Raw genomic sequence first — 263,463 nt, forward strand, 5'->3', positions numbered from 1 at the left:
CTAAATGGTCATCTAACACTTTATGCGGATGACACCTGTCTGTTTTATTTTGGTCCCTCTATACATGACATGATAAAGCAAGCACAAAATGATTTAAATAAATTAAATAAATGGTTTCAATACAATCTACTAACAATAAATATATCTAAAACGTGTTATATTAAATTCAAAGCTCAGAACAAAATTATTCCACCACACGCTCCACTTAAAATTAATGGTGTTGTATTAGAACATAAAACCCACGCGAAATACCTAGGTTTGCGAATCGACAGCTCTCTAAAATGGAATTATCACATCGACCACCTAAAAAATAAATTATCAGCACTTCTTAGATCTCTGCGTAATATCACTTCTTGCATTCCTCATAAATTACGCCACACCATCTACAACACGTTAGTCAAACCTCACCTAATGTATTTAATAGAAGTATGGGGTAGCGCTTACAAAAATAAATTAGCGCCACTACAAATTTTACAAAATAAAATTATTAAAACCATTTTTAAATATCCTTTTTTAACTTCTACAAATAAAATCTACGACGATACTAAAATAATGAATTTAAAACAATTATACTTTTATAATACGTGTATGTTCATCCACAAAGCGCTACATAAAAACATAAATACAAATATAATATTCTCAACATCAAATCGCCACTATCCTAATAGACGAGCTAGCTATCTTGCCCTCCCGAAGATCCGAACGAATTATGGAAGGCGAACGGCAACATACGAAGGAGCACGTTTCTATAACGGATTGCCAAGCAAATTAAAAAGTGTAAACTCATTCATTGTATTCAAAAAACAATTAGCGAAACACATCCTGGAAGACCACACGCTCAAACTTTGAATGCAATGAATGAGTACCTAACCTAAACTTATGTTTATAGTATGTAACTTACTCTAAATTTTTATCTAACGAATGATATTTTTTATAAATACCTATGTTTAAAATTTAAGTTTCTCATGTAAGTGACTTTATGTCTTAATGGGAATAAATGTCTTTAAACCTTAAACCTTAAGTTACCCTCTATATGTGTGCTAAATTTCATTGTAATCGCTTCAGTAGTTTTTACGTGAAAGAGTAACAAACATCCATACATCCTTACAAACTTTCGCCTTTATAATATATATTAGATTTCTATACAATGGTAAAACATTAGCAATCCATAAATTGAGAATTACACTTTTATTAATTTCTATATTTTATCTTTATTATTATTCTGACACTATATTACGACTTTATTTAGACTGACCGGTTGGCGTGGTTGGTAGTGGCCCTGTCTTCCAAGCCAAGTCGTGGGTTCGATTCCCACCCGGGGCAAATATTTGTGTGATGAACATATATGTTTGCTCTGTGTCTGTCTAATTATCTGTATAAGTATTTATTTAAAATTATATATGTATGTTTATCAGCTATCTGGTTTCCATAACACAAGCGAAAGCTTAGTATGGTATCAGATCGTGCCGTGTGATCCTGAAATATTTATTATGTACTAGCTTCCGTCCACGACTTTGTACGTGCGTCCCCGTTTTTCCCCGTTCCCGCAAGAATTTCGGGAAATCCTTTCTTAGGGGACGCCTTCGTTATGACATCTACCTGCATGCCAAATTTCAGCCCGATACGCTCAGTGGTTTGGGCTGTGCGTTGATAGATCACTATATCAGTCACCTTTATAGATTCTATAACTAATCCAATTACTTTCAAACGTAAAAACATCTTTGCTTTCATATTTTTTTCTTAAGAACATACCATCAACGCGGCTATATATTGCGTGTGGAATTTATAATGATATTTTTATTTCCCAGCTTTATATCTGAGGAGAGTACAATGCCATTTTGAATTATTGCTGATCGCAATGAGTGTAGTTTTAATTGCTTCTCGTTACCTCGACAATAATTTTCATCAGAAATGCTGCCAACTTGGCCTAATTACGTATTACGTTATGATCAGTTATAACCGACCTTTTACATAATATACTTTCTAGTTTCTATACACTGTTATGTTGCTTTATGTATTCAAATTGCTTATACATAAGTAACAGAACATTTTTAACGAGTAAAACCTATTTATTGCTCTTTCTCTGGTTGAAACCCGTTTCTCAATAACAATCTTTACTATGTTTTCAAATCATTTACAATATTTGTCTTCAAATGTTACAAATAGCTTTTCTTTATTTGGTCTGTATTTTATGGTTCTTGATATATTATGTTCCAGGTCGGCACCACTATAGAAAAATACAATCGTTTTATCACAAAATGACTGTCTTGTTACAACAATAACAAACAACTTTGATATTTAACCATTTATATTTTATTTTATAAGGTTATAAAATGTTTCGTAGTATTGAAGGCAAAAAATATGCAAGTTCATAAAATGTTTTAACAAGCGTCATTTTTTATGGAAACGGTTTTTTAACAATTAATTGGAAATCGTCATTTTAATAATTCGTGTGATTTTATTCACGTTAATAAAATGGACGTTTGGAATAACTTGAATTCGGTAGTTATTGCTGTTGATTTCCTCTATATATACACATAATATAGTAATGTACATTTAAATTATGGTTGTTTATTCATTTATATGTAAAGTTTGTACATGTATATTGAATTGTAGAATATTGTTTACCACAATACCTGTACTATTGTTTATCTGTATTCTGTATGTAAATGGAAAATAACTGACGTTTTTTAATAAATATCTGTATTTATAGCCATTATTTAATCACTCACGTTTACGAGCAGTCGATATACATGTAGTTATTATTTATGCAACGTGCTTTGTAATTTTGATGCGCGTCTACTCAAGGTGAAACATTACTATTCTAGAAGTTACGAAATGTTGCGCAAAATGAACAGTTTTTTTAATAAATAATAATAATTTGCTAATATGAATCGTTGATTAAATGTATTACTCACTCATATGATTGAATATAGGTGTAAATATCGTATTTATATAGGATTGAACACTTTTATACAGCAGTAAGTGATTATATTATGATGTATAACGCCTTCCATTCATTTGATTCGGTCTGTTAGTTCAGTTATATGCTATTACAATGTTATCATATTTATACGCTGATTCAGAGATAAATTATTAAGTAATTACAATTAATTCGCTTTCTATTAAATGCTATATGAGTTAAAAATCTCTTGAATTTAGTCACCGAGGGGTTTTGAGCGCATAAACGTGTAGTAAAAAATTTGGAAAATAAGTATGCATTTTTTATTAAAACGTGTGGAATCCTATATGAAATAGTATGTTGTGTGTTTTAACATAATCGTATTTAGGGAATGGTGCCTAACGATCTGTTAATTAGTATTAAAGCTGTGTAAATTCGCAATCGGTTAATTTATCTCAATTGTAATGATTTATATATGACAATGGATACAAGCATAATAATTATTGTGATGTAAATAATTTTGTAAGAAAAGAAATACATTATTATCTTTATTGTTTTGTTTTTCTTTCAACAACTCCCAGCACTTGATTTTGATTTACATGCAATTGTTTGTCGTTTTGGAAAATTACTATTACGTTATAAATATATAGAGATAAAGGGACTTGGCTTGAGATTCTGGTAGTTGTCATGAGAACTTTATAATGTAACAAATTTAAATACGCGGATATTATATACGATTGTTGATATATTGCGAATCAAACCAAAGATGGATAAAAAAGCTACTTATAATATATTTTTTGAGCTGAACATTATCACTTCACACCACTGCAACTCGTCAATGAAAACATCGTGAAGAAACAGAATAATAAAAATATTCATGTTATATAACATCTACTAACACGAGGTAGATGCTGGCCCAAAAGCTCAGAAGCTGTCCTAACGGTAGAAAAAAGGTGATGAAATTAATTTATATAACTTAGAAGTATAGTGAGACATGTTAACATTTAAATTCGATTTTGTAATAAATCGTATAATCTGTTTTCGAATCCCCTACGTAATGGCACTGGGTAAGCAAATTGATGCTGATGTTGTTATTCATTTGCTTCTTGTTAAAATAAATGTACGTAGTAATAATACATCAATGTGCGCTATCGATTTTTTTGGAATTACATAACTAAGTAAGCCGGTGCATGTATTAGAAATTGCATATCGAATTTTATCTCAACGGCCATAAAACTAAATAAAATGGGTAAGTGTGTTAGTAACTCGGCCGAATTCGTATTTCGTTTATTTTCAAGCGGCTACGCTGCGCTGTCCGAGCGTGAAGTTTGTTGGCTTCCTTTTCCGTCGGTGAAACGCTCTTGCGTAAATGCTTCTGAAATAATATACTGGAACACTGCATCGATATACTCAGTTATGCTAACAGCTAAGTGCCCGATTATTATGTGTTGATATTTTGCATATAACATGGCTTAGAACCGGAGCTATATCTAACACAAGTAACGTTTTTGGTTTATGCTTATAAAATTATAGATTCATTTTATTTCGTTAAATTTGACAATTAAAGTGGTGATAATAAAGCAATAGTTCTGTATTGGCTAAAAGATTGCATAAGTAGTACCTACAGTTTTGTTGAATTCAGTGACAAAAATAGTTATCACTTCCACTGCGTAGGCGTCTACGCCCCAGAGCACTAATTCGATTCGAGCACCTCCGATTTTTTAAACTTGCTTTTTATTTTTCAATTTTTGTTAAGTAGGTACTTATTTCGTCAGCGCGTAATTGAATAACGAAAAAGATCATTTCTATACTTATAATTCTATTTAGTATAAAGCTGAAGGATGGGCTGATGATGATGATAAAGTTAAAGAGTTTGTTTGTTTGAACGCACTACTATCAGGAACTAATAGGTACTATGGATATATGTTGGTGCCTGAGTGCTCTAAAATAACTATTAAGTAATTTGTGGCCTTAGGCACACTATAAAGTATAGGCTATATAATATACGTATACCATGGGTGAAGTGACCGGTGAAGCCGGTTCGGAACGTTATTATAAGGGCTGATTTTTCAATCCTTGGCTAAAACTTATCCGTCCAATAAGTATGACACGATAATATTAAAATGTCACTTAAAAACTGTCAAATACAGGTAATTAGAATACATTTTTGAAATGGTAGTTTAATACGTTATTCAACGAATATTGGTGGATTGAAAAATCAGCCCTAAGATGAAAGAAGAATTCTTACCTACAATGATTTTGGTGTTCGAGTTGACGTTGCAAATATCTTCTGATTAGGAACCTCGAAAACAACATTTACTTTATTTTTACATAATGAACATCCAAAAATAAGTATTTAAAATATAAAATAACTTGACCTCAGAATAAACGTTGCGTTGCGAGTTGGTTAATTTCCACCTCGTTTTTCAGCTTGACCTCTTTAACAACTAAGTATTTTTATAATTTAAAAACCGCTTACGCTATGCTGATACTTGATAGTGATAAGAATCTGTTTATTTGTATATATTTAATGAAAAAAACGTAGAATAAAACAAACAATAGGTTTAATTTCAAAATCTATTATCTATAACGGTATATAGGCAGATTAGAAATTGAGCCTGTAGATGGAAAATCCTCGTTTCATTAACGCATATCAATTACATACTGACTCGTTCTAATGGATTAATTCTGCGGCCTGGGTGCATTAAAGTATACTAGCTTGAGACTGCGGTTTCATTCGCATCGCCGTTTAAATAGACACAAATTGAATTCAGTTTGTAATTTACCTCTGTGCCAAATATTCGTAGATCATTTGTCTAACAGTCATCGTGAAAAACTTTTCCGGTGTAAGTAATAGCAGCTAGAGTAATTTCAACAGAGCCAGTTAGTGACAGATTATTTTTCCAGTGATTTTATTTCGTCCGAGTTCCAATCGTCGAGTACCTTCCTAGTTTGATTGATGTTGCCACTCGCTGTGCTAATTAGGTATACAATTTTCCACTGAAACCTGTACATATTAAGGATTAAATTGCAGTTTTTGTCTTGAAAACATTAACATAGAAATAGCAGCTCCTTATTATTTAATTTTCTGTGAAATTTAATATCAACTATAAATGTACCAAATAACAAGAAGGAATAGAACTTTACAACACGAGGCACCTGAAGCAATATAGATAATATTATGAAGGTAGAGTACTTAAATAGAACGAAAGTTCTTTTATTTTTACTATAACTTCCAGTAAATTTTTGTTATAATTATAAATGGGAAAATTGGTAGATATATATTTTCTTTAAAACGTCTTCTTATCCTTGGGTAATTTCGTAAATTGTCCAATTGCCTAAATGCCTTATTGCTTGACATCACAACAAGAAATAAGCAGCGGGACAAAGTGCCTGAAAAAGGTAAGAACGCTATAAAAAGTCGAGAGAATATATTGTGTGCAGATCAATTTACCATAGCAGTCAATAACAAGGATTTTTTTATGTTACTGTAATAAGACGAGCGAGCGACGCGTCACTTTAGTTTTTTAAAAATCCGCGAAGATTTTTTGCAGACTTTTTGTTGAAAGCTAAAGCAAACTTAGGAATATCGGAAGGAGCTAGGTAGAAGCTACCACTTCCAAATTGCAAACAGCAAGCGATAAACTTGGAAATTATTGAATTTATAAAAATAAAACACGTTTTCGCTAATCTGCCTTTTTGTTAATAGATTTATGCATCGTAACTAGCAAAAGTAGCGTTTTTGTGGCTTTTGTCATAGAGCATGCTTTAAAAAATACAGTAGGTACCTAACTAGGTATCTTTATAATATCTAGTTACAAATTTATGTACATTCTATTTATTAGATACTTACCTACCTATAACTTTAATAAAGTGATACTGAAAATATGCAGACCAACCCATTGCCAAATCGTTATACATTTGTCCATGGGCAACAGGTCTAATCGAATGCTAATAGAATCCAACCTCGTGACAAGTCATTTACGTTGTTATGAATTTTACCTCTTTGAAGTCACAATAATAAATATAGTTCAGTAATAACAAAAAAAAAAAAGCTTAAAATAAGACAAACATATAAAATTATTGCTTTGTCACCGATCCTTAATATGCGTAGAAAGTTTGAATTAAATCTGTCCGTTTAAAGTGGTTCTAAATCGAGTAAAAAACATACAAACTTACAAACATACAGGTGAAGCTAATAGTATCGTGTTAAAAACATTACACTTAAGTACAATACAATGGGATAATGTAATCCGGCTAATATTACGAGAAATGACACAGTTTACTTATCATGGTGTAGTAAATAGTGGTAATAAATGATAGAAAATTGATCCGATTCACGCAGTTTCCGTAAAAGGTTACAACCACCTTACAACGATGAGAGAGGTCAACGTCAAGGTCCGTTCGAACAATGAACATTGGTTTTCGAAAATCCCATTATTTTTTGCCTGGCGGCGATGTTACATGTAGCTTTAAAAATATTTTAACAAATAAAATAATTAAATTAACAGAACATAAAACTTACCTAAGTAGGTGTATTGTTATTTTACCTATTTGCCGCTGGGAAGCCACTGTCCATAAAAATATTAATATGTAGATAGGTATAATACCAATTTACTCGTAGGTAGGTAAGTATATGGCAATACCTAACTAAAAATGGAACGGCTACTTGCCCCGTACAAATACCTAACAATTATTTAGCTTTTACGGTAATAAATTGCTTGATATAAGTATTTATTTCTTTTTAAATTGTATTGTAATTGTAATTGTATTGTATTTATTTCTTTTTAAATGGATACCGAGTTCCATAAAAAATGTAATTGTTTTCTGTTGTTGGTCAATAAACGCGGTTATGTGTTTGTGAACAATAACTATTTAAGCGATATCGAAGCGTCGACTACGGATCAATGCACTGTTTGTTGCCTTTCATATTTTTTATTTGATTATGTTGAAAGAATTTTTCATTACTACATAATAGAGCAAAAGAGAGATCTGTTACATTTGTGCATTAGTCAATAAAATTGTTAGGATCTTGTGCACTCTCAAATTACAATTGAATGAAGTTTTTTGAATGAATGAATGAATTATATTGAAATAGAGTTTTCTTGTTTCATGCAATTTGCTTAACCATTTATTTGAATTGTTTCCTGAGTTTAAGGTGATAAGCATTCATTAAAGATAAGGTAAATAAGCGTAAGATAGGTGTAGGTGTAATGTGTATTGAACGGATGTAGAGTTCCGTGGTTGTTTAGGTTTATTCTTTTAGTAAGTGTAATATTTTAATGCCATGCCTACACATTTAATATCATGTGGTAACTATAATTATTATTATTCCATGGTAGAAATTCTTCGAATGAACTTAATGACTCATTAAAATGAAACTTGTAATTATCTTGTGATGATTTGTTGACGGTGTTGACGCATACCTTGTTACAGCTAAGTATGGTTACTATAAATTAAATTGTAATATTTATTGATTGTACGCTTAAATTATTAAAACGATCGTCAGTAAACTGTATCCGACCTATAAATTTTATAGTAGATTTCTATTACAAATGGTTCACGTAATCGAATAGGAACCTATCAATCGAAATTTAACAATAGGTACATGCAGTAAATATATTAATTGAACAACGTGATATTACAGTGTAAAAAATCAAAAGTAAATCAACTATGTGTATCAAATATATGTATAATATAAAGGCCCGTGTCACCCCACAAATAAAACAAAACGTACAGAGGCAAATTCTAGCCCTGTTATATCCGTTTTAGTAGGAGCCTGAAAAATACAAAACTTCAGCCTCGTATAATATCTACATTTTTTTTTTCAATAAATACTTGCGTGACCAATGACAATTGCTTAGTATCAAGAACTAGACAGGTTATCGGTTGTCCTTTCTCATAAAAAGCACTTACTCGTGTTTATGTATTTATAAACTCACTCGTATTGTTGTCCCTGTGTCACTAGAAACCTGTTTCAGATGCACCTCTTAAGAATGCGAATATTCATTGAGAAATCTTACGCATGCTTCTAGAATCACATTCCGTTATATATTATGTATTTTTTTATAATAAACAAATGGATATTTTAAACTTTAATGTAACTGCTGAATAATCACCTTTCTTACAATTCGCAATTGTACTAATATTGAGCTAATTTACATAAGAATACTTGACTTGCTGTGAGTCATACTGACTGAATGTAAGGTGAAATAAATTTATTATCTTCCAATGTTATTCAATAATTGAGGGTGATTACGAATAGCTTGTATAGGTAAGTATATAAGGACATAATATATTATATAATATTTATGTAAAAGAAGAGGTACAAATAATAGCTGCGTGTTGAATGTAATTAATTTTGCTGTAAAAAAATAAATCATATAATTTTTTAATATCAAATGCAATTCAATATCATGGCGCTTGTCTATGTATTAGGTATGTGAAGATAAGATAGAAAGTAAGATACATAAACATCACACTCAGAACTAGGATAAGCTTGCTTTGGAGAAAGCTTGCCTTGAGCATAAAGATTTTTCAATTCCTGTACTTGAACGCTGTAAAGTTCTCTCTCAAGATCTGCAAAATATTACCACATATTTATTACCTCTTTAAAATAAAAAATGTAACAACATATAATGAGAAAATAACACGTTTTTAAAAATTATTATTAAAGAAGAAAATAAATAATTAAAATATGTCAAGACCAATTTTCACGTTTTAAAGTTTTTATGGTATTTCAAGCTATAGCTTGTTATAACATTTCTGTATTCTTAATATCATATCGGGTAATATTAATTCAGTGCAGTTCATATTGGCAATATTATCTACATAATATTAAAAATTATATAAAATACACTGCGCACCAGCTCGCATTATCGATTTGGTCCTTGTGGTTCCATCGTGCTATCTCATTTAAATAAAATATCGTCATAATCGGTGTTTGTATTAGATAAACATAATAATCTATATATATATTTTTAAGCGCAAATGTGCCATGCATATACAGGTATATCATAGATTCATATGATTCATAAAAATCATTCTGTTTGTATAGATAAAGACAAATACAATATATCTAGGTCGTAGATGTAGGTACATACTAAATGTAAATACTAATATGTTACTGCAAATAATAATTATAATATTTGTGCTAACTATTCGATATAGGTTGAGAAAAGGCATGAATTACGAAGTGTGAAGGATTATCTCATGACTAACTAGCTTTATGCGATGACGTTTGAATTTGTGTTTGAATGGTGTGACGGAAAGCATTATAAAAATAAAGTTTAAAAAAATAATGTAAAAGTATCAGCATCAATAAAAGTATCAGCATAGGTACGTTTTGAACTTAAAAACAATACCGTTGACTAGATGCTCTACTGTTTTGATTCAAATTTAAAGAGTATAGAGCCTCCAGCCAACGGTCCTGCCTTTCTCATATACGACCTGTTAGTTAAAGTGTCTTACTAAGTTCGCAATTATTAAAATTGTGTATACAAATATACAGAAGTTAATCCTTGAAATTATTCTCAAATTTTAGGTAGTAGATATTTAGGTTTTATTTATACAGTAGAGGCTAGAATTAGATGATATTTATTCATAGCGTGATATAAGCAAAACTGGCTAGGCGTGCTAAGGTTTAATTTAACAGCCGCTAGTGGAACTGCGACGCAACCTGATTATATTGTTAATGGCGCACTCTAAACCACAAGATTTATAAAAATAAAATATATGACTAAAAATGACACTTTCTCTAATCACACAATGTAAAATAAAGTTTAAAATTTGAATAAATATCTAGGAAATCGCAAAAGAACTTAATTTTTGTTTAAGATTGTCTTCTTTTAAACAATCAGTTGCATATGAAGGTCAAATTTCTTAACAAAAACTTTCACAATGCTGCTCACTTTCCGAATAAAAGGTTCAATGGCCGAATATATTTTAAGTGCTTTAACTATATTACTTCGTTAGGGCTAAACACGCAACGTTAATCTATTACATCTTAAACAGTAGGTACTTTCATAATTTAAAAAATGCATGAACTTTTTATTCCTTTTTAAAGCCATTTAATTTCAATCACAGCTAGATAGACTTAAAACCTCGGGAAGGTTATAAATAAAACGTATTTAGCACTGCAGTCCAAGAGCGCGTTTCCGAAAAAGAAAATGAATTTTCCTTTACCCTTGACGTAGCGTATTAGCTGTGAAATTTAAATTGCTGTACATCAAGGCTGCTTATTATATGCAAGCACACCAATTGGTAGAGCGAAGTAGGACTATGTTTGTTCTGGCTATAAATAATTTAACATATATTTGCTGACGGGCTGTAGGTCGTGAGCTAATGTGTAGAATGTAAATTAGCGTATACAATTTTCAGCCGGTTACGTTAGGCCATGATGCCTGTATGTTTTACAGTGAATATTGTCGAGGACTTCTAAAATTGTGTTGAATGTTTCCGGTTTTTTAATTGGTGTTTAATGTGCAGCATATACTTACTATAATTATAGACAAACATCTGCTAAATTTATTTAACGAGAAGATGCGAGCTACACGTAAAAGGGTAGTTATATGGTTGCATACGTTTTTCATCTCTATATTTCTTATATTATGTCTTATGCTATAAACTGGAAATAACTACAGAAAACTGAATCATACTATGTTCCTCGATCAAAATTTAATTTTCCAATTGAATTGCTGCATTAATGAAGTAAACCTACCCACGTAAGTCTGAAATAAGCTCTATCGAGCTTCAATGATATTTCGACAGATTTCCTTTGCATGGAACTATAACTATAAGTAGATATATATATAATGAGTTCCCGTATTCCACGTGTTGTGGAAAGCACGTGTAATGTTATTGGTGTAAGCCAATATTATCTCATTTACATTTGGGAGACTTAAGTGATTATTGATAGCGAATTTGAGTCAATTGAACCGAGATCTTTTTAATGAGAGAGTGTTTGTAACAATACGATCATGTGGGTGTTGGACGAAGGAAAATAAGACGTTTCACTAATTGGGACCAGAATCCAAACAACAAATATATTTTTTCCGGAATTTTCCGCGGCCTTCATTAAAAGGTGCTTTCATGAAGCTTAATAACGAATAATCAATAAAGATTAACTGTTTTATTTGTGAAAACATAAAATATTGGAGGTTGTTGTTGAATAAAAATCCAACATCCATATACCTACCTAAGTCTAGATCAACTTTGTATTATATGTATTCACTAATAAGATAACGTATTTTATTCAAATGTTAATTTAATGTAAAAATAAATGCTCACTAAGAAAACATCATAAAATGATAATGATTGGAAATCAGGATCAACAGGTGCTCGGTGGCACGCGCTTTTATAACATATTCAGTTAGTAGTTAGGACTTACGACGGATATTTTTTCTGTACAAAGCTTAAGTTTTAATTTCATTTCATTGTTTTGTCTTTCATGTGTATTATGATAAGATTTTAATTGTTATATTTATTTTCAAACTATACCCGAAAGTAGTTTTAGTCAAATCATTTCCACCTGTACAATATCACAGATTCGCCTCTATATACCTAAATATAGGATAGTAAACCTATAGATAATAAACAGAGGCTTTGGTAAACAAACAACTTCACGGCGCATTCAGTATGAGGTATTGATTTATCTCTCCTGTGATTCGATGTAACACGACTCCGCTATTGGCGGTTTTAATTGACTTTGACAACCATAACAACAATTCAAGGAATTTTGTATAGTTCGACGCTTAACTGTATTAATATACTGTATCTGTATTATACTAAACTTTTTAACATCTGCATTCGAACGTAATATGTATAGGTAGCTTTAGAATAAAATAAGAGAAGCTGGTAGAGCATTTCAAACTCCCACTATTTAGCACGTGGAAAGTTTCAAGGTTCAATTCTTATGAGAAATGTTATATTATTATATATATAATGTATTTTCATTTTATAAATTAGTTTAAATTCAAACAATAGCTAAACATTTTTAGATTTTATACTCTTGATGCCTCCAAAGGCGTAAAGTTTTTCAAACAATATTTCCTGGGGCTATTTTAATATAATTAGATAACAAAAAAATGTTTTTCAGTCTTTAATAGTCTTTAATAAAACATTTATTCTGATGTAATTATGCCTTACTTATGCTTTCCACTTTTACGCGCTATGCGATCGAATCTCAATGTAGAGTTTGAAAACAAAAGATTAGAATGCTATGTAGTAAAAAAGATGTTTCCGAATCCTTGGCATGGTGGCTGTTTCTGATGGCTTCCACAACAGTCAATTTTTATGTACATATACTAAATTACTTACCGTTTTCATAACAGGGTCAATATACAAAATGAACAAATGTTTCTATGATAGTGCTACAAAAATAACATTTTAGTATATTAAATATCCCTATTTAAATGTTTTCGCTGCTTTACAACCAGTCTTATCTCTTGATTGAATTGAAAATCGTAAAACGTTGAAAATAGTAGGTATGTATTATGGATTTATAAAAATAAGTCGCAATAGCACGAAGCATATCAGATTCTGGAAATAGGTATATCAAAAGCTGTCAAAAACAGTATTGAAAATGAATTGAATTAACATTGCAATTCAATATAATGTACATCGCTTTCATCACATTGTAATAAAACATTTGAAGCAGTTTTATATCAAAAATAAGTACTTGTAACTATTATTAACCATGCAGTAGGTAATAAAATAAGTAATACTTGTTAATAAATGTTATCATTATGTTTTGCATAATGAAAAACAATTTCTTATAAAAATAAACAATCAAATGAGAGCATTGTACAGATTAACACAATAATTGTAGTAATAAACAAACAGTTAGATCAGCAATGTAAACATTAATTGTTTATTTATATGATACATTGTTAAACAATTCTTGAAGTGAATAACAGTATTAAATGCTTCAGTAAGAAATAATTAATTAACATATCATTTTGTAATTTTACATTTGGTTTTAGTATTACCCGTATTGTACCTACTGTAAAAAAATATAATGTATGTAAATTGTAGAATAATTAATAGTATCTAGGTTTTGTGTCACACAACCCGTTCAACTTGACTTGAGTATAGAGTCCTTAAATTAATTTCACATCTGTTTTACTGATCGTTTTTCTTTATAGAAAAATAGGTGCCTGCTTTGTAAATGACTATTATAATAAGTAGAACCAACACAAACTACCAACTACAAGAAAATAGGATCTAGGAAGCTAACTCTACCAAGGAGGATGTTTGCTAATTAAATAAAAGTTACATTTTAATATCCCGTGAAGACGTACAAGACAAAGCTTTCAAACCTTGTATGAGCAATGTACTTACCTGTTGTTCAACAATTTTCAAAGTTTATCTCAAGCGTTAAAAATCTTGAAAATCGTCGGAGTTTGCAAGAGTTTCCTCTTTCCGAGTAATTGTTTTCATTGCAAGCTTAAAATCAATAGCAACAAGCTTCATGTTTAAAGATGGCTACATATTATGCGCAAATATTACCTGCTTTTATAAAGATGAAATCTTTTTTAAGTACCTACTGGACACCAAATAACAGATTCTATGACTTCTTGTAGAGTGTCAGGTCTATATATTATGTATATAGTAAATAAATACCTAATATATATATTTTTTTACTAGAATAATGGTTATTATATGGTTTTTATTATTCTAGTGCTCTATTACAATGCTGTCTAATTCACATGAACTAGAAAAAAGCCTTAAACCTGTCACGAAAAATAAAATATGTAGAGCAATCACTTGTGTGTTATAATTTATAAAATATAGTAAATAAACTATCTATAGGTAGCTGGAAAGGGTATAAGAAAATTAAAGTATTTTTTAACATAATATGTAGAAATCGAGCGCAATATAGCTTACAAATAATCCGTTTATTCTATTAGGCTCCTCTGGTGATCGAACGTCGGCTATTTTCTTTAAATATTAAGAAATTCAGTTCTGTGCGTATGCTTGTCACAGAACTCTATCACTCATGGACCGAAAATAATGTTTTTTTTTGTATGTCTTGCTGAGGTGGATTCGGGAATGGATTTCATTTTCATTCCGAACCCTTGCGAACCCGCGAGCGAAAGCTAGTTTATATTATATCAATGGATATATTGGTATAGAGTTATAATTCGTCAATTGATTCTTGAACATATAAATGAATTTCTTTTACCAGTAAAAAGCTTCATTACTCAGGAATATCTCCTGAGAGAGGCTCTACATTTCGTTAATTTCTCGATACAATATGTCTATCTTATATTCCAATATATCTTTCTTTGGATATGAAATATATTCAGAAACAATAAGTATGCAACATTGAGAACATATATAAATAAATTAATATATAACTCTTTGTCTTTATAAAAATACTTATATGATAGTTATGGATACTAAAATACATGTCTACCTAACATAAATTAAAGTTTCTTTTTGCATTATGTATAATTAGAAAAATAAACATTTAAATTTTAAACAATTACGAATACCCTTCTTTAGAAACATTATCAGAAATTAACAAATGACATTCCTGTAATGAAACAATTAGAAAAATAATTATTATCGCCATGTCTTAGGTTTTTTAATCGTCTTTAATTAGATTCTAATGATAAATGCATTAAATCAACGAATCTTATTAGTATTCTATCATTCTAATGTATGGATACAAATAAACTGTCATGATATCACGCTCTGACTAACGATAAGTAGCTGTTTTGTATTATGGGACTTGAATTTTAAACTAACGCTATGAATGCCTTTTGATTTCCTACATAATTTGAGTCACATTTGCACTGTGACTCAAATTATGTTAAATAAAAGTATATCCGTAAAATAATGATTACACAGATTAATGTAATAAAATGATATAATAGTGTAATTATTGCGCTATAAAAAACTTAAGGGAAAATTGGAAAACAATAACTAATCGTTTGAGAAAAACTCACTACAAAGAGATAGATCTAAAAACAATTATAACTGAATAAATCTGTATTCATCGTGTATCTTTAACTGGTGTATAATATAATCATTTGAATTAATACAAGTATTAAACTAAGGAGCGCGAATAATGATAATATCATCTTTTGTCACTTACCTCGTACGTATTATTTTCCTTGACGTTTTCTTATTTTATAAAAGGTTTTAAATTTTGATCACAATTTTGATTATAAATGTCTTATTATGTAAGTTTTGTAATTATATGTGTCATAATATTCCACAAGTGACAAGCTTTTGAATATTTTGAGATTTTTACGAAAAAAAAAAACTGAATACGCTCTAGAAAAACTGTGTAAAAGTTAATCTTTATCGAGAAATTAGCAAAGAAAGTTAAAGCTTTCAACTATTTTACATTATTTGTATGTACATGTGACGTGAGGCAGGTCGTCAACAACTCGCCTCATTACTGCACGGCATGTAATTATAAATAATTTCTAGTTAGTAAATAATTTTTGCGGAGGTCAGTTCACAGTTGTTATAAATTAAAGGCAATGCCATCGTGTTTGTTAGAGGAAAATAGCGAATCCTTTTTTATGACACCCACATATTTACAGCAAAAAATTACAACATGAGCTTTGTCATGTTGGTATGAGGCTAACAACATACACATGTATACGTATTATATGTAGTGAGGTAGGTACGATTTTTTACTACAATAATAAAAACAAAAATATGGAATATGACTGTCTTCATCGAGCTTAAATTACATTTGATTTGATCACAAAACAGGTGTAAGGGTAAATTCTAAGCGACATAGTTCCCGCCCACACTCATGTACAGTTCCATATTTTATATGAAGTTAACATAATAATATAGTATCACGCTCGTATTCCCTAAAGGATAGCAAAGGTGCACACTGCACATGCAGTACAGAGCAATTTACTAGTTAGGTTCCATAGTATAATAGGATGCGAGTCTATTGTACAATTCTAAATTACGAACTGCTACTGATGTCTGCTAGCATAGAGGTACATTCATAAAACATACTACATTTTGGCAATTAAAATTTATTGAGAACACTGACAAATGTAAATTCTACAATAAACTTACAATCATTTGTTTACATTGTCCTCCGGATGCATAGTTTCTGTATATAAACAAACAACTGGTTTTATTGTTAATTGTATTAAAATATTCTAATACTTACGTGACCTTCGTTCATCGTGATGTTTCAATGTGTGTGCGTCACTGCCAAAAGAATGATGACAAAGAACGACGAAACTGGGTGGTTTATTTATTTGTTATGTATTGGAATAGCTTAGCCATTGTTATTGTATTGAGCGTATACATTGTACAATGTACATATAACGTACCCGTATAATCAATAGTAATTATTTTTGCTGTTTAGAAAACTAACGCAAAGGTGGTGGTACATACGGTCTATTTTCAGACATAGGTACTGGAATTATATTATGTTTTACTAATTTAGATAGCTTTGTTCAGGGCTGTTCAGGGCTATAAGAAGCTGAAAACAAACCAATAAGCGGAAATGGGCTAATAATAATTAATACACATTCACATATTAATGATCATTTCGAGATATAACATTATATTTTATAATATAATATCCCGGAAAAGAAAAAATGCTGCTCTAAATCACTCTACATATTCATAAGTCCGATCACAATAATTTTATTAATGTATATTATTACATCCTTAAAACTTTTAACGATTGTAACAAATGAAAAACAAGTACCTAGCTTAATGTCAAAACACATTGTATCAGAAGTATTAGGTTTGCATATAGAGTACTGTGTATGAACTTTCTTGGAAGAGCTTTTACTTTCTAAGATTATCCTCTCTAATTGAATCGCAAAAAATCCGGCGAAATTGAATCACTTATAACCAGTTCAGTATATTTGATACACTAAAATAATTAATTTATATTGATGGACATGTCAGTATCTATTTTCAGTATATTAATGATGAATAGAAATTAGAAAGTCATTGATATGCCTTTTATGTACCTAGTTGAATAAATTATAACTATATCAAAGTAAATAAATGAAAATACAATCGCATTCAATTTCATCTAGATAATATTATTTTGAATAATTAGGCACAGGCGATTTTGAAAATAATCTTCAAACGTACCTAGGTACATACTAAAATAATAATACTCAATAATTTAATTATTGTTACTGACGTACATAGCCAATTGCAAAAAGTCATGTTATATCCATCGCAAAATAAATACAGCGCACTTCAACTACTAATATGTAATAGTTAATAATAGCGCTATTGTATATAGTCACGAACACGGGTAAATAAAAAAAGTAAATACCATAATATGATAAACACGTTTATTTCTCGTCAAATATCACGCTTATCCGTATACATTCATACATTACACATATTATTCCTTAATTTATAAGTTTAATAAAATCAATTACATCTAATATGATAAATAATGGGCTTTGCCGTATTTACGCGAACGGAATAATGACGGAAGTAGCAGACTATACAATACTCTTAACAAAAATCATTGGTCTTGCATCCGTACATAAACGAATGTAAAATGTTATGTGTGTCACGCACATGTCGCGTATCCTACAGAAATAGCTGGAATGTTTATTGTTGAGCGAATTGAGGCATTTGGCAACGCGTCCCCGACCTTTTGTTTCAGCTGCAACGAACAGTGACACGACTCGTCTTCGACACGTTTCTGACCCGCCATGAATAGGCCACTGAATAATCTTAATACATCTAAACTAAATATACAAACAAAATATACAAAGCTATCTACATTGCGTATTATCAGTATCACTGAGACCTCGGGGTCAAGGTAACTTGTTAATTTTTGGTAATGTCACATGTTTCTCCGAACGTCAATACACACGTTGCGGTCGACGCCGTAAATATGTGTAATTTTCGACCGGTTTTACATTCTTAAACTAAAAGTTGAGCAATTGCAAGTAATAGTAAAGAAGCACCAATTGTCGGTGCTGCTCCCGCTCCGTGATGGCCGGAGGGTGGGGTCAAATCTTCACCGTAAACATAACTTTTCAATCCTGTATAAGACCTTAATATTCTATAGTTTACTTCATCTACAGAAACTTGATTTTTAACGAAATTGTACAATCTATTGACTACAACGTAAAGCTGTCCACGGTCATCGAAAGTGAAACGATCGACCCATTGGATATAATTTGGATCGCGGGCAATCGTACGTTGACCGACATGAAAATCAACTGTGGTATTCCACTCCGCAATGGTCGAGTTACCAATGAGACCGTAAAAGAGTATTCCGGTTGAATCCATCTTCATTCCATCGGTTTGGGATGCTTTGGTTCCCAAGTCGACGACGTATGGACGTATAGCTCCTTCACCTTTTTCACCCAATAATTCATTTTGTAGGACGGATGCGTTAATTGCATATAAATGAAAACTTGCAAGTGGGCAGTAGTAAACTGTGCGGTCGATGGTGTCGTTTTCAGCGTGGAATTGCGGGCCGAGAGCGATACCATCCACATTCACTGGCAGGTTTACCGTAGTGCCATTGATGCGGAAAAGCGTTGCCTCCGGAACGGACGACATTGACCTCTTATCACGTAGCTTCCATGTCTTCTTGTCACTTCTACGGAAAACAATGATACCTGGATCCACAGCACTATTATCCGTTATGTATGCATAATCTCCATCGCGATTATCCACTACAAGGTCGTTCAGGTAAGTTGTGTTGGGGTCAACTATTTCGCTGGGTAGTGGGATGCGCTCCATTTCATTCTTTCCAGTCTTTAAATCGATTAAAACAATAGATGGTGGGCATTTCGGATCCGGTTTTTGAGTAAGTGTTCCAACTCGACCGTTGTCCAGTATCCACATTATTCCATTGCGGTCAATTTCAATGTTTTGCACAAACTGAAGAGAAGCACAATCACCGACTTTATTTTCAGCCCAGCTCGGAAAAGGTTTCAATTTCGGCGCGGTTGTTTCATTCTGATGCGCAGGAATCATAGCGAGAGTCGCCGGCACTCCGCTGAGCATACGCGGCAAAGTTAAAAATATATTATCACCATAGTAGTTGATGCCCGATATGAGGACGTTTTGGGGAATGTAATTGCTATTATTTAGACTCGCTTCACGATCTTCGGGAGATTCCCATGTAAAGTCAATAGAATGCCATTCATAAATCACACGAAATTGTTCCCGGTGAGTTACAATGGACTTAGGCATTTGTTTATCATTTTGTCCCGCCACGGCGGCGACGACGGTGAAGAGGACCAGCAACAGCATGGTCGGTGTAATCGCGGAGTGTGGAGCGTGCAACACGGCCGGCGCGAGTAATGCGACTGACGGTCAGGCTTAGCTGAGGCAGCTTGCTTTGCGTGACTCGCGGACCCTGATGCGAGTTCGCTGTGCGTGTGTCACAAGTTTACGTCATTAATTAAGAGCTGACGATTAATGCATTGCTTAAATTATCGGATTATCAAATCATCAATAAAAATTATCACGGAAGATTTTCTCGAGGGACTTAGGCACTGTCGGCATAGAAACGTAAACACAATTGAGGAAGGGTGCACCAAGGACGTCCGTCTCACCCTAACCAAATAGGGGTCCGGCAGTCTAGCCGTTTATGTATTTATAATATAGGTAACTTGTACAGGGAATCGATTCGAACAGCTTTTCTAATGGTATATGGTGGAATGCAAATTTTATTTCAAAGTAAGTACCTAAGTACTTACTTACATTGAGTGCACTTTTAAGAATGTCATGTACTGAGTTTATACTTAGGTATTTTCGCGTAATAACGTTTGGAGACATTTTACTGTCAAGCTAAAGTAGCACTATAGAAAAAAATATAAGATAGGTATTCATGATTTACATATATTTTTTTTGTTTGCATTTAATTAAGTAACAATAAATGAATAAAATCAAATATATTCTTATTTTATTTGAGGATGTATTTGAATTTTTGTTTTAAAGTTATGTTCGTATACTTATGTTATTTCTATAAAGTCCTATTTTAGTTTAATAAGTTTTTAGAGGTTCAAAGAAATAAGTATAATTGTAGGAAACTGAACAGTCCTCTGAAAAGCTAAGAAAACACCGTTAAGAGAAGAAATCTATTATGTTCGCAATATTAATTTCATTACTTTTCCAGGGACTGGAAATATTCGTCTTCTGTCTATCTATGTCAAATTAACCTAATGAAATCATATAATCATGAGAACTATCTATTGAAATGAGCGATTTAAGTTTTTCCTATTTACTTGTAAAGGTATCTCGCTAAATAATTGCATGCTTACATGACTCTATTTAAGTAGGGAAAATAAAGTCGTGTTTTCATAAGTACAGTCAAGAAAAGTCACTTATGATACGTAGAAATAATATTGAAAGATTTATCGTAAGAAAACACATTTTTATTCTTACGATTAAAAAACGTAATGTAATTTGACAATTAAATCTACACTAATATTAAAAAGCTGAAGTTATTTGTTTGTTTTGTTTGTTTGAACGCGCTAATTTCAGGAACTACTGGTCCGATTAGAAAAATTCTTTCAGTGTTAGATAGCTCATTAATCGAGGAAGGTTTTAGGCTAGATATCGTCACGTTAGGACCAACAAGAGCGGAGCAATGCGGGTGAAACCGCGGGGCACAGCTAGTATAAAATATACCTAGCATTTTTTTCTTTTTAATATCTTTATGTTTGTTAATTATATGTAGGTATGTATTTCATATATAATTAAATATTTAAAATACCTAAATACCTACATTATGAACACAAATTATATGCAATATGTTTTGTTCAACTCTTTATTGGACTTTGATAGTTGACTCATCCCGGGATGGTTCATATTCGTAATTCTTACATGTAGGTAATGTGACTCACGTGGGAAATAAGGCATTGTACAAAAAGTCCCGTGGAAAAATTTGATGAAATAATTATACAGCTACAATCAAACTTGAATAATCCATACTAAATACTAATATTATAAATACGAAAGTAACTCTTGTCTGTCTGTCTGTCTGTTACTCAATCACGCCTTAACTATACTGAACTAATTTGCATGAAATTTGGTAAGTATAGAGATATTTTGATAACCGAGAAAGGCCATAGGCTACTTTTTACTCCGGGACATAGGATAGGTTTTATCCCGAAAAACCCACGGGAACGGCAACTATGCGGGTTTTTCTTTGAAAACGCGGATGTAAATGAAGACGTTCGTTGTTGAAAATAACTCAGAAGTAGCTGTTTCGTCAAAAATATAAGTTTTTAGGTACATATGCTTATAACAAAATAGGTATGCCATGCACATTGCACATATCGAAATACAATTGAAGAATCAAATATAAACTAGTCAAATATAAATCTTTAAATTCAAGTTCCGGAATTTAGTTCCGCAATTGTACATTCCTTTCTTAAATTAAAACTGATGTTTATAGATGACGCTCCACGTAGGTGTGAGGTAACAAAACTTGTTGCTAAAGTCATCTGGCATTCACAATATGCGACCTCAATGTATAGCTGTTGCACTACACCATAAATATCTATCTCGATGGCTTTATTCAATTCGACCTCTACTACATTGTGTTAAGGTATGCATTAGTAATCAGTAATCACTATTAAAAATTTATAAGCCTTGCCTTTGACGGGTAAGGATCTTCCGACGAAGAGCAGTGAATTTTCTATCCATTGTCTTATCGATTATATTAAATTGATTGTGTGCGAAACATAAATGAATTTAATTGTGAATGTGACATGATTCAAGAATAAACTGTTGGAATAAATTGTAAAAACAAAAATTAGAAAATGTAAAACCCATGCAATTAATGTCAGACATAAAATGTGAAATTAGGTGTTCTGAAAAACATTCAAGGACTTTTTATCTCATTATTTATTTTTATTAAAAAACCTAAATGACCTTAACAAGTTGATACGTTTAGTAAATAGTGCAGTTTCACTATAGTATTGCAACCGTAGAAATAATATTGCGTGTTTCAAGTCGCGAGGAAATATGAAAGAAGTTGCTTCCGTCTTGAAGAAATACGTTCATTTTACATTCAGTCAATGAACGTGTTTGGAAAATAGTAGAAATAATCGATGAACACATGTTTTTGATATTATATATTAGGTATGTCTTAGCCATGCTCTACATTCTACAACAAAAGTGCTTGAATTAATCTGAATGTGTTTGAATTGTCGTTACAAAATTTTTAATATTAATTTATCTAATAATTGTTACAAATCCTCAGCCTCCAAAAATAAAAAAAATATATGTAACTATGGTTATTATGTAAGGGTTTATTATACCTACACGGTGCTTTTTTTCAATAATCGCTGTTTTGATTATGAAACATTGTAGTTACCTATAGAGAATTTTCACAGCATACTTTCCGACACGTGTATTGCTGATGACATACTCAATTAAGCTGCTCTTTATGCTCAACGATTTGCGTTGTTTGTATTGATTTAATTACCTACGAATACCATGTTATCGTTGTATTTTATGTGTATAAATTTATTATATAAATTAAGTTTAAGATTCAATCATTGTACAATCTATGCTGAGGATATAAATGAGGATAATAAGTTATAACATCAGTTATCATCAAATGAAAGACCCTCCAAAATCACTAAAGCAGCTTCAGAAATTGACCGGCACAAACTAACAGGTAGACATAATTAAACTCGTACTTATGAACTTATCATATTTTTTGCAATATTTAAATCTGTTTTGACGTTACGCACAGATACATCCATTTTATTTATTTATAGACATGTAAAAGTAAAAACATTGGAAAAAAATATAGCTTCAGTATTCAGGTGAGCTCTCAAGGGATTATACAGTAAAAGCCAAGCATGAAGCAACCAACCGATCAAAGGAACTGTTATATGAATTTTGCCCTTTGAAAGTTGTTTCAAGCCTGGAAGCTACAACCCTTTAGCACCATATAAAACTAGGCTTTGCGTTCCTAAGCCAAAGTTCTAAACAATCGAGAATTGATACTGATGTCAATATTATTAAAAAAACGTCGTAAGACTAAGAAGAATAATATCTAATTAGGTTGGAACGAATAAGTACAATTATAATACAATATAAAGTCCTTTATTTAACACACACACACACACACACATAGACAGAAGAGAAAAAAAAAGTTATCAAAGGGAAAGGAGCGGAGCTACCAATTGACTAAGTATATGCAATTACTACGATTGCAAACTTTGCTTGTATTATTTCTTTGAAATCTTAAATGCCCTTGAGATTTATTTCAGGAATACAGGAACATAGAAATCCTTTTTTAACCGACTTCAAAAAAAGGAGGAGGTTATCAATTCGGCCGGTATATTTTTTTTTTTTTTTTTTTTTATGTATGTACACCGATTACTCCGAGGTTTCTGAACCGATTTACGTGATTCTTTTTTTGTTCGATGCGGGATGGTGTCGAATTGGTCCCATAAAAATTTTATTCGGCTAGGCCTAGTAGTTTTTATTTTATGAGCATTTTTGTCTGTACTCGATGACTTAATTTCAATGTAGCAAGTAACTTTGATTCACTTCCCGGTAACCGATTGAGCTGAAATTTTGTATACGAATGTAAATTGGATAGCGATGAAACATTATCATGTCATGGAGCTGATCTGATGATGGAATCGGAAGGTGGCCATAGGAACTCAGTAATATATTGACTCAACTTTATCGAGTTTGGGCTCGTTTGATTCGTGTTGAAAAATACACTAAAAAGTATTAAATAAAAATAACTGCGTTAAAAACAACCGACTTCAAAAACGGAAAAGTAAGAAATAAAAAAGATTTGATATTATTAATTACTACATATTATTTTTATGTGCTATTTATTAAATAGGTTTGAAGTCGGTGCCAAACACTAAGCACTTAGTATTAAGCCCATGCACCGACATCAAACCTTTTTAGTAAATAGCACATAAAAATAATATGTAGTAATTAATAATATCAAATCTTTTTTATTTCTTACTTTTCCGTTTTTGAAGTCGGTTGTTTTTATTCATATTTATCAACATTGTTTAAGCTAATGTATCACAAATTGCAGACATTTTCTTCATAACGCTCTACGTATACGTGGAATACCGAATAGCTAGTTAAATCTCATTCATACAAAGAGGAAAGCCATTGTGTACCTAACGTTCATGTGCATTGCAGATTGCTTATATTATTATTTAATACATTGTGAAGATTTGTCTATGATTTCAGAATGAATAACAGCGCTGCTTTACTCTATTTTTATTCTGTTCATTTTCATAAAGGTAAATTTATCGAATATCTTGAATTATAAAAGTTTTAGAATGTTCAGGATGAGATTTTATGTTTTTTTAATTATTCTCATGCGATATAATATTACGGATTTATGGACTGTACGTTATTAAAAAATGCATAGCATGCATTCAGTAAAATAATTTAAATTAATTTTTCATTGCAAGGTATATCGCCTATCTCACAGATAATATAGGTAATACTAAACTAGTAGTAGTAGTAGTAGCCTATCTATAGCAATGGATAGGTACGTAACCTATCTAACGCTGAAATAGTATTTGAAATCGTTCCAGTACGTCCTGAGGTTAGCGCGTTTAAACAAACAAACAAATGTTTCAGCTTTATATTATTAGTACCTAATAGATATAAGTGAAGACACAAATCAAACGGCACCTATAATAATATTATGGCGATATATTATTTTACTCTATGATTATGGCGTTCCATCGGAAAATGAACGTGAATAACGCCATCTTGTGTCTATCGGCTTTACTAAGAAAATGTTTAGTAGATATTTTTGATTGTCTTTTTTCAAATATAATATGTCATAATATTCTTAAACCTTTGTTTTTTTTACTTGCTTACTTTGTTAGTTATTATTAAGTAGTATAGTTTTAACCAAGGTTTTAACCGAAGCAACGACATCTATAGATCTGACACAGAATAAAAAATTAAGGTAAGAGACATCTGTCGGTGAAAAGATGATTTATTTAGTTATTTAATTCGACATGAGATGTCGCTTAAAGGTATTATAAAGTTGCGTTTAATTTCATTACAATTTATTTCCTTGTTTTCAGATGACTCAAAAAATATGAGACAAGAAGTATTATATTTTTAGGCTGTTTGACGTAAGACAAGGAAGTAGATTTAAATTTTGATCATACCTAAACATCTCCGTAGATTTTATTGATTCTCTCAACTCCCGTATGGTCTAGTGGCTAGGATACCTGGCTTTCACCCAGGAGGCTCGGGTTCGATTCCCGGTACGGGAAAATCCTTTTTGCTATTTTATTTTTAAACGTGACTCGATAAAAGGGAGATCGTGGTGATTCACTAATTTTAATCACATGATATTATAAATGTACTTTTTTTTGTTTGAACACATACATTGTCCAGTTGAAATGTTTAGATTTGTTTGATTTGAATGGATACAAACATGAAACATGCCTTGTTTCCTAGCTCTAATAATATATAGCTTTATAGATGTCGTGTTTTTGATGAAAATATATATGTATCTACATATTTCTATATAATATATATATAATATATATCTACATATTTTGTTCACGCATATGCTTACTCATAAGTCAAATGTACAACTTCCTGTTGATACAAGTACCTTTAACGTAACGTCTTTTATAAACTATTGATCTTAAATTAGATGTTGGAAACTTCTTGGAACTTCCTTTCTGAAGGCTTCTGAGGAGCTTCTAAAGGCGGAACGATCCTCATGTAAACTTTTAAGCTGATAAGCTTTTTTGTAAATATTAATCGATACGAAGTACGAACTACAAAATAGTTTACTTTAAAAAAAAAATTCTAAGAAGCGTGGAATACGTCGGATTTATACCATCCTCCGTCGAAAACGCTGCGTTGCATCGAAACGATCCGGGCTCTACTGTAAGTAGCTCTCTTTACCTGAAGGTAGAGCTACAATTTAGATAGTAGACTTTTAATAGACCAATCTCTACCAATAAAATCACATATAAACTTAAACGGCTTTTTCTGTCATCGTGGCAAGGAACTTACACGTGTGTGATCATTATTAGTCATCCAGTAGGCGTACATACATGATACAGAATAAATAGCAAATAATAATAAATTAATACATGATATCATAGCACTTTTACAATAAACTGATGATTTATTATCGAATTACGGTAATGTAACCCTCAGTGATTGAATCATCACAGGCGCTTGCACTTTTAATATAGATCAATAACCACATTAATATAAATTATGATGCGAAATACAGTGATATTATGAAAAATAATACTTCTTGCATAAGATTATTGTTTCTAACGCTAAAGTTTTGAAAACGTTATTTGTTTGAATTTCACACAAATTGATATCATTTAAACATAATATTGGAAACAATAAGTAAACAAGAGGTTACATAAACATTAAACATATTGTAAATAATAAGTAAATTCAGAGGTTTCCATAATATGTTATCTTATTTATAGTAGTCTCAATCACATAGTGACGTGAATTCAGTCCATATAGGTTATTAAGTTGTTCAATTCATGTTTCAATTTGATTCAAAAAATGAATATGATTTTCAGACGTTACGTTTAGTATATTATTTTAAATTCAATTTCCAGTTGCAAATTGATTCCTGTGACTGTATGGTATGTAAGGTACTAAACGTCTATGATCCACAATGGAATGGATTTTCACGTACTTCAGTAGTTTCATTGGTGATAATGAGTGTGATTTTTTTTGTTTTACAGTTAACCTCACCACGGATAGTTACGAAAGTTCTGTACTATTCATAGCGCTGCGTTGGTAATTTTGCCCATTGGTCGGACGCGTGACGGTTGGTATATTTAGTTCGTTCAAAGGTCACGAATTTGTATTTTTCGCGTGTAAATTGCATTCTTCTGAAAGCGAAGGCGGTATGAACGATTGACACTAATTAATTACATGCAACTGCAAGGCTCTTTAGTGTTGTGATAAGTAGGTACATATTTATATATACAAACTTATTTTGTAATTTGTAAAATATAAAATTGAAGTTAATTATATATTTTTCCCTAAGCCTAAAGGACAAAATTACCAAAAAGGTTTCGTTTCCTGTTTATACACTTTTTGATAAGACTGCTTATTTTGTAACACATTTCGATTAAATAATATTTTTTAAAATATTTATTAATAGGTACTCCGAGTAGGTAAATTATATATTATGTACCTACAGCATAAGAATTTGAAATCAATTTAAAATTTTATTGCAAATATAAATAAACGAGGTGCTGGTGGCTCGCCCCGGCTCCGTCTGTGTAAACTTATTTTTTAGCGTAGGCTCAAAACATAATAATATTTTTTTTTCACTTAACTGTAAATTTCCTTCATTAACAAAATAAATCAGATATGACCGTAGCAATTAATTAATATTACTTATAGGTAGGCAATATATCGCCACTTAACATATAGGTCAATGCCGATGGTACTTTTATACAACGTTGATAGTGTAAACCTTCAGTACGTGCAAGATATAAACAAATATCATTGAAAACATCACGGTGCGATAACCTATATTATTTTTAGCCTTTTGATGCGACCTTTATACAAACAAATCAAATGAAAATAATTGCACCTTAAAATAACTCTTTAAATATAAACAAATATAATAAACTTACGAAGATTTACTTCCTCGGTCAATAAATCGGGAAATAAAGAATTAAAATATCAATTATTACTGTTTAATTAAACATGAAGTAATAATGTGATGACAAAGTAGCTTTTAATCAGAATTATACCACGAGATCATGAGTTATATAGCTCTACCACATGTAGAGCTATATAACTTATGGTGTAAGAGCCGCTCTGAAAACGGCTTCAGTTGCCTGTATAATAGTTTCTCAGTGTTATGATTACTTGCTATATGATATTTGCCATAAACATTGATTAATGGAACGTACATTAATGGACGTTAATTGGGAAATCGGGCACGTGACTCAAAACGTGTAAAAGCGGCCCCAGCGTCAATCGATTCGCCAAACCCTACTGGATCTGCCAGTTAGATAACAGTTCCTCTTAAACGTTTCACGATCCTTCGATCAACATACCTCGCGGTATTTATTTTTTAACGGCTGCGAATATACAAGTATAGGATAAAACATTTATTCAGCCAGTCACCGCTCTGAACGCAACGACGCCATTCGTCGCGCGCACGCCGTCTGTTTCCCGCCGCTAATTTAAATCGCGCAACGAAAAGTATCGTTCATTCCATTCATTTATAATCAATTAAATATGCCTAAAAAGAAATAAGTAGTGTATTTAAAAACGTATTGTATTTTATCGCTTCTATTAATTTGGGACATGTGCTAACTGTGACTGCTTTAAATGACTTACGTCCCGCATGATTAGCGCGTTTTCGTCACTGTGATAGTGCATTGTGAAACTCTATAACCTGTGTTTAAACTTTTTTTCAATTTACGTACTGTTTCGTGAAATTCATTTCGCGAAACGCTGTGATAAACTTTCTTTATGATAGGTCCATATATGAAGGTGAGTGAATCATTCAATGTTATCCTTTAGTTTTTATTTATATTAGTCACATTTGCTTATATGTACTTAGTATGTCACTCATCGTCAACATTAGAATTTTAGAACAGGCAACTAGGTCAATGGTTGACTCTACATTGATAGTTACTTTGCGAAACATAGTATTATATATCTATGCTAAATTTAAATTTAATATTTAGCAACGCATATAATTTAGCGCCTTATGCATGTTTTATGTAAATTTTTTTTCACGCTTTGTAAGAATAATAGTCTAAAAAGTAAAAAGCAAGTACCTATTACAATACCTATACAAAACATTTAAATTGCTGAATCTAACGAGAAATCACTAATAGTCGGATTTTAATAATTTATTATATTATAATGAACGCGGAATTCCACGATAAAAATTGTTTGCTACAAGAAAATAAACTTCAGGGTTTTTTGTACAAAAAGACAATGTCAATCCCATCGTATTTAACCAATAGAAAACTTTTTCATAGCAATATTCTATAAACTATCCATTTACAATGTATTGTTAGAACTTCTATATACCAGTGTCAAATACCTAGTAGATTTAGAACGATTCTGTAAAAAATAATTTTTGCTCTACTTTAACGTACCTAGTTAACGGTCACAATATTTTCGCGCAAGAAAGTTACCATACTGTATTTTTAGAGTAACGTTAGCATGAACGACATTTGACACTATTCCATACATCTAACCTAAAACTGTGTCGATAATGTTATTGATTATAATTATTTGCACACCTGGTCCTTTCATATTATTATACGTTATACAGTTAGTTACTAACGTACGATAAATTAGAACAAATAAACAAGTTAAATAGACCTTACTCTATGACGTCACATAACTTTAGCCATATTTTTCAAGGATTTTCGTGTACTTTACTTGACGTCCGATTTTCATTGCATTGTTAAATAATCGACTACGTACATAGATATTTGTCCTAACTGGTTTCAATAATTGTCCATTATTTTTAACATACTTATTTAAGTTTGATAAGTAGGTATATACTTTAATATGTAATCATCATTGAGAATTTAAACAAAACACAAACTTCTTCGATAATTTCTTTGTGTTTGTATATTTTATAAATATTTAAGTATACATTATAAATAAAATTGACCGTTATTGCGATTAGATACGTACTTACGAAATAATCACAATCGTTATGTGACACGATACGCCACTTGAAACATATAATAACTACAATTTTACTTGTTGAACGAGCATTTGGATATAACCATTAGTTTTAGTTCTAAATAATATATTCAAAAGTATACTCAAGGTAGCGTGTTGTCACCAATCCTTTTCTCAATATTTATTGACTCAATTTCCTCAAATTTAACTTCTCCCTACCATATGTATGCAGATGATTTGCAAATTTACTCACATACAGCCATCTCGGGAATTTCAGAAGCTATACAACAAACAAATGCTGATTTAGACACTATCTCTACCTGGTCCCACAATTTCGGTCTCACTGTTAACCCGTCTAAGACTCAAGCTATCATAATTGGTAGCCGTAAAATGACTGCCAAGCTAGACTGGAACAGCTTTCCAAAGCTTATTGTTGGTGGATCGCACATTCCATTCAGCGAGTCTGTCAAAAATCTCGGGCTCCATCTTGATAAGAACTTGTCTTGGAATGTGCAAATAGAGACATTACGGAAAAAAATGTATGGCGCTGTAGGTTCCATTCGTCGAATCCGTAATTTTCTGCCCATTCCTACAAGAGTAACGCTTGCTGAGACTTTACTCCTTCCTATCCTGGATTATGCTGACATTTCCTACCCTGACCTCTCCGAACAACAACTTGACTCCCTTGAGCGACTCCAAAACGTATGTATACGCTACGTATTTGGACTGCGCAAATATGACCATGTGTCCGAATTCCGAGCCAAGCTCAAGTGGCCTCCCATCCGCGTCCGCCGGAATGCTCATATTCTGCATTTATTGTACAAAATTCTATTTGATCCCAAAACCCCTTTTTACCTTAAACAAAATTTCAAATTCCTGGGTGAAAATAGCCTTACTCTCCGTTCCTCTAATCTACTCACCTTAAGTATCCCTTCCCATAGATCCAATTTCTTCCATTCTTCCTTCACTGTGTCTGCAATCAACCTCTGGAACTCTATTCCAGAATCGATAAGACGTGCTCAGTCAATAAATGTATTCAAGAATGCATTAAAGCAATATTTATCGCAACCAGGTTCGTAACATATTATAATATATCTACTTTATTTATTTGAATTTATTCCTTGCCTATAATTTATATATGTAGTTCCATATGTATGTTGATGTTCCTCTTTAAGTTCGTATGTGTATTTGTGTAATATATATGAATGTATGTATTTATTTACGTATTTATATGTGTATGTATGTATATATATTTGTTTTTAGTTATTACTTAATATGTATTTATTTATTTACATATGTATTATTTATGACATATTTATTTATTATTAATTTTATTCAATTTTAAAGCATACTATGTATCCAAAATGTATTGCACCACCACCATAAAATATGTAATCCTTTTGGTTTTTCGGGTTGTCTGGCAGAAATCGCTTACAGCGATAAGACCGCCCTCTGTACATAATATTATAACTTGTATGATTCTTTTTTGTTATCTTGTATTTTTGTGTGCAATAAAGAATTTTTCATTCATTCATTCATTCATTCAAAAGTATACAATATAATGGTACAAAAATTTACAATACAAAATAATATCGTAATTGTCAATTTTTAGTGTTGAACAATGATATATAATTAAAGAAGTTCCATCATAAATCCACCATGTTTCTATCATTCTAATGCTAATTTTCTAATTAAAATATTTTGTAATAAATATTCATCTAAGATTTGATTTATATCGATTCTTCCAATTTTTACATAATTCTCAACATATAGGCATCTTTATATTACCCAACATTTAATAAAACATTCATTAAATAAACGAAGGGAACTTAAATTCTACGAGTAAATCTGTAATTGAAACATCAGTCAACGTACATAAACGTTTTCTTTCTTTCTTTCTTAATAAATAACTCTCTATTAAATTTGTTCTCTTGTACCATAAATATTTGTTTCATAAGCACGTCCATCTGTGATTATCATATTAATTGCAGACAAAAATGTATTGGAAATCTTTATATACAGTCGTTAAATAAATACAAAATGTGATGGCGCAAAATGTTACAGCCATCGCGTCATTTGGCCTGTATATGGTACGGGAGCTAGCAACGTTTAAAAAAAAGTCATATTTTTAGTATAGTTGGGTTTTTGATATACTGTTTCTATTGCTATTTCGGTTAGAGTCCGGGCTGTCTGGCTGGCCGCAGTGGTTGCGTTTATTAGTGCGCATCTTATCTGCACAGGAAAATATCCTTAATTTAAAGTCATTTTTTTACGCGTAATTTTTAATCTTTTGCCTTTAGATAGATCCATTAGACATACATTTTTTATTGCAAGACGTTTTTTTCGTTGTTAAATAGGTGCCAGACGCAATTTTTATTTCAAAATAACTAAAATGTCATCGAAATAAATGAAATTACATCAACATGAGTCCGCTTAAAAGGTAAGTAATAACTTTATTATTTATATTATATTATCCTTTTTTAATACTTATATTGAATAATTAGTAAACTAATATTTTTAATAGATGGTTTCATATTTATTACACTTTTGGGTATAAATATGAATTTGATGATATTTGTATTTTCTAGTGTTTGATTTTACGCGAGCATTATACATTTTGAAATTAAAGACTTGAGAAAATAATACAATGAATAAATCGCGTTTAAAATCCGTTAAAAAGTCTTTAATTTCTTGATGATATTTGGTTTTTATCAAGCTTACATTCGTCCGTCCTATTTGAGGTTCGTTGGGAAAAGGAGGCGATACGGTAGATTGTTGCAAAAAAACTGTAAATAGTAAAATGAATATTATATATAGTATAAGTAACACAGTGATTACTTATCCTTCACTGGGACTCATGTTGATGGAATTTCACTTATTTCGATGATATTTTAATTATTTTGAAATAAAAATTGCGTCTGGCACCTATTTAACAACGAAAAAAACGTCTTGCAATAAAAAATGTATGTCTAATGGATCTATCTAAAGGCAAAAGATTAAAAATTACGCGTAAAAAAATGACTTTAAATTAAGGATATTTTCCTGTGCAGATAAGATGCGCACTATTAAACGCAACCACTGCGGCCAGCCAGACAGCCCGGACTGTAACCGAAATAGCAAGAGGAACAGCATATCAAAGAACCAACTATACTAAAATGCTCACTTGTCAACGTTGCTACCTCCTATACGAATACGGTATTGTTTGACACTTTATTACAATGTTAAATAAATTAGTAATCTATTTTAGACTCTACATCGATATAAATAAAGTATTAAATACAATATTTTATGATACCCACATAATTTGTGGTGCTCGTTGTGGTAACGTACGATAAAAAATTTGTTGCTCTTATCGTGCGGTCGTGAAACGACTACATATTTGTTAATCTTAATTAATAGACTTTTAATTCAGTACGAAATAAATAGGAATGATTTAGTAGCTATAGGACTATCTTATATTTAGAGGTAGAACAAAAGTTACATTTTAGGAATTGGATTTCATTCGACAATGGCTTTTTTCTCAAATATTTTGTGTTATCACACCTACAAAAAATAGATAATCACATCGAAGTATATAACTGTATCACTGAGACCAGAGTTAAGTTTATCATTAATTGTGTACGATTATTTTTTGCACAAATACGTCAATCATCGGGCGATCAATATGATTATTAAATAATAACTGGCTGTGAGTGGAAATAAATGACATTTAAAATCTCGTTTTGCTGCGCTATATCATGTACAAATAAAAAAATGTTTAAAATTTTCAACTGGCAATTCTTTAAAAAAAAATGGTAATGTAAATTTATAGGTATTGGAATATTCGAATGACTTTGTTCACAAAACTTGACGTCAATTAATATTTGAAGTTTGAACTTTACACAAGGTAGAGAAAAAATAACAAAAGAACACCTTGTATGTACCATTACCATTGTGTATTTTCTTAGAGCAGTATATAATCAATAAATCACCATGATTAAGGTCATTTTGTCACTTGCTTTCGGCAAAATACTAATTACCTTTTTCGGCTCTACCTCTCTATACTTAATATTATTTCACAAATACCAATTACCGAGGTGAATATACAAATTGTATAAATAATATCACTATAATATGTAAAAACTATTATCAAAAACATTTTTTATCAACTACAATAGTTGAGACTTGGTAAAAGCGAAACTTGAGCATTTACTTTTTAATACTTTTTACTGTTATTACTTACATAATACTGAAATTATGACTTTCTCTTTTGTGTTCCAATCTCTTTATTCGTTGTTAACAATTATTTGCGTTTTGAAGTCCCGTGTCCCCTAGTGGGGTAAGGGGCAGATGCATTATGCATACATCTGTTTCACTGATCCACTTCCTTTAGGGACAAGTAGGTGATCAGCCTACTGTGTTCTGCCAGACCGAGAAATTTTTTTTTCTTCGTCTCCATCGGGAATCGAACCCAGGACCCCTCGGTTCTACGCTCACGCGTCAACCACTGTACCAAGGAGGCGGTCAAATTATATTAATTATTTGGGTTTCCGTAACTCTAATGCATAAAATATTCTCAAATAATGGGGAATTATTGATGATTCATTTTAAATAAGTATGTTTGAGCATTGAGCACATAATATTTTATATACATATTTGCTAGAAATCCTTTCAGTCATTTCCTCATAGGTACTTTGACATAGAGTTGGCTAAGCTGCATGTTCAAAGCATTTTCTTATAGATTATACAATAAGGGTTATAAGTTAAGATTTAAAATATTTTGCAATTCACGGCATTAAAATATCTTATAACTCTGTTATACTAAATTCAAATATTACCGACTCATGAAGGCCATCGTTATCTCAACCCTTAAGTAGCTCGAATAGATAAATGCTATGATGTTAAAAAAATTGCCAGATACACTCAGTACAATTACGTATATTGTTTATGTCTAGGTAGTGTAATTATAGTGTAGATAGAGAATTTGAAAATTATAAATGAAATATAATTATAAATACATAATAATAAAAAAAATATTAAATCACGAACATTTTTGTGTTCTAAGTTTACGTCGTACTTAATAAAAAAGATCAGAAAATTTATCATAATTTTGAAAGTGCATGTTTTATTATTTTTCAACCTTTATCACACAGAGTTATTGTTTGAATAAATGGTATTGATATTGTTACAGATTTGTTGTGATTTTATTTTATATTTTTCAATAATTATAATTACTGAAATGGTTTGTAGAGACCAATTTCCATGACCCAACCTGAATTAATTAACCGGTGTTGCAACGACATAAATAAATATCTTGCAATTAATAAATAATGAATTTAACACAATTATTATTCTCAAGAAATTACACAAACTTATCGAATCATAATTATTTATATAGGAGTAATGGAAATACTTTGACTTCGATATCAGTTTAATTTATTTATGATTTCCGCAACATATCATTCATGTTTTCAAATCGATAAGAATATAAACTACTAGCGGTCCGCCTCGGCTTCGCCCTGGTACATATTTCGCAATAAAAGGTAAAGGCCTATGTTCTTTCTCAGGGTCTAAATATTGTCTGTTTATTATATTTTTTATAATTTCATCAAAATCAGTCCAGTAGTTTATGCGTGAAAACCATACATACACATACATACATAATTACAAACCTTTCCTTTTTATAATATTAGTATAGATACTCTTAGGAAACTATAGGTACATGTATGAAAATAAAATGTAACGGAATTTATTATGACTCTGTAGCCCCTAAGGCGTTGGATTTGTTCCCTGCTGAATTGAGTGTAACTGGGCCGTATATAATTACCAAGCAAAATCCCGGTATTATAACCGGGTTATGAAAATATTATTGGCCAACGATATTTTCAGTGTCTGTAATGATACATTCATAAAATATTCTTTTATTTATAAGAATTAGTGTAAATAGCGATACTTTTCATTATAAACCTAGATATCAAACGTAAAGTTTGTTCTCATTTTCTGTAGTACATCATTTATTTTAAAATTTCCAGGCCTCATTGTATTTCTAATTTCTAAGATTAAGAAGACGACGCCATTCAGGTCATTTTAATTCATTGTACTCATTTCACTTGTTTAGCAGACTCTACATTTCCTTCGTATTTATAATGTTATCATGTAATGAAGTAAATTGAATGTAAAGACCATTCACCTAGCAACACAGCATGGAAATGTACAATTTAATCATTGGCAAAGAAACCTTACACCAACGTGGATAGTTGACACACTACCAAGCTTATCAATGGGAAACTTTTTCAGCTTACGCGTTGATATTACCGTGAAAGAGGTTTTAAAACGATTTTTAAGGAAAGAGATTTGTAAGGATTTTGCAGACTTATTTCACAATTTTTATGGAAACACAATTTAGGTTTGCAAATTATACTTAACATTATACTTAACCTAGTACTATGCTTGGAATGGATAACTTCAGCGTGTCGCGTGTACCTACTGGCAGATATAAATTAATCGTTGAATAACATACATTGTATGCCTGTTGTTATTTTTCATCTTGTAATATTAAACGTAGCGTATATAATTGCTTGTATTCCTGCATAAAATATGGCAATACAAATAACTGAAACATCAATAAAACAATAAATTTTGATAACAAATGTGCAGTTATAATTCAAGAGTGTTTATCCACTTCATGTTTACTTTATTTCATTTATTTTGAATGGACTATAAGAAACCACGTAGTAAGTAAGCAATGACATCATACAAAATAATTGCGCCATTGCATAAAATTCTGTTGCTTTTGTATATTTCGTTGAATTATATTGTTTGTATCAACCACATTTCCATTTTTATTATTTACGACCATAAATAAGTTTTACTTCGTGATATTAACTTCTAATTCCAAGAAACGATCATGACATCAGGCTCTCGCAACATTGGCATCGAATCGTGAAAATTCTGTGAGGTTCCTTGAACGAGACGCACGAAAAAGTAAATACCTTGAGATCCATCCAAAGGTTAAGAAATTTACGCTGCAGTTTACAACTTAAAAATAATGTCTTCAGTTGTGACTTGTGAGTATAGTTGAATCAACTGCTTTCACAAATGTTGATGTTTCTGATAATACTGAATATCTTTTCCAAAAAGACTGGTTTGTGTTCACTTTGTCATGATTATTTATCTTGAAGCAGCGGTGAATGAACGATGGGCCAATGTACTGGTTCCTTTATGAAATTATTCCGCATGTTCGCCCCGGAAGCTCTGAATTCGGTTAGAATGTCAACTAATTTTATTTATAACGTACTACAATAAGTTCTTAATTTAGCTCACATTGATAAATTTTTTCGTCTCCATTTATTCATATACTTTTCCAACTCCATCCGTTTTTTATCGATGTAGGTGCGGTAAAACTATATAAAAGTAAATGTAACCTTCCTCATTACCTAGATCTAGAATGATTATCTCCAAACCTCGATATAGATCTAAATGATTTTGATGGAGATTATATAGATAATAAGGCAATTTTGCCAATAAACAGCAATTTTAATCTTCATCACGTACCTACCCATTCTTTCGACTTTACCAATAACATTGTCAACTAGATCTTAACATTCGAATGTTGAATCAAACGCCCAAATAAGAGCACGTAAGAGACTCCGTTATAAGTGTTTGTGTGCCAAATGCAAAGTTTTTTGTGCTCGTTTATAATGGAAACCTTTATTAGATATAGAATTTGAAAATGATTTGGTACGAAACAAATGTCGTTGACCGCACGTATCAATGGCGGGTAAAGTTATTATTAGTGTTAATACAATTTGCCACCACGTGAGACTTTTATAAACAAAGGGAAGTTATTGCACGTGTAAAATGTAACAATTATAAAACTTTATCGATTCTGTTATAAAGTATTGACCGCATAATGGCGGTTGATAAAAATTATGTAGCATATAACATTAAATAAGTGTAATGGTATTGTAGATTACTCGGAAACGTCATTAAATGTGCAATAAGTAATTTAATAACAGCATTAATTAGGTGCTTCTGATAAAATCAAGTGGTTTCAAGAATAGCTTGTTTAAATAAATCATATTGTTTGGTGCGCACGATGAAGTCCACATGAGTGTGGATTTCACAGACTGATAGCTATGTTAATGCAATAATAATAGATAATTACATCCTCATATTATCAAAGGATATAGTTAAAACGCAACTTAGTAAACACGGATAAAATGTATCGAATATTTTAAACTGGATATTCTATTGATTCATGCTTAAAGGACCTTTGGTCGACCTACAACCCTTTTAAATATTTTCCTGAATAAAAACATACATTTGTGTCCTCAGTGCACACACTGCACCCACGTTGGTTTCCAATCTTTAATTTTTATCAAATAGATATCGTTCTAACGACGCAATATTGCATTTTGTTATTATTTACGTTATCGTGGGTTATTTTCAGGAATTGTATCCACTCGTTAACCGATTGCTTTAGCCACTTCATATTGCGATTTGAGATAAATATCTGATACTTTTATAGATAGGATTATCTTATGGTTTATTACATATTTTTGTTTACTTCGATATTTATTGTGATAATATTATATCAAAACAATCTTTCTATTCTTCAAAAACATGTTTTTAGGGCCTCTCATTGTATATAATTTAAAATATATAGCCACTTGATTACTTACCATAAATCACACAGTAGAAGTTACAACTTTGTTTGGTTTGAAATTTATGATTTACGAATACTCATCAATAGTTTTAACTACCAGACGATGATGTATTGAACCGGTCGTAATTTTATTATTATTGTAATTGCATTATTTAAAATATATTTATTGTAATTTACTCTATTCATCGAATATTCTAAAATTAATCATTTGAATATTCAATATTCATCGAATATTCAAATTACGAATAACTTTGATATTCGTTTCAATTAAAGTTAAAATAAATAAGACGAGGGAAACGGAGCCTGTCGTCTATTAAATATTATTTGCCCTTTGGTATGATTGAGCAATCAAAACAAATATTTCCGTCATACGCGCATTATATCATAGCAGTATTTATTCGATCAATGTTAGCAAATTGGAATTTACGTGGACTCCAATCACCGTTTTACCCGTCGACCTCGAGTTCCCTGCTTGTTTACTGCAACGAAATGCCTGCAAATGCAGCATAATATTAAACAGCATTGTTTCTGGCGCCGACTAGACACGAATAGAAGCCTACTTACGTTGTTCTAAATAATAATTATCAACCCGCCACCGTGGCGCTTATTTTTTCCATGGAAGCAAAAATGTTGATAATCGTTATAAATTATAGAATAACAAATACTAATAAAGAGTTAAGACTGGTTAATAGATTGCCTGGCGATAAAAAAAACGTTGTTTGTATGTTTTCTTTATGTATCTTTGTTTGTTATTAACATACAGAAGAACAAATATATTTGAGAAAATGAAGTAGATTTGGAGTGTAAACGTACACACTACGCAAAGCCATTTATGAGGTTATCGACTTGGTTGGACGCCGAATCATTGTTAAATTGAATATAAAAAATATCGTACTATCGACACAAGTTCTTTTTAACTATTCCCAAATAGCCTTGGTTGTTGCAAAAAGTGATTCCCTTTTTATACGCACTCTAGATTGTTGCTTGTATATTAGCGAATGGGTAGAGTTCTTCTTTGCTGGCTGGGTAGTAATAATCCCACAAAAAGGCACGATACGAATAGGTTTATCTAACTTTTGTGCTCAGTTGAAGAATTGTTATTTGAAATTGCCAATTAGCTCCTAATTACTGCATATAGAGTACAGAGTCACTGATTGGATCAAAATTGAGCCTAATTTGATTTTAAAATGGCTAGTTTCCTATACGGAATACATTTTTTGAATACTCTTGCAAAAAGTTGTATATTGTATACTTACCTTTCGATTATGTAGGTATAAAGAAAAAACGAAACAATTAATATGAAGAAATCATGCCTAGTAACGTCAGTAACGTATTATACCTACCTAGTTGCTGTTATTTTTTTGTAACTTGAAACTTCGCCGGTCAATCGCTAAGATAACTACAAAAATATTAGACATTGAAACATCAATTTCGTATCTGAAATTAAATTCGAACATATTAACTGAGCATTGACCCATATTTATGAACGGGACAGTTGGCAGATACAAGCCGCTACTAAAATATAGAGTACGAGCGAACAAGAGGCAAATTATCGACTTCATATGGAATAAAATCAGTTTGTATAAATAAGCTTTCATATATTATTATAAACTAGCTTTCCACCCGCGGCATCGCCCGCGCAGTCAAAGAAAAACCCGCATAGTTCCCGTTCCCGTGGGATTTCCGGGATAAAACCTATCCTATGTCCTTTTTCGGGTATATATCTCTATACCAAATTTCTCGCAAATTGGTTCAGTAGTTAAGGCTTGATTGAGTAACAGACAGACAGACAGAGTTACTTTCGCATTTATAATATTAGTATGGATTATAATATATAATAATGAATTCCAATTACAATATTTCCCTATCTGCTCTACTCTAATATTTTCCTTGTTGTTTAGAAAATTACCCGAGTTATTAAGGATGTTGTTCATTTAATATTCCGTAATAACAGCTTATTCAAAAAATTATTTGAATCAATAAACAATGTTATTAATTTTGAAATAGGATTCAATAATTAAATGACTTACTAGAAAATATTTGGGTGAGCTGTTATACCATTGCTCACGAATTTATCTCTTGTCACTATGCGCTTCAGATATTTATGGCAAGTTTCAGTTCTGGGTATCATTATAGAATGTAATTATGTAATTTATATTGTGCAATATTAACTGTTCTAGGAGTCACGTGTTCTATGCAATTATTGTGAATGTAATCATAATTTCAGACAAGGTACAGTATCTTTATAGTTTACACGTGCCGTCTTGACATACATTTTTCATATGCGAAAATCTTGCGAAAGCAAACTACCGCCTTTTTTGTGCACGATTAAGGAGTTTTCAGTTATTTATATCCTGGAACAAACATTAATAAAATAAATATTAACGATGCATTTCACGTATCGTATTAGATTTGACATTAAACTTATTTAAGGACAGGTTTTATACCTTTGCCTAATGTATGTCTCAATAACTAGCCACTTATGAGTCATTAAGCATTTGCTAACTGTATTTTAAAATAAGGTAATAAAATATACAAAGTCATAACTAAACGACTATTTAAACGCTTCCTCTACATCATTTTGTTTATCTTAAATAATTGCTCACTACCGTGGTAAATAAAGCAAGCAATATAACAATGCTATAGCTGAAATATATTTTTGAGACGTCTGTCTTGATCCAATTACCTATCGCTATATAAAATGATATTTAAGAACAACAGACTTTCCTTGCTAAAACAATTTTGATAAAAATCAGACGGATTGCACAAAGATGCAATTATTGTAAGAGTTAATAAAACGAAAACTTCATTTTCAACGATTATAATCTCTGTATTGCGAAATTTGTAGATTTAATTAGTGAATTCAAAGTGCCGTTTTCCGTATGTAATGAGCAAAGAGAATACATTAGAAAGGCACTTTCGATAGATTTACCGGTGTGTTTCCTAAGAAATACCTATCTATGTGATTGGTTTAAGTTAATTAGATTTGAGTTTAAATAATATTAAGGAATGCGAAGTAAAATTTTATCGAACATGTGCCTAGTTACCATTAGGTATAAATAATTATTATGAAAAGGAAAATCATAAATTACATTTTCATATCATTCATACTGTACAAATTCCTGATTCTAATGAACATTAAATCTAACATGTTCTTTCTTTTGTTTCAGTGTCAACATTTTTACCCCAAACATTATGATTTACAAATGGATATTATGATAAGAGTGAAGTGTTGTCAAGAAACTAAAAATCCGAAGTGACCAAGTGGTGCGGTTGTCTGTTTTGCTACGTTCCGTTTCTGAATCTTTTGTCCATTCAATTCTTCAATATGTCCGATAAAACGACGTCGTCCGTCGGCCCGAGGAGTTTCGAGACGATATCTGAGGAGGACGGTGAATCGCCGTGGGAGAAACTGTTGGGTGATGTGAACGCTGCTGTCCCTACGATAATAACGACGAACGCGTCGAACGGGACGATGGCCCCGAGCGCCGGGGACGCGTCCCCGCCGCGCCTGGACGTCGAGTCCAACAAGCTGACGCGCTCCAAGAGCCTCAACCAGCGCCGGAACAGCAGCGGCCTCCTCAGCACCTTCCCGCGGCAGCTCCGCCTGTCCCTCCGCGGCGTTCGCAGCGAACCTTCCAGTGTCAAGGATGTACCCACTACTAGAAACGAGAGTGCCCTAAACCTTCTTCTTAAGTAAGTAAATTATCCTTTTTGCTAAATACAATCATTTTTACTGTGGAATCATCTACAATTCTACACCATAATATACAGAATCATTTATAGTAATTATAAATATCTAGATAATATACTGACGTTACTTAATGATCAAAGTTTGATAAAATCAGCATATAGGTAGATATAATCATAAAATGAATATTATATACATAATTTTAATAATTAGCGTTGGCATACAAAACAAGTCTGAAAATCCTTCACGAGTGCCAACGCGTGCTTCACAATATCATTTAAGAATTCTCATTTAAAGAGATATAAGGGTCAAGAGCAATGGCGCCCGCATGGCTTCAATGCGGTCGCCATGGTTTATTGCTAACTTATCGACCAAGCACTTTAAATTATAAGCTATAACTACATCTAGGTTAACTGTTCGTGCTAATAAGGGTCCTATTAGGTTTCATTCGCAATAAACTTGATATTTTAGCAACATCGATAACTTCGCTCGTAACATATTAGGTTCTTCCGTCTGTAGAACGTCTAGTGCGAATACCAGTCGACTTTCTAGGTATATGTAAATGATGCCGGAGGAAACGGATGTCCTCCTTTTTAGCTGCAGGTAATGATCAACAGGAAACCTGTCGCCGCTGTAGACGCCACCAAAACAATGCTACTCTGGCAATGAAATCACGCGTATGCAGCCTTTCAATCTGCACTCAGGGTTAATTTATTGCATTTTTCCGGTTCGTCTTTACATATTAAATATACTCGTAAAATGTCATAAAAGAAATCTGCATGAGCTCAATGTTGTTTTAGAGGAAGTTCGATAAGGTTCTAATATAAGGATCTTATGTGAAACGAGCTTATAATTCAGTGATTTCATCTAAAATATTGGCAAGCGAACGTTAACTGTCCGTTGTTATTTTTGGATGTGTGTCAGAATTGTTTGTCTACGGATACATATAAGACTGGAAGCGCTAGATGATACCACACAGTTGAAACCGTTATAATTTTCAAGATATATTGGATTACGCAGGATGGATTTCATAAATAATAGCTGTATTGCTGCGAAGCCCATTAGTGAAGATAACCAAAATCAACGGAACTTTCACGTGTTAATGCGGAGAAATCTGCAAATATTGGCTCCACTCACAGAAAGCGTGGAGCATGTGCGAATTTTTTAATAAGCAGTTCAAATTCTGTCTGCGTCTCTACCAAGAACGTCGCGAGGCCGCTCACTTCCTCCACTAAACAATATGATATTAACGTATGTGGTTATATCACGTGCCGCTATAACTCGAACATTTGCAATGCATGCAATTGAGGTTCGCCCCGTTTCCTGACGTACCTTATCACCAGGGACGTATTAATAATGTACCCATGCAACGAACGTTTTTTAACTTTTGATTCAAAAACCGTCTTTATGCGGAAAATCAAAAAGATGCTTTTAGATTTGAACATTTAAACAATAACTGTTGTGGTTTTACGTTCGATAAAACCGTTAGGTAAACTGTTCATGTGTGCATTTCTGTAAAATATATACCTTTCACATAATTTGCGAAGATGCCATCTTTGGTATCAGTAAAAAAGAAAACATTATCAAGTAACTTAACAAAAAACCAATAAAAAAAGTAGACGTTTTGCCACGTGACAACACAATTTTTATTTTTGGGTGTCTATTGAATCTTGACAATCAAATTCAATCTTGGCTTCAAGTCTCAATATATAATTAATTAAGTATTGCAATTAATCGGGATAAAACCAAAAGTTTAAAATAATAATTAGCTCTACAATTTACACATTTGTTGGATAACATTTATAAATTTATAAAATCATTAATTAGGATAACATTTTCATTTTATTTGAAAGATAACTGAAAGTGCCCTTCATTTCTTAAAATTCATGTAGTTAAAAGCAGCGTTTTTTATTATAATCCATTTCAATGTTACCTACCTAAAATGTAACTACTAGTTCTATACATATAGATAAATAATAGATGACACCGTTTTTAGAAATTTCAGATGAATAATTGCACTAAAAACAACTGTTTTACGAATGTTTTAGAAAAAAATAGACATTCACGTGGTGCTTTTCCAATTTACCGAATTACTCAGACATTGTTTTAGCCTTGTAAATGTTATTAGATACGCTTTATGTATTTCTATGCGTAACAAATTGATTTTTATACTGTGAATTGGAAAATTTCCTTGTAACTATTATTTTCATGATGTGCAAGTAAAAACATTCAAGGTGCCTTTTATGATGCTGATATTTGGGATAATAAATATTTATTTAACTAAGTGAATATCAATAAGATTTTGTAGTTAGATAGATACACGCTCTAGGTGACTGCATAGTGCATAGGTCATATAGAATTATTGGTAGCCTAACTTCATTTACATACTGGTTACTGGTTACTTGGCTTAAGCGCTATGTTTTATTTAAAATGATATGTTCGGATTTGAATTAATTTCAATATTTTTTATGTAACACATAAAATGCAACTGATTAGGGCAAAAATAACAAAAAAAACTATTTATATTTACGAAAAGATTGATATTTTTATATTTTTTTAATTTGTATGTGTATTTTGAAGACGTAGTGTAGGTAGGGTGTGGGTGTGTGTGTGTGTGTGTGTGTGTGTTTGTATGTGCGTATGTATGTGTGAATAATGTGAGAGTTCATTATGAGGTTTATTATATTTTCAATACATTCCAATGTCGTTTTTAACAAATAAAATAAAGTTTATAGAGACAGTAAGAAAAAAAAATCACATTTTAAATTAATTATTATAAGTAAGTCAATAAAATTAAAGAAAATTAATTTTTTTCCTTTATTATATATTTGATGTTTGTTTAATAATCGAGTGGTAAAAGCCATTCTTTTAGCTTTTGTATCATTTTATAATTAGTGAGAGCAAAAGCATTTTTAATATATAAACTGAAACGATTATAGAGGATGGGTGCTAGGTAATAAGACTGCCTTTGTGCAAAGCGAGTCTTAGTGTAAGGTACAGGTACACTATAGTTTCTTTTAGTATTCAAGGGATTATTATTTTTCGGTACCTCTAGGCGGTGAAACCGTTTAATTAATTGAAGTACAAAAATCTTACGAACACTTAAGAGATTAGCCCTCTTGAATAGCATCGAGGTTGGAAATTGGAACGGTAATTTGAGCGAGACTTTGAGTAGAGCTCTAAGCGCGCGTTCTACATGTATCATATAAGTTTTAGCAGCTCCACCCCAGTTAACAATACAGTATGAGATCACACATTCACCCAGTGCTTTGTATGTTCGAATAATTAACTCTTGGTTTGCAATGTCTCTTAGGGTTTTAAAAATAACTATAAGTTGTCTGAGCCTGCTCGATGTGCTAATAATTTGTTCTTTCCAGTTTAGTTTCTCATCGACCCAGATACCCAGGTATTTCATCTTGTCGGTCCTATTCAGTATTGGGCAAGAGCATACGCTAGTTTTGTTGTACCGGTTACATGGAAAGATATGTAATTTGACATTGATATTCCCTTTTGGCTGCGTAGAAGAGGTTTTGCTAAAGCAAATGTATTTAGTTTTGCCCGTATATAATATAAAAGTATATACCTAGCACCTAGCACGCACCTATTATTTATACTATATGACATTTTTATAATTTTAGGAAAAATGTAAATTACATTAATCTGCAGAAAATGCGAGCCACACCTAAATTTAAAGTGCCAATCGCTCGCATATTGAAATAATGAATTCACGTGAAAAATATTTAAATACGTCCGTCCTGTGGGTGGCCGAATATAAATCTATTAACAATAGCTTTTTATCAATGTGAATTATTTTATCTGTTGAGTTCATAGCACCAAACCGGTTGAGAATAATTATTATGTAAGGTTGATTCATGGTCACGGACCTTATGTATAAGTAATACGTGTGCTAATTACATCATAGCCCTTTAAAAATTTACGGTTTGCCGGATTGAAGAGTTGATAACGTGTCATAGTTACAATATTAATGTTAAATAAAATACGTATATGTCTAAAACATTAATTATCATTAAACGTGACTTTTTCTAGATAGCATATTTTTATAACATTGACGTTAAATAAAAGCAAGAATTGATATTTAATTGAACTATTGACAATCACGGTGAGTGCCGATAGAAGTGAAAACTGATAATTTCTATTTCATAACATAAACATTCGAGTTCGAGTTACCATAAGATTTTCCCATAGCAAAAAATGATCAACGCAGCTAAAGTTTTTCCTTCAACTATCCAATTGAAATTAGTTTAAAAATGTTATTTATAGAATATGAGCTCTGTTTTTTTAGTATGTAGAATACTTTATGGCTAATTAATTACAAATTGTATACGGAAGGACCAACTTATTTTATATTTTTTTTTTATGTTTACGTTAAAAAAATATTTCCTTATAATGAAGTGTTTTCATAGTACACAGTAGGTACTTATCTATCGTAAGTGTCTACTTTTAGTGGTTAGATAATGTTCATAGTTCATACATTCCAAAGCAGATGAAATAAATTAAAAACCAAATTTTAGTAACCCAATTCTAAGAATATTGGAATCTTGAAAAGGGAAAATCCCATAAATATGTGAAACGTCTTTAGTAAGGTAAAAAATTGAATGCGTCATTGGATGAACGGGCATTCTAATGACAGCGACTGAATATTTTTAAATTAAATACAGCTGTTTATCGCCTGGTAAATGTCAGCCATTGCTAATGATTAATATTTAACAAAAAGGTATAAGTTTCCAAGTATTGAAACGGTTAAACCTTATAGTCGGCATCTTGTACTTAAATAGGTACTGAATATCATAATAGTCATCAAAAATGCTGACTTAATGATCTTACGATTATTATGATAATAATAGTAGGTACTTACTTGTTTTATAAAAAAAAAACTAACCTTACTTCTAAGAAAATTCAAAGTAATCATAATTCTGTATAATGCAAAAATGTACCTATACTTATCTAACTACCTACTTATGTACCTAAAACTATCGTTTGATAATATTTATGAGTAATTCTCCTTGAACTATGGACTGTTAAACAGAATCATTAAATGAAATCTTATTAGAATGAGGTATTGAATATACTATTCAATAATAATTGAATGCGTGGCTAAATTGTTTTCATGATAAAACTGGCTTCAATTAATGTTCAAGAAATTGAAATCAGAGCCATCTAGTATTGAGTAGCCAAATTTATGTAACCTATATGTTTCATATTACGGAAGCCTGAAAGACGTCCACGTTGATACTATAATATTATTTAAAGATACGTAGATATTTTTGTCATGCCGCTGAATTAATACAATTTGGCAACGGTTTCATGAGAACGAAGTTCACTAGTCGCTACACGTAGAGTCATCATGACTTCAAAGATAAATCTTTAGTTTAACAAACATAGACCTCGGAATGTCGTTTTTAAGAAGCTGTAATAGTTACTGTTTAAATCACATCTATAATCAGAACAATACCTCATTCCTTCCATTATATTCCTTACGGTTTCAACGTAAAAACCTTTCTCATTATACGTAAACTACGTCATCAGAAACGAATCGATTATTATTAATTCAGCAGGCTGTTCCGTATATCTTACGATGACTCATAATATAGTGACTGGTATATTTTTGGAATGGATCAGTATACATAGACATAGTTATACATACACTTAAGTCGGTTACCAAAAATGTTTTTTCCCCTACGTAGAGATGTGATGCAAGATGTTTCCTTTTATATTTCAGTAATCGTTTAAATGAATATAAGCTTTGTCGTAGGAAATAAAGTAAATTATGGAAAACGTATGTAATGAAAACTTGTTTCCTTTATTTAACACAATTCTTATTCAAGAAAAATTGGTGGAGATAAGAGCTCTACCACAAAACCTTAGTCGAATAAATTCATTATTGTGAACGGTTTCATCCATTACTTAGGAATAAATATAAGTAGCAAGTAAAATCATAAATGGGATAGTAATGAGTAAGAAAATATACTATCAGTTATTATCTTTTTCCACAGTAAATAGTAAAGGTGCCTTATTTACGAGAGTTCCTTAGAGAGGTAGCACAGATAAAGCCTACCGTCCGATTCGAATCAAACAACGTATTGCCTCAAAAGTACCTATTTATACATGAAATGATTCACTGACTTACCTGGTTTATTGACTCGGTATAAAAAGAAGTTTCTAGGAAATATAGAGGTAAAACAAGTAATTAAATAGTTATTTTTGGAAAATATGCTAAACCAAGAGAAGTTATTTTAATAGATACTCAGATTTAAATCGCATTTGATACGATTAATGACTAAATGCATTACACGCTAAAGTTTTGCGTCATCCGTGTAATGGACTTTATATTTTTCGACCGTAATAAAAATACGTTTCTTTGATTAAACTTACTCATGCGTACTGCATGTGATCCCCAGAGTCCAGGTGTTTGAACTCGTATTGCTGTTTTCCGACGTCAAAATATTTATCCAATCGTTCGTAAATTAAGCTTTCAAAGGTGATTCTTTAATATATTATAGAGAAGTGTATTTTACTCAAAAAATAGATGAGGCGACGCGACGTTACGACGCGTCGCGGCGCCACTGGCAACGTTGGCACGGGACGCCTGTATAGTGTTTGTTTGTGAACGTCTTCCCATCTGTTTCATTAAACATCCGACCGTTTCAGTATTGGATCAATTCTCTTTACAATCAGGTCTAGTGGAAAACTCACGGATGCCTTTTCCCAAGACGTCATTTTTCATTTCGACCTCATAAGTGCGCTCTATCAAGATGATCTCGGTCTTACGAAAGTTTGTGGTATTATTGTTCGATATCAAGGAAGTTTTTAGTGAATTCCTAATAAATGTGCTATTAAAAGACAGAGCGGAGACAATTCTGTAACTTTAGGTGATTGAATTCCAGAACGATACTGTTTGTGAGAACTTTTTGTGAGAAAGACATCTAACTATAAGAAAGACATTTATATTTTGTATAGACAGATTATTGTTAAGTTTTCTAATTGGTAAGATAAAAACCGTTGTGGACTTTGAGTGATTTCATGTTTAGTAGAATGTCGGGACTTAAGCGATGTATAAGCCAAGTATCTATGTTTCTTATGACTGGTAAACCTATCAATTCTTCAGAATCAGCTTGGCAAGAAGAATTAAAAAAGTAAGTAATACCTATTGTGTTCCAACTAGTGAGAAAACAATATTTCGCACACAAAGCTCTGGACAGAGACCTACATAGTTTGGAGACTATACCAATCGTAATTTTCTGACTGTTTCATTATTTATTTACTTTGTTATGTTATTCTCATGTAATTAGATTTAAGTCTTTAAATGAGAATAAATGATTCTTTAAACCTATTTTCACATTATATTCTACTAGTGGTCCGGCTTCGCTCGTAGTACATATTTCGCAATAAAAGGTAGCCTATGTCCTTTCTCGGGTATCAAAATATCTCCATACCAAATTTCATGCAAATTGGTTCAGTAGTTTAGGCGTGATTGAGTAACAGACAGACAGACAGACAGAGTTACTTTCGCATTTATAATATTAGTATGGATTAAAGGTAGGTATTTAAGTAATAAATGGATTTTGCATTCCGAACCACGCCCCGCGTCTGGAAGTTTTCAATTAAATACCTGTTTCATCTTACAGAGTTAGAAACCTACACTCCAACTATATTTACAATTATCATTGCAATCAGTCAAGTTGATACTTTTTATGTTGAATATACTCTCACGACACCATCACACCAGTAATTAAAGTAAAAAAAAAAATAACATTAGAAAACGTCAATGTAAAGTTATTTCATTCATTTGAACCTTTCAACATTAAACCTTTATGAAAAAATATGACCCAATACTTGTTCTTATAAGTAAAATGCCTTTTTAGTTTTGTCATCAAAAAGCTTTGAGGGAATAGTTGACATACCTTTGCGTATTTAATACCAGTCTAGGGTGAATAGGCTTCTGTCTTCTATGATTAATTATTTATTAATAGTATTTAGTAATTAAGGGTACCTACATATTATAGTGTAATTGTAACGTGAACTGAACAGATTTACAATTAAAAGTTCACAAAACAGAAATACATAATATTATGTACTGTTATACATACTCGCGCCTTAGAATCTAAGATGTATTCGAATTAATTTACAAATAGTTGAGATATGGCTTGTAATTTAAATATTAATATTTGACAAATGAATTGCTGTGAACTTATAATAAGAACTTAGAACTGTAACACATACAAGTGCACTTACCTAGAAACAGCTGTTTTTCATACATGGAAAGGTCGAAAGCGGACAAACGTCTGAACTTTGTCTACCAATGCCCAAATTTTCTTACGAAAAAAAAAATTGATAAGTATGAAAAATTATTATAGATTAATCCTCGGATTTACCTGGATTGATATTTTACGTAGGTATAGGTAATCTAATTCGATGTCCTAAATTGAACGTGTTTCAAGCTAATGAAGGTATAATAAATGTGAAACATTTGTGAATATCTAGTTTAAAATGTTTGATCGGATGTTTTACTACAAACTGATTTAAACTACTTAAACTGTTTCTTTATCTTACATTTTTATCACAAATTTGATTAAAACATAACACTCGTCTCAAATGTAATTCGTTTTATGATGGTCGGAATTGATCGTGTATAAATAAACCAATCAAATGTGATGAGTAGCATTCAGGCAAACAAAATAAATCATTCACTCAACATCAAGTCTGTTGTGAATGAACCAAACGCGTATTTATTTGATTACCTACACGCGATTTATAAATTGTTATTCGAATAAATATTAATGTATTATTTTGCAGCTGTGGGCGGAGGATATTCGTTGTTACGTCTTAATTGTTTTATTTCGAAGAAACAGTTTCGGGATTACCTCTTAATTCTTGTATTATTGTGCGTTACTTTCGAAACGTCATATTTTAGAATAGAGAAGGATAACTTCATTTGTATTGTAATAAAATTATTACCTAAGTGACCGGCGTAGGCGCACAGTTACAATAGTTATCAAACCACCTCTAGATAGTATTCCACAATTAATTTATAATATGTAGTTAAAGTAATTTCATATAAACCTGTTTCTATTGTAATAACACTATTTTAAAGGGAAATACGTAATAAGCCAATTACCTACTAAGATTGTTCCATATCTTCTTTGTTTAAGGAAATAATTACTCACACCATGAACTAATTAAAATAGCAAAGTTTCAAAAAACATCTAAATTAAATACACACAACGAATATAAAACGTAAACAAACAATCCAAATTTACAAGCTTGTGTCTATTTTCTATCGTGAACTTTCAAAATATGTACGCAAAACAGCGTGATTCATATTTTATTGCTGTTTTATTTACACGATACATCTCTTAAACAATATCTATACATACAATACTTTTATAGAATAACATCCCAATGTTTACATTCAATCTAAGCACTCTCTAACATATCTCAATATTAATAGATTGATTAAAGCTCTCATGTCTTATCTATGTGATAATAAATTTGATAAAATATAGAGGGATTTGGATCCAGTAGAGTGCTTTAGGGCTTTCAATCAATTTGGCGATAGTGCAATGCCATCAAGCTATATAGATAACCTGCTCTGTGCAGAATACAATAACATACCTCTAACTGGATTACAGCATTTAAACACTACGAAAATAATGTTCAAACCATACACGTACGTAAGCTTTGGTTTTTTGTGCATTAGTATAATAACGTAGTAACGTTAAAAGTGAACATAATTGGATGTTCCACCTTTGGAGGTGCGTTTTCGTTTTTAGTTGCTAACTAACATTAATCATGAATTAAGAATAATTGTTATGAAGTTAATAAAAAATCGATTTCTTAGAAAAGATTTTAGTTCTTTTTTATTTTCGAAACAATTTGGCTGGTTCTTTGAATGTATCTTGAATCTTGATAATTGGTGTTTCATTTGGTACATGTATTGTACAATAAACCGTGTGGATGGAGTTTACATTGTAAAGAAGAATAAAATGTTATAAAGTGCCTAACAATTGTAAAATATATAGACTATTTTATAATGTAGAGCCTTACAAAAGATTATTAAAATTCCTTTTGTTTGAAGAACGAAGCTATAAAAATAAAGCGACCTAATTCTTTGTTGAATGCAAGGCAAGGAACAATACATATATATCTACTTATTTTACTAAATATTGTTATTTGTGGTATGTGAATAATTAAATTATTAAAAAAAACTGTTTAGTTCGCCAAAATTGTTAAATTCAACAAGTTTGTGGCGATATAGTACTTACAAGTGTGAAATTCCCATCTTATGTAATCAGAATTGATATTATTGTTGCAGTAACTTTACAATATACAAAATTATTCTCAGTTATCAATTACGTCAGTATTTTTGTTATGTTAGTGATAAATCATAAGGATAAACAAGGTAATTGCATAAATAAAATGAACACTTGAAATGATAAATTAGCGTGACTTTATTAATCGGGCGTTAACGTCAACCCTTCAATATTTACCCATTAGTATAGAGAATCATTAAAATGTCAAATATATAATGATTACTTATGCAAAATTTTGTATGATGTAATTAATTGTACAACATCATTAATTTCCTGTAAGAATATACAGAAATTGTGCCCTTTAGTATACGTCTTAAATATAAGGCGACATGATATAGGTTAATAAAATATAATTTCGATTATTTCAGATATCGTCAAGCCCGATACGCAGCGAGACGTGTGCGAAAGCGTGTCATTTTCAAGCACGGAGACTGCAATGTGGTCCAATGGAACGTGGCTAAGCGCAGGCGCCGATACCTTCAGGACATCTTCACGACCCTCGTGGACGCGCAGTGGCGGTGGACGCTACTCGTGTTCGCCCTCTCCTTCATCCTCTCCTGGCTCCTGTTCGCTCTGATCTGGTGGCTCATCATCTTCACACACGGCGACCTGAACCCTCCTACGAATTCCAGTGAACCGCTAGTCCCATGCCTCAATAATGTCAATTCCTTCACCGGTTGTTTCCTCTTCTCCGTTGAAACTCAACACACCATCGGTTATGGCTCGAGAACAACAAACGAAGAATGCCCTGAAGCAATCTTCGTTATGTGCCTTCAAAGCATTGTTGGTGTTTTCATTCAAGCTTTCATGGTAAGTTTTACGATTTGTTTTAACTAACGTCCAGTTAACGGCTAAAAATAGACAGTTTACAAAGTATATACACATTGTGGCAGCTAAAGCTGAAAACAAAACATTTATATCCCCTTTTACAAGATTTATTAGTATTTCGATTGAATTACAACTCATAAAATTTTTAATGTGTTAGGATAAGACATTATTGTTAAGAATATCTACTCTTCGCAACATTGCTATTAATAGAAACTTATTTTCTAAAGTATTACGACATCATTATAGTAAAAAGGGTTATGACTTATGATACACGTTTTCTTGAAAAACCTTCCTGCTTCGAAGCCAATAAGATAATTTCATATCAAAATAAACTTGGCGGTGTGCCAAAATTATAAGCGTACCAATCTGTGATCCAGATGCTCTCTTAAAAATTATAACTTATATTAAGAAACCGCGTAGAAGATTACCTATCATTATATTTCCTCTTCATGTTCTAAACTCGTACTGAACTAGGTCGATGTACGATGTTTTTATAATCTAATTATTATGAGAGCTTCAAAAATCTGTTCAAGAACTAATGACATTTTAATTATATTATGACGCGGGCCAACAGACCGAGAATGTTTTCCAGTACCTACTACTTCGCACTCAAAATATATATTGCGTATTCGTTAAACTGAACATCTCGTCTAATTTTAGGTTGGAACCGTTTTCGCCAAACTCTCTAGACCAAAAAAACGAGCCCAAACATTATTGTACTCCCGAAACGCCGTTGTTTGCTTACGAGAGGGCCAATTGTGCCTGATGTTCCGTGTCGGAGACATGAGAAAGTCCCATATCGTTGAAGCACATATAAGAGCGCAAATTATTCGCCGCAAGGTATATTTTTTCGACAAAGCGGATACTGGTTAGTGATTGGGAAATTCAGTCAGCACGCTTACGAACCTTCATTAACCCGAGTTGACTAAACAACTCCTTTTATAAAAGAAAGTGGTCGTTTGAATTCATATTCGGCGGATATGTAATGCCAATCGTTCGAATTTAAGGTCAATTGTTTTTGATATCGAATTTCAAAACCACTTTCTCTTGTCCATAGGTGGGTCTAATATTCGCGAAGCTGGCTCGGGCCAAAAAACGTAATACAACTCTGCTGTTCTCGAGGAACGCGGTTATTTGTCTGAGAGACGGCGAATTTTGCCTTCTGTTTCGAGTTGGCGACATCAGAAAATCGCACATCTTGGAAGCGCATGTTCGAGCTCAAATTATTAAAAAAAAGGTATCTCAGTGAACTATATGTGTTAGTTCATACATTTTTTGGATGTTTAATGTTGTATTTTTTATTTAAGTATTTTGGTGGTTTTCAAATTGTAATTATATTTATTAGACCCGTCTAAGGATTTCCCCGCAACCATTTTCAATGCATCAATAACATGCTTTGCCATTGTAATACTCACATAGCTCGCTTATATTCGCAACTTACCTTCATGTGAATGTAATTAATTTTCTCATAGAATAACTTATTGCATGGATTTTTATTTAAGTAAATACCAACTCACATTTGTTGTGCTTTTTGTAGGAGGAAAACGTGGATTATGGCTAAACATTTAGGCTTTGGGTGATTTATAACGCTCATACGCTTTTATCGTGTTTAATATCTATGTTAAATTGTGGATAAAGTGTTCAAACTCACTCTATGTAATGCATTTCTAATGGTTTACATCATTACTGAATAGATCACCAGAGAGGGAGAGTTACTGCCATTTTACCAACAAGAGCTGAAAGTAGGAGCTGATGGAGAAGAAGACAGACTGATGTTCATTTGGCCCATGACTATTGTCCATAAAATTAATGAGAAGTCGCCGCTTTACAACCTTTCTGCCTCAGATATGTTAAGAGAGAGATTCGAGATTGTTGTTATGCTTGGTAAGTCCTTATTTTATCATTTTATTATGTTTTAAGACATTATTATAAATTATTCTTAATCTATGTCTATCTATGATATTCTTAGTCTTAAATGTAGAAAATCGTCGTGGAACTGTAACTGTACGTGGGTATGTAGTAGGTATACCTACGCTATCTCCAGTCTAAACATACAACTGAGTTCTCGTATCTTGGCACTTCCTTGACAGTGATTTGGTCGTTTGCCCTAAACTTTACATCATAAATGTCGTTGGATTATTCATGGGCTTATAGTTTATTTCTACAACAAAGGTAATTGCGTAATATCGATGAAATTGTATGGTAGCCAATTTAAATAATGTGCCATTGGAGGAAGCACATTAATTTCAAATATCTCAGATGTTTGTATTTGCATTCATTTTATTTTCATTAATTTTTCGATTGAAATAATTTTCAGAGGGTGTGATCGAATCAACGGGTATGACGACTCAGGCAAGAAGTAGCTTTTTACCATCAGAGATTCTGTGGGGACACCGATTTGAAACTATGGTATCTTTCCGAAAAGATACCGGAGAATATGAGGTACGTTAAAACTATCATTACAACACTTTTTCCAAAGGGCTAAAAAAAGAAACAAAATATCATAGCATTAATTTTAATAATTTCGTATAGACCATATAAGGTAGATATTTGATATAGAATAGGATTTCTTTCGGCTATATGATATAAGGAAAACATTGATAAGAAGAAAAATTAAACAGTTCTACATAGAAACTTTACCCTTATTTATAATAAATACTATAGATTTTTCCTTATCTCAAGCAATAATACTTTTTATAAACTAATTATGAACACTAAACTTTTATATTTCCTTTACTTTTGTGTCTATATTGAATGCTATCTATGGAGTTTAGATTATAGACATATCACAATAGAATAATTTCCTCAACTAATAAACCGACGCACGTTTCCAGGTGGACTACACACGATTCAACAATACATACGAAGTGGACACGCCCCTCTGTTCCGCGAAACAACTTGACGAGCTGCGAGCCACCGTCTCCACTTCCCAGAAATTAGGTATTTATAAATTCTAACTTATAAGTACTACATTATCCTCGTTTTACACCTTTTAACCTGTGAGCAATCAGCTTTAAATAGCCTTTACGTAATACTTATCATTTCACGATCTTTACAGTTGTCTTTTTAATACGTTTTCCTTCTGTGAAGTGTTTAACGATAACACATAAGCAATTTAAAGTCAATCATTTAACATAAATGTGTGATTTTATAAAGATTGTCTTAGTTTAATATGAAAAAAGAACAAGCAAAGTACGAAAACGCGGATAAGGAAGTAACATAATTATGAGTTAATATGGAAATTAGTCTCTCGAAGGGCATTAATAAAACAAATCACGTATTATTATATGACTCTATCTGTTGCAAGCTCATCAATAAAATACGTATACTAAACATAATTAACATTTTTTTCACATGACTCAGGTATTTCAATTCTAAAGAGTTTTCTAAAGACATCCTTAATAATATCCTAATTACGATAGATACCTATATAGAATAATAATCTTTGTTTGACGCGACTCTCCAGCCAGACCTAGTATAGAAGTCTAACCAATAATTCTCCAAAACTTCCAGATCGCATGCTCGGCACCATTCCGAAGACATTCTCCAACGACACGTTAGACATGAGCTCCGTCGATTCCATGTCCCTGGACGAGCACATAGAAATAAAGATCCCAGAAGCGCGCGCGAGAGAGAACAGGCTGATGGCACAGAACAACTTCGTGCAGCACGTCAATGAGAAGAAGAATTCCAGTCACACGCATCTGGCCGTAGAGAACGGACACGAAGCTCTGCCAAAGATCAACTCGGCCATCATGATCAGTGATAAGACAGAGCGAGATGGACACATCCACAGGAGCCACAGCCACGCAAGCATGAAGAGGATGCATATAGTTGTGCCGAACGGCATCGGCCATATGGCGAACGGCCATGATCATAGAGCGGAACACAAAATCAAAAAGTAAGTGTTGACAAATTATGTTGTTGTCGTTTAAATGAGGCGTGTTATTTTTCGGGTTTGTATATTGATTCTATGATTTTTATTGTCTTGCGAAGTAGGTAATCATAATCGCATCACAAATAAGAATAGAACATGGTAAAGAAAAGGTTCTTACGTGTGTTACGTATGAACTAAACCCTTAATGTTATTAGTTTATTACTATTTGACTGGCCGGTTGGCGTGGTTGGTAGTGGCCTTGCCTTCCAAGCCACTAGTCGTGGGTTCGATTCCCACCCGGGGCAAATATTTGTGTGATGAACGTAGATGTTTGCTCTGTGTCTGGGTGTTAATTATCTATTTAAGTATTTATTTAAAATTATATATGTATGTTTATCAGCCATCTCGTTTCCATAACACAAGCGAAAGCTTAGTATGGGATCAGATCGTGCCGTGTGTTAAAATTGTCCTGAATATTTATTTATTTTATATCTAATAAGAATGACATTTATTCCAGATCACCAAGCGAGCACCAGATGGAGTCAGTAATCCCGATCTTGGTGACGTCACCGGAGCCCGCTTGACCGCGCGCGCGCGTTACTTTCAAATCCTTGTGTGATGTGTAGGTGTGTTTGTACGTTCATATTGTTTAAACTACAAAGATTTGTGTTCCTTTACATATTTACTTTTAATAATATTAATATCATAGTGTAATTATTTACCTACGTACAAAAAACGTTTTACAGAGTATACCTAATGTTCATCTATAGTAACTAATAAATTGATAGTAGGTATTTATATTTTAAAACGTGAAACACATCTATCCACTTGTAATAATAATATCTATAGTTTCATAGAGTTAAATCACACATAGGTACTAAGTTATGGATTAAATTTCATGGCCAAGCAATTTATTCATGACCCTAGGTTATGCAATATGCATCCACGTAAAAAAAGGATATTCAAAAATCCCATTATTTCAGTTCTTTGATTGTTATGATACTTGTGAGTAGATCTATATAGTTCAAAATTTTATTTTTCTAACGATATTTTTGTTCCCCTCTTTGAAGTCTGGAAATAATTGATGAAAAAAATAGTAAATTGAATGTCAGTTAAAAGACGGCCAGGATGCATGCTCGAGGACAAGTTCGTTGAACTTTGTATGACATTCACTTTCAGTCTTATTAATCTGAAAAAATAGCAAGGTAATTTTGTTATTTTGAATGTTAATATACCTAACTCAAAAAGGAAAATTACAAAAATATATTTACCAAACTATGGTTAATACATTATTTATTTTAATAATACAACACCCATACGTCCGCGTCATGGAGAAATATTTTAAAAAGTAGTTGAAAATTCCGAAGCCGGAAATATTACAATTTTATGTACTTTAAATGACAAGAACATTCCTATCGAGATGTTCCAAGATGGATGGTTGCCAACATTCTCTGCGTTGTAGCATTGCCGTTAAAACGTAAATAAAATGTCACAACGCTATTAGGTATTTCTAATTAATTTAAACACACGAATTAAAAGAGTTTTCTTGTACGGGTGTGGCATCCTTAGTAACAATGGTTCTTGCAACTGTTTGGTATGTCTAGATAGCTAGGTATATCCTAAAAAATATTGTTCGATCAAACAGATTTTCTCTTTGCTATGTAGAAAAAACTTTTAAAAATAGTGTCATTTTCTGTTTCTTTAATTTGAGTGGATATAGATGTGTTAGTTATATAACAATTTATCTATTAATTATAATGTTTATTATAATTTATTATAATATTTTCTATGTGAATGTACAAATCACGTCTACACAAGGGATCAGCAGAACAGAACAGGGTGGTACTGTAGACCAAGTATTTATTAACGATTAATTAGTGAAATTAGACATAGGGTGTTCGGAAATTTATATATGCTTATGATTGTTTAAAAAATAATTATACGGTTTTTAAATTTCTACCCTGTGTTTTAGGTTAAGGCTTCTAGTTTTAGAATTTATATTGTTCTATCGTCAGTCAAACTAAGGATAGAATCTTCTTCCAAAATATAGTTTAATAATTATATAAATGCTTCCTTATTACCAGTCGGTGTGACCGTGACTTATTCAAAATTCCTATATACTTAATAGACAAATTTAAGGCATATAATTTACGGATATACCTACAATTAGACTTATAGAGCTTTTAGAGAGGTCCGTCGATGCAAGACTTATTATAAGTATTTATCGTTTGTCATGTTTGGACGGACTATATCTAAGTAATAGTATTTATGTATCTCGTCGTATCTCGTATCCTATTTAATTCAAAGAAATTTGCTTTTAAAACATAACGTACAAATATGTAAACTGTTAGAATTAAATCGGCTTTTTCTATGTTAAGTAATTTAAAGATTTTATACGATGTACTTAATCACGTGTATGTAGGATTATGATGAATGTATACCAAAATGAAAATTGTTTTTGATAAAACCTATATTATAATTTATATAATGTAAAGTCATTGAATAGCATGCTGATAGCTACGCATTATTTTCGATATTTGCTTAGCAATTAAATTTGTGATTGAGTACTGTTTATTGTAATTGACAAAATAAATGAAACCATTGTACAAAATAATAGACGACTGATACGTTTACTACTGTTACTATGTATATAATATTATACATCTTGTGATATTTGTCGATGTTCAAATACGAATTTACAATAAATATTAAAACTATCTGATGATAAAATTTAAACTGTATGTCAACACTGATTTATTTATTAGGACTTAAATTTAACTAACTTAAATAAACGCGCCTTTTAAAAGTATGTCTGTATTATGTTAATTAAGTTTGTTCGTATAAGATTTTTTAGAGAAGTTTTCGTGCCAAAAATAATTATATAAGCTGGTAACAACATATAATATTGAAATATATTTCTTACAATTATAACATACAGTGTTGGCATAGAGCAGTTAATATATAGATTCACAGATAAAGTAATTTTTTAAGGATTTTCGAATAGTCAGGGCGGTGCTGGCGCCGCAACATTCAATAAAACTTAGTCCAATGTGATGCTTTTATCAACCAATATGATGAATTGTTTTAGAATTTAAATATAAAATGTATTGACACTTAACAAGTCTTTTATTTTACCCGCAAAATATTTTCATCACTGAAAATTTATAATTTTATTGCAGCACGTGCTTTTTATGTATTTAAGGATTGAATGAAAATTCACATTTATTATGAAAGAATATTTATTTATTAAATATCTTATGTACTCATATATAAAGCTTTAAGCTACTATAGATATCATGATTTATTTTAAATGCACTCAATAAAACTGAGCAAAATGAAAAAGGCAAATAACTTACAACATAATAGTTTTATTTCTTGTTGTACAATTATTAGGATTCTATCAAAAGGTATTTCTTGAAATAATTGTTTAAAAGCTACTCACCAATAGATGGCGTTGTATATGTATTTGAAACAAATCTTTTGTATAAATTAGAATTTACAGTAAATTACATACATTAATGATAATTATGAATAACAAATATATAATATTCTTATCAGGAAGAAATTAAAACGTTAATTTTATTTTGAGAAAGCGCCATCTGTTGTTGATTGTCTATTTTTATCAGCCTTCTTCGATTTTGATTTGGTGACTTTTTCTTCTTCACTCGAAGACGATGAATGTTCTGCGGCATCGAAGAAATCTGATGGGTATTTGATACAGGAAGGTCTGCGTGTGAGGCTAGCTCTGTGTATGGCGTCGACCACTAGTCTATCGGAAACGCTAGAGAGTGGTGAAATCGGTATGGGTGGCATCGTTGCTAGCGGGCTTGCAGGTGCCGGTGATGAAGTATTCATATATCCTGGAAAATTTAAGATATTATTATTATCTATATTATGGATTTTATGGTAGTCACCTACTATTCGGTATGACTGGTACAAAATGCAGTTTTCTACGGAATTCAGTGTGTATGTGTGTGTGTTTGTACATAATCTAGGTATATCTATATAAAATTCTAATCTAATATTGTTAAGAAGAAATAATTAATTTATGTACAATATTAGAAATAATTGACCGGAGCGAAGTTAGACAAAAGAGTTTGTAGCTAATAGCTTGTTGAAAATAAATAAATAAATATTATTTCTTGTAATATGTTCTGTAGTTGACATTTGCCATTGACCATTATATCACCATCAAACTTCCCCTTTTAATAATTGTTTAAATAACATAAGAATTAAGCCAACATAATATTGACCGTTCGAGGATCTACACTTTCCGTTAGAGAACCTTGATGTCTTCACACAAAGTACGACATTTATTATTACGATTTATTCCTGTACAAAAACTATTCGGTTATTATCCAAATATCTGCTTAGATATATAATTTATTAGGTATATTTTACGCTGATAGGAACTATTTGTGGCAATTCTAATTAATAAAGGAATAAAGTTTGATACACAGATAGATAGGAAAATTGTTGAGGTTTTTGGTAATTTCGATAATGTTGAAGTTTAATGTTTAGGAGTGTTTAGGTTTTTAGCACAAGCTGTGTTCATCTGTTTCACTGCTTATCCGTGTAGGAACCTAGAAGTACTACTACTATACTACTCATTTTCAATGAAATTCTTAAAGTAACTCTCTATTTCTCTATCTAATATTTATCATTGTTGAAAACTGAAACGAATGATTCTTTTGATTACTTTGAAATATAGAGGTTCTAAAAAAATAAGAAAAATTTTAAATTACTCAGATACATTTTTCTCGCGGGCAATATGTCAATGTACATTATTCATGTGAGGATCATAAATTGAGTTGTTAGATAAAATATTGTACCTAATGCTTTGTTTTCTCAACCGGAGCTCTATTTATACACGACGATAAGTTATTTGTGTATCACCACGTAATTTATTTTGTACCAGTATTATCATACATACTAATTAAGTATTTTTTACTTACCTGCACACTCTATAAACTAATCAGTATAGTCTCTTTACAAGGATTTAAAAGCAACACATCAAAAACAGGACAAAGTAAACACTGAAAAATACATTTCACAGAACCTTAGCCATAATAATCTTAAAACATGGAGTAACGAAAAAGCGTACCTAGAATGAGTATTTGCAAACATGGAAAATCGAATTTCATCAATTAATTATACTGACACTTAATTAAAATTGGTCGCATAAGTTTTCAGGGTATGCATTTATTTAGTTTTGTTTTAATACCTATATAAACAATTACCTTTTTTAAAAGGTACCTAGATATTAAGTGGCTTTAGTAGTCCTATAGGATTTTTGATACAAGAGGATATAAAAATTAAACACAATTTAACGTCACAACAAAATATTCATTCAATATTTACACAAAATAGAATTCATATAACATAATAATCAATTATAATTATCTCTTGATTTGTGACAAATTGTAAACATCGTAAATAATAAATATCCCACCAAAAACATTTTCATGTAAAATGTTGCCAAGACGAGCCCATATGACTCGCACTGTCAAAAAGTTATCAGATCTCATGTAGAGCCAAGCTTCTAACACTACACGCCCTAACTCTACAAGGCCTAACTTGACAAACTCTACACCTTAGTCAAAATATGTGGCTTGGCCATTTCGCTACATTCACATCGGCGTAAGGTGAAAAATTAATTCACTGTTCATAACTTTTGTGTTATACAATAGTTCTTGTTGTAACGAATGGCCAAGCCACATATTTTGACTAAGGTGTAGAGTTTGTCAAGTTAGGCCTTGTAGAGTTAGGGCGTGTAGTGTTAGAAGCTTGGCTCTACATGAGATCTGATAACTTTTTGACAGTGCGAGTCATATGGGCTCGTCTTGGCAACATTTTACATGAAAATGTTTTTGGTGGGATTTCATTTCTTTTTGTGAGTTGTTTGTAACAAAATTTTATATGTCGATTAAACTTCTAATTTTTTTTTTAACAAACATATATATATCTAGGGGAACCAAGTTTTAGATTATTAGATTAGACCTCTAGCGTCATCAAAATTTAATTTAAAATTACAGGTCTTATACAAACTCCCATCCCCTAGTTTAAGGGGATGGGGGATGAAAGTTACAAGTTTTATAATTTTTTTGTTGTTTGTGTGCTAATACTAGCTTACATACAAAATTTCAGTTTTCTAGGACATTAGGAAATACCATAAGAATTTTGATGATCATCAGTGAGTCAGTGACGAAATTAGCGTTTTTTAGATATAAATAAAATCTGAAGTATAAAAGCTAATGTCATTAAAACTTAATATATTCAATAAGTCCGCTATTGACAATATATCCCGAAAATTTTGTTGATCTAGCATAATCCAAACCCAAGTTATGAGGGTTCAAAAAAACGTCGAAGCGCTTCGAGAAAAGGTAGGTAGTGCCCGTCGCTTGATCGCTTGGCTCGTCTTGGCGGGGGCACTACCGTGCCCCCAGATCTAAATACTGGAGTTTGCTGGATCTCATTTCATGACATCCTTCATTACTTAACAATACAATTTATACTTAAACCTATTAAACCTTGATAAAACAATTGGTCGTATAACATAGTGGAATGTTTTCGAGTAAAGAATCACATATTGCTATTAAACTAGACTATCGACTTTAGCAGCTATGGTACTGTTGAACAATGTATAATTAAGAGTAAGAATAATATGACTAGTGAAATATTAAATGTTATTTTTGCTAAAGTGGAGAACAATGTTGATGAGATTCCACGGAAAAAAGGGTTTTACATTTTTTATATAAAAGAGGGAAATTTTGGTATGACTTGGTCTCAACATTTCTATAAATTCTATAGACACTTACAAAAATATATTTTATTGTCTTAATATTACGTATTTTATAGCTCATAGTGTAACAGTAAAATCTCCATTCTTCTGCACAGCTCTCGGTTCGGGCGATTTGGGTTCCTTTGGTCGTTCGGGCAGCTTAAGGACCATGGGTTCCGCACTCTCTGTGACACATCACAAACACATACAGTAACAGTTAATATTGTGTAATAAAGTGAAGCACGGCCATAGAATAATAAAATAAAAAAAAATAAAAAAAATTCGAGCTTTTTATGCGTCGTGTTGAAAATAAATCCATTAGTTCATAACGGACTTTAGCCATGCTTCATTTTAAACTTTAAAGTTAAATAAAAATACATCAAAATTCAAATGTTACAAAATATAACACTTATCACACATAAATATATCACATCCTCCAAAAAATTCATGAACAAAATCATACTCTACAATCTATATGAATGAAAGATCATATTTTTTTCAAAATATGAAAGAGCATGGAAATACCTACCATTGTTTTGTAGTAAGACAATGCACACTAATGAAAACAATTTCATTTAAATATGTCAATTTTGTGGTGACAATGTTGAACAATGGTGCTTATGGTCCTAATAATTGATACAAGTGGAATATAGATATCTTTCGTTATACCTATAAGTATAGTTAGTTACACTGTGTACAAACAAGCATTATTAGTGATTGAAAGAGAATATTAGTAACGTCATTAGTCTTAATTACTTAGAACAAAATGTTGGAAATTATTTTATACATAGTGAGGCAAAATACACAGTTTTCTTACGTAGCTACATAACTTATACATATTTTACTTAATATACATGTTTATATTATAATAAACAAAGGAATACTTTAATATTTTACTAAATGCATGGTATAACAATAAGCTTAACTCATATTTTATTATTGTTTAATTACCTAATTATTATCAAGATTATCTGAGGATCACAAAAATATAGCGACTTCTTAGACTTTGTCTAATATTGGATTTACATGAACACACATTTTATGTCAATAATATTATTTCTTGTACAATTTGTAATTTTTATAAGCATAATATTTATCTTATTTTATTATTGTACCACATTATACCTAATATTTGACAATGTTGTCGTCAATCAGGCCATATAATATAAATGATATGTACGTGCTTGAGATTTAAAATAATTTTTCCCATAACTAATTATTATTTAAGTTAGGTTTTACAGTTTACTTTTATTAAACTACTACTTTAGTTTATAATTAATATAAATCAGTTGTAATTATGAGTATAAATGTGACTGTGTATAAATAAAAATAAATAAAATAAAAGTAAAAGATAAATGCTCGATTTATCATTTATGGACTCTTGATTGTATAAAAAATATCTTTCAATTTATTTGCATCCTATTTCAGTCATAGTCATATATCAAATCTATTCAGTATACTGTAATTAATATTATAATAATTAGAATCATCACTCATAACAATTATTCAGCCACACACAACGTGAGAAAAATATATTAATCACTGTTTGAAAACTGCAGTTTCTTGCAATATGTTAGACGTAAATAGTAAAATATTATCCAAGATAGCCTAATCAGGGCAGTTCGTTTGTTGACCTAAGATAAATATTGTAGATAATAATTCATCACACTATTTTACGGAACTAAATAATCTAAGCTGAGTCCTAAGTCATAACTCATTCATATACAATAACCATACATATATACATTGAAAATTACAAATACAATGGGGTGCTTCGTTAGTTTCAACTGAAGGGAAATGGACAAACACAGGACAAACAGTTAATTGCGAACACATAACCATCTACCACCAGTTTTAGGTTTGAAAAGAGACTCACCGATCGATCTATGGTCAGCTTGGCTTCCATAAAACTCATCGAGTTCCTTCGCGGAACACAACGGTGTGTCAACTTGTGTAGTTTCGTCGAATTTAGAATAATCAACTTCATATCCTTGACGTTCACGATTATATGACACTAATGGCACAAATCTATGACCCCACATTATTTCACTTGTTGTATAACTAGAGCGCGCCTGAGTTGTCTGCCCCGTCGATTCGATGGTGCCCTCCAGCACTACAACTATTTCAAATCTTTCTTGAAGAACATCAGCGGCGGACACGCCATAGAAAGGACTGCTTGCGTTTATTTTATGTACCATAGTGATAGGCCAAATAAAGAAAAGATTGCTGTCACATCCATCTGCGTTTAATTCTAGTTCTGTTTGATAATGGGACAGCACTTCTCCTTCCTTAGTAGTTCTGGATCTAATTAATTGCGCTCTTACACTAGCTCCTATTATATGAGACTTCCTTAAGTCACCGACGCGGAACATAAGGCTGAGCTCACCATCTCTTTGACAGATAACAGCATGTTTAGAAAATAGCAGTGTTTGTGTTCTATGTTTTGGTCTCGTCATCTTCGCAAATACGATGCCCACCATGAAAGCTTGTATCATAACTCCCACTATACTCTGAAGGCACATAATGAAAATTGCTTCAGGACATTCTTCTGTGGTTGTACGCGAACCATACCCAATGGTGTGTTGTGTTTCTATACTGAATAAGAAACATGAGGTGAAGTCGTAAATGTTAAACACACAAGGTTTCCAATTCGAGGACTCCTGCATCGGTGGTAAGTGGTCGGGTTCAAGATCTCCATGTGTGAACGCAATTAACCACCATATGAGTGCAAATCCCAACCAAGATAGAATGAACGAGAGCGTGAACACTAGTAACGTCCATCTCCATTGTGCATCTACGAGCGTCGTAAACATATCCTGTAAGAACCGCAACCTCCGTTGCTGAATCCTTGACTTGACAATGTTGCACTCGCCATTTTTGAGAATAGCGCGCCGTCTCGTTCTTCTAGAAGCTCCATGTCTATGCGAGCGGTTTCTGTAATAAAAAAAGAAAACTATGTTTCATAATGTTCTTATGAATACACCTTTAATAATAATTATAAATCGTAAGAGAGCGAACGCGTAGATCACGCGTGAACGATGCTACGGTGCTACGACCTTCATAAATGTTAATGTCGTTAATGGGCACTAGTTAAACTTATAGCTAATTATAAAATATTTCTTAGACATAAACATTAAATTAATGGGAACTAATGAGAAAATGCAAGAAAAATAAAAAGCGACACAGTACGGATGGATTTCTGTCGGAGACGGCACAGGTTGGCACTGATCGACGAACCTCTTGGTCACTGTGGGGTAGTAGACTCCGGGGGAAAGATTGCCATTTCCCGGGACAGTTTTGACTTTAAGCCATTCATCAGGGAGGAGCTGGGCCTCCTCTCGGCTCGCAGGCGACTCTGGGTCGAGGTGCATGGTGCCGTGCGCGCGGTTCACTCGCAGCGGACCGTCTGCGCCACCATCCCTCAGTACTCTGGTACCTCCTGAAGCATCGCACGCGATAATATCGCGATCACGACTGCCTGTATCGTACTCGTCAGCAAAATGACGCGCTAAACGTTTTATAATTATATCGCGAGATTCTATATCTCGAAAATTATCAGCTCGCTTGGAAAACAAATTTCAGTTAGTATCAATTTTTGACATTTATGTTTGTTCAGGGGGCGTCAGAATGCGTTTCGTCATCGTTCTAACACGAAATCATTGCAAATATAATAAAAGGAAGTAGATTAGTAATTTATTAGGTTGTAAGGTTTTTTTTTTTAATTCCTATATAATCTTGTGAAAGAAACTTATCTGACTTAGCATTTTTTATTGTGAGGATTGCTTGATTATAAACATTCTTAAGTTTTGATATTAATCTGGAAATAACATAATTATATAACTTTAAAATGCAATAGCATTCCTGGGTCGCTCTAATTTGTAAAATGTTTTAAGTGAAATAAATGATTTATTTATTTATTTATTTAATAAAATAATTTGTATACTATAATGATATAACGCTAAAGAGTTTGCTTGTTTGCTTGATCCCGCGAATCTCAAGAATACTGGACTGATTTCAATAATTATTTCACCATTTCAAAAATTATTTTACCATTAGAAATGTGTGTGGAACGGATCACTAGTTTTAAATACGACATTATCATTGAAAAAAATCATAACATTGAAAACTATCATTTTCTTTAAAACCCGCCCATAGCACCAGCCCCGCCTCTTTAGTAAATACAAAATTTTTACAGCGTAAATTTGCGTGCTAATTCGCATTTTCCCCATTCTAATTTGTATTTCTCGAACTTATGAAGGTCGATCCAATAATAATTACCTATTTCATATTATCACATCGAAGTATGCTATTGAAATATCTATCGAGACGGTGGTATAACAGATTTGTCAACATTCAATGCGTGATACAAATAGTGACTTTTTCTACAAGATGCGTATCATGCCTATTACTTATTTTAAATACGATACATATTCAAGTAAAACGTTTTAGCTAATTTAGTAATTATCACCACGCCTCTATAAACATGTTGTGCATGATTTTCTTATTAAACCTCATAAGTAAATAAGAAGACACATAGAATCGTGATATCAAAATAAGCATGTTTATTACAACTGCGTTCAGGTATTTATTTTCATAATATTATGAAAATATTTTAGGATTTGCGCAAGTAGGATCTAAACTGTTTAGAAATTCAAACAAATACTACTACGTGATTAATATTTTTTATAAAACATATCCTTTTTATTGAATTTATTGTTGAATGCCCTATTTTCTAAACCAAAGAGCCTTTTATGCTTGTCGTTGAACTATAAACAAAGAAAACTATTTTTTCATTAGATATTTATAAATTTTAAAAATTCAACATAATACCTAATTAAATATTATATTTAAAGATGCCTCTTCAAACAATAAATCAATATGTTCCTACGAAATCGAGCTACAGTAATAACAATGATAGACCATCTGCTCTACCTAGAGCAAAAATATTCGATGTATCGGCATCTGCTCTACTTGTGGATATTTTGTTTCACTTGTGTATTTGTGATCCAAATAGCAATAATATATAATAAATTGATTGCATGCAATTAAGCATGCAATACATCGAATATTTTTACCCGACTGCCAAAGAAGGAGGGTAATGTTTTTCGAGTGTATGTAAGTATGTATGTATGTCTTTTCCTTTGTGACCACCTGTAGCCTAAACGGCTTGATGGATTTTGATGTATGAGGTATCGTTAGATTTGTCTTGATTACGGGAGTGTCATAGGATACATTTTATCCTAAAAGTCCCACGGGATAAAGACATAATAATATTTTTTCTAAATTTCCCTTTAAAAAAATATGTATGCGGTATCATTAGATTCATTTCAATCACGGGAGTAATTAATATAGGATTTTTACTCTTTTTTTAGTGTGCAGTCGGGTATTTTGTTTTTTTAATAATTATCAACACTTGTTAACAGATATACTAAGATCTTGGGAAACAATGTTTCTAAATTATTATTGGTAATATAGTCCAATATTTTATTATTTAAAATCAATAAGTGAATCCCATGTTTAATAACAATAAAATTAAATTGTCCATTTGTCCAATATTTTGTCAAAAAAAAAATCGCTATTCATCATTTGCATGCGTTTGTCGCGTGTTGTTTATTATGTGTCTTAGAAACTTGGATAGATGAAGAGTGATAGTTAGTACCTACATACTTCTTATTACTCAATCTATGAATAAGAATATATTATCTAATCTAGTCTTGTCACAAATTACATAATTTTTAAAATTTGAGAAGCCTTTTCTATATATTGAATCTATAAATAAAACTACCTTTTAGCTTAAATGGTACGTAAGTTCAAAAAATATCCCTATAAAGTATTGAAAAATAGTTGCGTACATGCCATACCTATACCATTTTTCGTTTTTAATTAGTATTTTTCTGTGTAATAATGAGATAATCTTTGTATCACGGATTATGCCATATAATTATTATAACATTTCCGTATCTTCTAACACAAATAATTTTTGTTTGTCTCTTTAAGTTTATTTACGCCGAATATGGTATTAAAATGCATTAACGCTTAGCATAATCTTTATTTTGTAGCATGTTATTGCTGGATGATAAAGTTTACTGCTGAATTAATATATCTGGCTTAAATAGGGATTAAAAAAAAAGTAAGATGCGGTTTAAGTAATTATGTTTATTACCTATATCTTTAAAATCTTGATTCCATGATCTTTTTAAGAAATATTGTGCAATTGCAACATTATGTAGACTTTTTTTTAATATCTTCTTTTAAAACGTTACTTTTATACTTCGATGTGAATAATATTGAACCCGTGACGCCCATAACTTAGAATAATAATGAAATTAACATTAAAAGCTATTGCCATTTGTTTATTTATGCAAATTAATTGCAGCAATTAGCTGATAGTTTATCAATATTCGCCAATAGCGGTATTTTTATCGTCAAAAGTCTGTATTATTGAATTGAGTCGCCCTTCGTTTGGTTCTACGATGGAAAGGTGTTTCATATGATTAATGAGTGTTATCTAGACACGTCGGTGTTTACAGATTTTCGTGGATTTGGCAGATTATGAGGATATCCTACAACTTTAGAGAGTTATTTGCACACCTTGAACAGTGACGCTTTTACGAACTGAGGCTAAACAGATTAGAACCGATTAAACCTGCTATGTGGAAAGTTGGGACTTGATAAAAAATAACAAAGAATTACGAAAATCGTACACAGAACTTGGAACTGGTCAACTGCTTTTACGGATCTTTGAGGAAACGTAATGATAACATAATAACGTTTTTACTTTTAAGCACCCATAGCAGATATTCGTCTAAAATATTTAAAAAAATACATGTTTTATGTGACAGTCACAGTGATACAAATGCATAAACGCTTAAATCTTCATGTAACGCAGGTTAAGATAAGAAATTTCTAAACAATAAACACAATGTCAATGTTACCGAGTAATTGAAAAGTTATTTTAAAGTAGCTGCGCTCCAAGGTTTCATTCGCAGGGCTCCGCTTCTGTTGGTCTTAGCGTGATGATATATTATAGTCTTCCTCGATAAATGGGCTATTCAACACCGAAATAATTTTTCAAATCGGACCAGTAGTTCCCGAGATTAGCGCGTTCAAACATACAAACAAACTCTTCAGCTTTATAATATTATTAAATATAGATTCCATAAATAAGCAGCTTTCTCGATTTATTTAAAATCATTTTAAATACAGTCTAAACAAATTTCATTATTTTGGCTCTACCAGGCCGAAGGAATAATGTGGCAAAATATTGTGAATATTTACGGACTCTATTAGCGAATTATTTTTTGTTGTACTTAATTCAAATAGCCAACCAAATACCGCCAAAATGTGACAAATGAAAAAGTCACATTTCGTACTCTAATACAAGCTAATTATGAATTTGTTCGGTCACGACGATTTAACTGTTTTTTTCCTCCATTATCCAAAGTATATGATAAAATTTATCCAAAACTGCAGAATAAACAATCATCACACCTAATCTAGGTACAATTAAAAATTAGATTTCAATTAAATATTAGGAAAACTGCTAGCTTTGGAGATCAAAAAGCGAAACTAATTTTCTACATATTTTGAAGTAATTAACTAAGAAATACTCACTATGTATGGTAGGGAAGTAATTTATGGATAGGTACCTACGTTAAATTTGTATAAACATAATACCCTTCAAGATACCTCGTCACGATGTCTATTGTAAACGAAAGTAGAACAAACTTGGTCAACAACGATAATGTCGCTTATCTTAACACTATTTACGCCTGCGGCGCATTTTCAGGAATTTTAAATGTCTCACAACATACTTCGGAAATAATTAATTAAAATCACATTCACATAAACTAGATAACTTCACTTTAACATGTGCTGTTCATCAAATTAGTCACGAAACTGAACGACTAAGAAAATAAGTTATCGGTATACTGATTAGATATTGGAAACTTGAGAATTGCGATACGATTTCTTGGGGAGTGCTAAATAAAAATGTAACTTTATCACCCATATAGTTTTATCGTAAATACTAATGAAAATCTTTAAATGATACGCTGATAACCAAACTCAAATATCGGTAAAAATCATAAAGAATAGCTTAATTTTGAAATAGATGTAATGTAGATCAATACAAAAAAGATATATCTATGAACTTATTTAGTACGAGCTAAAAACCTAGGTCATAGTAGCAGTAGTAAAACTCTACTCTCTAGATTTACTCTATATTGCAAATAAAACAAGCATTTCCTTTTTTATTACAAAAAGTATAAGATACATAATCTCTAAGTGGTTTTATTTTAAATCAATGCAGTTACACGCTGATGTACTTATTATCACAATGCACTGGATAAAGTATTTAGTAGAAACCTACTTACATATCACAAAATAAATAATAGTATGTAATAAATTTCTACGTATGTTTTCGTTTTCAATTTACACATACACATATTATCGACGATTTCTGTTATAATTAATCTGTAAAAATCCGATCTACCTTGTCCGGGCTTATAAGATAGTTTTTTAAGTTATTTCCATACTAATCTTTATTTATCTTATCTAAATTCCGTGGATTTCCGATTTCCGAGAAAAATACAAAATTGTTTTGGAACATGATTTGAGGCAAGGAATTTTGTCTTTATTCGTTTTAAATGTTTTATTACAAGTCAAACATATTTTAACAATTAATCTTTAAACGGATTTTTATTTATAACATTTGCAATTTCTTTATAGAGATAACTTTTAGCAGTAAATAAACCTTTATAGAATTGTTGGATAAGTTAATCTAATTATATAATAAAATGAAATACTGCTGTAATATAAAAGTATAAGCCTCATACCACCATAAACGTTACGTTGAACTTTTATGTGATGAAAATCATAAAGATTAGTAGCAAATGAGTCAAGTTTTAATGAGAAATGATTTACATTACAGTTCGACATTTTGCGGTACAGTCGACGCAGAGTGCTGTCGTAGTAGATTAGGTACCTAAAACACCCTAGGGCCTAGTGTGTTATTTTTATTTTATTTAACCACATATTAAAATACTTATGTATATATTTTTTGGGAAAAGAATAAGTAAATATAAAATATTAAAGAAATGTAAAAATGTAGAAAATGTTGTATTTAAATATTTATGAAGAGATTCATTTGTATCTTACCGAGTAGTTAATAAATACCTAAATTGTAATAAATAATAATTTGTTAATTTCACTAATATTTTGAATATTTTTTTCAGATCTACCAGTATAATAATTACGAACCTTCTTGATCTATTAAAAACGTGTTCACTCCTTGCTCGTATTCACATCTAATCCTTAGGTTACTGTAATAATAGACTTGACTTCCATTACTTACCTACAACTATCCACTCGATAAATCGTGCTCTGTCCAATAGAACTGCTATATGTCGGTATTCTATGTAAGCTGCTAACTGGATGAATAGAGTGTCGCAACAGTCCACTAGCGCTGAATCCAAGCATCGGTGACTCTACTACAGAACTATCAAATACGCTGGTTTCATCCGTTTCTTCTTCTATTACACCTGGTTTGTAAAATATTTTTCCACTCGCCAATAATGGTTTCGGTTTTGCCTCCTTTTGGACTTCATCCTCTTTTTTAATTTCCATCTCATAAGTGTTACGATTTGATGAGGACGCTTCCATGCTTGTTTTTTTATCACGATATCATCCAGGGCCTTGTCAAAGAGGTTAATTCAGTTTGGAGCACTGAGTTCTGATACATTTTGTATGCACATATTATTGTCGTCATCATTAGGAGTATTGTCATCGTTTTCCTGAAAATGAATTATTTTTTATGGTGAGTATCATAATACATATATAAAATACCGAATTATGAATTTAATTTGCTTGTGTATTTTTTTTTATTTAATCAAATTTATTTATTTAAATAATATTTAAAGTTTTCAACAGTAATCAGTTTTTGGTCGATATTTCATTTGAAGCAACAAGACTGGTGTCCTTACGACGAATCAGACAATAGTTGTAACTATTACAATAATGTTTTTCATTCGTAACACATATTGCACACAGTGAATGCGAGGTATCTTTGCATATCTTATTACAGGACTTTATATTGAGCATGTTCAATGGCATAGTGTTACCTGCACTTATATAGTATTACATTGATATGCATAAGTTAGGTTCAAGGAACAAAAATATCCGCATAGTAGCTATTTTTAATTTCGAAATCAATATACCTAAGCAATATTTTATAAACGCTGGCATGATTGTAGCACCCTTTAGCTACGCCCGTAGCTCCTTTATTTACCACGTTTACATGAACAGAAACAGAATTACAATATTATTCAAATTATAACTTCAAAACTTTAATCATTTTTTAACTCATTGTTGTTTTCTTGATATCCTGGGTGGTGTCAATCTTTTTTAAATAAAAGTGTTAAAAACTATTTATAACGCCAGACTCTACATTAAGGTTTTCTTAATGTAGAGTCCGATATTTCGTTTATTATTTAATGGTTACTGTTTTAATTTTGGAGGCCCCTATTATTGACTTAAGTAAATAGAGATAAGTATAAGTATAAACGAAAAATATTTTTATTGTAGCATATGGTTTAATGCTCTAAGGTAGCATACCTATACCTAGTATAGTTTTTATATAAAACCATCTCTATATAAAAAAGAAAATGATAAGACTCTTTAGTGCCATCTTGTGATGAGTGGATGAAATACGTTTCACTGCAAACGAGTATTCAGCCTTCAGACAATTTTTTTTTTCTAATTAGGACATTTTTAAATCATAAATATCCTTCAAATAAAATACCTTAACATTATATTTAAGAATATATGTATTTTATCCTGTTGTAAACTTGTAATTATTATTATATGGTGTTACATTGTTTTAGCAATTTTATTAATACGCTCTTGATTCGAAGCAACTATTCCTCGTTCAGGATATTATCCATCTCCATGACAACGCAACGGATGCGTTTATTTCCTTATTTCTTCCCACTAGGATTCAGGCATATTGCGGAAAACCTCGTAAAATACTTAACTATCTGTGTTCTTGAACAACAAGAAAATAACTGCTAAAATGACCAATAAAACACTAAAGATGCCGCTAGGCCTAGAAAGAATTATCTTAAGTTAAAAAATTAAACTGCGTAGGTCCAGAGCTAGGCCTCCTAAGTAACGAAATTCGCATCATATACTATTATGTATGATTGGGGAATTTATTATAGAGATAATTTTTGTAGTTTTTCTATATTTGTGTGATATTTTGTACTTATGTAAGTATTTTTTTTTTTGCTTATTATTTTGTTTAGAACATTTCGTAGCATTCATTTTTAAATTGAAATTGGAACGTTAAATGCATCTTCGATAGAGCATCATTTGGAACATGAAACTAGTTGAGAAATGGCGATAAAGATGGATGCTAAGATATTGCAGGATTATTTCCCTGATTCATGAAGCTGCTATAATATCTATTTTTCAACCAAATCACTCACAAAAATAATCTATATTAGCCAGAATTACAATATCTATCATTATCCAAAAATTTAAAATATTTCCAAATAATGTTAGTAGTAATGACATAAATCAATAGTCAGTTAAAATCGAAACTTCAAACAATTAGACCAACGAGTAATTAAATGCCCCTGAAGCACACACATTTGTCAAACTCGACTCATATCTACCTGGCTAGTTAGCGAAGGCCAATTTCAATTACCGCGTCTGACCAGTAATTAATGAGTTTGCTTCGTACCCGTGGCCCTATTACTATCCGCATATTACCTGTGAATTGCAACATTGACAATGACATAACAATCGATGGACGATTTTACGTAACCAATGTACGTATTCCTTCAGATGTGAATAACATTTACAGAAAATGTTCAGGTGAGCGTCCCGTAATAAACAGAACGTCCTTTAAACCTGTGCAGTGTAACCAATTGCATTACTTTTGCAAAATATGTATGATAATATGATTAATGACATTAATTTCGGCAGGAATAGATGCTCATATAAACTTCTATACTAATAATATAACGCTGAAGAGTTTGTTTGAACACGCTCATCTCAGGAACTGCAGAACCGATTTCAAAAATGCTTTTACCGTTAGATTAATATTGTGATCCCTGACCAAGGGTAGACCGCTAGTTTTATACAGTCATAAGATTTTTCATATAATATATTTAGATATGCCATATAAATAATAAATATAAATAATAATTTTACAATTTATGTAAACAAACATGTTCAGAAGTATATATGTTTAAAATGTTGACCTTAAATTCTATCGTATTATAATTTTTAGTTTTTACGTCATAATGCAAACATAAAGGGACGGTATAATAATACCATAATGTTATGATATTGTTCGTATCACAGATTTTAATCACGCTGTGTCGCATATTCAAAATGTTCAAATTCGTTTTGTTTGAATCAAACATTATTTCACATTATGGCATAATAATATATCTTTATCGTCTACGTTAGTACGATAACCATAAAAAATTGTCTATGATATAGGTACTTGAAAATAATTGTTCTTCCCCTAAAGTCTAAACACTTTAAAATATTATACTAAGAATTATTATATATTATCTAGTTACAAATGTGCATGAAACTATTAAATCGTCTATTAGTGGAGCATACTTTCTAGTATCTAACATTAAGGTTGGTTGCGGAATATTTAAAAGTATTTTTGCGAAGTACCTATGTATCTTTTTTATATGTGAAAGGATATAGTTTATTTAAGATAATTTGCAAGAGACGTTGGGGACAAAATTCACATGTCACTGGGATGTGCCTAAATTTATTGCAGTATGGCCAACGAAGCAGGAAGTCTCTATTTTGGGACTACCAAGCAATTGATTGTAAACATGATGGTTCTTCCATATAGTAACAACGGTTAAATAATTGCTTCCTAAAAATGATTAGGAGAAATGATAAAAACTACCAGGATGTTTAATGCTGATTTGGGGCTGATTCAATTTAATTTAGAATTAAGAACCTGAAAGGCTGAATAATCTACTTTCAAACATTATTTTTTATTAATAAATAAACTGCCAAAACCTGTATTTTTGCAACCGTTAATTTTTCTATCACACGTGAACAACACTCATATATTTCTAAGTTTAAGAATTTGAAAAAAATACCTAATGCTATTGAAAATGGATTTCCATTCAATGTCCCCTACTTTGTAACGCACATTAGATATTATAGACTAAGCTATGTTAATAGTATAATAGTGAGCGAATGACCTGCCCACGGTGTAATAAGGATCGCGTGAGTCAACGCAAAATTAGATGTCAACAAGGAGAAGAATGACACTTCGTCGCCCTATTTGTGGACGTCTTTGTGACCTTAATCCTTTTTACATTAAAAATCGTGTAGTTGTCAATTTTAAGAGCCAAAAAATGTAGAAATGGACGTAATATTATTTAATTTTGAATCTTTTTTGTTACTGAAAGCGTAATATTTATTTGTTTCTAGGTACTATTTCTTCTGTTCTAGGGTGATATTACTAAAGGCTAGGCAATGCTTATACACACGACGCAAGTTACGGTTATAATAATTATCATATTAGGTATTGTTTTATTGTAAGATATATTTAAATATTGAAAACTTGAGACGAGAATATAAATCTAGGTATATATACCTAGGTAGCTTACAAGTCTTCTAGAGCTATATTAGTATCATATTTTGAGACATTTGTTTATTTTTCTGTGCTTTCATCTGGTTATGTTATTATCAGATATATGGATATTTTATATCTAATAATTGATTAAAGAGTGAAAGTTAATTTTACTCATATTTATTCTACTGCACCAACTAGGTATACCTACTACCTACGTAATAATTGCAACGATATGAATAATAAACCCTCTGTAAAAACAAAAAAGCGATTATTGTAATCATTTATACTCACCATATCAAACAATTATTATTCTAATTCAGAATTTGTAAAACAATCACACGTACATCAGATTACAAAAAAGCAGATTTGTCTATGGACACATTTGAGCGGGAAAGCGCGGCGCGAGTTATCTATCTTCTATCACAACATTAGTTACTTGTATTGGTTGGAATAATATACATCGCACCAGGATTATAACCAACCCTCGGCGTGTGGATCGATCGCCAGGATTGAGATGACTGTCAGCCGCATGCAGACGAGTCTTGTTGTTGGTACCTATTCCAATTGTAATCCGACTTTATTTGTTAACTGGCCACGCGCTCGGAAACAATTGACGGTGTTCACTCATTCACTGCCAGTGCCTCTGTAGATAAGATTTACATGGCCCTTTAGGTATGTTGGACTATAATTTGCAACATTCCCATATAGCCACTTTATATATTTATGTATATGACTATGGTATTTCACTTGAATTGATTAAGAAAAGGACCTAAATGCAACGACAACATGAGATTTTGCGTCAAGAAATTTTTCAAATACCTAACTCTGAGTTTCAGATCTGATACTAGTATCCGGTTTTGTTTTAACATACGATTGTATAAAACAGTCTCAATTTGTCCTTAAATAAATCTAAACTTTACTTTGTTGTTTTCTTTTTTTTTTGTTATTGTGACATTACTACATAAAACTACAACTTGAACAGGATATTAAAATAGCCTCTTTACTAGCCCTCACTCCCATACGTAATTATTATAAATACCAAAGTGAGTTTGATTAATTATGGGAACTATATTTTCTATCATCAAAATTTATATTTGTCATCAAGTTGTATCACCTAATAAATAGATCTATCACCACGAAATATTTTCGTTCTCAGATAAACAAAAATTGTTACCTGGGAACAATTTAATGTTAATATATGTGTAAAATAAGAGATCGATAACCAATAAAATTATATTGCATTACATGAATATAAATTTCGTTCTTATAATAACAGTTTTGTTGCTTAAATAATAGTTCTGTGCTCAGAATGGTAGATCTGTCACCAAATAAATCGATTATCGATCCCTGACTGCGACTCCTTTTTATTTGATATTTTGTCACCTATACAGTAGTAACATTTTATTTCGTTCAGATAATAAATTGATAGTATTCGTTATCAATTTAATACATCAATTTATAATTTTAATGAAAAAATGATCAAAGGGCGGAGACAAATTGGCGCGCTTTAAAAATTGACATGTGCAAACATACGGATTAGCCCACAGATTAGCCATATGCTTAAAGCTGGCCAACCCCCCACCAGAAGCAAAAAATGTGCTTATCGGCCAGAAAAGAAAAAGGGGGCGCCCTTCGAAATCCAAACCAGCGCTGATTATTCAGTGATTATTGTTTTTTAACAATAAATATTGATTATTTTAACTTTAATTAAGTGTTTTATATACAATTATGCTAATCATTAGTCAGCTATTTAACCAGAGCTGATAATTCAGTGGTTATTATTTTTAAGAATAAATATTGATTATTTTAACTTTTAGTAACATAATATGATTTATTGGTGATCTCTTTAAATTATTTTGCTTAAATATACTTATTAGGACACACCTATTATAATACATACAAAAACATTTATATGGTACTAGACCTTATATCTCAGGATTTTAGGTGATTTATTGTGGATCTGATTTTGCATTGTTTGGTGACTACATTTTGGTGACAGATCTACTATTTTGAGGACAAACCCTATTATTTAAGAAACACAAAACTAATTAAATTGGTGATAGCTTAAATGATACCCATTAATTATTTGTATTGTAAGAATATATATGTATGTATGTATTGTAAGTATAATCTTCTTTCACGTCGCAACGAAGCAATTTTATGGCATGATTTTTGTGGCTTTATGACATACTAGCTGTGCTCCGCGGTTTCACCCGCATTGCTCACCTCCTGTTGGTCTTAGCGTGATGATATATAGCCTATAGCCTTCCTCGATACATGAGCTATCTAACACCGAAAGAATTTTTTCAAATCGGACCTGTAGTTCCTGAGATTAGCGCGTTCAAACAAACAAACAAACTCTTCAGCTTTATAATATTAGCATAGATATAGGCTAATTATTACAGCGATGAAAAATCTTATTCCCATGTGACATTATACTCTGACTACGCAAGCGAAGTCATAGCCTACTGCCTAATTTATGTAGTCTTCACTTATCTATATATTAATATCTAATGAATATTAAAATTAAGCTTGAGCGCTGATCTTAGGAACTACTGGACCGATTACAAAAATATTTTAGGTACGTTTGATATGTGAACCTCGAGTCCTAATAGTTATACTATAATATGTACCAACTACCACGGGCAAAGCCGGGGCGGATGGCTAGTATTATGTAAATCTAATCTACCTAACAGATATCTTATCTAAATGTTTTGAACTAATCGCAATTATAGTATAAGTATCTTTATCCATTTTCTCTAAAATGTTATAAAAGATAACTCAAAATAAGGCAAAAAAAATAAATTCAGCTATATGTATTATGTATTACGACATATACATTCACGATACAGAAATAATCTCAAATCTTATCTGTTTAGAATATTATGATATTGTCTTAACGAGACTTTTGCAAAAGAACACAGCAAAATTATGCGTCACACAAAATTAAAAGATAGGGTTCAGACTTCAGTAATAAGGAATCAATTTAATTTTAAAATTGTTTGTTTTGAATACATTTTAAAATTTTTTGTTTTGTTCTTTACAATAACTTTAATAATTTAGAAATACGAAATGTTTGATTAAATTTATTAAATATATTTTCTTGCGGTAGTATAGAGCCGTAGCGTGGGGCTCTACATATTGTGGACACATTATGTTCCAAAACAAAATCGCCCCTTAACATTAAGATTCTAAAATTACTTACAATAACATGCAATAACTAAGCAATAAAATAAAATATCAAAAATAATAATCATCACAATTTATTTTATCGAATTTTATACCTAATGATTATTTTTATAAAAATACATGTCTATGAATAAAAAATTTAAAAAGATACATTTTAATATTTTAATAAATAACTAAAAAATGACGTATTAAAGCGAGCGAAACGTACCTACTTAGGTACGCCTGTTTTGTAATGAGCTGAAAATGATTAAGGGTTTCCTTACAAGTAAGAGGTATGAGCGACGTACGAAACGTAAATAACAATCTCCTCGTCAATAATTAATTAAAATATATACTAATTATTTAATTAATCATGAAAGTTATAAATAAGATATTGTATCTTAAACCCTAAATTGAATAAAACTTAATTATACAGGACTATAAATAATAAGTACATACAAGTAATAAATTATTAAATATTAACGATTGAAGACACAATATTTTCACAGACATAATATTCAGACATAATATTCTTGACTGGTTGACACTTTACAAATAAAAAATGTAGCAGCCAGGGTAGCCCTAAGCAGCAGGCAACATTATCAAATTACGCTCCCCGTTAACACCGCTGCTCTTTCGACTGTCAGGGCCAATGCTCATTCCGGGCGGCCTCAGGTGCATCCCGCAGGCGGGATGTGACACTGGAAATGAACAAACGTATTCTTGTCATACCAATAACTCTTCACTATTAGGTGTTAAGTAATAAAGCGCTTCCATCCGCCCACCGTTTCAAGGTTATTCGTAGCGTAATATATACTGTATCAACTTTTTCACGCTACACGTGTATTTTTATTTTATTTTCATGTGTTTTTGTTGTAATTTAGTATTTTCCCTGAAATGGTGCTAATGTATCGAGTGTTAATATGTTCATTTGTCTTATCGATGTTAATTGTAACAAATGATGGCGCCATCTTTTGAGAAGTAGCGGAATCTCATATAGGTGTGTTATTAATTATTTTTTCAAAATATCAATTGAAAAATCAATCTTCATTTAATAAGTTCATTTTTATATAAATATGTACCTATGTAACACGATTTCTTTCTGATTCAATATTCGTCAAGATGATTCTAAACAAGATAGTGAAAATCCGTCAAAGTAACTCGTTTTATCTTTACAAATAAATATTTAATTAGTGATCTTGAAAATGAGAAGGCACGTACAGACGGAAGTAAACATTTAACGTTCGGTGACGTTTGTCAAACGGATAGTTTTAGAATTGGAATAGCAGGTACTTAAGAAGAAATAGTCCAAGTTGCCATACAATAGGAAAATTGTGTAATCACTATCGTTGTGCGTACTGCCCATAAATGGATACAAATTCTAAAGAAAATAACGTAGATGAGCTACACGCTCAGTGTAGTTGCAAGCGGTAAGTAATGGTTTTAGACTTAGTTGTTCATGTACAATAAATTTATATTTTAAGCATATCACAGTAAATAAATCACTTCAGAATATAATAAGACTTAAATACATTAGATAGCGCTGAGTTACAAATGATGCGATAGCGGCCAAACTACTTATTAAAATAAATTTTCATGAAAACTTAATATGACTATCGAATGTGCCAAACTTAATTAAATATCTTCACAGTGCATACCTATTTAAATAAAGTTTGTATGTTTAATTTGCAGACATATTCACAAAAGAATATCCTTCCGCCTTAGACAACAGGAACGCATTGTGTTCAAATCTGGGGAACTAAATTTTGCGAAATCACATAAAAATAAATTACGATTCATAATCGACCTGGTTAAAGTTCTTCTTGAAGCTAGATGGAGGTGGACAATATTGTATTGTACAATAACCTGTGTTTTAAGTTGGCTTATTTTCGCTGTCATATGGTGGGTCATATTATATTTGCATGGAGATTTAGAAGATGAACACTTACCGCTAGCCAAAAATATTACAGAGTGGAAACCATGTGTGACCGAAATATATAATTTCACATCCATATTCTTATTCAGTATTGAAGTACAAACAAGTATCGGGTATGGATCTAGGGCGATTACTTTGGAATGTCCAGAAGCCATGTTTACAATGTGCATTGAAAGCATCACAGGGAAAATAATTCAATCCCTGTTCATAGGAATTGTTTTCGCTAAATTAACGAAGCCAAAGAACCGAGCGCAAACATTGATGTTTTCAAAATACGCCATTATCAATCAAAGGGACGGATATTTGTGCTTGATGTTCAGAGTGGGCAACACAAGAAAGTCAAGAATAATAGCTTCGACTGTCAACGCGTACCTGATAAAATATATAACCAAAGATGGCGTTGATTTACTCAATTATGATCAGGTAAAGTTGAACATAATGGTCGATAATTGTGATGACGTTCTGTTCATATTTCCAGTAACTGCTGTGCATAGAATAGATGAAAATAGCCCTTTCTATGATATCTCCGCTCAGGAAATCTTGAAGAGTAATATAGAAATATTAGTAACTTTTGAAGGAACGATTGAATCAACGGGACAACCACTTCAAGCAAAATCGAGCTACACTGGCACTGAAATACTCTGGGGAAGGCGATTCATAGAACCCTACTTTTATAAAAACAACAAACAAGGTTTTGTTATAGACTTTTGCAAATTCGACGAGACCTATCGCGTCAATACCCCACTTTGCACAGGACAAGAACTTATAAATTATTATAGAAATAGAAAACTAAGGAAAATACCATTCAATAGTCAATACACATCGACAAATACCTTTTAGTCGCCAGATCGTATAGTTTTCCGTTTTAAATGTGGGTGTAGTACAAGAATAATTTTCCGTAATTCCATCACACCTTCATAAATAATCTTCAGCGCAGTCATATTCAATTCCAATGTAGAAAGTTTCATTTTTATGATCAGTATTAAATTTGAACATACATTTATATCTTGATCTAATTTTTGAAGTTTCCTTTTGTTAACGTGCATGCATTGTTCAAGAAAACTTTTCGTAGACATTTCTTTCAATAAACTTGGTTTAATTACACACAACCTTATTTATCTTAGCTCTTTATAAAACTGGAATACATTTTATTATAATGGCCTAGTTTTAAGAATTCTTGAAATTAGTGTGTCAGGCTGCTCTTATATTACTAAATGTGGTGACAATTTGCAATATGCTGTTATCTTGCTTTTCGATAAGCGGCGAGGTAAAAGATTCTATGATAACGATACTTGCTTATAAATTTATTTTGTGTTTTAATTAAAACAAAAATGTAACATTTTGCTTATTGTTGAACATAGATCAAATGGGAAAGTACCTATATCTTATATCTTAAAATCTAAGTAGGTATACTAACTACTTTAAAATAAAATGTGACACACATATGAGCACTTTTCCTTGGTAGAGAGCACTGTTCCGATTTTTTAGGTAGAAACTGGTAGAAACCGTACCTATAGGACCTACCTATGTAGTACCTACTTTTTAAATAATTTTATTCATTTTATAGTGCTGTTGCTGTGCTTGATTTGAATTCAGATGACATTATCGTATAGCAAAATTCTTAAATAGGTAGGTAATAAGAGTTTTTTCATTCATTTCATAGCTATCCCCTGTCCTATGAGTGCCTGTTCCTAATTGGGATTTCAAACTGCTTATTTTTACTACCTATCAGATTTCTTGCAATTACCAAAAAAAGAGATATTTTCCTGACATTAGAATATTAATTATTAATTGCACTTTCCATGGATTAATAAACAATATACTTATTTCAAAAATACAAGTTGGTTAGTTGTCTTCAAATGTTAGATAAATTACATTTGGATAGTAAAAATAAACAATATGTCATTAAGTATGTTAGGTATGTATATTTTTACAGGGGTTAAAGAACCACTTTTTATTGAAAAACTACAATCACAACTTTTGAAGATATTGCTGTGATGGGCCCTGTGTATTACTCTACTCTTTGGGCCCTGTTTACAATGGGCAGCGTTGGCCCAAGAAATCAATATTTGCCGCCATTACGGCGGTTATGAATAGACATTTTTATAGACGATCATAGACATTTTGGTTCTATCGTGATTGCCTCTACTCCAAAGAGTATTCTCTACTCGCCCAACGCTGCCGATCGTGAAGAGTGGTTATTTTTATTTCAACAAGGAATTCATTTTTAAAAACTATATTAACGTTGGGCACCACAGTTGGGCACAGACCTGGCACAGACGTTTGGGAAATTCAAACACAGAATAATGTGGCGAAATTGGTACAGAATCAATAGACACTAGATTCTAGCAAATGTCATGAAAGATGAGACGCGGCCACAGGTTTTGCTGTTCTGTGGACGCGGCGCTGCCAGACCCAAAAATAATGTTGACACGTGTTGCCAATTTATTCTGATCCAAAGTATCTGCTCATCACAGATCTAGTCTGCTCATAGTCAATTGACTGATCGCAGATGATTATAATTAATAAAAAAAAATAAAAAAAAAAACTTGTTGACAGTATGATTTTATTCAAATGTATTATCTAGCTCCGAGTGTTAGACTGGGGTAGAAGTGTGGGTAGAAGCCTTTAAAAATAATAAAAAGATAAAAAAAAATCGCAGTCGGATGAAACCCATTAGAAAAGGAGGGGAATATTTTTTGTCCCTTTCACACCTAACTTGGCAAGTTGGTGTGAAAGGGATGAAGGAACAACCAGGCGTCATTCAAGGTCATACCTTCCCGTGACAAGTCAACGTTCATAGTGCAATCTCCAGTGTATTAGATATAAGCTTCTTGGTGTTAAGAAAGATTGATATGAAAATATAACGATGATTAAAAAAAAGAAACCCACAAACCTTTTTCGGTCAGATTAAGAGAACCCACCAAAATTTTTGTCAGACTAAGAAAATATGCTTTCAGGATACCGAGATAAACCTCCCCTATGAAAATCTGACGTAATCGTCAGTTTTTTTAAGGGGAGCTTCCTTGGGGCCTACTTAACTCCCCTTCCGAAATTCTGACGCGCGCAATGCATTCCTTCGCGAGATTCGAGAATGATTTGAAATTCTTTTAAGAAAAAAAAACAATTTTTTTTTATCGCGCAGTATTTTCGCTAAGTTACCAGTTTTGATCGTGTTTTGCCTTTGTCTTGCTCGTAATTCCCCTAAGATTCCCATTCACCCTACTTCATGGTGTGCAAATATGAGGAAAATACTCTTTATAAAAGTATAAAACGTACGTAATATGAATTATTAGATATTTCTGAATTTTATCTTATTTATTTTTACAATTATTTATTTACAACCACTTAATTTGCGAAAAATGAAACTTACATTGAAATAGAAATGTCTAATAAAATGACATTCACTCCTACCAATGTACAAAAAAAAAATTAAAAATTGACAAAGTGAGCTGTCATTTTTCTATCCACAAAAAGATTTATCGCTAGGTATTGCTTACAAAAAATAAGTTTTGAATACGTAGTGCCTATCAAAAATGTTTCGAACAAGTGTATTCGATAAATTATTGGGTAAGTAATGTATGAGATGCAATATATATGTCTTCATTTACATTGTTATTGATATTGTTTTGCCCTGTCTTAATTCATTAATTTGCATCACTTTCTTTTTTACTGCATATTTTTCCTCTTTAATGACGATTCACTTATAACAAGGTGAGCTCTTTGTCATTCTACATATTTATTACTAAATATTATTTCAATATTCGCATTTTGTATTGTTCTAGATAAAGCGACAAGTAATCTACGCCTAGATCCTGACTGGCCGTCTATCTTGCAAATCTGTGATTTAATTAGACAAAATGATTGTTCGTGAGTATCATATTTTCACCAGTTCAACCCTTATTACAATATCATTAAAATTGTTTTGTTACTACATATTATATTGACTCACATATAAATACATATTTATAATGTAAAAATTATGTACATTTAAATGTAATATTGTCGATATTTTTAGACCAAAATATGCAGTGGCTGGTGTCAAAAAGAAACTTTACTCACAAAATCCTCATCAGGCAATGTTTGCATTGTTAACCTTGGAAAGCATAGTTAAAAATTGTGGTAAGAATATACATTAGAAATACTGTAATTAAACATAATTTTTTTCTGCTTAGTAATAAGTAAATGAATTTTAAAATCAATTCTATTATGTACCAAATAATGATTATATCAATGTTATAAAAAAAAATTGTTTTAAAGGTTTATGTTTAATTGTTACTACTATACAGAGAAATATCAACAGAACTATGTATTACTGCATATATATTATGCATAGATTATCATAAGCATATTGCAAACATAGCTTAGAAAAATGTAATAATATTTTTTTATATGGAAATTACTAAACTAGTTATGATATAGGTTCAGGTGTACATGACGAAGTTGCATCAAAAGCATTCTGTGAAATGCTTCGTGATTTAGTGAAGACAACCCAGCATGAAAATTTGAAAACCAAAATTCTGGAGTTGATACAGGCATGGGCGTTTGCTTTCCGCAACACTCCCAAATATAGAGCTGTGCAGGTATGGTTATATAACTTAAATGTAGCATACACTTTAAAATAGTATCAATACTTCTGTGGAAAATTGTCAGAGGTATATAGATTGTCTAGTGCCATCTCAAAATTCCGCACTGGAGTTAATATTGTTTTAGACATCAATAACCCCCCTGAATGTTATTACATTTAACACTTAGGTGAGTGTTAAATATGAGCAATAATATAAATAACAAAAATATTTTTGTACATATTCCATGGATTCCACTTGTTAATTTATTACCGGGTCCATCCCAGATAATCCACCAATTAAACTGTAAATAAAGCATATTTATTGCAAATTTTAATTCACTGAGCTTCTTATGCTAAAGGTAACTAGATCAGAGTCTTTCTACATCTAGAATTTAAAAAGCCAATTACTTAATCCAATATTTTGAATTATTTGGTGTCTTGAAAACGTGTTTGATATAATTTCCAATATCTGACCTGATTCAGTACATTGTTGAGCATCATGTTTTATATAAGCTCAAACAAATTACAATATTTGACCATTTTAAAATTGGTTATCACCATAAGCACTATTCTTCCGTATTGATTTTCTATATAATCTAATTATAACAAACTTATGTCAACGTTTAGTCATCAATTTCATAGTGCTTGTAAGGCTAGCAGTATTAAATACATTGTGTATTTATGTTATGTGTGCATGTTGTGATAAAATCTTCTAATAATATATTTTGATGGCAGGACTAGTGTCAACGACCTGATTATATGTATTCAATTATGTTCACATTATTATCTTGTGTTTCTTTGTGCTTGAGGTGAATGATTTAATTATATAATGATAATTTGTATGTAAATAATGAATGCTCATATTTTACTGTAATTTTTTTTTCATAAATACTGTACCTCTATAAGTTATACTATAAGCCATTTTGTGATGTCATTGCCTGATTATTATCACTTCACCTGACAGTATGACTCATATCATAGTAGATGCTGGTTATCACAGCAAGTGCCATTGTTTAAAAACAAAAAAATTGTGTCTGAAGCATATCTAGTGTAAAATATAGTTTAAAACCTTTTTTTAATATACCAGGATACAGTGAATATATTAAAAGCTGAAGGACATAAGTTTCCTCCGTTGAAAGAATCTGATGCAATGTTTTCTGCGGACACTGCCCCTGAATGGGCAGACGGTGAAGTCTGTCATAGGTAAGATGTATTTATAGGCATTAATTAAGTACATTTGTTTTGGAAATGTTATAAAGACCATTTTTTAATATTTTACATATTATAATCTAAATATCAATATTAAACTAAATAATATGATAGTGTTATGCATTTGACAAAAATATCAATTATTATGAAATAAATTTCATAAATTCTTGTTTGGAATGACTCAGCAACAATTATATTTAGGTGTCGTGTGGCTTTCTCTTTGATGGTTCGCCGCCATCATTGCCGCGCTTGTGGACAAGTGTTCTGCCAACAGTGCAGTTCCAAAACATCAACTTTGCCTAAATTTGGCATTGAAAAAGAGGTAGGTAATTGTTCCTTACTTTAACTTACATAACCAATTACTTAAATAGCAGATAGTTATTATTTTTATTATTAAAAAAGGTGCGAGTTTGTGAGGCTTGCTTCGATAAAGTCAGCCGTCCGCCGTCCTCTGCAAAGATTGAAATTGTTGACACATCAAGTGATTATGGTCCTGCTCAACCACAGGTTAGTCAATTATTTCTTAATATACACATTTCAATGAATGATGAAATATCAAGATTTCATTGCAATTAATAGTGCTAATAAAAAGCAATAAAGAAGTAAATCCTTTCCATATTTTAAACATGAAATTATTTTGTATGTTTGGTTTATTTAAAACATAATTACATTGTTGTTTTAAAATTGAGGTTAAAGGGGAATAAAATCTTAACTACATTGATTATAGCTGACTCAAATCCAAATGTTGACTATTATCAATTTTAAATATCCTTACTGCTTTATTATTGAAAACAAATAAGTTGTTAACATTTGTATACATTTAATATTAGTTGTTAAACAGGATATTGAAAGAACATATTATGTTATTATTATTTATTTCTTAATATCTTATGTGTAGCGTATTATTACATGAATGCTTAACTATTGTCCTTCATATGATTCGCCGGGCATTTCTCCACCAGGAACTAACATAGCTATATTCATACCGTTAAGAAGTATCTGATCTAGCTTGGTTATTTTTCTACCTTCTGGAGTTGATTCATATTCCGTGACGTCATCTAATAGCATGTTAACAAAATCGTCAAATCCTTGTAACGTTCCAACCATTTCTTTGTCATTCTTCATAATAATATGAATGCGCGATCCTATACATTTATCGACGAGCTCCAGCGGCAATAGCGTGTTGGGATTCGGAAGTGCTTGCGCCATGTTTAAGTTTTTCAAATATGTACGGTATTTGATATAAGCCAATTATTCAAAATAATTCTATCTAAAAGAAATATTAAATGAATATTTTCAAAGATCGTAGTACAAACAATTCGCAATTTACAAATTTCTAATGACAGTTGACATGACCGATGACGTTGACGTATGACGATTTACATTTGACACTTGACAGTTCATATTTATCAAAAGTCTCGCGTCCGAATGATAGATGATTTTTCGGTACCTATTCAATTATTTTTCAGTTTTAATAAGACCAAGTTATATGTACTTATTTAAATATTCAATTTATATTAAATCTTAATTTCATTAATATTATTATAGATCTTTTTATTACTAAAATACAGAAACATGAAAGTAAAACCATAGACAATAATATTGAACTTATGACACTGGCAATAATTCAATTGACAATTTGAAATGCAGGAAAACTGAACTTTTGAAATAACGAATTAGATACGAATAACATTAGCAATCCAATATTTGTTCTCGTAAGTTGTAACTTTGAATCTTGATTTAAAAACTTTTTATTTTATGTGTTAGTCATAAATAGTACGAATTATAAAAATGCCTAGAGACTACGTAACAAACTTCCGTGGAGATGTTTGTTTTACACCAAACGGTAATATTCGTGTCAAAGAAGAACCAATCTCGCCTGACGATAATGACTTCGGAGAACACAACAAATTGGACTTTTTCGAGAACGGCTTTACTGCTATGAGGAAGTCTCTTTCAATGAACGATATCGCTATACTGAAACAGGAATTGTCTAATTTAAACTTTGAAAATGATGAGGACGGTGTTTGTGAAAGATATCATAAACAAACTGGTGGAAACCAAGAATTATCGAAAACAAAGTTTGTATCAATGGCCGAGGCCATATATCACTATGAGAGAGATACACCAGGACGTTTTCGTACCACTAAACCTAAACTATTTCAACCACAACAAGTAATGAGCAGATCTAGGTTGACTATAGCGCAATCTCCCATGTTGCGTTGTAAAACTCGCGCGCGTCCTCGTCACATCATGTCACAGAAAGAAAAAGAAGAAATGGAGTTGGAAGAAATAAAAAAGTTTAAAATTAAGGCTAATCCTATTCCTAAATCTGTGATTATTGGTCCAGTTCATCTACCGGATGTGCCAAGAAAACCGATGACAGTTCCTGAACCTTTCAAACTTACTGAATTTCATAAGAAAAACATGCAATCACCCGAACAAGCTCATCACTTTAAAGCCCGTCCTGCACCAAAACATATACTTGAGAAGCCACAGATTCCTATAAAGCCTATCACAAATATTACTAAACCTGTTAGTCCTAAATTTCATTACAAAAGAGCAAACTCAACTGATTGCTTGAAGCATGAAAACAAACAATGTGACATAGCGACTAAGGCTAAAAACCAAGAAAAAACTGAAAAACATATTGTTCGACACGGTCCTGTCAAACCAGAACCATTTTCCTTTGAGAAAAGGGATGAAGAATCAAAGAGACGCCGAGAGGAAAGAATAAAAAAACAGTTAGAGGAGGAAAGGAAAATGGCTTCACAGTTTAAAGCACAGCCTTTACCAAATTCTGTTAAAAAAAGGATGCACTCTGCAACAGGCATTGGTTCTACTGCTTCTTCAGAAAATAAGGAAAATCATGTCAAGTTTGAAGCCAAACCTCCTGTGGTACTCTACAAAGAACCATTTAAGCCTGTACTGCAGGCTAACCCTATTTCAAAGCCAGTGCCCTTTGAGCTGACTACTGAAAAAAGAGCAGCTGAAAGAGAAAGATTCGAAAAACAAATAAAAGAGAAAGAAAAGGAAATGGAAAAAAATAAGCAGCTGAAAGAACAGGAACAGCGAGAGGCTGAGGAAAGGGCAATAGCACAATTGAGGTCTACATTGGTACATCATCCAAAACCAATCCCATCATTAAATCCATTTATTCCAGAAAAATCAGCAGGACCTCTCACTGTCCCAGAAACACCTAAATTTGTTAGAAGACTGAAACAAAAGTAAATTTATGTTCACTATTCATAATACAAATTATGTGTTATTCTTGTCACTTTAAAATGGACTACTTTTGGAAATTGTGATTGACATTTTATATATATTTAACTTTAACATTTATTATTACTGTAGCAACATGTATAATGCATATTATTATAATTATGTGGTCTTAAAATAAATATAATAATTAGTCATATCACTCTTTTTTTTTTCATTTCCCTTATAGGTTTTATATTGTATTTGTGACATAATTATTATTATTTATTAACTCAGCCCCCGGAATCACAGACACAATAGAAAATCTATTGTGTCGTGGACCGATCGGGCCGCTGGGGGCTCAATGGGTTAAGAAACAGAATTTAATAAAGTTAATCATCATCAAAATTTAGTATAATGCTATGCACACAATATAAAAAATTGAATTACATGCTATTTTAATGACGTCATCTTGAAATAATACATTGTTTATTCATATGACTCCTAAATATATTGATTATTGGTTATTTATTTGTTATAATAATACCTATATGAATGTATGTAATTGTTACAGTTACCAGTTAATTAAGATTTTTTCTAAAATCCTTATCTAGTAATAGTATATAATAATACTAGTAATAGTAATACTATACTATAATGAAACCAATATTGGTTTTTACTAAGGAAAGATTGTTTTGTAAATCACAAAACTTAGAAAAGTCTCTTTGCCCTACATAGTAATAAATGTCTTGATGGAGGAACAATGAATAATATCAGAAAAATAAAACATTAGTTACTATTTACCAACTATCTACTTTCATATTACAATAATTGTACATTGTTTCATTGTACATTTTTTGCTTCTACTCGATTGTAATGATTTATTCTGAATAGAAGCCACCAGGGAAAACGGCGGAAGAGTTGCAAGAAGAAGAGGAATTACAACTAGCGCTTGCTTTGAGCCAGTCAGAGGCTGAACAAAAGGAGAAGGAGAAACGCTCCCGCTCATATATTGCTCCTGAACCAACAACTCATCCAACATGTAATTATATTTTAATTTTTAACTAAACTCATTAGTATTGGTTTTAGAATATTAATGAAAAGTTTCATCTTGATTACATATTTTATGATTCAAATGTGTATTTAGTTATAGCTAAACATGCCACGTTTTTGTAAAGATAGTTCACAATAATTATTTGTAAATTTTGATTGACATGTGAGTGTAGGCCAGTCAAAAACTCGGAATATATTGGTATTTAAACACGTTTTAGTATATCTTGAATTTCATCATTATTCGCATGTTTATGTTTGTATGTGAGATTAGACAAGAAAGAGATATTTAAAGTGGGTCATTAAATAAACAGATTTTATTCAAACTTTGTACTTATCAATAAAAATACAATGAAGTCGGTTAAAAATACAATTATTATTTTAATAAATTATCTTATAAAAGTGTATTTTTAATCCTTTTTTTAACTTTATATTTTCTAAACTTCTATAGTCGCGTTTAGAGGAAAATTTTATAGTCGCGTCATGGCAATACCGTCACGTCATGGATTAAGGCGACGAATATCGGTATCTTTGATTCTTGCCAAAAAAGTTTCACTTCTGTCACATGTGCTCGGCACACACGCTCTTTTTTTATCTAGTAGGTATAATATAAAGCATGTATATTTTCAGTATCCCCAACGCCGTCGTCAGTGAGCGCGTCGCCGGAACACGGCACGGGCAACGCGGAGCTGTCCCGCTACCTCGACCGCAACTACTGGGAGCAGCGGCTGTCGCGTGATCCTGCGGCGCCCACCGCGCCGTCCTCGCACGGGACTAATGATGCGGCGGAGGTATGGGCCATGGGGATGTTTTGAAGCTATTGCATAGCGCTCAAGGCCCTTGGGCCTTGGCCTAGGGCCTTGAGCGCGGGGACCGAATCGAGAATTTCCGTAACGAAAAAATCTCACGCTCCTCACTCCGACGGGCTCGGAGGTGTGGCTTGAAGGCATGCTATGTTGAAGGCATGAATAGCTTTACCGCGGCTGTCCCCGAGTGCCACACGTCTTTTTTTTATTTTATTGTTTATGGCCAGCTATAGTGTAATTAGGTATGTCTTTTATGAAAAAAAAAAATTTGAAAAAGGGCACGTATATGCGGCTTCTACGGCACGAACTACGCAGCTGTGGAATGATAAATCGAAAAATAACATAACTTTTTCTTATAAATGAATAGAACTAAAATGATGCAAAATTTATTTATTAAATACAAATTAATTAATATTACCTGACGTCATGGTATATTCCGTGTGGAGCAAAATCCCTTTATATACATATTATATGTAATAATTGAAATGAAAAAATCCAACTAATGAAATAAAATTCGTTCAGCTGTCCTTGATACGATTTTGTAAATAATACAACTTTAATTTATATAAAATATATGTTTATTATCAGGACTTCTCGAAACCTTCGTCTGCGAAATCTCAAGAAGATGAAGCGGAGGATAAAGAAATTGATGACTTTGTTGAGAATCTCAAATCCCAAGTGGAAATATTTGTTAACAGAATGAAGAGTAATTCTTCTCGGTATGTATACTTAAAAATAAATGTTTTTAATAAAAAATTTCTTATATGTATCAAACCATCCAAAGTCGCATAGTTATACTATTTTTGGATAATTTCTGTGAAAGTAAATTATTAACAATTTTTACATGTGAATTCACTTAGATTTATGTTATTAGTTTTTCCATTTGTTGTGTACATAATATAATGAATATTGTATTAATTAATAAGTCTAGATAATTATAATTACTATCTTCTTCTTAAAGTGCCTTCTCCTTTGGGAGGTTGGCGATCATTAGGGCTATTTCAATTTTGGAAACCGCTGTTCTGAACAATGATTTAGTGCTCTTCCCAAACCATTGACGAAGATTTCTGAGCCATGATATCCGTCTGCGGCCAGGTCTCCTTCTACCTGCCACTTTGCCCTGCATGATTAGTTGAAGGAGTTCATACTTCTTGTTGTTACGCATCACATGACCGAAATATTCAAGTTTTCTCTTCATGATTGTTGTCAGTACCGTACAGTAATTACTATAGATTAAATAAATTATTTATTATTTTACAGTGGTCGCTCCATCGCCAATGATACATCTGTACAAACGTTATTCATGAACATAACAGCAATGCACTCCAAGCTTCTTAAATATATTCAGCAACAGGACGATAAAAGGGTTTACTTAGAGAGCTTACAGGTAATAAAAATCAAATAATTTATGATTTTACATTTAAAAATCTCTGTAATGTATGCGTGGAGACAATATTACAAAAAAATAACTAAACCATGTATAGTCATAATTTTTTTTTGTCCATTCATACAAATTGTTTCGTATTTTTGATGATATTTTTTTATAGTTTTTAAATACTAATAAATTAGTATTGGCGGTGTTTTCATTTATTGGTAACGACTTCACACACTTTTTCGACTTTATTCATTACATAATATCTTTTACATTACATACAATTTTTTTTTAATTATTAATTACTAGCTTCCGCCCGCGACTCCGTCCGCGCGGAATAATTATGAAAAATTAAGATTAATTTTTTTCTACGTATTTTTCCCGGATAAAAAGTATCCTATTTTATGCCCAGGATAATAAGGTATAATTTTACCAAGTTTCATCGAAATCGAACCGTTAGTTTTCACGTGATGCCATCACATACAGACAGACAAACAAAATTTTTTTAATCACATATTTGGGTTTGATATCGATCCAGTAACGCCCCCTGCTATTTATTTTTTCAATATTTTCAATGTACAGAATTGACCCTTCTACAGATTTATTATATGTATAGATAAAAATATCCTATCTTCCATGGTAAAATAACTTAAATCGACGAAATCACAATCGCAGGACAAAATAAGCCAAGTGCGCGATAGCAGAGCGGCGCTAGACACGCTGCGCGCGGAACACGCGGCGCGACTCGCACAAGCCGCAGAGGCGGCCGAGCGACAGCGGCAGATGCAAATGGCGGCCAAGCTGCAGGCCATGAGGAAGAAGAAGCACGAGTACCTGCAGTACCAGCGACAGTTGGCGCTGCAGAGGGTGCAGGTGGGTCTTCGTTTTGTGCTATTGGAAAGCTTGATTTCTGTCACAATAGTGTTATGATTTCTTTTTGATTAAATAAAGTCGATGTTCTCTAGGATGTACACAAATTATTATTATTGTTAAGCTTTGTTTCCGTTTACGTCTATAAAACCTCATAATAATATTGACATTGATTAATATGATCATAAAATCCCTAATGTACTTTAATATAAAACAAAAATATGGAAGGATAATAAGTTATTCAGTTATCTTACAGTTACTGTTTTCATTGAAACCAATTATACTTTTATTGATTAGTTTTTAGGCTTAATTCAAAATAAATATTTTTATTAACTATTTTATTTTTTAGGAGCAAGAGCGCGAAATGCAAATGCGGCAGGAACAGCAGAAGCACCAGTACATGATGTCCAGCAGCGGTTATTATATGCCTGGTGTTGCTATGCACCAATTCCAACCCGGTTTTCCCAATCAGCTCATGTACGCCCCGTTTCATCCCCAAATGCCACCTCAAACGACAGACGGCTCCACACCATTACCTGGACAAACACACATGTCTCAAGCTAACATGCCAATGAATGTTAATCAAATGGGAACAATGTCTCAATCGATGCCACAAATGAATACCTTCCCTATGTCTACATCGGCGGCTACGTTGAGCCAAGTTCCACCAATCCAAGGACCAATGAATCAACCGAACATGCGCCCAGTCATGGGACAACAGTTACCCATGCAGCAACAGATGATGATGCAGCAAATGCAACAAATGCGTCTACCGTCTCAGCCGGGCATTCACCAAATGATGCCGCAATCCGTCCCAAATGGACCTCCAGGTCAAGGTGTATCACAACCAAATATACCAAACCAACAACAAATACCAAAACCAAATATGCCGAATCAGCCACCTAACACCATGATGCCTCCCATGACTCTTGCGCAACCTAACATGGTGCAACAAAACGCCACTAATCCAATGTACGGTATGCAAATGCAGCGAATGCCAATGATGCAAGGTAACCAACTAAACAACAATCCCCAAGTACCTGTATCTGGGTATCCAGTTAATTCTCAAAACCCCCAAACTAGTCAACAATCTGGATCCCAAATGCCAGGTCAACCTATGCCAGTGCATAGCCAACCAATGATGCATAACCAGTCAGTGCCTGGGCAGAATATGCCTATTCAAAATCATTTGCCTCCCACTAGCCAGAATTTACCTCAACCCCAACAACAGGGCCAGCAAAATCATCAGCAATCCCAAATAACTCAACACCAGCCAATGCCTGTTCCAGGACAACCACCTCACTTTCAAAACCCTCAAATGCTAGCACAAAATCAAAACATTCCTCAAAACCAAAATATGAATCAAGGTCCTCCATTGCAACAGAATCAGATGCCAACAAATACTCAAGCTGCACAGATCAATTCCCCTCATAACATGGTACCTCCTTCAATGCAACAACAAATGCATCCACCGCAAATGACGATGCCCACGTCTAATCAAATGGCACAACACATGCAACCACCACAACCGGGGCAAATGCCTCAAAATATGCAACAATCTGTTGGACAAATGCCGCAAAATATGCATCTGCCTCCTAACATGCAAGCAGCACAGAACATGCAGGCGCCGCAAAACATGCAGGCCCCCCATAATATGCAAGTGCCCCAAAACATGCAAACGCCGCAAAACATGCAAGCGCCGCAAAATATGCAGCAAGGGCAGGTCCCCCCTAATAATGTGCAGGGTCAAGGTGTAAAAAATCTGCCGCAAAACTTTGGAAATGCACCACCAAATCCGCAGTCTGCTATACAACAAACTCAACAAGTCCAAACTCCTATCAAGTCTGAAAGTAATAACAATACTGCGGAACTTATCAGTTTCGACTAGACATTCTGGAAAATTGTTATTTAATGTGTAAAATTTTACCATAATAGCATAGAACTTGACTATAAAGTTATAATGACATTATCCACACAGCTTTTTAATATTGTTGATAACTAATAAAAAATCATATAATAGGTACATAATATATTACATATTATTATTCTTTTTATTTTTGGTGGTAAAAACCTCGCCCATTTCTGGGGAAATACGCTAAAGTAGCGGGCTTTTGGCCAAAGCAACTTTAGGGGGTATATAAAATTACATATACGTTATTATTAATAATAATCAATAGAAGTTATCATCACAGTTTCTTTTATAAATTTTTAAGTTATGTGCAGAATAATATTATTAGCGTCTCAAGACTATTGTAGATGGTACTTGTAATGTATATATTATGTGATACAATATAAAAATATTTGTTGTGCGTAGTAAATTTAGAAAATTTAATAAAATTATAATAATATATAAAATAGAAATTCAAATATTTTTTATTTTCTCTTTTTTGCTGATAATTGTTTTGTAATATTTACATAATATAAGTTATGATCTACTATGTAAAAAATAAAGTCTTAAACTTATTTGGTGGTTTTTTTTTTTGTTTTCTTTCCCATTTGTTGGTATATAGTCGTGTCTTCACAAAAGGGTGAACGCGTGTGTTATAGACCGGGAGATACTGACACAAAATTTCGAGTCATTTTTAACAGGATGGCGGTTCTACAGGGGTCTTATACCCGGCGCGGCCTAAGATGATCCCTATGACACTGACAGTTATTCTCAAGAGACAAACTTGTAATGGCGTCACCATTAAATTAGAAACGTATTGGAGGCGTCTAAAAATGGCATTTATTAATTTTTACGTAGCTTTATGCCATTACAATGATATTCCGTTGGAATTATAACAATTCTTAACATTTACGAGATATTATATCAATCTGACTTTACGTTTACGTCCTTCAAAACTTACATCGTTGGCATTTATCGACTAGTGCGGAAAGTATCGATAAACAAATTTCGATAATGAAAACAAGTTCACATTTTTTCCATGCTTAAGCTATAGTTCATTCACTATTGAATGGAACAGAAGATCGCAGCATAATTAATTAATTAATTACCGTTCGCTTTAATTTACTTACCTATGATAATATAAGTTTTTTAGAAAAATTAAATGGGGGATTCCATTTTCATGATAAAATAATATACACTGTGTTAAACGGGTTAAAAATTACGAGAAAATGATAAGGTGCATTTTTATGTTTTGAAAAACTTTCGTTTTACGTACCGTTTCGTTTACATAATAGACGTTAAAAATTCATTTTATAATATTTGTAAAAACATGTTTACCGACGTGGCTGAATGCAAACCACGCCTTTGCCTGTAAAATAGTAAAGTATCGACACGATCCATCATACAAGCAATCACTAAGACGAACTGTCATAGGGATCATCTTAGGCCGCGCCGGGTAAAGAAAAACGATGGTGTGAACGCTGGTACCGGCGGCTTAGTCGCGTGGGCGTTGCGACAGAAGAGAATTTTAAGAAAAAAAAATTGGTTATATTATTATGTATAGTGCGACTCAGACTCGCGCGCGCGCTAAGAGAATTCATATTAATGTACGTAAGGTAAAACCTGGTGGCTTGTACTAATTCAGGTTTTTAATACCTCTTTTTATTGCGGCTGGGTGCGACCTGTGTGAAAACTTGCATGTTGAATGTTGATAATCATTTTATTGGGATAATTATTTAAAGTGAGTCGATAAAGTGGGAGTCGGGACTCGCAACAATAGGGGTTCCGTACAAATTGGATAAAACGGCACTCGCCAGCACTCGCTGTCTAATAGTCTGTCCTTGAGTCTGTCTGTCTGTACCCGTGGGGCGTGGTCACAGAGCAAGTTTAAGGCTAAGCGCGCACCACGATTTTATGCAGCGTGATTATTTTATCGCAGAAATACAACGTATGAGTTACTATGGCAATGCGCGCACATGCGATTAAATAATCACAGCGATTTTAAAATTGTGATTTGTCACATCTTGCTGCGACTGCTCGCGACGCGATTGTCGCGAAAATGAAATGCAGAATATGAAATTGTATGGTACCGCGCGCACTGCGATAATAAAATCGCACACTCGGGCCCGACCGGCACTTCACTTGTGTTTCGTCTGTCCAACAGTAAACATGATAGTGGTATAGGTAGGTACTGTTTGGTAAACATAAATTCAGTAATCTGTCAAAGGTTTGAATTTATTTATTTATTTAACACTTTATTGTACAAGAAACAAAATTTACAGTCATAAAGGTTACAATAATAAAAAAAAAAATAAAAAAGCACAAAGGGCGGCCTTTTGGCGGAATTTTCATTCTATAATAGCCAAAGAATTTTTTGGGATACATCCGAAGTTCATTGTATTTCTGACTAGCTTTCCACCCGCGGCATCGCCCGCGCAGTTAAAGAAAAACCCGCATAGTTCCCGTTCCCGTGGGATTTTCGGGATAAAACCGATCCTATGTCCTTTCTCGGGTATCAAAATATCTCTATACCAAATTTACAGACAGACAGAGTTACTTTCGCATTTATAATATAAGTATGGATAAAAGAAACCTTTGACAATTCTATCTGCTGTAAAAGAATGAGTCCAATATAGACGAATTTTCTTTTTTTTTTTTATTCTTATCCTCCGAAGTAGTAAATAAAGACAAGCAACTTGTACGAAATCCATGATGAAAGTGAGTAAGGATCACTATTAAATTATCGCTGTGCGCGCACCGTACTCTCTGCGATTTTCTACAGCGCGATTTTGAAATCGTGTCGCAAAAATTAAAATCGTGGTGCGCGCTTAGCCTAATATAGTACCCGTGGTCTGTACGGAATCATTTCATATATTAGATACATTCAAATTCAAACATTGACATATTTTATCAAAGTTTGAATTTGAATCAGATTTTGAAACGCCTGACGTTTGCGCGCTTGATTTGACGTGGCGTAGGTAGACGTCATCTATGAATTATTTAATTACCTAGGTACCTATTTAATATCAGTCTAGACTCTAGTGACTCTTTGACTCTTTGCTCTAGTGTCTACTGTTCCTTTTATTTAAAAGGAACAGTATAGTTACTATAGGTACTCTTTGCTACTGTCTACCTATATTACTTGCTCTGTGCTGTCTACAATACAAATCAAATATTATTATTATTACTTGCTAGTTGCTCTCACAGAGGTTGCTCTGTGAAATTAAAATTCAAATAGACAGGTGGAGAATATAGATTTATGAGTAGGTATTCGTATGGTAGAAGAATAGTATAAAATTTAATATTTACCTACTTACATATAAATCATGAATTCACCTAGCTCTTCCAAAGAACAATCGAAAAAACGCAAAAAACCATATAATAAGTATTGCATTGTGCCGATGTGCAAAAATACATTAAGATCAACACCCGATAAATTGTTTTTTCTCGTCCCGAGAGGTGCAGCAATAAGACAAGCATGGTGTAATGTTATGAAAAGAGAGATGGTGTCTCCATCAACTTGCTTATATTGTTGTGAAGATCACTTTGATGTGAGTACCTGCCTATTAAAAATTGTTTAGGGTGACAGTAGACCATCCTACCTGGTACCTAACTCTAATGTTTCTAATAAAACACTAAGTATCCCTAATTTCTAATATTAATAATGCTCAATAAGATTCTATTGTTTGTTTCTTCAGTCACAGACCACAGTGGAGATATTTTATGATGTTATTTCTATATAATATATTTCTGGTGATAGTCATAATGTGTCATCTAGGCTACTTTTTACTGCAGTGAACATTTTCATTAAGTACCTACATGGGAAAAAAATATTTTTTAATAAATGTGTAACACTGTTTTTTACCACATATTTTTTTAATTACTTACTTAAATATGTTTCGGTTTTAGGTAGAAGAAGATACATTTAATTACATGCAGTCTAAAATTTCCAATTTGCCATTAAATATTAAAAAGAATACATTAAGATTAAATAAAAGTATTCTTCCCCACAAATTTAAATGCCAAGAATCGGAATGCACTATTGACTTGGAGTTACAACCATGGAAAAGAAATGGCAAAAGTACAAAATTTCTACAATCAGGCAGAAGTTGTCTTTCTGAGCCTCCAGCAAAACTACCTAACCATTTAAATGCTTCAATATCAGAAACAAATTCTGAATCAGATACCACTTTGGAACCATCCCGGTTAAATAATGAAGATACAAAAAATCTATCTTCTGACAGCAAAACATCTTTGGACAGTCTATTTAATGGAAACAAAATAAAAGTTAACAATTACATTGAAGTTAGTAATGAAAATGCTTTGTGTACAAAGTCATCAATTTCAATAGTATCTTCATTTCCTATTCCAAAGACGACATCAATATCTCCTGTGAAAGTACCTCGGGCACCTGATAAGAAAATTCAAGATAAACCTGATTTAGCTTTAAGATCCTCTCTTCAATGTTCACTGGTATCATCAAAGTCCTTTGAACCTGACTTAAGTTTGCCGGGATCAAGATGGATTATTGAAGATGACACTTTGGTATCCTGGAGTGCTTACTTCCAAGAACACCATTTATGGGAGACGGAGATTTAAAAAAAAATCCTTTATAAGTACTAGGAAAAAATAAAAAGTACCCTCAATTCAGTGATGCAAAGCTAGAAAGGAGAACTTGGGGATTCATTAAGATTGTGATGTTCTAAAAGGATAAGAAAATATTTTGATGTCTATATTTAATATATAATGCTCAGAATGTTATAATAATTTCACTATTGATGTCTACTATTGATATACTATTTATTACTATGTATATGTTTAATGATGACTACAATGTAAGAGGAAATGCAGTCGTTATATTCTCCATACAAACACTCTGAATCTGTTTGCTCCAAGTTTATCCTACTAATATTAAATAAATGCGAAAGTTTGAAGGGATGGATGTATGTGTGTGTATGAAGGTATGTTTGTTACTCTTTCACTTAAATACCTACTACTGAACGGTGAACCGAATGAACCGATCACAATGAATTTAAACAAACATGTAGAGGGTAACTTGGATTAACACATAGGATAGGTTTTATCCCGCAAATACCACGGGAACGGGAACTATGCGAGGTTTTCTTTGAAAACGCGGGCGAAGCCGCGGGCGGAAAGCTAGTTGATCTTAAAGCATTGACCATGGTCCATGCATTGACACAACATTCCTACCGTATTTTCAAAATTGTCCCTGACAGCATTTCCTCTTGTGCACAATGATAAGTATTAGTTAGGATGTGATGTACCTTATTAAAATAATGAAAAATAATATTATAATAAACAATAGATATAATATATTACATTTTAGTTTTATTTAGATGTATCCTCTTCGATAAAACAAGGAAAAATGGTATCATACCGAAATAATGTATGAATGAATGAATGAAAATGCTTTATTTGCACCAACACAAGGAGACAATACGAAAAAAACACATGCAAACAAACACGTACAAAAAGGCGGCCTTATCGCTAAAGCAGCGATCTCTTCCAGGCAACCTTTCGTCGAGGATCATGAGAATTACGTTTTATGATGAGGTTGATGGTGCAGAACACAAAAATCATGAAATAAATAAGTATAAGACTACATATATTATACATATATATATACAATATACATACGGATATTATAAAGATAAATAGTAAATATTTAGCTGCTTTTTAAACTCATTTAATGTCCCTGCCCTTCTGATTTTGTCGGGCAAACTGATCCACAGCCTGATAGCACGGACCGTAAAGGAACAGTCATAGAAATTAGATCTGTGAATAGGAACATGTACTGTCGGACTGTCGCGGGAAAAAACCGCAACCGCTTGTATTCGAATTTCGATTGTTTGTAGGTACGTTGTTAAAAACTCGCTGGTTTAGCCCAGACACAGCCCAAAATAATATTTTAGTAAAATTATTTTTATTTTCGCTGATATAATACTTACAAATTTGGCGCCAAAATTAGTTTTTTTTTCCCAATTTCGTGGCATGAAGATGTGTCTATTCGCCATTTCGCGGTTCGCCATTCTCCAGTCAAATCTGTGGTGATCTGTGGGACAGAATAGGACAGAATAGACACGCGTCAGAGCGTTTTCACATTGTCCGGTCCGATATCGGATATCGGAAGCCGATAGCCGATATCCGATATCGGACACAATTTGCCCTTTCACATTATCCGATAATATCGTCCCGATATCATGAGTGTTGCCAGAAACTGGAAAAGTAGATATATGGAGAATTAAAAAAAGACAGTGGATGCATTTATGTTACAAAAAATAAACTTTATTTTAAATAAAATAAATAGGAATAAATAAACTATGTTTTTCAAACCGGTTTAATCTGCTGACTGCGGAGTTTGGATTTGTACCCTCTGCAGAGTCAGAATCTAGTTTCAATATTCAATTTCATTGTGAGGCTTGTTTTTTTTATATGCTGTTTTTCTTTTTTTAATAATAGAACATGTTGTGTGGTCGTAGTGAATTTTAGAACTTTTTTATATTAAATCATGTACGACTGTTATGTTCATAAACAAATAAAATAAAATTCAACTCAGTATTAAAGCGACGAAACTGGCAAATATAAATTCAAATTACATTTACAAATGTAGGTGCTGTTATTACAATTTTATAGTGCTAATAATAATATATATATTATACCTATAAATAATAGGTAGAATGTACATCATTCTACCTATTATCTGGGTGTGCAAATATTAAACGAAATAAATTAAACTAAACTAATTCTTCGTTGTCACAGATTCCGCAATGTAATAAATTCTTGAATGTCATAAAATTGTTTCTCCATTAACTATTTCGTCAGTTTCTTCTAAAATATTTCATACAATTTTTGTTGATTTATTGTACATATGTTGGAAAGTGCAGTATATTTTGATACCTCGTTAACATAATATGCAAATTTACTTTTCCTTTCTTAAATATTCTGGGTAGTATTTAACAAATATTATAACTATCCCTTTCTTTCCAAGCTAGTACCTATTAGAAAAATCAGTAGATCACCCGAAAAATCATAAGGTCTAGCAACACTGGTCATCATGGCAAACTATAATAAAAAACTTTATTTGTTGTATTTATTATATTTGAGACGTAAAAAAAGATATAGATATTTTTGTTTACTTCAGTTCAGCCAATTGCCGTATATTATAGGACGGTATTAAAATAGCTCCCGTATAAATAGTATTTTTAATGCCTTTAAATACTTAAATGAATGTTTTCTTAATAAAAAGGTTTAAAGTAAATGAAAGGATTTTTTTTTTTACATTTAGCGCCTAGAAATGACTGAAAATACACAAACTAGTGCTTTTTTTGCTGTTGGTATACTACCTTTTCGAAAATTGAGTTGGTAACACTGAACATTATCGTCCGATAGTTCACGGGAATATCGGTGTTGGCTCCGATATCCGATATCGGACCGGACAATGTGAAAGACAGGTACCTAAATCATACATTAATTTACTTAGCCTCCGATATCGGATATCGGCTATCGGCGCCCGATATCCGATATCGGACCGGACAATGTGAAAACGCTCTGACGCGGCCGGCCGCGGCATGCAATGTCTACCTACTTAATATTATACAGGGTGTAATCGTTAAGTGTGCACAAGCGATTATTCCGTAACTATTGCAGATATCAAAAAACTTTAAACTGATATCGAAACTTTCGAAAGTACTTTACCTAATGAGTAAAATGGCCATAATAATTTTTTAAAAATAAAACGAGAAATATCCAAAAATATTAGATTAAACGCTCCCATACATTTGATTTCCCATAACATCTTTGTATCATAGCAGATTTTGGAAATGACGTCCTCATTGTGCAATACTATGAGGAGCTCTATTTAAAGTTTCTAAATGAATTTCCCATCAAATTTGCGAAGTAATTAAAGCAGAAAACCAAAAAAAGAAAGAGAAAGCTAAAATCTTTCATATTAAATGTACACGGGATATTCATATCTCATACTAAATGTATGGGAGGGTTTAGGCCAAGCGCGCACCACGATTTTAATTTTTGCGGCACGATTTCAAAATCGCACTGTAGAAAATCGCAGAGAGTACGGTGCGCGCACAGCGATAATTTAATAGTGATCCTTACTCACTTTCATCATGGATTTCGTACAAGTTACTTGTCTTTATACTTCGGAGGATAAGAAGAAAAAAAAAAAAGAAAATTCATCAATATTGGACTCATATTTTTACAGCAGATAGAATTGTCAAAGGTTTCTTTTATCAGAAATACAATGAACTTCGGATGTATCCCAAAATATTCTTTGGCTATTATAGAATGAAAATTCTGCCAAAAGGCCGCCCTTTGTGCTTTTTTATTATTTTATTTTTATTATTGTAACCTTTATGTATATTTTGTTTCTTGTACAATAAAGTGTTAAATAAATAAATTCAAACTTTTGACAGATTACTGAGTTTATGTTTACCAAACAGTACCTATAGGTACCACTACGATGGCGATGTTTACTGTTGGACAGCTGACGAAACACAAGTGAAGTGCCGGTCGGGCCCCCGAGTGTGCGATTTTATTATCGCAGTGCGCGCGGTACCATACAATTTCATATTCTGCATTTCATTTTCGCGACAATCGCGTCGCGAGCAGTCGCAGCAAAATGCAGCAAATCACAATTTTAAATTAGCTGCGATTATTTAATCGCATGTGCGCGCATTGTCATAGTAACTCATACGTTGTATATTTTCTGTATAAAATAATCACGCTGCATAAGGCTAAGCGCGCACCACGATTTTAATTTTTGCGACACGATTTCAAAATCGCGCTGTAGAAAATCGCAGAGAGTACGGTGCGCGCACAGCGATAATTTAATAGTGATCCTTACTCACTTTCATCATGGATTTCGTACAAGTTGCTTGTCTTTATTTACTACTTCGGAGGATAAGAAGAAAAAAAAAGAAAATTCGTCTATATTGGACTCATTCTTTTACAGCAGATAGAATTGTTTAGCAGATAGAGCTATTATACAATGAAAATTCCGCCAAAAGGCCGCCCTTTGTGCTTTTTTATTTTTTTTATTATTGTAACCTTTATGTATATTTTGTTTCTTGTACAATACAGTGTTAAATAAATAAATAAATTCAAACCTTTGACAGATTACTGAATTTACGTTTACCAAACAGTACCTACCTATACCACTACGATGTTTACTGTTGGACAGACGAAACACAAGTGAAGTGCCGGCCGGGCCCGAGTGTGTGATTTTATTATCGCAGTGCGCGCGGTACCATACAATTTCATATTCTGCATTTCATTTTCGCGACAATCGCGTCGCGAGCAGTCGCAGCAAAATGTGACAAATCACAATTTTAAAATCGCTGCGATTATTTAATCGCATGTGCGCGCATTGTCATAGTAACTCATACGTTGTATTTCTGCGATAAAATAATCACGCTGCATAAAGTCGTGGTGCGCGCTTAGCCTAAAGTCGTGGTGCGCGCTAGCTCTAACGATTACACCCTGTATACCTACATATTTTTGTAGATTTTTTTTTTCATTAGGTACTTTCCTATTAATTAACTTTTTCATCTATAATATAAAAATGAATCGCAACATGTGTTGGTAAGTGTCGTTAAATTCTTTTTTTATTACATTTCTTGAAGTACGAGGATGGTTCATAAGGAGAGAAAACGTAAAAATGTAGCACGGGCGAAGCCGGGGCGGACCGCTAGTCTATAATATAAAAATGAATCCCAAAATGTGTTGGTAAGCGCATAACTTGAGAACGGCTGAACCGATTTCGTTAATTCTTTTTTTATTATATTCCTTGAAGTACGAGGATGGCTCTTATGTAGAGAAAACGTAAATATGTACTACGGGCGAAGCCGGGGCGGACTGCTAGTTAGAATATAATTCAATCATATCCTTATCAAATAGTAAGATTGAGTAAGATCGACTGACCACAAAACAGTAAAAGTTGAGTAAAAGTGTCACTGACACCACAGACTGACACTAGCAAATTTATTAGAATCTCTTTTGCTGAAAAATATTAAAAAAAAGACCGAATGTTCAATCATTAAATGTCAAAAAACAGCGCGAAAGTCGAATCAAATTCATGAGACATGAGTTTTCATGTCAATGCATATTATTATTAATATGTGTAATATTAAATAAAAACCAAGTGTTAACTTCATAAGATTGTTGGAAAAGTACGAATTATTACCTATCAAAGTTTGTATATAATTTTCGATACATACAAAGTTTTGATTTAGGTAGGTACACAACAATGGAAGAAGAGAATCAAGACGGCCCTTTTGCAGTTTGGCAAATGTTTAATGCTCCTACGATGGTTTTATTTAATAATCTAGAAGATGCCGAGGATGGTTTGGATAGATTACTCACTTCGATTTTAAAACTTTCTGGGTAAATATTACAATTATTAATATTATGATAGAAATATTGAAAAACAAATATTACATAGTGAATTGTTTCAGGGATTATTCTGAGGTATTAGTTCCAAGAATTGGTTGCTCTAAATGCCCAGACTCGTTTTATTTTGCCTTCAATACCTGGTTACTTGGAAGATTGTTTTATGTTTGTTCAGTTAAGGAATTGCAAAGGCAAGTCAACTGTACTGTTTGGTTTCACTTATAGTCGTAAGTAATACCTGGACACAAATAATATATATTCACATTTAATATTTTCAGAATACACACAAACAGCAAAGACGCTCAGCTAAAAATACTCCAAATATTGTGTATGAATGGAGCATCATTCTATGACAACTTGCATCAAGAATATTATTCAATTTTAAAGAACCTTGTGAAATATTATCAAGAATATGAGAAGGATGTGAAAACTCAAGTATTGTTAAAGAATTTTACACCTGTTAATGTGAAAATTACACAAGTACAACTCAACTTGGAACCAATATATGTGTGTGTTAAAGATTTATCTATGTGTAGACATTTGATTGATATGGTATTGCAATTGTTATCTGAAAGTATTGCACCAAATTTATTATATTTGCATAAAAATAAATCGGAGACATTGGATATGTTCAAACAAGTTATAAGTATATTAGAAAGCTATAGTGCAGACTTAAAATTAATTTGCATACAATTTTTCATTACTTTATTTTCCAAAATAAAAGATGTGTCAATTGTTGTCTTTCACAAAGAGTTCCAGGAAATTCAGAGTCAATTTTTACATTTATTAGAAGCATTTGTTCAAAGCATAAATATTTTGTATAAGAAAGCTGAAATTGATGATTTGTATCTAACAAAGTTTAATACTCAAATATTATTATTAATAAAGACAATAAAGAATGAGGAAGGTTCAGACCATGAAGAGCTTTTACAAAACATATGTGAAATAATTCTAGACAAAACTAGCAGTAAATATTTTTCAATGGATGTCAAAATGTTATGTTTGTCTTTGAGTAAAAAATTTAAATATTCAAAGGATATACTGGAATTAAAAAACAGAGATGCTCAGGAAATTGGTGAATTGTCAGAATATTATTGCAAAGAAATACTAACACATATTTCAATTGAAGATTTAGTTATGAAAACAGTTAAAAAGAGTATTGCAGAAAACTGGTACTACAATCAAATTATAAGTGTAGTGAATTCTATCAAATCTTGTGAAGATGTTATGGATGTTTTTCTAATAACTCATCATTTCCAAAGATGTCGAGCTGCCTTAATTGTACTACAATGTACAAATATTGAATATAGGAAAGAAAAATCTGATGCTCAGTGCATTGAATTGTTAGATAAACCAAATGCTAAATGTATTTTGATAACATTACAAAAATTAATCAAATTACACCTGAGATTAGTTTTAAATGATATGAATGTTATTCAATTAATAATGGACATCACTATGAACACAATTCTCTTGACCGAGTCATTTATAAAGGAAGATATGAATATAATTCTACAAATATTATGTTTGCAGACTAATGTACAATTCTCAGCCCACAATTTATCTTTTAACGATAATGTTAAAGCTGTGATACTGAAATATTTATTAATACATAAAATTTATTTGAAGAGCACAGTAAATGAAACATGGAATAATATAACAAATACTCTATTCAGTTCATTACTTATGAACAAGTCTCTATATGTGACAGTAAGTATGTTGGTATTATTTATATATTATAATGAATTTTATTTGTGACCTTATATATGTTAAGGCCGGTTGCAGAGCTTAACCGTCAGTGCGTACCGTCGCCGTAGGTCCTGACGATACGCATCAACAATTGTATGACTATGACACTAATGCGCATGACAATACGCGTGCGTATGGTCGGTCTAGCTATGATCGGTTTTATGAATTTCCATACATATGACAAGCGCGACTGACGTACGCACTGATGGTCGGTCAAGCTCTGCAACCAGCCTAAGGATCAGAGAACACTTCCTTTATTGCTTTGAAAATAAAGTGTGGTTTACTCATACTACAACCATGGTACAATGGTGGAACAATTTAACTTAAGTTATTACAATTATTGAAATAAACTAATGTATAATGAATTTTTTTCAGATCATAGAACTATCACCTCTGATACTAGCAACTAAAATGATCTCAACAAGTAAATTAATTGGGGATATTCTAATGCCTGCGTTCCTCACAAAAGATGTAGAAATTCAAAGAGCTATAACTGATATTTTGCCAGCTATTGTTTGCATGTCTTTATCAAGTAACTGTATTATTGTGAACAATGCTAATTTTGGACACCAAATTATTTTAAGTGATCAGATTAACATTAGCCTCATATGCTATCAATGTCATTGTAAGAAAATAAACTATGAAAATAGTGAAGGATTTTTAAAATCAATTAGAAATAAATATATAGAATTTTATTCAGAAAGCAATTCAAATGCTATGAATAACAAATCCATGATAAATGGCCTGAAGAGTTTGTTTGGAAAGTTTCTCAACTATCAGCAATATTCAGATTTAGATGTATCAAAATACTGGAACCTTGTTGGTCAAATGAGTAATCATTTCTTTGTTTTTGACTATGGAGTCTCTAAGAATGTGATTACTGAACAAAACAGCAAATATGTATTAAAAGCTGTGAAACCGTTTATTGAAAACTCAGATGTAAGTAATTATGAATATTTATAATTTTCCAGCTTTATTTTGTAAAAGACCATAACTAGTTTATTATCTTTATTTTTCATTTCAGGAGAATGAAGACTCTACTGTCACAGCCACTAAAGAAACTGTATTTGATATGTGTATAAACTTACTCTTGAAATCTACACAACAATGTTTGGAAAATAATGATTTCAATCAACAGACCCAAACTTTAGACTGCATTAAAGATTTTGGCATGATTCAGAATAACAAAGTTATACTCCCTGTAACAAAACTTCTAGTTTATTTTATTATGCATCCTCAATGTTCTCTTGCCCCAAAAGCCGTAGTTTATCTTCGAGATGTTTGTGAATGTCAAGGGCTAACTCCCAATCAAGCTTACCATCGATACAAAAAGGATTACTGTCGACTTTTCGTTGCTTGTAGTCTTAACAATGGCAAAGATTTTGCAATTGCTCTCTTAAAAGTTGTCAGAGCCTTCGGATTTGTTGGATATAGAGATTTTATTTCGAAGGATGTTCATCATTTCTTACCTTATTTGATGCCCTATTGTGTAACCGTTAAAGAAGTTCCACTTATGATAGAGGAAATTGCATCATTGGTCCAGTGTTCGGTATCTGACTTCCTTGCAGAGAGATTCCCGCATATTTATGTGCATGTTTATTTAACGGAGAATAACGACGTGTCTAGAAAATGCTACGATATTATAGAGAAATTGACGAAAACATCAATATTAAATTTGATCAAACGTCATTTCAGAGTGATCCTTACAGAATTTCTTTTACAATATTGTTGCAGCCCAGAGAAAGTTTTAAATGCGTGCAGATACTTAGCTTGTCACGATCCTGATGTTTCTTCTTCACAAGGAAGTATGAGTATGAGTACAAGTCAAATAGCAGACTTCTTGAATCCCAAATTTCTTGGAGTCCTAGCCTACTTCGATCATAAATTGGTTAATACGAAAGTAGCACTGTCTGTTAAACGTAAAGCTTTAAAAAGTTTCCCAGATATGATGCAGTTGATGGGTGTGAAATATTTAACACCTCTTCGTTTTAAAGTATTGGCCACATTGAGATCTGCTTTACCCCTTGCTAAGGAATTTCCGAAAATCCTTGCGGAAGCCTGGAGTGCCTTTATACATAATATTGATAATATATCTCTAGGCCCATTATTGCCTAATCTAGCCGTTTCGTTACTTCAACAAGTCCAATATGCACCGCAAGAAATAAATAAAATATTTTATTACCTTGTGCTAAATAACGAAAACTTGTTGAGTTCCCACATATCCGAATTATTTTTCGTTGAAAATTCAAAAATATCAGAAAAGGTTAAAATGGTAATAAAGAGACATGTAAAGCGAACTCAGCCTGATGCTTTTTTGGACAAAATCCGATGGTACTTACAGCATCTGAACCAAGATATTCCAATAATAAAGGCATATTCATTTTCTCAATTGGATAAGTTGTTAAAAGCAAATAGATCTGAGTTGCACAAGGCAATTTTTGGTGGTAAAAACATCGATCCCGTAATAGTAGAACTGATTGATTGTCTGCTAATTGGTAAGTAAATGTAAAATATCTGAAATTCTTTTGAATACTAATCTGAAATTCCTTTGGACCCTATACTTTGTGATAAGTGTAAATTGAATTCTCAAAAGTAGAATGATTCAATGTTCATCTACCCGCAATTTTTAGGGAAATATTTCTATTAATGTGTTTATGAAATTAATTATATATAATCGACACGAATATTTTATATTTTTAATTAGGTTGCAAAGACTCGAACATAGAAGTGAGTTCATCAAGTGGGGCGTGTTTGGGCCAACTCGGTGCGATAGAAGCAGGCCATCTTCCGAGGCAATATGTCCAACCGGATAGATCGCCGTTTGCGTTCTCTATCAGCGATAACTGCTTCGCTGCAACTGCTCTTATGGAACTAACTAGAGCTTTCCAGTATGAGAAGGATACTATGGTGAGTCGATAAAAAAATAAAAATAAATGTTTGTAATTTATACATGTCTTAAAGTTTTGTAGTATAGAACAGTTGCAGTGTAATATTAGTGCCATTCATTTGTATCAAAAAAATCTTTCTTTTATCACAAAGTATTTTAATATATTATGATGTATGTTGTTAACTTATGTCAGTTAACACTTTTCAGAATATGGACTGCTATGCATTAACTATTCAAGAGATTTTGAAAATATACGACATTTCACCGACTGGAACAAAGAAAGAAGTATGGAATAGTTTTCCTGAAAATATGCATCAGATAATGTATCCTTTGCTGAGTTCAAGGTCAGACCGCTATAATAATAATAAAATTGATGAACGAGAAAAGTTATACTTTGAATAACTTAAAATACTTGATTCGTTATCTATATGCTACCTTATTCTACTATAAATATTTGTGTTTACAAAGAAACAATTTATATTTTCAGATATACATTGGCCTATCCGTCACAACCGAAGAAATCGCATCCACTGTTTGGATCCGTTTATGCAACAACATTTTTGGAATGGGCTCATAAGTATGTCTTCAAATTTACTTTGTCTACAATTTTGATACTTTCCTCCTTTGTTGCCCTTACACTATTGTTGACTATTGTTGAATGAGATTTAATCGTTCTCTTTCATTACTTAAATACTATTCAGTAAACAATCTGTAAAAAATATTCTAAAAAATGTTTAATTGTAGTTGGGCTGGTCAATTGATTCCTCTCATAGAATCCGACAGTATCCGAGAATTGCTAAGAACAGTTCATCCAAGCATGCGTCGTGACGTCAGAACATTATTTTTGTTCCTACCCTACGTTTTGTTACACGCTGTCATGTCGAAGAACAACGTGCAATACATACAGGAGGAGATGTTGGCTGTTATTGATACAAGTAATGTATTTTTTTAATAGTATTATAAGCTTTCGTATTGCTTTTTCTACTTTCTGATTTGTGAAGTAAAAGAGTCTTAAATTTTTTCCGATTTTTTTTGAGAAATTTTAATGAAAATTTCACAAATAAAATTTCAATGGTTTGGTGTTATTTTAGGTGTAGATAACTATGAAAATGATGTGGCAGTTATTAGTGAAAGATCAAAATATAAAATGTTAAGACACATCAGAATGACACCTAATATTAGTTCTATACAGACTGAAGAAGGAAATCAGGTAGTAATATTGAATAAACCTTTTAAATAGTCTTCTAGACGCTTGCGGTATAAATATGTACAAAATTTTTGTTTCAGAGTAAATGTAGCAAGACCGTGTATACCTTATTAGACTTTTTAAACAGATGGCTCTTGGAATGGATGCATTCTAAGCAAAGACCTCTAGAGAATGAAAACTACAAGTAAGTAAATAAACCAAGACTGTTTTAGAAAAAAAGTTCCAATATTAATAAAATGTATATATCTTTAGGGCGATATTAAAGTTTACACAAAAGTTCGATAAACTAGCGATAGCCAGAGGAAACTTTGCATGTGGTGATTTGGAGAGAGCTCTACAATACCTTGAGCTGTATATGGACGAAGACAAAGCAAGGGTTCAAGGTCAATTGCCTTTCTTGGCCGAAATATATGCACTGCTTGATGAACCGGATTCGGTTGCTGGTAGGTTAATCTTTGAAAATAAAAATATATGTTAGGTACTCAGTAGTTTTCATTTAAAGGTTTAACTAATAAACAAGTACAAGTCAAATGTATAATAAATAATAATTATAATAAATAATTCATGAATTTTTTGGTTAAAGAAAGTTTTATAACAGTAAATCAATTGGAAAGATCGAACATAGAGCAGTGGTGGCTCAGTGGTGAGACCTCGGACTTCGAATCGATAAGTCCGTGGTTCGAGCGCGCAGGAAATAAATTGATTTTTCAATTTATCTGCGCATGTTGTAACATCACCACTGCTCGAACGGTGAAGGAAAACATCGTGAGGAAACCGACATGTCGAAGAATTAAAAAGTTCGACAACATGTGTCATCCGCCAACACGCACTTGGCCAGCGCGGTGGATTATGGCCTGTACCCTCATAGGAGGCCTGTGTCCCAGCAGTGGGAACGTATATGGGCTGATGATGATGATGATGATGATGATCGAACATAAATATTTTACGTTATCATTGGAAATTGGAATTCAGACATCTTTATATTCAATTAATATTTTCAGGTATTTTATCAATAAAACGGTCTGAGCCATCTCTAAAAGAACTAATTCTTACCCAAGTTGTGACTGGACGATTACAGGACGCAGCGTTGTGTTACGAACGGTTAGCGCAAGAAGGTCAATTGGATAAACATAGCTTGCAGGTGCATAAAATATTTATATTCAATTAAAAACATAAAAAAAAGGTTTTTTTTATAGTACTGAGATCGCCGTGTTTTATTATTAACCCATTGAGCCCCAAGCGGCCCGATCGGTCCACGACACAATAGATTTTCTATTGTGTCTGTGATTCCGGGGCCTGAGTTATATGTTCTTAATTTGTTTAAAGTTTATGCTTTTTTATATGAAATAAAAATAAAGTTTACTTTTTAATTTATTGCCTACTACTTATTTCAGGGTATGATAGACTGTTATCTAGGTTTGGACCAACCGTTCACGGCGTATCGTTTATTAAGTGAACAGGAAATAGATGATACTATGAAGGAATTGTCCGCTGAGCCACTGTGGAGATTGGGTCGGTTTGAACAACTTGATGAATTGGTTAATAAGCCGGTTGTAAGTTCATGCATACATTACAGATATTTTAAGTTAGTAAAGAGTAAATAAATGGTATGTGAAATGCACAGTTTTCATTGATTATTATCTTTCTGGATGAATAGAATTATTAACACGGCTTCTCGCATCTTAATAGATGCATATTGAAATAGACAATAATTTACATGCTAATCTTAATAACTTTTTATGCATTTACAATACTGTCTTTCCAGCCCCCATCTCGAGAAAACTGGGGTCTCCTAATGGGTAGAATATTACTAGCATACCGAAAGCAAGATCACGATATCTTCAAAGAATCATGTTCAGACGCTATGAATCGACTTCTGCAACAAATGGACGGAGAGACTCGTGGTGAGAGTGCGTTGCGAAGTGGGTACCAGAGTGTATTGGGTTTGCATATTATATCGGAGGCTGGACATGCTGAGGAAACTTTAAGAAAGTATGTAATATGTATAAACCTGTGTGAAATTTTGGTTTTGAATGGGTGGGAATAGGTTGGAAATGTGATGAGCCAAAGGTTTTGACAACTGAAAAAAAAAATGCTTAATTTTACGAAACTCAGGGTTCCGCTTTCTAAATATTTGTTTAATATAATTTTTATGTATAGAAAGAAAATATATAGAATGGAAAATCTGCGAAGTGAGAAAAATGGGACTATCCAAAAAAAAAAAAAAATTCATAGGCCATCTAACTGAGCAAAGTTTATTGAAATTCAAGTGTCTCTTAGCTACAAAGTTCTTTAAAAAACACATGACTTTTTACAGGCTCAAATCCTTGCATGATGGTGATCGTCAAAGTGAAGAAATTATCAGTCAATTGCTAAGTGAATGGCGACAAAGGCTCTCAGTGGTTCAATCTGATGTTAGAACTGTAGAACCGTTACTGCGGCTTAGGCGAATATTGTTGCAACAGACACAGGTATTACACATGTGACTGTTTAAAAATTTTTTTGGTATGAAAATAAGTTGAAGATTGATTTGGTAGCGTGGAATTTATAGGTATGCGTTTTCAAGATGTGTCAGCTATTCAAATAATGTGTCATTCTTTCAAATTTCATTACTGAAAAACATGAGAATCTAACAATACAATCTTTGCCCATTTTAATTTTCTGGTCATATTTAGGAATTATTAGAGCCAACGCATCCTTCAACGAGCAGTAAATTGCGATCGTGCATCGGCGATCTATGGTTACAAAGTGCGAAACAAGCCAGAAAAGCGGGTATTTTCCAACAGGTAATGAATACTCATTCCATATTTTCTTATCAAGGTATTATTGGTTTATTTATATATCTAACTCTTCCACTAGAAAGATAAATATATGAATTTCACACTCATCGTGTTTTTACTTTAATAAATATGATTTAATTCGTTCATTCGTGCCACTGAAAATCAGTGGCACGAATGGTTTTATTATCATTCGTGCCGAATACTGAGTTGGTCCCTTTTGTCAACATGAAAATGCCCAGTACCTTACTTACTTATTGATGATAAATTTAATCAGTGGCGGTACGTTCATACAAGCCGAAAAGCCCGGCTTGCCTAAGGAATTCGCTACGAGACAGGAAAATACCCAAATTCACTTTTGAATATTCGCGCGAAACGAGCAATTCAAAATTTGCTCCGAAATTCAATGAAAACTCACCAACAAACAATGTCGAATTCGAGTCAAACTTTTTAATTTCATCCTTCTTGCTATCTAAATAAGGTCGTACTTTGTATAAACAGTGCGGTGTCCTTCTTGAGTGACATATAGTTCTCTCGCTTGCACTCGTGGGCTTTTACCGGGCTTTGCGCTTATCTCTTCTAACGTATGAAATTTCGTTGAAGTAGCTACATACCTATCTATAGAATTCTATAGCAATTTGTATGGCCAACAAAGCCGGGCTTTAACAGTGTGAAGATAGTTACGATTGCGCGTCGTGCGAACGAACGTCGTGAATATTATTGTTAGTATAGTTTAGCGCGTGATTATACCGGTGTAATTTAGGTTAAGTTTTTCGAATTTTGTGATAAAATAAGTGTCGCGACACAGATTGTATTGTAAATTGTGATGGTTTGCTTTGTGCTCAGCGGGGAAAGGTAAAATCATTAAACTTTACTGTAAAACAACGATAAATTTCTTCATCAAAACCAACTCCCGATTTGTGCAGTAAGTAACATAAACCAAATTTTAATTGTAATGTTTACGGTTAGAAGAAGCCTTCTGATGAAACTTGCACATATTTTGGTATTTACGATTCTTGCTAGTTGTTCTTCCACGGAGCGTGCTTTCTCAGCGTTAAATCGAATTCATAGGTAGGTAGGTACGTATTTAAGAAATACACAAGGCCAAGAACGCCTTTCTGAATTAACAATGACTGTCATTGAGAAAGCTGTTAATTGAATTATAAAACAATCACATACGTACCTACTTCTATTCTGATGTTAAAAAATATTTCCTTCAGAAAGATCGGCGTTTTGAATTAGAATATAAATGATCTGTACAATTTTTTAATATAATGTCATACAGATTATAATTTATAGATATAGATTTTAATATGATTGTAATGGTAAACGTTTGACTCAACTGTTTGCGGGCGCGCGTGAAGATTTAGAAGATTTGATTCGTTATGTTCATATTTTTTATAAGTTTTATAACGAACATAGGTATCTACTTAGTAACACAGTGTATATCTAATTCAAGAAAAGGGTACCCAGCAAACACTTCGAAAAATTTGGGCTTGCCCAGTCCTTAGACCCTAGGCACGCCACTGAATTTAATGTGTGTATATTATGTGTGTGTGTGTTTATATTGTGTAAAATCTCATGCTCTGGTGTATTTGTGTTATGTTGACAATAAACGTTTATTTATTTATTTATTTATTTATTTATGAATGTTATTTGAAAGTAAATTATGCATTATTTTTTCAGTCGTACATGTACATATTAAACGCGGAAGAATATCAACCAGAGCAGTTATTTATAGAAAAAGCGAAAATGTACTGGGCTCGAGGGCAACAGGAACATGCCTTTACTACACTTAGAAGGGGATTGGATGATGCATATCCACAATTGGAAACTCTTAACCAAGAACAGAGGTAAATAATATTTTTAATATGTTTGGTTTATTTTCTTTATCTGATGTAGAATCTATAGTGGAACACACAGATTTTTTTTAAATAAAAGTTAACGACAAAAGCTTTGTTAGCAGTACAAAATTCGAAAATTTTAAAAATTATGCTGCCTTTTACAGAAAAATATGTGCAAAAGCAAAATTATTAATCGCCAAATATAATGATGAAACAACTAATGTGGATGTCGACGTCAATATCGGTTATTACAAAGAAGCAGTTGATGTTTTTAAACAATGGGAGAAAAGTTTGGTAAGTAACATTTATAAGCGTTGGGCTAACTTTTAGAAAAATCGAAAAACTGTTTGTGCCGAGCATACTTGTCAGAAGTGAAACATCTCTGGCAAGATTCAAAGATACCAAAATCGTCGCCTTATTTCATGACGTGACGGTATTTCCATAACGTGACTTTAAAATTTAACTCTCAGCCCGCCAAAGCAGTTTCACTTCAATATTACCCGAATGACAATATTTGAAAAATTTTAAATGTTACCAAGTTCAATATAAATCAAAATCATAATATTATCTATTTTAGGTATGTCTAGGTTCTTATTACGAGAAAGTAAGTAGTGGGGAGGTAGCCAGCGATAGTGGCGCTATGTGGACCCGACGTATATACGCGCTCAATAGCTATGGGAAAGCGTTACAGTATGGACATAAGTACTTATACCAGAGCATGCCGAGGATGTTGTCTATATGGTTAGTATTAAAATAGATATATAGAAACTGTTTGAAGAATGTCAAATCAAAAACCATACATCTATATAGTAGAGTGCCGTAAGGCATAAAAATGGTCAAACCTCGGAACCCAGGGCCAGTCAATGAATCTGTATATCAAGTATGAGACTGCATTATTAAAACCTCAAATAAAAAAGTTAAAAAAAAAAATTTGACCGATCTCGATTTACAACAATTTTTAACAACAATTTACTGAAAAATGAGAGGCGGAAGGGGGAAAAAGTGTTTATAGTGAAAAATTTAATTTTATTTGTAATAAATTATATGTGCAGAGTAACTTCAATGTTAATTTATTAGATTAGGTATCGTAAAAAATAAGTTACAAAAAAGAATTATCATTAACTAAACACATTGTTACATCATTGTACATTGTTGTCGTCGTCGTCGATCTCGTTGATATACTTAGATTGTAGGTTGTTTTTAATTCTGCGAGTGAAAATTGACAATCATTATTTTCTTCAATAGTTCAATAGGTATATTTGAAAATCTGCTCCATTGCTGCATCTACTTGCATTGTTACTGGATGAATTTTTTTCTCCCTCTGAGTCTGGTTTAGCGTTGTTTTTAAACGCATGTAACAATCCGCGTGATATTTAGCCTATTTAGTTCCCTGAGCTACTAAAATATCTAACACGCCTACAATTATTTTATAAATATTGCGACAATATTCACTTTTGTCTTCACATATCAAACTTATATTTTTATATGCATATATGCATAATATAAATGAAAAACAAATACTTACAATTTATGCCCCTATTTTCAAAGTTTTTAAAACTCAGTAATTTTCAGTAATTATTAACATTAATTTTTAATAAACAAATATCTTAATATATATTATAAAGGCGAAAGTTTGTAAGTATGGATATATGGATGTTTGTTACTCTTTCATGTAAAAACTACTGAACCGATTACAATGAAATTTAGCACACATATAGAGAGTAACTTGGATTAGCACATAGGATAGTTTTTATCCCGGAAATCCCACGGAAACGGGAACTATGCGGGTTTTCCTTTGCAAACGCGGGCGAAGCCGCGGGCGGAAATCTAGTCTGAAATAAATATTTTTCGGAACGAAAACAACAGCTACGTATTAAGTCTAGCAAGTTACAACGTGTACTATCCTGTGAGGGCCCGCCATGAACAATACCGAACAGCTGCTGTTATCCCCTCTATTCTCCAACCCGACCTTCATCGGTATATCTGCGGTCCCTACAGATCCAAGATCAAGTTTTCAAGTTTGTAATAGTAATTTTTCTTTTTAAAATATGACTTTTGACTAATATAAATCAATGAAAACTCCAAAAAATTAATAATTGTTTATAATAATTTTTAAAAAATTGAGAGCGCGAAAAAATTTTTTTTTAACATTTTTCTATATACTATTAAAAACATATTTTCAAGGTTTATATTAAGATTCATTGACTGGCCCTGGATTCCGAGGTATAAACCTTACGGCGCTCCACTAATACTTATAAAGCTGAAGAGTTTGTTTGAACGCGCTAATCTCAGGAACTACTGGTCCGATTTGAAAATTTTTTCGGTGTTAGCTGTGGTGTTAGATAGCCCATTTATTGAGGAAGGCTATAGGCTAGCTAATTAGCCATATCCATTCAAAATATTTTTAATACTAACTAATCAATTACTATCTAAAATGTTCCAGGTTAGATGTAGAAGTGTCATCCTCAGATACGAGCATACATTCCGTACTTGCGCAAATGACAGAAATTATAAAGACTTACTCAGAAAGGCTACCAATTTACCTATATTTGACTGCTTTCTCGCAAATTGTGTCCAGGATTTGTCATCCGGTGAAAGAAGTAATTTTTTATATTTCTACATTTTTTAAGGTTTTTTCATAGAAACTATACAGAAAAATTTTATATATCTCTTTAATAAAAAATACTTTTTATAAGACTCTTAATTGAATAGATCACCAAAAAAAAAAAAAAATTTTCTAGGTCTATCTTCAACTAAAAGCTATAATAGTAAAATTGATAATGGCCTACCCTCAACACACGTTATGGATGATGATGTGCGTCATTAAATCCAGTTATCCGCAACGAATAAAGGTAAATGAATTAAGTAAATACTTGAATTCATATAATTAAGTTTCAAGGAAAAATAAAGACATTTATTACATTCTTTCAATAATTCTAGATTCTTGAAATAATATTTCAACACAATTTTTTTAGTTTACCTTTTTAATAAACTTCTAAAAGGAGGAGCTTTTCAATATAACTTAATATTTTTATGTTGTTTCTTTACGTGCCTAGTTAAAAATTTCATACATTTATTCCAAATAGCGGTGTGCTGACGTATTCGCGGATCCCAGGCTAAAGGAACCACACATGTTGAAATTGGTGTGTGACTTCACGCAATTGGCTGAAAAACTGATTGAGCTCTGTAACAAACCTATTGCTGGGTCTGGTTCTGTAAGTTTATAAAGTGTGGATTTCAAATAGGTTCCCAAATTCTAGCTGTTAATGTATCTACACATTTAGATAAGTCTGTTATTATGATCAGGTAATAAGCGTAATATAGGATAATTGTAATACAACTTTAGTGCTAACTTTTTTTGAGCAAAATAAAATTGTTTATTCATTAAAAGTAAGAAAAAAAAATCTGCTATAGTAATCGAAGCAAGTGTTGTGTTTCTTTTGCAATATACAAGGTGGTAGGAAGAAACACAAGTTATTCTTTTAAAATATTTAATTATAAACTCTTCTACGTCTTATTTCAGACAACAACAGTATCTTCACTAGTCCGAACTCTACCCCGTCTCCTAGCAACGGAGAACTTCAGTCACATCATGATGCCGTTCCAGGAGTTCTGTAAGATAGTTCTGCCCTCTAAAGCGGCGAGACAAGAGCGTATAGACTTCAACATACCGACAGACCCGCCCGTGTATATAGCGGGGATAGAGGAACAAATACAGATATTACCGTCTTTGCAGAAACCTAGGAAGGTTACTTTGAAAGGTTTGTGAATTCCATGTGGGTAGGTAATCAAATCCTGGATATATAGTATTCGTTTCGTTGTAAAAATTAAAAAAATATTGAGATGAATTATTCTGGTATATTCAAAAATGAAACAAAACAAAACAACAAAAACAAATTGAGGTTACAGTGAAATACCTCATCTAATTTACAATGTTAGAAGTCTTCACTATAAAACATTAGACCAAGATACAATGACACCATGTTTTTTACACTGTATAATTTTTTTTTTATAATTATCATCGTCACGCATTTTCTTTAAGGTTCCGACGGCAAATCCTACATAATAATGCTAAAACCGCGCGACGATTTGAGAAAAGACTTCCGTCTAATGGAATTTAATGCAGTCGTCAATAGATTTCTACAAGATGCGCCAGAGACCCGTCGTCGTAGACTTTACATACGCACGTATAGCGTGTTACCGTTGAATGAAGAATGTGGTCTTATAGAATGGGTGCCTAATCTTGTTGGTTTGAGACCTGTTTTGATGCATATTTACAAACAAAAAGGTAAAGGTGTTATTTTTTATTGGTCATATGTAAGATTGTAGATTAAAAGAAAAAAATCTTTAAATTAACTAGGACAGTGTTACTGACACAAAATTCTTTGTAGTATTACAGTAATACAAAATATTCATTACAATTATTTCAAATCTATAGAAGACACTTTGTATAATGCAGGATAGATACTTTGTAATTCTATAATCAGCTAATTCTAGTCAAATTTTCAAATCAAATGACAAGAAAATAAACTATTATTTGTAATAATCGCAGGTATACATACAAGTAATCGCGAGTTAAAAGAAATGATGTGCCTCAACAAAGATCCCGTGGAGAAGAAGCGTCGTATCTACGAGCAACAGTTGCTGCCAAGACATCCACCGGTTTTCCAAGAGTGGTTCCGAAGAGTGTTCTCTGATCCTTATGGATGGTAATAATTAAAAAAAATTAACGATAAAATTCTTGCTGAGGTTAAATCTACGCTATAGTTTGCGAAAAAAATTTAAAAGGAAAAAGCAATACTATATTGTGATCATTCAATTTTTATTGAAATAAATTACCCTTTGTTCAGGTACCAGGCACGTTCTGCTTATATAAGGACAACAGCAGTGATGTCAATGGTTGGATACATTTTAGGTAAGTTGTGGTTAATAGGTGGACTATAAGTGATGACTTTTTGAGAAATTATATGTTTATATTATATGCATGATGCAAGATTTAATTTAAATAATAAATAAAGTATACAAAATAGCAACAAATTTCTTTACCAAACCTGCGTATCAGTCAACATTACGGGTGCTTTCACTCAGCGCTAGAGAGGGCACTTAGGGCGCCTATTATAAAAATAATAGGCGCATATATCTTTAAATTACGTACTAAATGTACGCGCTAGAGTCAACGATTCACGTAGTCATCCGGCCCACCGTTTCGGCGATGTTTTAGGGCTAGTTGGCGAAACTCCCTAGTGTTATTTGTTTATTGTACATCTACATTATTGGTAGTAGCGTTATGTAATGATATTTAAATTTATTTTTGTAGGTCTCGGCGACAGACACGGCGAGAACATATCGTTCGATTCCACCAACGGTGACACAGTGCACGTGGACTTCAACTGCCTGTTCAACAAGGGCGAGGCGTTCGAGTGGCCCGAGCGGGTGCCGTTCCGGCTCACGCACAACATGGCCGCCGCTATGGGGCCGCTCACGCACGAGGGCATGTTCCGGTACTGATGTGTTTCGTTTGTTTGTCTGTTTGTACACGTGCACTCCAACTGCCTGTTCAACAAGGGCGAGAGAAAAAAAAATAATTTTTCTTTCTGTTTTCATGCTTTTAAATCATATGAAAAAAGCACTGAAAGCTGCGCTAGATAGAAGGCATAAGTTTTATATCTTTAAGAATCCTGCCTAAATTTCATGGGTAGGATTTTTTATTGCTAGCTTTTAGTATACAAGTACATAATCAAAATTACGGTAGTAATAGACGGAAGTGCGTGATTGAGTTTATAGTACGCATCAAATTCGAGACCTTGTGCAGTCATTATTTTTTGGTGTGCTCAACAGTGCGTGTGATTGCTTGACGTGTAACCATAGCAACCCTTACGATACAGCATTATCGCTGTATGCGCAGGCGTCCTTGATTTGGGCGTTGTTTTGTATCAATGTGGGCATTATTTATTGAAGCGAGACTTTTAGGTGACGAATCAATAATCAGTAAGGTTGAAGGATTTCACACCTTTATTACCTCACACGGTAACATTATAGAAGAGATACATAAAACGTAGATTAATTTTTATTTTTCACGCATTTACGATACGATTTATTTTAGTTTTCTCCAATCTCTAATCGCAAATTTGTGATTTAATTTTTCTATCTATGGCACACGATTTTGAAAATGATCAAACCGCATGTAATTATTTTAAATCTTAATAAATATAAATCTCGTGTTGTGACATGTTTGTCCTCAATGGACTCCTAAACCACTTAACCGATTATATAATAAAATTCGCACACCATGTGCATTTCGATGCAACTTGAGAGATAGGATAGTTTAAATCTCAAATCGTTTTAGGGAAAGCGGGCGAAGCCGGCGGTAAACTAGTGATGTTATATGATTAACTATTCCGTTTGTTCAGGAAAAGCTGCGAAGCGGTGATGCGTGCACTGCGCGCGCAGACCGCAGCCCTGATGTCGGTGGTGGGCCCGTTCGTGTACGACCCGCTGGTGTCGTGGGGCCGCGGCCGCAGCGCGCTGGACTGCGGCGAGCGCACCAACGAGCAGGCGCTGCACCACCTGCTGCAGATACGGCACCGGCTCAACGGGATGGTGCGTGTGGCGTGTAAACAGCCCTGAAAGGGGGTCAGCCCCCCTAGACAAGTGGCTTTCTGTTAGCGGAAAGTTCAATAGACTACGAATGTATGAGATTGACGTAAGCTGTAGACAAACGTATCTCCAGCTTACGTCAATCTCATACATTCACAATCTATTCTATCAAACTTTACGCTAACAGAAAGCCACTTGTCTAGGGGGGCTGGTCGGGTCAAGGGGGAAATACATAAAATAATTTAATATTTCAGGACAGTAAATTTTCACACACGGCACGATCTGATCCCATACTAAGCTTTCGCTTGTGTTATGGAAACCAGATGGCTGATAAACATACATATATAATTTTAAATAAATACTTATATTTATAATTAACACCCAGACACAGAGCAAACATCTATGTTCATCACACATTTATTTGCCCCGGGTGGGAATCGAATCTACGACCTCTGGCTTGGAAGGCAGGGCCACTACCAACCAAGCCAACCGGTTAGTCAAACATGGGGTACGTATGATCATGTAAAATGAAGTAAAGAAGAAGACTATCCTGGAAGGAAATATGGTTCTAAAAGTTAGAGGTGAAGAATCTGCGGCCTTATTATTGTCGCTGAAGCGGCCGGTAGTGTGAAAAACAGCACTGACTCTGTCTGGGAGTATTCCAAAAGTTACTTTTGGCCGTAACAAAGTCGCCAGGAGTCAGTCAGCCACTTTGACAGGCGCGCTGCACCCGGACCGCAGTTATATATTGCTGAAAGTAGAAAACACTATAGTAAATATTCGAAAAGTTTCTGGAGGTAACATTCTAATTACGGCTCAGTCCAAATTGTTATGTTTATAATATTGTATCAACGTATAGAGTCTCGAGTCTCTAGACTTGAGTAATATTACTTACGTGCTTATAATTTATCATTATCAATGATTTACTTTAGCAAAAAGTTCTGTCACATGGTTATTGTTTATTTTTTATGTGTCATGAATTGAATCGAAATCCATAATGTCTTTAGCCATTAGGATTGACAAAGTGATTATTAAAAGTAATTTATTTCCATTCTTGCCAACCCTACACCTAACCAGTTCATTAAAACCCTTCATCATTCTCGACCAAATCACTAGCAATTAGCAGAAGCAATAATCTTTTTGCAGGTGAAAACGAAAAACAAACAGCTGTCACTTTCGCTCTCACCGGAAGGTCAAGTGGAGCATCTCATTGTGGAAGCGACGAGTGTACATAATCTATGCCAGATGTATATTGGATGGGGGCCGTTCTTGTAGACTGTAAATGTACTATGTGATCTTAGGTTTAATAAAGATTTAATAATTATATTTAATAAAGAGATTCTGTAATCTCTTTTGTTAATGCTTTAATGTGATCTTAGATTTAAGTAATAAAGATTTTGTACGGTTTTGCTTGTTTTATTTTTTACGTTGGCTCAGATCGTGTGAGTGTGAAAGTAGTTGGTTGTATAAGGTTGTGTGTGTTTAATGTTTGGTTACTGGGTGAACCAATTTAGAAACAATTTTCTTCAAAGCATATAGTAGACGTTCCTATAAATAAAAAGCTATAAGCAAATAAATAGCAAATCTTGTATAGGTGAAAGTGTGTTGTAAATTATTTTTATTTGTAGTTAGAAGTATCATAGAATAATCCTGTTGGTGGTAAAACAAGTAAATACCTATTCTCAATTTTACCTACACTGGCATTTTAATATAAGTGAGATGAAGGATTTTCTTGACCACATTTATGGGACTCGAAGAATTACGAACTAATAGCTAGTTTATAACTAGCGCAAATAATTTATATAATTGTAATTCTCATCTATTATGCAGGCTTATTGAATAAAATACGATCTTAATTAAATCTTTATTAACATATTATCAGAAATATAAGATTAAGGATATTTGACATGATTTATTAATTAGAAACAGTAAAGGACGACAACATTAAATTTACTCAAGACTCAACATTTTGATTATTGTATCATCGAATACGAACAATTTTTTCCTCAAATTATTTTTGGAATTTTCAATCAACACTGAAAATAATTTTTTTTCGCATAATGATTGCTCAATTAACGCGACTTGCGTTTCCTACCTTTCAAATTCAACTAGGTTTGGCATTGACCGCTAAATGAAATTGCGATACCTGTCTTCTACTTCACAACCGATAAAATAAACGAATCAATTATTAAAAATGCTATAACGAAGAGATCCTTCAACTTAACTTTTAGTTTTCACCCCTGGAAAATAAGAGTTCATTTATACTTGTTGTATTTTGGTACATACCCGTAACGAAGAAAATGATGAGAAAACAATTGCTCAATTTTATTGCAGATGGATGCCTATAAAAATAGGTAGGTACCTATAATGGGGAGCGATAAAAACGCTATCTTGTGAATGCTGTTATAATAGATTAGATTTAAATGTATAAATAAAATATTGACCATCAAAAGTCAACAATGCGTTCAAAGAGGATTAGTTACGGATGAGGATGACCTTTCTTCCATTGTAATAAATTCAAACATTGTGGACATAATATTATAAAGGTACAATCGTGTTGTATTTAATCGAATGACCTTTTTCTAAAAATAGATGAAAAGCTTGAAAGAACAAAATGTGACAATGATCACTAATGCATAACAACTATATACCTACTTAGTTATGGTATTATTCAATTTAATTTATGCTGTGTAGGTACATCATTATGTCGTTTATAATTACAAGGTGGGCACTGGGCAATGCATTCGCTTGAGTGTTTGTGACGTGGTTGGGTTATTTTAGTTCTATAGTATTAGTGAAGTTAGCATTACTACAAACTTCTACGATTATAATTAGTTGTGATGCTGAGTTAGCCCGGCCATGAGAATGAAGACGCGTCCGTATGGAAGTGCAGAATTAAAATTAAATACGATACAAGTAGTTGGTGTAAACAATTATTAACGTTCACGGCACTGGAAACAAAACGTAGTTCATATTTAATAACATTCTTGCATAGTTTATCCGGCTTCATTTTCTTGTTCGCGCTTGAATCTTTGCGAACCGCTTTATTAATGCACAGCATTCTTAAGTACGTAGTGGATGGTTTTAAAATAATTTATGTTAAATATTTTAAGTTATAATGTCTCATTGAGGCTTGAAGTTGTAGATTTTATATAACAATATAAATGAGTTAACTTAACAATTAACGAAAAAAGAAAGAAATATATTAAAACTGCTAACGAGCGAAAATTATGCCAATATTAAAACTCAATTTTCTCTACATTTCCCCATTTTGTGGTTTCGTGCGGGAGTGTAGAGTGTAGGGCGGTAAAAACCTATAATTTACGTTATACGAAAATTATTTTTGCAAGCACTGAATATTTCAATTTATTGAACCATATAAAATATAAAATCTATACATATAAAATTGAAAAGAGATAATATCCCAACTTTATTTATTTTATTGCTTGCTCCATCTTTGTCTAAAATATTAAATATTAAGGTCTGTTTAATATTTTAAGATAAACTGGCGTTAATATTTGATTTTTGCAAGACGGATGCTGTGTAGAATTTTTTTGAAATTAAAGTAACATACACAGCTAAGAGCAGTGCCGAAGGCCTATTTTGTATGCGAATGTTTTTCTCTTGTTTTATTAATGTTATAAAATGTTATGTGTTTAGTACAAACAAGAATATATCTGTTTTATACTCACTTGCAACAATTTCCTCGTAAGCGTCTTCATGTTGTAGATATAATACTATTCAAGCACAATCTTCACAATAGGGAAATGTTTATTAGCCGTACAGAGTAGCTTAGCAAGAGCTATGCAGCTGTTATTACAAACAAACGTACGATTATTAGCGTGTACAAGAGTCCGTAATGTGTTAATGTTTAAAACATCTCGACATTAAACATTAGAAACGTGTACCTAACCTCATTTTTCATGGAAGTTCACCTCGGAGCATGACCCAGTATCGCTAGGGCGAGGCAACCCAGTTGACAGCCAATATCCGGATGATCCATTGTTCGCTTCATTGCGGATTCTGGACCGCATACCCCATCTAACCTCTCCGGGCGCGTCTTTAAACACGATGAGGATAAATTCGATCCAACAGTTCCGTATTACTTATCGGTTGTAAATTGCTATTTTATATTCTGATGGCCTTTTCTTTTACTTATTTGTAAATAAATATGTCTAAGAAATTAAACTCATTTTTATTTCATTATCGTTTTATATTATAGGTGCTATTATAAAAGGTTCATTAAAAAAATGGTATAATATGCTACACATTAAAGTAGCACACGAACATAATGAACCTGAGAGCAATAAGAAATGCATTTATTCTATACATTGAATTATTGTTCTATACATTGTCTCAGAACTTAGATTTATTTTTAAAATATGAAATTTTATAATTATGTTAATATCAGCTGTAGTACCTATTACTATTTGATAGCAACGGAATACGGATAATACATCTTCTTAATATATATAAATCTCGTGTCATAATGTTTGTCCTCAATGGACTCCCAAACCACTTAACCGATTATAATAAAATTCGCACACCATGTGCAGTTCGATCCAACTTGAGAGATAGGATAGTTTAAACATGTAGGTATCTACCACGGGCGAAGCCGGGGTGGACCACTAGTATAATATATAACATTACTACCTACAACTCAATCAAAACAAGACCTGCCATTGCATAATTATTGTTATTTGACAATTTGATCAACATTGGCCTTAATTGAAGGATGGTTCACATCTTCCTATTTTTGGAAACACTAATGGATTTCCTCACGATGTTTTTCTTTGCTGTTTACTCGTACGTTTCGTATGTACCTATACCTATGTGTACTTTTTGTCAATTGTGAATTTTATGTGGCCAAGTGTGATGTCATACGGGAAAATCCCCAATCTCAAGTTTATCTCATGGCCGTGTTTCATAGTTTTATTCTACATTTTATGCGGGTACAGGCGCAAACACTTGCCACTTCCTCGAAATACACCTAATCTTCGCATTCAATACATACCAAAGAAAATAAACGTATATATATATATAACCATCAAATATTTGAAATTATTCAAATGACCAATGAAGCCTCGTATTAAATTTATTAACTACCTATATAAGTACTATAACTTGGATTATTTTTTTCTCGTTTATTGAAATTGGTCCAGTAGGTACTTCCTGCGTTCAATCAAATAAATTCAGCATTATAATATGAGTGCCTATAGCTAATATCATAATATTTTAACTAAATCATCGTCAATTTTGTAACATGAACATAAAACTTCTCTTGAAATACATAAGTATCAGTAGGTTTTGCTAATTATCACATTATGATAGCATGACAAGTCATCTAGTTCCGAGAAAATGTTTGTTTGTTCATTTTATTAAATGGCTTAATACTGAAAATGATTTATAAATGTATGATCCAATGTAAGATTTTCGACTTGGTAACTGATCTTGAATATGTAGGTATCTGGTGCCTTAGGTTTTATGGCAGCTGATTTGAGGATGCACCTGTGTGTCTGGTATCAATATGAAAATTTTCTAGACACAGTCTTCAATATATTTGGAACACATATTATATTAGTCATATTTCGACAGCAGACAATACCTACACACGACGATCTTGGTCTCTAAATATTAGAAGGTATACAAACAACGTTAACATAATAAATATTATATTAACATTATTATTATATATTATAGTATATACGTTATGTTATGTATTTTAATATTTTTTATAGGCGCTAGGCAGTATTTTTACACCATCAAAATATATTCTGCTAAGCCTTCGAATTGGAAGTGAAATAAATAAAAAATTAAAAAATAATTTTACGAGTTAAGTATAACTAAAGATTGGGACCAATTTACGAAAATTATATATCTATATATAAGTAAAAGGCGTTTCAGCGAATATGAATTTAATGCTCTCTTCCTTTAGGAAGCTAACGAACCCATCTCATAATTTCGTGAACTCCTAGAAATGGAAGTTTCTAGAGAATTGTTCCGAGCAACATTCATTTGATGTTTTTCAAAAATATTAGGTACTAAGAAATCTTGATCTGTAAATCTAAAAATGAATTTCTTGAAAATAAAACGAATTAAATATACTTACTAAGTGTGTGTTATGTTTTTAATTTTTATCGATATGTACCTATTTATGATTAGAAATTTCATATTATTTTCACATAAGTACATTAAATAAATATGTAATTGGTCTATGTCTCGATGGTTAGCACGGATTTATTGTAGGTAATAACATATTTATTGGAAACAAACGTCACAATAAAGTCTACATTTTTTACGTTGTACTCAATGATTCCTTGGCCTTGAATATACTCTGTTGATTAAACATTTAGATTGCAGAAGGTATTACCTATGTAGGGTCACGTTTAAAAGCGCAATTGCAGTTAAGTAATTCTATTGTACAAGTATTAACTAATGTTGATCGTACTTTAATAGAAAAAATGTCTATGTACATTGTACAACTAATAAAGAAAGCTTCTTGATTGTTATTGTCTTTAATAAGCAAGGTATGAGTATAAAGGTAATGCATATAAAATTTACCTAGCTAAAAACAAGAGAATAAATAAGACTGTAACAAATTTCTTCAAGGCTTTTCCTTAAGGAAATGTAGGTACCTACGTTTATCCGCAACTCTACTTACGGGTCAACATAATAGCGCTTGAAATTTATATTGGCCCTTTAGAAGTTTTATAACTTATTAATTGCAGGTAAACATATTTTATCCGGGTATTAGGGTCGTAGGTGAGGAGAGGTGGAATATTGGCTCATGATCGGAAATCACAAACAAATTTTAGTAATAAATGGAGATTTAATAAAATTTGATATTATAGATAATTTTTATAATTATACAGAAACATTCTATTGAACTTTGAAAAACATCTTTAATACTTTATAATGAATATAAAAGTTAAAATAAATAAAAACAATTGGCTAAAATATTTCCCTTCGTAATTATTTTTTATTAACATTCACATTAGTAGCTGATAGGAAAATCAATACAAACAATGTAAACGAAATGCCTTTGAAAATTTTCTGATTTAAAGCATTGAAATAAATTAGTATTAGGCCGTAACAAGAAAATTGAAATGGATGCAAGATAGCTCCAACCTAACCTAAACAGTTTGCTCGAAGTCGCAGTCCAATGCGCAGTTTTAAAAAGTTATAGTTGCGCATGCTCTGTGGTCTTTTTTTGCGCGGGAAAATAAATTTACGTGAAAAATGTGTGAGACTGTGACCAATTTATTGAAAATTAATTATATTAGTTTAATATAATTATGCTAAAGTGGAAAATAAGTTTAGTTTATTTTATTATCAAAATAATCAGTAATTAAAAGTGAGTTACGTCTTATTTTTAATTAATTATTTAAGTAACAAGTTCGATTTATAGCATCTTTGCTAGAGCAATAATAAGTAGAAAACATTTCATAATTGGAGATATTTGAATGAATCATCAACGTATTGCTTTTGCAGTTAATCTTATATTTTTATAAGGCATAAACCTAAAGTCTACGAGAAATATATTTATTAATTATTATTTATTACTATTGCAACCGCTGAAACGTGATTTAACCCATTGAGCACCGAGCGGCCCAATCGGACCACGACACAATAGATTTTCTATTGTGTCTGTGATTCCGGGGGCTGAGTTTTTAAACCGATAAATACGTATTAGCTACGCAGGTACTTATACTTACATAAATATCTTTTCTCGATTATGAAGATGTAGTAACGATAGATTTTTACAAAAAAATAGAGTATTGACTATTTTTTTTAATTTTTTAAACATTACGTTTTATATTTTATAACATAATTAAAACGTAATTAAAATCGTTCATATTAAGATACGTAGTATTGGCACTAATTTGTGAATTCTTGCTATAAAACTGAATGTGATAATCTGAAAGCTATAACAAAATCAGCTGCTGAAAAAAATATTTTATATGAATAAATCTATAGCATTATTATAATATTTTATATTCGAAATAATAACAAAAACATTGACAAACGAATATGAAAATATAACATTTTCCTTTACTGCACTTCATTCCATATTGCATTACGATAAGAAAATTATGAACATTAAATTACCATTCTAAAATAAGCAATTACGCAATCTCAAAAACGTTTCAAGAAAATGTAAAAGGAGGAAAATTACAGGATGCATTTAAAGCTAGATCCAAGGCGATTAGCCGGTCGGTTGTTCCCGATAGTCGGCTGGTCGAGGAGTTACGACCTGCGAACAGGGATCGGGGATTTAATAGCGGGGATCACTGTGGCGCTTACGCTGATACCACAGTCGATCGCGTACGCTTCGCTTGCTGGATTTGAACCACAGGTAAATATTTTTTAACCGACTGCGCTAATTTTTTGGGTGTATTTTGCCAGGTATTTGGCTAGAAGTTAACTGTGAGATCGAAATTGTTATGTCAGAATATTGTTAATAATTAGAAAGTAGATAGATATACCGGATTTTTGGCGATACCTGAATTATAGATTCAACAAAATATCGGTATAAGTATTTTAAGAAGCTAGGATCATAATGAACACAATGCATTTCTTATAGATATCTTGATATGTATAAATCTCGTGTCACAATGTTTGTCCATAATGGACTCCTAAACCACTTACCTAACCGATTATAATAAAATTCGCACACCATGTGCAGTTCGATCTAACATGAGAGATAGGATAGTTTAAATCTCAAATCGTTTTAGAGAAAGCGGGCGAAGCCGCGGGCGGTAAGCTAGTAGGTTTATAGAACAGCTTAGTGTAAAATTTATAATATTCTGAAAACTCATTATATCTGTGGAAATTCCCTACATATAGGTACTATAAATTAGGTCTAATCAAATGCAATATACAGTATGTCTCAAAAGAAAGTTTATATTTTGTGGATGAATAAAAAAAAAAAGTAAGCGGTGTATTGAAAAAATGTTTATTAATTATTAAAGTAATATGGGAATTTATTTCTTAAAAATAATATCATCCAAATGCAGTCCATTGCGTTCACGGCACTCATTTAATCGAACAGTGAAATTACAGTATTTATGACAGCTCGGCATGTAGACACAGTGATGGCTGCCATTTCGTGCTGGATATTTTCTTTTAAATGCTCTAGAGAAGTTGGTTTGTTGGCATACACTTTAGATTTAAGATACCCCCACAAGAAATTGTCAAGAATAGAAATTAGCGAGGAATTATTGGCCCTTACTTTTTCGAAGGCGAAAGGGGGCGTGCAGTTACACTAAATTCAGAGCGATGGTAGACGAGTTTTTAGTGTCTGCACTGCAAAACTTTCCTGGCTATAACCAGAGAACATGGTTGCAGCAAGACGGAGCTACATCACACACATCCAATATGTCTTTACCTCGAATTCATGAAATTTTTCCGGGAAAATCGATCTCTAGGAGAGGTGATATAAATTGGCCTCCACGCAGCCCTGATTTAACTCCCATGGATTTTTTCTTGTGGGGGTATCTTAAATCTAAAGTGTATGCCAAAAAACCAACTTCTCTAGTACATTTAAAAGAAAATATCCGACACGAAATGGCAGCCATCACTGTGTCTACCTGCCGAGCTGTCATAAATAATTTTAGTGTACGATTAAATGAGTGCCGTGAACGCAATGGACTGCATTTGGACGATATTATTTTTAAGAAATAAATTCCCATATTATGCACTTTAATAATTAATAAACATTTTTTCAATACACCGCTTACTTTTTTTTTATTCATCCACAAAATATAAACTTTCTTTTAAGACACCCTGTATAAGAAAACCGGCATGCCTTATAAGTAAAAATTCGATGACATTCAAGTGTTAAATTTTATCGATGTTGATAATAATTAATTTATGTTAGAGAGAAAAATAAATCAAATTAAACTAAGAAAACAATTGCGATATGTAAATTAATTTTATAGTTTACTGAAGTTAAGTTACCTACGTCTACAGATTAATAATTCCTTTATATGTAATATCCAGTACCTAGGTGCATGTTTTACAACTAAAGACAAAAAACCTTTCGGGACCAATAATAAAACACAAATTTTATTTGATTTTAGCTTTTAATCCACTTATCTAGTCTATTAGGAAATAACTAATACCCCATTGACCTACTATAATTTATCAATAAGAAATAAATCCAATAAGCCACCATAACCATGATTATCCATTCATCATAAATATTAAGCAACAATTATTATTAATCTTTCTATGACGTATCAACACTTGATAACGTTAAATACTGAAAGAAAACTTTTATATGTAAACCCAAAAGAGACTCAAGAATGCAGGCTTTTTAGTTTTTATGAATATCGTACCTATCTGTAGAAAACCTATGATATTAATTAATTAATTCATTCATAATTTGAACAGCTGAAACTAAGTCCAAAATCTTTGCCAAGAACGCCTCGTTTCTTACATAAATGTTTCAAAATCATAACTGATTTCTTTTTCCTTGAACTATACTTCCTATGCATTTTATATTCGAATTTTTCATAACGAAATAAAGACAAACCTGAAGTCGTGCCAACACAGAACAACAGAAATGAATTATATAGTTCTCGACGCAACTAGTACATAAGTTACGTTTTGTATGATATTGTACTTGAAAAATAACAGTTTGAAAATAACAGATAAACCGTGTTTTTAATTTCAAATGAACCATGTCAGTAGCAACCTGGTTTGCTAGGCTCTAAGTGATTTGCGTGCTCCGAGGATTTTTGTATAGATAAATATTGATATTTCTGAATAGAAAATAGTATGTGACATAGTTTGAATATGATTAAACTTGAACTGAATTATGATCTTGTAAATTATAAATGAGGATTAATCAAGGAAAATGAATGAAGTTTTCTTTACTAGAACTTATGAAATAATTAAATTATCTTTGCAAATGTATAGGCACAAAATAGTTATTTTCTATTAGTTTGTTTGTCTTATATAATTGATTTTCTTCGAGGCTCTTTCTTAGAAGAGATGCTCCGAAAAATTATCTTGCTTGCAATCAATCCCTAAAGTTATCCTATAGTGTCATTGATGAACATTTTTAATAAGATAGTGTCTGATCAATTAGACAGTAGATATTAAAAGTAGAAGAAGAGATTTATTATGCAGCAACATGAACAACTTATACATTTAAAAATACACTTATGTATTTTGAAAAATCTGAATATCGTTAAAATTATTGATCTTTAAACGATAAAATACTTGCAATTTTCAAAGAGTCTCGATGTTAATAGATAAATGAACCATTAACTTTTTTTGTAATACAAGGAAATCGTTTCATAAATTCAATTATTTAATACTATCAGTCTATCAGTTACTATCAGTCAGTTTTGCGGAAATTGACATTCATTTAATTAAAGTTTTTTTTCGATACCGAACGAATAAGTTAAAAAAAAAAACCTTAATGTCATACATATTCTGGTTGGAGTTATTTAAAATAAAATCTGTAAATAAACAATCCTAATGACTAAACCGAATAATAATAATCAACAATTGTGTTAGGAAAGATATTCTAATCAATCTGAAGAATAATTAACTATTGATATCCGGTAAGACGAGCAAGATTATTGGCCTAATTTAAATGACCTACAGGAGGATCAATATACCTTCAATGGGTGTTCGTGGAAATAAAATATATTTTTTAATTTTTGCTTGTCGTCTCTTCGTCGTTGCAAAATGTTTCAGAAGACGAACCCAGGTGGGGTTCAGTTATATTAAAAGGAGAAAGAAAAAACAATTTCCTGGAACAGCCCTATCCTTTTTAAGATGTCAATAAATGTCTTGTCCTAACAGTACAAAATTAAAATTTTAAAGCATCTTAATTGATGTAAAATTTGGTTCAAAAATTATTAATAATAGAGTCATATTTTAAAAGATTTAAAAGTGGCAATAGAGTGAAAATAAATAAAATCCCTACTAATATTATAAATGCGAAAGTAACTCTGTCTGTCTGTCTGTTACTCAATCACGCCTAAACTACTGAACCAATTGGCATGAAATTTGGTATGGAGATATTTTGATACCCGAGAAAGGCTACCTTTTATTGCGAAATATGTACCACGGGCGAAGCCGGGGCGGACTGCTAGTAACTTATATATTACACGGGCGATAGTGAATCAACGTCAATAATAATTTGAGTTATACTCCTATCCTTTATATCTTTTATCTCTGTGTACTACCGGTTGTCTGAAAGAAATCGCTATTTAGCGATAAGGTCGCCGTTTGTTACAATGTATCCCATGATAAGTCTCAATTTGTAATCTATCTTGAGCAATAAGGCATAAATAAATAAATATAAATAAATTATCCCCAAGCCCGGAGTTTCAGTCGTACCACGGAAGTTTTTCGGTCACGGTAATCTTAAAAAAATCAGGTTCTATCTCTCTGAACATATCTTATTATATATAAATCTCGTGTCACAATGTTTGTCCTCAATGGACTCCTAAACCACTTAACCGATTATAATAAAATTCGCACACTATGTGCAGTTCGATCCAACTTGAGAGATAGGATAGTTTTTATGAAAAAAAAAACGTAAAAATGTAGGTACCACGGGCGAAGCCGGGGCGAACCACTAGTATGTATATATATATATAGTATCTTCATTGACTATTTATTTTATTATTTATGCTCTATTATTAATTTTCACACGATAAATAATAATTTCAGTATGGCTTGTACGCGTCATTCGCTGGTGGGTTCGTCTACGGTGTTATGGGAACAATACCACAAGTAAACATTGGTCCCACTGCATTACTCTCCTTATTGACGTTTACTTATACTAATGGAACTAATCCAGATTTCGCCATACTCCTATGTTTTATTGGCGGTATCGTACAACTCATCGCTGGGATCTCACAACTCGGTAAGATTATTAATTTATTATCTAAATAAATGTTATACTTTTTATGATGTCATTGTTTGTCCGTTTGATTAATTTAAACAGTTTGCATGGGAAATACACCGTCCTAAATCGTCTGCAAGGATTATTTATGGTGGTGTCACCCGTGAGATTTGGGATTTTTGATTTATTACATACCTAGTAGATAAGCGTGAATACGAGCCACCTGATGTTAATCGATCATTGATTACTGGATTTTAATGTAAATTAATGTCTATCAAGTGTCTATCGTGTGCATCGTGTGTTTCTATTGTAGATAGTGTGATAAGACGACTTACATCAATTAATTCGAATTAATTCGATATAATTGTGATAGATAGCTGCAGTGACATAAGAACAATTAATTGATTTTGTATACCAACTTTACTAAACATGTATTTTTTTCTATTTTTGAAGTATGTTCTATTTTTATATTTTTGCCTGATCTCATTAAAAAAATACAAATCCAACTAAGAGCTAAATAAGACATCAATCACATTCAAGGCATTCATACATCATATATTTTGTACCCAAATCTTCCCATTATAGGATTTCTGGTTGAAATTGTATCGACACCGGTTGTATCTGGATTTACTTCGGCCGCGGCCATAACGATCGCGTCCTCGCAGATAAAGGGCCTGTTGGGACTCAAGTTCGACGCCGAGACTTTCATAGCCACTTGGAAAGGGGTCTTCCACAATATCGGGAACACGAGGATGCAAGATACTCTACTTGGCCTCTCGTGCTGTATTGTACTGATGGGCATGAAGGTAGCTCATATATTGCTCTTTGAATTTTTATTTTTCACGAACATACTTACTGTATTTTATTAGCTCTAGGTATAATTTGATTTTGACATTGCAGAGCACAAAAGTGATAAATAATGTTAACAAAATGTTTACTAAATCACGATTCACCACAGGACCTAAAAATGTCTGCGATGAATCGAAAAGTGTATAATATTGTGATGTTCATGAAAACCAAATATTTTCTTATAAGTACATTCTTTATCAACGATCTTTACGTATATCTATTTTACTGTCTTTTTACAAGAGTACAGCAACGTTAAATTCGGTACTAAAATCTAATACAGCGTACATTGCCAGACTGGTTATGAAGACAGTTTCATCCGAGAACGGAATCGATCGACTTAACCAAGCCCCCATTATTGTCACGATTGCAGGAATATAATTGTCTCCGTTTAACAACTACAGCAGTTTAACAACTAGTTAAACAACTTATTACATTATTGCTCCCTGAACACGTATTTAATATATACTGGGATAGCTGTACTCCTAATAATCGTGATTTTTAGCTCAAGCGATATCAGACCGAACGGTCCGATTTGAAAATATAAAAAGATTTAGTTAACTATATTAAGACCTTTCGTTTTATTGTATCTATTATAAAACAGATATTAGATCCATTGTTTGAGTATTCTTAATTATAATATTCTTAAACTAAGGTAGTTCGACCGTAACCTACACCTAAATATCCACGATTTGCATAAAAAGTCAGACTCATAATTGGTGCACGTATTTACCACGTTCACGTTCTTGGCTATTAATTAACTCAAAATATGTGCTTAATTTGGCCAGTTCTGGCATTTAAATCAATGATTGAATGTTCATGTATTTGAGTCAATTTACTAATTCAACTCATAATCCAATACTCAGCGGTTAATAATTTGAATTATATGAGTTTTTACTCTTCTCTCATCGAAATTCTCATAAAGTTTAAATTCTGAATAACATTGAATTTGAAATGTAATATTTATTTTTATAATATTGTTTAACTGGAATTTGTGAGAATCAAATAGTTTAAGAAAACGTGATGTCCAAGCCGTTCTTGATGCAGTAAATATGATTAGTGAATTAGCACATAGGTGGTATTTCATATACCAAATGTAAATATGACGGTATACGATGTTATATAGTTGTTACGTTTTTGACAATCATGAAAGTATTTATAACTTCTGTTTTACTTTCCTTTGTTTTCCTAATTGTATAGATATTGTATTCTCAAGACGCATAACTATCCAATTAAAGGTAAATAAATAATTAAACGTCATGAACGAATCGGATTATAAATCAAGCTAGAGAGATTCATATTAGAAGCGCTCATCGCTAATATGGAATCATAAATTACTTCGCACACATTGTGCACGTCTAGATAGAACAGCTGTCAGAGATTACTATACAATGAACTGTATGCTGAAAGTGTACCGACTGGGAGTGCAATGTAGCTTTCATACAAATTGTATTTATGCTATCTGCTATTGTTTGCTATGATGTTTCTAGGACTTTATCAGTTTAGTGTCGATGTATTGTGGAGTTGTTATTGTTGCTTAGTATAAACGATAGTAAGTAATGTTATTATCAGAAAAATAGGCGGGGATATTCAGACACGGATTTCTGAAATTGTAACTCTATGATAGAGTTTGAGCGTTACCTTACCACTGAACTCTTGATCTCCCGGAAATGTTGTTTAGAGAATACGGAAATATGATTTCAATACAGGCCTTATGATAATTTCAATATTTATAATCTGCAGTAATTTTCTTCTTCTACCCGCTTTTTCATAAAAGTGAATTCTTAAAACTTTCATAAAATTATATACTTTTCAGGCATTAAAAGACATCCATATCAACGATGAAAAGGGTGGGAAAAACAGCGTGATAGTAAAGCGAACACTTTGGTTCGTGGGCGTTTCTAGAAACGCGGTTGTTGTCGTCATTGCCTCTGTGCTGGCTTTCTTCTTGCACCAGGACAAGAATAACCCTTTTATTTTAACTGGTAAGTTAATATATAGCTATTTTTAGTATTTTCAGATTGTGTTATATTTGTAAGTTACATGTGGTAATGATGACACGGGAAAATTATTATTTATATCTAGTATTTGGTTTTCGAGATGGATTGTAATGCTAATTATTTGGTATGTTAGAAGTGATTACATACTTAAAAAAGCCAATGTCGTAAGATGAACATTATTTTAATACACATTTATCTATATATATTGTTCATAAGTCTTTAAACTGAGGAAATGAACATGTAAGAGCAACTAGAAAATATTATGGTATTATTATTAATTAATAACATCTCGATATAATAGAGCACAATGACTGAGATAATGGATTAAACTATAATATTATAGTTTATGTATAGTACATATGTTTCTTATTAATAATACATGCGAATAAGTGATTTCTTATGTTTGACCGTGACCACGTTCACTGCTGTGTGTTCTAAATATTAAGATAAATTATACAATGAGAAAATCGTGTTGAAAAAATCCTACTATTTAATAACATAATACAAAAAATGTGCATGAGTTACGCGTTGTTATGCTAAAAGTATGCTCTTAAGAACGATTTATGTTGCAAAATAACTTCTCAATGATCCTTTGATACACAAAAACATATCAAAAATCTCACGTCCGTAAAAATTTTATGATTTACATTCAAAGGACTACCTACAAAGATTTGGTAAATTTAACTTAACAGATAAAAATGTTTTAAGTAGTTGGTTTATAATCTGATTTAGCACGTTTCTTCTTGAGTTTTATATTTCACTCGAATTGGAAGACCATAATATTTTGTTAGCTTAGTCCTTATTGTGGACCCGATTTTAACTCGGCCAAACTCTCTCTGTTGGCAAATTTTAGCCAATTTGGGACTAATACAATCCCATTGAAAGCTGGTCTGTCAGCCACTGCTTGATTTTAACACAGTTATACACTATGTGTTGAAATAGATGGCAATTCAAAAATATTTAGACGATAGCGTAGTAGAAGAAAATATAAACATAATATGGAAATGTATTTTTTAACTATACTTACACGTTTTTTTCCTACGAATATATACAATTATTTACGTAAGAAATACAATGTATTGTTTAGTAGGTACTAAATATAACAAACTTCATATACTTAATTATAATGTGGATCTGAATATAAGACTTTTTATTTTATTTTCATGCAGATAAAATTGTATGAACATTGATCAAACATACAATAGACAACATCAAGGACAACATATATTTAATTGATTGGAATGTATTATGTCAAGATATTTTATCCACGCTCTTTACATTGCACTTACAAATGTCGACCTCAAATATTTGCTACAAAACGTGCACTACGTGATAGCGTGACAAATTAAAGTCGTATCGCTTATAATGTCGTTTGCCTCTTGTCTTAAATCGTTTTAATAACACACAGTTAAATTATTGCACTATATACTAAAATGAAATATTGTTAGCGATATAATTCTCTAATAGACGTATTGTTCATGACAATGTTATTGGTTATAAAAATGACGCAGACGACTGGAAAATAACTATGAACCCAAGATACTATTCGATACTCGTCAAATAAAAACTTATTTACACGATGTTCGAAGGATTTTTCTTTCTTATGCTAAGATTTGCTTTAATGGAAACCTTTTATATACGAACTATTTAAGATATTTATTAAAAAACTAAAATAAACATTCGATTCTAATTAAATCCTATAAAAGAGTCTCGTAACATTAATTGTAAACGAGGTGCTGCAAAAAACAGCCCCGTAACAGAGATTCATGTAGATGATCCATCTAATAGCATGATGAATACGGATTGCTTATCATCCCCGAAGAATAATAAGCACATTCAGAAACAAAAGAACTGCAATATAACTACGAGAAATATAGAGGGTACTTTAACACCGCGACCGTTATGTGTAACGGAAAGTTCGCAGTCGGGCGCACGGTCAGAGTATGATACTGATTGGACCTTAGTGTCAAGGCGTAAAGTTGACATTAAAAATCGCATGAGAGGTAAAAAAGGCATATCAAATAGTGATTGTAATTTCAAAGCGGCAGATCGGAATGTGCCTATTTTTATATCTAACGTTCACACAAGTACGAACGAGAAAGATATCGAAAACTATATTTTGACTAAAACTCAGATGAATATTAAATTGGAAAAAATTGCGTCTAAAAAACTAACACACAACGCTTACAAGTTTTTTATACCGGAGTCTAAAAAAGATATATTTTTGGACGACAACCTTTGGCCCACAGGGATTATATTTCGGCGTTTTGTGAATTTTAAAAATAAATCCTCGAATTATAAACATTCGCAGGAGGTCGGCCCATTACAAAAACATAATGGATAAAAAAGTTAAACTGGTAAGCTTTAATTGCAAAAATGTTAAAAGGTCTATTGACAGTATAAGGCAGTTGTGTATGGACGCGGACATAATTGCGTTGCAAGAAACTTGGTTGCTACCGCATGACCTTTCATACCTACACAATATTAGCGATGAATTCGCTTGTACGGGAACGTCGGCGGTGGACACTGCGGCGGGCGTGTTGCGAGGCAGGCCGTACGGAGGCTTAGCTTTGTTATGGCGAAAGAGTGTGTTCAACAATGTGTCGATTGTGCAGTGCAGTGATAACCCACGCGTGTGCGCAGTGAAAATAGTGCTAGAGCAAAGGTCTGTTTTAGTGTTCAATGTGTACATGCCGACAGATTCGGCGCAAAATTTAGTGGATTTTACGGATTGCCTTAGCTTGGTGAGTGCGATTATTGAAATTTCTAACATTGAAAATTGTTATATATTAGGGGACTTTAATGCACATCCAAATGAGTTATTTTATGGAGAATTGTTAAATTTTTGTAAAGAATTTGAATGGAGTTGTGTTGATACGGAACTGTTAGGTATAAACACAAACACATACACTTTTGTCAGTGAGTCGCACGGATCTAGGAGGTGGTTAGATCATTGCGTAGTTACTAAAGCTGCGCGTAAATCAGTCTGCTCGGCATACGTAAAGTATGATACGTTATGGTCTGATCACTATCCTCTCATTTTAGAATGTATTTTTCAAAATGTGTGTGTGAAAAAATCACCAGTTAGCTGTAGTGTAAACAAGGCTATATGGGGCAATAGAAATATGAATCAAATAAAATCTTATGCAAGTAAATGTCATGAAAAATTAAGTGTAATACAGTGCCCTATAGTCTTGAAAAACTGCATGCACGGCGTCTGTAATAATCAAAACCATTATAGCGTAATTGACGAGTTGTATGAATTGATTGTGCGTGGTCTCAGTGACTCTGCCGTGGCCTGTTCGGGACGTAGCAAGTCAAAGAAAGTAGTGATAGGCTGGAGTAGACTTGTGGCTGGTGCATACAGGGTGGCCAGGTATAAATATTCAGTATGGGCGCGGAGGGGTAAACCACACATTGGAATGGAGTATAATGAGATGTGTGAATCTAGGAAAAAATTTAAAGCACGTCTTAAATGGTGTCAGAACCATGAAGAACAAATCAAAATGGACAACTTAGCGTCACATCATTCGCGTAAAGATTTTCGTTCTTTTTGGAAACAGACAAATAAACTGAACTGTAAATATGGCCTCCCTGTATCTGTAGGTGGTGCTAATGATCCTGTTAGTATTGCTAACCTCTTCAAAGAGCATTTTAAAGTAACGTCTCCACTAGGTCCGAGTCTGTCTGTGCCTGATACTGTGGATCAGGATGATCGGGAATTTAAAGTCACTGCTTTAGAAATTCAGCGAATAATAAGTAAGATGTCTAAAGGAAAATCTCCCGGTCATGATGGTCTAAGTATTGAGCACCTAAAGTATGCAGGGCCTCACATATCGAGAGTGTTATCAATGTTTTTTAATCTGTGTATTCAGCATAAGTATCTTCCCAGTGATTTAACAAAAACTATCGTAGTGCCAATTGTTAAAAATAAAACAGGTGATTTGGCGGACCAGACCAACTATAGGCCTATTTCTCTTGCTACGGTAATTGCAAAGGTATTTGACAGCCTGCTTAATGAACAACTAAACAGGTACGTAGAAATACACCAAAATCAGTTTGGATTTCGATCGGGACTTTCTACGGAAAGTGCAATATTGTCTTTAAAGTGGGCTGTCAAGTACTATACGGACCGAAATACGCCAATATATGCTTGCTTCCTTGACCTGTCGAAGGCGTTTGATCTGGTTTCTTATGATATCCTTTGGGATAAGTTAAAGAAAGCTAATGTACCGTCCTCTCTTATTAACACATTTAAATGTTGGTACAGAGGCCAGATCAATCAAGTCCGATGGGCGGGGGCTTTATCTCAGCCGTTTGGGCTGCAATGCGGTGTGAGGCAGGGGGGGTTAAGTTCGCCCACGCTTTTCAATTTATATGTCAACGAGCTGATTGAATCACTCAGCAACGAAAGGATTGGTTGTCATATTGATGGAGTTTGTATCAACAATGTAAGTTACGCAGATGATATGGCGTTGCTGAGTGCTTCAGTCTGCGGTCTTAGAAGGTTAGTGGCCATCTGTGAAGAGTACGCTGTTCTTCATGGATTGGTCTACAATACTAAGAAAAGTGAAGTCATGGTCTTTGAGTCTGGGCGCCGAGTTACGCATTTTTTACCCCCAATACGTTTGAACGGAGTGCCATTGGGGAGGGTCTTTACATTCAAATATCTCGGACACATATTGACCCCAGGACTCAGAGACGATGATGACATTGAAAGGGAACGACGGGCACTGGCAGTGAGGGCAAATATGATAGCTCGTAGGTTTGCACGTTGTTCTATTGAAGTTAAAAAAACCCTATTTCGTGCGTATTGTAAATCTTTCTACACGTGCAGCCTATGGGCAAGTCATACTCGACATTCTTACAGCTCGCTCCGTGTTCAATATAATAACGCGTTCCGGGTGTTAATGGGGCTGCCCCGTTATTGCAGCGCATCAGGGATGTTTGCAGAAGCTCGTATAGATTGTTTTTACGCTACAATGCGAAAGAGATGCACATCCCTGGTGCGCCGTGTGCGGGACAGCCCCAATGTAATCATGCGCTGTATAGCGAGTCGGCTCGACTGCTGGTATGTAAACCACTGCTGCAAACTGTCTGCTTCCTTGATAGCTTTGTAGCGGTGGAGTGCATTTCTAGCAGTCATAATAAATTGTAATTAATTGTAATAAGTTGTATAATAAATAGTATTCTTACTAACATAATTTTTAAGTTATTAATTGTTACTAACAAATTGAGTCCTAGTTACTTGAATAAATGAATAAATTATTATTATTATTATAAAAGCATGATACATTTTTATGTACCTATAAATCTGAGATTGTATGGGGAGGGAAAAAGGGAAAACAATTTAACAGATTAATTTGGTTGAGAAGTTTTTTAAGTGAAATTGTAACAAAAAAACAATCAAATTTTTTCTCTTTACAATTATATTATTGCATATAGATACAATTTTGTGAAGAATGGTCTGTAAGGAAAAATATATCGATAAAATAGAGGCCAAAGCGAACAATGCGTCATAATTGAACATGTTTCTCATTGTTCCTGCATTGATTTTAGGTAACGGTGACCCCAATGTGTATCTATATAATGTACTTAATACAGTACAAGTGCTCAAATATATAATGAAGTAATGTGAATAACCAGCCAAGTCAATTATAATAGAGCGCATTACGTGATGCAATAGCGGAAGCGACAATTCGTCAACAATAGCACGGCCCTATTGTGACTCCTTGGGTAATTTATGTCTTGCAATTATGTTTGCGTAAATCATAAATTAGATGATTATACATAAACATTAGTTTTATCTCTTTATAATTTAGAATTTTATTGAATTCACAAAAGCCCTTCTGCCCTTGATTGTAGAGTTAATGTTAACTCGAATCTACCTAAATATAAAATTGTGTACATAGTTTTTCCAAAACACTCATTATCTTGTATTTTAGTCATTAGATATTTAATTATTAAAAAAACAAAATACCCGACTGCACACTAAAAAAAGAATAAAAATCCTATATTAATTACTCCCGTGATTGAAATGAATCTAATGATACCGCATACATATTTTTTTAAAGGGAAATTTAGAAAAAATATTATTATGTCTTTATCCCGTGGGACTTTTAGGATAAAATGTATCCTATGACACTCCCGTAATCAAGACAAATCTAACGATACCTCATACATCAAAATCCATCAAGCCGTTTAGGCTACAGGTGGTCACAAAGGAAAAGACATACATACATACTTACATACACTCGAAAAACATTACCCTCCTTCTTTGGCAGTCGGGTAAAAAATAACATTGACTTTAATACTTCATAAGGACTTTATTATATGTTATTTTGATTTAGATCTAGAAGGCATTTTATTTATAAACCAACCACCTACGTTATTGTCCTATTTTTCCAATTTCTTTTTATACTATCATAAAAATGTTTGTTTTATTTTTGTCCCTGAAATAATGATATTTGATAGAATCGATGTTTTAAGTTTATCCATCCTTGGACGTAAAATCAAACACATTTTACGACAGCTTCTGAATTACAGCAACTCTCAGGGGAGGTATTAAACTAGAAGTGCGGTTTTCGCCTCGGGACGGGCCGCATAAATAAACTCAAACCAAAAATATAAAATACTTTTTACATCAATTATTTTCGTATTTTTTAAGAACATTGATGAATTTAGAATTGGTACAAATTTAAAAATTTTTATTTGTAAACAGCACTACCTACTGGTTGAAATCGGGCGAAAATAGAATAAATATCTAGAAAATAGATGTAAAGAGATTTCCTTTCCCAACACCAGTCAAACACATTAGCATTTAAAATGATTATTTCACGCCCCTCATTTGTAGAGAGTCGGTAAGCGTCCCAGCGTGAGATTGCCTATTCAAGCCAAATCGTAGCTCGACCAACACAAATGTCATACAAAAAAGGATATATTTTATATTGGGCAAAGGTCGGATTAGATCATTCATAGAATTTTTCACAAAATGTAGTACATATTTTTCGGATATTTCGGGCGAATGAAGCGCAACTTAATTTTGGAATATTTTCTCACGTGTGTACCATTTCTTGGTAAATTGTAATACGAACAGAGTCTATGTGTATATCAGAAAATTTTAAATGATTACTTTCTCCTTCCATCTCTTTTAGTTCCGCCCAAACACCTTAGAGTTATCTCCTTGAAAATAAGTCCAAAATAATTTTATTTTGCAGGAAACATAACACCAGGTTTACCAAAACCCCAAGTGCCTCCATTCCACTCAACTATAGGCAACACCACTGTGAGTGCTGGCGAGATGTTCTCACAACTGGGAACTGGTCTGCTGGTGGTCCCACTTGTGGGGGTAATATCTAATGTGGCGATTGCCAAGGCATTTTGTAAGTATTTCTTTGTTTTTTGTATTGAATTTGATATATTTTGTTTCTATACTTTCGTGAAGCTTTAAGCTGTCCACTGTTATTTTTGTTCAAAAATAAACTACTTATTGTTAATCGTTCGTAGGCGAGAAGAAAATATTAGAAATAATTGAAACTATTCAGCAAATATGTTGATATTATATCTAAATTAATTAATATATGAGTAGGACGAATTACCAAGCCAGATATTTCTGAATTATTACTCGCGATAGAAGTTCGTGGAAATAAATAGAAATCTAATCTCTAATAAAATCTATTCATTGAAATTACAAATTGCTTTATGTTCGGGAAAGGTTTACCAAAGAGCTATCTTATAGCGTTTATAATTCCTCTCCTTTTACAAAATATTTGGGACGATTTAATTATCCCCGTAGTCTGTAGTCGGGCCTTTTGTAGTGAAAGGGTTTAAAGCGTTAATAAGCTTCACTTGCGGGTAAGGCGAGCGGAAACTTTAAGTCACTTGTCCTTCAGCAGTTCATTAATGTCTTCGAATAAATCTGTTTGTATTCCATTTTCACTTTATTCCGTTATTGTTCTGTAATTGGCGTATTGTCGGGGAACTTTTTGTTTTGTGTATTAGCTGTTGAGTTTTTATAAAAGCATATAGTGGTAGTTTTCCAATTACAGCACTAAAGCGCATTATGCGGCATAATGCTTAACGTTGAATGTTTCAACTACAGCAACGCTTCGCACAATCGAGCTCTCTTAAAAGTAATGCGCGTGATGCGTGCAATCGATGCCAACTCAGTGACATAATTTTAATTTTTCCTCTTTGAATTCGGCATTGTGCGCCACTGAGTCGCATTATGCTCTATTATGCTCTCTTATTGGAAAACACGGGGTGATTACTCATCAATAAGTAATCAGTAAGGATCTATAAGGATTCGAGTGGTACAGAAATTATTGCTTTTTAATGAAATATTCCTTTTTATTATTTCTATATTTACGGTCTCATTATTTGCGATCATAATTTCTTTGATTATATTTATAGGAATTTTATTTCCAAGATCTTATTTCTATAAATAACGGATACCTTCACAACGAGTTAGTATCGAATAGACTCATCCACGTTGAAACTTTATACATAGCCTGAACGTTACTTTGTTGATTAAATAGGTATTTGATCGATACACAGATATTGTTGGCAGGTAAGAATATTCTAACGCTATTGTATAATAAAGTTAACTCTAAGAATAGAAATGTAAATGCAATATTGTGTAAGCATACGATACACTATGATATTGCTCTTGCTTTAAATATTGAATTGTATCTAAAGGTGTGGAAAGCGTCACCTCAAAGTAAAAGTTAAATTCAGCTAGTGTGATTAACAAATATTTTTCTTAGACTATATACTGAACAAATATTTATTACGTATAACCCGCCCCACGGATTTTTGTCTTATGAATGAATTGATATTTTAATTTCGGCATTCCGATTTTTTTTAGCAAATTAGTTTCAGAACATAAATAAATTCTTTACGCCTACGTGTAGCTATATTGTGCTCATATAATTGATATTTCTATTATTAATCTCAATTAAATTATGAAGGTTTGATATTTAATTTTTAAGTAAGTATACTTTTTCGTGAAACTAATCAAAGAAAATAAGGAGTATACTCGATTATAAGATGCGCTATTATGCAGTACCGCGGATACGTTATAATTTTATAGAAAATATTGTTGGCTCTCTATTATTAAGAGGAATATGTCAATGTTACAATACCTAAAAGTATTCTAATAATAGTCAATCAGTTACCACTAAAGTGTCTGATATATCACCGTGATACGACTACGTTGGTAGTAAATTACTTTGTCAGATTCAAGCGTCCTCAGTGTATACAATATTCTAGTACTATAATATCAATCATATCAAGCTGAACGCAGTCACAGTATGTTACTAAAACGTTCCGCATACATCGTCCCAAAAGCACATTTAGCGAGACAACATAACCATAAGATGTTAGTATCGCAACAGCAATAAGACAGCTTCTATAATGCATTATCTAGAACTGCATTACGTTACAGTGGCTTGTCGACAAGCGTTCTATTCTCATACGTATATTGCAAACTATGATATTGCAATATTCACGGCATTATCCGACATATTATGACGTGACAGTGGAAATAATTCATCTGAAACTGAAAAATGGCCGTTTTGTTCAGGCACGATGAAAATATGAATTTGAATGATGTTCTTTGTTCTTAAAACACATGTTATTATATTGTGAAAAGCCTTAGAAATGCTTTGTTATTGTGTTCACGAATCGTGCCATGCTGAGCGTTGTTTGCAGTCTTTATAACTAAGAAAGAGGGAGCTGTTAATGAACGAGTCTGATGATTTCAAAAATAACTTTTATCGCATAATATTAACTGTTTTAGAAGTATATACTTTAATGTATTTTCAGAATGTTTTTAAAAGCGTTAATTTAAATTCAGAGTTTACATACAATTATATGCATACAATTATTAGGTACACGTATGAATATGCTGAGCCACATTACACATTTCAGGCATTCGTGGTTATTTATTTACGTGTGCTTAAGAAATTTACCCGAGATTATATAAGGCGAGCAATATTTGAATTCCATATCATCGTGGGTGTGAATATTATAATTATGAGGTGCTTGATTTGCTTGTAGATTTTCGGAGCGAAAATATTACAACTTGGAAATATAAAGTAGACGATAATGAAATATGTAATTCCACTGTACCTAATTCTATTTATCGTTCCGTAATGTTTTCCGTCGGAATTACGCTTGCAACAACCTCGCTACGTGATGTCACGTTAATTGCTTTTGTAACGATAAGTACTTGACAGTTTGTGGGGCCGGTTAAAATCTTAAGTAGGATCTAAAGAGGAGGCAATTTAACGAAGTTTCGTAAAACAAATTTCAGCGAAAGGCAAAGCGTTGGACGCGACTCAAGAGATAGTTGCTCTAGGCGTTTGCAATATTATCGGTTCGTTCTTCCGCTCGTTCCCCGTGAACGGTTCCTTCACGCGGAGCGCGGTGAGCGACGCGTCGGGAGTTAGGACTCCTGCGGCTGGGTTTTACACTGGTATGTATCGCTTTTTTTCAGGTAATTTATTGTTACATGACGGTTTTGTAGAGTCTATTCAAATAATCAAAATTTCACTAGAATGGTATGTTGAATTGCATTTAAAATTGGAACCTTTAGACTTTACTTCTACTTCTGTAATTAGTATCCAGCATTTAGTTAAGTGGTCCTTGGTTGCTAATTAATTTCTTTGTTTTGTAACATATTATATACATGTGTTCAGACTAAAAGAGATAGACCATGTAAGCGATTAAGCAGGATCAGAACAAATTAGATTATACTCCATTGTGATTCAAGTTATACACAAAGTTTGAAACAGTTCTCAGTTATTCTTTTAGGCATTGTAATTTATGTTCAGGAGCAGCTGTCGCTCGATTTACGCGTTCTTATAAATGTAAAACATATATAATATGTTAAATGGGTTGGAAGTGAAATTATTCATGTCGAAATAAGTGCTCTATATACGGAAGCGAGGCCGTAGGGGCTACATAAATCAAAAAGTTTTCAACATAGTTTACTGTCGCACTGGCTTTTGAATTTTTGATATACGAATACTCTTTTGAACTAGTCTCTATTCTGAGTTGAAAATCTACAGCTTTGTTATCTTAAGAAGCAAAGTTTGATATCATAGACATATCTTGAAAGAGTTCTATGCAAAATAAATGAAAAGTTTTTGTCTTGCGTCTTGTGATTTAAATAGAGTTGTGAAATAAAATTGGATCTAGTATTTTCACCGGGTAAAGCAATTTATAAGTTTTTATTAAATGTCCTCTAAAATAGCATAGTTTAAAGTTTTCGTGCTAAGATTAACTGTTACGGCAAAGGAAAACATTAACGACTCCAATAATAATTCAGTATTTTATTTACTTATTCTTTCTGTGGTATTTAGTGTGTTCTAAATAATTAAAAATCAAAACAATGTGGAAATTTTCATATCTAAAAGAATACAAATGAAATTTTATTTAATTAATAAAAATCATATTCTCAGGTATGGTGGTATTGTTAACACTAGGACTTCTAACTCCATACTTCTATTTTATACCAAGAGCGGCATTAGCAGCTGTTATAGTTTGTGCAGTTCTGCATATGGTTGATTTGGATATATTGAAGAAATTATGGAAGACCAACAGTAAGTAGAAATAAGAAAATTATTTAAATTGTTAAAAATAAAGATTTTGTTACCAATAGTAGCTACATATTATTATGTTCTTGTTCCTAAAGCTCATTTTGACTAATCCACCTTGCTTTAGTTTCAAATTGATAGATAACATTAAATATTAAGAATAACAAATGATTTTTGTGAACTTTATATAAAAATTTCAAATTATTTTCAAATTTTACTCAACATTAGTAAACGGAAGGTAATTTACGTTAAAATTGAATTACATTCTTAATGTAATTTTAGATTATATTCTTTACATTAAGAACTTAAAAATAAAATTATGTTTTATAAGATTGTATTTCATATATAACGGAGTTAAATAGAAATGTAAGCGCCTGTAGTAAAATTGCGAGTCTGTGTCATCGTAGCTTGAAAGTTCATTTTGTTTGACTGCTTTACATGAGATGGTTTTGTGACAAGTTCTATTAAATTATTTCGTTTTTTAATTTTTAACTTTAATTAATAATTATTAATAGGTAATTAATTATTGAAGATAATTATAATTTTTTTAATTTTACGGATTTCGAAAATTATTTTAACATTAGTTATTATCAAGAGGATATAAGCTTCTTGGTTATTATATTTAATAATTTATTTCAAAATACTTGATAAAAGATTAAATTGCATACAATATAAATGCATGTACATTGTACGTAGCTAGATGATATTTTCCTTAATCTTTTGTATGTACATAACAATTTTAGGATATCGAAGGGTTACTATTCACTTCAAAAATAGAACAAAAATATTTACAAAATTCATGTTTATCTAAATAGAAATATCCTGAGCAAAAAGAAAATAAATAAAACGGTTCATAAAGTGAAGTATGTAGTCTGTAACGTATTAGTCTGGTGCGCGGCTGCATGACGCTGTATAGTGAATAAACTTCAAGCTGCATAAAATGATATGGGTACAAATCCGACTTAATTTTGTTTTAAAATATTCTAACTGGAATTATTCTAACGCTTTACATAATATATTATCTTGATAGATAAATAAAAATAAAATGTTGTGTGGTTTTATGAAACCACGGTAAAAGTGAAACTTTTTTCACACTATAAACATTTAACTAAAAATTATCATATAAATTGTACGATAATTATCGTACGTATCATGCGTCCCGCGACATGCGCTACACAAACCAAAAAGTTTGAGACGATGTAATAAAAGTTTCACTTTAATAAGAAAATCGTTTTTAGTGGCAGCACAATGATCGAAAACGTCTAAGCTACATTGAGTTTTAATTTAATTTTTTCTTCATTCAAATCGCCCATTATATTATTCTAGAAGATTTATATTATAATGAATAAATTTAGATCCAAAAAGACAGTACCTACACACTCCATAAAAAATTGTAAATTATTAAGCTCTATACGAGCGGATAAGAAAAGCTTTTAAGATTTTTTTCCAAAAGCTTTCATTGATACACTACCAAGACTAAATATTTTCAGTTGGAACTGCATCTTATTTAGAAGTTTAAATAAGGGATGAATTTTTAAAGTCAATGATGCGATATATTGTAAGGGCCACGAAGCATGTCGAGCGTCATTTTAATTCAGGCAGCGTGAAGGTGGCGTGACGTCTTTGCATTTTCTGTGATTTTTTTAATCATGATTTGATACGGGTATTTTTTTTGTTTTAATTTAAATATTTTTATTACATGTGCGATGTAATATAATAATTTGCAATCTGGTTTTCAGCTGATTTGCTTGCTTTTAATTACGAAATCTAAAACTCTATTTTTCCGCAGTAAGAAAGATCTTGTGCAATGATACAATTAAATCTAGTGTGATGTTTTCATAAATAACAACATAATTAAGATTATCGATAAAAATTACACGAAGACTGCACAGGATAAACACAGCAATGTAAGCTATATTGTTTCAGAACGTCAACTTACAGCCTTATTACCTAGCGCTATTACTCTAGTACGATTTCTCCCTTATAATTTTCACAAAAGCTTAACATTCACTCAATAAAGAATTATTTTTAGATTTTCAGTAGTAACGTTTTTCAAGATTAAAGATAAATAGTAATAATATGTTTAAAAGGCCATTATAATATTACTACTTTGGATCATCAAGATTCCCTTTGCCTATTATTTACCAAAGAAAAATTCTTAAGAAACTCCTTTAGTCACAACTTCAAAAGTGCTTTTGATTTGCAGCGGGTCAGTAATTTAATTTCTAATTAGTTTGCCACTGACTCGGCTGTTCCAATTACTGACGTTGTTTTATAAAGAATTTTATTAAAGTTTAAAATAATTATATTTATTAAGTATTCAATTAGCGGAGAAGTAATGAAACCGAAACTTAAGCTGGGAATTGCGCTAAATAGAAGTCTGATACCAATTAGTCAATGAGATATGTTTTTCTTTATAATATTCTCTGCTACCCTTGATTGTCAACAAATATTTATCTCACATCAATGGCCAAAAATTCCATCTAATAATATATTTCTTAATTCACTTATATTGCGAATATGATCTTCATAAATATCTTTTATTCACTTGCTATTTTTATCTTCATTAATATTGAATATTTAATTATATTTTCACTAGACAGGAATTTTGTGTAGTTTAACCTAATAATACAATTTTGTTTCTAGAGTTTAATTTAAAAGTAAAATTCTTACTTTTCTATTTATAATAATATTTTAAACCAATACAATAAAAGTATCAAAAACAATAGCGGTCTAACATGCAAAGCGCGGGCTTAGCAGAATTAGCGGTTGTCAGTATACAACGCGAAATACATTGAAATCTCCTTAATTACGGTACAAATGTAATCAGGTATCAACGCTATATTCCCGACGTAAATCGTCGTCTCATTAGATTATTCGTGCTGGATCGAACCTAATCCCGCCGGAGCGGGCGTGATATCGCATAACCGTCACTGATATTCCCGAATTAATGTATTTTGATATCTTTTTCACAGATTTATGTGTTTCTTTTGGTATAAGATGATAATTTGTGGGTAAATCTAATAGGAGATTAATATGAATGTAATTATATTCTCGTCATAAATGTGTTTATAGTATCTAATCTTTGTCTACCAGATTATGTTACGGATGTTTTTCTGTCTATCTATTTTTTTTATGACGAGTGCGTGCTTCAAACCTTCCGTTCTACATTCTATCAGGAATTTGCCATTGGTCAAAAAGTGTTAATTAAAAAAATATGAAATATACACCTATTTATTGTATGTGCATTTTACCCTGAAATATATTCACATTTTTACAGTATAATTTTATGTTTTAAAATAGCTACAAGCAGATTTAACAATTTTTCGGAAAAAGTCATGTGAATGTAGACAGAAAGAAATAATGAAAATTTATAAAGCCTTCAATAATTAAGGTGCTTTTTTAGCCTTTTGTTTGAACCGAAATACCTACTAGTCAAAAATAAAATTCCAAATTTTTTTCAATACAATGAACTGCTAAATTCCCCGTTTTCACATTTCGAAGTATTGCCATCATGCCGTTGTATCAATAAAAGCGCAAAAATAATTTCCCTCTATTATATTTAAATGCTGAACACTCGCTGTGTGTCATTCTTACACAGTAGACGGCTACATTCACTTTAAAAGCCGTTAACGCAATATTAACGTCAGTTGCGATCGGACAATAAATTCTATAAAGAACATTACGTGTATTGTCTCACCCCTTCCTGCAAGCTTCAATGTCCATGGACCGTGTGCCATATAAGTCCGTATTTCAAGCTTCAAATAAATTATTCATTATTATGGACCCGTGCACTCTCTTTAATCGTTTTCCCCGACGTTGTCTCTGATTTATTTTTCGCGTGTACCGAAAACTTTTCATGTGATTACACTTGCTTACAAATAATATTTATTATTGGGGTACAAAAAACTAAAATACCTTTAGCAGTGAACTATAAAAAGGGCTTTGCAAAAAAATATTACGCGTCGTTAAAAGCATCATCTTATTTCTAAGAAATATTTTGAGTAGATATTGTGGAACAGTATGCATAAAAAGCCGTATTTAAATACAAGGAATTTACCTATACAATCCACGAATTTATACTAAAAGGATAAGTTTCGCTCTTTAACTAAATACAATGTTGATTACACGTCAGCATTAATGAAGTTCTCCTTTCGAAATCATAACGAGAATAGAGCAAGCTTCGTTTAATATGCGGAAATTGAAATATGGGGAATGAAGAGCGATTTGTTGAATAATTTTAAGCTCGGGTGGTGTTTAAATGTTCGTTTGATGTCCCACATTACAAACGGATGTATAGAGTATAGAGCGAAGGACAAAGTGTATTTATCCGTCGGTTTAAGGAAGTAACTCTATTTGCGAGTGAGCTTTGAATTTGGCTTCAATCGAACGGGATTCTAACATCGCACGATCGGATCGAGCCCAATCATAGAGCTTTGTTCGTTTTTCACAATTCAATACAGTTTGAGGTTTTCCCGCAACCGACGCTTGCATAGGCATGAGATTGAAATAAGTTATGCTTGTTTGTTCTTTGTGAACTTTCGTCTGGCTTTCGATTGAAACGCTTTTAGCTTGTTTAAGCATTTCGATGAAGATAAAATGTAAGAATAATTACTGTTTTGTTTCTCTGTAACATTTGCAATTTTTATATTTCATAGGTATTACGATTACATCAATATTTTGTTAATCGATAGATGGCATTTATCTTCTAATATATTTCTCGTATATTCTGATAATGAAAACAAAGAGTATATTTAATATTTACCTAAATAAATAGTGAAAATTACATACCTGCCTTGTAAAACTACGGGTACAATGTTATTTCTGTCTCATTAAATTTGTATCCTCGCGCGCCCACGGTTACATGATACCACATCGTAAATTATTTACGCCAGTCAAATATTTTCCTAAAGGAGCGTATCGATTGATTTACTTCGATGAACAATTTTGCTATATTTAGATAAACAGTATATAACTTTGCTGATTCATAAAAAAAATCTTATCAGTTTTACGTTAACCAAGCATTCAATAAAAAGGCAAAACAAATTCCACAATGAACATCATTTTAACTTTATAATTAGACTCTTTGATACCTCTAAAAGTAATTATAGAAACCTAAATTTGATAATTCTAATTGGCTTAATAGAAGTTATTTAAAATGAGCTTTAACTGAAAAACAAAACGTGATGTTTTGAATTATTTGTACAATATTTTATATCTTAATATTTTGGGCTTTGATTGCTGAAGAAAAGCTCGCTGTATGACATTTGGTGTACCTATTCACAACTTACAAGGTTTTTAAATAGCGGGTTTGTGTATGTAAAATGAAACATTTACATCTAGTAATAAGCTGAGCTATTAAAAGATACACGATTTATACCCTTAGGGTTGGATTTAACTCCCTTAGTGGTAGTACATTCATATGCTGCCTCTTGCTCAGGATAGAGGTGGCAGGCCCACTTATTTATACTTTTTGATAGGTTTATTGTGTCCTTAATATGTCATTTAAAATATTGCAATATTAAAACCAAATTCCTCGAATAAAGATCGATTGCTAAGCTACGATGCCACATCTAGTAATTAGCTGAGCTATTTACTTTTAACAAACAAGATTTATACTTGTAGGGTTGGATTTAATACCCTTAGTGGGTACATTCATCTGCTGCCTCTTGCTCGGGATAGAAGTGGGCCTGGGCTGCGGGGTGGCCATTGACGTACTGCTGCTGCTTTACTATCAGTCCCGCCCGATGTTGGATATACGATACGTTAACGTGAGTTTATTGCTAGCACTTAGTTACTTTTTTTCCAGGTAGGTTGTATTTTTGTAAGATAAAAGTGTTTGTGTTTTTACTTCTAGCTTGAATACTAATAGAGCATAACTATGTATAGATAAGTAGGCGTGATATGTTTGATAAGTACTGATTAGCTACATAATATGTATTTGTTAACTTAAATTGTATGCTCAAATTCTTAGGATGTAGTTATATTCTTAATTTGCTTTTTTTCTTCTTTTTCTCTCTAAATGTTTTACCTTAAAACAACAGTTCCAAAGTGTAAAATTTGTAATGGTTGATGGTCGTTATTCTGACCATCATTTTTCTTTTTGTTATTGCGTACTAAGACCCATTTAGAACCGCAATGTCATTGTCATGTTGATTGTCAATGCGATATCGAACGGGATGCACAATGCACATCTCGAAATTATTACCTGTCCATTTAATACTTATACGGAAAATTAGCTGAGAGCGAAACAGAACTACCGCAACCCACTTGGTCCTTAATAAAACATCCATACTTCCACTTTTTATTACATTTTCATACAGCTTATATTTTCCAGGACGGCAATCTCCCGCCTCACTACGCAATGCATCCAATCGGTGGGTTACACTTCGCTAGCGCTGAAAGAGTTCGCTCAAAGTTAATTTCACTTAAGAACTATAACGTAGAACAGAGTGCTGTGGAAATTGTAACGGTTCCACCTAATTCCTTAGTTCCGAATGGGACTTTGGTCGTCGAGCCCAGGGTCTGGCCCAGAATGCTGATCATTTACTGTGATGCTCTCACACGGGTTGATTTTACGTTTTTACAGGTAAGAAAGTATTTTGAAGTAAACTTATAATTTGAATTTCGTAATTTCTAATTTATGTTGTGTTTAATTGTAGGCAATTTTGATCTCATAATTAGTTCGTTAATTATTCTCATGTATGGTTAAGGTACGTTAATATTTTTCAAGTTTGATATTATAATATGAATATCGCGGTTCTTGGTATTTCAGCCGAATAATATAATCTTCACAATAAATAATTATAACAGGTATTCTCAAAGTATTGAATAATAATTTCCAAAGTTATGAATACAATACAAACCTTCTGTTATTATTGAATATAAAATGCGGTTTTAATATTCAACCACGGGTAAAATAAAGCGCATAAGAATAAAATAATTTGCATAACATTTGAAAGCAGATGTTCAACAACAATAAAGCTCACGGAATTCTAAAGCGGATATAAATTTAAAAGGAATTATACGAGTAATATCTGATAGTGAGTGAAATATGAGAAATGGTCGGTAGCGCCGCCAAAAGCAAGATTGTAGAATATATTGCTGAATCATTGAGATGCTTAGTTTGCGGCTTCGCCGTGCAACTCGGGAGTAACTCAGTTTTACTGAATATTCCAATCGTATAAAGAGGTTTAACCGCATTAATAATGCTCGCCGTTTAAAGAATGGAAAAAGAAAATTTTCCTGCAGGCTGGAAATTCAGAGTCGAGCGTTGCTTGTGATGTTAATGGGTCGGCTTGACTCGCCGGAGTTAGTACAACGAGAACCCTCCCATTACTGATATGTTTTGCGCGATGAAAAGCATTAGACCGAATACTTTTACCTCACCAAAATATTCCTTACATATTAAAACTTTTCCGCTCAATATATTCAAAATGTTTATATAATTCAGCGAAACATTTACCTGTATTTATTAAAATATTCATTAAAGTTTATTATTCGAATGAAAAGGTCATTATGAAAATTAAATTAGGCTTGAATATCGTAAACTGAAATAGTTAATTAATCATGTTAGATGAATAAATGGTTATATCAAATGAATCATAAAATAAAATCAAATACACACATACAAAATATTTAAATTGGTGTAACTTATCTCTAATTTTCCCGGATATGTTGAAATTGTGTTTTATAAAAATAAAGATATTGAAAGCCACGTAAGAATTAAAACTGCCACAAATACAAAATAAAAATATGTTAACATAATATACAAAATTTTGTATAAAAAAATTGTGAAACCTTTAAATTTAAAAACTACCTACTGTCGAGACGTTACTTTTTTTGGGGAAAAAGTTTGTGCGTGTTTTCCCCATTTAGTTTATTCAATATTATGCTACAACAGTAAATAGCTCTTACATTAATTTCATATTCATTTAAAGCGTAAATAGCGTAATTTTTGCTCGCGTTCATTTTCGTATAAAAGCGGTTAGGAGAGCGGCTGCAGCATTGCCCCTCATTTACGATATAACAGAGATATTTAAGCCAACGCTGCGGTTTCAATATCAACATTGTATGTGATTTGACGTGGTCTGCGGTCGCCTGAATTAAACTGATGTTTACGGCATACTACATGATTATAATACTAGTTTTCAATTTGCATTGTAACGCTGAATTATTCGTGAAAGCCAATTTTGTCGTGCGCGGTTATCGTGTATTGACTCGGCTATTCACATTGTTTGGATTATAATATTTTATTAGTATCGAATATAGCCAGTTTTAGGAAATAATACTTTAGTTTCATATGCGATTTGTTGTATGAGTATGATAACGAAACAAATGTGTTTTATTGTTATTTTGACTACATATTTAAATGATAGACGAATAACGAATAACTGGCTCCCGCGTTTTTTATTATAGTAGGCTCTACATACACTGTCACGGATGAATTCTACCAATACCCGTGGCCTTCTCGTTGATGCGGCTTGACGGAACACAGTGGGCCGTGGGGTTTTGATCGGTAGGAATCCGACATAACCCACGGCCCCTCCCCCGGAGGCCGTGGGTATCTATGCAAGATTTCCCCACTTAAAAAAAAACGACGTGTGGTACTCTGGGACTGCCGCGGTAAAGCTATTGCATGCTATGCCTTCAAGCCACACCTCCGCCCGTCGAAGTGTGGAGCGTGAGGTTTTTTCGTTACGGAATTTTTCAATTCGGTCCCCGCGCTCAAGGCCCGCGATATAAGCTATATGCAATTATAGCTTAAAAAAAAGGCTCTACACACACTAAACCCAAACATAAACTAGGTATATTATGTAATTATAGATTATATTGAATGGTAAATTTACATAATTTTAGATTCATACAAGAACTTTAATTAAAATGATTCAAATTTGTCTCCATTCTTTGCTCAGTGCCCCGACGTTATTACAAACTCGCTGAATGAAATTAAACATGAATTTTGTTTATCGTGTTTTTATAGTGCACTTTCCGTTGTATTAGCTTTCTATTAACATTACAAAAACCTCGTTTATAAAGCTAACAATACGTTGGCTTTCTTTTATAGCCAGGAGTAGTTATTTTTACTTAATCAGGGTTTCTAGTGTAAAAAAAGGAAGAAAAACATGGTCGTCTCGTTAGCAGTCGTGTTTAACTTTACTCGACGCCGTTGTTTATATTCACTGCGTTAGTGGTATAAAAATTAGCTTTTGAAATAGGCAAGCTATTCGGAAAACACGTTGTATAAAAATTTACGCGTTAAAATTCTTTGATTGTAATAAAAAGTCTGCAGTGCAAAATTTAATATTTTAGACGAATGAGAGGAGTAAAGTGCAGCTTTTAGCCGTACATAGTGCATTCTTTTTGATTCTTTGAACTGAAGATTTGAGTATGGCTGTAATGTAACAGTAGTAGGTACATGATTTTAGGATATGACATATTAACAACACAACATAATATAATGATATAAGAAATAGAACTTACATTAATAATGCAATTATTTCTTATATCATGAATATTGTTGAGAAATTTTCTGTAAAATTTTATGAAAAATCTGGTTATGTTTTCCTTTAATTTCCCATACAGGATAATGCCGTCTGTAGGAAAGAAAATACAAATAGAACATTCCCTTAAAAATAAATGAAAACAATATTTTTATACACGAACGTGTACACGAACAGTTTTCCGGCCACGTGAACGTGTCAACTGCCTAAAAGCAAATGAAATTAGTGCTTTGCAACGTTGCTACGTTTCATGTTGCGCTTTTTAAAGGAATTCCAGTTTAAAATAACAAACAGTGAGCTGCAAACTGTTCACTGATGTCACAAGGATTTGTTGTAATTTGTTTCAATTTATGATCTTCATGTTGTTTATTGTAGTGGATCTAATTTGTTAAATGTATTCATTTGTCTGTTTTGAATGTCGATTGTTTAACAATTGGTTTTCGACGTAAAAATAAAAGGAGCAAATCATATTATTTTTGCAATGTTGTTACTTTGATAACAAAATTGTTCGTTACTTCTTATCCCGTCTTTTAAGTGATATGATGACTTCAATCAAATTTTGCTTGATTATAAACACATTTCTATTACCTATAGTCAATTACTGATCGAATAAATACGTATCTATACGCAGCATAGTCTCTTAATTAAATATGTAGCGCCTTCAATTTTATCAAGTCTGATTTTCAGTCATTCGGTTCATTGATTTAACTTGTAACTACTAAATACAATTATAATTTAATTATAATAATTCCATTAACTTATTTGCAGAGCATCAAAATGCTTGTACAAGAGTGGTCACACAACGGCCATGTATTGTGGTGCGACGCGAAACCCTTAATAAAGGAACAGCTAGAGAACGTCATACCAGATCCATTATTCTGTGATAGTGACCAGTTAAGGAACTTATTGTTAAGTAAGTATATATGAGATGCTGTTTTTTTTTAAATACAGGAATGAAAAGATTACATTCAGTTGGGTAGAGCGGGGCTTGTTGAGCATAGGAATAAGTTGGGCAATCAAAAAATCTCGTACATCGTATATAGGTACATCTAATGGTAGCTCTTAAATTAGACTTCTTACAAAAATAATACTATGGATACTTTTGCTAAGGGATAAATTACGAATCCATCATCTTAACAATTCATTGGGACTTATCATTGAGGAGTTATATCAAGTGAAAATTTGCTCAACTAGCCTCGCCCTACCCTACTCGCTCCATTATTTTATTTATTTGAAGGTATTTTTGTCAGATCACAGTAAAATAGTAAAATAAACAATAAAAGTTATATTAAAATAAATAATAAACATTTAACTTAAACAGTTTACGTTTACGCCATTTTAAATGCTAAATGTGTTATTAATAAACAGCTTCACTTAATATTCTCATTAGACAGAGGATCATGTTTTGTTTAATTAACGAATCAATTTATGAGCATCTAATTAAATTTGTGAGGAAGTTCTGCTGTTATCGAAAATATAAATTAATAAACCAATTATTATGTTCACAATACTGACAAGAGGCATATTTCTGCATTCATTTTTGAGATATTACTGTGATATAAATTCTCTTATAGTCTTGATAATTCTTGCACAAATAGAACTTTCTTATTCTATATAAATTACCTATAAGTCTACCCTACTTTTACGGATAATTTACAAAAATTTGCAGGTTAATATAATTTTTTTCAACGGGGATCGAACTCTATATTTCGGTTCTGCGCTCACGCACGGTATTTAAACGTTATTGCTTATTAGTAGTTTTATTTTGGATAAATATGTTTTTTTTCAGGAATACCCCCAATACCACAAACGGGTCCGATCAGTGATACTTACTTATAGTTTAGATTTTTGTGATATAAATGCCTCATAGTAGTACATTGATGAATGTTGCATACCTAGTATTAGAAAATCTTTCATTTTGTCAGTATTGGTTTAATTTCCTTTATAATATTATTATAAATTTTCTGGTTAATATTGAAACAGAAAGTATTAATATATTTTTTAACAAATCCTATGATCTGGAATTGGTAAATTTACTTAGGAATATAGTTCAAATCTTAAAGAAATTTTCTTCAAAGGATATTGGGAAGATTCAAAATTGTATATTTTTATTTGAGAAATAAAAGTAAATTTGTATTACCATAAGTTACCTAAGGTATATAAAAACCGATTGATAAGCGATATACATGTTATCTGTTTAAATTATTCAAATCACAAGATTTACTCTATATAACTTAAAAATTGTTATAGAACCTGTGTTTTTTGTGTATTAATTTAAGTACAAAACATTAACTATTACTTTATTTTTGCAAAACATTTCCTTAAAACATAGAAGGTAAGAATTTACAATAGTACCTAGATAGTAATATTTATGTACCTAGTTAGAATTCAGTAGATAGTGTAGTTTAATTGTGACGAACCAAGTTGTGAGCTTGTTTATCTGGCACTATCTCGACTCAGGTGTGACTGAATTATATTAGTGTTACTTGTTCAGCCGTTTTCGAATAATTTACCGTTCAACAAACTGTCTTCGTTGAAAATGCAGATCATCATTTGCTATACGAATAAGGATTAATTTATTATCTGTGTGTTTATTTTATCTGTGCCTAGATGAAAAGTTGTTACTATTGTATTTTGTTTTGTTGATTTAGTTTGTCCTATGTTTACTGTGATGTAGTTACCATGAATTGATTAATAAAGACAAAGAAATAATGGTTGTTTTATTTGGAAGTTGGTATTTTATAGGAATAGCTAAACATATTCTATAATAATATGATAAATAAAGTTTAAATTATGTAGGTGCTACACTGAAATTTAAGCTATTTCAGCTCATAATTAATGCCACAGCTGATAAATTTGAAATAAGGACACAAAGGCACGTATTTTAATAAAGCTACGTTATCACATCATTCAACTTTAAGAATTACAATAACTAGAATAACTTATCATATCAAAGGTGGTCTTTTATTAATGTTCTATATTAATTGTATACAATCATTGAGTTAATATGTACAGTGTACTAATGTACCTACAGTACAATTCTCGTATCCTACTATAATTTTATAAATGTGAAAGTTTGTCAGGATGTATGCGTGTGTTTGTTACTCTTTCACGCAAATACTACTGAACCGATTACAATGAAATTAAGCACACATATAGAGGGTAACTTGGATAGGTTTTATCCCGGAAATCCCACGGGAACGGGAACTATGCATGAGTAAGTAATTCGCGATTTTAAATACAACTATGAATTTTCCACTATGTTCTTCTTATCAGTTCAAAAATGCAATAACCATATCTAAAAGGTATATTACGCGGTCTTTTGTTCGATTTTCTACGAAAACGGATTAAATACAACGTATAAAATCCTTATAAATAGGCGATGTTTGATTTTCCAGTTATTAGTAGTTAATCGATAACTGGCACTAACTTTTAAAATGTATCGCGTCGCATTTTGTGTTATTTTGCTAGCGATAGCTGCAGTAGCAGAAGATAAACCACATTACAATTTAGAAGAAGCCGAAATTCTTTTCGAAAAATTCATTCAAGATTACGAGCGAGTGTATAAAGACGAACACGACCGACAAATTCACTATGAAGCTTTTGTTAATTCGTTAAAATTAATAAATAAATTAAATGAAGAAAACTCGGCGACATACGATATAAACAGATTTTCAGACTATACAACGGAGGAGTTTGAACAAATTTTAGGATTTCATCCCGAGCATAAGAAGGGTAAGTTATTTATATTTGCAGTGTTGCATAATTTAACGTAATTATGATAACATTTATTCCAGCTTCATATTATAATATTATCTGGCATTATTATTATCAGACGTAGAGACGTAAAAATAATGTTTCTTTTGTGTTACAAATTTCGAACTTGAGACAAAAAGCTCTTTGGGGCTAGCTTTGATATACCTATCGTGTGTACACGATTCGATACGGTTATGATTACGATAAATGTATCGGATCGTATCGTAGATATTAATAGCTACTTTAACCATATAAAGTTGCATAATATTAAAATACGTAGCATCCTTTAGGCAAAGCTGTTCATATAATAAATCTGAGTCTCCGGATGTGAAAAACTGTATGTACGTTGCTCTGTCACGTAAACGGATTTGGCTGAAATTTATGGGTATTCAGATAGATTTGGTCTGAAACAATATAGAAGTTCCTATTTACTGGACTGTGGGGCGCGCGTGTACGAAGCTCCGAGCTAATACGTGTGGTGTTCTAAGGCACATTTACAAGATTAGTTTCATTATCTATAAACTGCGTGGATAAAAATAACAGGCAAAATTCTGCATAATTTTTTTCATTGAAGATTTTTTTTGGAGTTTTTTTTTGGAAAGTACTCTATCGATGTTATATCATTTTAAGTGCAAACTCAAGCTCAAATGTTAATTTATTTTATTATTTTCCTAGTAGAACTTTTAATCCTTATTACATAGTTCTACCATTTACCACCGTTCGGAAAAATTTACATGATTTATCGGCACCCCTGTTTGTAAAAAAAGAGCAAATAAGTAAACACAGCAATCGTTTTTGATCAGCATACGTTGAATTCTTATGCGTTCTCGTTGAATTCGAACGATAAGTTGCTATCTAATAAAAATATATTTTGTAAATCTAAATTGTTAATATTTAGACGTATGTGACTTATTATGATTAGGTACATATATCTACGATTTTTTTTTGTTAATGCGTGTACAAGTAATCTCAGTAACGATTTTTGAAAAAATCTTCAATAGAAAATAATTATTACTTATTTTACGCCCAGAAATTGAAAGTTATGAAAATAATGTTAACAAAATATGTATTTTTAATATTTCCATTATATTTTTACAGATAAGGAGAATAAGAAATGAAAAGAAAATTGATTATTATTAGAAAATAGAACTATTGAAATTAAGGCAACTGGCACGCAATATATTTTACTTTATTACGCATACGTATATCTAATGAAAGAATTATTTAATCTGTGAACCACATTAAATTAAAAATAAAACAAATTTATAAAACTGTGATTTGTTTCATTTAAAATAAAATTGCCATTTTAGATGGTCTATGTAAATATATGTGTGGAAGATATGATTAATGACTGACGATAAATAGTCACAACATGCTACCTTGCGGGATGCGCGCTCCAACATCATACCATAAAGAAAATGTTCCATCCATGCGATTGCACTGACGTACAGCTACTGCAGTAACAAAACCTACTGTAAAAGAACTAACTATATCTACAGTAGATATCAAAATTAGCTGTGATAAAGTCCTACTAATATTATAAATGCGAAAGTTTGTGAGTATGTACATACTTGTTACTCTTTCACGCAAATACTGTTTATAATACTCAACCGATTACAATGAAATTTAGCACACATATAGAGGGTAACTTGGATAGGTTTTATCCCAGAAATCCTGCGGAAACGGGAACTATGCAGATTTTTCTTTGAAAACGCGGGCGAAGCCGCGGGCGGAAAGCTAGTCTTTTTATAAATTTAATAGAGGAAAGTTTGCTATTGTCTGCTTTTTAAGGCATTATAATGAACCAAGATGAACCAATCTATTTTTGATCATGGCAAGAATGGTCAAATAGAGATTTTTTACTGATTCATCAGTTTAAAAAATAAAAGTATCAAACGATTTTTAATGATGGCAGGAGTGATTTAAGTTTTTATACGAATATATTAGCTGTTCTCAACACAAATAATTAAGCACAATTTTCGACTAATTATAACTTAATTATAGTTGCAAAACCGTGATCATTTAAACGCGTGACTATTTATTTGACACGCTAGATAAAAAAAGGTTTTTAGGGTTCCACAGATAAATTATGTTTCACGTGGATCGAATACGAATAGGTACTTCCAGAACTTACATTTTTGATACAGGGATTTCAAATACATAATTTTAAATAATTAAACATGTAAGTATGAACAAGTAAACGTAGAAGTATTATTTATGATTTTCATTTTAATTTGAATCCTGTATCATCACTGAAAACTTCTTATAGTTTACTAGATTCACTTGAGCAGTTACCTACATTATTAAGTACATACTATGTTAATTGTTTGTTCTCACAAATAATTCTGTATATATCCTTAAAAATATATATTATATCCTTTTTATCTTTTAAACTTATAAACGGTACATAATTCACATATTGCCCTATAATTTAAAAGTAAAAGGAAAAAGTAAATCTTGCATCATCACTTCTTTATTTAAATTTAATTAGGTATTATGATTACACCTGGCGATACGGATATTAACGTACAATATATATAAAGATTATATTTCACTAGAAAATATCACTAGTACAGAATAATTCTTGACAAGCAAGTTTAGAGGACAAAAAACATGGGAATCCGTTGCTTCGTCATACTGGTAGTGGTCACCATGGCATATTCTAAACATGTAATACCATATTATCATTTAGAAGACGCGCCTCAACTTTTCGAAATATTCAAAAAGACGTATCATAGAGTGTACAAAGATGCCGTCGATGAAGCCAAACATTATGCGGCATTTGTAGAAGCGTTGGCGCAAATTAATAAGTATAATTCAGAATCCGATAGTGCAACCTTTGGTATTAATAACCTCACAGATTTTACGCCAGAAGAAAAACGACAATTGCTTGGATTTCATGAAGGTAGTAAGTACCCAAAGCACTGCCATGATTGTCGTTATCAGAAGAGTTTATAAAATATAAATTGAATATTATTTTGAATAAATATATTTTATAGTATTATGTGCTGCCTTATGTATTTAATCGAATCAATCAATTAAAATAAATCTTATTAAAAAACCGATCAAGAGTTATTTAGTCTGAGTAAAACCATGGACCAATAATGGTAAAACTCAACGCTTGAATACAAAAAATTTCATTGTAGCTTTATTAGGTATATAAATAATAAATACGACACACGTAGGCACAGAGTGCAATAATAATTTACCAATATTATATCGCCGTAAATAATTTTTCTTTCATTTTAAATACAAAACTGTGTAAATTACGACACGATAAGAATGATGTTCGACATTTTGAGCAATATAATTGATATTTATTATGAAATGTTTGTTAACATTGTGTTAACAGGCGCAAAATTTTATAATAAAATGTTTTAATAGCTTCGCATAAATTCACGTTATAAATGAAAATTGAAATTTGAATTAAATTCAGAGGCGTTTATTTTGTAAATAATAAAATATTCGTGTCTATTTTATTGTTTCAAAGATATAACTCTACTCTAACGACTCAGGTTAAAAGCTAAACGTAACATTTTAACAAAATTTTGTAATGATTATTCCTGCACTGAAATATTAAAATATTTTTCAAATTAATTCTGGAAGAATTGAAGGTTATAGAAAAATATATTATACGAACGTTAATCTTTTTGTTTAATGTCTTTGAATATTGAACCAACAACTCTAAAATATTGATATAAAAAAAAAAAACATTTAAAAATTACATCACATTAACTACTGTAAATAAGAAAAATATAAATACATTGATTGTAAACTGACACTTTTGTTTGTTGTGTCTGTTAAATGTTGTTTTATTTTTATAACCAGTTATTGATAAGGACTAATGTATAAATATAAGAATGTAGGCCACATGAATCACAACCAGTCGCAGTTGAGCACACACTAGTGACTATTGAATAGACGATGATACGTATCTGTTGTGTTTTGTTAGTAATATCAGCTATGGCGAGTGGAGCGCCCGCATCGAGCAAACCGCATTATAACTTAGAAGATGCTCCGGCACTCTTCGAAAAGTTTATCAAAGATTATGACAAAGTGTATAAGGACGACGCGGACCGTGCCCTCCATTATGAGGCATTCGTGAGGAGATTGGATCAGATAAACAAAGCGAACGCCGCTAATTCATCCGCTACGTACGATATAAACAAGTTCGCAGATTATACGACGCAGGACAGTAAGCATTTGACGGGAGTTCTCAGGCCTAATACTAGTATGTATCTTTGTCTTTGACATTATTGCATAGCGCTAACTGAGTTAAGTTTGCTATTGAAAATTGAAATCGTATAAGGACGGCTGAGAAGGACGGCCACTGCGTAAACAAAAAAATTGATACTTACCTAGGGACTTAGTTCTAAAACAGCAGTATTGTTTTAGGAAACACAATATTATATCCAAATAAGAGACAAATAGGTACCTTTGTATTCCTTTTAATACTAAGTTTTTGTGTTTTCTGTATCTTATGAGTGAGCCGCCGTTTGTTACAGATAATTTTTTCAGAGTAATAAAGTATAAATAAATATATCGATTAATCAATTTTGTTGTTTTCCAGGTACATAACGAGTTTTTGTTCCGACGACTGCTGCTTTTAATATGTAATTAAAATGGATCTCCTTTTATTAAACAAAATTAAATAAACCTTTTATTTTACTGTATTATTATTTTGTTTTCACTGTCAAAAGTTATTTTTATCGGAAAACGCATGTCAAACAATGCACAAATTATTATCAGGGTTATCGTGAAAATAAAAATAGCGTTAATTTATGTAAACAATAAACATATCGATGCCAACTTAGTACCTACTTATATTAAATTTACTATCTGATATTAATTTTATAGTTGTACCTATTTAATTCTAATTTTAATGTAAATGAGAATATGAAAAGTTTTCATTATTAATTATAATGACCTTAAAATCCGTTATAAAGTAATTATTTTTACAAAAACTTAACTGTCTTCTTTTCAGATCTAGGATATAAAAATGAATAATCAAAATTGGTTCATGCAGTCGACAGATTTGAGGTAAAAAGGCAAAATGTACAGATGAATTTGTAAAAAAAAAAATAAAAAAAAAATAGCTCCTCATAATTTGACGTCGGTTAAAAACTGAACGATATTCATATTAATTATGATGATATTATGTAGAATTGTAGACCCTTGTGTCTTGTGATAGGTAATTATTCGGGCGCGTGATCATCTGTAATTTGTATAACAATTACTTTATTGTTTATTGATCAATGCTTAATTGTTTGATTGTAAGACACTTTTATTACAGTAGGAGTAGTCACTTGGTCGGTTAGATAATAATGGGATATAATTTTATGTAAAAAATGTAGTATATTATAAGTATATTTTGTCAAGAAATTTGACAATACCAACAAAAATAGCATAGGAAAACATAACTGAAAATCAATTTAATTAATACTTATTATATACAAATACATATGTGCCGCGCGGTTCTACATGCGGACGAACCCGCATGTTAAATTAAGTATTTCTATAGCTCATATGGTATTTTGATGACCTTTATTCCTGAAAAGTTACATCCAAATCCGTCCAGTAGTTTTGAAAAAGAAACAAATATCTACACATCCATCCATAGTTACAAAGTTACCCGTTTATAATATTATTTAATGGTGACGTACTATGTAGATGGAAAAATACAGAAAATATAATACTGTAATAATTTATATATCGTATGTTATAAAAATCGTTCTATAACCCTAATTTATACGAAATACTACTCAGTTTGTAATGTTCTAAATACCTTCAATGTCATATCTTATTATTTACCTAATGTGCTAGTCCTACAGTACATAAATTATCCTTGACCTTATCGTCGCATTGAAAAAGAAATAATATACTCTACATGGTATAGCAAATATATAATAAACAGAACTTAATCTAACTTGGAACTCTTATTTTTTTCCATTAGTTCTTTTTTAAATCCTTTTGTGTGTGCAATGTGCATCAAAAACTAAAATTGTTCAAAGTAGCTATACTAATTATCTTAGTAATAAGTTAATTACTGTGAAGTTCCAGGATCGTGTGGAAATTTTACTATAATAAAATAAAGGAAACTAAACCTTATCATAATCGGATACGTTATATTATAAGATAAACTGGTCATATTGCGTTCTGGCATCACTGCGTGGGCTGTCAGGCGTCAGCTCACAGCTGTGTTGTCAGTCGTGCTTCAAATGCCATAGCGATGACAAGTGAAAAACCGTGCTACAATGTGGCCGACGCGCCAGCGCTCTTTGAGAAATTTATAAAAGATAACAATAGAGTTTATGCGGGCGATAACGATCTGAAAATACACTATGAAGCATTTGTTAAGAACCTTGAGAAAATAAATGCCATGAACGCACAGGGCTCGACTCAGGGATCGGCGGTTTATGATATAAATAAATTTGCAGACTATACGGAGGAGGAATGGAAAAACATGTTTGGATTCCGTAAAAGTACGGTTAACTATTTTATTTACATATTATTAATTCGTTTTTTATATGTTAATTTAAGTGTATACAGATGTTTATTTATAGTATATATATATATATATAAATGTTTAATATCAATGGCCTTGCAACTCTAGTCATGTAATGATGCAACTCCGGTTGCGAGATTTTTTCTTGTTTTAAAAATCGTATGGCGTAATAATTAGAATTGAAAACAAGCCATAAAATTATAAAACATTAAAAATATTTTTATCATTAGAGTAAGCCGAATTGAGAAAAAGGCCCATTTTGAATGTGTATTGTTTATTTACATAACGTATTTTTCATTTTCAGGTTAATACTTTGTGAGACCTTGTTTGATAATTATGGATTGAAAACTTTCTACTGTGCCCAGTAAAGTGGAGAAGGAGCTTACAATTAGGACAAATTGGAAAACCTTTGTACTTATGTTTGGGATGTATAAAATATTATCAAGAATAAACAATGATTGAATCATGAATGATATACCTACCTAAGATAAAAAAATACAATAATAATTTTTAATATCGGATTAGTTTCAATTAATTACTATCATCTAAACTTTTTCCACAATCTATGCATTATTATGGTACACTTATCTGAAAACTATGATACTTACTTAAGTTACTTAATTATTTACTTACTTAGCGAAACCTTCCCTAAGCATCCATTTCTGCTAGTTAAATCCATACTAATATTATAAATGCGAAAGTAACTCTGTCTGTCTGTCTGTCTGTTACTCAATCACGCCTAAACTACTGAACCAATTTTCATGAAATTTGGTATGGAGATATTTTGATACCCGAGAAAGGACATAGGCTACTACTTTTTATCCCGGGAAAATGACGCAATCCCGAAAATCCCACGGGAACGGGAACTAATGCGGGTTTTTCTTTGACTGCGCGGGCGAAGCCGCGGGCGGAAACCTAGTTTCCTATAAACAATACCAATTTTATGTTTACGTTGATACATTTCTTGTTATTGTTATTTATTTCCAATGCTTATTGGAAATAATTGCTTGTTCGGGATTTTTTTTGAAATAAATATGTATTTTGAAGGACATGGCGTAACATTCTAAGGGAATAAAATGTAACTCGGTAGATGAAAAACAAAGGGCTTACTTATTTCAACAGCGGAAAACGATGTAAGAGTAAATTGAAACTCGGGTTAGGGACAGGAGTCGGCAAGTTTGATCACCAAACGAAACCATTTCGAGGATTTGTCGTCCCCTCGTAAAATACTCGTCAGAAACGGGATAAATTTCCAAAGGTTTATCTTATTTTCAAAATCCTCACGAACGATGACGTTGCGCTTATGAGAGGAATGAAGCGTTCAAAATAGTATGTGAAAAATACGCGAGCATTCTATTAGTCGTAGATGTAAGTCTGCTTGTGATATGGCGATATTGCCAAGCGTGTCGATAATCTTCGCTGCGTTTCATATGTACAAAGAGCTTCGTGAAACTAGGTCAGTTAATTTGAATGAATTTGAAAACTTTTCAATTCTTCTTTTATATTCTAGAAATGTTAAATAAATTAGATTTGTATTATATGGACACTATTTCCGAGTTTATTATGATTCATTAGAAGCAAGCATTGCACTAATTCTGTGTGGTGCTGGCACTTGGCGAGATAATAGTCAAGCTACCGCATGAGTTGGAGGTAATCACGCGCCCGTTGTGACGGCGTCCTTGGTTCAATTTACTGAAAATTATACCCCATGCTATGACAGCGCTTTTCATATTGTTTATATTAAGAGAGTCGAGTGAATTTCAGTCTCATTAAGCTGCTCGTGGTGAGATTTTAGAGCAGCCATTCGCATTGCGGAGGTATATCTTGAATGGTTAAATAACACGAATGTTGTGCTAGATTCTATACCTACTAATGCTACAAATAAATACCTTGTCCATCACTTAGTTTAAGATTTTAAATGTATTTTTTGTTTCCTGTATAAAACCTTTTTAAATTTAAATGTATGCATGTGGTGTTTACCTGCCTTAAATTGTACACTTATTAAGATTAATTTTTATATTTATACTTGTTTATTTTGTGTAACAATTACTGGTAAACCTAATAAATAAATAAATAAAAGTGCGTTTATATTATGTTTAAAAGGCCAGCAAAGCACCTGTAACACTCTACCACAGTGTACACATATCGTCAGGTGCTTCACCTGCCCCTGTGCTTTTTCTATATCAAAAAATGCTAAAGGCTTGAAGACTTGAAAGGGGTGAAACTGGCCTACTCACGACTCAAACAACATACATACAATTCATTTTCCTCAGGTATAAATTTTATATCCTTACTATAAAGTAGGAGCAAAACAGTTTGATATTAGAATTTGATCATAAAAACTAAAATTGTATAATAAAAACTCTCAAATTTATGCCAGTCAAATGAAAGGTAACATTTCTATATTTTGAAATTGAATAAAATTGACTCCTTATAATAAATTATAGTGTATAACATTCAATACCTTAATGAAACAGGACCCTTAACACGTTGGCGAATAGCTTCTTAAGATAAAAGCGTAGCTTCGATTTCCTTTGTTCCATGAACACCCATATTACATAGTAAATAATATATACAATGTAACATATTATATAGGTACATAATTCACATTATTATATGTACGTACATATAATGAACATCTACGTAACAAGTTAGAAGATATTACATTAAACTATCTACTGAGTTATACAAGTATGTGCCTTCGTCCTTACATTAATAAGATCGTAACTAATGTTGATATGTATTCCATAGACTCAAGATGAGTTATCTATACCTATATGTATGAGAACATAGATAGCTTCGGGCTAAGTCGACTTGTTCGAAAGTCAGACTTGGGTAGAACCAAGAACTGTCTCAGACTGACATAGCGAGGCAATAATAAAGACGTCGCCAATAAGAGCCATTTAATTAACTTCAAAATGAGTCTGTGGTGGAACTCGGCGGAGTTTTCGCCGAAGTAATAATAATGAGTCCGACGATTGACGTGTCGAATTCCGGCTAATTTGATGGAAGATTTTACTGATTTTCGGTTCATAATGGCGTTTTATCTTGATTTTTACAATTTTAGTAGCAGGTTTGATGCCGTTATTTAATTACTGGGACTATTCGGAAACATAAAATGTGCTCATAATAATATATTCACAAAAATAAATTTAAAACAAAAAATAATAATTAACCGCATTCAAGAGCCGGTACCTACATCACATGAATAGTAAATTATTTTCACATAGAAATGCTTACTGTATTGCTGTTAAGTAAACGACATTTCAACTCGGATATACAGATCCCAGTGTAATTGCAAGTATACAATGTTATGATAGCGTGGCAAGGGTGATTCACATACGTATATACATCTTCCGGGTACGAGATGAAATATAAACATGTCAGTTACAGTTTATATTGTGTGTAATTTATTTATTTTATTAAGTTATTATGTTTAGATAATGGTTGTACTGCAATCTTAATTGCATATGTGGCTTGTTTCTTATTATTGTTTTCTGCATTCTACGTAATTAATTTATACATTGACCCGAAGAATAGTATGTATTTTGATCATGCAATATTTAATAATTTTATTTTGATGTTTTATACAGTTTTAATCCTGAAATAGATAAAAAGCTGCTCTACTTTAATTCGGTGGTAGTTATGCAAAATTTAATTGCCAATTTATGAAAAGTGACTATAAATTTATGGAGTTCGGGCCTTATTGTCTAAAAATCGGCGATAAAGTTTGCGAAAGACGTAATTCTTATGCGATTACAGCGCCACTAAATCTTCGGAACTCGTTAATCGAAGTTGTCCAAGTACTCCGCGGCGTCTGACGCCAACTGCCTTTGGCAGACCCGCTCCCAGCGTCGCCAACTTAAATGATAAAATTCAGATTTCTCAAAGGATAAAATCAGATAACACTACTCTAAACTAAATTAAAAAATGTTCTGTCATGCGTCCCCTAGTCGTATATATGCAAATTTCGGCGATCGCGTCGGATTTTTTAATTCCGTTTTAAATTAGATTTACTTATTGCATTGATTAAAGTTAAAACAATATAGCATTTCTACAATGCAAGCGAGTACTGTAGTTTGTTTTGAACTGACAATTATTCCCGAAAATAACTCGTAAACTCTAGAAATTCAAAATGCTGGGAATTGTAGATGTAGAGCCACTAGACTGAAAGAGCTTTTTATGGTTAAACAAAAAGACACATTGTAATCGGTTATATAAACTATAAAAATATTTATTTTTTATATGTAATGCACTAGTACATACAAAAAATTAAACTCGTCACAATCTGCTTACTAATAGATGAAAATAAGGAAAATAGAGCTGCCCCAAAAATGTGTATTAAAGTTTAAATCTGCGCTTGCAGTCGTGCCTTCACAGTTCACACTACGCAAAACACACACTATTCTTATTTTAGTAAACTTGAAGGTTGGTATAAACTGCAGACATAGAGGTTGGAGATGCTTGAAAATAATTTCACTATCTACAATATCAAATAAAATACATTAATACATATTTATTGAAGCTGCATGTGCGAGTCTAATAACGGATATCAATTACTCTTTTGATATATCCGTTATTATTAACAAGATTTGAATGCCAATTTAAAGATTGGTCATATGGTGGTGATGAAGGTTTTGCTTTCCTATCACATATCAAATCTTAAGCCATAAAGTAATTTTTTAATTTTCCTTCGCAGAGGCGTATTTCCTTCGCGGGCTTTGTGCCAAATATCCGTCTACAATCTTGAGGTATTGAACACGGACGAACATTAAATCGCTTTTATTGAAATGCGTTTGACATAATTTATACTTTGTACCAGTTTCGAAGTTTTGAAGACGTTAAACTTTGACTTTGTGATGTCGTAAAAGTTAAGTTACTTTTTACGATATGCGAAATCTTTTGTTATTTCGCCTTTTCATACCTACTGTTGTTAGTTTATTCGTGGGTTATAAATACTTATTAGTTATAAATTTAATAATAATTATATTAAAGGCTCTATATTATACCTAATTAAAGATACTTATATATTGTGAAAAAATTATTTAATAAATTATGTTAAAGATATCGAAATATTTATTTGTACCTAATGTCCCTGGGCTTTTTAATAAAGCTGCTTATGTAAAATAAATAACTTTTCTTAATATCAAATACTTAATATATAATTATATATTTTAATATTTGTAGCTTGATAAATATTTCGTAGTTAATACATGAATAATATATTTTTAATGAATATCTGTGTAATGTAGCGATATTGAAAATTTTTTGTAGAAAATAATCGCGACTAACGATATTACCATAAACATGCTCATGAAGAAGTCTCATCGTAGAACATCGGGCGCTTAAAAATGCCGACGACACGCGGCTTCGCAATCAAATCTGCATAAATTTGCAGTTTTCTTGTTGTTATACGGGATTTATGAGATGGAAATTTGTTTATTTATTACCTATTTGGTTACTACCATTTTTAAATAGGTGTTGAAGATTCTGGTTCATTGAAATTTTTTATATTTACTGAATTAACGTGACTTTACCTGGGTAAATAATATTATTATATAATTCAAATCGCGAAACATTAATAAACAAAGTTCCGTATGTGTGACATATGTGAGCAGAAATTCGTAAGAACATTTTAAATTCCAAGAATAATTTATCAAGCGTGATATTAGAGAACAAAGTTCTCCCTATTTCTGTACAGCACATTCATGTGTTTATAGAACAATAGATAATTTCCTCACACCATATCCGCTCTCGCAGCCAACTGGCCAAGTTGAATTTTGTTTATTTTATTGGTCGGTTTTAAAGACAAGAGGAACGTTTATGCGCTTTGTTATTTTATTTTTGCGAAACAAGGCTAGAGTTCAGATGGTTTTAGATTACGTAATCCAATTGGTGCAGTTTTTGTGCAGCCATTGTAGACTTGCCAGTTTTCCTCCAAAATTGGTTAAGATGAAATATAATGCTTTCTAATGTGCATAATGATTCTAAAATTTTAGCAATTGTTATGAAGTGTCATATGCTCGCGAAAAACACTTTTATGATGAATAGAATACGAAGGATGTACCTATATCTGTTATTTTCCGTGTCCAACGTTTTAAAGAAAAAAAAAAAATTGATTTATGACGTATTCGAACACCGAACACTCGAATAAAAGCGATTCCATGATATAAGTTAATTCCTTGTGGAATAGGCAACGGAAAGCTAACCGCAAGGAAATTATGTTCACATAGCGACATATATTCTTAGAATCATGCTCTTAGATATGGGAATGGCCATCAATTATTTATGCGGCCATGAGTGCTGATTATGTGGCAACATCGTATGATCACAGCACATTATCTGGGCTTTTGTACGTAATAAAAGAAATATATGAAACAGATATGTGGCGCGGAATTGTTATGTGACGATATGAATGTGCTTGTTTTATTGTTACGTTTTCTTTGTGTTTTGAAATGTAGCTATATGTTTAAAGTGTTTTGTTTATCCCGTAAACAAATGTTTGCGATATGCTTTCGTGGAATTATTTATGCCTTAAATGTTTTGTAATTTCGTTGTCATGCTGTAGTTTAAAGTATGTGCCTATATTTACAAGTATGATATTTGTGAAATGTTTTTATTAATTTTATCTCGGGAAGTATGCGTCGTGCAATATTGTTTCAATGTGAATACTGTAATATGTTGGATGAACATTTAATTTTTATAATATGTGCTGAATCGAACATAAAAATATTTCATTTCAAGATAGCTTGCACCTTAAATCGACACGGGCTTGTTTGTATGCGAAAGCTCGTAATATAAAAATTTCAGTAGACAACATTCGTAAAAAGAAAATATACTTTACAATTTGTTCGAAAACGTTAACGATCAGCAAAAAATAAAGAAACTCCTGCTCAAAAAATAAGTAAGTAGTACATTTGGTCGTTCTTACAGGCGCATTATATACTCTCTATTAAGCTACTTTTGTTAATATACAGAATATCTTAGACTCGAGTTTATGAAAATAAATGGCATCCATTACCAGAACGCTAGCCGTGCCGTAATAGAAAAAAATAGCACAAAAGAATCCTCGTTAGGTATACAAAGCATTTTTGTTTTATTTAAAGATTGTGTAAGGCGCTCATTATAATATACTATGCTTTGAAAAACATGACGTGGAATTAATATTGAATTTTAAGAAAGGAGAGGAAAAGACGTGCTTGTTTACAGCAAACTCATTGTTATTATCGAAAAATATTTAATAAAATGAAAGGATTGAAAAATCGGATTAATGCTTGGGAATTTGGTTATTAATATTTGTATGGCAGACCTATTTACTGTATAGATTGCTACTTTCGTGCACATCAACAATTTTTTAATATTATCGTATTCAATGAGAAAATCACAAAGCTTAGGATTTCTTCGCTATATCAACGTAATATTTATAGGTAGGTACCTACCTAGGTAGTCTAAATAATAAATTAATTTCTAAAAGCATTGACGACAAAAGGTGGGTTAATGTCATATCAATGATATAAATATTGCATTCTGAATTTTTAGCTTTTAGTAATTCAAATTTCAAATTTAAAATTCAAATTTCATTTATTTACAAGAATGTAGTTACAAAAAAGGTGTTGTTACAATATTAAGGCGCTAATACATTCTACCCACTATTTGGGTGTGCAAATATTTAAATGGAAATAAGTTAATTAAATTACACTACACCAACACTACACAAATTCTTCGCGTCACTATTGTTAAACGTCACTAATTCCTTCACAGATTCCGCAATGTAATAAGTTCTTGAATATCATAAAATTGTTTCTCCATTAACCATTTCGTCAGTTTCTTCTTAAATATATTTACTGGGAGATCCTTAAAGTTATCCGGTATTTTATTATATATTGTAATAGTCATAAATATCACACTATTTTTTGCTTGATTTATTCTACATGTTGGAAAGTGCAGTTTATTTTGATACCTCGTTAACATATGCGAATTTACTTCTCCTTTCTTTTTAAAATATTCTGGGTGGTATTTAACAAATAAACATACTTCTCTTATATATATGCAGGTTAGTGTAAGGATACGTAATTTACCGAACATTGGTTTGCAACTGTCCCTTTGATGTAATCCGCACAGGGCCCGGATACATTTCTTTTGTGCCACAAACACTTTACGCACCTCGCAAGACTGTCCCCAAAGAATTATTCCGTAAGAGAGTATCGACGATATATATGCATGGTAGGCATTTATTGCAGCATTCATAGATACAGTATCTCTTAGGCGACGTAATACGTAAACGAAACGATTTAACCTATCACAAATATATTCAATATGACTGTCCCATTTTAGACCTTCGTCTACCAGAACACCTAAGAATTTATGGTGTTTTACCTGTTCGATTACTTGATCATTACATTTTATGTCTAGATTATTTTGGTGCAATTCTTTGTATAATATTGAATTATTTTTGTTTTTACTAAGTTTATTTTCAGATTATTATTTTGTAACCATTTTACTATATTATATAATGCTGTATTTATATCTCTCTCATATGTATTTTTATCCGTGCATTTAACAATAAGGGTAGTGTCGTCTGCGAATAAAACTGTCTTGTGTTTCACTGATCTCGGTAAATCGTTAATATATAAGAGGAATAAAAATGGACCGAGCACACTTCCTTGTGGTACACCTGATTTATTAACTTTTTTCTCTGACCTATATGAGTTTCGTGTTTGATTTATCATTTTATGAATCTCCACATACTGATATCTATCATTTCAGTAACTTGCAACCCATTCTTTAGCAATTCCTCTTATACCATATTTCTCCAACTTAAACAAGAGTAATTGATGGTCCACAAAATCAAATGCTTTGCTCATATCTAAGAATATGGTGGCTGCTGGTTTTTTTTCAATAAGGGCTTGAATTATTTCTTTCACCATATCGAAGCATGCTAAAGAAGTAGAACTATTTTTTCTAAACCCAAACTGTTCCCGACATAATATCTTGTTTTTATCAACATAATTTTGAAATCTTTCTAAAATTACCTTTTCAAATATCTTAGATAAAACTGGAATTAGTGCTATCGGTCTGTAGTTTTTAATATCATTTGGATCATCTTTTTTATATAACGGTTTTATAACTGATGTTTTTAGAACATGAGGAAAAGTTCCTTGCTCCATAGATAAGTTGACAAGAAAGGATAACGGTTTGCAAATATGTACACTGGAAGCTTTTAGTATTTTTGTACTTATACCGTCTGTTCCTACGGAGTTCGTGTTATTTAGGGATTTTATTACTTTTAAAATTTCGTCACTGCTTGTTGGTGTCAAGAATATTGTATTACATTTTTCCGTAGTCAATGTTGTTTTTATTTCAGTTGCATCATAATTAAATTTTTTTTGATTTGTTATGTTAATAAAAAAGTTATTAAATTGTTCACATATATCATTCATTGAGTTGTATACATTATTATTGACTACAATCTTTTCTATTTCTTTAATATTGTTTTCGTCATTAATATTATTAGATATCATGTGCCATAAAGCCTTATTTTTATTTTTTGATAATTTAATAAATTTTTCACATTGAATTTGTTTTGACTTAAGAATGCACCTTTTTAGAATATTTTTGTATTTTATATAATAACCCCAACTATTTGTAAATGTTTTCTTGTAGTATATACTTTTTAAATATAGTAATCAATAGTTATATCGTTTAAAATTTTAAAATTATACATCTCTACACAGATTGATACACCCAATTTGTATATTATACATTTTGTATATTACCAATTTGTATAATCATTGGATACACCAAATTAATTCGCATGGGCTGAGTTAAAATTAATAGGTATACCTACATATATCATTTTGATTAAAATACATCTCTATAGGTACATACTGATTAAATTATAATCAATTACATCAATTCCATTCGCAAAACACAAATAAAAAAAAAACAAAGACTATAATTATTTCATCGTATTCTTCCAAGCTCCTTCATGTGCACGATAACCACCTTCATGCAAATCTGTTGATCGTCACTAATTTGAACAGTGCAGTAGAATTATGTGAATTCGAACACGAAGCCGGCCACACTCGTGTGGTGCACATAAATTGGATGGATTCTTGTTAGCCAGTAATTTACGAACTAACTTGTATGCTACAAAACAATCGAGACCTATTCTGTTAACTAGATTTATAGCATGGTGTCGTGTTGTGATTGTTTATAGTCAAACAATAACCGTTATAAGTTTATTATCTTTTAAACTATGTATTTCAGTCGGACCACACACATCATGGGCAAAGAAATCCTGTAAATGGACAAATACACAGCATATATTATTTATTATTATTTTTTTATCAAAACAGCGCCTAAATTTGTTAATATATTTTTTTCTAAAAGAAAACTTGGAGCAAAATGTACTATTTAGGTAAGTACATTAAAGAAAATTGTTTATTTTTTACAATAAGTTTTTGTTTTGTTTTTATAATGATGCTGATAAAGGTCATCATTATAGCTTGTTTCCATGGATTTTCACCGGCCATTAGCGCTGAAAGTTTTGGGTAAACGGACGAAAATACAATAGCAGGTATCTAACGCGAAGATAAATATAAATTAACTCCGCAATAAAAGCGATCTTCCCAATACAAACATAATTTCGTCTACGTGATATTGCAATATCTCCATAATTGTGTTTATTTCTTTTCCTTCATAAATCTCATTAGCTATCCTATGTGAAACGATTTAACATTTTTCGCCCTATTATATGGGATTACGCTAAGAATGTATCTATCATCGTTAACTCACAATCTTCTTAACGAAATAGGATTATGTCGGATTTGGAATTAACACAAAATAGAGGGAAAGGTTGTAATATTAGCGTATCTGCTATTTTAGAGACAATAGGCTGTTCTGGAATGTGTTATAGTTCTTTTCTGCAAGGAATTTCAGATTTCAGCAGTGCACAAACATTTATATCGTGTGAGGCCCGCTGTGTCGCGGCTGAACGGTCGACAATTGTTCTATTATATTCCGCAGAACTCAACAAAGGAAATTCCATTGCACTAGGGGTCAGCTAAATTTTGTCTTGCTTCTCTACTTTTGCTATTATTCGAAATCAATTGGCAATGTAAAAGTTTACATCGTGTGAAAAGTCAAAATTAAAATAGCATTTTTGGGTATAATATTTAACTTATTAACTAAAACAATTAATGTTATAGCAACAAATCGATGAATGGATTCAGAATGTTCTGGTATTTTCCATTAACTTCCTACTAAACTTTTATAACTGAAGCTATCGCAAAAAAACAACAAAAACAAATCGTAGGGTATCTATTGGTAAAGATAACATTGTCTTAAAATCTAAATCCAAAGAGAAATCCTCCGCGGTTTCGAATATTTTTCTAATATAATGAATATCCGCATCGCGGATGGAGCATTCGTTAATTTTGTAGCAACAAATGCTTTATATTAACAAATGGTACAAACGTACGAACGGAAAATAATGAGCGGTTTTTGTATGGGCACATTATTAGTGAACAGCGTTTGTAGTCGTTTTTTGGCATATAAAAGTAATTTGGGCACAACAAAGGAAACCCTATTTCAACCGGCATTTTAGGCTAAAAACCCTTTCTTCAGAAAAATGTACCTTAGTTATTGTTCCGTATAACGAATTTATATTTTCTTTTGTGTAAAGCCGCGCTTTCTCAGTGAAATTAAAAAATAACAACCGTGTTCGATATTTTGTTTATAAACCCAATGAGTTAATTAACGGCGGTGTGCTCTTCAAGATAATATTAAACAAAGTTGTTTTATGACTTCGTGTATGTAATTAGACAGAAATATTATCTATAGGGAATAGAGAATTTCTCTATCTATCTATATCTATGTGGAATTTTAATATTAATTTTGATTCTAACACATACAGGAAATAATAATAAGTAGTATTTTTTATTCAATTATAAAACATATTTAAAATTATAGTTAAGTATATATAGGTCTACCAGAATCTGATGGCATATTTATATTTAAGAAATAAAAGATTTTCATGTGGCAATTTATTTGACAACTATCAAATTGGTTGTCAATTTATTTGTCTTTTTTGCAGTTGATGAATAATTTTTAGGATTTTGTCTAAAAAATCTTCGAAAATGTCGAAAAAGCTGCTGCGATCACAAGCAATAGGTGTTGTTTATAATATGTATAGAAAAAAATTCGATGAAGAAGGGTCAAACACATCACAATTTTCAAATTTGAAGATTTTATTGGTACATTGGACTTACCCGTTTTGATACTTTAAATTAAAATAATATTATACGTAGGTAACTATAATATTGTTTGTTGATTAGAATATAATTTTATGAAAACTTATTACAGGAGTTTCCAATACGGCTAATAGTCAAGTCCAAGCTGTCCAAGTCAATTTTATAATGTGTGTATCTGTTAATACTTAGGAAAATAAACATAGTTTTATTTTATTTTTTATTTTATTTTATAAAAAATTATGAGCAGTTTTGATCTACATTATGATTATATTGATATTTTCACATGGCATACTGGTAATGAATAATATACAAATATAGGTATGTGTTAATAATAATATGTATTACCTGTATAAAAGTAATATGTATAATTGTATATTATACATGTAAGTATGTACCTACATAATATTAAGTGGATATCTCATTATTAAGTACAGTATTGTCCATTTATGTAATGTGACTAATGATATTGAGGACAAAATAAAAAATATGCAGTATCAAGATCGTTCAGTCCATTTTCCCTAGGGTTGCACACTCCAAATTTTGATTTCCCTAATTGCCATCAGATTCTGGTTTACCTATACAAAATGTAATAAAATTTGCTAAGAAAAATATCTATTTTTATAGGCTAACAACGCGAAAGACATGAGCCGAAGGAGCGACTCTTAACTCTTACGCGTGGAGATATCAAGCTGACATTTATATCAAATTCCTAGTTAGGTCTACCGTTCCTTCAAGTTGTGAGAAAATCAAACTTCTAAGAATCTATAAGAAAAGACAATATAGGTACATAAAAATTTTATTTATTCTTAAAGGGTTCAAAACCTACAGGGTGCGTTTACTAGGTATATGATAATCTGAAAAATAGGTTTGTACGGATAGCTCAGTGCGCAAGTCTGTCCGCACTTTGCTGGTTTTATTTTCTGTCCATCGTCAAATATGGAAATTAGGTTTTTCTTCCCAAGATGTCGTGCTTTTTCATAACATCCATTATTAGATCAAGCTTCTGTAAAATGTAAAATCTATTGCATACATCAACATTGACAATAAAAATATGGAACAGTTTGCATAACTTTCTTTTAATTGGAATGAAATAATTACTCACATGGAAAAACAAAGGCGGTGAATAAATCATAATAAACTAATTAATTCACCAAAAATGTACAAATAAAACTTCTTCCATACCGCGATGCACGAGTGGGTAAAAAGCCCTTTATTTATAGTGAACTCCACATAATCAGCAATTCAATTGACTATCATCAGGCGTAATGGAAATTCGACCCGGGAAAAGTTTTCCACGTTATTTAAAATTCGTTTAACTTACGCTTGCACGGTTTTTGCACCCTAACTGAACTAACGCAGGCGATTTTAATGAAATTCACCCGTCGACGACTTTTATCAAGCTGGAGAACATTAAAATGCCTGGAATCTGGGCTAAAGTTCATTTTCTCGACAGATGTAATATAGATTGTAATGTATGAGTAGTATCATTGCGAGATTAGAGTATTAGGTATATAATATTTTATGAATCAATTTTAAATACTGAGATGATGGTTGAAGAAAATTTAATATTAAAAAAACTGGCTAGTCTAACATTTGATTACATAAGAAATTTTTTATTTATTTATTAAAACTACCAGTCGTAGCCGGTATCGTTTTGCCTGATCCTTTCTAGATCATTCCTTTATTCCTGTCACCAAATCTTACCTCAAGGCATTGGTAGAGCCTTCTTGGACGGACGACGGTGGTGATCGTTTGCCAATAGGCAACCCAACAACTCGTTTGCCCACTCTAACATTAAAAAACTAATTACTAAAATAAATTAAGACACGAACAAAAATATATAACCTCCACGATCAATCAGACAGCCCGAGGGAAAAGATCAATATTGGCTGTACGAGGACACTAAGGAATACACGGAAATTGAAAAGTTGACCTTTTAGTATTGTCTATGTCTTTTATGTATTTTCGATATGATTTATAATTAATTTTGAAATTGAACTGTATTTTGAAGTTTTATTTGTTATTTATTTTGCCTTATGTATTGTATTACCTACATCGGTAGAATCGGTGCTTAATATCATAGAAAATAGTGATATTTTTTTTTTTTAGTTTAAGCTATCAAGAAATAAATTTTAAACCCATTTTTTCAGCGTGTTACCGTAGGGCGTTAATACACGTAGCACGTATACAGGGTTACTTGTAAAACACCGGCAACCTCGCAGGACAAGATAGCTAACATCATAAGCAACAACATTTGTTCTAAGACTTTTGATAATTTGTTAGATTTTATTTTCATACAAAAGTAAATATTCATTTAATTTTCCGTTTAAATATTATAAACTCTACGCCTCCCAAAAATTACGTAAATAAGAAGCGAACGAGAGGGGGAAGGGGGTGCCGCGTCGACCATCCGATAATGAATAGAACATAGACTTACAAATGTTAGGAGAGTACAATAAAAGTTTAAAAAATCATTTAAAAATAATTTATTGCGTTATGCCAAAAGTCGTAGAACAAATGTTGTTACTTATGATGTTAGCTATCTTGTCCTACGAGGTTGCTGGTGTTTTTCAAGTAACCCTGTATAACGTATGTTAATGACATTTTTTTTATTTTTTGCAAGACATAATAATGCTTCCATTTCAATCTTTAAATACCTTACAATAGGTGAGGTATATACCCGTAGGAAATGAAATACTTTATGTATTTATTCAAACTGCTGTTGTAAACATTGCGTGGAAAAGTTAACAGGATTTGATAAATTAAAAGTTCTTTTATATGAACGAAAAAATCTATGCTGTAAAAAGTTGGGCCGTTCTGTCATACGAAGCTATTGCATTTTTATATGAATGTAAACCCAGTCCCTGGGTAGGTTTTCTCTTTCGAAGGATTTCATAGAGTAGCCTAAGTGAATTTTTAGAATCACAGTAGTTATAAATCACTGGCATTTTATAATAAATGTCCAGAAATACTCCGATGATATTGCATCAATATTGTGATGACAAATATTAGAATTTTTTGCTACAAACAGTTTTCTTAATTGTATAGTTTATTTAATAATGAATAATTGATTAAATAAAATTAAATGATAAATCACTAATTAATTAATACTTGAGAGATGAAAAATAATATTTTTTTTTCTTTCACCGGAGCAGCATAAAATTATGTTATATTATTTTATAAAACATTTTCCTTCTATGCATTATCCGTAGGGCAGCTACAAAGCATACATCTACAAAAGCGTTAGCTATACATTCTTAGTACATAACTCATTTTGATAGTTGGGTACGATACTAGAAAATTTATGGGAGGTATACAAATTGTGCCCAAATTTATCACAATACACTTGGCAAATATTTGGTTGATTGTTTAACATTAAATCGATTTGCGTCGTTATTGCTCGCGAATATTCATAGATAAGAATAGATTTACATATTCAAATGTAATATTGTTCAAAATATGACATCGATACTAGTTGAATTTTAATTATTGGTTTTGGTGTATGAAGGAAAAATATATGCAAATTGTTTATAACCATAATATTTGTGAGTAAAAACATTAATTCAATGGATTCATAATTAAGAAAGATGAGAGGTTGGACGTAAAACATTTCCTACTTTGAACGGTAACCACATAGTTATTTAATTTTGAAATAGTACCTTCACAGTTTCAAAGTAACATTTCATTGTTTAATTGAGTGGATGTTTTAATAATCTCGTTAAAAAGAGTGACGGGGTGCAAAACTTATTTTCATTAAAAAGGGCAGACGTCATTAGGGCGTAAAGCAGAGTGGTGTAAGCCATTATACCTTAAAGTGGGAATTTCTCTTGGTCTCGCCTTTCGTGTATCATCTAACTTTTGCTCCAACCATATTTGATCCTAATTTAGCCCATCACTGTGATTTATGATTGCGAATTATTTACGCGGCGTTTTGGATGAAAACTATTTTAAGGGTCAGGACACGTTGTTGACTAGACTTAGACAATAATACTTGGCATACCTACTGCGTATAGTTTTTAGTATTAAGTTTGCTACAAAATGTATTGTTTATATTGTTATATCTATTGTCGTAGGAATCGCTAACTCTCTCACAATAAACTGGGTATTGATTGAGCCAAAATAGCATTTCAATACTCGAAAACTTCGGCTTGGCGTAGCTGCATGTTTCCAATAACAAAATTGGTTAGACAAGTGACGTATGATTGACTGTGGCAAACTCAATCGGCTATTTGGCACGAAATATGGCTTTATTCGAAATCTCTTTTTCAATAAGGGTAGGATTCAAAGAATATCTGTGGGTATTGGGTAGTAGGTTTAATAATACCATTCAAAAGGCTCAAATCAGACTGTCTATGCTATTTACGTAATCAGATATTTATTAATTTTTTTAAACATAGTATAAATCGTGCGCAGTTGGTATACTTGCAATATTTATTTCGTTTAAAAAATGGCTTTGAAAATTTAATATATAATATTAAAATTTGCACAAAAAGACTTATTATACTTGTATTTAAATAAAAGCCATCGCAAATAGCAGAGTGTATTTAGCTTGTTTCTATTCAGTAAAATCAAATATTTAAGGTACGACTTATGAAACAACTAAAGTAGATTCTTAATTTATTCCATGAAAACAGTAACTAGGTCTCGGTTTATCCAGTTTTTAACGTCTCAATCTCAGTCCGAAGAGTCTTTAATACTGCAGTTAAGATAAGCATCTTTTGTAATTAAGAAGCTTCGGCCAGTGTTTTCTTTTTAGTTCTTGTGATGTTCTTGTACTTAATTATGCGGTTGAAATTAGCGGCCATTTTATAAAGTTAACTTTTTCTGATGACACAGTTGAATACATAATATATTTTTTGGAATTTAATGATGCGACCATTTATTTGAATGACTAATTTGTGTACCCATAAAAATTACATTTATGCGGAAAAGTTACCTAGCAGCTCTAGCATGTAATGGTTCTTCAAATAAAAAGAAATCCTCACAATTTATTGTATTTCTTTGGAGTGATTAGCTTTAGTAGGAGGTAGTAGTGCTTTAACCCTCCGTGAACCACGTGGATAAAAGTTACGTCCTGCACTACGTGGGGTTTCCTGGACCCAATAATCTTTCCATGTTTTTTTAAGCTAGTATTTATTGTAAATTTGTAATGTGTATATTATTATCCCTTGACTATAAGAGGTTATAAATAAAATAAATTTATCAAATATTATATACATTTATTATATCTTTAGGCTATGTTACAGAAATAGTACTTTTTACCAACTAAAATAAGACTATGTTCTATGGGTTAGACTTTAAGAAAAAAAAAATTAACTAAGAACTTCTTAATTCTATGCTTTGGAGGCATAACAAAAATAAAACAAAAATTACTAAAACTAATTCAAACTCAAACTCAAACTCAACCATTTATTTATTCAATTAGACTACTACTTTTAGTTGCACTTTCGAATCGTCATTTCATAAGTATTTTTAACATTTACCACCGATTCGGAAAGCAGTATCTATGGAGAAGAACCGGCAAGAAACTCCATAGTTGCTCTTTTAGTCTAATTAATGAAATAAACTAATTAGTATTCTTGAGATCCAAGTTGGTTCAAATCACCACAATTCCATAAGTGCGGATAATATTGCATTTTCATTGATGTGATGAGCCATAATGAGCCCTAGAAACAATTTCAGATAATTTTAAATAATAAAATAACAAATTAAATAAATATTTATATAAAAATAGTCGTATTTTATCACACTATACTGCTCACCTTTTAGTAGACGTCCCGAACTACGTGGGGTTTCTGACACCCAGCTGCACTTTGACGGCGTCCGTTCACCGCGTCTTTGACGCTACTACTAAACCGCTGTCGCTAAGAGATCTGGCAACGTCGGAACTCCAGCTAGACGAGGTTTCAAGACTTTCGCACAATGTTTGGAAAAGATACAAAGATTTTTGTATGGCTGGGGTGTATTAAACCCCACATGGTGCACGGAAGGTTAAACTCAAAACTCAAAAAACTAACTACCTACTAACTAGTAGGTATACTGTACAGGTACTTATAAATACTGAAGAAATTTTATTTGATTACGACCTTCAATACTTTCTTTTAAGTTTTTCAATTTCAATAGCGCCAACATTTTTCCGTTTTAATTTATTTGACCTTTAGTTTCTTGTGTTGGGTTTTTCATGTGTAATCAGGTTCAGAAAGGTTTTTAGACTCGCTCGTTTCTGTTTATTTTGTTTGAAGTTGTTTGTATGAGTACTAAGAATAAATTGACCGGCTTTTTGCACATTAGGTTATACTTGATGCTTTACAAGTGAAAGTTCCAAAGTTTGGTCTAAAAATAAAAAAAAGAACTGGAAGGATAGATTCTGTTAGCTCTAAAGGATAATATTAAGCTTTTAAGGTACATTTGTTCGTTGAATGATCAGTGAGTGAGGCTATTTTTTGTAGTTAAAGTTAAATGAAGGAGTGTTTAAACAAGTGTATCAATGTAGAGTAAAAGATACCCAGAGCGAGTGAAGCCCAGCTGTTCCCTTATTATGCTAACGATAATGTGACACTAAAACTGAATTACAGCGGTAGGTAAGCGACGCGAATGTCATCCACTTTACGAGAATGATATTTTGAAATTGTTCAATTATTTACTTTCCAAACAGATTTGTTCCGGCTTTTAATCTCGTTTGCGCTGCGAATCTGATTTTTTTAATGAAAAAAATATATGTTTTGTTTCATTTTTATGTATTACAATTAAAGAACTTTTATTAAGAGCAGGCTGCATTGAAAAATTTATTAATCAATATCGCGAAGTCTGGGTTATTTTTAATAAAAATTTACTTTAAATAAAGTTGGAATATTTTGTTTTTGTATCATGAATTTCAATTTCGGTCCATGAGTCCATTTTGTGACGGCAAATGGATAAAACGTGTACACATGTTGATTGAGTGTCTATATTTCAGCAAACAAGTAAAAAATAATATATTTTATCCTTTAAAAATGATATTTTTTTTTGTATTTAAATGCGCTTCAGTTATAATATTATTAATTAATTAATCGTATAATAATTTAACAATATGCCTGGACAAAAGTATAAAAAATTAAACAATTGATAAATTAAAAAGCTTCTAATTTCAAAAAAATACATTAACATCGTGCTAAGAAATTTTACAACACAAATGCAAGATAACAACTCGGTCGAAAAGCATTTTGATAGCTGTTATTTATCAAGAGTTTAATGTTTAGGTATGAATATTTGAATAAAATAAGCTTCAAGACAGTGGGTCGTTAGCTTAATCGTTGTCCCCATTACCTGCAGTCGCGAACCAGAGTAATGGACGATACTCGCTTTACTCAACATTGCCCCATCGAAACAACTATTTTGCATTTTAATGCTGTGTTTAATCATCTATTTATGGCCTTTTAAATGTAAGCTGTTAACGAAGATAAGAGCTGGCGAGCGGCATTTGTTCGTTTTATGAAAACAAATTATAAGAGTTTTAGATAGCAACTTAACGGTAGTAGAGTTGTATGAATTATAGTTTGTAATAGCTATGGAACTTAATAAATAAAAAAAATAAACAAATGCCAAGCGTGATGTATTGTGACTTTAGTCAGAAGAAACCCGTGTCCTTGTCTTGCAGCAGGAAAGAACATGGATTAAATAATATGATGTGCGTGTCATAGAGTCAAAAACAAAACACATAAAATATTGGATAAACATATAATAACATATCGATATATTTCAATATGTATTTCATCGTATTGTTGTTCAATATATTATTACATCAAGGCCTTACGGAGTTGCAATTTTATCAAGGTATGATTACAATTAATGAAAATTGCATTCTGGAAAGTTGAATTTAATGACAACATAAAGCCTTATTCAGCGTATAAAATACAATGGTGCTTTCGTCGTCGTTATATTATATTATATTATAATGATCATAAATTAAAAGTAAAATGTCACAGTAAAATGTTTTATTAATTGTCAGAATTCATTTAAATTCGAAGTTGAAACATTTTCTTTACGAAAAATTTTCAAAAAGCAATTTGGTACCTAAATTATAAATTCTGATTACTGATTATTCTACAACATAATATGTAAATTATATTATAATTTATAAATATAATTAGAGCGAAGGTGTAATATATAGTTTATACGCTTTAAACTAAAACGACTGACCTACTTTGATTTTTATAATGAGAATTTTCTCGAATTGAGCCTTGAAATTTTGTTCGTTATGAGTTTTTACACAATGCCTTCGAGTGACTCATTGAATTCTATTTTAAATATATTAAATATTAATACTTTCATTCTTTCTTGGTTATTATATCCTTATTAATTTAAAATTGTTATATTTATTATATACTAGGTTTCCGCCCGCAGCTTCGCCCGCGCAGTCAAAGAAAAACCCGCATAGTTCTCGTTCCCGTGGGATTTCTGGGATTGCATCATTTTCCCGGGATAAAAAGTAGCCTATGTCCTTTCTCAGATATCAAAATATCTCCATACCAAATTTCATGAAGATTGGTTCAGTAGTTTAGGCGTGATTGAGTAACAGACAGACAGACAGACAGAGTTACTTTCACATTTATAATATTAGTATGGATAGTATGGATTATGGCCTGCCATAATATATGGTATGAAATTCGGAATGAATAGTATTATACTTATGATAAGTTTCTATGAACATCGATTTCAAAATTGTCTGATGGAATACATCGAGTAATTCTTAAGTCGTATTTAAGTAGGGGCTGAAATTGCTTTCGATCCGAAGCCACTGTATGAAAGTTTAGGGAGCAATCGTCGATTCCAGGCTAGTTCTCTTTATGTTGGCAAATAGATTCAGCGTCTGGAGCCGCTCCAACGTAGTCCGGTTATTGCGGCATAAATCCCTATCTAGCGCTCGGGTTTTTGTAGCACATAGCTGTTTACTATCAGGCGAAGATTAAAAATCATTTATGTAGAAGATTACAGATTAGGGCGCTGTATGACCGGTCGTAATTCATACGACGATATTCGATATTCTTCACGTGTGATTGGGTTTGTTCCCAAACGACGCCTTGCGTAGGTGTATAGAAAGGTTGTTTGAATTGTGAGATTTGATTTGAGTATTCATTACATATTTCATACTGTTTTAATAATTATATTTAAAGGAAACTTATATGTTCAAAAATGAACCCAAAAATCGACAATAGAAGAATTTTTCAAATTACATTATGCAGTTCCAGGCATTGTCTTCATTTAACATTCCTAAAGTAAATTACATTTCTGATACACGGAAACCAGTATGACCCGATGTAAATAATGATTTGTACATCGGGTCATACTGTTTTCCGGGTAGTGGAGAATATAATACGGTGCATTCCATATATTTCTAATATAATGTAGTCAACCATATATTATTAAAAATTACGAGTGCAATGTAAAGTATGCGCTGCAATATATTATTAAAATATATGTATAGCGATGAAGTACGGGCCGAGATAAGTCACATTCTAGGAAAATTCTAAGAATATCAATATGAGGCTCGCAGCTGGTAGCGGCATACACGGCATTAATAATTCCACCCATTTATCGGTTCCGTGAAAAAGGAAAACGGTCCTCCGCTAACATAATTTCCCATATATGAGGTGCCTGAACAAAAAGTACCAAGATATTAACGCTTTTAAAAGACAAAAGCGACGCTGGAACACTGAACTTTTCCTCTATTTTATTTGGTATTTCGTGAAACGTTCTAAGGTAATATTTGCTCCGGAACAATGTATTGTATTTACGTACTTTTTGGCGTATTTGTGCGGCGGAATTTGTCATCGAAGATATTCCAAATTCACGCTACATTCGCGAGAGTTTCAATTCTAAAGCTTTATTGTTTGGAATTCGGAAGTTTTATATTTTTAAACATTATTTTGCCAGTTATTCAGTGGTCGCCTCGTGGAGAATAGTGAGCTTTGGTTTACTTTATTTGAAACATTTCCGGTCAATATTTGTTGTATTCGCTCAACGTCAGTAATCGTTATGAAATTCTATTATTACCTACCACAGACTGTAAGGGTGATACTATACGAGCGGATTCCCGCGGCGGGAAAACCGCTCGTATAGTATCACCCTAATTGAAATTGTAAAATAATCTGTGGTTAGATATTATTGGTAGCATATTTCTGTAATAAGTTATGATAAGCCTGTAAAACATGGCTTTTAAGAAATCTTTTTCAGATGGATATTGAAATTAAGAATATTTAAAATTCCGTTTTAGTAATTTAGGAAAAGCCTAAAGCCTCTTTGAATTTACTGTTCGGTTCGTACAAATAAAAAGGAAGGGACAATAGGATCGAGAGCGGGTCATAAATATTTTTATAAGCCAAGATAAAAGTACAAAACTTAAGTTAAGCTTTATTCCGCACCTGTCTTTCGTTTGTTTTGAGGCGTAGCGCCGTGGGCGGATATCCGCAAAAGGCCGATGGTCAAACTTGTGATCGCATTTTCTTATATACTATGTTTTTATTTTATTATCACTTTTTTCTATATAAAAATAAAGTTTCATCTTTATAGTTTCTAAATGCAGAATACATTCTTCATTCTCACTTAAATTCACTATTATCGATCGAATAAAAATTAATTGGCATCAAAAAAGATTGTTGAAACTATAATATAAAAACTACAGAGTAGTAATTAAGGTTAATTAATTGAAATGGGAAATGTTTATATAATGATTTCCGGTATTCAACTTGTTCGTTAGTTGATTAAATGTATGCGAAGTAAATACAAAGATTGCTAATTTGCCAAAACATTTCTTGCCGCGATACACATTGCGCTAAATACGAAGAGAGGACTCTTAATTAACTTTAAAGCTAGGAGCAAACTTCCTCGCAGTAAGGGAGAAATGGGGTAAGCCTTGTTCTGCCACACATCGCATTATTTGGCGTCGAGTGCGAGGTCAAATGTTGCGAAGTATCCTCCGTAAGTGTATTGAAAAGTTCGCTCTTTCGACTTGCTACCGCGCTTTAAGGCGCCTATCGATTCTTTCATTTATTAGCAAATTTAATACCAGTATTAATATACATGTCGTGGCCATATCGTAGATTTGCTCATTTCATGAAATGGCCAACATAGTTCGATCAGATCGTTAAATCGTCAACTTTTCACGATTTGGTCATCGACACTTGGCAGATCGTATAAAATATAGGTTAGGTTAGACTTTAATAAACAACGCACGAGCCGAGCGAGCAAAGCGAGCGTGCCGCCGCAGCGGCCGGCGAGTGGCGAGGCGGCCGCGGCGACCAAATCGTGAAACGTTGACGATTTAACGATCTGGCCAAACTAAATTGCCCATTTCATGAAATGAGCAAATCTACGATATGGCCACGACATACATAATACATATAATAAGGTTGGCATAAGACGTAAGTCTTTGATTAAAAATATAGCCGTTGTCAATCTCCGTGATCGAACCTATTTCCATAATGAAATTTCTTTCGTCTTGATTTAAGGGCTCAACCTAGAAAGAATATAGCTTGGTGTTAAATTAAGAAGGATTAAGTCTATAATGAAAATTACACTAAGTATCTGATTTGCCTACGCAACCCGGTTATTACGAAATTAAATAAATATTATAATGATGATTCAGCTACTTTATTTCCACCGTTCGCGACGCAACACGTTACAGATGTACAGTGAATAGCGAGCTTTATATTTGACTGCTCTGATGGGAATGTTTTTTTATTCTTTATTCGGCGTGAGTGGGCTTAATGTCGCGTGGCGTATGTGGCAAGTGCTCTTGCGAGTATTGTGGAAGTTGTGATGGGCCTTTATAACAATTTGCTTCATTATTTATGTGTGATATTATAGCCCCAATTCTTTGTGCTTGGAATGGTAATCTCTTATGTTACTTTTTATAAATTGCTTCCAATGCGTGCGTAAGAGCTTCAAAAGTATTATTTCATAAATTTGCCATTTAATGTTTTTATTTAAGCACGATTGTTCGCAGGTATTTTGTACATTTTATCTACGGAAAGATATGTGAAATAATTTGTTTTCGCCGCTTTTTTCTCTGCAGTTTCCAATTAGTTTTTCATTCGGTTGCGTTTGTTAATCTGGAAATAAGTAAAATATTTTCAATTCGACGAGTAATTACGTTTTTTATCGTTTTCATTTATTTTCGAATTTATTTTTATATAGTGTACAAAAAAGGAAAGAATATTAGTATCTCATTCAATGACTTCTAAAATGATGTAGCTTATGGGTAGGGCACGTCAGCTAAGGACGGATTTTGGAACAGGGCCGGATTAAGGGCATCGCCCGACACTGGGAAGCTAGTTTGAAACTTCTCAGTTTTCTAACTAGAATTTATGTTCGAAAGTAGGTAATGAGATTAGACTGATTATTTTTTCGTAATAATGCATTTAAAACGCGGATACGTTCATCGAACTTTAAATTAATATCGTGTATGTAACTAGATATAAGCACAGTTAGTATTGAAAATAGTAATGGAAGACAGCTATTATTTATTTTCTATCTTATCAATTTATCGCAATACAAGGCCTGTAATTTATCCACTGTAACCAAAGTATTGCCCATTCCCTTTTAGGATTTAATTTTGCGAGCGTCCAAGAGACAGGCTGATGACTGATAAATCAACAAATCCAGTATTTCATAGATTACATATTATTATACACACAGTTATAAATTGTCACTCAATTCATAGCAAATACATTAAATAATTAATTTAAATACATACAATGAGTAAATAATAGAAAGAGAGTGTCTTATAAAAAACATCGTGATGAAACCGACATGACATGAAACCAAAAAGTTTGGCGACATGACATCAACAGCATGACTTAAATTTATGAGGAAGTCTGAATCCTTACTATTTTATGAGATATTTAGCAGAATTAATTTTGATATTTACTGATTACAAGAGTGGTCGTTGTAAATAGTTTTAATAAATTACCCCAGTGCTTACACAATTTTTTTTATTGTAGATAGGGAAGCGCTTGACTACAATCTCACCTGATGGAAAGATGTCTGTGGTCTAAGATGGTACGCTCTCGAGGTACTCGTTCACTCTACGCTTGAAGACCCCTATATTTACATTATTGTTTTACATCATTGTGATTAAATATTAACGAAGGTCTAGATGGCACATTCAAATACGAAAGCTCAAAGTTTAAATAAGAATTGTTTATTCATTTTTGGATCACAATTCATATTTAGATTATACACAATTTTAATCAAGACATTTTATGTAGGGTATGTGTTTTTAAATTTGCCGCAAAATATTTAGTGGTCGAAAAATTTTCAGTTTTCAGAAGGCCCCAATTGAATTCTTAGTTTTTTCTGTAGATAATACAAACTATATAAACTTTATTTCACGTTTCACATCAATCACTAAATACAAAATATATTTAAAATATAATGTATTTAAAAATAGCACGAGTAATGTAGAATTTGGCACATTCAGGAAAACTGCGCAGTAAATTTTCACTCTGTTAAAAGTATAACTTATGAACAATTCAACGGGTTAAAGTTTGCACCTTTTTTATTACTTTGTTACGTTCTTACAGCGACGTCTATGAATTTCGTAGTCATATAAAAGGTCACATAATATTAAAACACTCGAGTTCATATCGTTCACATTGCTTTTCACTTATACCGAGATCGCGACTTGCAAATTATGTCTGGATTTTCAAGAATTCTAAGCTCTCCATGTAAAGAATATCGAAAGGCTTCCTTCGTAAGAATTTGTAGAAAATATATAACGGAGATCTTAACCGCGCTTTTCACCCTACACTTATAATATATTCAAGATATAGGTGTTCTGTTAAATTAAAAACATTGTTCAATATATTATTTCATATACCTACGAGAAACAGAATAGAATATAGAATCCATCCAAATGTCATATTCAATTTCGTATTTATCATCCATCACTACACCAATGTTTTAGAAAACAACCCTTTCGATGTGCTGCGGACAGAATGCTCGTTCGCAAAACAAACAAAAAATATTTTAGTTTCTGAATTTCACACATTTTTATACATGAAACGTTTTAACGGTATACCGTGATCGAAATTGGATGTGTACCGATTTGCTTTTTGCGTTCATTGTTCTAAAAATATCTAACGTGGAAACAATTGTACTCCGCATTTTATTAGTATAACATTTTCAATATTTTATTGTCTAGAAAACGATGTAACTGTGACTATTTTATCGGTATAATACAATGGGATTATTTTACAATGGAAAAATGTTATGCTTTTGCTTTAAACAAAAACATTTTAGTAATATTTTTTAAAACTCTTGCTTGATTATAATATTATTAGTAGAGAGTAGTAGGTCCCTATCAACATTTAGGTTAGCCGTCAAGACGTCATGTTACGGTTAACAATTCAATTTGTATTACATAAATAATTCTGTGAAAATAGCTAAAGCAAATCTAATACATCCAAAAGACTTCAATGTAAGTTAGGTTGGAAACGTGACTGAGGAGAAATAAAGAATTCTCTCTGTGAGCGGTACGATATCTAAAACTTAATATGAAACTTGGCACGGTATTACTCACGGATACTCCTGGTATTACATGTAAGCCTTTATTTAATATAAATACAGGTCAAGTAAAATACTGCACTGCCTTTTTCATGCTGCGAATTAGTGAGGATTTTCCTCGTAAGTCCTTTTTAAAATGTCGAATGTAATGTTTAGAAACTCAACAGCTCGTTTGACATTATCTCCTTTCAGCTAATTATGCTACATTCGCTGTTTTCTTGTTAACACGATATTGTTAAATGACCCTATTCTTTTGTGAGGAAACATGCATTAGGAAAAAAGAAATTGAAAAGAAAGGGTTTTGAAATAAGGACTACAAGCCGAATAAGAGCCTAGCTAGTTGCACATCGAAATTATAACATTTCATTAGTATATCATAGTTAGCTATTTATAGTCAGAAGTGAAATTTCTTGGGCTAGAATCAAAGATACCAGAATCCTCGCCTTACTCCATGACGTGACGGTATTGCCATGATGCGACCTTGAAATTTTACTCTCAACGCGTCTAAAGAACTTTTACTTCAAAAAGTTATGTTGAAATAATTAAAAAAATGTTATTAAGACTAATGGTCACATTGCAAATGAGAGGGTTGCAATAATTTTTAAGCTAGTATATAAATTACCACACTATCTAAGCCTTTACGGCTGCGTGAGCGAAACCTATGTTTATCTCAGGAAAGCCCCCGACCGGACGTGTAGTTTGTGCCTAATGTATCTTTGATAACGCATCCCTTACATTATTTATGATGATTTAATGCAGGACTTTAATCTCGCTTATAAATTGTTAATACAATTAAATTCAAATCATGGTTGTCTGTGAATGGATGAAGATCATTTTTCATCTTGATTTTGTTTCTCGATAGAGAGAACACAGTTAACACAACACAGAAAAATATTCTCTGTTTAAAAATATTCAAGAGGATTTATAATTTATAAAGCTCCTTTGGCTAAGTAAGGGGTACTTATAAACTTTCTTAATCAATGGCAAAACTAGTCACTGGTTTGTCTTTTAAAAGTTGATAGTGAGAGAGGTAGAGCAATTTAATTAATTAATATCTCATAATATAATGTTTTTGATCGAGCGCTTTGTATGTTTACTTTCGAGAAATAACATCATACACAAGGTTACTCAAATCTCGACATCTCTGAGGGACTACCTCCAAACAAATCCATCGGCGACGGCGATGCAACGAGTTCACTAACTTCAACGGATTTTTATATGTTGATAATTCCCTATTGGAGCTACAAGTTTCAAAATTTCCTTGAATTCAGTAACTTTGAATGGGAAGGGCATATTTCGTAGAAGGCATATACTCATTGTGCACTAACCAGTACCCCTCTTCACTAATTAAAACGAAGTTGGTCGTGTTTTCCTTGGAGTTTAAATATTCGAAACCACGATTCAATCTACCCTCAAATAAAAGTACGAATGAAACGATTAGCATTCCTCCACTGGAAAAAGCCCAGAAGAAATTCCCGGAAAATCTTTTAATTGTTTTGCGCGGCTCATTAGCCGGGTAATTAGTCGTTTTACTGAAAAACAAGGCAATGCTAAGTTTATTGACGTTTATATTATCTTTTCTCTTTGGAGCTTAAAAACTAAGGCTTTCTCGGAGATTATGTAAATATCATAGCATCTACTAGATATATTTATTTATTTATTTCAGTCATATAATTCAGTCTCAATTTTGTACATTATTTACCTGCCGTAGAACTTATTTTGTCTCTTTTTTTCTATTTCCGGGAAAGTAAAGAAAATATTGATAAAGTATTAGAAAACATTGCTTACACTTAAAGAATTTACCTAGGTACAATATCCTTGTTTTTATTTTCGTAATGAATACCACTTTGTTAGTAGGTACTTGAAAAAAAAGTGGAATTTAATTATTCCAATAAAGCTTTGAAGGGTGCAGAGATATACTTATTAGTGTCTTCTGGATACTCCTATAGATGAAATCAGCTCATCACATTGTAAAAAAAGGCAAATAAAAATAGTTAAAATTTTGAATGGTATAAACCAAGTTACTTCATAAAATATACTGGAACCTAGTTAAGTAACTAAATTGTTGAAAAGAACACCAAATTATCATTCATCTTTTGTAATCAATACAATTTTATATCCCTAAATAATTGTAGCAGACAAAAGGTATCGTTTTAATTAAACAATATTAGTTGGTTTCATGGATTGTGGCAGAAATAATTTGAAATAACAAAGGCATCTTTTGTTATTCCAAGATTCAGTTATCAGTGAATAGTGATTTAAATAATACCAAGGTATTATGCCACTATTGAGGTATTTTTCTGTATAAAATATTTGATTGTTCTATTAACATTTTGATTTTATTTCTGATTAAACTAACTTGCCCCACGATTTCACCCGCGTGGCTCCGCTCCTGTCGGTGTTAGCGTGATGATATATAAGCCTATATAGCCTTCCTCGGCAAATGGGCTATCTTACACCGAAATAATTTTAAATCGGACCAGTCGTTTCTGAGATAAGCGCGTTTAAACACACAAACTCTTCAGCTTTATAATATTAGTACCTACCTATATAGATGACAGACACGACAGGGCAGAGGGTAACCCAAAATTTTACTAATGATGAGCATATTTTCTGTTTATTTTCATTTTGATCGAACCCAGTACTTAATAGTAATTATTTTAACAAATGGTATGGGCCCAAAGATATTCGGTCGGACAAGGAAAAATAAAAAAAAAATAATAAAACTTTTAAATGCATGTTAATTGATACGAAGTTCGAAACCTTTCATTCGCGATGGTTCAAATTATTTACTAATTGTATAATTTTAATTGCAGAATTAGTAAATAATATCTTATTATAAAATAGATCATAATATAAAAGCATTATTTGTAATGCTGTATATATAATATTATTCGTAAGGTACAAATAATTCAACCTAACTTGCTTAATGGTGTTTCCATCCGACTTATGTGACACAAAACAAAAAACAACGTAAAAGCTTTCTATGCACGTCTGTTACGTATCCAGCAAAAATATCAGATAATTTTCTGTACTAATGTTTTATGTTTAGTCAATTTGCACCAATGGTGAATGTCACGTACTCGTATACTTTCTAGTGTGGGGAATTAATACACCTTTTACTAAACAAATACTACCACTGTTATGAATTCTGTTCTATAAAATTAGTACCTACATAGAACATAAGATTTAGACAAAAAAAAAACATTTTACAGTAGGTCGGTAAAAATGGTTTTTGACGTTAATATAAACATTTAAAATATACCTAGTAAATAGTTAAATTTCTTGTTAAAAAGTATAGTAGTAATCTGGAAAGCTGAAGAAGAATTTATAGTTACAGTTTGATGGTAACGGCGAAAGGGAATGATTTTCATCCATGATTTATTGTGTCCCCCGTCCTCTGTGGGGCTTATCAGCCGCGTATTTCCGCGTATGTTTTACTGATCTATTTTCCTATATGGGAAACTACGTGATCTGCTTTATGAACTGCGATTTTAGAAAGGAAAAGATAATAGCAGCAACACTGATTGTAATCTTTTGAAATATGTTTTTCTTTCGTTTATGTTTAATTGTATAAGTGTTATTAATGCGAATGTTGTGTACACCTATAATTGATAAATACATTAGATACAATTAATTAGATAATGTCTTCTTATATATTATGTAATGTGTATTTATTGTTGTGTGTTCCATAAATTAAATAAATAAATAAATAACCAGACTTTATTTATTTATTTTAGTGTTGTTCGTAAATTTTAAAATATTCTGTTGCTTAGTGAGATAGAACTCTTCGTTTTAGGTGAAATACTATTAAATGCTGTGACCAAGTAATTTTTAAATTTAATTAGTCTGTCCTTTTGCCTATTTCAATCTGTTCCCATGTCCCATGGCAGAATCATCATTGCTTCAACTAAAATGTATTTTAGTGCACTTAAATAATAATATATATTTATCTCATTAACTTGAAAATATTTCCATACAAGTGTAAATTTCAATTAAATCCTCATTGCAAAGGAAGCCAGATGGTGTAAAAGCCAAGCTTAAACTCATATCTCTTTTCGCCCGCAAGGTATAAAATATTCGTCGAGTCCATTAATAAATTGATAAAAAATCTTCGTTGAACAATTTATCTTTTAACCAGCAGTATTCGTCACAGCCCTCATTGTGTGGGACACTGATGCACAAGTCGTGTTTCGAATGAAATACGTTGCCATTCCTTTTTAAAAACATTACTCTTTTCAATCTTATCTGGGACGCTGCACAGATAAAATAAACTGAAACACAGATTAAAGTTGAAACATTCTTTATTTTCAACTAGCTCTCGTCCACAGCATCTTCCTGTGGGAGTACTTTGCTTGAAATGTATACGTTTTGCCATAATCATGTCTAATGGTCCGGGAGCCAGAAGCAGATTTTATGACCAAGTCCCTCTCAAGCGGTAATTAGTAAAATGCATCAAAGTGTATTATGAAGCCTCGTGAACGTCAGCTGGAGCTCGGTTGGGGGGGTGAGCGGTTGTAGCCTCCCACGCACGTAAGAAAAAAAAGTATATTCATTCATTTCCTCTCAGCTAAAAATTTGTCAAATTGTAGCTAACCCAATATCTCAACGAAAAATAATAATCAGCTGGTTACAGCATGGTGTATTATGCGTCAGCTGGTGTCTCGAATATAATGAGACATTAACAAAATCATCGAGATACGTGGAATTCCATCAACATAAGTCCCCGTAAAAGATAAGTAATAACTTTATTAATTATATATTATACTATTATTTTTTTAATAATTATAGTTAACTAATGTTTTTAGTGGGTTATTTCATATTTGTTACACTTTTATGTAGTTATGTGAATTTGATGATATGATAGTTATTTTTAAATGCAGTTTATAATATTTGTAAAAACATGTTTACCGATGTGGCTGAATGTACGTAGTGTAATCATGTGCACAACTAACCACCTCCAAGTACCTTATTACAGTCTATATTATGCTAGCGTGTGTTGCTTGAATTTTTAAAAATAACGATAATAATTAAAGATACGTCATTTCATCTCAGATGAAAATTTGTGAGCTGATTGTTAATATACTGATGCGATAAATAAAAAAAAATCAGCTAGCAATAATTCGAGGAAAACCTAGTCAGTTGATGCATATAAATTGGCAATAGATGCTTCTGTCTAACTCCTATGTAATAACTTTCAAAGTATCAGCTGACGGTTTTTCCACCCAGATACAGCCAGCTGACCTATATATATATCCACAGTTACATATAAGCTATCATCAGGTAAATTTTAGTTTGAGAGGAAATCACGGAAAATAATTTTATTTTTTTCATGTTCGAGACACCAGCTGACGTATAATACACCATGTTGTAACCAGCTGATTATTTTTTTTTCGTTGAGATATTGGGTTAGCTACAATTTGACAAATTTTTAGCTGAGAGGAAATGAATAAATGTATTTTTTTTTCCTACTTGCGTGGGAGGCTACAACCACTCACCCCCCCAACCGAGCGCCAGCTGACGTTCACGAGGCTTTATAATACTGTACTCTGATGCGTCTGACGAATTTATCTCTTGAGAGGAAATAATTAACCAAATTTGCACCTGGCTCCCTAACCATAATGTAACTAAAAAGGTGGGGTGTGAGGATAGAATGTACACTGGTTGGTGTTGATAGGTTTGCGAAAAAGAATATATATAAAAGTTTCAAAACTTTTAGTAAGTAGTTTAAAAAAATGAACTTATCAAATCGATTCGATCGATGATATATTATGTAGTTAGATATAAGTTACATATTATGTAATATTGACATGATGTTAAAAGAGCAACTATGGAGTTTCTTGCCGATTCTTCTCCATAGATACTGCTTTCCGAATCGGTGGTAAATGTTAAAAATAATTATGTAATGACGATTCGAAAGTGCTACTAAATTATAGTAGTCTAATTGAATAAATGAACGTTTGAGTTTGTTTGAGTTTGATTACGATGAATTGCTAATCCTCATTTTTTAGCATTAAGTGTCGTTATTTATCTTAATATGGCATATTATCATTTAACCCATTGAGCCGAAAGCGGCCCGATCGGTCCCAGACACAATAGATTTTCTATTGTGTCTGTGGTTCCGGGGCCTGAGTTATTAAATCATTAATTTAAGACATAAAATAATATTACCATGAGATCAGATACGATACAAACAAAAGTGTCTTTAATTTTAAAAGAAACACCCTTTTTCGTTCTTGTTTCTGACTTAGAAATTATAATTAAGAGACACAATAACAGCGTTGCTTTAATTAGTAAAATGGCACAAGGAAATGCTTTTTATTTTCCACTGAAAAATTATAACGAAACAATAATTATTCCTTTCTTTAAATAATAACCAAATGTTTATGATTAATGAATGGGAGAATATACCTACGTCACATTATATATCTTCAATTTTGGGACTAATGTTATTTTTAATAGGTTAGTTATTACACGTTGACTGATTACTTTCTAAAATGTACCCAAAGTAATGAAAAAAAAAATTTGAAAATACTCACGTAAGTTTAACGCATTTATCGTCGTCGTGCAAAAGCTTTCCAAATACTTAATACTTTATTCAAAGAGTGCAATTTTTAACTTCTCTAATTCGTAGGATACATTTATAATTATTTAAACCATTTTTAGGTTATAAATCCAAACTGGGTAAATTTCCATCGCCTTGACTCGTGTAATTACAAATTTTAATAACGTTTGAGCCAGATAGCCATAGAGATAATAATTAAAAATAGAGGCTTAATTTTATTATAATATTATTACTATCTCAATATCCAATGTTTTTATTTTTAAGGAATTGGCATAAAATGTTTGTCTAGAAACATGCAAAATATTGCAGTTTTCTCGTATTTGTCGTTCACTGTTCACATATACATTTATTTAAAGAGACAGGAAAGAAAAGCAAACATAAGTGCACAAATGCACAGTCTTGCTCTAGAACATTTTCTTGTAAACGTTAGGTTATAATCAATATTTTTACAGCTACTTTTTTTACAATAAAATTTGAAGTAGGAAGCAATTTAGCCCGTATATTTTGTAGTCAGACATTTTTATAGGTCAAGCTCCAATTTCAATATTTATTAACTGAGTAGATTATATCCAATAGCCTAACATATGATAAAAATATTTATAGGATTATAGTTACAAATTCACAAATGTCATACGAGTATAAACCGAATAGAATTCAACTATTTATTTGCAAAATATTGGAATATAGTTAAATAGGTTAGTGGATTCAATTAATATTTATTTTTCGGTGCGGTATTAAACGTGTGTGTTTATTGATTTTGTTTTTTAACATATACCTAGGTTAGATAACATATTAAGTAGGTACTCATCTATAACAAATGTCATAAGAAGTACGTTATAAAATGTAAGTATTTTTGTAGTCCACGCGAGCGACGCTTACGCAGCTAGAAACAAAGGATTTAAAATAACCTGCACGCATATTTTCCAATACATTGTAGTTGGTGCCAACTGCCATCAAATTTATCGTTCCATCCAACAAATGTTCCCGTGAATCTAGAAGATTCCAGCCCGCACACGTGTTCAACTTAAGACTGGCTCGAAGAGCTAAGCGCGAGTCTACATCAAGTGACACCACTGATAATGCACGTTTTGCTTCCCCGGGCTGGCGACGCGCCAGTCGGCCATTCTTTGAGCTTAACACCACTATTCCATTATCCTAATAGAGGTTTGTACGCGGATGTACATTATATGCTGCATTTCTGGGTTAATGAATGTGCACCCAGGACATATTTATTACATACGACTATTTTAGTCGAGAATTTTAACGACTCACCATTACTTCGGGCATCTCTTGGGCGTCACATTAAGTGTTTTACTACAGGTATCAGTTTGATAAATCTTTGTGCAATATACACTTAGATTCCGTAGTTCTTCCTTTATTACGTGGTTCAGCAATGAGAATGAGGAAATCTGTAGGTTCACTTATGAATTTGTCATTTTACAATGGATTTCATTTTTATTAGTATTTTATCATTCTTTTTACTTGTAGAAGTGGCCCGGATATAATAAAACCTGTCTCTACGTTTTTAGATAGTGTTTCTCTTCCAGCATTTCGGTCCATTAATCACTTAAAACTAGCTCGTTTACTCATTCACTTAAAACAATAATATTAAATAACATAAATAAACCCAAATAACATTTACAAATCCTGCACCCTCAAGCGCGAAATGAATACGGTATGCATTGCCTAATCTAGAACAGCTAATGAACTAATTACTATGAGCTTGAATTTTTTTATATTATTTTGTTTATTTACTTTACAGCTAATTTAACGTGTTTAGGTAAAGATTATTGAAACAAATAAACGTTCAAAATTATGAAATTACTAGCTTTTTATAAGCTCAAGTTTTATTCTGTTGTTACACCTTTCTGTAAAGTTTCATCCAAATCCGTAAAGGAGCTTTTCGAAAAATATTAACAAACATACAATCTATTCTCACAAACTTTCGTATTTTTAATATATATAAGTAGGAAAGATAATTGGCTATTTTATGAAATGATATTAACCATAACCTGTAGGTAAAAGTCCCAAATCGCCTACGGATTCAAGAACTCATCCCGTCTTATTCTAAAGGCTATTTCTCCATCACGTTTCACTCCCAATGAACTTGGCTGAATCATATATTCTTCTAAAGACAAATAGCTTTGTGGCCGGTATCAGGCGTGTATGTAGTACCCGTCTTAAAACTTCCCACAGCAATTTTCAAACGTCTTCAAGCGTTATAAATTTTAAAAATGAATTTTAATAAATCACCTGCCTTAATTCTATTTACATATTTTTATGGTTAAGAAGTAAACCCAAAAGTTACCCAAATTATAAAATGAAGCTGGTACGCTTTATTTTACGCCTTTATTTGAGAAACCAATACAATGTAGGTATAAAAAATACGTTACATTTATCTTTATGAAAATGTAGTGATCGAAATAGTTGTTTATATCTTACATATTCCGTTTCTCTGGAGTTTATGTAAACAACGATTACATTATAATGATAATTGAATAGCTTAATCATTTTTAAAATTAACGAAAAAGGGATAAGAAAATGTGGAAAGATATTATTAGGAGCTCTTTTAAATATTTATAGCAATTTACTTAAATGCATTGAGAAAACACTCCTTGAACGAAGCGTAATGGCGAGATGATTAAAATTTAAGGGTTTCTCGTTTCGTGGAGCATTATTTTTGCTGTGTTTATGTTTAATAAGTAAAATAAAATGGGTCTTAAATTTCTATTTGTTGAAGTGAAAGTTTAAGTACAATTTCAAGGTCGCGTCATAGCAATGTCGTCACGTCATGGAGTAAGGCGATGATTTTTGTATCTTTGATTTGCCGAGCATACAAGCTCTTTTTTCTATATTTATGTAGCATTTCATTGACTAGTAAAAAGCGTGTTGAAGTTTAAATAAAACTAATAAGTTCTCCTTTGACCGAAAAAACAAGTTTCTTTCCTTTAGGCACTAAGGGATCGCCTTTTTATCCGTAAGATATAACGATCAAGGAACAAATGTCTGTCTAGGGGTCACGAGACCAAGACAATTTGGTATTTTAGTGATAAATTAATTTGAGAAAAATGTAAAATATTATATGTTGATCAAAATTTATAAGACGAAAAAGTTTATCAAGCTTCACAATTATATAATGATAATTTAATGTTATTATTTATTCTTCATATAAATCCGTTGCTATCTGTACAAATGTATCGCCACGCACAGTAGAGCTGCGAAATGAACTCTATCTGCATAAATTTGCAGTTGACCCTGTTATTACTAACACATACAAATTTATACAGGCCTGCTACTAGCTATTGTGGAAACTATTGTGAAATAGTTTTCTAAATATCCCTTTTTAATATAGAAAATTCCTTGATTGTATGAAAACATACCTCCAGAGTTCAGCCATCGATACCCGGCATATACATATTAATAGTGATTAATTTGAACAAACTTTGTTGATTAAACCGGCTCCTTTGATGTCACACCTCCAAATAGCCAATTATATTCAGGTACACAATACTTAGATTATATAAAGTTAGGGCAAAAGGCAATTGAGGTACAAAGTGTTATGGAACGAACTTGTGAAAAGTGGAATTAAAACCTCATCTCCGAGAAAATTAAACCGCGAATAGTTAATGGATCTTAACTCGATTCCAAAACGCTAACTTTGTCGAAAGCGACTCGTTGGCTTCAATAAGATTCTGATAAGTTTGGCAAAAGTTGCTTCCTTTTAAAATGGTTCGCCTTTTAACCGATGCGACCTCATCAACCAAGTGATCAGTTTATTGAGTCGTTCTTCTGTATGATAAAATTGTTTTTAGTATTTAACTACCATTCCCATCGTAACTCGTTTATAATACGTACAAATTCTCCGCGGCTTATTTTTCTCATTCGCGTTGCATTCAGATGCCTGTTTGCCGGTGAAAACTAGAAAAATAAATACAAAAGTTGCCCCACATAAATCTGCTTTTAATGCAAAGCAATTGAGAGTGAAGTAAGATGGAAAAAGTTGAATGCGACCGCATTTTGCTGCAGACCGAGTGGTTTACACGTAGGCATTTGTTTCAAAGGGCCACTTAATTTGGACCCTAATGGCGAAGAGCACGCGTCCCATAAGAAAAAAGAAGCTACTCAAGATAATGGATCCCCTCAAATGAAAGGCTTCTGACGATCCCGAGTCGGTGTAATTGAGTCCAAAGCAAATATTGCGGAAGTTTATGCTCTCTTGGAATTCGGCTGAAGATGAAAAATTCCATTATGAAATTTTTGCTTACAAAAGATAATGTTAGGTTACTCTGATAATATACGATATAGTGTAGCATTATTCATTCTTTTACAGACAATATTATTCAAATATGTTGTAGTTGTAAATCTAAAGTAAGGTAATAGATTATTTCTATAAATTTTGTATATGGCTTTCGGCCACAGCGCATGATTCTAATAAAGACTTAACAACAATACAGTTGTTAATTCAGTATACAAGAAGCCATGTAAATGCAACAAAAGTTGAGCATAATAATTAACTGTAGAACATTATGATAGTCTATAAAAATTGAAAGAATACAATATTGAAAAGTGATGTGCGTTTTCACTGTAAGGATCAAATCCTTTTGTCAATTTTTATGAGAATTATATTCTGCCTATCTATGTATTTCTTCGATGAATGACTGATAGTTCCATTCAAGATATAGGATACTCTATATTAAGGGGAAATAGAATGGGTCAAAGTAAACCAATCTCCGGGTAACAGCTAGTAATTAATAAACGCAAACTCTGTAAACCATCCAGCAATAATTATTCGCTGTTACGATACGTATGCAGAGTATAATGAACACGAGATTTCGGCTAAAACTTCATCATAATTCTGTATTGTTAAATGAATAAGTAATGAGCGAACAGCTGCGAGGTGATAAGGATTATTGTATAATGCTTTACAAAAAGGAAATTACATAACGTAACAAACTTTCCTTGAGTTTGTTATATATTTGGTTAAATGGAATCACGCGCGTAGTAACTTTTCACTTAACGCGGTGTGTTGAGAAATTTAACTAGGCACCTACTGCTTTCATTAATTAGAGAGAGTTAATTAAATAAAGGTTGTGAAGGAAAATTGAACGTGTTGTATCCATATTGTTGAAGAATAAATGAATTTGGACGGCTTTAAATGATTAAAATTATAAAATTAATGCTGATTTCAATGTCAAAAGTGAGAGATTAACCAACTACTTAATTAAAATGTTATTACGCTCTCATTTATTTCATTCATTTTATTTAATCAATATGAGACCAAAATAAATATATACTAGTAGGAAAAGTGCCTAGGTACAAGATAAATAAAATAACAAAGTGACATTTTACTCCATAAACAGAACAAAAGCGAAGCTTAACCAAATTCTTATAATACTTAGTAAAAACGTTTTGCCGCTTTAAAATACGGAACATCGTCAAAAATATGAGAATTGAACAATCAACTCTATTAAAGAATACTGGCTGAAACGAGGATTTTTAATTGAACTCGCAGTTTCTGTGTAAAAGCTTTTAGAGAAAATAAAAAAGGGGAAAAAAATTGAAATGCAAGCCGGTCTCTGCAGGAGCGGTCTACACGCGGTACTCTCACAAAGCGGCACTTAATTTAGCGTTGCTTAATGACCGCTATATAGCCGGTCAAAAGAACTGGGACTCAATGAAGAAGGAACGTTAAAATAAATACCTTGCGACTATAATTATTAACATTCCGTTTTTGACAACCTTCTTGAGTTGATGCGAAACTTGAACTCGCGAATTAAATTACGCAAATCTTTTCAGTGCTTCTATAGAATAAATAATTAATTTTCTTTTAAAATTAAAAAAAAAAAAACTTCTAAAGAAGTGCCTTATCTGTCATTTCCTTTGATAAGGGTGTTTCTGACGTATTTATTATTTTTTTCATGATTAATTTATATTGATCGGATGTTAATTTACTTGAGACGAAATGCGTAATTTAATTTAAACCACTATATAACTTCAATAACTTCAACTATATTATATAATATCAGTAATGGAATATTTTCTTACATTGCATAATATAATGTGATTGAAATAAAGTATTATTAACGAGTGCATAGGCCATAGAGCAAACAAATTTGGAAGGTAACATAATCCAGAACTTATCAATTAACCAAACTCATAAGAACATACAACAACAGTGATTTATGTACAAAATTAAACAGTCTGTTGCCGTAAGCACGGTTCGTCATAGTTTGGGATCAAAACAATCTGTACAAATGTTTATGTTTATGAACGTTTATTATTCGAAGGTAAGCTTAGGGTGCACTGATCTGGAAACCACCTGCCCTTTTACCTCCCTTTATTGCCACCTACCTTAGGCTATTTTCATCGATATTCGTAATCATTTTAAACTCATGTTGCGTCGTGATAAGTGATTTTAAAATGGGTCCATGACATGGCTTATTCTATTTATATGGACACATAAAACTTTCATCTCATGTCCAAAAATAATAAAAAAATAAAAAGAAGAATTTCAAGCAAATTAGGCAAAATAAATTATATTAATAAGAATATTTCGATTTGTAATTTCCGAGCTCTATGTTCCATGTTTGTCACAACTTATTTCGGTGTACTCTCAAGGTTAAAAAATGTTTTGATAAAACTCTATAATATTATCTCTATAGTATTAACATGTAAAATTATCATTCAGAACATGTTAACATCAAGCTAAATTCAGGTTAGTAAATTGTGTTCCAACGTATATTAAACTTAATAGTATAAAGTCTACTTAAACGACATGTTGGTATATTAATTACATAAAATGGATGACAAAATGAAACAAGACACGAAATCTATCAAGATTGTAACCGTAATAGCGTTACACGTTTACCCAGGTGTATAATTATCAAAGCGGCGCCTTTCCCCATACTCTTGTCAGTTTCAATATTTCCACTCGTTATTATTTAAATATACATATTTCACATGGCTGCCTACATCGCTCGTTTGGATTTTCACGTCTAAATTCACTGGTACTATTATTCTTGGCATAATTAATAGTGTACTTAGTGTCTGTACTATAATCACTACTGGAGCTTCCTATTACTGTATTTTACTGCTCTGTTAATTGTTAATTTTCCCACTAAATTATCGTCTAGTAACCGAGTGTAAGTTAAATTTAAATATTGAATTGTTGTCCTCTTCATAGCTTTAAGCTTGTAATTTGTTAAGTTAGATAACTTAACGATTTCCAACTTCCAATAATTTCCCGCTTACAGCATTACATAATATGCCTGCACTACGAAACTGCCTTTTAACCTCGTATACCTACCAACTTTTATCAAACTAAAATTTACTGAAAAAAATTCAATTTTTAACGCTTTCAGCAGTAAAGCCATGGATGTGTTTACGTTCACACAATCACCATCCTTTGGCATACATCAGGTTCAATCAACCTAAATTACGAGACACGATTTAATTTATCACATGTAGAATCAACCGAAATCACAGCGAAATGAATAATAGATACGCGACAGGCATTCGAAACGTGAGAGAACTCAGAAGCGTTGCGTAAGCAAATAATTTATCAAAGTCACGTCAACTAGAGTACGCTAAAAGCACGAGAGAAACACCTTTTTCAGAAACTTTCGCTGATCAATCCATATGTATATGTGATTGATGTTCGCTTTATAGCATCTACGTACTTGATTGATGAAACAAATTCGGTTAGGGGGGAGTTGACCGGTCGGGACCGAGTAAGGATTTTAGCGACGAAAAGGAATTTTTATCGAGATAGCTTTATTAGCTTTGATTGATCTTGGAATCGGCTTCAGTGTTTTATTTATTTAATATATAGGCTATAAAAGTATAGGTATTTTGAATCCAGTTGATTTTGAAAAATAGCTTAGAACTTTTGTAATAAAACAATACAAAATATATTGAATGAAAAATCAAACTTTGATTTGCATTTTTAAAGAGATTTAAGTATATTTAACTTTTAAATTACATGTTTATGTCTAATATAGTAGATATATTTCCTAAAAAAATTGTTAATTGCACTTTATATAATTTAAATTTTTCCTACATCGTATTTTAAATTTATTCATAAGATGTCACCAATAGGCATAGTAAAACTGTCTTACTTAATAAGTACCTACTCATATAATTTTTCCTTTCAAATCTGAAATGGCTCTAAATTACTCCATATTTATTTTGAAACTTTTCATCTACCTGTACCTACATGCTTGGCTTGTATCGTTTCTAGATGCTGGCAGCGTTTCATTTTATAATTGATTTAGGAAACAGCACTACTCCAATACCAATACCGAGTATCGAAGGAAACATCACTGTAACAAATACTAAAGGTTTATATAAGATTACGTGTTTCTTTACTTCGAAAAGTGCTTTGAAATATCTGATGCAGAAAATCAAATCACTTCTTTAGTTTAACGTTTATCGGTTATTCGAAAGAATATAAATATAATGAGGTTTTGATTAAAGATAATATTGTAAGTGAACACATTGTTGTTAATTATTCTTGAATTTAATTAAAAGCCCAATGTATGATAATTATATGTAATTAAAAAATTAAATAATTTGTGAACGCAGATTAAATATGAACGCAGAATAAAATATGTTTGATCCTCAAAAGTGGAAATGTCATGAAAGCATAAATACAAAGCGAATGTTTATACATGCGGGCAGGGATGGGAACGTAATTACGTGAAATTAAAATTAACTTTATAATTATCACGGTCCTCGCCGGCCTTACATAAATCAGGGATGGTAAGCATCATGTTTTATAAAATGAACACGGGATTTGGCCGCTAAGGCTGTCGGTAACAGTTAATTAACTTGGAATTCAAGCCGTGACCCTAACTTTCGGGTAGGCACAACTTTGTAACCTTTTCAAAGGATTTGTGTGGCAACTTTATCTTGAGAGACGTTTTCTTTGGATAACTCATTAAAAACAAATTTCAGAAATCCTCCCGAGCGCCGTGTGGAACTTTGTTATTAAAGAAAGAAAGAAAGAAATTAGTAAACAATAAGTCCTTTTTATGTCATACCGACTTTGTCTTACACATGCATTTCAGCCAAAGGGCACTTAATTAAAGTTTTGTAAAAGTTACCGAACTTGACATTGAAACTTTATAACGATAAACGTATACCTAATAAAGAACTAATCTAATTTAATATAATAAAATAAATTTTATAGAATCATTTTATTCATTAATTGATTAGCAAGCAAATATAGTTTTAATGTATTTGTACTATCCTGCAACTATTGGTATTTTTTTTATTCAATAATGAAAGAAAAATGTTAAAATATTATCGTGGAATTGTTAACAAGACAATTAAATTAGCCGTAGGGAAATTGAGATACGCAATGCAACCACAATATTGTGTCAAGTGATTGGCAAAATTTTGCATATTACAATGTAGCCAACTTCGCAATACGAGAACCACTAATGATAGTGTATATTATGTATTTGGCAACTAATCAAATTTGGAACCCAATTTGTGGTAGAATTTTGCAATAGTGCCAAATATGAGTTTAATTCAATGCATTGCATTTGCTGATAATCTTGTTTAAAATAAAATTGTGTTTGGTTTAAAATTTAGTGGAAGTGGTGTAGAAGTATTCGGTTGCTGGTAATCGGTTGCTTGGACATCGTTGGGGTGGTTTTATATCAGCTGCGGACTCCGTGCATGTTATAGCGCAACGTGCATATTTTATTCATAGATACATATCCTAATATATTGAAACATATAAAAAAAAAAGTATGGCGCAAATTTAACTAAACACCTAAGTTTCTAAGTTTATCAAGTAAAAATGTTATATTTCAGAAATACTTTGAAAACAGTTTCATTTCGCGAACAAGTATTTCCAATGTCTTGCAATATTTTTTATCTAAATTCTTCGCCGAAGAAGCAACAGCGGCTATCTACGAGTTCGGAAAGTATAAAACTTGCAGAATATCGAAGGATATGCGTAAAATTTTCAAGTGTTTCAGTTTTTCCAACGAGAAATAACGCAGCACCGGCACCGGATCTAAAAACTTCTGAAGTTGGCAACTGCAACATTCACGGGACATTTTGGTGAGTGTTTTTTAAACGGCTATTGAAATTTGAAAGGGCGAGGTGTATGGTTGCTGAACGCAGGTGTACAAGTGAAGTGTAAAGGGGACAATTAGAGACTGCAAACTAGGAGCTGCGGAGAGCGCCCATCGTCGACTAATTACATTTCCCTGCTTGCTCACACACAAATATTACAGTGCCGGCTTCTATCGAACAGCACTAATTGCCGTGGCTTTCTGTTATCTACGTGCTTAAACCTATACCCATATACGGTTCGATTCTCTGATTAAATGTTCATTTCGGAGCCGTTTAATTTAATATTGCGTTGGATTTATTCATTGTTTGAATTTACACTCGAGAAATGTATGAGTTATCAATGTAAAAAATTGCTTTGAAATATAAAAATATAATAAATTGTTGAATAAAATCTTGATGAATTCAAGCAATAGGATATAAAATCATATTAACTATTGCGTGTAATAAGTTAAACGATTAAATATTCGGAGTAGAGACAAATTTAAAAGAAAAACAGCACTTAAACGAACTTATACAAAAATGTTTAAGAATTTGTATATTCATTCACGAACATTTAAGTACTAAGCGACTTAACGATTTAATGAGATAAAACAAAAGCAAGGCGACGGTGCACGTTTCCTAGTAATTAGCTTATTTACCCCTATCTTCATTATAAATTCCCATTTGCCGGTTCATTGCAATCATTAGTAGAATTTATATACTATAATAATGAAGTAAGTACCATTATGTTTTTTATTTTTAATAGCAGTCAATCTATATAATATTTACATATTGCTATGAAAAAATGTAGAGCAAAATTTTAATTTAAAAAGAAAAAAATAAACCAAATTATTTACGAGTACACACAAATTTAAAAATATTGCAAAAGTAAATTAAATGTCTATCTTTTGTCTATCCGATCCGGAAGCACTTACAACCTTTCAGAAAAGATTATTATCTAAGTAAATAATCCCTATTAATAGATTGTAGATAACTTTGAAATTATTTTCTGTGATGTAACATTTTTATTTATTTTATTTGAAATTTACGTTAATATGGCAAATGAATATTAAAATCAAACTTACAAGCTCGTAATAATGTACCCATGACGTTATCGAAATATGCCCGCCCGGACAGAGAATGCTAGATAGCTCTGGTATGTCCCAACGATTGCGCTGTAATAAGGGACATTGGAATTGCTATTCACAATCTATACAATTTGATTCGAAGTAACGTTCATATTGAAATAGATTTGTGGGTTTCATGTAGCAAATATACCTAGATGTTAAAGCGTGATGCCTAATAATCCTAATATACAGAATTTGGTTATTTTACTGGGTCTATAAAATTAATATTCGACATAGGACAAAAGAAGCTTTTATATAGATATTAGAAAAGGTAAGAATATAATTTTCAGACACCTATATTCCATTTGTATTTCTGAGAGACATATTATAAAAAACGTAATGTTTATGAAATAAAAAAGAATTTGAGCGCCAAAGTTTATCCACCTTACCTTACGAAATTTGACTGCTAGTAAAATCAGTTGGAACTAAGGTCAAAGTATGTGAAAATAAACATTGGCTTTGATAGAAATAAAGTAAATCTCGAGGAAGGGGCAGACGTTTTCGTATGCACTCACGGTGCTGCGCTCAATCAGTTCTCAAAGAAGCAAGGAGATGGCACCGGAGATCAAAGGAGCCGCGACTCGTTACCTCACGTGTAGCCGTGTACCAAACAAAATGCTTTATTTAGCTATTTATAGCCGGAATAAGGATATTTTGTATTAACAACGAATGTAGCAGTTTGTTTATCATGATGCTCATTTAGTGAATATTGCCTAGATCAGTCAACTTTAATTGAGTAGGTACTATTATTAATAATAAAAAACTTGAGCGATGTCAAGGGACATCCGGGTGGAACGAAGTGTTAAGTTAGAGATAGACATACAGAGAACCACGCGCACGCCGCACGGTTTACAACTCTAGCAAAAAGTGTCGTGACAACTTTTCGTAAGAATTTTTTCCGTTTAGCCCCCTTCCACAACGCGCGATAAGGAACTTCGTTCCAAAAAGATTTGATATTATTAATTACTACATATTAAATAGATATGCTATTTACTAAATAGATTTGAAGTCGGTGCCAAGTCTTAAACAAGCTGGTCACCAATACCTACAACTAGCTCCTATGTGTTAACGGTTACTTCGTAATTCTCAATACCTATAGAGATTTAGTGGAGTGACAAGCACTAAGGACTTAGTATTAAGCCCATTTAAACCGGGCATTATGAAATCAAAACTACTACTGCGTAAGTTTCACATTGGCTTAACATTAACAAATAACAGTATCATCTTCCAGTAGAAATTCTGGACCTTTTTTTTTACTTGACGTCAACATTTTTTACACGACGACAAATAGAGTCCCCCTTTTAACGACGATAGAACACCTTTCCGTTTATATTCTAATATTAGGTATCTTATTTCCCTCCAGCTTGACAAAAGTAAATAAAAGAAAAGTATGTAATAAGTTTAACTAAGCAGTTCAATTACACTGAGAGCTTCAAACTACAAAATGTATCTCAATTTATAGCACAATCTTGTTTTCTTACATATTACATCCGGAGCTTGGAAATCATTTCAATATTTTCATAAATAACCTGTAATGGAATTGATCATATCGTTTCATTCGAATCGGTTTGTGATGGAATCCTTAATAAATTGAAATCTCCATTTACGTTGCCCGATTCGAAATATGCATGTAAATTAATATATTATGATTGTTCCGTTTGATCGATAATGCGATTGTGACATAAATTTTGAGTGTGAAAAATTGACCTATTTTATATTGAACTAAGATATAAGTATGTGATAAGGTTAATTGCAAACATAAAGTTCGAAGCTCATTTGGTTATGTTCAGTACCTAAAAAGTGAAAAATAAATGTTAATATTGATATTTTTTATGCCGATTTACTTGTAAGCTTCTATAACTATATATAAAATTTACATTCAAACGGAAAATCTATTTTGTGCGTTCCGTTTTCATCTCAAAATAGTTAAAGTTATTTTTTGTCATTTGTACCTACATAAAGATGGAAAATCTTAAATATACAAAAACCTATGGAAATTATTTTTTGTGGATGAAATAGAAGGCAGAAAAGTAGTCGGAGATCTTGTTCAAAAATGTAATGTGAATATGAGCAAAGTCGTGGGTGAAAAGCTAGTAATACCTACACACATTAATTAATCCGTCCCTTCATTTATAAATTCATTCATAGACTTTACGCGTTTCGTTATTTAAAATTCCGCAGTATAAAAGAAACTGCAATTCACTAAGGCATTTCCAAAGGTGCTACAGTCATTTATTTAAAGAAACATTCCCTTACGGGTCATTCAAAGCGATGGTTCTAGTAGGTAGAAACGAGATTGGTTTTAAAATGAGTTCCTAAGCTTCAATGTTATTAGCACACAAAATAGAGAAAAACTGCATGAGTTAGATCGTATCGTTTCATACTTTATGCAGCATTACAGTTCTTTATGATGTAGAACTTTTATTTATGAAAATGGAAGCTTTCTGATTGCATTGGTTATTCTTTAATTGCATCAGTCGTGGATATCATTAGCTTTATATGTTATATTAATTATTATTAACTATGCATGTTTTGGTCGATACAATTTGGATGATAAAAATGACTGAATATCTATAAATATAAATGAAACCCATTTTCATTGGTCACGGCATCACGCGTGATTGGGTGGACCGATTTCGTTAATTCTTTTTTTATTATATTCCTTGAAGTACGAGGATAGTTCTTGTGTAGAGAAAACGTAAATATGTACCACGGACGACTGGCGAAGCCGGGGCGGACCGCTAGTAAAATATAAATACAAACGTAATTTGATTAGTATATTCAACGACGAATAATTATGAATTATTATATATTGTTTACAATATAATTACCACGTAATACGCATATAACATTACGTAAAAACCATTTAAATCCACACATAGCATTTCAATTAAAACATTCGAATCTATTTTCGGTAAATGAATTAACCAATTACGTAGAATAGTTCGTTTGGCCATTACTACAGGTAAAGGGTAGGTTCAACATTCATTTCAGAAGGGACTGAGTGTTCGGTGTAATAAAACCCTCATACGTAGGTACCTATTTAATGTCTTCGTTTTAAGGTTCCTACACCCTTCGGCATTCCACGTCTACTTAATGAATGAGTTATTGTTTCAACGTAATCACTCGTAAATAATTTGAATGAGTCAATTTGGACCAGTTAAGTAATTATTATAGACGCCAATTAATATATTATCAGAGAAGGAAAAAGTGAAAAATATTTTGAGATGGTCATTTCGTGCTTGCGTTGTTTTGTATTTTGGAAACATGTAGAATTTGTCACTTTGGTTTCAAAATCTGGGAATTTTTAAATTATAACATTGTGTTAAAAACTGCTTATTTACAAAACCATAATGAGGCTCCCTCTCCTTGTATATCAGTTTTATTAAAAACTACATAGATCCTAACAAATTCAGAAATGCATAAAATGAAAGATAACAAACAAGATGTTGTAGCCGAACACTTTCATATAAACACATGAATATAACATAATGCACGGTCTCTTGATGATATCGTATAACACATTTATGTCAAAGGAAATATGGAAGATGTTTCATTATTCATTGTCCCGCAGACTGATAATAATCCTAGATCCGTTAAGAATGTTTACACAGTCATCTCTGGGATCATAAGATATTATTACATTTCCCAAGCAATTCTCTCCACTCGCTAATGTTTCTGGCGAGATGAAAGAAAATACGTTATTATGAAATAGAATAAAAAAAACATTTCGTGTTTTTCCACCAGCTCTCCAGAGAATTCGACTATTGATGACAAACCGTGAATACAAAAATTAATCTCAACTTTCCGGATCAGCGACGCGAAATAATTTATGTTTAATCGTAATCGAGGTCGTACGCGATAAATATGTTTTGTGTGTTTCATTTAGCCGGGACTTTATATAAATTTACACGTCTCACAGCAGTTTCGGAGACATTACAAGTCAGTGTACGAATACTTATGACTTATGACAGATATTCAATATTCCCCGAAGCGCACGGAACGAGTGCAACGGAACACTCATAGAACACAAATCAAGCGAGAAAAATGAAAGAAAAGAAGTAAGACAAAGCGGCTCCTCGATCGACAAGAATTTCATTGTGAAATATGTGTTATTTTCGATGAAAAATGTATTCAGCCTTTAACACAATATCTTTTATACGGTGAATAAGTGTGTCTGGCAAAAAATATTAGTCGATGTGATACATATTTATGACTTTCTCTTTGTGTCACTAAGATGTGTAAAGTATGGAACTAAAGTGTCGGTGAGCAAAATATAGATGGATTCCTGATATAAATAACGTGTTATTTTTCTGAATATGACTGCTCATAAATTTCTACCTGTTAAATACAAAAAATAAAGGAATAATATACAACAATAAAACAAAAATTATTCATTCTAAATGAAAATACTCGCATAAATCAAACAAAAGAAATAACAAAGTTGTATTTAATACGAAATAATATTTATAGAAGAGTTGATAATTAATTCGGCTTTCTTTGATTAACCCTTGCAATCAACAATAACATTGTTTACAAGCACATCAATTATGGTAAATCTGAATTTATAATAACCCGATTCGCCAGTATAACCATTAATCAATGAATGAACCTCAAATTAATTGAATCTTCTCAGTCTGGTTGTTTTTAATAACAACGCCGTGCCGTGCTAGTGCAATAATCACGTATTCGTATTCTGGAAAATGTCGCTTGATATAATTAATAATAATTAATATTGTCCTATGATTCAATTTCAAGTTAATATTAAACATAAATGTTTCAAAAACTAGCGCAATCCATAAAAAGTTGGGCAAAGTACATTATTTGGCAGTTGTTTATTTTGCGTGAAAATAAAATGTGTATATTAACTATTTTTATTCAATTTATAAGATGGATGAATCGTGTAACGTGTTCTTTTCAGATTTTTTACGTATTATATACGGATTAGAGAATTATTTTGCCTTTTTAGTATGCTCGGTCTTGATTATCAATCACGGTATATTTCAACGTTAACCTAAATTGATCACTCAACGGTAACTTCTTATACTTTTGACTGTAATTGCTCGATCAGCTTCGAAACACTGCTAATGGATGACTTCCCATAAAAGTATAGAATATTTACTTAATAATATAATATGACTTTAGTTCAGAGAAATATGTGCGAAAAATATTATAATAAATAATATGTGTTGTATTTGTAAATTTATAGGCACTTAATCAACAACTTATTTCATTGAAATAGTCGCATTTTTTGGATGGATAAGAATTTTTCTATTTCTAAAGTGACTATATCTCTTCGATATTATTTTTAAAATAGCCCTATTCAACTGTTTGTTGGTACACAAACTAAACCTTTCCGATATTGGCAAAGTGCCGAGCATTTGAGAAAAATTGGCTGTTCTAAGGTGCATGCGATGAAAAACTGCAATTTCGTTGTTAGTGACTGATAAACTTAGGGAATTTGAACACGTAGTTTATAGCTTGATACGGCCATTTGGTAGTATGGCGTTTTAATTTGATTATCTAAAAGGGGTTTGAATTTTTGTAGCTTGATGTAGCTATATTTTTCGAGAAAAAGGTAAATAGGTAATTGTAATGAAGAATTTTGTATGAAGTTATTAGATTTCTGGAATCTGCTTGTGTAACCGTCTTTATATAAATGTATAAGTGCACGTGGTAATTGGCCACAAAAATATCCATTTAAATTCTAAAATTTCTGAAGTGACTGCGGCAGTAAGTCTTCAAAATGACCGCCCGAACGTTAAATAGTACTTTTTAGTAGGTAATGTTAATATAAATAATTTTCTAATTAACATGATGAATAAGGAGAAAAACTTGACATGGATGCTACATCTCCATCAGATTAAGTTCGTTGCGGATTCAAGACTGCGTTAGATTTCCCGAAGGGTCGACTGTGTCGTATGCTAACTCTGCTATCTGCTTTATAGCGGCTAACTTCATACATAAACATTTCTGTACACGACAGTTTGTAGTTCTGTTTGTAATTTTATTACTTTTAAATTAAATTTGAGTTATTCGACATGCGGTGTTTAATCTATGAAATAGGATATAACTGAAGTTTGCATCGTATGAATGCATTCATTTTTACTGCGCGTTAAAATAAAACATTAATATGTAAAACTGAATTCTGTCTAACCTTTACTTTTGCCTTTATCAACGTTTTAGATATTTTTAGAGCGCTTAATTACGCATGTAAAACTTATGTAAATTTTCATTCATTTTATTTGCGCTCATGATATTGAATATGTTATGACTAATTAGTATTTTATTTACGCTTCCAAGAATATAATTTCTAGATACAAAGTTATATTTAAAGAACGATCTAAACTTTTGAATAATTTACACATTTCTCCGATAAGGGTTAGACCTAAAGATAGCTAGCTCATTAATTATTATGTTTCTCCAAAGAAACATTTCTAAGAAAAGCAATTATTTATCTGTTATTTTTTGATATCTTAAAAATGTTATAATAATTTTTGATAATAAAGTATTCCTAATTTTCAACAGCTTTTTACAAAATATTCCAATATACAGAAACAAAAATACTGTTTCAACTGTTCACCAAAATTTTTATTAAAGTTAATCAATACAAAATGAACACTACGTCTTCTTTACTTCAAATAGTGTGACAAATTATCTTAATTTCGTACAAATAACAAAAACGTATTGACTATACAATTATACATACGTCTACCGCACGTACACATATCCATATTTCATCGGCAAATATGAATAGACCGGATGGGGACTTAATACGCAATTTATCAAGTTTAACCATTCAGCCGCTATCGGACATCAGTGTGATTAACATTTCTGATAATACGTCAAGTGCGGGATCAGACAGTAGGCATTGTCTGACTGCTGGATACAATCAATGTGATGAAGTGAGCGATTGAAAGGCTTTTCGGCTTTGAGCAATCTAATAATGTACGTCGGTTGTACTACGGTTATGTTGTTTTGCATCTTGTGTGTTATTTGTATATCTGCGTAATTTTTATATTAAGAATTTAGGATATTGAGAGGTGAGAACTGCTGTAAAATCTAAATTCTATAAGTATATGAAAGCTTTTAAACGACGTCTCTATTTTACGATCTGTATGGTTTAAATAATTAGTTTTTAAACACATAACTTTAAACAAAAACGCGGTTAAATTTATGAGCAATAAAGAGAAGAGAAAATGATCTCATTTCAGCCTGTAGATTGGAATATAAATAAATATTTAACAACAGACCCTTGGCAAAGTTTAGTCATGATCCCAATAGACGTATTATTTTTTGCCATTCGCATACTAATGACTCTATCATGCAAATCGTGTATTGTTTATGAACCATAACTTTGGCAGCTTTAGGTATTCTATTCTGTTCAGAGAGCATAAATAATCAGTTCAAAAACCACTCGCATCTGCCTCAACTTTAAACTTTAACAACTACCGTGTATTGTTCGATGTAGTTACGCTTTCAGTGGTGACACCTGCTTCAAAAACACCAGCTAAGTAAAACTGTAAGATTTATTTCCGAGGAATGGAAAGTTATTTTTACAATCGGTTTCTCAATAGAAAATACAGTATTGTAAGCTATTACTTATAAATCTCAATTTTATATTAGGTATGTTAAAGTTAATATTTGTTGAAATTTTACGCTTACAGTTTTAAATAGCGATAAAATTCGAAATGAAAGTTTGTAGAAATTGGCACAAATTGCTCAATTTTCCTACTTTGAGTTCCGGCCAAAATGGACGAAATGTTATTGGTTCACTGCGCAAATCAGGATACAGGTAAAATTAAGGCATGAATCAATTGACTTAAACATTACAATTGAATAAGATATATTTATTTTCCTTCATAGAATAACTTAGGACTGTCTAAAACTTTGCTACAACATTAACATGTCAGTAAACAAAAATCAACATAATATTTGGCTTTTTACAAGTATTATTTACATAAACTTCTCTTTTGTCTTCCTTTCTTACGATAAATAGGCGGGATAAAGACATAAATTTTACGATTCGGAGAAACAATTGGTTTGTTATCGGTACTTTACGATTTTATTGTTGCTTTTAAATCGGAATAAATATATTGTGAGAAGAAAATTTATTTCAAAGCAGCCGTTAGTCTCTTTACCGATGTTCTGACATTGTAAACAATAACAATAGACTTATAATTTCATATCCTTTTCGTAATTTGTGAAGTGTGCTTCAAATAATGCTTTCTTTTATATTTTTCAAAGCAATTTCTTTGATATATTTGCTTAGACTGAACGAAATAAGTAAATAAAAGAAGTACGTTTAATACTATTTCTTGGCATTGTCAATTTTAAACGCATTAACACCGTTTTGGGTGTCATTGGCTCTATTTCCTTACCTATCCCTATAAATATGTAATGACACTCAAATTTGCAATTCTATTTGAGGTTGACCTTCAGAATGTAAATGTTTATGGGCAGCTTGTATCACTCCCTTTTCCTTAGCCCTATTTTAAACTTTCCTTTGGTTTTGTTTAGATGACCAGAACGATGTAGGATCTGTTAGTCATTTTTTTTTCTGGGTGTGCTGACATAAAATATTTTTTTTAATATACCTTATAAAATATACCACGAATAATCTGTACACTCTCTTTGCTTATAATTTGTTTTGCTTAGGTATAAGCAGGCTTGCAGTTTGTGCAATATGTTTCTTTATTTATGCAATAGTGTTAAAATCTATACTTAATATTATAAAGCTGAAGAGTTTGTTTGTTTTTTTTGAACGCGCTAATCTCAGGAATTACTGGTCCGATTTGAAAAATTATTTCAATGTTAGATAGCCCATTTATCGAGAAAGGCTATATGCTAAGAAGGCTAACACCAACAGGACCCGAGTTTTTCATAAATATAAAATTATTCTTATCATCAACAATCCCTTCCACAGAACGTTCGTCATCCAACTTACAAAATTTTCTTCTGAATCATATTATCACTATGGGTTTCAAAGGACCAAAATTGCAGTAGTATCTCTCTTTGTGTATCAAATCGGTGAAAGCAGACACTGTAATACCAAAGTCATCTAAATGGCTTCATTCTAATGGACGCCGTCCAATTATTGAACAGTGACATCTCAACGTGATATCTGTTCGCATTCATACCTATTGAATAACCTTCAGTGTCCGTTTCAACAATTTTAATCTAGCATTTGTTCTCGTTCTTTTTATAATTTTTTAAGATACCTAAATAAATAAAATGGTTTATATCAATTACATTTACATACATTTTAGAACTTCTACATATTATTATGTGATATGCGTTATTATGAATTACATTGGTAGGTACGTGCCCCTAGTTGCAGGCAAATTCCAAGCATTTCATTAATATCTACAAAACAAAATAGTAATCCTTTTATCACTATTTAGCTAACCTTAGGAATCTTCGCCTAAAGGCGTTTGGGATGTGTGCTGTTGACTTTGTGCCCTATTATCTTGACTGTGATGCATCTCACCAATTCCTAGATCAAAATGGAATTGGACAGTCTCCTTTTATCCGTTTAGAATCTCATGTAATGGATTCTAATTTGATTGAAGGAATACCTATAGAATATATGTATTAGTCTTCTTTTGTTAATGGGTATTATGACACTAAAAACAACTATTGCATTGATGACTGTAACAAAATTAAATCATATTTAATATTACGCACTAAGTTTACATGTAAAGTCACAAATTTCATGTTTTTTCGTGAAATATATTTGACTTCGTTTTAGAAGAAAAAATCCTTTTTTCTTAAAGTGAAGCTTAAACCTTACCGGCCAAGTCCTTTTCATAGCATGTTTTCTTTTCACTTGTTGCGAAGTACTGGCCAATATTTTCATATTCAAAGGATCTTTGCCCTTCCTGAAAGCTTCTTGAATTCGTCTTAGCTTTTTTTTTTAACGAAAGTCAATGCTCGTTTTAAGATTTTAAATTTTTTGATTCAATATTGTTAGACTTGGTTTACAATGGCTACATAGCTATAAAGCACATTTTACATATTAATCACGCAAGTACCTAAACATGAGACAAATACAACATAATATTATGTATTTCATAAAAAAATAAGCTAATATCTAAGCTATCTTCTTAACGTATGAAAAAAGATAAAAGACTTGCCGTTCTTATTGCAAAACAAAGTGTAATTTTCGTTTCGTATAAATATTTCAAAACAATCTGCATATAACACGTTGCTAGTGAACGCTATATATAACAACGTCAGATCGGAATTTATGTGTTCAAAAGTACGAAAACTACGAAATTTTATATTTTCTTTTGGATATCGGCGGTGATGTAAAAGCGGTTCAGAAATGTGAATTCTCTTCTCCAAGCGATTACTGCCATTCGGTTGGCCAGTGCTCAATGCTAGGATTATTGCCTTTATATAGCTTCTATGAGCACCTTTCCAAATGGAATGATATTAATATTGAATTTTTTATCGCGTTTTGTTTTTGAATTATCACTATAAGATTATTTTTTTACTACATTAAAATAGTAAAAATAAAAAAATGCCGTATGTGAATTGCTTACTAAAGTAGTCCTAGAAAAGAATGATTTCATATAGATCATTTAAACAACCACCCTAAAAAATGAATGTGCTATTTTCAAACTTCCTGAAGAGATATTTATTATATTATGTGTGTGTTTTTTTTGTTTTCGAATAATAACGACAACACTATAGGTACGTTAAGTTCGTTTTCGCCAAAGTCAGTAAAATATAATTCAAAACGAACAGATTCTTTGAAATGATCACATTTATTTCTTGAATAGAATACTTAGTTATGAAACAAACAATTATAATTCACCCGATGTAAGCGGAAATCTGTTTCATGACCCCATCAATTCATAGTCGATAGCACTTAAGACACCCATTCAAGAAACGCTGAATTTCTAGGTTATAAGGTCCCCAATGACCTGTTTTATTGCTCGTTAGGCAGAAGACCGGAGATTAATGAAATCTTAAAAGAAACTGGTGTTTGGATGCACAGATTGGGAACAATTTTATTTAAGTTTATCTTTGCAAAAATCTGCTGTTGTTGTTTGAAAGAGAGACAGGAGTAATTGGTGACGCCTTTGTGCTTTGCCGTGAAAAGGTAAATGTCTCGTTTACGTACAGCATTAACTCAAAAGTTTAAAAGAATGCATAGAAAAATTACTCGTTAAAACTTGGTAACAAGTAAAGCATCATTTCGTTAAGCTATAATAGAGTTGCATTCACAAAAATATAATTTAAGAATTAACTAAACAAGATTAACAAAAGCAAACATATCCATTAATTATTTACGCTCGTTGATATTATTGTGTAGGGTAGAACTGAAATTAGTCTTCCTTTCGTCCCTGTGTACATCACCCCATTTTTTCCACAACAAAGTACCCTATGAAGTTTTCCGGGCTATAAAATATATATTGGCACAGTAAATTTTGTGGACGAGCAACAAACAACCCTGTATCCATTATCTGTTATAAAGGTTATGTTTTACTTTACTATAGGATATTATTTAGCTCACATGATATTTTTTTTTACTTAAGTTTCATTAAAGACTTAAAACGCATTATTTAAAAAAGATTTTTATAAAAGAGCGAAGATAATATATCGTTTTATCACCTTTACATTAAGCAAGAAGAAAAGTTAAACTAAAGTATTGCGCTTGTAATAAATTTATTTATTAAAAAAATAAAGTAATAATAAGGCTCATCACAATGAGGTAAACAATTGAATGCATACCTACCTAGATATTAATTTAATCAATATAATCATGTTTGTTTTACATACAAATACTGTGTTCTAAATATAGAGCTCAAATGTACTAAAGAACTACCTACATCTGTTCACCTAATTAGTGCCTGTTCCATTTCAGTTCAAGACCTTTGTCTCACAGATTCGACCTAAATCAAAAAGGGAAACGGTATTTCACCCAACGAAAACGTATTCAAGAGAAACTTCTAATATCCTCCCTTTTCATTTAGATTCCCGATGCGTCCATGTTGTATCTAGCTCGCCAAAAGTTTCCATTTGAAATTCTCCTACGTATGATATTGATTTATGTATACCTTTGAGTTCAAACATTGCCCGCTCCTGAGAAATTATCGATTACATTTCAAATCCTTGAGGAAATGAGAAACGATGCAATATTATTTTAAAATACATGTTTGAATTCGTACCTATGTAATACTATAAGCATTTTATCTCATGCACAAAACAGGGCAACAACGAAGCACTCTATCCGACTCATAAACAGATAATTTTATGAAGGTAATTGCAGGTGGTTTAGGAAAATAAGAGGAAAGGTACCTATAAAAGATATGGTCAGCTTTAGTTGCGACTCTATGGCACATATTATCATAACAGATCGTACCCTAAACAAATCTAATGATTTCATGCAGACTTTCTATTTCATGTCCAATGTGATGGGATGGGATGGGAAAAGAAACAACGATGATGACGTACATTTGTATAAAGTGCGTTGACAACATAAAGTTTTCTCAGCCACATTTAAGCTACTGAAGGCACATTTGAGATCACAGCTATACTATATATATGACGGTAGAATATTCATAACAATTATTTGAAACGTTCGTGCATCAATACATAACAAATACTAATACTACATCATTCAACAACGCTAATACCTAGATGTTCAACTTAAAGAGTTACATAATATTTCGCGCAATGAATCGCTTTATCTTCCCACGTTTCTGGCATTAAACCGTATTCTTTTCCAGCAAACTTGTTTTGGTAATGAATTGCACAATTGTCTCGGGATGCATTTTGAACCGTTCAAGTAGAATACTGAAGAACGCTAGCGAAGTCCTTTATCACTCGAAAGCGAGATCTCCGCGAGTTCTGCTCTGCAATTTATACAAAGTGAGCACTTTCCACCTTGTATTTATTTTCAAGAAATAAATTCTTATATAAAGCCATAAACGTCATATTATGAAAACGTTAAGATAAACAACGTCATCAATTGACTTTGGGATTTCAATTTGGGAATATGGCATCACGCGTTTTTAACGGAAAGTTCGTGTTTCGATTTAAATAAATTAAACGGAACGAATTTTAATGCAATCGTATTATAACAGCGTCGATGATTTATAATAATAATTTAAATGGATTCATTACTAAAAAGCATCGTTGATGCAAGCAGCCGTCGATTCGGCGACCGCTGAACAATTTAATAATAACGTTTCGGCGGAACCTATCACTTTATTTATTGAAAGGTCAATATTACTGACAACATCGTGAAATGTTACATTCTTTGGAAAAATACGCCTTTGTAAAAAAAGATAAAGATATAGATGTAAACAATTTCTTATTAAATTACAATTAATTGATAAATTAAGGCCCCAGCAGTGGGAACGTACATATGGGCTGATGATAATAATACTTTAGAATAAAGCTTGTTTTTTTCTAATTATTTGAAAACAAAATTATCTATACAGTTCAGTGGCTACTTTATAAAATTTTCTTACTGCAAACGAAACCAAACCCGGAATTATACGCTCTAAAATTATCTTCAAAATATTCACAGTGAAATTGCAAAAGTATTTTGGTTAAATGCTTATTACCTGTTTATTTAAACTTGCACTGCATTCGTTGACGAGTTGCGAAATTCAAAGCTACGAATATTATGGTTGAGTAGAAATAAACTCGTACAAAGAGTGAAAGCATGGAACATGTGCTTTGTGGACTAACTTGTGCTTGACAGACTTGAGGTTTGTGCGACGAATGAATACAGAAAATTATAAGGAATAAACATAAATGCGTTTGTACCGTTGCGATCCTAGTGTGAGTACTAAACATTTCCTTTCACTGTTGATATTTAACGTTATAATGACGGAGATGTATCGTGAATTATTTGAACTAACACTGGCAATGAATTGGCTTTGTCCACATAAGTTTACTCTATTTTTCTATTTTCTGGGCTATAAATAACAATCAACATGTGTTGAAATTCGTGATAGTGTTTTCGCTACATTATTATTTGTCTTTATTACTTCCTTGGAGATGAAATATTCTGAGTAGTGGTGTTATTTGTAAACATTATATGTCGGATTTTTACAGGGCCGTTTTTTGTGTTTTTCAAGAACCATATTTATTTCCGTAAAACCATGGTCCTCTTATTTCTAAAGACAGATTCTAATAAAGTATTGAGCAGCTTGTGAGATAATGGATTTCCTTGTCTGTCGCTTTTGCTTATAGGAAAAGGGTCATCTTTCTATTCCAATTTTATACTGCTCCTGTTTCTAACATGGACGGATTTTCTCAATTGTATTTTCCTATCCTTGCTGTTTTAAACTGAACTAGATATATTTATGTGACTGTCGAGCGTATTTGAATAATAATCAATAAAGACAATATGTACATAGATAACGTTCTGATGTTTCTTATATTTCTCCAAGACTTGTTGAATCGTATGAATATGGTAATACGGTACGATTTTTCCTGAAACTTGCTTGCTTTATTAAATTATTTTATTATACATTTTTCTAAAGAAAGCCTTGTTAATACGTTAAGCTTATTTTACTACGGTATTGGTATTCATTAGATATATTTAATTAAATATAATACTAATATAGGTTATAATCTCGTACTTCAAGAACAACTATCCAGCTAAAATATTAATGTTAGCAAATGTAACTGAAACGAAAACAAAATAGTAATTAATAGACGTATAATATGAACATAACCTAAAAGACATATTATAACGACATATTTATGTAACCAAGCAAGCCAAGACGTCGTAGATAATAGAGCAAATCGCACGCCTAAATACATATTAATAAATGATAATTGGCTCGTAGCAGTCCTATTCCTAACATCGGTGTATTATTCAAAAGCTCGAGCGCCGCAATAATGTATACAGAACTATTGCCATTAGCACATTTGTTAGATAATAACGCTATACACTCATCCAACGATTACATCTAGCCAGAAATAACTAAAGCAATTGAAAATCAATTATTTACGACCAGCAATTCGATTGTGATTGTGTTGATTTTACCCTTGTTGACTGTTATTCTAATTGTTAACTATACAGAATTTGTAAGCGGAATTCTCCACGTATGTTTTGTTGCTTTTTATGACTGTGTAGTAAAATAAATATCTAGTATTGTGTATTGCTACGCATTGTTCAATATCTTGGAATACTTCACACCGATTTAATATAAACGTACAGTGCACGAAACGACGTTGCTCACAGGTGAATTGATGCTCCATTTAACATAGATTTTCAACAAGTTATGCACAAATGTTTATCAAAAATAAATAAAGAGTACAAATGGATTGGATACTGGTAATCGCTTCAGTGGACACACTTATATCTTATATATAAAAAAATAAACTACAAGTATGAAGCTTTGAATACCTCTATAATTTGCGAAGTAGTGAGCATACCTAAATAAATATTGTCAATAACCTTGGTATACCATGATATATTCTTATATTAAATTTAAGAAACATCACATACCTATTAGTACCTATATTAAGTTATTTTTCATTACTGTGTTCATTACTAACAGGATAATAAACGGATTTTAATAAATAGGTATCTGAATAAATCTCGGTCATTATTTTTGTATAAAAAATGTATCGGCTCCTTGCCTCATTAGAAACTTTTAACAAAAAGAAAAGGTACTGTTAATTTTTAAAAACCAGTGTATTTTATAAGCACCTTGGGATAAAAGATGTTCATATTGTTTATGATCCATCAAAACAAGTCAATTTATTATTCACAATAGGAACAAAGAAGAATATAATTTACTTTTATGGATGTAGCAAGCGTACCCACAGGATTTTAAGGAAATTAAATAGCCTTTTGCGTAATTAACATTTTCTCATTAAATATTATAGTCCTCACGTACCAATTTTGATGTCATCTATAAATGAGTTGTATGGAAATTATATAATTAATTTGATCAATTTAGGTATATCATATTTATTTTATAATTGGCCTACGTTGATAAATTTTAGTATAAGTATTTAAATTTAACGTTAAAACATTTTAAATAATTAAAACTGTATATATATAATAGCTGCTCCGCGCGGTTTCACCCCCGTGGCTCCCGTCCCGTTAGTCGTAGCGTGATGATATATAGCCTATAGCCTTCCTCGATAAATGAGCTATCTAACACCGAAAGAATTTTTCAAATCGGACCAGTAGTTCCCGAGATTAGCGCGTTCAAACAAACAAACAAACTCTTCAGCTTTATAATATTAGCATAGATGTAAAATAAGGATTAAAGATTAAAAATAAAAGGCCTTTATTATTGACTAAGTTTAATAACATTTCTTTATTTTTAATAAATTTATAAGTGATAAACACTACGTACACTACGTACTGTAAATCTTAGCCATCTTTAGTATTCATATCCAAGTATTTTCAACTAGAAAGCATCATATACTCTTCCGTAACCAATCCAATAATTCAAGAGCGACTTGTGTTGAATTGAATTGTTATTTCGAAGTACACATAAATCAACCTTAATGTCGAAAAAATGATATATTTGCCGATAAAACGACATTCGTGAATACATTTGGGTTCCGTCTTGACATTCGGGGGAAATTTATTTTCCGTGAGAAGTGTACACCACGTGTTATAGCGTGTCTTGTAGTGAAAGTGCTGTTTTATGGTTATTGCATTCACAATTTGAATTTCTTATTTTCTTATTTCACATGCCAGAAGTTTATGCCCTTTAGCTACATAAACTTATTTTATTGTTTTGTTCCAGTTCGCTCTATAATTGAGTATATTGTGATGTTCTAATCACTGTGAGAGGAAAAATGTGTGGGGTTAAAAATAATGTTTGTCTGTTTCTTAGCCATGGGATTTGATTTATTATTTACAAACATTTCACTGATGAATTTTAAGCACAGATAATTTGAGTATAGCTTCTTTCTGAACAATGAATATACCTACTGAGCTCATAAACGTATTTGAAATATTTCCTTATACACCTATTCTTGAGTGAAACGAAAGAATGAGAGTAGTTTTTGTTAATTTATATCAACATTCAACATCACCACAAGGTAATAGTGATTGTACATTATTATCGTATATTTATATTAAACATAACATGCACAAATTCAAAATCAAAATTATTATGAAATATTCCGTACTCTGTCACATCTTAACGTAACGTAATTCTAAACACAAATCATTAATTACGCGTCGTGTAGATCGAAACAAAGGCAGGCGTATCAGTAACACACGATATCTCTTTGGCATTTCTCTTCTCGCGAAAGTACTTAGGAGTAAAGTTTCAACTTTGAAGCTCAAGTTAGCTCCGAAGCGCTATTTCCGTGCTAATTAACGAGCAGCATCCACTACAAGACTGCATTGTAGCCCGGTTTGTGAATTAACTAAGGACTCCAGTGTCTACTGACGTTGAAGCCAATATAGATCTTTCGTTGTTACTTCTTATTGTAACCTCATTTTGATGGATATGAACGTCGACTTAATATTGTTATGTTGCTTCTTTGTGTGAACTGTTTAGTATTTGAGTTATAACAAAATAACTGTTTTCCAAATTGGAATGGAAAGGTAGTGTAAAGCTTCCTTTAGTTTAGACGAATAATAATAACAACTAGTAGGTACGCTTAGCTTTGCAATCCGTAAAAACCTTGTGGAAGAATGGTGCATTAGAAGAAATAGAAAAATTCTTAAAAAGACTACGAGAAATAGGTGATATTATGCAAAATATAAAAGTAAAGCTCAGACATGTTAGTAACGATATAATTATAACACAACAGAAAATCGATTTTTCCATTTCTATTGTACACCTTGACGCTAGCGGTACATATCTACATTTCGATTGCGAAAGATTTAACTTACAAGCCAATTTCGTATCGTGCTTCTATCTGGAGTGCGAAGTTTGGAAACTTCTGAGTCATTAACTTCTCTTAAGTCCGTTACTTTACTTGATACCCGAGTACAGAAAATGTAGACTCGTAGAGAATGAGCACTGTGGATGGTAATGTAAAGTTTAAAGGTGTTGTTTCGTCAAATTCATTGGAGAAAGCGTTGCTAGGTATCTTGTGTTCAGACATACTTGAACAAATGAACGAATGAAAGGTGTGAACACGTTTTTAATTAATGATATTTAGTAGACGAAGTTCATTATATGTGATGTTTTATCGAGATATGCTATCAATATATGTTATAGATACAGAGAAAACTATTACTAATTTAGAAATTATGTTAAAAAAAGGAAAACGAAAGATATTACATATCAGGGTTTATAACCTTTGATTTAATTAAGGAAAGTTGAAAATCTCGTAAACACAATAAACAGGGATGAAGTTTTGTTTCACATTCAAATGCGTAAGATAGAATTGCCTTGGCAACGGATACAATACAAATAATATTCATAAAACGTCACGGATAAACAGCGCAATGTTAATTCCTTGGGGAGTCCATATTGGTTTTAAGCTTATTAGATTCACGGTAGGTACTATAAGCAATATATTCTGTAAAATATTCTTCGTTTTATTTGATTCACAATAATTAATGTCTCTTAATACATTTGGTAAGAGTAGATTAGATTAGAGAAGAAGAGTAGATTTAATGCATATTTATTAACATCTAACAATGTTATGTCAAACGAACCTTGTTAATTTGTCGCCAATAGTAATACTCGTATAATTGTTTATGAACTCAGCGCAAATAGTAAAGTGAACCAAACAACCCAGTGGTTTACAATGTTCGAATTAGTTTGATTTGGACCGAAAATACACTCTCTAAAATGAACAGTCAATTTTACCTTATCTCTCATAGTTTTCGTTCAAACCATTCAAAAGTAGATTGAAGTAAGTTTAGTTCTTTTAAATTTCGGGAAGAAAGCAATTTTGTTCGAGATAAACATGTTTATTCGGGGTTGAGATCTTAGAGCTCTTTCTGCTATTCTCTTGGCCCTCAGGTAATCCTGCTTTCGGTCAAAGAATTAAGCCGTGTTTATTTAAGTACGGTCAATTCTTTGAAACGAAATGTATCAGATGAATCAATATAGTAAAAGTGGGCAGAGCTTTATATATCTAGGACTTTTCAGAAATCTTTGATAAAAGATTTGTGACGCACGGGAAGGTTTGAAGCTAAAAGAGATATTAGATAGCTATAATTATGATAACCAAGTTCCTTACCCTATATTTTAGGGTTTTTGTTAAATTTGCTTATTCAGGCTAATCTTTATGCCACGTGTATTGAACCGACCCGTTTTTCTGTATTATATTTAAGAAACATAGTTCCGGTATTTCATTTATAACTTAGTTTGTAGGAACCCAGCGTTCCAAGCCAGAGGTCGTGGGTTCGATTCCCACCCAAGGCAAATATTTATGAGTTGAACATTGATGTTTGCTCTGGGTCTGGGTTTTAATTTTTGGTTTTCATACCACAAACGAAAAGCTTAGTATGGGATCAAATTGTGCCGTGGTTGAGAAAATATCCTGCTTTATTTATTTATTTATTAATCTGAATAAGATATCGCTTCATAATTCAGGAAAAGGTTAGTCAACGAATTAATTAAGCAAGTTATCGTAGCATATAGCATAATCATAAGGACTATCGCTAATTACAACCGGTCATTCATGGACGATGGAGTAAGGACGCCAGTCTGGAACGAGTAATTTGACGGAAACAAAGCCAATTACGTAGTTTCGTTTCATTTGTTGAGTTCAACAAATTCGCTTTGTCCTTCACGGGTGGCGGCGGTTTTTTCAACGTCGATCTCATTTATCACCATATCCATGAGTTGAAAAAGATACGGGATAGAGTACGATACATGTGAAAGCTCTTTGTGAATTATGTCGCACTTAATGCGGAGTGAATTCTCCCGGCAAATGATTAATACGATTATTAATGTTATTATCTTGGAAATGATTGTCAACTTTTTGTAATTAACACGCATTTGTTATATTACTGCTACGTATTCGTTGAAAATGGATCTCTTGTAATGTCTATTTTTAAAATGTATTAATTAATAATTACTATACTATAATGTACCGAGAAATGAAAGTTTCATGCAATCTTTCGAAAATGCGACTTTTTATTTTTATAAACAGTTATCAAGATCATATTATTACTTTTAATATATTAAGAAACTACGTACGTACATATTGAAAATCCTTTTTTTCTATACTGTTATCGTTATTGCAAAAAACAAGAACACTTTTGATCCGACCTCGATGAAAACTAAAAATAGTTTGGAAAATCCAAAAGTGCACGCCTCATAATCTCATCCTTTACAATAAAATTGATTATTTATAAAGAGTACGTGACTATAAATATAAAAAAGAAATAAAATAAAACATTTGGAAAAGTTAAGAAAGCGGTACCGTAATAATTGAGCTATTTTTCTTGTGGCCTCACCTAGATGTGAAACTGCGCAGGTTTAAGGGACTGACTACCAACTTATTTTTTTAAACCTTGGCTTATAGTATAAAGAATCGAGTTTATAATGGTGAATTTTGAGTACACTATAAAAAAAAAGTCGATATTTTTTTTGTTTATTTAATAACAATTAAACCACATCGAATCAGACCCTGAAAAATGAAAGGGTTCTATTCCTGAGCATACTCAAGCGTAAGAGAAAAAAAAAGACTCGATTAGTAAAGTATTTCGGTCGCTATCGTGTTAACAAGAAAATCCTCCGCACATACAGACACACGGACGTCCAAGACAGAACTTTTTTAAACTGTTTTTTAACTAGTTTAAATAACAAAAATGACATCAAAAATATCATGAATGTTAAAAATAGTGTTTTTTCTTAATATGTGTGTGTATGTATTATCTTACAAGTGCAATGTATGATACATAAAGACATTTTAAGTTTGAAAAATCAGATGTTTTGCGCGAAGTGACAGTAGTACCCACCTCAACGCTTCGCTTATGAGGCGTGCAAAATCAGTGTATAAACGTAGAAAGCTTAATATTTGCACGTTACGAAAATTGGTCAGCGAAACAACTACAGAAATAGTTTGTGAAAATATGTGCCCCGTGCAGTGAAAATGTATTAGGATTTCCACCAAGAATGTGCGAGGATGGGTAGCGAGGAATGTTTTTAAAGAACTAATCATATAAGCAAAAGCACCCTTATTATGACTTAAATTACATCACTGCCAAGTATAATATTATAAAATTCGTACTGTGATTTTCCCTTGAAAGATTAACAAACATCCATCTTGTCAAACGTTCGTATTTATAACTAGATTTCCGCCCGCGGCTTCGCCCGCGTTTGCAAAGGAAAACCCGCATAGTTCCCGTTCCCGTGGGATTTCCGGGATAAAAACTATCCTATGTGTTAATCCAAGTTACCCTCTATATGTGTGCTAAATTTCATTGTAATCGGTTCAGTAGTTTTTACGTGAAAGATTAACAAACATCCATACATCCATACATTCATACAAACTTTCGCATTTATAATATTAGTAGGATGTAGAACGAGCTTTGAATGTATGTATTATATAAAAACGTTGATGATGATGAAGGTTTACACTCAACACTAAAATCATCGAGTAGGTATTAAAGCCTAAATCCATAATACGTTAACTAAAAGCATAATACAGTTAGAAGCTAGTCGCATAAAAGTAACTCCACTAACAAATTCGAATGAAACTCGATCCAGTAATGAACTGCTTAAGATAAAATGTTTATGCAGCCGAACACTGAACGCTGCATCTTGAAGGCTCAACATTTTAGCATCTCCTCGAGCTCACAGAATGCTCTGTCAGTGTTTGCTACGACATTACTTGATTAATTGCCGTCGACGTTTCGCCCCCTTCTGATTGATTACATTGTAATCTTGTTTGTGACTTGACTGATGTTCCAGTATTGTGTCAGAGTCGTGTTTCTCATATTTTTTCGAGACGCTTATTAGTGCTGAAAATATTTTGTACGATTAATAAATTCTTTTTAATATTTTTCGTTTCCTTTTCAAGCACAAAGGTTGTCAGTTTGAACGTAAGTGAATTAAGGTATGAAAATGTTAGATGGAGGGATTAGGTTAAAAATGTCAAACATATTTTAGATGTACAAATTTTCCCGTGTTTCTTTACATAAAAAAATATTATCAATAAAAAAATATTAAATACATCTCGAAAGAAGACTATTACCTATAACCTAAGAATAACCTACTACCCTTATACCTTATTATCAATAAGCGACGACGACAGCGGGGTGTCGCATTATTATTTTTGTAAAACATTCTATTCATTTTTTTTGTTCATTCGTTCACTATAAAAAAGTTTATAGATGTATTAGAAGAAGATAATTTAGTAGGTACAATTTGAATATAATAAACGTTCGCAAAACTACTAATACAGTTGCAAACTCGTGGTTTTAACTGCTAACTGGTTCTACAACATTGATGACAAGTGAGAACTAGCAACTTTAAAGCCTGATTCACATGATCGTAAATCTAACAAAGACATATTAATCCTTCGCAGTGAGCTTGTTGAGCAAGCAGACTTGATTTATTCCATCTCAATATTCACACAGTCAATCAAGAACTAAATTATTTAATTGTATACAAGATGTATATTGTATGTATCAATATTTGTATTAGTAAAGATACAATACTGTATCATCCAATCAAATGAATGTGAGACTTAAACTCAAACATTCATTTATTCAATTAGGCTACTATTTAGTAGCACTTTCGAATCGTCATTACATAAGTATTTTAACATTTACCACCGATTCGGAAAGCAGTATCTATGCAGAAGAATCGGCAAGAAACTCCATAGTTGCTCTTTTAAAATCATGTCAATATTACATAATATTATGTAACTTATATCTAACTACATCTAACTACAACTGCAACTATGCACTATAAAATACACACAAATTATTATTAGTCTTAGTTCGTATTATGGGCATTGATATCATCACTACATAGTTTATAAAAAAGTCGCTTTCTCTGTCCCTATAGCCCTATGTCCCTATGTCCCTTTGTATGCTTAAATCTTTGAAACTACGCAACGGATTTTGATGCGGTTTCTTTTAATAGATAGAGTGATTCAAGAGGAAGGTTTATATGTATAATAACATCCATTAAATAGTGGAAAAGTACTGTTATTTTTGAGGTTTCTAATGTGATGTCGTAAATAATTACATTTTTTCCGCTTACATTGCAAACGCTGGCTGAACCCTACGAGTTTCATCAAAATAATGTACTAAGTATTGTACACATTGAAAAGGTCTACAGAAAAGTCCATGATGGTATATGTATCTCTATATATACATATATATATATGGATAACCCACAATAACTTTTTTTTTGTCATTTACTTTTTACGACAAATAATGGCTAATATTCGAAGCGATTTTAACCAATACAGCATTAATCCTTAACCAATTAAATACCTTGAATACATTGTTCATTTAATATAGATCTTTTTAAGTGAATATTTTCGCCATTGCACCCGTGCGAAGCCGGGGCGGGTCGCTAGATGATAATAATTTAAAACACAGATATAATATGGTGACGCAAAAACAAATTAATGATAATCGTACATTCAAATGCATGAGCTATTCATAGCTTAAATTTACAAACAAATCCTATTACTATTTAGTAATAATTATTATCTCTACTGGGCCGTTTTAATTCAAATAAGTTATGTTGTATTTGTACGTTTTGTCACAAATAATTATATAGTACTATGTTTTGTGTAGAAAATGATAGTTATCGACGTTCAACAGTACATATTTATTTTTAACCACGATGAAAATTCGACGTTTTATGTGCCCGTGCACTTTTACATGTAACTTCAGCTACAGTTACAGTTAGCTTCAATTACGGACTAATTCAGGTGACACTAATACAGATAATACAAAATAGATAGGTAAAGCTACTCCATTCTTCACTGATTACTCACTTAACCGATCGCTCGACCTACAATCGGATATGACAAAGGATTACGGCTTATTCGAAGCTATATGAAATGAATAACGGAAAAATAGAATTTATGAACATCGGGACAATTGAAATGAGCGTATAAACTAGGACAAGCCTACAGTCCGCGGTAGATTGATTGTGTAGGCTGTAGAAGCGCCCTGACAGATAACATGCCCTCAAATAAATCAAAGCGTCAGTTGCAGGAACATCTTTATTATCTGTGGGAAAGGATATTGATGGAGTTCGCGCTTTTTTAATAAATACAGATTATGCATGCGGTTAATTAGCAGTTTCCGTCGAGTGTTGTCGTAGACGAGGGTTGCCAGATTTTTCCCCGTTTTCGTAATTAAATAATAATTTGTTTTAAATGATTAGTAAAAAATACAATGTATTTTGGATTAATTTTAATGAAAATCATACCGTTTGCAATAAAATATTTCCTAGAAAAATAGCGTCACATTATTTTCCGGAGAAATATTATAAAACTATTATTTTATAGCATAAACTTAGTTTTTTTAAATACAAAAAAATATGATACAGTACATACAATAAAAATTTATGAAAATAGGTAAATTTAATCAATTTACATAAATAATCGATAGGTATATTCCGTAATTAGCTTCATCACATAAATTACTATCCATAAAATTCATAAAAATTCAGTCCCAATTTTGCTAACAGCGTGGGTCACTAATTGGTGGGAAGTTTAATAATTTCGAAGCGTATTGGAAATGGACGCTCAATTTGTCTGAACAAATCACTCAGATATTTAATTCAGTGTAAATTCGACAAGATAAGATGAGGTCAGAGGAGAATACTCTATTATTTGATACGGGTCTGACAGCGCAGGAAGTTTGGCCAGGAAGAAAAGTTCTTTGAGATTGTATCGTTGTAGTTCTGTGGAAAGGATAGCAATCAAAAAGAGCTAAATGTAAGTGTTTCCATCTATCAATGTGACTACATTTACATACAATGTGGGAAGTTGTGTTGTTTATTCTTGCATGTTATTTCAAATGTATTATTTTGTAGGTAAAGTGGAATGAAAATGTTAAGTATAGAGTTCTAGCTTGTTTATTATTCGTGTATGCTTATTTATTCATATACATGACATCTTTTTTAGATTTTTAACGTGTATCGAATTGATTATCAATAAAAATAGTATTTCAACATCTGTTGAACAATGTTGGTTGACTTAAAACATACTCCGAGACTACTCCGAAAGTTAAAATCTTTTATCAGAAGTCCCTGAAATCACACTAAATAAGTACCAATTGCATCTTATTGACACTCGTAAAAACACGAGACATTTTAAAGTCTAAAACGGTTCCATTCCCTTTAACTTCCACTCGAAAGTTAATTATCTGCGCCTTTTTCCTTATCTTCCACAATGCAATCCTACTTTTGTGAAGGAGTCACACAAAGCAAATTGCTAATACCCAATAGCTCTAAAAAGGGCGGTGAATAGGCCATTTCCTGAAGGAGCTTTATCTTTTACTCTCCGCGTGACGGATACACTCGGTGCTTAGAGAAATAGCTGTGATATGTCACGATATTTTTTACTAAGGGACATCTTTTAGTGTTCATAAATTCTTCCCACGTTCTCGAATCAATATTCATTGAACTTGAGTGGTATGAATTGGCACAATCATGTAAAACTTATTTGGAATGAATTTGTTAACTATTACGTCATAGAATTTTCGAATAGAAGCAATTTAAAGTAACTTCACAATCAATAAACATTACATTGTTGGAATCAAAGCACGTTTGTATGTTAAAAACTCCCAAGACAATAATCTAATGAAATCTTTGAGAGTTGTTTCTTGTAAATATTAAATGACGAAAAATTAATACGTCGAGGAAATCTGTGTATTTACATTTAACAATTTTAAGTCGAAAGTTAAAGAAATAAAGTGTATTTTATAATGTAAAGCATACGTCGCTTAAAGCCTGGAGTGAAGTCGTCTTCACACACTCCTCGGAGAATTCACGCGCCCTTAAAAAGGGTCGGACAATGGAATGGTTTTACGCTAGTCTAAGTCTCCTAAGGGTAAACATATATTCTATATTTATATGAAAATCTTATAAAAGTTCGCAACTTTACGTGTGCCCCGCGACTGATATTTTTGCCAAGGGAACACGAGTGCAAACGAGCGTAAAAAATTCAAAATACGCAGTAAATATTTCATTAGTCTCTGTAGGATCGAAAGTTGGGACAACTTATACGATGTTTTGCCATATTCCTATTTATGTCTTAACAAACTCCTTTTGTTTCGATTTGTTTGTATCTTAATGTAATAATATTTTAGTACTGTTATACGTTATTAAGTTTGGGAAATTAATGTTGTTATCAGTAGTTATTTATTTATAAGCAACAAATATTTTTTTGTATAATGTTTGAGAAGAGAAAGACACAAAAAACAGATTCTAAAAAGCGGTATTGAAGATGCTTATGGGATACTGAAAGTATAATGAACGTGTGTGCGTTACTTAACGCACCGAATATTTCATCACAGTTTCTCCACTTTTCAAAATAGCGAACTATTCTTTAGAATTGACGCTATCGATACTTTCGGGAGACGCAGCATAGTTTTAGAAATCGTTCATTCCATATTCCGCTTCATGGCTGCATATTTCTGGATAGGATATTCAAAACGAATGACGGACTCCTGTTATTGCCTTTTGAAATAGGAATATGTAGTGTGTGAATTTTAAAAAGTCTTTATAATAGTAAAACGTCACTGGATATCGGCCTAGTTTTACATTTTCAAACCATTTTGTTTCTTGTAATACTGAAAACGTAGTTTTAGATGCAGCGGTCTAATGAAAATCGATGCTACCGAGACTACAAAATGATTGTGTGTAATGAAATTATTCCTTGCCTATTATGTGGCCTATATCTATACATTGTCTATACATTAGTTCTGTTTTGTACATTATATTTTGTATTATAGTCTATCCGTAATATTAACATATCCTATTTTGTTTAAACAGAAATAGAATATGTAAGAAAAGAAAAAAATATTATGTAGATAAATAGGTTAGCTATGTGCCGCATGATATTGGAATTTGGAATAAGTCTTTGTTAATTTTTTTAAATAAATGAAATTTTTAACGGTATGTATTAGAAGAGTTCTGCGCAAACATTCATAAATAAATCACGTATCTTTGTAATCCGCATCGAGGCATCGAGAAAAGCGCTGGCATTTCGCGCAGCCGTGTGGCCATTGGATTTTATTCATGATGGATCAAAATTCATATGTGATTCCGTTTGAAATTTGATAAAGATTTACAATGCTAATAAGTATTTTAAACGCAAAACTTTGTAATCAATACCCCATTTCCCCATTAGCAAACTATTTGTCACAAAATGTAAAGGAAACTCCCGCTCGCCAATAAAATTGCATTACAGTTTCATTTGAAACAGAACAACGATTTCCTTGCAACACAATGCGCTAACAAGGTCCAATACTTTGTCAAGTTTACAGCGACAATAACTCGGAGTTTATAATTTCCAGAATTTGTGTATTCAAAGCGCAGTTGTCGCAAACATTTTGTCATATTGGTCGAATAAAAGTCTACGCGGTATTCAAATCACGTTTGCGATAAGGGCCACCGCCTCTGCCTGGCTTACAGTGACTTCAGTATATTGTAGTCACTCGCAGTTATCCGGTTGCAGGGGTGCCACAACTTAGGTATTCACATCATGCTTACAAACTTCCCGCATCACGTTTCCAGCGCCAGAGGTTATTTGCATCCCACCTTTACATTTTCTTACTACTTGATCTCACGTCATTTTAATGTCGCGAAATATAACGTTTTTTTGTTGTAAGAATATGAATTATTTGGTTGACATAACAATGTTACTTGTAAGGGAATTCTAAATATTTGTTTCTTTTGTAGATTTTGTTTACGCTTGTCTTTTATTTTTGTACATTAATATGTGAGGTTTTATTATTTATTTTTTTACAAGAGACATTTGGGTAAATGTACAGGTCTTTGCTTCTTTGTCTAATAAAATGAATCATTGTATGATATACGAGTATCAAGGAAATATATCAGGACAGAACGCGAGTTCCATTCTTGTACACCTGTTTATTCATTTAATTGAAAGCACTCTCATTAATTGTTTAAAATTATTTGCGCAGTTTTAAACACCATCTAAACTTTTATAATATTATGAATGCTAAAATATATTGCACGCCTCATAAGCGAAGCGTTGAGGTGGGTACTACTGTCACTTCGCGCAAAACATCTGATTTTTCAAACTTAAAATGTCTTTATGTATCATACATTGCACTTGTAAGATAATACATACACACACATATTAAGAAAAAAACACTATTTTTAACATTCATGATATTTTTGTTGTCATTTTTGTTATTTAAACTAGTTAAAAAACAGTTTAAAAAAGTTCTGTCTTGGACGTCCGTGTGTCTGTATGTGCGGAGGATTATCTTGTTAACACGATAGCGACCGAAATACTTTACTAATCGAGTCTTTTTTTTTCTCTTACGCTTGAGTATGCTCAGGAATAGAACCCTTTCATTTTTCAGGGTCTGATTCGATGTGGTTTAATTGTTATTAAATAAACAAAAAAAATATCGACTGTTCTCCATAATTTTAGTATATTTATATATATTCTTTATTTTTTTTTTTATATTTATAGTGTACTCAAAATTCACCATTATAAACTCGATTCTTTATACTATAAGCCAAGGTTTAAAAAAATAAGTTGGTAGTCAGTCCCTTAAACCTGCGCAGTTCTGTGCAGCATCTAGGTGGGGCCACAAGAAAAATAGCTCAATTATTACGGTACCGCTCGCTGTCTTTACTTTTCCAACTGTTTTATTTTATTTCTTTTTTATATTTATAGTATAATCTTTATAAATAATCAATTTTATTGTAAAGGATGAGATTATGAGGCGTGCACTTTTGGATTTTCCTAACTATTTTTTGTCTTGCTTTCACGTTGCAACGGAGGGATTTGATTGTTTGGATTTTGTGTTTAGAGATGAAAAGGCAGAGATTATTTGAGGAGTAGAAAGTGATATAGGTTAATCGCTAGTGGGAAAATTTCTATGCAGACGAAGCCGCGGGCAAGAGTTAGTTAAAGCTATGACAATGAATGTTTCTATAGAAATAAATATAAAAATTTTCTTGAATTTAGTAGTGAAAAGAGAAACGATAATAATATTTCGTAAGCAATTATGCGGGTTCTACCCTACTATTGCAGAGATGGTCGTTGGAAAACTCATAAATTTTGATAGACCTCCAAATTTATTTGATATGCGGTACCGATAAAGATGTGACAAACTTTACACCTTAAAAATATTCGTTTTATCAAACAAATGAAGAACAAATTCTGCTTAAAATATTATTTTCTAGCTTAGAAAGACCAGATAAATTTAAAAACTTATTTAGCTTTTTTCTTTCTACACTACTACTAACCTAAATTAAAATTAATAAGTGGTCTTTGAGATATTAAACACTATAGCGCTATCTATATATTGGGTATTTATTTATATTAATATTCACGTACTTCAGTAATTACAAAGCCTGTGGATAGTCCGATGCACAACAGTTATAATGGCCGATGATGGCTAATCAATTATCATACGAAGGGAATTTGGCATGTTATTATTAATCATCGCAGATATCTGCCGCTGCGATATTTATAGTGTTATTACAAATTATATATTATTATGAACACATATTATTAACTAGCTTCCGCCCGCGACTCCGTCCGCGCGGAAAAATTAAGAAAAATTACGATTTATTTTTTTTCTACTTATTTTTCCGGGATAAAAAGTATCCTATTTTATGCCTAGGATAATAAGGTATAATTATACCAAGTTTCATCGAAATCGAACCGTTAGTTTTCACGTGATGCCTGAACATACAGACAGACAGACAGACAGACAGACAGACAGACAAAAAATTTTTTAATCACATATTTGGGCTTGGTATCGATACAGTAACACCCCCTGCTATTTATTTTTTCAATATTTTCAATGTACAGAATTGACCCTTCTACAGATTTATTATATGTATAGATAATACTTTAATAATTAATTTCTTTTTAATATTAGTTCTAGACTTATGCTAGTAATAAACCTATCCACATTAAGACCTACCTTGCCAATCTTGGGATAAAAAATTGGCAAAAAGTTGAATATTTAGGAAATTATTTTAGGTCATTTCTGTTTGTTGCAGGGAGCCGCTGCATGCGGGTTCGCAGGATCTTAAAGTCCACCTACGTCCAGCTACGTCATACAACGGCAGCAACGACGACAACTTCTTCTTCCATATTGCACATAACTAAACACAAGAAACTATTAACAAAAGATATTCGATCAAAAAGCTACAACCAAATTCATTTGAGAGCTATGGCATCATAGTGCCATAGAATTTATTGCACAGACTAGCCAAATAATTATCTTTTCCTCATTTTGCGTCAGTGAGAGTTTATTAAGTAAATAGTTACTTTGTCAAAGAAGTCGCCTATTTTATCATGTGTCTCTTTTAGGTTAGACGAAATTGAATTTCTCTGAAGCCTTAAATAATGAATTCTGTAACAGTTACTTTTCCACTCAGCCCACTACAAAAGCCAATCATGTGATTGGAATGTGGGCAGGAGCCATCGGGAGCAAACAGAAACTATTACGATACGAAAGGTGTACCTAACAGAACATTAATTAAAATGTCAATCAAGCCCAAACTCTGCAATGGCCGCTTTGAAACATCGATTTTCGTCGGTATTCCTGAGCCTGATAGTGGATGAGCATATGTGCATAGAGTAACTGATTTTAGTTGCATAATAGATTGCTTGCCATTAATTGTGCACGTGTTCTAATGAGGCTCTGTTGGTTATAAGACGGAGCCCGAATGTAAACGGTGGGTAACGTATGGTATTAGTAACATTTAGGATTAGGATGGGAAGATTTTCCTTTAGTTCAAAGATTTTTTTGCACGTGAACGTTTGTTGGTTTAAAGACGTAACTTTAATGCAAGGAAAGTAAAGTAGATTTCGTTTCAGTAACGTTTATTTGGATTATGGTGGGATGATAAATGATGACCCATTATAAGAAATGTTGAAGGTATATTTATTTATATTATTATACTTGTATAATTATTTATAACTAGTTTCTGATCACATAGATTAATAAATTATTTAACACTTTTCAATTATCTAACACTTGCTGCGCCTCTCAACCTGTCCTATATTAATTTGAGGAAAAAAAAACTAGGAGTTCATAAACGTTTTAGCACGCAAGGGCAGCTCAAGAAAACAAGCCGAAAAAGGGAATATTTTTCCACATTTTATAACATTTTTTGTTGCTATGCCACCCCTATTGGTCATGGTAAGCACGTTCAACAAGCAAACAAACATAACTTTTAACTTTAATATATTATTTTTAAATTTAACAATGCGGATAAATGAAATAGTTAAATGAACTCTACCATATTATATTATGATGGTATTTAAGGTTTTTCTTAATTCGATATTTAACATTTTGTATATTTTACAAAACAAAATAATATTCTCGACTTACGAATAATTCAATTCAATCTGTACTATAGGTACTTACCTAAAGTTATTATACACACACTCTATGTATCTATTAGAATAATTAATTTCATACTCATAACATTTGCGCCAAAGCAACTGCTGAATGAAAACTAGACGTATTCGTAGCATAAGTTTCCCAAGTCTTAAATATTCAACTCGCGAGTTTCGCAACTTTATACCGAATGCAACAAAGAAAATCGATGATATATTGAAACTGAGTTACGATATCACGCTGTACTTCTTGTTTGTTCAATTACCTATACATTGTGAATTTTTATTTGTTGAGATATAATATAAGTTGATTCTGAATAGTTATAATAACATTGTTGAAACATTAATTTACTATTTGAGGTTCAAATTTCATTAACATCAAATAATAATATATGACTATTAACTTCTACTATTACTACTTCTTCTTCTATTCAAGTTCAGAAGAGATTATATAATATCGTATGCATAATATAATATAAGAAGTAAGTTTGGTAGTGTTTACGACTCGCATTTGCTAACGGGACTTACTTATATTATGACGACTAGTAAGAGACAGGTGGACCGACAGTCCTTAACTGGCACTCAAGGTAAGGGCATTTGACTTTCCACTTCCTGGTTCCAGTTTGCTTTTGGAATATGTAAAATCCAATTTCTTTAACCTGCTTCTTGGGATTTACACCTAACATATTTTATTTTAGGAATAACAATATACCATGTACAGATTACTAATAAGGCTTTCGTTCTTTTGACTTTTCTTTTTTGTTAGTTTGATATGAGTAATGGAAGGATGACTTGGAAGGATGCGGAAAAGAGTATATGCCTCCAACTCCTATAGTCATCGCTGAAACATTCACATATAACTATATTTCCACCGTGATCTCTGAAGTGTGGTAACTATTCCCCGATGCGCGATGGCCAATTCGTGCTGAAGCGTACTCGACTCGCACATTATAAAAGCTTTAGTACTGTTTGATGATTGTTTTCTTTAAGTATACCTACATACCACTAAATTTGCTAGTTTAGACAAGTTCTAATCGAATAGTGCATAGTTTGAGAAACATGTTAGTGAAGCTATTTAACAATGTTCACGGCGTTAATTGAACTTTTACTTTGTACCTACTTATTTAATTAGATACTATATTGTTATTAGGCTTTTTTAATTAAAGTTAAATTTTAATGGATTCTATTTCAATGTGGTGTACATGAAAATAGAGAATTAAAAATTAACATATTGTTATCAACAATATTCCAAGAAAACTATTCTTCGTGCCTGTCTGTATAATCTGTCAAATTTAATCCAGGGGCGATCATCCGTTTTTAGAGGTAGAGAACAACAATCTTCCCTCTTATTTAATTTACCTCTCACAACAACTTCTGTCTTTACCTATGGTTGGATTTAATAGTTTAAAACAATGTTAAAGTTTACGAAAACGTAAGCTTCTATAAACTTTTAAATTATAAACGGGGAATAATAGCAAAAACTGAATTCATGCAAATTTTTATATAAAATAAGTACTTAGAGTTTATACACTTCTTTGTTAGAACTTCACAAAGTAAAATATGTAAATGGAAATTAAGAAAAGTAGCAGATGATTTCACAGTGATGTGCTTAACTTGTCGAATTTTACGAAGGTGATATACGGGTATAAAATAAAACGTGCCTTGAAAGCAAACATTAGCGTTCGGGTGAGGTTTCATTGATACTACAGAGTAAATTTCATTTTATTTTAGTTGATATTTTTTTTATTATACATAGTAGTTAGTTATAAAATAATATTTAAAAAAATTTGGAAAGTTTTGTGCATCTGTACATCGTATATATTATGAAGAATATATTGAATGGAATACAAAGTTAATAAGTACAAATTAGGTACCTACATAGAGGAAAAATGAAACGATGGCTCGATGTGTTCACCCTGCTTGTTCACAGAACCTATTCACAATGTAATATTTATTGCACTTAATATTATTGGATTCAAACGACCGTAACGAAAATTCTTTTCCTTTTTTGTACTTATAACATAAATCTTAATGCAATAAAAACATGGATTAAAGTGAGTTAAAATAAAGAGAAGTACTGGTAGTACCCTCATTCTTAAAATATATCACCTAATGTGATCACATCCTTACATTTTTCGTTGCACGAGGTCAGAATTCATTTCAGAAGTCTTTGCACAAAGTGTGGAAAGCTGACCACATCACTATATAAAGTGTAGATAGTGACTATATATCGCAGGATTTCAGCACTTATCGTTGTTAGCTCTTAGCGGTATACAAAGTTTTCGTATAAATATATTGAAATACACCAGTTTTATTTATATTTTAAATAATGATAAAAAGAAAAACAAAGTTCCACATTAAATTTCTAAGAAGAAAGTTAGTTTTCTAACCCTCAATCAAAAAGTATTCCTTATATTTCCGTGAATACGTAATCAATCAATGAGTAATATTATCTAAAAAAGAGAGAACAAAAATTTATTTCAAGTAATAGTTTGTTGAACTATGTTTTAAATATATATCTTTAATCTATACATATTACAATTAGCTAATAGTATAAACAGTACATTGACTTACTGACTTATGTTCCTGTGTCCCCTAGCTGGGGCAGAGGGCATCCACAGTGCTCCGCCAGGCGTTTCTGTCGAGAGCTTCCCTTTTGATTTCGCTCCAGGTTTTCCCGATTTTCTTGGCTTCGTCTATGACTGTCCGCCGCCAGGTTTGTTTAGGACGACCACGCTTACGCTTTCCTTGGGGGTTCCAGTCTAAGGCTTGCCTTGGAATATGTTCAGTTTCCCTTCGGAGCGTGTGGCCAATCCAGTTCCACTTGCGGCGTTTAATTTGTTGGTCAATCGCGATCTCACCACAGCGTACCCAAAGCTGGTCATTGGATATCGTCTCGGGCCAGTAGATACCGAGGATTTGACGAAGGCAGCGGTTCAGGAAAACCTGGATTTGCGAAGAGATGTTCTTTGTCACCTTCCACGTCTCGCAGGCATACAGCAACACGGTCTTGACATTGGATCGAAATATCTTTAGTTTTATTTTGCGTGTAAGTTTTCGTGATTGCCATATATTTCGGAGCTGTGCAAAGGTTCCTCGGGCCTTCGAAATCCTAGAGGCGACATCTTCTTCTGATCCTCCATTTTCCGACACTACACTTCCGAGGTAAATAAACGAGTGGACGCGTTTAACGGTGTCTGTAGATATCAGTAACGGAGAAGAACTTGTTGTTCCGCATCTCATCTCCTGGGTCTTTTGTGTGTTCACCCTTAAACCTGATTTTGCGGCTTCTTTGCGTAAGTCATCTAGCTTTGCTTGCATATTCGCTCTAGTATGACTGAGAAGGCACAGATCGTCAGCGTAATCTAGGTCCTCAAGTACATTTGATAGTCCCCATTCTATACCTCGACGCGGGCTTGTAGCGCTTCGCATAATGCCATCAAGGACAAGCAGAAAGAGAAGAGGCGAAAGGAGACATCCTTGTCGGACGCCTGCATGTACCATTATATCCTCCGACACTAGTCCTTGGTGGGTGACTCGACACGAATAGTTCTTATAGATCGCTTGAATCATAGAGATTATCTTCCCTGGTACACCAATTTCACGTAGCCGGGACCAAATTGAACTCCATCTTACCGTATCGAAAGCCTTTTCAAAGTCAACAAAGGTTAGGTATATTTCCCTCTGCCATTCGGCTGCTTGTTCAAGAATTATACGGAGTGTGTTAATCTGGTCGGTACAGGATTTGTTAGGGCGGAAGCCAGCTTGTTCCTTCCGGATAAGGGGGTCAACCGATTTGAGCAGTCTATCCAGAATAATCCTACATAAGACTTTGGAGGGTGTCGATAGAAGAGTGATGCCTCTCCAATTACTACACTGACTGCGATCACCTTTCTTCGGTACTGTAATAAGAAGGCCCCTTCTCCAGTCGTCAGGGAGTTCCTCCGTTTCCCAGATCTTCTTCAATAGCGGCGTCATTACATTTACGGCAGTATGTAAGTCAGCTTTCAGCATTTCTGCGGTAATTAGATCAGCACCTGGTGCTTTCCCATTTTTAAGGGAGCAGATAGCTTTTTCAATTTCTTCCTTAGTAGGGGGCTCGATATCGATGTCAATGCTGTGGCATGGCGGTGATGCTGCATCTGGGGAGCAAGGTACAGAGGGCTCAGCAACCACCAAAGCACCATAGATGTCTTGGAAATATTCGTGCCAGCGCTTGAGCTGTCCTTCCGGTGTCATAATTAGGTGTCCGTCTTTACTCTTTAGTGGGTTCTTCTTGCAGTTTTTCTGCTTGCCTCCAGCTAAAGCCTTTGTGGAATTATAAAGTTCTCTTAAGTTACCGGATGCAGCTGCACGTTGTGCCTGGTCTGCTAGTCCGTCTGCCCATGCTCGTCTATCCATGCGTGTACTGCGATATATGAGTTTCCTAATTTGCCGGTACTGTATCTTGAGTTCATTAAGTGTTTCAGTGTTGTCTGTACTAAGAATTCGTAAATTAAGATCTTTCCTGGCACTTATAAGGTCCCAGGTCTTTTGAGACATCCAATCCTCACGTCTTTTCGTTATGTGGCCAAGTACAGAGGCGCTAGTGTCAATGTAGGCTGATTTTATTCGGTTCCACTCGTCGTTTATATCAGCAACATCAAGGTCAAGTCCCGAAAAGCAATTTCGGAGTTCCAATTTAAAGTTGTCACTCATTTCCGGATTTCCTAATTTGTTGCTGTCGTATCGACGGCCTAGTCGAAGAGCCTGTGTACTCCTAGCAACAGCAACTTTTAGTCGCACTTCCGCAACTACTAGGTGGTGGTCACTGTCAATATCAGCACCTCGGCGACTTCGCACGTCTAGCAGTGATGAACGCCATTTAGAACTGATGGTTATATGGTCAATCTGGTTCTTTGTGACCCCATCGGGTGAGTTCCATGTGTATTTGTGATGGTCTCTATGAATAAATAATGTCCCTCCGATTGTTAGATCGTTATTCTGGCAGAATTCCAAAAAGCGTTCTCCATTCTCGTTGCGCACTCCAAGACCGTAATTTCCCATATGTCTTTCACAGCCTTCGTTGTTTATACCAACTTTAGCGTTTAAGTCTCCCATGAGGATGACGATATCTTGTTTTCGGATTTTCTTAATGGTGTGTGCTAGCGAACTGTAGAAGTGATCTTTGTCTTCATCGGGCGCCATATTTGTTGGAGCATAGCACTGCACAACTGATATCTTTCTCACTTTGCTGTTGAAGCGGGCCAGGATTATGCGGTCAGTGACAGGTGTCCAGTCCAGAAGGCTCTTTTTTGCAGAATCGGATAGGAGAAGACCTACTCCGAACTCCCGGGGGCTTTCTTCATTTTCCTTTCCGGAATACAGAAGTGTGAGTCCACGAGGGGTTGTCAGTTCTCCAAACCCGTTCCTTCTTACTTCGCTTAGGCCGAGGATTTGAAGCTTGTAATTGAGCATTTCCTTTTCAACTTGGGCTAAGCGATTGTCGTCGCTTAGGGTTCTAACATTCCAGCAGGCGATTCGTGTCCGGGTTTTCATGCCTAGGGTCGTCGGTATTTGATCTGTCCGGTTTTGCACTGTTTCAGTTTCTTTAATCAGTACATTAATAGAGAGAAATTATATAAACTATCATTACCCAATATATATTTCTGACACCACGAACAGTAAACTTATTCCGGTCCTGCGGGAACATGAAACTTTTTGTTGCAATAAGATTTATTCTTATTCTGTATAAGATTTCAAATAACTTGTTCAATGTTTTCCTATCTTAACTAGAAAGTTCCGAATATTCGCACGTGAACTTTCCACGAGGGTTCCAATTCGAACGAGATAGGAAATGCAATAGATAAGTAGTTTATAATAGCAGTTGGGGGAAATGGCACTCGAACGATAGCACTTTAGAAGTCGCCACACTTTGTTAGTCAATTGCTGAACTAGTTATTTTACGGAATGGCCGCATGTAGATCGTCTGCGAGGTATTATTGAGGTAGTTTAGATCGAAGTGCAATAAGATAAGATCGATTTTGTAATGGCGTGGTAACAGCATTGTTTTTAGGAGACAGGTAGATGGCACTAGAAACTTTTAATGAATAGGAATATTTTCCTTTTAGAATGGTTACGAAAGGTTTGGATATCCGAATGCAAGGTACATTGACGCAAAAAAATTTCAACTTCAAATTACATTTTGATTTTTATTTATATAGTTCTTTATAATTGTATCATTACAATAGCCATAATTATTCACTTCTCTTATAATGCCAAGTATTTCACGTAATATAAATTAATATAAATTTGGTTCAAATGGATAATGGATTAATAAGATAGGTACAGTAAATAAGACTTTAATCCAGACGAGGACCGTACCTATTCTGTCGGGCGGCTTGTTTTAGAGAACTCTCGTATAAATGTGATTATAAGATAGGCTGATGGGGTCACCGGAACAGTCACTAATCGGATGAAACAGAGGATTGAAAATGCTACTCTACGATTTGCCAATTTGGTTGGAGGAAATTGGTACTTAGCAATCTCGAGCCGGCCTGTTCGTTTCCATGTTTTGACGTCGAACCGACGGCTGCGGTAAAAACTAATAAGGTCTATATTTGAGTTTACTAGCCATTAGGTGTATTGATTTTATTACCAGATAAACGTTATTTCGTACTCTAGGTATTCGTCGTCTAGGTCGTATTTATATGATTCGCAATGCAAAATGTATTTCTTATTGCGATACTTACGAAACGTTTACCAATTAATGTACAGATCAGCAAGTACATATTTCATTACTAACTTATAGATAAGCCATTCCATACTAATTTATGTTGTTGAAACATCTTATACTAAACATCGATGTCTTTCAATTTAAGCAATATGCGCATAATATATCCGATACAGAGTGGCTTTCAGTTTTTGGAAGTTTAGAGCCATGTTTTAACATGAAAGCGGAATGGGTCCTGTTATCATGTCGCAATATATTTTAAACTGGATAGCGGAGCTAATCCCGGCTTACAAACTTACTACCGGATAACATTAATTGCAATAATCTGTTACGAGATGAAACAATTATTTTCCTTTAGCATTCTATTATGTACATTGATGGTATTAAAGTTTTGTTATCGAAAATATTAATAAGCTCTTTGATTGTTTTAACGTAATGCTATCTATTAAGGAAAATAATACAGTTTATTTATTTTGAGTTTTGTCTAATTATAATAGGCTATGTTTTTGTTTTTAGTTCAGTATCAGATAAAATATTCTATCATATCTATTCTCACGTTATTCTATCATAATGCCCATTACCTTTGTAGGAATATTGTAGAGCTATATTTAGATTATTGTTTTAGATTTATTAGTGTCGAAACAAATTCATTTACATTTAATAATGTTTACTATTTAGTTCTGAGTAGGAGTGAAATGAGGTTTTTGTTTAATTTCTCAGACTAAATTCATAGACAACATCTACCGCTGTACACATTTTACGCTCGTGTAGGTATTATAACTTGTAGTTTACTTTACCGAATTCAATCTATTCGCAGAATATAATTCAGGTATTTTTACATTTTTTTAATAGGTGTATATTTAAATGTTGGCAAAGTTTGGTGTATTTTTATGATTGCAACACTATCCATCTTATGGACGCTAATAATTATTTACTATATTTGCGTGAGAGAAGAGTACATGTCGTTTGTTAATTTAAACTCATAAATTGCTCAGTTTTTGTAAATACAGCTTAGTTAGGTACATGTATATTTTACATGTTTTATCCCGGGCCAACCCAGTGCAGTAAGTCTACTTATATAAGACTAAACACTATATGTATACGTGTGTATTAAATTACAAATGCACCTTCACTTACCACGTTTTGCGTCAAATTTCGCACGTTACAAAATATGGACAGTGTTTCATTCGATTGGTTCCAGATTTCTCTTAACCGAGTTGTAGATTTCAAACCTTACGGGATTGATATTTGATTGACAATTACTATACTGTTCTCGGGTTCAATTCTTGTGTCGATCAAACTGCTATTTGCGATGTAAACGTTCACCTCGCATACATGAAAGGAGATTTTGTGGAACATTGTAGGTACGTCATATTGCAGGAATATGCCGAGTCACTGAAAAGAATTGACACGGACGAACCTTGTACACAATTACAATTAACGTGATGGTGGTTTATTATGAAAAATGGACGAGTAATGTAACGTCTTTTTCGTGAAAATGATAATTGTATGACACTTTGTTACTTTTCGGGAAGCTATGTATTAGAGATTTTAATTATAAGTATTTAAAAATGTATGTCAAGAAAACTTAGTAGCGGTAATAAAAGTAAATCATTCCCTCCTAAGTCAATCAATATTTCTTAATGTCTATTATATTGTTTCATGGCAGTTAAAAACCCAACCTCCTAAGCAGTCAACCAAGAAGTTCATAATGTATGTATTCTTATACTTAACGTCAAAACAAATATGGACCAAGATAGCGAAAGTTAACTCAATAACATAGTGATCATACGGTAACCGCTGAACTCCAAGTTTTACTATCAAAAAAGTATAGCTATCTCCTCAGATGGTACTGTAAAGATTATTGAATTTCACCAACATAATCCAGCAAACGCCAGATGCGTCCGTCTCTCAGCGTATGATCGGCAATTTCTGTATTTACTCAGCAAGGGCGAACCCGGATAACTGTATATTTATTAAATGGAAAAGAGCCCTTAGTAAGCGCCTTCGAACCTCAGATCCTTTGTTAACCTTTTATCGTTAATTTGCTTCGTATTTGATTAGATAATATAATAAAGATTATTTAACACTGATTGGATTATTCTGAATACAATCTGGCTCGACCTTCTTATAAGAAAATAAGTTAATTTCATTTTTATATAGATATCTGAAATGTAATGAAACCATTACATTTATAAACGCAGACGACCTTATAATAGCCCGAAATAGATTTTCATTACAGCGAAGATATATCTATATGAATTGATACATGAAAAGGAGCGACTATTGATAAATTAAAATTGGATCTCGGTGCTTGTATTCATGCTTATATTCATCGCATATACTTTACTGCAACTCATCTTTCACAACAACAGCCTACGCAAATGCAAAGGCTCAAAACTAATGACCCTTAACTCTAGCACAGTCCTTTTTCCCACACATAGCGTAGGTATAAAAACTTTCCTTTTAACATAGTTGCTAGCATTCATAATATGAAGAAACGATCAAATGCACGGATGATTATGCTCCATTTGCCATACGAGGGTACTTTATCCTCTAGTATAAAAGTTAATGAGCATTACATGGTTTTATTTTAAAACAAGACGTGCCACTTGAGTCGATGAAAAGGTTCACAATCCGTTTTTATACGCAGTTTATTCGAATCGTGCGACAGAATAAAAAGTTCCTAAATTGGAATCACTTGTTTTATTGAAATGGTTAAAATGCTCAATTATTATTCAAGTTTTCTTGCATATTATAAGTCGATTATATGTCTTTAATAATTAAACTATTAAGCTAAGTTGTTAGTGCAGAACAATTAACGCTATGGGATTAACACTGGGAACATTTAATATGCAGTGTATAATGCATAATGTAAACTTAACGCTACACAGATTATCATCCCTTCTTAAGTATTTTTATAAAGGCGTTTGTTATCTTTATATATATGTTTTTACAAGTTCCATTAGCAGTAAACCACATTCACCTTAATTTGGACTGCGTATTCAATCATTAAAATGTTCCTTCGTCAAAAGCGTTTAAGACAGGTTTTCATAACACGGTTTAACTTGCTGACGTAAGCAGAAGTTCAACACAGTAACTTCTAAGGATAACATTTCACGGTGGTGTTAAATTTGTAATTCCACTAAGTGTCCTTTAAGCTCTTGAATAAGGCGGAAGAGCTTTGCCAAAATACTTCAATAGATTGGGCAAATATCACCGGTGTTATTCTTTGTTTAATTAATACATTGTAATAAAATTAATTATTTCTTAGCAAATGTGAATAAACGAATTCATACTACACAAAACATAAAATATGTGTTGAAATAATTATAGTCCATGAAATAACCTAAATATTCATTTCAATTTATAATGGACAATTATCACTTCTGTCTAAGTAATTTGAATAATGGAAACATCGTTACATTATTATTTCGCGGTTGACAAATTCGTTGATAATTTCACTGAAGCCGTTTCGTAGATGGAAATTTAGTAGGACGAAAAATCACATGAGTTATTCAAATGAATATCGTTACGACACGAAACGAAATCGAAAAATGGACTTGGAGTTATTGGAAATATTTCAATTCAGACGGAAACAATATTAGGTGTATGAATAAAATTCTCATACAAATGAGACAAAGGATGGCAGATCCATTACTGGCAATCATTTCTTGACAAATTTAGTGTGCAATTGGAAAATTCGGAACACAAATCGACTAATATAAATTTGCACGTCAATTCGGATTCAATGCGATTTGTATGTACAAGTCAATCGTCATTTGTTTACAAAATCATTGAGTGAATTTCAAAGTTCTTTTTACTGAAACAAATTAGGATATTTGTGAAAATGGCTACATGGCTGGACGTTTGGGACTATTACACTTTCAAACAATTATAGTTTTGGGATAAATTTATAGATAGAATTAGACAGGCCTATCATCTTTATGTTCTTGTGTTATTGTAAAGATACAAAGGTATTTAGTTTAGTATTGGTACTGGAAAATAAAAGCATTTTATTTTTAATTATATCTACACTTAATTTTTATATTATTATCCGCATTATTGTGCAATAACTATACCTCTGTATCAGTTATAAGCCTTTCTCTTCTTAAGTAGACTGAGTTAAATAAATTTTAATAAATATGCAAGGAAATAAGATTGGTTCCAATTTTAAAGCGTCTCTTGACTACGACTGACACTAATACATTGTGGTCCGGGAGCCAGAAGCAGATTTTATGACCAAGTTCCTCTCAAGCGGTAATTAGTAAAATGCATCAAAGTATAATATTATGAAGCCTCGTGAACGTCAGCTGGAGCTCGGTTGGGGGGGTGAGCGGTTGTAGCCTCCCACGCACGTAAGAAAAAAAAGTATATTCATTCATTTCCTCTCAGCTAAAAATTTGTCAAATTGTAGCTAACCCAATATCTCAACGAAAAATAATAATCAGCTGGTTACAGCATGGTGTATTATACGTCAGCTGGTGTCTCGAATATAATGAGACATTAACAAAATCATCGAGGTACGTGGAATTCCATCAACATAGGTCCCCGTAAAAGATAAGTAATAACTTTATTAATTATATAATAACTATTATTTTTTTAATAATTATAGTTAACTAATGTTTTTAGTGGGTTATTTCATATTTGTTACACTTTTAGGTAATTATGTGAATTTGATGATATGATAGTTATTTTTAAATGCAGTTTACAATGTTTGTAAAAACATGTTTACCGATGTGGCTGAATGTACGTAGTACCCCGATCATGCACAACTAACCACCTCCAAGCGTACCTTATTACTGTCTATATTATGCTAGCGTGTGTTGCTTGAATTTTTAAAAATAACGATAATAATTAAAGATACGTCATTCCATCGCAGATGAAAATTTGTGAGCTGATTGTTAATATACTGATGCGATAAATAAAAAAAATCAGCTAGCAATAATTCGAGGAAAACCTAGTCAGTTGATGCATATAAATTGGCAATAGATGCTTCTGTCTAACTCCTATGTAATAACTTTCAAAGTATCAGCTGACGGTTTTTCCACCAAGATACAGCCAGCTGACCTATATATATATCCACAGTTACATATAAGCTATCATCAGGTAAATTTTTGTTTGAGAGGAAATCACGGAAAATAATTTTATTTTTTTCATGTTCGAGACACCAGCTGACGTATAATACACCATGTTGTAACCAGCTGATTATTTTTTTTCGTTGCGATATTGGGTTAGCTACAATTTGACAAATTTTTAGCTGAGAGGAAATGAATGAATGTATTTTTTTTTTCCTACGTGCGCGGGAGGCTACAACCGCTCATCCCCCCAACCGAGCGCCAGCTGACGTTCACGAGGCTTTATAATACTATACTCTGATGCGTCTGACGAATTATCTCTTGAGAGGAAATAATTAACCAAATTTGCACCTGGCTCCCTAACCATTGCAGATTCTCGTCACATACAGCGTTTGGTTCTAACATCACGTTACTGCAGTCGAGATACTTGCAGTTGAAACTTAAAAGAATTCTCTATGACGTAAGTGTAAGCGTAGAGACACGTCCGTCCCACAGTTTTTGGAGCGTGCATTTATGATACAGCGAGCGTAACGTTTCCTTGTTAAACAAAGATGAAGGTAAAAATATTGGTGGCCTTCATTCACCCCTGTTCAGGAAAAAGTGATGTAAACCAGTCACGTACTTTACTATGCTCTGCCACGAAAATTTGATAACTTACTAACAATAAATCAATCGGATCGGTAAAAAAATGTGTAATGTTTTTTCTGGCAACTAATGATTTTGAAACAGTGTATTTATTCTGAGGAATTGTTTTAATTTTCTTTATAAAGAAACAAAAAGCTTAGATCGCGTGACTGCCACAAATTGTGTAGCAAGGTGATTCGTGATCCTTCTGCACTAGAAAAATAATTGCTCTTGTGTTTTTCTGTGCTTCTTTTTATTACACGAATGCAACAGGGTAAATGCAAATCCTGCTTTATAAAATTCATTTTTATAAAGGCTGCCATATTTTTCAGTTATCATGCATATTCTTTGGTGTGAGAGCCTTCGTAGGAAAGCGAAATTTTATTTATCTGCTGTGACGTGAAAGGTTTAGCTACTATTATGTATTCTGTGGTGAAAGTAAGCTGTGAAGTAATTTAATTGTGTCACAACTGCGCTCCTTTTGCTGTTTCCTTTAAGTGGTTTTCTTTACAAAATGATGAGCTACTTTTATGATACCTATCACCAAATATTATCTGCTCTCATTATGAATCAGACTTTTCTTATCATTAATTTCAAATATTCATATTTAATATCTAGTAGTTGTATTTCATTATTAATTAACTATAAAAATATATAAATATATATAGAACCTTATGTTCATAAATTATAATTTTTCCTAAATACAATAAGATAAATCATAGTAGATTATTGCTGTAGTTGTAAAAACACAGACTTACACATTATAATGAGCTTTGGGCTATAATAAAAATCTTAAAAAATGCAAACAAGTTTATTTTAACCGCCACAATTCGCAAATCCAGAAAAATCCACCGGTCTCGCTTTCCCTTCAAAGGAAGGAAATCACCATTTAATATACAAACCAGATTACTTGTCCCGGCGCACGGCGACGGGTGGCTATAAGTTTTTTCAAGAATATTACCCTCTGGCAGAAACTATATAATCCGTACATCCTTCGCAGATGTAATCCTGACATGCAATCTCCGGTGCCATCAATCAGGAAGACGGAGACCACCTATTGTGCGAGCGAGAGGAAGCGACTGTAATTATTCGCGAATGTCAGATCGAAGCGCGGATAATGTACGCACAATTACGCGCGCGTTCGCGTTATTTCATTTGCGTTCAAAATATGAAAGATACTTAACGTTTCAGGAAATTGAGATGAATATATAGACGATGCTGTCAATGTTTTATTGCTTTTTTAGTATAATGGTTATCGGAAAAGCGGATGAAAATTTGTTTGTTTCCCAAAAATGTATCTAACTAACAATTAATATTTGCCTTGTAATCTTACAAACTGGTACTTAGTTTTTATTTAGTATTTGTCATAATTTGTATCCAATATAATATATTGTGCACGTGTATCCTTAATGATTACTAATATTTATATCTGTTGACATTAAACCAATTATTATGTTCCAACTTCTGTGTATGAAGCGTGGATTTATTTTGCTACATGAATTATAACATAACATGTTTTGATTGTAAAAGGTACGATTCCATTTATTTCACTAATTAGGATATTATCCCTAAATATTACTTCAAGCACGAATGATTTACGTGTTTGAAAGGTTCTTTGAAAGGCAATTTTGAGAGTCAATGTCTCTATTGAGTTGCAAATATTATGAAAATATTATAATTTGTTTTCTCATGCGGGTTAAATTAGTTATTCTTAGCTTACTACGTAAACACTTTTGTTTACGCTTCATTGCTTCAATAATAAGCATGACAAAACGTTGGAAGTGTTTTATCAAAGAATTACAAAGAGTTACAATAGCAAACATAGTTTAACTTTAAATTATAATAATTTTTGGTTAATAGCGTGCTGTTATGTTTACTGTAATGTAATTCAAACTTAGTTCTTTTCAGAACAGACAAATATCTGTTCTGTGAATACATATTTTTTTTACATTTACAGCAGTATAGACATAATAAGTACAAGTATTTATTGCTCCCAGTTTAGTTAATAAATATTGGCTTCTTCAACAAAAACAAAGTTTCGAAGTTATATTATTTCCGAGGAACGATAACTTGCTTAGCATTAATACAATA

The 263,463-nt window shown here is 32.2% G+C and overlaps 14 protein-coding genes, 1 long non-coding RNA gene and 1 other non-coding gene across 28 annotated transcripts; 12 read left to right on the top strand and 4 right to left on the bottom strand.

Moving 5' to 3' along the window:
• Positions 1 to 18,188: 18,188 nt before the first annotated feature.
• LOC123695569 (protein yellow-like) lies at positions 18,189 to 20,214 on the bottom strand. The gene has a single exon (XM_045641458.1). It carries the CDS (start codon positions 20,141 to 20,143, stop codon positions 18,797 to 18,799), a length of 1,347 nt encoding a protein of 448 aa, XP_045497414.1. The 5' UTR covers positions 20,144 to 20,214; the 3' UTR covers positions 18,189 to 18,796.
• Positions 20,215 to 26,061: 5,847 nt separating this feature from the next.
• Trnae-uuc lies at positions 26,062 to 26,133 on the top strand. The gene has a single exon. It is a non-coding gene; the product is annotated as a tRNA-Glu (tRNA).
• Positions 26,134 to 28,973: 2,840 nt separating this feature from the next.
• On the top strand, positions 28,974 to 58,508 carry LOC123695296 (G protein-activated inward rectifier potassium channel 3). Of its 5 annotated transcripts, none has more exons than XM_045641092.1 (9): positions 28,974 to 29,371; positions 42,347 to 42,872; positions 53,567 to 54,008; positions 54,687 to 54,866; positions 55,721 to 55,910; positions 56,344 to 56,468; positions 56,861 to 56,966; positions 57,540 to 57,931; positions 58,421 to 58,508. In XM_045641092.1, exons 2-8 carry the CDS (start codon positions 42,505 to 42,507, stop codon positions 57,929 to 57,931), a joined length of 1,803 nt encoding a protein of 600 aa, XP_045497048.1. In that variant the 5' UTR covers positions 28,974 to 29,371; positions 42,347 to 42,504; the 3' UTR covers positions 58,421 to 58,508. The 5 variants fall into 5 exon arrangements, with proteins under 5 accessions (XP_045497048.1, XP_045497046.1, XP_045497047.1 ...); XM_045641090.1 differs by having other exon boundaries at positions 57,540 to 57,927; XM_045641091.1 differs by lacking the exon at positions 54,687 to 54,866 and adding an exon at positions 55,084 to 55,263 and having other exon boundaries at positions 57,540 to 57,927.
• A 2,621-nt stretch (positions 58,509 to 61,129) lies between these two features.
• LOC123695495 (G protein-activated inward rectifier potassium channel 3-like) lies at positions 61,130 to 78,823 on the bottom strand. Of its 7 annotated transcripts, none has more exons than XM_045641361.1 (4): positions 78,597 to 78,823; positions 74,040 to 74,478; positions 66,561 to 67,618; positions 61,130 to 61,763 (listed from the first exon to the last, which is right to left on the bottom strand). In XM_045641361.1, exons 2-4 carry the CDS (start codon positions 74,345 to 74,347, stop codon positions 61,483 to 61,485), a joined length of 1,647 nt encoding a protein of 548 aa, XP_045497317.1. In that variant the 5' UTR covers positions 74,348 to 74,478; positions 78,597 to 78,823; the 3' UTR covers positions 61,130 to 61,482. The 7 variants fall into 7 exon arrangements, with proteins under 7 accessions (XP_045497317.1, XP_045497323.1, XP_045497318.1 ...); XM_045641367.1 differs by lacking the exons at positions 74,040 to 74,478; positions 78,597 to 78,823 and adding exons at positions 67,874 to 68,247; positions 72,374 to 72,465; XM_045641362.1 differs by lacking the exons at positions 74,040 to 74,478; positions 78,597 to 78,823 and adding exons at positions 67,874 to 68,123; positions 72,299 to 72,314.
• A 3,871-nt stretch (positions 78,824 to 82,694) lies between these two features.
• LOC123695492 (inward rectifier potassium channel 2-like) lies at positions 82,695 to 84,746 on the top strand. Its single transcript, XM_045641358.1, has 2 exons — positions 82,695 to 82,903; positions 83,166 to 84,746. Exons 1-2 carry the CDS (start codon positions 82,842 to 82,844, stop codon positions 84,247 to 84,249), a joined length of 1,146 nt encoding a protein of 381 aa, XP_045497314.1. The 5' UTR covers positions 82,695 to 82,841; the 3' UTR covers positions 84,250 to 84,746.
• Positions 84,747 to 86,856: 2,110 nt separating this feature from the next.
• Positions 86,857 to 98,648, top strand: LOC123695386 (hepatocyte growth factor-regulated tyrosine kinase substrate-like). 2 transcript variants are annotated; one of them, XM_045641219.1, is made up of 14 exons: positions 86,857 to 86,979; positions 87,195 to 87,279; positions 87,428 to 87,531; positions 87,832 to 87,992; positions 89,064 to 89,179; positions 89,387 to 89,507; positions 89,588 to 89,692; positions 93,278 to 93,425; positions 94,064 to 94,224; positions 94,828 to 94,958; positions 95,500 to 95,626; positions 96,287 to 96,484; positions 96,831 to 98,028; positions 98,062 to 98,648. In XM_045641219.1, exons 1-14 carry the CDS (start codon positions 86,946 to 86,948, stop codon positions 98,367 to 98,369), a joined length of 2,997 nt encoding a protein of 998 aa, XP_045497175.1. In that variant the 5' UTR covers positions 86,857 to 86,945; the 3' UTR covers positions 98,370 to 98,648. The 2 variants fall into 2 exon arrangements, with proteins under 2 accessions (XP_045497175.1, XP_045497174.1); XM_045641218.1 differs by having other exon boundaries at positions 96,831 to 98,648.
• LOC123695389 (U6 snRNA-associated Sm-like protein LSm5) lies at positions 90,044 to 90,544 on the bottom strand. The gene has a single exon (XM_045641221.1). The coding sequence runs from the start codon at positions 90,392 to 90,394 to the stop codon at positions 90,107 to 90,109; it is 288 nt and encodes a 95-aa protein (XP_045497177.1). The 5' UTR covers positions 90,395 to 90,544; the 3' UTR covers positions 90,044 to 90,106.
• On the top strand, positions 90,765 to 92,572 carry LOC123695388 (targeting protein for Xklp2-like). The gene has a single exon (XM_045641220.1). It carries the CDS (start codon positions 90,977 to 90,979, stop codon positions 92,414 to 92,416), a length of 1,440 nt encoding a protein of 479 aa, XP_045497176.1. The 5' UTR covers positions 90,765 to 90,976; the 3' UTR covers positions 92,417 to 92,572.
• Positions 98,649 to 101,404: 2,756 nt separating the features above from the next.
• LOC123695790 lies at positions 101,405 to 103,708 on the top strand. The gene is made up of 2 exons (XM_045641717.1): positions 101,405 to 101,920; positions 102,279 to 103,708. Exons 1-2 carry the CDS (start codon positions 101,696 to 101,698, stop codon positions 102,966 to 102,968), a joined length of 915 nt encoding a protein of 304 aa, XP_045497673.1. The 5' UTR covers positions 101,405 to 101,695; the 3' UTR covers positions 102,969 to 103,708.
• A 4,271-nt stretch (positions 103,709 to 107,979) lies between these two features.
• On the top strand, positions 107,980 to 127,252 carry LOC123695912 (serine/threonine-protein kinase ATR-like). Of its 2 annotated transcripts, XM_045641870.1 has the most exons (31): positions 107,980 to 107,987; positions 108,638 to 108,788; positions 108,860 to 108,985; positions 109,073 to 110,504; positions 110,919 to 111,482; positions 111,568 to 113,038; positions 113,248 to 113,450; positions 113,638 to 113,774; positions 113,918 to 114,007; positions 114,175 to 114,365; positions 114,522 to 114,640; positions 114,718 to 114,821; positions 114,890 to 115,080; positions 115,639 to 115,778; positions 116,032 to 116,190; positions 116,403 to 116,629; positions 116,955 to 117,108; positions 117,313 to 117,423; positions 119,101 to 119,267; positions 119,423 to 119,552; positions 119,836 to 119,999; positions 121,702 to 121,858; positions 122,000 to 122,110; positions 122,345 to 122,473; positions 122,782 to 123,019; positions 123,301 to 123,546; positions 123,811 to 123,967; positions 124,109 to 124,173; positions 124,576 to 124,759; positions 125,669 to 125,858; positions 127,002 to 127,252. In XM_045641870.1, the coding sequence occupies exons 2-31, from the start codon at positions 108,652 to 108,654 to the stop codon at positions 127,128 to 127,130; spliced, it is 7,623 nt and encodes a 2,540-aa protein (XP_045497826.1). In that variant the 5' UTR covers positions 107,980 to 107,987; positions 108,638 to 108,651; the 3' UTR covers positions 127,131 to 127,252. The 2 variants fall into 2 exon arrangements, with proteins under 2 accessions (XP_045497826.1, XP_045497827.1); XM_045641871.1 differs by lacking the exons at positions 107,980 to 107,987; positions 108,638 to 108,788; positions 108,860 to 108,985 and having other exon boundaries at positions 110,034 to 110,120; positions 110,327 to 110,504.
• Positions 125,738 to 129,768, bottom strand: LOC123695914. The gene is made up of 3 exons (XR_006752010.1): positions 129,548 to 129,768; positions 126,501 to 126,606; positions 125,738 to 125,901 (listed from the first exon to the last, which is right to left on the bottom strand). It is a non-coding gene; the product is annotated as an uncharacterized LOC123695914 (long non-coding RNA).
• Positions 129,769 to 133,011: 3,243 nt separating this feature from the next.
• Positions 133,012 to 165,387, top strand: LOC123695913 (sodium-independent sulfate anion transporter-like). The gene is made up of 12 exons (XM_045641872.1): positions 133,012 to 133,209; positions 134,034 to 134,211; positions 138,552 to 138,747; positions 139,312 to 139,532; positions 141,389 to 141,557; positions 148,790 to 148,954; positions 151,888 to 152,049; positions 153,038 to 153,178; positions 158,798 to 158,943; positions 159,510 to 159,761; positions 163,444 to 163,588; positions 164,465 to 165,387. Exons 2-12 carry the CDS (start codon positions 134,035 to 134,037, stop codon positions 164,512 to 164,514), a joined length of 1,824 nt encoding a protein of 607 aa, XP_045497828.1. The 5' UTR covers positions 133,012 to 133,209; position 134,034; the 3' UTR covers positions 164,515 to 165,387.
• A 670-nt stretch (positions 165,388 to 166,057) lies between these two features.
• On the top strand, positions 166,058 to 167,703 carry LOC123695493. The gene is made up of 2 exons (XM_045641359.1): positions 166,058 to 166,410; positions 167,530 to 167,703. Exons 1-2 carry the CDS (start codon positions 166,113 to 166,115, stop codon positions 167,547 to 167,549), a joined length of 318 nt encoding a protein of 105 aa, XP_045497315.1. The 5' UTR covers positions 166,058 to 166,112; the 3' UTR covers positions 167,550 to 167,703.
• Positions 167,704 to 169,013: 1,310 nt separating this feature from the next.
• Positions 169,014 to 169,460, top strand: LOC123695625 (cysteine proteinase-like). Its single transcript, XM_045641532.1, has one exon. The coding sequence runs from the start codon at positions 169,045 to 169,047 to the stop codon at positions 169,387 to 169,389; it is 345 nt and encodes a 114-aa protein (XP_045497488.1). The 5' UTR covers positions 169,014 to 169,044; the 3' UTR covers positions 169,390 to 169,460.
• An 840-nt stretch (positions 169,461 to 170,300) lies between these two features.
• LOC123695723 (senescence-specific cysteine protease SAG39-like) lies at positions 170,301 to 171,104 on the top strand. The gene is made up of 2 exons (XM_045641633.1): positions 170,301 to 170,662; positions 171,002 to 171,104. Exons 1-2 carry the CDS (start codon positions 170,356 to 170,358, stop codon positions 171,007 to 171,009), a joined length of 315 nt encoding a protein of 104 aa, XP_045497589.1. The 5' UTR covers positions 170,301 to 170,355; the 3' UTR covers positions 171,010 to 171,104.
• Positions 171,105 to 172,620: 1,516 nt separating this feature from the next.
• LOC123695724 (cathepsin F-like) lies at positions 172,621 to 173,452 on the top strand. Its single transcript, XM_045641634.1, has 2 exons — positions 172,621 to 172,913; positions 173,241 to 173,452. Exons 1-2 carry the CDS (start codon positions 172,661 to 172,663, stop codon positions 173,243 to 173,245), a joined length of 258 nt encoding a protein of 85 aa, XP_045497590.1. The 5' UTR covers positions 172,621 to 172,660; the 3' UTR covers positions 173,246 to 173,452.
• The last annotated feature ends 90,011 nt before the right edge of the window (positions 173,453 to 263,463 follow it).

Source organism: Colias croceus, chromosome 11, assembly GCF_905220415.1.
Source record: "Colias croceus chromosome 11, ilColCroc2.1".
Taxonomy (NCBI): domain Eukaryota; kingdom Metazoa; phylum Arthropoda; class Insecta; order Lepidoptera; family Pieridae; genus Colias; species Colias croceus.

Excerpts from the sequence above, each read along its gene's own strand:
- LOC123695493 (XM_045641359.1), top strand. The coding sequence starts at position 166,113 with ATGTATCGCGTCGCATTTTGTGTTATTTTGCTAGCGATAGCTGCAGTA. Across the intron at positions 166,411-167,529 it reads TCATCCCGAGCATAAGAAGG|ATAAGGAGAATAAGAAATGA; the intron begins GTAAGTTATTTA and ends ATATTTTTACAG.
- LOC123695723 (XM_045641633.1), top strand. The coding sequence starts at position 170,356 with ATGATACGTATCTGTTGTGTTTTGTTAGTAATATCAGCTATGGCGAGT.
- LOC123695790 (XM_045641717.1), top strand. The coding sequence starts at position 101,696 with ATGAATTCACCTAGCTCTTCCAAAGAACAATCGAAAAAACGCAAAAAA. Across the intron at positions 101,921-102,278 it reads GTTGTGAAGATCACTTTGAT|GTAGAAGAAGATACATTTAA; the intron begins GTGAGTACCTGC and ends TTTCGGTTTTAG.
- LOC123695389 (XM_045641221.1), bottom strand. The coding sequence starts at position 90,394 with ATGGCGCAAGCACTTCCGAATCCCAACACGCTATTGCCGCTGGAGCTC.
- LOC123695913 (XM_045641872.1), top strand. The coding sequence starts at position 134,035 with ATGCATTTAAAGCTAGATCCAAGGCGATTAGCCGGTCGGTTGTTCCCG. Across the intron at positions 148,955-151,887 it reads GGCGATTGCCAAGGCATTTT|CGAAAGGCAAAGCGTTGGAC; the intron begins GTAAGTATTTCT and ends AACAAATTTCAG. Across the intron at positions 153,179-158,797 it reads GAAATTATGGAAGACCAACA|GGTTGGATTTAATACCCTTA; the intron begins GTAAGTAGAAAT and ends TTATACTTGTAG.
- LOC123695386 (XM_045641218.1), top strand. The coding sequence starts at position 86,946 with ATGTTTCGAACAAGTGTATTCGATAAATTATTGG. Across the intron at positions 95,627-96,286 it reads TTTACTTAGAGAGCTTACAG|GACAAAATAAGCCAAGTGCG; the intron begins GTAATAAAAATC and ends TCACAATCGCAG. Across the intron at positions 96,485-96,830 it reads TGGCGCTGCAGAGGGTGCAG|GAGCAAGAGCGCGAAATGCA; the intron begins GTGGGTCTTCGT and ends TTTATTTTTTAG.
- LOC123695724 (XM_045641634.1), top strand. The coding sequence starts at position 172,661 with ATGACAAGTGAAAAACCGTGCTACAATGTGGCCGACGCGCCAGCGCTC.
- LOC123695388 (XM_045641220.1), top strand. The coding sequence starts at position 90,977 with ATGCCTAGAGACTACGTAACAAACTTCCGTGGAGATGTTTGTTTTACA.
- LOC123695296 (XM_045641090.1), top strand. The coding sequence starts at position 42,505 with ATGTCCGATAAAACGACGTCGTCCGTCGGCCCGAGGAGTTTCGAGACG. Across the intron at positions 56,469-56,860 it reads AAGATACCGGAGAATATGAG|GTGGACTACACACGATTCAA; the intron begins GTACGTTAAAAC and ends GCACGTTTCCAG. Across the intron at positions 56,967-57,539 it reads CTCCACTTCCCAGAAATTAG|ATCGCATGCTCGGCACCATT; the intron begins GTATTTATAAAT and ends CAAAACTTCCAG.
- LOC123695569 (XM_045641458.1), bottom strand. The coding sequence starts at position 20,143 with ATGCTGTTGCTGGTCCTCTTCACCGTCGTCGCCGCCGTGGCGGGACAA.
- LOC123695492 (XM_045641358.1), top strand. The coding sequence starts at position 82,842 with ATGGATACAAATTCTAAAGAAAATAACGTAGATGAGCTACACGCTCAG. Across the intron at positions 82,904-83,165 it reads GCTCAGTGTAGTTGCAAGCG|ACATATTCACAAAAGAATAT; the intron begins GTAAGTAATGGT and ends TTTAATTTGCAG.
- LOC123695495 (XM_045641361.1), bottom strand. The coding sequence starts at position 74,347 with ATGGAAGCGTCCTCATCAAATCGTAACACTTATGAGATGGAAATTAAA. Across the intron at positions 67,619-74,039 it reads TATCGAGTGGATAGTTGTAG|AAACCGCTCGCATAGACATG; the intron begins GTAAGTAATGGA and ends TTTTTATTACAG. Across the intron at positions 61,764-66,560 it reads AGCTGACCATAGATCGATCG|GATATATGAATACTTCATCA; the intron begins GTGAGTCTCTTT and ends TAAATTTTCCAG.
- LOC123695625 (XM_045641532.1), top strand. The coding sequence starts at position 169,045 with ATGGGAATCCGTTGCTTCGTCATACTGGTAGTGGTCACCATGGCATAT.
- LOC123695912 (XM_045641870.1), top strand. The coding sequence starts at position 108,652 with ATGGAAGAAGAGAATCAAGACGGCCCTTTTGCAGTTTGGCAAATGTTT. Across the intron at positions 113,039-113,247 it reads GATTGATTGTCTGCTAATTG|GTTGCAAAGACTCGAACATA; the intron begins GTAAGTAAATGT and ends ATTTTTAATTAG. Across the intron at positions 116,630-116,954 it reads GCTGAGGAAACTTTAAGAAA|GCTCAAATCCTTGCATGATG; the intron begins GTATGTAATATG and ends GACTTTTTACAG.